Source organism: Trachurus trachurus, assembly GCF_905171665.1.
Source record: "Trachurus trachurus genome assembly, chromosome: 18".
Lineage (NCBI taxonomy): Eukaryota > Metazoa > Chordata > Actinopteri > Carangiformes > Carangidae > Trachurus > Trachurus trachurus.
Window position 1 is genome coordinate 13900710 of NC_139909.1, and position 288358 is coordinate 14189067.

Here is a 288358-nt window from a genome sequence, read left to right on the forward strand (position 1 = left end):
ACAGGAAAGAAGCTCTTGGTTTCTTTTGATGCACCACACACACACACACACACACACACACACACACACACACACACACACACACACACACACACACTCCTACTCCCTTCAGTTAAAGCGTCTTGCCTGCTTTTTTTTCTTCTTTTTTTTTGAGGACGGCTCTATGTATGAATCATCCCACATGATAAGAATACAGATGAAATGCGAGTGAGTGTGCGCGCGTGCATGCGGGTGTGCGTTTTTTCATTGACGCCCTCTCCATGTCCAGCTTCATTCATCTTTCCAGCAAGGCACTATGGGTAAATTGAGAGCTGTTACATCATCTGGCTGTTTTGGTATGCTTTGTAGCAGAAAGCTGGCCCAGTCTCACTGCTCCCTCTGTCTTCATCTGACTTACATTTCTACTACACACACACACAAACACAAACACATTTTCCTCTTCTTTCTACAGTGATGACATAGCATGCCAAAGTCAAACTGCATTACATCACTCATGTCTGACATGAGGCTCTTGTTCTTTCTCCTCCTCGCTCGCGTCCTCGTCTCCTCCGCTGCTGTGAAAGTCACAGGAGGACAAACGTTTCACATTGAGGAGATTGAGTTGTGTAACTCCTTCATATTTAGGGCAGTGGTGCATGGTCACGCTTTACATCTTGCGGACGGCTCTCATCTTGTATGAAAAGAACTAAACACAAATGAACAAATGAGAAGCTACTGTACACAAGGTGCCTTTAAAGATAAAATAAAAATACTGGATAAGCATAAGCACGATCCTGCTGGGTTAAATCCTCCTATGCACATCGGCTGGGAACATCTCAGCAGTGACAGTGGATGACTAATACTACTCCCACCCCCGTCACCCCCTCCTTCCTCTCCCGCAACACTCAAACACACACACACACACACCTACCTACCTACTCACTCCTTCACGAAGCAACCGCTGGGTCTTCCCTTGAGTACGACACCGAGAGGAAAATCCACCCACCGAGGCTGCAGCGGGTCTCATGTTCATATTTACTGTTTATAAACGAGTCCCTCAGATTTTTACAAGGTTGAAATATGCATAAAAATCAACATTGGCAAAAAATTGTCTTATCCATAATGCATCAAGCCTTTCTGCGGTTATTATTGATCGGATGTAAAGTTGGATGTAGCCTACGTAAAGTCGCCCACATGCTTTTTGAAGAGTGGTTTCAGCTAAATTCAGAATGTAACTTTAAAGGCATTGTGTTGATAATGTGTTCATAATGATCAGCCAATTATAAAAAGTCAATAATTGCATCTTTGAAGAGTTCTCACATAACAAATGGTGTTCAGGTCGTCTGACTGCGGCATTAGGAGTTCAGAGTGGGCTGCTCCGCTGTCGCCATCTTGGCAGCGCCTGACTCCGCCCCCCTAACTCCTGGCTTATCTAGAAAATCGGTAAAGGGGAGGGGCCTGTTTGTAGCTGAAGCTTCGGTGCGTACCACCTGAGACCACACCTGCAGCTGTACGCAATGATGGGAATAATGGCGTTACAAAATAACAGCATTACTAATGCGCTACTTTTTTCAGTAATGAGTAATAACCGTTATAATACCGTTACCTACAATAAAATGCGCCATTACTTGACTCAAGAAGTCCTGTCACAAAATATGTGTAGGTTACGAACCTTTTTTTCCACTCCATCAACTAGTCGGAAAAAGCCGTTTATCTGGAACTGACCAACTCACTCAGTATCCCTCAGCATGCAGCGTTGCAGAGGAATACTGAGTTGGTTAGTTCCAGGTAAACAGGGGGGTTAGTGTGGTGAGTCCAAGTAGTTTGACGTATTTGAGCATTTAATAAAAAAGTAACACAATAGTTACTTCTCCTGGTAATTAGATACTTTTAGTAAGTCAGTTAATTTTGGGGGAAAGTAACTATAACTTATTACTTTTAAAAAAGTAACGTGCCCAACACTGGTTATACGTAACTATATATAAACAGGTAAATTCTGAAGGATATAAACAGGCATTTAAAGATTTGTATTGCTGTGAAGTTTGCTATCAGTGGAAATGACTCGCTGTTGGAGTCGGCCTCTAGTGGCCGTTTGAGGAACTGCAGTTTTTTTGGTACTTTTGCTTATTTTTTATTTCCTGCTTGTAGGTTGTTGTGTTTTTCTTTTCCTCATTCATGCTCTTTCCTTACGAAAAAAATATCTATGATTAATGACTTAAAAACTTGAGAAGTGAAAGATCCATTATTGATATCAAAAAATGATTAAAGACCCAAACCCTTCATCAAAACTTGTCCTAACTTTACCCAACACAATTGACTTGGAGCTCTGCCATGTTCAGTGCGACACACAGAACACGGTATAAACGTATTTGACAACTCTACAAAAAAAAAAAAAATCCACCCATCTCACTGTGAAAGTCTAAAACTGCTGCATCACCAGTGTGGTTCTAATGAAACTTGGAGCGGCCGATGACGCATCTTGACGACGCCGATCTTGTCGCACTGAGGGCATCCTGCATCATTTACATTGCACGACGAGCCCCTCTCGTTTTTTTTGCTCCTGCCTCAACAGGACTACGGTGCGTTTGAGGCTGAATCACACACTGAATCACCCAGTGGCACCGTCGTCTCTTCCCCTGATGCGGAGGAAATCATGCATTATTCAGCGCTCTGCTGTAGGATTAAGAGGAGGACACCGACTTTTCAGACCCCACCAAATCCCTGCAGCGCTGTCAGGACGTGTGATTCGGTAGTTAGCGACGGCTCGAGGGAGCCATAACTCTCGCTTTGATTAAAGGTCTCAGTGAAAGGTCAAGAGGGAGAGGAAGGCTGAAAGTGAGCAAGAGAGCAAATTGATGTGCTACACGGGGCCTTTGGTTGACGGAAATATCCCTCCTCACTGTCGGGGTGAAGCTTGATGAGTGTGTACAGTGCTGTGATAATGAGTTGGGCTGATGTTGTGTAAATAAACCACAACCATTTGTTGGGACTGTATGAAAAACAAAGTGATGACCTCACGTTATCAAGGTAGCTTTTGCGAAATCTAAGTTTATTCCCTGTAAAGATCAAGATCAGTTTCTTCCCCTGTCTTTGATCCTTCTGTCAGATGATGACGATGAAGTAAAAATCCTGAATCGCAATTTGTTGCTCAAGTTGAAACACTTTCAAGACGCGACTTTGCCTCAAATCGTTTCATTTTGTTGAGGCAATTACCGAGGATAAGAACGTTTGTTTGATGCAATGAGCGTAAATTTAACCTTTGAAAATGGTTGTGATTCTGCTATGAGCAAAAACAATCAATAGTCTCCCTTTAATCTCCTCTCAGTATCTTTATTTCCAGTTTGCTCTAATTTGTTTGTCTAACCCTCCTTTATTGATGGTATCTACCTGACTGGAGGTCCGCCCGCATGAGTAGGAGTGTGCACGTTTGCGTGCATGCGTAGGCCATTATCTCTCCGTGGTGGGTTATTGCAGCAGAGTGGTCTTTAAATGAGGCTTAGTAATGATGATGACGCCATTATCGACGCCACGAAACCAGGCTGGAAGGATTCAGCACAACAGGAAGAGACTGAGAAAGAGAAAGAAAGAAAGCTTTAAAATCTGCGATCGATATAATAATTTATCAGCTAGATCATGAAGATATTAATTAATTCAACCTTTATTTTAATTCAGTAATATATTGTGGTAGAAACCTCATTTACAATGTAGCTGGGAAGGAAGGGATTAGTTAAAAGGTTCTAGACACAATAAAAAAGCAATGTTGAACTTACACATACAGTAACAGTGACAGGGAACACAAACACAATTGTATAGAAAATGTGCAAATAAAAAACGACAACAACAATAAAAGCCATGAAAACATCTGGAACACATAACAACTTTATCTACAATTTAAAATATGAAAATAACAGTGTGCAGATCAGATAAAAGAGAAACATCTGGAGGTAAAGTGCAATGTAATGAACTGTAAAAATGAAACCATTTGCTAACAAATTAGCAATATCTTCAAGTGTTTTTGCAGATTTAAAGAGATATTCTGTAATATTTGAAATAAGTCTCTTCATGTCACAAAAGAAAAAAGTAATAAAACACACCCTTGCCTGGTTTTTAGTTGTCCAACAATGTCTCCTTGGATTTTAACTGTCGTCCACCAAAGATATGTTTTTGTTTGAGATCTATACTTTATTTTAAAGCTGCAGTACAAAGACAAACCCAAAGAGGGTAATGACAACATGATGTAGCTGTTTCAAATATTTATGTAGATTATTCAAATCACTCCATTAAGATGATTAATGAAACCTTCAGATCTGCATTGAGCTGTTTGTGGTCAGAATTTTAAACAAAATAATTTGTAAGGAAATTAACTACTGCTGCATTTTCTGTTAATGTCATTTCCCAGTCTGTTAGAAGTGAAGCACTCACACCATCACCTTTTGGCTGTTGCTGTTGCACTCCTCACTTCTTATGTCCATCTGTCCGTAAAGTGCAACGTGCCCTCCACTCTTGGCTCCCACTCCTTTTTCTTTCACCAACTCAGCCATCCATCCATCCAACCGTCCATTCAACCGTCCATCCGTCCGTCCTTTAGTCACAGCAGTTGGACTCAGACTCGGACGCATTTCAGTGATTGCCCTCCAGTTTCTGGCAGCGGTCCTCTGGATGGAGCCCAGGGACCACACTGACCAGATGTTGTCCAGCTGTAGTACCTCTTGTCTGGGTCACTCAGTCACCAGATGGCCTCTAACCTCTGGACCCGTCTGGGTTGTCCTCATCATTCCCCTGCAGTCTGCCTGGGAAACCCAACAGTCCATTAATCTAGGACCTTTTTCTCGATCTTTGTAATCCCTATTTGTGTAGCCACGTGTTTAATAGTAACACATAAACAAAACTACAAAGTAAAACCAGACAAACCCCCTGGTTTACTCAAAGAACCATGGGATTCCATGATGTTCCTCAATGCTCTTAGAGGAGCTTGTAAGACCCTTTGGGATTTCTCAAGATGAAAACTGGTTCCTCAAAGAACCCATTTAAATTAAAGCAGAAGTAAGCGGAATGTTTCTTAAAGGCCTCATGGCATGAAAAATGTGATTTTGGTTATTTTTTCATGCTTGGGGAGGTCTCTGGGCCACGTATATACTGTCCAATGCATCAAACTGGTCATAAACGGAGAAACACACACCGGCCATTTGTAGGAACATTCTCTTTAATACGAGCAAATAGCACTTCCTCCTTTCTGTGATGTCACACACAAGGTAACTCCGCCCACCGTGACCAGTTTTTTTTTTCAATTTTTATGAATGCAGCTTAGGTTTCAGTTACTTGCCTGTGATTGGCCCGACCACGTGCCACTCAAAAACAGTCAGCCAATCAGAGGAGAGGTTCTCATTCTCTCTTCTGATTGGCCAAATGACCTGTGCCTGCTAGAGCTCCAGAAAGAGGCAACAGAAAGGGGCAATATAAACGATATTAAGCAGATCACAGGTACTCAAAACCAATGATACATCTTGTTAGGGATATCAGCAGGTAAATAAACCCAGAGAAAAGTGCACAGCATGGGGCCTTTAAGTCTTAAATAGTTATATCTTCCGACAGCAATCACCTCTATAGAGTGTTTGGTCTGAAACACGGGTCTGTCAGTCACTCTGCTCTGCTCTGAGCCGAGGAGAAAACTTTCCTTGTATCCTACAACCTTTATCCAATGAGAAGAGAGAACGGCATAAAGGGGCAGTCCTCTCTGTGTGTGCAGCCAAGGGATGCGCGTGAATGTGGTGACGCAGGGACGAGGGCGGGGACTGCTAACTCCATCGGCTGACAGGAAGTTAGCCAAAACGACCGGATCGCTTACTTCTGCTTTAAGGTTCAAACAACCTGACAGTCGTGGTCTTGATTCAAAGTTTTTGTACATTGAATACTGTATGTTGACGTTTCAAAAGACGTGTTTTGTTTATTCAACAGTCTAAGACCCAAAGATAATACGTTTTTTTGAGTTGAGTACTTTATTTATCAGAGTCTCTTTTCTTGTGTCCAAGACACTTGTTTCTCATAACAAAAAACATTGCAAAATATAAGACAATATAACACCAAACAAACATCAGAAAAATGTCTTATTATATAAGCTAGATGAAAATTGAAAATATACACAACTGAGAAGCTGGAACAAACCACATTTGGCATATTTTCTTGAAATACACCAATTACCCATTTATCAAATACAGCACCGGCCTATTTTTTGGTCAGTCAATCACCTCAGTGACATTTTAGCTTAAATTCACCCCCGTCCACTCTCTCTGACAGCAACAGTGATTTCTACAACCTCATATTGGCGGTCTGCTATATTAAAAAGTGTTGAGGCAAGTGCTCCACAGGAAGGTTGCCATTAATTTCATCGAGCCTTGAGGAGGAACTCGTCTGTGCTGTCGGCTTATTCTATGTGATGTGATTCATGAATGTATAATGTCACACAGCACAGCTCGAGGGGAAGCACAAACACATGACATTAAACTTTAGGTTTATTAAACAAAATAGAAAATGAACCATAAAACTATGTATTATCACTAATGTCAATGTTATCCACAGTGCACGGCTGAGTGGGGCTGCAGCTGAGCAGCCGGCGCAGGGGTCGGCTGTCACACTGATGGACCTCCTCTAGGGAAACTGCACCACCGAGGACCAATCAGCACCAGAGGGCTGTCACCAAACACACACACACACACACATGCACACACATGCGTGCACAGCATGGTCTTAAGTCCATGTACAGCTTCATTTTGTTGAGGGATTTAAGAGTGTGAAGGCAGAACGAGGTCAGTGAGCAGAAACAAAGATCTCACGCAAAGCCCAGAGACATATTGTATGTATATAGACACACACACATGTATGTATACACACATGCCTGCAGGTACTACTATTCCAGTCGGCCCCTGTTGAGACAAGTAGCAAGATGGAGTGTGTATGAGTGTGTACAAATGTGTATGTGTGTGTGTGGCCCCCATTGTGAGTGATGTGTCTGAAGGAGTTTCCTGCAGAGAGCTGCAGTGGTGTTTTGTCACCAGTAGAGATGCAGCAAGGAGCCCTACAGTGTGTGTGTGTGTGTGTGTGTGTGTGTGTGTGTGTGTGTGTGTGTGTGTGTGTGTGTGTGTGTGTGTGTGTGTGTGTGTGTGTGTGTGTGTGAGAGAGAGAGATAGAAGCGCTGACAACACGAAGGGAGGAAAAAAAGATTGAGATGTGAGACTGAGTTATTGAGGAGAGAAGTGCTCTCAGGACAGAAGAGCACAGGGAGAAATGGACAGAAAAGGATAAAATGTGACAGAGACAGACATAAAATAGAGGTAAATAAAATATGAGGGAGGCATCATACAATAACACCTCTCTGAAAATACAATAAAGTCGGTGTGATGCCTATAAATAAAAGTGGAGACTACCTTGCCTCTTTACAGAGAACACAAGGTCTTCAGCTTCCCCAGATATAAACACAGGAAATGAGAGAAGTCAATTTTAAATTTAATTTCTTTGCGTAGTGATATTGACTTTGGGTTGCAGCCGGTTTTGTTAGATGCTTTGCAAACCAACTTTTTTTTCACACTTTTAATAACAGGCTAAATGGATAAGACAACATACATACAGTCTCTGAACTAAGCTGTTTGATTTTGTGAAAATAGACTTAGCCCATAGACTGTAAAAAACATGGACATACAGTAGCATCCGTGATGTCACCCATTGGTTTTGGGGAGTCGTTATTGTGACTCAAATATGGCGGCCTGAACAGCGCCATGTTGTAGGCCTATTGGCCGGCCGAGAACCCGCCCACTGGCCTCAAAGCAGTGGTCTCCGGACCTGTCACTCAACGTTTCCGCACCCTAATTGGCGAGAATTTTAAACCTAATAATAGTAAAACAGTAGAGTTTAAAAAGAATTCACCCCCCTCAGAGTGTGTGCGGGGGTAGAAACTATCGATTGAGACCAAAAAACGTAATGACATCAGGCTTGGATCATGTTTATTGAGGATGTAAAATCGGCGATTTTAACATGGGGGTCTATGGAGAAATGCTGCTTTCTGACACCAGCCCCCAGTGGCAGCCGAGAGGATTGCAGTTTTTTGAACGCGGAAGTGAGCTTCACTTCTCAGACCGACAACTGCCCCCTTGACTTAGCCTAACATAAATGCGACTGAAATACACCAACAAACAAAAAAAGCAGCAAATGAGAAAATTGGACATCTGTCAGGATCTGTCAAATCAACCTACAGTTAGCCTAATGCTTGGTTAAAAGAGCTAATTTGTAGGCTAAGTTTTGCTATTGCTACTTATAGCTAATGTTAGCATTAGCAGCTTTTTACTTACCAGTCTCAAAGAGATGTTTTGAGTTAAGCTTCGAACCTTTTACTAGTACCTAGTGCTTTGTATCTTTACATCTTGACAAAGCGGTTATGACCACACCCACTTTGGAGACCAGACTTGTAAGCAAGACATACGCGTAGGCTACTTCATTGCAGCTTTTCAGCGATGTAGGCTGCTACTGTATGCATACGTGGTAACCTACATAATGAAACAAATGGAGTAGATAGTGTATAGGACTTAGGGCCAGACCTGAATGTGTCATATTGATATGAATATTGATTTTAAAAGTGAAAGAAGGTTTATGTGTGTGTATGTGTGTGTTTGTGTGAAACAATGATGCAATTGGACAGGCTGTTGTCACTGTGAGCAGCTGTGGGTTAGGACCCCACCGAGCCACACCACCGCTGTCTGGATCTCTCACACACACACACACACACACACACACACACACACACACACACACACACACACACACACACACACACACACACACACACACACACACACACACACACACACACACACACACACACACACACACACACACACACACACACAAACTCACTCAGTCTCACACACCTGTCAGTCTGTATCACTGTTAACATGGGCGACTTGAGAGCCACACTGGGATGTCAGATAAAAATAGTGCCCTCTTCTTATTCATAGAATGAACAGCTTTGACACTGATAGACGAGGACAGTGCGCGTACGTGTTGCTATATGTGTGTGTGTGTGTGTGTGTCAGTGCTCATAATTCCTCAAAATCAAAAGATGCATGTGCGTTGACATAAATGTGTGTGTCACTGGTGGGGGTCTGTAGCCTGGCATGTACATGCTCCGACTGTCCCAACATCAACGCTGAAAGAACTGAAAATCAACAGCGACAGTTCGTAAACTCACAACAACACAGGATGTAGCCTACAACACACACTTTTTAACGTTTTATCTATTCGATTTATCAAAGTTATCAAACAAAAATGCTTCAATCTGACATCGATTTAACAGTTTAACTATTGGAAAAAAACAAAAAAAAACTTGTGATGTTCATCTTTAAAGTGTGCGTCCAATCTAAATCTAATACTAACCCTCCTAACAGCAGCTAATGTAACAGACCTTGGTTGTTTATTAAGGGGAAAAAAATCATTAATTTAGTTAAAGCAAGTTCTTCCTCAGCATTTGACGATCTTTGTGACGACAACATAGTTACGTTTGCTCCTGTCATACTCACTGTGACCACTAGATGTCACCTGATATCAGAGTACAACTATGGATCAACATGCCCTCAACCAAAATGAAAGGTTTAAACATTCAGGACTTGTGATTTTATTAATTTTATACTCTACTAAATCAATTAATTATAGAATTAAGCCTCTTAAAGTGAAAGTAATCAAAAGTACAGTACATAGTCAGGTAAGTAACAAGCTCAACTTCTTTGAAAATGTGTTTGTTGAATTCAATCAATTTCATCCCAGACCATTTGTTATATTATTGGTTGAACTGTTGGCGGATCCACAATGGACCACAGCTGTTTCTTTTCATTCAGTCGATTTCTCTCTTTGCAGCTAATCAATATGTCTGACATGTAAACATTCCACAGCTACTATTTATAAAAGTAATTGATTTCTAAAGGTTGTGGAGTCGAAGTCCTACTGTCCTGCGCTGTGTCCCAAGAGCCCGGTGACCTTTATCGGTCCTAAGAGGAGGAAGTTTGGAGAAACCAGGGAACTGAGCAATCAGAGGGGGCGTTCCTTGGTAGAGGAGGCGACCAAGAACCAAGTGGTTCCTGTGGCTGAGCACTGGAGATCCTGTGTGGAGACGGCGTTTGGTGAGTAAAGGAGTTAAGTTTGATGCTTAACTCTAAATGTGTCATCTAGGTTAAGTCCACACCACTTAGTTGTTGCGATAAAATGGATCTCTTTTGTTACTTTGGGGCCTCAAGTCCATATGACGGAGACTTTTGGTAGCAGTGGCATAAACAGTCAGGAGTCTGACCTTGTTGTCTTTAGTAGCAGCTGTCCACTTAAATTCAGCATATTTACGCTTTGCAGTTCCTCATTTGTTGTATTTTTGCAGCTTATTCTGCTTTCTCGCTCAGTGTATTACGTGATAATTCAGGTTTGCGTACGTTTTAAGGTGCGGTTGTCTTTTCTTCGCAGATTATAGCTAAAAACATTTGTCTGGACGATGATTGTTTTTGTCTTGAATTTTTGTGGTTGTTGTTGTCTTTAAATAACAGTGGTGTGAATGAAGCTCTTGCAAACAGATGCTAGCGCTAACACTAGCTATGTAGCACTAGCAAAACTTACAAAAAGCTCCTTTAACTTTTGATGTGTATAAAAAGTTTTTGGTGTTTGTATTGAACGCTTTTGGATTTTTAATCTGCATTTCAAATTTCTCACCCCCATTATTTTTGCACACATGCATTCGCCCTGTGAGGGAATCGATCGTGTCCCGTATGGACTGGAAATATTGATCGGCACATACAGTAACTGGCTGTGATCCAGCGTGTAATCGCAGCCTTTTACCCTCTGTTTCGCTCCAGCCCTCTGTTCTGTTCTCTCGCTCCACCTCTTCACCTCCCTCTCCCGACATAAATAACTGACAGTGTGTGTTTTAGTGTGTGTGTGTGTGTGTGTGTGGGAAGGTGTGATCTCACACAGTTTCACTGGTCTGTGTCACACTTGCCTTTGTGCACCTACACACACACACACACACACACACACACACACACACATACTTAAACAATTACAATAACAAAACAGTTGTTGCTTGCATAACAGGCCAGATGTTCCAGCGGTGGATGCTGTATATGAGCTATTGTTGTTTTGTTTTAATTATCAACTTTCTCACTCCGCTAATTGGTGCATGAGATGTGAGTGCACACACACATGCACACACAAACACACACCCACATACACACCCCACTTTCCATGATTACATAATACAAGATGCATCAGCCATACAGTACACCTACCGCTGTGCTGCTCGCTTTCAGAGTTGAATAATAAACATTAAAAAGACGAGTTTCACTCCTAATACACATTTTTCAAACCCCCCAATTTTCCAGTTTGAAATGAAAACATGGAAATTGACTCTCAGTTGTAAACAAGCATCTTCACATCTCTGATTTTAATTTGGTGGGTGTTAAAATATGCGCATGCTGCGACCTTGTTTGTGTGTTTGTATTAGAAGCATCTTCAGCTTGTTTATATTTTTCCTCTGAGTGATTCACAGTCTGCTCATTCAGACGGAGACGTGTGGCTCTTCAGAGATTTGATATCTGTCGTCTGACTGAAAGAAACAAGTTGGTGATGTTAAGTCATGGTGATTCAGACCATCTAGTAGCCTAAATCGTGCCGTTGTCTCAAACCACACGACACTGCCTTTCTTTATTGGTCATGCTGCTTCTTTATGTCAAGAACATTATCTACTACAGCAGTTTCACAGTGCAGTTTTACTTTGAGTATCTCTGTATTATTCTTTATGAAAACTTGTGACTTTTCTCACTCACTTTAAAGACACATATTGTCCTTATGACTCCAGTAAATATGTATATATGTATATGTAAGTACTCTTACTTTGTAACAGAGCTATATTACATTTTATTTTATTTTTCGAAAATATGATGAATTCCTTTTGATAATAACAGGCGAGACAAGGTGAAGGTTTTCTATTTGAAAAGCACATCTCATACACAGGAGCAATTCAAAGTACTTTACTGTAAAAATAAATCACAGTAAAAGACATGGATTGATATCAAAAAGAGTAAAGTAAAAGGACATAAAAGGTTAAATCAATTTCTAATTTATATACAATTTAAAATTATTCAAGATTGAGTGTCAAGATAAGATGATAATATATCTTCTTACAGACAGATAGATAGATAGATAGATAGATAGATAGATAGATAGATAGATAGATAGATAGATAGATAGATAGATAGATAGATAGATAGATAGATAGATAGATAGATAGATAGATAGATAGATAGATAGATAGATAGATAGATAGATAGATAGAGCATTTTTCCATACATTATTTTCCTCTGCAGTGTGAGTCAGTGCATATGTGTCATGTTGCTGCAGCACTGCTGTTTTTTTTCTGTGCTATAGAGATGAGATTACTTATGGATAATGGATTAATGAACAGTTGTCACTATTAAAGCTACTAATAACAGTGTGTCAGTGCTGCTGCTGCTGCTGCTGCTGCTGCTGCTCAGACTTTCACTTAGTGTAAACCAGTTTCCCTCAGGAGGTTCAGTAAACCACGACAGCTCTTTGAGGTTAACACCTCTCTGCTTATCTCGATGCCACCGCAGCAAACACCACCAGCTTATCTCCAGCTGCAATCAAGCTCCATACAAGGCAGGGATTTCATGAAGAACCTTTAATGAGGTTTTCATTGTTCTGTGGTTTGCGTGAGTTTCTCAACAAATCGGGTTCAGTTCATTTGAGTGAACTCCCTGTTCATTAGCATGTGGGTTCTCCTCTTGTTAGTGCCTTGATAGCAGCAAATTAATTTCACCTGTGGTTAAACAGAAGTTCATTTGAAGCCCTCGTGTTTATAGCACAATATCGTGTGGAGGAGGTGGAGAGTTTTCTCACATGTTTGGGCCACTTGACGTCACACCTGTGTCACACCCAGACATTCAGAGTTTTTTAGAGCAGGTGCAGACGTCAGATGTTCTGATCCAGACGTGATGAACATTACATGTACTGCCTTTCTGCGAAGACAGGTGTGGAGGCAGGAAGTGGTGTGTAACCTGAAGAGTCCCGTGGAAAAAAAAAAAAAAAAAACACCCACAAAAGGTCAATCACACAGGCAGCTCATAGTTTTTTGGTCAGTGCATCATATGACGCTCAGATTTCTGTGTGTGTGTGTTTGTGTGTGAAGTGTTGCTCCATTAGCAGCTCTGTGTTTGTGCTGCTTGTGTGTGTGTGTGTGTGTGTGTGTGTGTGTGTGTGTGTGTGTGTGTGTGTGTGTGTGTGTGTGTGTGTGTGTGTGTGTGTGTAGCAGCAGCCTGGTTGTTAAAGCTAACAGGATGTGTTGCCGTGCTCTTTGAGGTTACCACCTGTTCGCTCACTCACTCTTGTGTTCTCATGGAAACCAATACGGTGAAGGGCCGCGCCAATCAAACACACAATGGCCTCTTTGTTTTCCCACTTGTCTGTGTGTGTGTATGTGTGTGTATTGCATCAATCTCTGCTCCCTTTATTTTTATTTATATATTTATTTATTTCTATATTTTGCTGCTGCTTGCATTATTGACTTCTAAATTGCGGCTCTGCGGCAGCGTCACGCACTCTATACGCAAAAGCTCTTAGAGTTTGACGTGCAGTCTGGCACTTGTGGCTCTTCAAAGTCGACCTGCTGCATTAGGCCAGACTTCAAATGGCAGATGAGTCAAATGTTCCTGATCTATGTATTCCACAGAGGTATTTATAGCTTCAATAGATCACACAGGGTTGGAGGCTCTTCCTTTCTTTTATTTTACCCCCCCACCTCTTTGTCTCTATTTACTGCACATCCTTTACTTGACTTTCTGCAGATGTGGCCTGATCACTCCTTTTTTTTCTGTCTCTGTCTGTAAAGGTATGTGCGGTGTGTTTATGTTTCCTGTCCGTTGTCTTTTTATTGATCCTCTCAACTGAGCAGATTGAGTCGCAGCGTTTATAATCTGAACAGTCTCACCACTCGGGAGGGTTTGACGTGCGGTCGTTTCCATGGGATCGTAGATGTTTAAATTGAATTTTTCTGATCATGTGATAAGATCAAAAGCAGCAGAGCAGATACTCAATAAACAAACCCCCCGAGGTGAGACTCTTCTGTCATCTGACGTTTCAAGGTCACACTCAACCTCATGTGTGGTCAAAAATTTGGATTTCGCTTGAAAAATCTGTGTTTTTTAAAAATGTTTTAAATAGAAATCTTAATTTGTTATTTTTGTTATTCCTTTGTATGGCTGCTCTCTTTCAATATTTTTATCACCCCTGAACTTTATGGTAAAATAAAGAAACAAAGGACACATTTTCCAACTTTTTTTCAATTACTTCTGGATCTGTAGAAATCAAATGTTGGCTGCTAACAGCTAATCCGTCGAAACCATAAACCTCTAAACCAAGGGTCTTCAACACTTTTCAGGCCAGGAGCAGGGACCCCCTACTATATATATTGTATAAAATAGTTTTTTATACTAAACTGGACCTAGTGCCATGTATAAATGTACCTTGTTATTGTGCATTCAATGCTTAAATTAAATGATATACAGTGCCAACGCCAATGTCAACAATGTCTGTCATTTGCAATGATAATCATGCCAATACTAAGATGCTTAAACGACATCTCGTTACCATTTATAACTGTGTTATTATGACAATGACCATAAACTATTGAATTGAACTATATGCATGCAAGCCATTGAAATTGACATTTTAATTTTAAACATAATTGCAGAAATGAAAAAAAATATTAAAGATTGTCCAATCATCCCAAAACTTTACGACCCCCCTGCAGTACCTCTGCGGACCCCCTGTTGTAGACCTCTGTTCTAAACCTCACTAAATTAACACGTTATATCGTATTTATTTAAACTATTAATTGAAAACAAAGTGTAAAAACGCTAATTATTTTTACGCTAAGGTTAAGCTAAGCTAACGAGCTGCACCTTTAAAGGGACAAGCATTTGCATTTTATGTTACCCTCATCAAAACAAAGCAGCAATATGATTACATACTGTATATTGGGATTGGGATTATCTGATAACTAATGGCCAAATTGATCAAATTATTTATTTACCAGAAAAAAAAGCGTTTAAATTGAAGCATTTTGACCCATTTTTTCATTCAAGGAAAACAGACGTTATCTCTCCACTGGCTTGTATCTTCGGAGATAAACAGCAGCACCGAGAAGTCGACTTCATTTCCAGAATAATCACCACATCAGTCTAATCCTCATCACAGAGTCAGACACACATCACGACACTGGATCATGAAATAATATTCTTTCATCTCGCTGTCTCACCCCGTCCCTCTCTCCATCTCTCTCCGTCTCCCTCTGTGACCTGTCTTACCCCCATCAAAGCCTCTTCTTTCTTCCCCTCTTTTCCTTCTCTTCTCATCCTCATCTCTCTCTCTTTCCCAGCCTCCCTCCCTCTCCCATCCCAAGCCTCATTAGCGTTACCCGTGATTACCCCGTCTGCCTGATCAACAGGGAAATCGCAGACTACGATTAATAATTGATGCTCTTAAACAGCCCATCATTTGACTTCACCACCACTCATCATCGTGCCTCCGCTAACCGGTCACCGACATCTGTTTTCACTATCTCTTCCTCCTTCTTCCTTATTTGTCTTTATTTTCATTGCACATGGAGTCTGTTCCTGCACAGTCCATCTTCATCCTCTAGGTTTGTTTTTTTTAAATGGTGGAATAAATCACTAGGTGGCAGCATAGTAACACAGGGTGCATACATTGACAGAGTAGGTGAGTCCATACAGTAAATGAACCTGCAGCAGACTCCATCCATGTGGCCTGCTAATAGTTTAAGAAGCTGTATTGAGTGAGTGTGGCGGTGAGCTTAATCCAAGATTATAGAAAGAGAGAGATGTGGAATAATGGCAACGCCATTCATCTTTTTCATTTATCCTCTTCTACTCCTCTAATTACCTGATCAATACTCTCCGTGGTCGATCCCAGATCAATTGAAATAATGTTCCCCCCGACCCACTAAAGACCTTTTATGACCTTTTAAAAGCATATTGGTCCTCGGCCAAGTCTGTTAACCTTCACTGTCTGACGGTTAATGAGGAGGAGGTCAGCTCCAAAACAATTAAGAGCTGAGTGCAAGAAGAGAGGGGACAGAAACCTCCTCTGTGTGTGTGTGTGTGTGTGTGTGTGTGTGTGTGTGTGTGTGTGTGTGTGTTTGTGTGTGTGTGTGTGTGTGTGTGTGTGTGTGTGTGTGTGTGTGTGTGTGTGTGTGTGTGTGTGTGTGTGGTTTCAAATTCTCAGATAGGCTATTTAGCATGCAATTTAAAATAAAAAGGGATATCAATCACTTTTATTCACTTATTGATGCTCATTGATGAAATGAATCAGATCAGAGTCAGAAACAAGGGCTCCATCCTAGATAAAACAAACAAAAAAAAAATTATAGAAATATAGAATATACGGTATTCTGTCAATACATTGTTAATATTCATATAAACAATATATATAAATTCAAAATTGCCAATTCTAAATGTCCAAGCATCAAGGATTAAAGGAAAAGACAAGAGTTGAACATATGCAATTGCAGTATAGCCATTTTATGATAGCCGATCAGTGTTGTTATTACAGTATGTATGCTACGTCACTAACGGAAGTGAAAAGAATAAGACTTGTGTAATGATGAATACGAGATTTTTGTTTTTTTTATTCCACCGAGGCTGTTACAGCATCTGATCTGACAGCGCTCTGAATGGCTCATTTTCAATATTTGTGTGCAGATTTATTTTAAGATCTGATGTAACCATTCCTTGGATGCTTTTAGATCGTGTATGTGCATGTGTGTGTGTGTGTGTGCGTGGGTAAGTGTGTGTGGGAGCCCGGTTTGGTTGTGGGTGGTGAGCACATGAATGACTGTAGAATTAGGACTGAGATTTGGGCCTTTCCCATCTCAGCGTTCATTTACTGCACCAGAGAGACTTCCCTGATGAGTTTAGTTGTTGATGATAAATGTTGATTATGATGGTGATGATGATGATGATGATGATGATGATGATGATGATGATGATGATGATGATGATGATGATGATGATGATGATGATGATGATGATGATGATGATGATGATGATGGTGGTGTTGATTAAGTTCAGAGAGCTATCGTCTGAATGCAGCTTCCCTCGGCTGCCTGGCCAACAACTTTGTGGTTTTAGTTCATTTTCACCACTTTGTGAAGTTGAATTTCAGTTGTGGCAGGTTATAACTCAACTGTACAGAGTTAGAAACTAGCTGAACAGTGTTTAACAAGAACTATATAAAGTCAGATATTCAAGACCAAAAATGGAGCTAAAAAAATTTGAACTGAATGCTAATGTTTCTCCGTAAATAGCCTCTTTGGTAACAAGCTAACCAGAGCAAACTAAACGCTGATGCCAATGTAATCCTCAACTTGTTTCTGAGAATGATTTTTTTTTTTTTTAAAAACAACATGTTTTAAGGAATGTTGTTTAATTTATATCCTTGTTGATGCTGTATGATTGTTATAGTGACCGGCTGCTAAGTAGCTAACTCAGATTGACCCAGCAACCCTACATGTTGTTTACGTTTCAAATCTGACACAAGAAAAACACCGAAAATCAGACTGGTAACTTCTAATTTATTGTACAGGCATGTGATTAGCATGAACCTTGGCAAGATATTAGCACGTTTCAGACCACATAAAAACGTTTGGTCATTGTAGTGGAAACTCAAAAAGACATGTTTAAGGAATAGTTCAACACCTAATTAGTAATTTCTGTGTGATTGGTATGAAAGTAGCAGCACAAAGTTTGGAAAACGTGTCATTTATGCTTCGAATTTTGCACAAATTTGGCAAATTGACACTATGTGATCATTTATTACATTTAGGAGTGCTTGTAAGCTGATTTTGTCACCTTTGGACAGCATGAGGTTAGGTGTTCTTCCTGTTTACAGTTAGCTTCGTATTCATAGCCACGATTTTCACATTTAACTCTCATCAAAAAACGTAGCTAATTCATGAAAACTAAAGACCAACATGAGGATAAACTAAAAAAAAAAAGAAAGAAGATAGCCTATTTATGAAGAGATAAAGTCAAAAATGGTAAATTGTTAAATACTGTGTAGAGGACGATCAGAGCAGAAAATTAACTGCCTGGATAAGCCTGCTGCATTTACATAACGACTGAATAATGTGTATTTTCCCTGCAAACAGCTGCAATAATAAGTGTACGAGGACAAAGCAGAAGCAATTCCTGCAAAGTGCAAAACCGAGCATTAGTAGGGGAGATAAATATAGGGGTGTGTGTGTTTTTCTGTGTGTGTGTGTGTGTGTGAGGATAACTGCATGTGAAAGATTAGTACAGGATGTGCGACAGTACGCTCTTCTCTTTGCATGATGATAATGACGGTGCAGTAATTTGCCCTCAGTTTGATACGTAACACAGAGCTGTTAATTATCTCTCTGTTATCAGTTTCTTTTATTGCGCGGCTCTGATTGCTGCTCCCGCTGGGCGCCACTCGGATGGGGAGGAGGGGGCATTTGACAACCTGTAAGCAGCTCCCTGGGAGAGCTGCAATGAGTGTGTGAGAGAGCTTTACATCTTACCCCTCTTGTTTTCCATCTCCCATCTTTCCATGGGGAAAATTGTAAATTATTATCTTTGGCTTGCAGAGACAGGAGGAAATTAACCAACAACAACCAACAACAACAAGCGCTCCTCACAATCCTGCGAGAATAACAATCACTGGCTGGGATAAAAAAAAAAAAAAAGCCAAATAACAACATCAAATGGTGTCATTAGAGCTGAATAATTAGTCAGTTAATTAAGCAGCCAATTGACAGAAAGTGGGTTTGTGATATTGTGTTGTTTTGATAAATCTCTCGCGTTGTTTTTCATGTGAAAATGTCAAATACGCTCCAATAAGACTCCAGCCCCTGATTTGCTGCGTCTCTCTCTCTCCATCTGTGTTGCAAAGTGAATGTTTGTTGCAAAGAGACACTTGAAGGCATCACCAGGGATTCAGGAGCGCTGGGAATTTTGAGTTATTTTGATATTTTGAGGAAAATTAATTGAGAAAACAGTGCAGATGAATCAGTATCTCTCTCTCTCTCTCTCTCTCTCTCTCTCTCTCTGTTCTGTTCATATGCATTTTTTGCCCCTTGGTCTTCAACATCCCTCGCTCCTCTCTCCATCCTTTCGCCCTTCACTTCTTGCTGTTGTCAAGGGCAACTGGAGGAAAGAAGCCGAACACAGTTAACGCTATCACCTGATCGGCGGGGGAATCCAGCAGGTGTTTGTGTGTATGTGTGTGTGTGTGTGTGTGTGTGTGTGTGCGCACTTCTTCCTCTCTATGCGTCTGCCTTTTCCCACGCCGCTGGCCGACAGTTACGACAAACACACACACACACACACACACACAAGGAGACACACACAGGGTGTAAATGAAGTGACTGCTGGCAGGCTCACAGCTAATTCAGCATGAATATTTAATCAACTGTAAACAAATTACTATTGCCGAGCGGTGCCAGTGTATATGTCTGTCTGTGTCCTTGTATCCGTGTCGATGTGCAGCGACATGTTGCTCTCTCTCTCTCGCTCTCTGCTTTATTAATGTGGACGTCTCTCTCTCTAATCTCTCTGTCAGGTGTGGACTTGTCTTATACCGGCAACTCGACTTATGGTATAAGCTCAAATTTGGGCACAAGGCTGCAGATTCAAAAGTGAAAAGACACGTTTTGAGAGCAAGTCTGGACAGAAATTGGGTAGCCTAATAAATATATTGCATAATGGCCTATCTTTTTATTTATTTATGATTATTAAAGTTGGATGTGACTTAATTTTAACCACTTCAACCAAAAAGTGTTTTTTCTATAAGAAAGCAGGCTTCATGTGTTTGTCTTCAGAAAGGCCTAAACTGGTCAAAACATTGCAGAAACATAATATGAAAGTCCTGTTTGATAAAAGGACAATTTCTCAATGAACATGGATGAGAAAAAGAGAAAAAAGTGTCCAGGAAAGTGTCAATCTGAACATCTAAGTCAATCATGAAGGTTGAAGTTCATGTGTCCTGGGTTGAAAACACCAGATCAGCTACTAAATAATGTGGAGGGAAGTAATAATGATGTGATTAAACCATAAAATGCAAAATACAGCAGGTTTCTCAGTGTGTATTCAGAGCGTCGGTAAACACTAATAAACCAGTGTCAATGTCTGAATATGAACCTGAGTGAGTCAACACAACAAAGAGGAAACACATGGTCACTGTTGGCTTTGGCTCTGCTCATCAATAACCTACAGGATCTTAATGTGTCATTTTTATGGATCAATAAGCTACTGTGTCTATGCAGCTGTGCTTTAATGACAACAAACACCTTTTTATCAATCGATTCTAACTTTACCAATCAATCAATACCTGGCTGGAAACACTATAAGCTGCTCATCTACCAAACAGCTTCAAGATGTTTTGACTGCTCCATCTTCATCTTCACCTTCACCTTTGTGTGTTAATTAGTGTGTCTTTGTGTGTGTGTATAATAGGCCCGTGTCTGCTGCTTCGTCTCGCGCGCGCCTCCTCGCGAGCGCATGCGTGCATGTGCGCGTTATTTGCTCTCCGTTTAACCTCCGAGCAGCGATTCGAGGCGACTCAACACGGCCGCTCTCTCTCTCTCTATCTATCTTTCTCTCTCTCTCTTTCTCTTTCTCGCCCCCTGCTACCTCCTCTTCCTCCCCCACCTCCCTCCTCCTCCCTTCCCCTCCCCTCCCTCCCTCTTCCTACCTGATTCAGATCCGCTCCGACGCTATGCGTATGACCGCGTCTCTCTCTGCAAGGCGAGCACCACCAACCGGAGAGACCCGCACGCCGCCTCCTCCTCCACCGCCGCCGCCGCTGCTGCTGCTGCTGCCGCCTCTACTACCGCCGCTGACCGCCGGCTGCCAGCAGACCAAACGCCGGCTGACGGAGCGACCCAGGCCGGGCAACAGGAGCGGGAGCCGCCGCTGTCTGTGACTGACTGAGTGACTGAGTGACTGAGTGACTGACCTCCGGCGGAGGGAGAAGGAGGAAGAGAAATAACGGGTGAAGGTAAATAATGTCAATGTTTTACCGACACACGAGGAGGTGGAGGAGGAGGTGGTGGAGGGAAGAGGAGGAGGAGGAGGAGGTGGAGGTGTCCGCGCGGTAACGGGAGTTAAATTGAATATTGATAGGCTATTTGTTCGGCGGCGGCGGCGGCGGGTCCGCCCCGGAGAGAGAGGAGAGGAGAGGAGAGGAGACGGTGAACTGAAGCGGTGTCGGTGAACGGTGATACGGACGGAATGAATGATCGCCACGGCACGACAGCCTGTTGTGTGCATCCACCCGTGTGTGTCCGTCTCCTCCGGCAAATTAATTAAACGTGTCAAACCGGAGAGACACGTAAATATCAATATCTAGAAGTGAGCAGCAGCACTTGCACGCTCGCAGTGTTTATAGCCTACCTGTGTTGTGTGTGTGTGTGTGTATCTACATTAATGTGCACAAGTTTGGTGTGTGTGTGAGTGTGTGTGTGTGTGTAGTCTAGATGCGGACAGGTTTTTGAATAACGTGTCCACCTCGTAATCAAGGAAACACACACACACACACACACACACACACACACACACACACACACACACACACATAACCGTGCATTGGGTTACTAAGGCGTGCGGAGTCGACGCTCCCATATCTGATGTTGTTGCAGGGCAAGCTGTGTCATGTTAAGAGTTGTCCGCGTGCTGCAATGAGCTTTATCATCATCATCATCATCATCATCACCATCTTCTTCTTCATCATAATCATCATCATCATCTTCATCTTGTTGTCATTGTCCTGTGTTTACCCTTCATCATTATCATCATCATCATCATCATTGGACTTGTCACTTGCAGAGAAGGGGCTGCCATACATTTCTATGGCTCTACTTAAAAAAGCACAGGGCTGAACTGTTAACCTCAGTGTTTTGTCGCACACACACACACACACACACACACACACACACACACACACACACACACATGCAGGAAGAAGTAAAGAAGAAGCGAGAACAAGAAGCGGCTCTTTGACTGAAGTAGTGTGTAGTCAGAGTTGGGAGGAGGGAGTGGGACAGTTGTTTATATGATCTGAGCTAAAACTCCTCCTTAGAATAACAGTAATATTAATAATGATGATATAATAATAATATAATAATAATAAACTCCTGTGAGCTTTTCTTTCCTGATCAATAATTCATTCCTCCATCTTTTCCAGAGCTGGCCCCTGGATAGAGGGATCGGAAAAAAGAGGACGAAGCGTGGCGTCCCGGAGCCGGCCATAGCCTACCTACCGTTTGTCATCCTCTCCTCTCTTCCTCTGCTTAGCCAAACCTCATTATACACCTCCTCCTCCTCTTCTTCTCTTTCCACCTCTACACACCTGTCTTCTCTGTCTCTTTCACCTCTGACTTCTTCAACCATGGCGTCCAAACTGAACCCCAACGTCCTGTACGTGGCCGAGCCGGGCGAGGCGCTGGGGTCGCCTCAAGCCGACTCCGAGAGGACTCACATAGTAAGTACAGTCCACTTTACTTCACTTCAGTTCAGTTCAGTCTAATCTAGTTCATGTGAAGTGAAGCTGCTGCACCACAGGTTGTTTTGTTTTTACAGTCTCTGCCCAGATGAGCCAACGGTTTCACTTCTTCTACATCAGGCCGGCTAATCCTCTCCCACCTCCAGACTTTTTTTATTTTGTATAAACAAAACAGGCAGCCCACCACCACCATCTCTCTCTCTTCACACTTCTAAGGAACTTGCATGTTACTTGCACAACTTAAGCCTTGAAGAAAATCATATCATGATCTGATTTAGCCTAAAAACACAGGAAATAAACTCATTTTAAGTCTTTAGTTATTTCTAATGTTGCATCTGTACTGTTTTTTGAATGATACGTTTGTGAGACTTGGTTAAAAAACTCATCTCGTCCTGCAGAGTCCTAATGGATTTTTAAATGTAAGATCAGTAGCTCAGCTGAGGACGACTATCTGTAAAACTGTCTTTCAAAAATGTCTTTGAATTACATAAAAATCATTGGAGATTTTTTTTTTGCTCTAAGGAGTAATTTACTATCAAAGGAAGCGCTTGCATCCTTGTAGCAAACAGGAAGTGATGAATGAAAATGAAACGCTGTGTGTTCGTACTGTAAGCGTCAAAATGTGAAGAAGCACCCATTCATTTCCAGTGTAATTAGTTTACGTGTGAAAAGGGACACTGAGTGGTCACAGTGCTGATTATTTTGGTCCATTTTAGTTCCTCATCCGACTTTGTGAAGTTTGTGGCTGAAAAGCTGAATCTTATTTTTAGCCTTAGTTTGAAAGGCAACAAGGACGGACATGTCTGACAAGGTCAAGAGGTCCTCTGTGTTTTGATACGGGAACCTTGAGGTTCATCCACATTGAGTAGAGGTGGTGGTTTGATGATTACCTTTATTATCAATGAGTCTATACCAGTGACTTTCATGATGGACATTTGGTCTTTTAAACTGAGAAAGACAATGTCTAACACCAATGGGAATTGGACGTCAATGGTAACAACAGTTAAGGTTGATTATAAGGTGTTAAGTACCTAAAACCTTCTAGATGAAATAGAGACATTGTGACGATTCCAAGGTCTTGGCCTTTAATATCAGTTTCCCAACACTGGGGTTTGATGGGTTTTGATTTTCATTTCCACCCAAAATGCATTGCAAACATTGTAGCCTTTTGAAACCAATGTTCTCCTGATGTAACATTGACATCCATCCTCTGCTGTCCATGTTAATGTGCTTTAACGCCTTGTAAAATTGTTAAAAAACCCCAAAGTCTTGAGGTTTATAGGCGATGATGAAAACCAAGAAATAACCACATCCCATATTCTCATCTGAGCAATAAATGCTTGACATATCAGATTTAATTGTAGCTGTTGATTGATCAAACAGATAATAGTGAACTGTCGACCTCAGCTATGGTTGTGCTCTGGAGGAGATGATTGATTCTTGTAGAAGATGAGATCTTTAATAGTTTGGATTTTTCAATCACAGGTTTTTTCCACATAAATCCACTGCAACTGTTTTTGTCTCATCTCTCAGTGTATTACGTAGGCCGTTGTGAACCAACAGGAAACCCGGTGGTTGCATATCAGTAAATAGTTTCCACGGATGCCTTTCACACCTCGAGTGTGGTCAGAGCTGCTGCCAGCGTTAACGTAAAGACAGTACGATTGCCAGGAAAAGAGATTTCTTCATTGTAGCAGAGAAAACTAAACTTAAACCATCAATGGCTGAACCTTTGTGCTGCCCAGTAAGAAGAAGGAGTTATGGTCGCTGATGTCTTTAAAAGGATAGTTCAACATTTTGGCTAATTGGCCCATTGCCATAATCCCTCGTTACCTTTAATTGTCGGTGCAAGCTATTTTTAGAACGGCGGAGCAGAGCCGCGAGCTGCTCAGAGCTACGCTACGGAGGCTAATGGGATTTCTTGGTTTCCCTCATCAAACTCATCAAATACACAATCCAACAACTCCAAAACGCTCTGGTGGACAAGTTGTGACCTGCACATTCACCACGCTATGACAGTGTTTCTCAAACTTTTTTCAGTCAGGGCACCTTTCAAAAGTGCATAAAATCTCACGGCACCCCTGTGTAAAATGTAATTCAAAATGACACTGCATTGCCTAAATGTAAATGTCCTGTTTATACGGGACAGTACAGTATTTATGCATAGGTGCCTCTGTAGCCTACATATGCACACACACGCACACAATAATCCGCAATGTGAGAGGAAGCGAGAAAGGTCTACATGCGCGCAGCAAATGAATATCCACCGGCGGTCTCCGCTCCGTTCTGACTCCGTTACGAACAATCAGAGAATTTCCACCGTGTGCACTGCAGTGTGTTTTTATACATCAAACGCACCGGAGTCGGAACAGAGCAGACACAGATCCACTGGAGAGAGGAGGGGGTGTGACTCACCATCAATGTGAGACGTGTGCCTGGTACGATGCATTTTTTTCATAGCGTCCGGCGTCCGGTGGACACGGCCCCTACTGCTCTGAGCCCGTGACCAACGGCCGTGTCCAAGGAGCGGTCTCTCTCTCTCTCTTTCTCTCTCTCTCTCTGAACGCTGCCGAAACGAGCCGCCTCACGTCCGAGCCGCTTGATAAGTGCGGCGCTGTTCCAAAAGTTGAACATATTTCAACTCTGAGCGCTCTGAGCGCCGCGACAAAAAAAGGAAGCGTCGAGAGCTTTTTTCCGAGCTCCATAGGATCTGAATGGAAAGTAGACGCCCAGAGCGCTAAAAGGGCGTCCGGTGGACACGGCCCCTTTGCATATATGTAAAGAGAATGTATTCTATAAAATGTCAGAAGAGGTATTTTTTTTCACGGCACCCTTGACGCAGTCAGACGGCACCCACTTTGAGAAAGGCTATGAGATAATAATGGAACGTTACGAGACAGAGTTGTTTTAGAGGTAAATTCATGCAAAACCGCTGATGAGCGTTGCCTTCAGGGACAGTTTTTTGGAAAGCAGTCTCTACATTTGCCTCTAAAACAACTCCAGCTTGTAACTTTCTGTTATTATCTCATAGCGTGGTGAATGTGCAGGTCACAACTTGTCCACCAGAGCGTTTTGGAGTTGTTGGATTGTGTATTTGATGAGTTTGATGAGGGAAACCAAGAAATCCCATGAGCCTCTGTAGCGTAGCTCTGAGGAACTCACGGCTCTGCTCCGCCGTTCTAAAAATAGCTTGCACCAACAATTAAAGGTAATGAACCTACTGCTATGACTATAGGGATTATGGCAATGGGCCAATTTGCCAAAATGTTGAACTATCCCTTTAAGTACGACCTCAACTATATGGTTGTCTGATTCTTCCTGCTTTTTGATTTTCCTTTCTCAGGCCGGAGAAGCTGGAGAGGAGTCGTCGGACAGCGACGGGGAACAAGAAGAAACGTCGCACAAACTGATCCGCAAGGTGTCGACCTCGGGACAAATACGGGCCAAGGTAGGAGGAGCTGTGAGAGTGAACTGTGGAGGTGCTGGTGGTGGTGGTGGTTGTTGGTCTCCCGCTGTGTTTTGTGTTTGGTTCCCAGTGTTTGAACCGTTTCTGGAGTTACCAGACCTTGACAGATTTGTGTTGAGTCGGGAAAACTGGAAAAATGTCAAGTGATATCAGGTGATTTCACTCTACGGCCTCATTGTGGGTGTTTTTTTTTTTTCTACCTTTTTGAACCACCGAACCCCTTTGAGAGCTTTATACATAATAAAACAAGAGTCCTTCAAGGTAAAAAAGCTGTATTAGCAAAACCCAGGAGGGGATAAAATTTTTAACTCATGGAAGTGCTCGTGACTAACTCAGGGAAAGTCATGGAAAAGTTATGGAATTTTTCATCAGGGCCACTTTGGGAACGTCACGATTAAAAACATTTGAGCTGCTCATTTATTGAAGACCTGATATAAAATTTAAACACCTCCACCAAAGAATGGATGTTGAAGCCAGTTTTCTGAAGGACAAGCACCTTTTGGTAACACTTTATTTTAAGGGGTCCTTGTTCCTGTGTATCTACCTAATTAATTACAGTGTAATTACCTATGTAACCGTATGTAATAACATGTACTTACATTGTAAATACATAGTGTATTTTGGTGTACTTACAGGTCCTTGTTACACTTGTATTACCGTATTACCTGTATTACCTGTAATAAGAAATGCCAAAGTGGCCTCTCTCTTTGCACAAGCATTTCTTATTACAAGTGTAACAAGGACCTGTAAGTACACCAAAATACACTATGTATTTACAATGTAAGTACATGTTATTACATACGGTTACATAGGTAATTACACTGTAATTAATTAGGTAGATACACAGGAACAAGGACCCCTTAAAATAAAGTGTTACCCACCTTTTTTTTTATCGGTTTAGTTTCCAAAGGGGGGATTGAACTCGTGACTTGTTGATGTCATCAATCGGCTCATTGACGGATCCATCTTCTTTATCTCTGTCTCTTCTCTCCTCAATCATCTCTCTCTCTCTCTCTCTCTTTCTGGTGTAACTTTGTCGTCACTTTAATCAAACCCTTTGATCTTATTTGTGGTTGAGTCTGCTGAGGTCATCCGACTTCCTGCTCAGGCCCCGCTCCTCTTCCTGCCTGCGTCATTTTTCTGTCTTGCAGTCGCTGCGATGACGAGTCGTCTTCAGATCTTTAACAGTTGATCTTATATGGACGTGATTACACAATTACAGCTTCTTCCTCTTATGATTCGACTGTGTCGGCTTCTCACTCGCCTCTGGACTGTGTTTTCCTGTAGGATATTGATGATGTCTGTGAAATTAGCCTCTTACTGGAAAACGTTCAAACACACACACATACACACACACAGAGATCTGACTCATTAGTTATTGACGAGCTCATATCCAGAATGAGAAATGCATTATTTGAAATGCAAACACAGAGATGACGCCGGCCCACGTTACTATCACGGCCCCGTGTGTTTTGAAATCACTTACCTCCATTGACCGTCAACAGTAAATCATATATTCTGATCAATAGGAGATGTGGGATACCCGGCAAACCCCGGTCGTCATGGGGATGGCATCCCATAATGTAATGTCACGTTTGTTCCTGGAGCTCATAATGATATTGGATATCAGTCTGGTATTGATTGGGGGTAATCTCATCGGACACAGCTGTAACGTGGTGTTGTTGTTAGATGTGATGAGCGCGTCCATATAAGGGCAGGAGATGAGGTTGCTATGGTTTCTGGCTCAGACAATTATGGGTAAACGCCATGACTACTGTACATGGTGTTTCTTTACCTTTAAGTGCAGCTTTTTTGTATTTTATATCAAGGTATCCAGTAGAGAATACATTTTTGAATTATTTAATTTAATTTGAACATTTAATTAATTTTTTATATAATATATATATAAACAAAACACTCATTTTGATAAAGCAAATATGAATATGAACTATGAATATAGTAGAAAGTATCTTCAAAGTTGTAGTTATAACATTTTGTATAACTTTTCCGAGTTAGATGTTGAAAGAAAAAATTACATAATTACATGTCGTATAACACACATTTTTAATATATTGTGCTATCTCCAATGTTAAGTTGTAGATTGTGTTTATATTATGGACCATTTTAATACATTTATTTTTAACTACTGTATCAGTTGACTATTGCTATTTACCATCATTTACATATACGTATATAGAGTGTATATATATATTTATATATATATCGTAACTTTTTGGTTTGACTGTTGCACGACCACAGTCTCGAGTAACTGGCAGTGTTTGTAAAAGAGTTGCGTGTCTGTTAGAGACTGTTGAAAATTTTGTGGCTTCATTCTCAGTTTCAGCCGAGTGATGTCATCACACAGCTCCTTTCCCATTGGCTAAAAAAAGAAGCCAGTCCCCATCAGTGCTCAGTGTCTTATACTCACCAGCTGTCAATCACAATTTACAATGCTATAATTAGTTCTTTGTAGGATGTGTGTGTGTGTGTGTGTGTGTGTGTGTGTGTGTGTGTGTGTGTGTTGATTAGATTGTGTGTACCTGCAGTCATGTGACTTAGATTAAGTTAGTCATCGACTCTGGGATTACTCTCCAGTGACAACAATGGCTTGAGAGGATTAGAGTGTGTGTGTAGTGCCTTTTGTTTGTTTGTGCACATGTGAGTGGGTGCATTTGTTCACTGGAGTGTGTTTGTGTGTGTGTGTGTGTATTTGGTTGGTTGCATATGTACAAAGTGTGTGTATGTTTCCCTGCTTCCTTCGGCGACATACATGAGAGCAGCCCTGCCTCTCGGTCACGCCTCGCCTCAGTCCGCCCCACCCCGCCGCCCTCTCCGCCCCCTCCTGCCTGTTGCTGCTGCTGCTGCTGCTGCTGCTGCTGCTGCACTTGTTACCGTGGCAGTCTGTCGGCGCACTTGTTAAGGAGGTGCTAATTCTTTATCAACTGTGACATGACATCCTGACACTATTAGATTAATTCTGGAGCTCCTCGGTGGCGAGTCGCTAAATAATTATACCGATGCAGCGATAGCACCTCGAAGACCGGGGCGCGCCATTTCCATTTCACCCTGCCTGCTCCATGTGTTTGTGTTGTAATAATTAAACATCTCGGGGGTGGAGAGAGAGAGACTCGAGTCGAATTTTTCATGTCGTACAAGTTGGTAGAGAAAGTCACGTTTTGAGTATTACCAAAAATCAGACGCACATACAGTACAACCACTTTCCCACTAAATGGTTTGTTGCTGCTGTTTTATTGTCTGCGCTGTAATCAAAGCCAATGTGACCCTGGGGATTTGATAATTGGCTGACTCTGTAGAAACTCAGACGAGATTGGATTTTTAACGCTGATGGAGATCGATTTGCCGTGCAACTGTGTTCTTGTTTTTTTTTTATATCTCTATGAGGATCAGTTTGTGGTTTTGGCTTATAAGACTTGCACCGGCTTGTTTGTGCAGAGGTTGTAAGAGCTCAACCAAGCCAAGCCAACACTGCAATGGGGGGAAAAAACAGCACATTTTGCTTTTATGGTTGGCTTTTAATGAGAAAAAAGCCTTTAAAATCAAGATAAAATCAGTTTCAGTTTGAATTTGTGGCAAGTTAAAGTAGATAAAAAGGCAACAGATCACCTCCCTTGTTGCTCTGATACTTTATGGCTTGTCCAGTAGCGGCAGATGCAAACCAGATGCTGAGACATGCAGATTTCAGAGCAGCGGCGGTGACAGCGTTAATGTTCAGAGACCACATTAAAGGAACGATGCCAGTTTCTAAATTTGGTGATGTTTAATGCATAATTTAGCTAAGCAGCTACACAGCTAATATAAAATGAGAAAACTTAATTTAGTATTTATTCATTTATAATGATTGAGGGGAAGTGGAAGTGGCTGTCCCCCACATGAAAGTAGAAGTCTGTGTGTGCCGTTTGTACCAACGAGTGCCCATCGCCATAAATCCAGAGAACATGCTGCAGCTCAGCGTGTAGCAGCCAGTCAATAGCGTGCATTACATCCAGATATATGACGCTTTACTACAGCAGAGCGCAGCATAATTGACGCTCCAGTACCGGTAATCAATACAGTGATGCATCTGACACCCTGTTCTGACTTCATTCCAGTGCCAGCGTGTGGTGCCATGTGCAGAACTGCAATGTCCCATTGGCTGTGATCTCAATCATACATCCTCACTGACAACCATGCAGAGCAAGGTTTACGAGACTGCTGTATTTTTCTTGAATCATTTTCTTTATATCATTTTAAAGCTTTTAAAAAACAGACATATACTTGGTGAAGGTCTCATTGCACATTGATGGATTCCTGAACAGGTCTGCTGGGTATAGGTGCCCAATAGGTCAAGGGAGTCCATTTGAAATGTCTGCTACTTGATCAAAAAAAATCAATCAAACTTCTTCTAAGCTCAACTAAAAAGCTAAAATACCAAGAGATGTAAAATCTCAATATCTTTAAGTGACATAAAATGACCACATAGTCACTTAAAATGGACACAAAGTGACATAAAACCAAATCATACCTCAAAGAGAAACTAAATGTCCACAGGTTATGGACAGAAAACAACAGTGAGGCAGAGACAAAAACACAAAGATACACACAATGGCTACAGAGTGAAACAAAACAACTACAGGGAAGCATAAAAAACTATTCACTTCTACTCTACATGTTTTCACTGTGAGATCTTTGGCTGGAAAAGCTTAGTATCCTACTTGCAAGGCTTTAATTAGCACGCTAACAGCTAAGACACTTGTGCTCTGCGAACATCACAACAGCTTATTTCTGTTTTCACTACACTGGGCTGTTGAGATTGTATGATAAGTCATTCAACTGATAATTATTGAGGAGTGGGATAGAAAGCTTGAAAGTTGGTGGTTAACTGACAGCAGGCTGCTAAGTTTGCTAATTGTTAGCTCGCTGCATGGCAGGTAAAACAGGATGGTGAAGAGACGGAAGACCAGAGTGACACCTTGAATGTAACATGGAGAAAGAGAGACAAACTTGTTGTTTACGTAAAAGGTCTGTTTATAATTACAACTACCAGAGCAGTCAATTAAAAAAAAGCAGATAAGTGTTACAGACAGAAGTGTAACAAGTAAAATTTGCCCTTTTTTTCTCTTCACATGATTGTGGCAACTATTAAAAGCAAAAATAAGAAGTGTAAAAAAAAAAAAAAAAAAAAAAAAGGCGTGTTGTTGCAGCAGTAGCAGCAGTTTGGTTACCACAGGAAACAGTGGTGGTGGGAAATGGACATGTGATGTTAATTTTTGAGAAATAAAAGTTGCTACACACACTGGAGACACACACACATTGCCTTCCTGCCTCCGTTTTAATCAGCTTTTTTTTATTTTTATCATTGACATCTTTGATTACTTTGTCTATTTTTTAATCTCCATCTTTTAGTGCCATAAGGATTCACACTCTCCTCCTCCTGTTCACCTTGCTCTCGTTTACTGTGGAAAATAAAGGAGACACAGGAAGAGAATGAGGCGGAAGAGCAAACAGCTTCTTTGAATTGTGTGCGTCTTAAGTGTATGTGTGTGTGTGTGTGTGTGTGTGTGTGTGTGTGTGTGTGTGTGTGTGTGTGTGTGTGTGTGTGTGTGTGTGTGTGTGTGTGTGTGTGTGTGTGTGTGTGTGTGTGTGTGTGGCTTTGAGTAGGCCGATGCCACAAGCTGTAATGGTTGTGTACATGACAGTGCACGCACACACACAAACAGGCAGAAAAAAGGGCAGTCCCTTCATTAAGGTTGTTTCCATGTGAGGCAGGATACACAAGACACCTCCTTTCTTCTCCTTTTTTTAAATTCTACCTTTTTTTCCTCTCCTCTTCTTCCTCCTCCTGTTTGCTTTCTTTATCTGTCCTCTCCCTGCAGTCTTTAATTTCTTTCTTTCTTTAAAAAAAAAAATTCAATTCATTTTTCTGCATGTTTTCCTACATCTCATCTTTCATTGTGGATTCTCGGGGGAGTTTTCTCCTCCAAAACAACATCTCAAAAAAAGAATAATTCAAAAATGTAATTTAAATTAACATCAGCAACCTCTTCTTTATCATATGCAACCTGCTTTTTATATCTGTCTCAATTATTTCTCCTTCTTTCCTGTTGCATTTAAAATACTTTTTTCCTATGACCACTTTTGGAGCACTGTTGCACCTTGATGTCATTTTTAGTCGCGAGGAATCAATAAATCTCAAGTTTTCTCTGCTTCCCAACCAAACCAAACACTTTTTTTTCCATGAAAGTAAAAATAAAATAGCAGCACCACTTCAGATTATATAACCAGCAGTATTTCCGGCGTTTTGAGTGGTGACCAACAGGTAACGCTTCTGTTTTTCTTTTTTTTTGCTGTTGTTTTTTTCCATTCCTGTGGATTTCCTGTTTGGCACGTTGGAATCAAACCTACTATACTTGTTCGTTTTTATCTGCATCTCGCTCCCGGTGCAGAAATCTGTGTGGGTGTTCACTGCAATGGCGATGAGGACGAGTTATAGATATGTGTGTGTGTGTGTTTGTGTGTGTGTGTGTGTGTGTGTGTGGAGGACGGTAAACAGAAATGGCTTGAGGAGAGAGTGCATGAGTGTGTGGGATGGCCTGTGTGTGTATGTGTGTGCGCGCTTTGATTTATGCCCTTGGCTTGATGTGATACAGCTGCAGTAGTGTGTGAGTCAATACTGATGGAGGGAGAGATGGAAAGAGATGAGGAGAGAGAGAGAGAGAGAGAGAGAGAAAGATGGAGATAGGCAAAGGAGAGAAAATTAGTAAGTGGATGAGGGAGAGAGAGAGAGATGGAGGGAGGGTGGAAAGTAGCAGTGAGACAGATCCAGAGTCAGTTATATAAGGAATCTGCACAGCACACAGCAGGCTCTAATATCCATATTTACTATCACAACAGGTTGGCAGGACTGTAGAGGAGGCAGCCTGACTATATAAGATGTGTTGTTCACTCGGTGGCACAAACATTGCACAAAACACATTGTTTCCTTAAGGGTAAATAAACATGCTCAATGCCTTTTTTTTTGTTTTTTTTCTACCTTATGAAACATTTGAAAAACCCTTTTTTCCTCTATGAATGTTTTGAATTGCTGAAATTGGCCTCTTTTTCCTTGTATTTTCCGTTTTATTGGTTTGTTGCTACGTTTTTATAGCACTTCAGCTTGTTGATACGTGGAACTGAATTAAACCCAAGGGATGACATGCAGCTGTAGCACATTTTTCAGGTAGCCTAAATGCCAGATTTATTCTTTATTCAGCCTCCACAACTTGCTAGTGTCAAAATCAACAATAGAAACAAAACAATGTAACACTTACACATAGGCCTATGGTTAAAGAGAAGAAAAAAAAAAGAAAGCTTATAATTAAAGATAAATGCTGTTTAAATCTTGATTGGCTGCTAATGTTTACTTTAGTAGCAACAACCCCTACATGTTAGCTTTAGCGTCACCTTAGCAATCTGTTAAAGTTAGCTTCAGCGTCACATAGCAACCCTTTACTTTTAGCTTCAGCTTTATAGCAACCTGTTACTTCAGCTTCACATTAACAAAATGTTAATGTTAGCTCCAGCTTTTTAGCATGTCAGTCAAAAATACTAAGACTTTATATCTCAGTCTTTCTGTTGACTCATTCTTTTATTTAATGAAATGGGTTTACAATGAAATTGTGACATTCAAAAAAAAAAGTTTATTAACTAAAAGTGTTTCTTGGCAGGTACAGTAGCTGCAGCAGGTGAGCCAAAAATCAAAAGCCAAAATCCCCCAAAAAAAAAAAACACTATGTAGCAAAAACCTCCCTGAAGAAGCATTAAAAAGTAGCTGCTGTTGGGAAAATGTCGGGATGAAGAACCAATGCCAGGTTACAGTAGTCACTGTAGTTAATTAGTATCTAATATCAGAATATTAATGGTCATATCTCAGCCATTGATCGCACAGTGAATACATATTCTGTTTTCCATGGGAAGCTTTGTTTCTGTTTCATATTTACAGCTAAAACATTAAGCCAACCCCTTATATCAATATCACCACTTGTGCTCTATAGATAATCTATGATAAGTTGTCATGATCCACAATGGACACAGCGAGTACTATCGATTTGCTTTAATGAAATTACTGTACATAGGCTGTTAATCATACATGCCTGAGTACACACACACACACACACATATAGAGACACACACACACACACACACAGTTTAAATGCTGAGTTGCTTTGTCTCCTGGACAGGCCGGTGTTGGTTAACTGGAGCCTTGCAACTTGGTTTCCATTGATTTGACCTCAGGTGCCCTCCCGAGACGTCAGACCGGCCAATGAGAGGGCGCCTCCGAGGAAAATAAAACACAGAGTCCTCCAAAACACCACCTTAAGAGTCTAGAGGAGCTCTGAAGAAAAAAAGAGTTTGTGTTTATTTTTAGAACCTAGTTTATCACGTTTAAACAAAAAAGGGAAAATCAAATTGAGTTGAAACTTTCTATGTTTACTGAAGCAAAAAAAAAAAAAAAAACCCACCCAAAGTCTTAAGTCTGTTTTTGGGCACTTCTAATTTCACTTCCTGTATCTTTTTTTGTCTTTTTATCTTTTCAGTGTTTATCTTTTGAGTCCATTCTTATTTCAATTCCTCTCTTTCATTGCCGCCACCTGGTTGTGCTTTATATCCCCTGCCTTGATCTCTTAATGCCCCCTCTCTCGGCCCTCTCTGACCTCCACCGTTCATCAACCCGTCCTTCCTTCCTCTGCTTTCATCCCGTCCTCCCTTCATCTGTCCACTCTCTTCCTCGATACCGCTCATATTCTTCTTTTCATCGTTTTTTTTCTGACGCACTTTCTTTCTTGCAAGCATCCGACAAAAGTCTCTGTTACTTCCTTTATTTCAAATTAATCCTTCGTTGAATCATTTTTTTTCTCAGCTTTAATATTGTAATAATAATAATAATATTGTGTGATTAACTAAATCAACAGATGCTCAACTCAGGAGCCATTTACTCTCTCTTTCCAGAGCTTTCGGCTGTTTCAACAGCGGCTTCAACAGTCAATAAAAGTTTAATGGGTCATGAGTGAATTGTTGAGCTGAGACAACACAGAAAAAAGTTTTCTGGAAATGATATTTACTTCACAATAAGACTACATTTATAAAGGATACTGTATATTGATGATTAATCATTTGTTTATTATCATTTTTTATGTAAGTGCTGTTGCATATCACAAGAAATATCAATTTAATCAAACATTTATTACTTGTTGAAAATGTACTTTAAGGGGATTTAATCAAGGGCAGATAGGCTCCTTTTATGCAAATGTAACTTTATTATACATGAACGAAGAACAGTGACTAATACTGTCCAGAAACCCTCAGAGAAAAATAATAGATATGCTCAAGTATTAGTGGAAACTGTGTGTGAGTGGAGACGGTTTAGATTGAGATTCATTTCTGGCAACTGTGTGTCAAATTATGTGTTAAAGGTCAGTATAATAGAAAAACATAGAGCAGTTAAAAAGACATTTGCATAAACACGGTGTTATTGCATCAGTTTTGGCAGCGCTGTAAGTTTTTATGCAGGTGTATTCCCTTTGCTGGTACTGTATTACAGATACAGTTACAGATCTGACCTACAGTACTGTATGTCTTCTATCTATTCAGGTTATCTGGGCCAACAAGAGGAGATCATTTTTTTCAAGGCCTGTGGCGCGTTTTATCAGCGATGTGGTGTGTTTCATTCATCAGCGTCGGTGTTGAGGACGTGTAAAGGCTGACCCAGGGATCTGATCTGTCTGTTTGTCTGTCTTTGATATCTCCGTTTGTCCCGCTGCAGTTCCCTGAGCTGCTGCTTTACACACTAAACGTCTCCTTGTCTCCTTGTGAGCATTTTGTTATACGACAGGTTGATGCGTCTGTCAAACACTACTTTTTTCTCTCACCTCACATGTCACATCACAGCGACTGTCACTGTACATGAACGTCACAGAGATTTATATCAGCAGGAGGAGGAGGAGGAGGAGGAGGAGGAGGAGGAGGAGGAGGAGGTGCAGTGACTTTAGGTGAATTTAGCTGCGTTTACTTCCCCTGTATTGATCTGTTTATCTTTTTTTTTCTTTCCTCTGTCTCTCTCTCTGTCTTTCTATCTATCTATCACTCTAACCTCCTCCGTCTCTTTCCTCCTCCATCTTGCCCTGTCATTCCTCCTCCTCCTCCTCCTCCCTCCTGCGTCTGCAAAAAGTCTAAACCATCATTAAGGCTTCAGTCTGCAACACACCATTAAGGAAAAGTGTGTGTTTCAGTGTGTGTCTGTGTGTGTGTGTGTGTGTGTGACAAGTTTGATGAGTTATCTGCAGCAGCTGTGTCTAACATAGTGACACTCACTTTGAAAATGTGCTAATGATAAGGACACAACAATATCTTTTGTGTGTGTCTGTATGTGTGTGTGGTCTGTAATGAACTTATGTATGCGCTCAATCAAGAACAGCTGTGTGTGTGTGTGTGTGTGTGTGTGTGTGTGTGTGTGTGTGTGTGTGTGTTTGTGTTATCGCTAATGAGCGAACACATTTCAGTCTTGACAGGTGTGTCTGTGTGTGTGGAACTGCTAATGCGCTAACGTGTGTTATCAATCATTGGAAGGTGTGTGCGTGTGTTCATGGACATGTACTGTTTGTGTGTGTGTGTGTGTGTGTGTGTGTGTGTGTGTGTGTGTGTGTGTGTGTGTGTGTGTGTGTGTGTGTGTGTGTGTGTGTTTGTCTGCTGTCTGCCGGCTAATGGAGACTGACAACACAAAGCAAAGAGCTGTGACGTGTGTGTGGATGTGAAGTGAGATCTCCTCTGTGTCAGTGACTGATGATGTTCACTCTGTTCGTTTGACTTGGTCAACAGGGAAGTGCTTTTTCTGCCCTTTTTTTGCATAAAGTCTGTAAATATGTTTTGTTATTTTTTCAGCTTTTTGTCCTTTTGACTATTGCATGTAAAGTTTATGTTTGTGCAGTTCTTGTTTTCGTTCAGTGAAGAGGAAACACGCCTACATGCTCTGTTAGTGTACTAGATGTTCAACAAAGGAAGCAGGCAGGGTTAAATCATGAACTGGTTTTCCAGAGAAAAGACGTGACACTGAACTCACCATCTTGTCTCTGGACCAGTGAGTAATGCTCTGCTGGTTATGTAAACTTTGTTGTCTTTGCTGGTTTCATAGGAGTCATATATGGTCAACAAATACAGATCCATTAGTTGAGTGCAATTCACAACTTATACTGTATTAAACAATTCTTCTAGAGTAGGTCTTTAAATCCAGATCTGAATTATCTTGAATGAGGTTTCCTATAAAACACAATGATAATAGACAGAAAAATCCTACATTTTTTTCTTTATGCATTCAAAAACCAATCTTAAATGGGTGATTTTCTGTCGGCAAGAACTTGTGTTGCTGCTGGGACGCACTCCAGTGATCCGACGTGTCTTTATAGGACATTAATCCGAGGTTAAACTAAACCTCCTGGGAGGTTTAATTTAAGAGTCAAGTTCATTCCCCGGAGTTAAATCTAACCGTCCTTCAGGAAATCATCTGAGTCTATTCAGGTCTCGGCTAAATCGAGGACTATTTCACACCATGACCCAGAAAACAGGTTTCTGTTGGACCAGAAACTCAGATGACCAAAACCTGTCATTATGTAAATGAGCTGTTTTTGGGCTCAGGTCATTGAAATCACCCTGGAGAATGATCTGTTTTAAAGTTTTGAAGCCGTAGTTTGATGTGAACGTGTTATGTTCCTTTTTTTCCCCATTTGACTTCAACCTTTCCATCAAAAATATGCAACAACATAATAATCAGAACAGACATGCTTCTTAAAAACAGCTTATTTAATCAAAAGAATCACATCATTTTGCTTTTATTTTTATCATTTGACTTCAACGTTTCGTTTAAAAATATGCAACAACATAATAATCAGAACAGACATGCTTTATAAAAACAGCTTATTTAATCAAAAGAATCACATCATTTTCCTTTTTTTTTATTATTTGACTACGTTTCCATCAAAAATATGCAGTAAAATCAACAGGACAGACGTGCTACATGAAAAACAGCTTATGACATGTGATAAAGACGATCGTTTTCTCACTGCAGACGCATCGCTACGTCTTCACGCTGTCTTTTAATGAGACATAGAGGCCACAGCGTTTCCTGTGATGCTCTGCTGCTGCTGCTGCTGCTGCTGCTGCTGCTGCTGCTGCTGTGGTACAGTTGATCCTGTCAGTCAGGGTGTCGGCCTGTACAACAGGACAACAAGCAGGAGCAGACACGTTCACACTCGCAGACTCCCTCCGGTTTGTTTGTACTTCTTTTCTCCTCTTTATTCTTGTTTAGTTTTTTTTTTTTTTTTTTGCTTTTCACAAAATAACCTCTTTGCCTTTTTTTCCCCTCCTGTATTTGTGTTTTTTTTAACACCTCTTATTTTAACCCTGTTTATCTCTTCATCTCTCTGTCTGTCTCACTGCAGCTAAAAATAGACTCACTCTGGGTTTTTGTCAGCATCTCTTCTTGAAACCTCTTAAACAGGAAATAAGAGACAGTCACCACACACACACACACACACACACACACACACACACACACACACACACACACAGATACACACAGGCACACACAAACATGTTGCTTTTGCAATACTGCTGTCCTGAGAAATCTGATATATTTTATGATTCACTTTATTCTTTGTGACTGCAGCTTGCATTTTTCTGTCCTGCTCATGTGTGTGTGTGTGTGTGTGTGTGTGTGTGTGTGTGTGTGTGTGTGTGTGTGTGTGTGTGTGTGTGTGTGTGTGCGTGCGTGCGTGCGAGCTGTCACACCGCCTGACGTGAGGTACCACATGAAGACGAACACTCTGAGTCAGCGGCATGAAAAAGCACATCTGTTAATGACACTTGATCTAAAGACGGCGGCAGCAACCTCTCCCTGTGCGTGTGTGTGTGTGTGTCAGCTCTGTTCACTACTGTTACTTCCACTTCCTACAATTACAGTCATTACAGCAAATCTGATTATTGCAGTTTCTGTGACCTGCTGCACATTTAAAAGGGAAACTATGCAAGTTTGGTCGCTTTTCCTCTGTTTTGCTAACCCTCCTCCCGACCATTTCATTTGTTTACAACAAAGCCGTCGAAAAATCAAACCACGGAGCGGTGGATAACGTTATATAACATAATACGATGTTACGATGTGTATATCTGTGTAGTCTTAACAAAAGATTGCCGGTTTACGTGGGCGTGTTTGTGTCGCAAGGTTGGTTTTCAGCCATGAGACGCCAGGTGGAAGGCAGAGAGCCTCCGTTCTCACTCAGTCATAGTTAACTATCACAATTACTCCAGAGCTTTTTCATTAAGGTAAAATTTGCACTTTAACACAAGCACAACTGGGCAACAAAACGTGTGTGTGTGTGTGTGAACGATGTCAGTGAGGTTTAGTCGATTGTTACGTGGGTCAGTTTGAACCTTTGAGGAACAGGAGCTGCAGCTTGATTGAACACAGTGGACACCAGAGCCCGTTACTCACTCACCAAGCTCAGAAACCAAAAAAGGTTCTCTCCTTTAACTATCGGTCACAGACCTACAGACATATTTACCATAAAGAAAGAAATACAGGAGGTCCGTGTCCGACCCTGTTGCTTCATACATAGAATCATTAATCATTAAGTCGGAGTTAAAATAGATGTTAGTTTTTTTTTAAAATGAAAGATAAACTGATGTTTCCTTGTGCTTATGTAAACACTGAACTGGTATTTCTCTGATATGCAAATTGAATGGCAAAGTATGTCAGAAACGGATGTAATGTAAACCATCTAGAACACATAACGGATGATGGATATAATAGATTATCAGTATGGGTGCTTGTGGTAAAACTGGTGATTGGGGCATTTCTACTGCGCTCGTATCTCTCCCCTATTTTGGGGTTTGTTCTAATATAGGGACAGTAGGAGGTCGACAGGAAAGTCAGGACTCGAACCCATGGCCTTTGCTGTAACAACTACAGTACTGTAGGTCCACTACAGGCCATTTAAAACATCTCCAGATTTAAAAAAAAAAAAGGAAAAAAAGACAAGAAAGAAATAAGTTAAACATGTGAACAGTTCAGATTTTCAGATCAGTGCGTCTCGGTGTTTCCCTCTTTGAAGCTGTGACGGTTAAGTCAGATGAAAGAAGACACCTCATCCACCTGTGTGGGCAGGTGCTTCACTTCCTGCACAGGAGGGTTCCCTGCCAACCCCAAACTAAATGCATACAAAATGAAAATACATGTAAAAAACACATGAATACATGCAGATACACACAAATCATCACAGAACATTTACTGTAAATGAATATAATATGAGAATATAATATCATATAGGTGTAACAGTGTAATTACACCACTCATTATGTGCTGATGCTTTCGATGCTATTAATGACTGTTGATCTCATGAGCATTTACTGATGCCACACAACGTGAGGTTGACACGTGGCGAGCTGCAACAGTCTGATCTGACCCGGGTCGTGACCACACGTTGGAACAGAAGTTAAAAACCGTCCGTGACTCTCCACCACGGCCCCCGTTTCCCCCCTGACACCAATCTCTTGGTTTTATACGGTGGTGTACTCCATACCACTTACAGTGGTCGTGAGAAAATAAAGTAAAGTGTAAAGTAAAGTGAAAAAGGTCAAGGGGTCAGAGGCACGCCGCCGGTGAGAAGAACAGAAGGAGGTGAAGTTTAGACAAGAATACATTCATGGATTGGATTATTCAGATGTTAGTGAAGTGGTGAGAGAGGTCAGAGGAGAAGGAGAATGAACTGTCCTGAGTCTGAGTGGAAACAGTCTGAGTGAAACCGAGAGAGAGAGAGATGGAGAACGAGAGTCAGTGTGACTGTACTGGAAGGATGTGGCTTCCCTTCTAAAAGCAACACATTTTATTTTTATACATGTGTGATTATATTTGTGTGTGAGAGAGGGAAGGGGTGTGTGTGTGTGTGTGTGTGTGTGTGTGTGTGTCTTTACACTAAAAGACAGTTACAGATAGATACAGTAGATAGATAGATGGATTTAGTTCAGGTTAAGGTTGTATCAGGATGTTGGAGGTTGGATGGAGAATCCAGGTGGGCGGAGCTTGTGGCGACGGAGTGGTGAGTGGCCAATCACTGCCCATCTATCTATCTATCTATCTATCTATCTATCTATCTATCTATCTATCTATCTATCTATCTATCTATCTATCTATCTATCTATCTATCTATCTATCTATCTATCTATCTATCTATCTATCTATCTATCTAGCCACATGTCTGTAAGAAGATATATAATCATCAAATATATACATCCTCTGAATTTAATATATTATTATTATTTATTTTATTATTTATTTATATTGCTATTTTCACATTTCTGCCTCTGGATGTAAACTAAACACGTCTCTGACACATTCGAATCCGTAAAGATGCACTGAACTCACTCTCCAACTAGTTTTTTTAATTTCATCCTTCAGCAAAATCCACTTTTTGCATCAGGAGAACAGATTTCATACTTGTTACTTCAACTTTCTGATTCTCTCTCTTGAACATCCACCAGCTCTGTGTCTGCTCTCCTTCTGAAACTTCACCAAACTTTTAGCTCTTTCTTCTCACTTCCAAGGTCAAGTCTTCAAACAGTTTGTCTGCGTTCGATTAGCAATCAATCCTCAATGATGAGCTGAAAGTAGGAGATTTATGGCGCTTCGCCCTCATAAGTGACGTTAATGTATCGCCCCTGCTGGAGTATCCCATCGGCTAATTGACTGATCATTGAAGCGCCGGAGCTAAACATCTGCCCGAGCCGCCGTCAGGACGTGTGACGTCGGCTTTCAGTTTCTACACATTCTGTACTTCCTGTGTGCACAAACAACACAAAAAAAAAACAACCTGCAGCAGCGTCTCAACCGGCGAGGAAGGCACTCAGCAGATTTTATAACGCACAACAACGTCTGACTTCTGAACGCATCCTGTCGCTTTGTGACTCCCCTCGGCTGATGTTTGTCCTTTTAACCTCGGCCAGCAGCAGCAGTGCTTCTGTTTTCTTGTTTTTGTTTTTTTTTTCTTCTTTTTTCCCTCTCTCTCTGCCGGGCACTTAGCTCAGTTGGCCCGCCGAGGCTTTTTCAGGACTTGGAACGAGGCTTTTCCTCCCCCCTCCTCCTCCTCCCCCCTCCTCCCCCCTCCTCCCTCCTCCTCCTCCGACTCGGGCCAAGGGCGCAAACTGGCACAGAAAGAAGATCAGGACAAGACGATTTATAATCATATTAGGAAGGAGCGCTTACCCCGAGTCGCACGAACGCCAAACGCTCTCCATTTCCATCTCTCTATCTCGCTCGCTCCCTGACTCCCTCTCTCTCTCTCTCTCTCTCTCTCTCTCTCTCTCTTCCCTTAGTCATGGCGCTGCGCTCCGAGCCAGACTGTGAATCATATCAGAGTTTAGAGGTGCTGGCAACTGATCAGAAACACAACCAATACCCCCCTGTTTCAGCTTCTCAATCTGGGTAATGAAGCCGCGCCGCAAGCTCACACACACACAAAAAGGCCCACACACACACACACACACACACACATAACACACATACATACACACTCAAAAAAAACACACGTGTGCGCAGACATACACCCAAACGCTCTTCACGTGCACCGAGAGCTTTTCTACCAGGAAAGAAACTGATGTTTGCAAGAGTGAGAAAAGCCACATCCTTTGAAAGGCAGAGCGGAGGCTAACGGGTGGTGGTGGTGGGGAGGAGAGGAGGGAGGAGGAGAGGAGGAGAGGAGGAGAGGGGCTGGTGTTTTCTAAACAAAGAGCTGATCGAATGTCAGTGGAAGGAAGAACAGAGTGGACAGAAAGAAAGGAGAAGAGAAAGAAAGGAGAAGAAGAAAGGGGAAGATGGAGAGAGAGAACAGAACAGGGGGAGGTGGGAAGTGAGTGTGTAAAATGAGAGATGTGTGTTTGTTGTTGGGTGTAACAGTGTGAGGTGACTGGTTGGTAAAGACTTCATTGTATTTAAAGTAGGTCTGCGTGTGTGTGTGTGTGTGTGTGTGTGTGAGAATGAGGGTACATCGTTTCCACACACACACACACACACACACGCACCCACACACTTTACTGGTAGTGCACTGTGGTAAATCTGCTCAGCGCGGGAATCCAGCCTGGTTGTGGCTTCCTCTGTGTGTTCACCCTGGAAGCGAAGTGTGTGTGTTTGTGTGTGTGTGTGTGTAGGTGAGTGTGCCAAGTTCAACATGTAAGCGCCAACATGATTTATCCTCCGACACGTACACATAGTGTATGAAGAGCAGCATAACAAACAGTATTCACAGCGTTCACAGCAGCCGAGTCATGGTTCTCACATTAATCACCAGTCACTGTAAACAGCAGCTCAGACTCAAGACTACATTTCCCATGAGCCCCTGCAAGGTCTTTATCCTTAAAGTTAAAAAGTTTTATTCCTAAAACTGAATTTATTATTTGGGCTTTCTTGCCCGATCACTTATTAGAGTCATATCGGTAACACTTTATAATAAATACACACTATTAAGCATTAATAAATACTGAATTTTTCATTTATAACACATGAATACTCTTAGTATGTAGTTTATAAACACAGTTAGTGCTTATCAATGATGAGTAAAACATTTTTATCTGTGTTTATAAACTACATACTAATGAGTATTCATGTGTTATAAATGATGAATTCAGTATTTATTAATGCTTAACTAATGCTTAATAGTGTGTACTTATTATAAAGTGTTATTACGACGTGTTGCCTTCAGGTGCAGCGATCATCGTCCGAGTTCTCATGACTTCACTTTTCACACATAGCTACTACTTACAGTACATGTCACCAGGACAGAAAACCCTAATACATAAATAGCGATTACTCATGTAGCACATTTTAAAATTAGCCGTTTCACAGTGTTTCACAAAGGCAGCGATAAATCAGAAAAAACTCATTTAGTTCATAAGTATCCGAGTGAAATGGCACTCGGATACCGCTGCATATCGGATATCGGCTGCAGCCCTAGATCCATGATGAAGTGGAGGCTTGACTGCAGCAGGTTAAATGCAGCGGTTCTTGCAGGTGGGAACTTCTCGCGGGATTTTGAAATATTGTTAAGTCAGAAAAAAATTACCCCGAAAAACAGGAGGAAAAAAATTATCACGAAAAACAGAAAAAATTTAGAAAAAGTTATTCAAAAAAACAAACCAAAAAATAAATTACTCAAGTGAATGCAATACGCTTCCGTAAATAAGGACGAAAAACTGAATTTACTTATTTTATTTTTGATGAAACACTGACAGATAGAGATTTCATGTATTAACAATGTTATTTGATTATTTTGTCTCATTACAGTTGAACAGTCATGAATTACAGTAAAACAAGTGTGTTTTTTTTCACTTTTTAGTTCATGCATGTGCGTGTGAATGTGTGTGTGAATGTGTGTGTGTGCAGCGTGTTTGCAGATGAATGAGTAACAGCGTGCACATGATAAGATCATGATCCACTTCCTCACATGTGTGTCTGTGTGTTTGCAGCCGTGTGATAAAGTTGCAGCAGCAGCAGCACAGGATTCCCTCCAGTCTGACGAATGGGTGGAGGAATCACACACACACACACACACGCACACACACACACACACACACATAGACACACACGCACACACACACCACTAACCACTCAGCGAACTCCTTTGTAGAAAGTCTATTTTTGTCGTCCTGTGTCTATGTTTGAGAAACGCAGCTTATTCTAGAAACAGGCTGTTACTGTATATGGTAAATCCCCGACTCTGCTCCCTCTCTTTGTTTACGCATCAAGTTTCTTGTCTTTCTACTTCGCTTTTTTCATCTGTTTTTGTTCCTTTCTTCCTTTTTTTCTTTCTCTTTCTTTCTTTGCCACATTTTCTTCTCTTTTCTTGTCTTTCTCTTTCGTTTCCTCACCCCTCGTTCCTGCCCGTTGCCTTTTTTCTTGGTCTTTTTTCACCTTTTTCTTTCTTTCTTTCTTTCTTTCTTTCTTTCTTTCTTTCTTTCTTTCTTTCTTTCTTTCTCACTTACTTTGTCACATTTTCACTCTGTCTTCCGCTCTCTCATGTCTTTTCTTTCCTTCGCTGCGGTACTTTGTCAGTGTGAGTGTGGAGGCACGCTGCGTAGCAGTCTGTTGCCTGTCAGATTAACACACACACACACACACACACACACACACACACACACACACACACACACACACACACACACACACACTCAAACTTGCTTTCTCATTAATATATATAGCGTATATATGTATACTTTAAGTGAAGCAATGCATTATCACCCACGTTAGCACACACACACACATATACACACACACCTGTTATGCAAGCGACACATGGCAACAGATCTTGTTGTTGCCACACAGACAAACTTCAACACACCTCTGTCTCCATCTTCCTGTTACCAGCGTTGTTGTTGTTGTTTTCAGGTCGTGTGTCTCTCTTCTTCTTGTGATGCAGTGTCTCAGGAATTCGTGGTGGTCTCAGGTCAGAGGTCAGAGGTCAGAGGTCAAGGTCACTGTGACGGCAGAAAAACACATTTTTGGCCATAAGTCAAAAATTGCTGTGCTGTATTTTCTTCTTTTTATTGGTGGTTTCCCATTGTTTATCGTCATGGCAAGAACAGTGATTATAGTGTGAAATTATATCAAACATATTCAGCTTTCATTATTCACATACTTGTAAATGTGTATTGTTCTTAATATCAAATAGATTTCATAAAAATTGAAAAGATAAATAATGTAATTTAGGCTTTTACGTGCTGATTATCACAACTTTTAGCACAATTTTCTACAAATATAAACTTACATGAAGACATTTGATACCAAAAAGGTCAAAAATCAACTGTGACATCATAATTTAAATAATAAAGAAACCTTTTACTAAATTCCTAAATAACAATGAGTGGGAACCTTTCATTTACACTATGATTGATGGTTTCAATATTGTTTGATATTGTGGTGTAACTAGACAAAAGTTAGTTCAAACAGGTTTTCCTCGTCACATTTGTACACATTGGATATTGAACTGCGATTGGCTCCAAGCCAGTTGTGATGTCACAAAATCCGGCTTTTACAGCCAGGTGTTAAACCGAGATTGAAAGCGAGCACCGAAACTTCTCTACATACACAGACATGCAAATAAAGACACCTCACAGTAATAATGAAATCACTCTTTACTGTATTTCGTTCAAATGCGATGAACATGAATTTGATATCTAACGTGGTTTTGCATATGTTAAGCAGAACCGGCAGCGATAGCCGCATCGCTTCCTCCTGTGGTTACACAACATGTTTCCAGTTTACATTATGTGACCATGAGACGCTGATAAGACACAGACACCATCCCAGTTAATGTACAGCAGCCGCCCACCCACATAAACACACACATACACACACACACATACATGCAGAGCAAATAAAATACATATGCGCTGTTGCTGTAATCCTCGGTCTTTCCACACCTCCACCACGCTGCTGCACCTGATCCACCGTCAGATCCTGTGGATGTATACTGGAGCCGCACAACAATACAGAACATGTGGAGGAAGCAAAAAAAAAAGAAAGGACGAGGTGAAATATTCATGACAACAAAAGTGTTTTTAAGTCTCGTACACAAACACGCACAGTGAGGAGTGAGCGCGGAGTGTCCTGAAGATGACCGCGGACGCTGTTGTTGATCTCATCCGCCTTGAAAACCAGAGGAATTTCTTATGCAGCCACAAAAATTCTGACATGTACAGTACAGAGGCTCACTCACGCTGATATAATAAAACTGCACACACTCACACACACACATACACACACACTCAAGGGCCTGTCTCCATTTTTAGAGCCTCCTCGGGGATATGGAGTCTATATTTAGAAGGTCATTTTGTTAAACAAATACGGCATCAGCGCGTTGGAAGATTGTCAAAACACACTGGCCATGTGTTTCCGTCAGCGTGTGTGTGTGTGTGTGTGTGTGTGTGTGTTTATGTGCGTAGATTTATCCTCCCGTGGACGGTTACATGTGAGGTTATTTTAACTTTGTGAGATTTGTATAAACAGTAAAAACCAAAAAAAAAGAGCAATGGGAGTAATGGTGGTGGGAGAGAGATGGAAAAGGTGAGGGAGAGATGGAGAGGTGTAGGAGTAGAAGAGGAGGAGGAGGAGAGGAGTTCAGTTTCATTAGCATGACAGGCAGCAGAAGAGCCCTCGTAAAACCACCCAGAAGGACACACACACACACACACACACACACACACACACACACACACACACACACACACACACACACACACACACAGAGGCCTACACGAACACACACTTACATGTGTTTAGCAATAGGAGAGTTGCTCTGCTTGTGCAAGTCCCCACAGGGAAACCTGTCGTCACAGCTCAGCATTTCAACACTTCTTCTCAGCCGTGTTTACCAGCCTGGCCAAAGTCTATTGTTTCATAATGTGTCTGTTTGCTCTGAAGCGGTCGGTGTCGGTGGAGCTACAGCGGAGCATATTCCACGTCTCGGAGGTCGTTGCTGTCATCCTGTTTGTTGTTGTAGTCGTGGTTTTGAAGCGGGTTATTAGTGCAGTGGCTGCATGAGCTTTGAGGGAGTTGGATGTTCCCAAAAGACAGAAATTAGCTTCTTGCTAAGTCAGATTTAGCTTATAGGCCTACAGTACATAATGTGTCTGCTTTGCGAGCCTGCAAGCAACATTAGCTTTGCGCAATGCCTGGAGATATTGAGGGCCGATACACACCAGAATAACCAAAAACATGGAGGACTGGGACAAACTTTGCATTCAAAGTGCTTCACGCAGCTAAGGCATTGAAACATTACAAAAGGCACAAAAACAATTTAAGCATTTTGAAATAATGAAACAGATCATTCAAAATTGCAAAGAAATAACTGCATGGCCTAATTATTTCATAACGTTGTTGTGTGGCGACAGACAACTGATATCACATTACACACCAGCTCAGAAACACAGTTGGAGACAGAAATTACAGAAATATGCTTCAAATGTAGCTGTGTTTACATGTGTCTGCTAGGCCTACTGTATTTAAGCTAGTTTGCTAACATTAGACATTAAATCCACATTCAGAATCAGCTTTACTTTTATTTTACATCTTTGAAGTTGACTTTAGCCACTGTAGCTAACATCAAGCTAACTTTACTAAGGTCAATAAACAGCTATAGATTCAAAGCCTGTAAGCTAACAGGCTAGCAGCTTGTGTTTAATACTGTAGATCACGTGTCAAACTCAGGGGCCAAAGTTTAAAACACTAAGTACTTTGCGGGCCAAACAGTATTGTTTCGCGGCCCAGATCTGGTCCCCAGGCCTTAGTTTGACTTGTGTGCTGTAGATGTTTGGGTTTGGAGCTGTACAGTATGCTTTAACAAAGTAAAGTAGTTTTTTTTTTTTTTTCATGTGAACTTCAAACTTGAGAAATTATGTTTAAATTACAAATTGATGGTTAAAATAATAATTGAATGACATTTGAATCATTGAATAATGTAGAATGAAAGAAGGCCAAATAGTGCAGTGTGTCCTTCTCAATAGCAAAACTATTAAATCTTTGTTGCCACACCTAGGACATAGAGCTCAGATTGCTATTAGCTATCGTCTCTAATCCTCGAGGTCAAGCCATTTAGACCACCAGACTGTGCAGGATGAATTTTAGAGGGCAAAAAATCACCCCAGTGAAAAAAGAGGATTATTAAAGTCTAGACATGTAGAGGCCTACTCCATCCATCACATTACAAGACCTAACAGAGACGGAGGAGCGGAGCAGAGAAGCAGGGTCACCTCAATTCACTTTATCTTCCGTTTTATGAGACAAATAGTCGTCCATCCTTTAAGTCGGACACAGACTGATGAGTAATATTAATCCGATGAAGATGTATGAGTGCCCCATTTACAGCAGCTCGATGTTTGAAAATATCGGAAAACATGGGGTAGGATGCTAATTCCCAGAAAGCAGAGACGATGAGAGGAGGAGGAGGAGGAGGAGGGTTGAAGGAATGACGACAGAATCAAAATCGACAGGGGACAGTAGGCGGTCATAAAAAAAGAAAACAGGGTTTAAAAGAGACGGGAAAGAAAAAGAAGAAGAAGGGGGCTGAGAGGGTGAAGGAAAAAAGAAATCATGGTTTAAAAAAAAGAGGTGGAGGTGGAGGAGGAGGAGGAGGAAGCGGTATCGATCTGGGCGGTAAACAGATGGCCTGGATAGAGGAGGAATGGGCGAAGGGATGAGATGGAAGAGTGATATTGATCCGAGGCAAAGAATGAGAGTTAATGTGGAGAGAAAGGGAAAGGGAAGTAGAGACGGAGAAAGAGATAATAGGAGAGAGAAAGGAGTAACTAAGAGGTAGGAGAAAAAAAACGAGGGGGAAATGGAGAGGGAGAAAGGAAAAGTAGGTTTATTAGCTTTACAGGACCAGAAATAATATACTGTGCTAAAGCTTATACTGTCTTAACAGCCGTACCACTTTGTAACATTGAGAAACTGTAGTTTAATTAGCACAATTAAGCTGGAAAATAATTTAAAAAAACTGTAAAATTACAGAGCTGTTTGCATCAAATTGTCAATCAGCTGCAATTGATTCACCTGTGTTTAGCTTTTATCCTTTTTTAAGCCTCATAAACTCAAGCTTAGATACAGCAGATGAGTAGTGAGTAGTGCTGACGTGACGGTTACGATACCACTGCTCTACATTAAGACCAAAAATATTCTGAAAATATGTGTACCATCATAAGAAAACCCACCGTAGTAACCCAAATTACTGAATGGAGTCTGTAAACAGCTCTATAATCACCACCGCCGCTTAGGGTGTTTATTTGTAAGCACCATTAAAACCACTTAGACGATTTTTAGCAAACTTGGTTGGGGGGAAGTATGATGCATGTTGTTAAACCTGCTTTCTACCAGGTGGAAAAAAACCATAAAACACATGATGTAAAAACAGTAGATGTCCTGTTAAAAGGTTATTGGAGTTAACTCACCTGACATTCAGTCTCTTCTCAAGAATCACAATAGGTTGTTATTTCTAGGTGGACTCTGAGGTATCATAACCCACACACACAAGGGCAACCACATGAGTAAGATATGATTTCCAGGCCGCTGGAACGTTTGCTTTCATGAAACTCGAGCAAGAGTGAATTGAGAAATAATATTGAACTTTAGCCGCGTAAACTGAGCCTCCTGGAGACGGTGACGCTGCTACAGTCTGTTGACCCAGTAAGTTGACACTGCACCAAACCCTAAACTTTCACTTTGTCTGTCTGAACAACACAGTAGCTGTACAACTCACTGCAAAAACTCAAAATCTTGCCAAGAATATTTGTCTTATTTCTTGTGAAAATGTAATTTCTAGTCAAATCAAATGTCATTATACTTCAAATAAGACTCATCACATTAAAAAGTAGCTTGTCTTTAGACACTTCTTACTTCTTTCAAGCACATTTTCACTTGAAATAAGTAAAAGAATCTGATAGTGGAGCAAGTTTTTCTTTCTTATTACAAGCACAAACATTTTTGATATTTCATTAATTTACTTATTTCAAGTGAAGATGATCTAAAAACAAGTTCATTTTTAGGCGATGAGTCTTATTTTAAGTGGAAAGAGATTAGTTTTGACTAGAAATGAGACATTTTGACAAGAAATAAGACAAATATTCTTGGAAAGATTTTGAGTGATTGCAGTGCAAGGCTTTTGATACCACTTTTCATCAGTTATGATTCATGTGTGGCTGTCCTGTCCCTGAACGTCTCATGTGTATCTTATTTTTATCTGCCTGGTTATGAATGCTCAAAATTTTACCTCTAACTGCTTCCATAACAGTCGCTATCAACAGAAGTGCTCTGTTTGAATATTAAATCAATCTGCTTTGCATCTCTAACGATGATAAATTAGAAGTAAGACATTAAAACATTTGGCGGTTTTCATTTTAATATCATACGTAAATTTGACTTGCAATAGCAATTCATTTTTTCCATTCAAAGCTACTCCACAACATCTTTTATATTTATACTCATTATTTTCTGTGTATACGTGCACAGTGAATGTACATTATCTTAGTGTGTTTATGTGCACTAATGGTATGAGCCACTTAATCTCGATCTCAGTGATTAAATGCTGTTAATGCGTAATGTGGCCGCTCTCATTTCTAAGCTGAACTGCCTTTAATTCACTTTCAATGGAAGCTTTTTTTTTTTTTACCAAAAAGCAAACAAAAATCAAACACACTTTTTTTAATATCTGATAAGCCGTTGTTTTCACTAAAAATAATTATGTTTCTTTGCCATGCAAACCCATCAAAACTGTATTAAATAAGTCAATAATATGCTGTTTTATTTAGAATAGCAATGGGCTGATGGAAATCAAAGTGTCCAGTTTAGAAACCGACTCCCCGCCAGCTGCAGAGCCACATGTTGCAGCGACAGGAACGACCCTCTGCTTCATGTTGCGGCGTGATTTGATTCAGAGTGACCTGACCCCGGCCTGCGGTCAGCGACCCAGTCCGCGGGCTCCCAGCTCTTTAACGCATTTAGCAGCACAGAGGAGTCGGAGCCGCGCAAAAACTCTCGAGCCTGAAGCTTTTGGTGCCTCGTCCCGATCTGTCAGCTCCGGGAGTCTGTGTTTACGTCGATGACCGACCGACCTGCCAGTTCACAGCTGAAGGCACTTTGGATTTAGACGATGCAGTTAAAGGATATGTCATGTCAGCTCAGACTTTATACTTATACAGTCCCTTATATGGCGGCAGGACTATCACACCATCGTCATTATAATGATTAACAGGCAGCTTTTAACAAGAGGTTAACACTAGTCAGCTGCTGGTTTGTTAAGATACTTATCTTTATTGTTACATAATTAAATTTTGATTCATGTTTTGTTGAATGGTGCTGTATAATTAAGCCCCGCCCACTTTAAACAACAAAGAAATACTGATATCTTTTGAATTAAACCACTGCAAATGCTCTAAAAGACCAAAAACCAGTCAGTGAATTTCCATCTTCTCTCTCCGGAGCTGCAGAAACAACAAGTTGGTGTCAGCCAATCAGAGGAGAGGAGGCTCTGGGCCTCTCATCTGATTGGCTGACTGTTTGTTTTCTGAGTGATCCAATAAAAAAAGAGCAGATTTTTGGTAAAACCACTCAGAGAAACCAAATCCTGCAAGTTGTCAGATGGTGGGTCCAGGTGAGGGTGAGGGGAGGCGGAGCTTGTTGACTGCTTCGTTATGACATCACAAAGTCACAGGAAGTCCTGACGGCTGTTTTTCAGGCTCAGTTTCTGTGTTGCGTTTCTCTGTGGACTGAGGCTTTGATACTTTCACAGTATTAAAACAGAACCTATAGAGCTGATTTGAAATCTCACTTTATACAATATGGGACCTTTAATGGTGTCATTATTAGACCGCGATAAACATCCTCTTACTTCATCCGCTCCGTGCGTATGTGCAGTCGACGCTGAAAGTCACAATTAAAAGCCACTTTGCTGATGGAAGCTTCTGCGCCGCTGTAATTCGAAACATTTGTCCCATAATAACAAAAGCTTTCGCCCGCGCGTTTCATCCTGTGCTGCTGCTGCTGCTGCTGCTGCTGTGGCCCGATGAAGCAATTCATTGTGAAACGCTTTGTGCTCCGTAATCGCGAGCTAATCTTGAGCAAAGACGCGCTCACTCACTGCCGCCGCCGCCGCTGCTGCTGCTGCTGCTGTGTCTTATCACAGGATATGGGTGTTGTCTGGGGGAAAAGGCGATGCACACAAATTACCACATGAGAGAATTATTTCACAACAAAGCAACTTTTTGTCGATTATTTACCCCCCGACGGGTCCAGCAGGTGAACATGCGATTGTATGGATTGTGTACATTGCACACATCTTTGCTCCCTCTCTCTTAGAGATTCATGCACTCACACAGCTTCTCCGGTTGAGAACGATATGAGGTATTTGCGGCGGCGGCGGCGGCGATGGTTAATATTTGTGGTCGTGTGTGCGTGCCAGAACGAGGTCATGACATATAATCTATCGACCCAATAACAGCTCAGTAAGTTGTGCTGGAAAAGAGCTTAAAAACAGAATAAAAAACAGGTATAAAATGTAAATATAGTGTAGTTTCCTCTGTTTCCTCCCCTCTGTCAGACAAAGCTTCTTCCCGTCGGCTGCCAGGCTTGTTAACAGCTCTGGCCCCCCTTTTCCTCTCCCCCTCCCCCTAAGCAATAACTAAAATTCAATGAACACAAACTGCACCTGCACTTTATAATTTAAACTGTCCATTGCATTTGTTATGTTTTCACTGTCCTGTCCCGTATGTATTTATTTATGTGAAAAGAAACGAACACACACACATCACCACAGAACGTTCCAATTATGTCTAAACATAAAATGGCAAATAAATGAATCTTGAATCTTGAATCTTGAATCTCTCCCCTCTTTTCCTCCTCTCCTCTATTCCTCCTCTCCTCTTCTCCTCTCCCCCCTTTTCCTCCTCTCCTCTCCTCTTCTCCTCTCCCCTCTTTTCCTCCTCTCCTCTATTCCTCTCCCCTCTTTTCCTCCTCTCCTCTCCTCTTCTCCTCTCCCCTCTTTTCCTCCTCTCCTCTCCCCTCCTCTCCTCTCTTCTCCTCTCCCCTCTTTTCCTCCTCTCCTCTCCTCTCCCCTCTTTTCCTCCTCTCCTCCTCCTCTTCTCCTCTCCTCTCTTCTCCTCTCCCCTCTTTTCCTCCTCTCCTCTCCTCTTTTCCCCTCTTTTCCTCCTCTCCTCTCCTCTTCTCCTCTCCTCTCTTCTCCTCTCCCCTCTTTTCCACCTCTCCTCTCTTCTCCTCTCCCCTCTTTTCCTCCTCTCCTCTCTTCCTCATCCTCCTCACCTCTTCTCCCCTCTTTTCCTCTTCTCTCCTCTCTTCTCCTCTCCTCTGTTCTCTCCCCTCTTTTCCTCCTCTCCTCTCTTCTCCTCTCCCCTCTTTTCCTCCTCTCCTCTCTTCCTCATCCTCCTCACCTCTTCTCCTCTCTTTTCCTCCTCGCCTCTCCTCTCCTCTCTTCCTCATCCTCCTCACCTCTTCTCCTCTCCTCTCCCCTCTTGTCCTCCTCTCTTTTCCTCCTCTCCTCTGCTCTCCTCTCCTCTCCTCTCCTCTCCTCTCTGAAGCCAGTAAAGAGCTTACATAAAAACAGTAAATGTAAATATATCGTAGGAGGATGAGGATAAACTTTCTCTTGAGGAAGAGGAGTTCAAGAGGAAGAAGATCTGTCCGAACTCGTCGTGGGGATTAAAAATCAAACATGACAGTCAGCTCGGCGTTTGTAGGATCCAGTTTACCACCGGAGCAGCAGCAGCAGCAGCAGCAGCAGCAATCATGTTGTGAAGGAGGCTGTAGGGGAATGGAGAGTGGAGAGGGCAGGAAAAGCCCCCACAGGTTGCCGTGGAAATCACTCCCATGACGACGACGACGACACAAGTGATGAGAGAGAGAAGAGGAGAGAGAGTGTTTTGTTTTGGCCTCCATTTCTGTGTGTGTGTGTGTGTGTGTGTGTGTGTGTGTGTGTGTGTGTGTGTGTGTGTGTGTGTGTGTGTGTGTGTGTGTGTGTGTGTGTGTGTGTGTGTGTGTGTGTGTGTGTATGTGTGTGTGTGTGTGTGTGTGTGTGTGTGTCCACTAAGCTGTGTTACAAATTCCAGTGGGGAGACATTACAGCTTGACAGCACAGGGACCTAAAGACTCACACACACGCACGCACACTAGGCACACGCGCACACACACACACAGTATTTTATTTACATCTGTGTGCAACGTTAGGTCGTCAGAGACACACACACACACACACACACACACACACACAGACACACACAAGCCTCCACTCGTGTGTGTCTGTGTGTGTGTGTGTGTGTGTGTGGGGAGACAAGATTAAACATCAGTGTGATCATCAGGGATAATCACCAGCCACAACACACACACACACACACACACACACACACACACACACACACACACACACACACACACACACACACACACACACAACACACATACATACATGCACACCCATATTTCATCTTCGCTTATCTCCTCCCATCTTTCCTCTCTCCTTTTTCATCCCCACCTTCATTACATCCTCTCCTCCTCTCCTCTCCCTTCTTTCCCTCTCCTCTCCTCGCCCCTCCTCTCCTCTCCCTTCTTTCCCTCTCCTCTCCTCTTCTTACCTCTCCTCCCCTCCTCTCTCCTCTCCTCTCCTCTCCTCTCCTCTCCTCTCCTCTCCTCTCCTCTCCTCTCCTCTCCTCTCCTCTCCTCTCCTCTCCTCTCCCTTTCCTTCCTCCTCTCCTCTCATCTCTTCCCCCTCCTCTCCTCTCCTCTCCTCTCCTCTCCTCTCCTCTCCTCTCCTCTCCTCTCCTCTCCTCTCCTCTCCACTCCCCTCTTTTCCTCTCCTCTCCCCTCTTTTCCTCTCCTCTCCTCTCCTCTCCTCTCCTCTCCCCTCTTTTCCTCTCCTCTCCCCTCTTTTCCTCTCCTCTCCTCTCCTCTCCATCTCCTCTCCTCTTTTCTCCACCATCCCCTCTTCCTCTCCTCTCCTCTCCTCCCCTCTCCTCTCCTCTCCTCTCCTCTCCTCTCCTCTCCTCTCCTCTCCTCTCCTCTCCTCTTATTTCAAACGTAAAAACCTTTATTTGCATGATTGTGACAACAGAGACGACACGATCATCACAAACCTTCCACCTCTTCCACCGTCCATCTCTTCCTGGCCGAGAGACTTATCTGTTCATTCGGCAGTGTGTGTGTGTGTGTGTGTGTGTGTGTGTGAGGATTATGCAGCATCAGAGCCAGATTTGGTCCGTATGCTCCGAGGCTACACCCCCCCCCCCCCCCCCCCCTCCTCCTCCTCCTCTTCCTCCCCCTCCACCAGCAGCAGCAGATTATGTGTCCTTCATCGCACAAACCTCACAGGCTGCAGCCAAAAAACTGGATGATATTTCAAAAACACATGAACATACAAACATGAAATGTGGCTAAACTTGAAGAAGTGTGTGCGTCTGTGTATGTGTATGTGTGTGTGTGTGCACAGATATAAAATGTGTGTGTGTTTGTGTGCGTGTGTGTATGTGTGTGTGGTTGTCTCCTCCCATCTGTCCGTCTAAAGTGTCATCAGATTCTCTCGGCTGTTTTCTTTCTTTCTCTCTCTTTTTTTTCACATATCACTGGTGTGTGTGTCTATTAATAAACGCACAGAGGTACATGAGACAGGATGTGGTCGCCATGGTGCAAAGTCCGCCCACGCCTTGTTCTGACTCTGTGTGTGTGTGTGTGTGTGTGTGTGTGTGTGTGTGTGTGTGTGTGTGTGTGTGTGTGTGTGTGTGGTCAGACGTTGGGTTTATGCATGACAGATGATGCAAGCAGTTCCTATTTCAAATTATTTGTCTCGCTGTGTTAGTTGCCGTTTCTTGCAGAACAAAAAAAAGTTGTCAAGGACAAAGGGGACACACGCATACACAGACACACGCACACACACACAGGCACGCACACACACAGACAGACACACACACACACAGCAGAAGAAGAAGCCTGTTCAAACTTTTTCTTTTTACCGTTTACGTGTGTGTGTGTGTGTGTGTGTGTGTGCTTGACTGTGTGTGTTTCGAGTGTGTGTGTGTGAGTGCTTTCCCTTGCATTTTCTAAAGCTGAAGGTTGATTTGAAAGTCGGGCTGTTACCATGGCAACCTCGCATGCCTTTGCGTTTACCAAGTTTAAATGTCAGGAGGCACAAAAAAAAAAAAAAAAAAAAGCAGAAATATTGTGTAATTAACAACAAGCAGACCTGGGTCAGCTATTATTTGCAAGCGATAGGCTATACTGTGTTTGTTTTATCCCACCTCCACGCTCCGGACGGGCGGGGTTTAAAAAAAAAAAGAAGAAAAAAAAGGCACCAGGATGATTCACTTCCTCTCGTCTTCTTGCAGCCTGTACGTGTCTTCAGTATGAAAACTAAAAAGCTCAAAGATGCTGAAGCATCTCTGAACAAACCCCACCTCTGTGCCGCTGCGAGGTGTGTAAAACAAACGCACAAGGAAGATTTAAACACCTCAGAGACGTGAGTTTTTGTTGTGTGTGTGTGTTTGAAGTGTGGAGATGTGTGTATTCACAGTGTTTATCTCTCTACAGACACACAAACCAGACTGCACCTCTTTCTTCCTCTCCTCTGTTTTCCTTCTTTCATGCTTTTCTCTAATGTCTCCATCTATTCTTCTTCTTCTTCCCAATCCCTCGCTCCATGTCTAGTCTTTGCTGCCTCACTCCCTCCCATCTCCTCCTTGCCCCGTTCCTTCCTTCCTCTCCTTCCTCTCCTTCCTCCTCCCGCCCCATCTCTCTCTCAGTCTGCCATCTGCTGGAGGAAGTCAGTCACTGCGGCTCACGGTGAAATAAAACAAACCACCACCACAGCTGCTGGTGACATTGACATTGAAGCAGCTTTTTTTTTTTTTTTTTTTTTATTCCCGCCTCGTTTGGCATTCCAGCATCGTCCGTCCGAACGTCCCGAGGTCTCATCATTACAAAAACATGGCCGTGTTTTAAAAAGGTCAGGGGGTTGGTCGTCCGCAGCAGCCAGCGTCCGTCTGTTTTAATTAGCTCTGGCACGGACACACCTGAAAGTGTCTCTGTGCTGTTTCCAGTCGCTCATGAATAAACAGCTGCTCCATTGTGGAGGAAAAAACACCGGCTTTACGTTCAACACTGATTGTTTTATAGTTGCATTAGGTATTAAAAATATCATGTTGGATTTCCTGCAGCTTTTATAAAAATACAACATGCAGTCACTGTGATATTTACGGATGTAATTACTGTACAAAACATCATGTGTCACGGTCTTCTCCTGAAATTTGGACATTTCTCTTAGTTCCTCTAACAAAGAGGAACCAATAGTTTCTCTGCCAATTTGAATCAGGCACAAATACATGATTGTTGTTGTGCATTGTTTTAAAAACAGAACAGGCTTTATATATAGAGAAAAAAAGTTTAATCATTTAGTATCTTATAAAAGCCAGATGGTTTTTATCCTAGAGAAAAAAAAGTTTTATTTTGAAAGACAATTTATGAAATCTTTATATTTACAGCAACAAAAGAAAAATATTTACAGCCAGTTAAACTAAATTTGAGGTACTGATGACGAGACAGAGGAACAGGGTACATTCAAAACACCACGCCGTGGTTTATAAAGCTGCAAGATAAGATTTTTTTGCAACTGTGTGAACTCATGCAGACGAGGTAAAACACTTGTCGCTCCTGGGAAAGCTTTCTTGTCGGCCTGATTGCACGAAGGAACTCCGGGCGTTAACACAGCGACAGCTCAGTGGTCTCATTGAAGTGAATGGAGATGCTGTGCTGCTGCTGCTGCTGCTATAAAGGTTTTAACACGGCATCTGTGGGAGATTAGAGGAAAGATTCGGAAGATTGATGTCCAATAATCGGGTCGAGGCATGTTTGTGTTCGTCAGACAGAATCCACCTGAGGTCTGGATGATGCTTAAGAGGAAAATGTGGCGTGTGAAGAAGAAGGAGGAGGAGTGAGGAGCAGAGTCTCGCTCAGAGCCAAGTCTGCATACCAGATTAGAATGCAGAGGACGTCTCTGTCTGTCCGTCTTTCCTTCTTCTTCCAGATTTCAAAATAAAATGCACAATTTAGTTCAAATTATCATTTGATAGCTAAATATTAAATCTATCTACTGTATACATTTTATGACATTTCTTTTCTTTTCTTTTCACCCTCGTTGTTTACTCTCACTTTCACCCTTCTTTCTTTTTCAAGCTTCCAGTACATACTCATCCATGCTCATACATGTAGGCACAAACAGAACAACACACACACATATTCATAAACACACACATTTCTGATACATATGCACCTTTCACCACAATATATGTACAAACCGCTAACACCACTGCACTTGTCTTCTTTAATTTGTCTAATTTGTCTTGTCAATCCTTGTAATAAGTTGTTTTCTACGTCCTTCTCTGTTTGTGTTTGTTCCCCACTTGTTCCGTAACTATAGCACCTATAAAATAAAATATAATTAAATAAAAAATAAGTCAAATCAGAATCCCATTGGGAAAGCTGAGATATACAGATGTTTAGGCTACCTTTAACCGTTTAGCTTCATCTAGCACTAACAAGCTAATGAAATGCACCATTCAATAAGTTTTATAATGTTAGAAGGTATTAATGGAGACAGGTGTGATCACTAATGAAGTGTCCTGGTGTCTCTCTGCAGCACAGACAGTCCCAGACAGAGATACCACCACCACGGCCGCTATCAAAGGAACTTCACATTAAAAGCGTCGCTACACGACTCATTAAAGTCGCTAATGAAGCTCTTTGACCCGATTCTGCTTCAAATTTAACCACAAATGATTCGGTTGGAGAGACAGAGATCGGGGTCACTAGGAAATAGAGTTTTTTTTTTTTTTTTTGGAAAGAAAAAAGCGACAAAAGAAGGGGAGGAGGAGGAGAGGGAAAAAAACACAGCGAAGGAAGCTGAGGGGGCGAGACGGAAAGATGGAGAGACATAGACACACACACACACACAGAGATGGTGTCAGTGAGTGAGTCTGCAGGGAACAGCATGTTTCTGCTCATTAAAGACAGAATGATACGCAGACTGGCAGAAAACACACACACACAAACACACATATGCATGCACACACTCACACAGATACGGACACACACATATGCATGCATGCACACACACACACACGCACACTCACACAGACACACACTTGCAGTAATTTGCCTTGGCAGATGAGACACTGATCTGACACTGAAGGCAGTGCGATGACAGAGCGTAGGCAGCAGAGAGCGCACACACACACACACACACACACACACACACACACACACACACACACACACACACACACACACACACACACACACACACACACAGACACACACACACAGGACAGCTCATGTATGCTGACATGACATGTGTGTGTGTGTGTTTGTGTGTGTGTGTTCACAGTGACGACCTCATCACTTTGACATGACTGGACTGAATGTGCAGCGATCAGACACAACATTGAAAACCAGTCGTTGATTCTAATGTTGTGGTTATTTACACAATGTGTGTGTCTATATGTGTGTGTTTGCATTTTTTGTGTGTCTAAAATCAGTACTGGGACAGGGGGGAAGCCGTGTGTGTGTGTGTGTGTGTGTGTGAGTGTGTGCATGTGTGTGTGTGTGAGTGAGCGAGCAGTCAGACAGGTTCCTCAAGTTCTATTTATAGCCTGAAGGAAGTAGGCTTGTTCTTGCATGAACACACAAACTCACACACACACAGACACACACACACACATACCACTCCTCTCAGGTGTGTGTCGTATAAGGTTAGGGGAGGGACTCATTTGCATGCCTCAGGTTGTGTATGTGTGTGTGTGTGTGTGTTTAAGTAAGAAAAAAAGCCCACATATGTAAGGGAGGCGTGTCCTGCAGCAGCACACCTGAGGGGGCGGAGCTTCCTCACAAGGGAAGTTTGAAGAGAGGGAGGAAGTGCCGGGGTTGTGTATTGTTTGAGGAACTGCTGGTGTGGAGTGGAGGGAGCGCTACGGCCGAGGTGGGGCAAGAACAAGAACCGGAGAGAGTTGAGAGGAAAGTTTACACAGACTGAGTGGGGAAAAAAAGAGGATTTCAGGAGTTTATTTAAATCAGTAGAAGAATAAGAAGAAAACATGGGAGGAAAGGACAAATCCAGGTAGCAGCGGCTACACAACAACCAGCAGGAGTTTGAAAGAGAGCAGCAACACATCCTTATACCACTCAGGTTGATTTCTTTTATTTTTTTATACAAAAAGATTTATACGCATCACGTACAGGAAGTGAGGTCATAGTAGCGTAGCGCCAGATGCTGGGCCTGTGTCGGTCCAGCGGGTGCTGCTTCGCCCCCCTGTTGTTTGGATATGAGGGAGGAGGAGGAGGGGAGGGGGACGACAGCCAGCTCAGCAGCGAGGACCACCTGAGCTCCAGCCACATCCACAACAACAGTCTACAGGTGGACCAGGTCAGTGTGTGTGTGTGTGTCTGTGTGTGTGTGTGTGAGAGAGAGAGAGACCCTCCAAACAGGAAGTCAAACTCAGGCTCTTCAGTGGGTTTTCCACATTTCTAAGGGTTGTTTATTCTAGTTGTAGTGGTTGGTTTTCCTCTGACCCTTTCCTCTATTTGAGTGTGTTTGTGTGCAGTGCTATTTACACTCTGTGTGTGGTCTTGCATTTGGCATTTGATCATCACGACACGTTGCGGTTAAAAACAACAACTTTTCGCACCTTTGTCACCTTTTTATATCTTAAAGGAATAAGCTGGCAGCGTTGTGTTGTGTTGTGATGTTACTTTCCAACAAAGGGCAGACAAGACTTCTCTTTTCTTCTATCTTTACTTCTATCTATCTTTCCCCTGTGGCCAATTCTTTCACACTGACAGTGCAGATGTTTGAATGCCAAAAAAAAAAAAAGGGTTTTTATTGCAAATCCCCTGTTCTCCAAGCACACACATGTTTATCCCTGTAGTAGCAGTAGAAGCAGCAGCAGCAGAGAAGTGAGTCATTGGTTCATCTTTGATGTCATTATGCCTCTGATGGAGTAACAGCTCCTGGAAAAGCTGTCTTCACCTTCAAGTTCTGCTTCTTTTTTTTTTTCCTCCATCAGCCAAACAAACTCTACATGTCAGTCCCCAGGCCACTCATCCCTCTCGGAAATATTCCTACCAGTGTGTGTGTGTTTAGACTGAGGGTCAGGACGAGAGGTCGTTGTCGGCGTTGTCGTGCGTTTTTCTTAAAAAGTGAAGCCGACAGAACAGAAGCGAGTTTGTCTGAGGCCTTGTGTGCTTTTTTGCAGATGAGTAAGTATGTGTGCTAATGCGCTCTTGTGTAAACAACCACTTCACGGCTTTGTAAGTGTGTGCGTTTGTGTGTGTGTGCGCACATCGTGGGTCTGCTGGGGGATGATTGTTGTGATGCAATTAGTCCTGCTCTAATGAATACACTGATCTGTCTGACAACATCTCTCAGCTGGAGAGGAGATGATGATGAAGAGGAGAGGGAGAGGAAGAGGAGGAAACACCATCAAACAGGAGTGGCTGGCTTTATTGTGCAGGAACTGACCTTAATATATACTGTTCAGTGTTTACTCATCAAGTGGCTTTATTGTGCAGGAACTGACCTTAATATATATATATATATATATATATATATATATATATATATATATATATATATATATATATATATTTTTATATATATATATATATATATATATATATATATATATATATATATATATATATATAGTGTATGTTGGCGTTGATATGGCCATCTGTCCCCGTACACCTGTACTGTTTGCTCTGCTGATAACAGTGCAAGTAGTCAATCAGGAGGAAACCACACATTTTAATTAATTACTCAACCAGGCCACTTGACTAAGGACACATTATTATGTACAGAAATGGCCTGGAGGAGGCGGAGAGATGAGAAGGTCACGCATGCTGTAGCTGTAGCCACGCTCGCATGTGCATGACAATGAGATTGTAGCATTACTAGGCTACTGTAAGTGGAAGGATTTTTTCCCCCACATATCACTGGTCGTGGTTATGCACTAAAACTGTGGGAATATCTAGTTTTATTAGTTATAAAACAAAAGAAGGCACATACTCTTTTGAAATGCACCCACACCCATGCAGCTACTGTACTAATCCACCCCGTCTTTTGTTTCCAAAATGTTACTTTAACCGCAGCGATACACGTGTGAACACACCTTTTATCCGCAGGGTTGAGAACCATTAGCATTTTTTTATCAAACCCATGCTTTCAGATCATTTATAGCACCAATTTAGCTTAAGCTTCAGGCTAAATCTCCTTAAATTTGAGCTAAGTTTAAGGGGAACTGTGCAAGTCTAGTCACTTTTCAGCTGTTTTGCTAACCCTCCTCCTGGCCATGTGCATTTCATTACAACAAAACCGGTGAGAAAGCTATCAACAGAGCCACAGATAACGTTATATATTATATACGGTGTTACAATGTGTATACTGTATTTGTGTAGTCTTATCTGTCATAAAGAAGAGATTACGGGTTACAGGGCGCGTTTGTGTCATGGTTCTGAGACGAGATCTAGGAAGTTGATTTTAAGCTAAGAGACACTACGTGGAAGACAGAGAGCCTCCATTCTGCCTCATAACAAGTTACTTGTCATTTATTAAACCATCAGAGTAACTCCAAAGCTGTTTAATTAAGGTAAAAATGTAGCAAAGTTAAGGTAAAACTCCTGCATAGTTCCTCTTTAAGCTAAATACCCAAGCTAGGAGCTAGCTTAGCCGCAGGGACGCAACTTCTGTGTTGTGTCGCTCTCGCACTTGTTACAACATCCTGAGTCGGATCTAACTTCCAGTATGCCCTTCAGCCATATCAGCAGTTGCTATGTCATTAGTAGCTTTTGTCAAACAACAACAGTCTGATTAGCTTATTTGACTGACAGCTCCCCTTGGCGTTTCTGGGGCAACCGTGGATATAAGCCCCCGATTGGTTTGGAAGCGAGCGGTAGTGTCGCACCCTCGCCGTTATCTCAGACGACGTGTCAGGTGGTTCAGCAGAGAGACCTTTACACCTTCATGTTTGTGTGTTTTTCTTCGTCTTTCCTTTTCTTCTTCCTCCTCAAGGCATCGTTGTTTGTCTCTGTTTGTTGTAATTCCTGCATCTCACCTTTTTTTTTTTCTTTTTTTGTTATGTTTGTTTCTCTTCCAGCTCTTTGTCGCCGTCACAGCTCCGTTTCCCATTACTATCTCCTCTCACTAATGAGCCATGCCATCAGGCCATCCATCTTTTTCTCACCATCACTCCTTCCCCACCGCTTCCTCTCCTCCTCCCCTCTTCCTCTCTTTTCTGTGACAATGTGAGATTTGCCGTCCCTTGGGGTATAAAAGCGCATTTATACTAAGATAGAAACGTGCACTGTGGGAGCACAGGAGTCTCAATGTGCTCCATTACAATGCGGGATATCTCATGGATGCACATGTACACAAACACACACACACACACACACACACACACACACACACACACACACACACACACACACACACACACACACACACACACACACACACACAAACATACATACACACATGCAGCTGAGAAATGAGATTGTGATGGAGCGATGAATTAGATTTATCACTGGTTCGGAGGTGCCTCTGACTTGTATTACTCCCTCCGTTCAGACAAGCCAAGGCCATTACTGCAAAGATAGAGGGGCAGAGAAAGTGAGACGCTGAAGATGAAGTGGAAAGTGGAAGGGAAGGGGGGGAGAACGCACAAAGATGGATGAGTGACGCTGAGATAGAAAGAGAGACAGTGGGAGATGCCATTTAAACAGATATAATGCAGACGGATAAATGGGTGAAAGGAAGACAGATTAAAAAGAGATCCAAGATCGGAAGAGGTTGTAAAACAGGTGCAGGTGCAAGTAAAGCCAGTCGTGCGAGATATTAACACCTTTCACTTTCCTTCCAGTATTTATTCATCCTGTTTCCTCGTCTACTTTCTTTTAGCTGTAGGCTACTTCTAGGACTGCTGGAGGCATTATTAGTCTTCATGATCGACCCTGTAAGATAAATATATGTTGGTGAACTCAGCTTCCAGCCCTATACAGTAGTAAGTTCCTTCATCCCCAATGCCATCAACATAATTATAAATCAAGATAATGAGGAACTTATACAGTAGGCATGATAGGCTATGTAAACCATAGGCTACAGATGCTCCGTGTACATGATCCTACTTCTATGTTTGTTTGATGTAGCCTACTGTAGGATTGTTCACAAGTCTGTGACTGTATGTAATTGGATGAGACCAAAGGAAAATGTCCCGCCATGGTTGTAAAATATAGTTTTTTCTATTTCTATTTCTATTCTAAATTAAAGGCCAAGTAGGCTACTGTATGCTACTAGCTAAAAAAAATGGCTACATGAAAATCTTAAGTAACTTTGCCGAACATGAACTGACCTCCTGTTTTTACACCAAAACAACAGTTTGATCCCTTAGTTATAAGAATATGTGCTTTAATTGTGTGTGTTTCTTTTTTAGGAACTATACAAGCACAAGCTAGCTGTGAGCAACTGTTGTTTTTTTGGGGGCACAAAGTAAAGACCTACTGTTCCATTGCCTAGCCAAAATACAGCTTGAAAGGTTAGCACTTCGCTAAGATCAAAACGCAGTTTTCTTTTACCTAATGGGCCTGTTAAACTTTACCATTTAATTTAAAAGAAAAGGGTAATGCATCAATTATCTCTGGGGAATAAGAGACAACTTACTGAGTTAGCTTAGCGCTAATGAAGAAATGACAACATGAGTTATGCTAAACTTGGTTATAAATTATTCTTTTTTGTAACAGTCAGTGAACGTCTCACCCAGCAGAGCAGAGCAGATTTAGGGTGATTGATGAGCTAAATCAAACTAAGAGATAAATTAAGAGCAGATTCCTGATGACTATTTCTGTCTTTTACTTTCCACACACTCTCAGTTTTTCTCTTTTACATTCAGAGGCTCACACACACTCACACTCTCTCTCTCTCTCTCGTCCTGCTGTCGGCTCTCGGGGGTTGCTGGTCGTTGTCATGCAGGTGGCGATCCTCTCCTGTCTGAGTCTCCGATTCATCCCCTTGGGGCAGATTTCCCGATCGTGCACTGATCTGGAGACACTGCCAAGTGACTGCTGCTGAGCCAGCTGCTCTCAGTCAACCGCGTCCGACCGACTGTGAAGTTTTTCAGAGGTTTTTTACACCAGAAAAGCAGCAGCAGCATACCTGTGCAGCGGAAAGCACCACACAACCTTTTGTTTTTTATTACACTGAAATCTAGCAGTCGGTTATCGACTGGATACGAAGATAAGAAAACCAATATCCTTTCCCCCTCTCTCTCTCTCTCCTTCTCTTTTTTTCTCTTTCTCAATCTTCCCCTCCGGCACATTTTCGTCATATCGCTCTGTGGTGATAAAATCAATTAAAGGACCCTTGTGCTTGTTACACTGAGAGCTTTTCCACATTTAGTCTGTTAGATCCACGGGTAAAACAAACCGCAAAAGAGCCGAGGAGCAAAATTACTTGGATCTGAATGTGATTACCTAGAATTTTATTTCCTCTGGGGGAGAGGGGGGCTTTGGAAATTACTTCTTGCAGTCATATTTTTCAGACACCATTATTATAATCAGACATTTAAAAAAAAAAACAGACTTGGCAACTCACAGTTTACCTTTAGGGGCAAGCTGATTCATTTACAGGTGACGTGTGTGGAGGTTAATGCAAAAAGAGACGCACAATTAGTCACCCTGAGTAATATCTACTATTGTGTATGATGTCATCTATTAAATTCTGTGTAAATGATGTTTTACCTACTGCCTGGATATGTACAAACACATTCCAGTTAATCTGATCCAGTTTTTTTTTTATATCTTACTGCATGTGTGTGTGTGTATAACCACCAGGCCTGGGCATCCTCTCGTTTTGAGAAATGAGGATCTCCATGGCGACCCTTCTTCTCCCATCTCAAATTGATTACCCATGGTGCCTTCTGTCCTCTTAAGGCATGTGCTGTACTCATAAATAGACATAGAGAGAGAGAAAAGCGCTACAGTCAGATCACTGGGGAGTTTCAGCAAAGTGAAATCCGCTGCTTTCAAATCAAATCGTGTGTGTGTGTGTGTGTGTGTGAATAATTTCCACCTCCTACCTGCTGCATCACCTCATCTCTACTGCTCCATTATGGCTGAACAAGACATTACCTCGATTAACACATTCCCTCTTTACTAGACGAGTGAACTATTTGTAGAAGCGCCGGTTCCTTCAACGTTCCCACTGATCCGGTTTTTATAAATTAGAAACAGGAAATGTTTTTTTTTTTTTTGTTTCTTTTGTTTTCTGGTCCTAAGTAAATTTATGTTTCTGTGATTGTTGTCGACTCACTTGTTGACAGATTCAGTCGACACCTCCCGGCTCATCTCTGTTGTGTGTTGTTGTGTGTGTCGGACTAAAACAAACGCTCCTGGTGACACTACACTGCAAAAACTCAAAATCTTTCCAAGAATATTTGTCTTATTTCTCGTCAAAATGTCATTTCTAGTCAAAACAAATCTCATTATACTTAAAATAAGACTCATCACCTAAAAATTAACTTGTTTTTAGATAATTCCACTTGTTTCAAACAAATTTTCACTTGAAATAACTAGAAAAATCTGCCAGTGAAAGCAAGTTGTTTTGTGCTTGTAATAAGGAAGAAAAACTTGCTCCACTATCAGATTTTTCTACTTATTTCAAGTGAATAAATGCTTGAAAGAAGTAAAAAGTGTCTAAAAACAAGCTACTTTTTAATATGACGAGTCTTATTTTAAGTATAATGAGATTTGTTTTGACTAGAAATGACATTTTGACGAGAAATAAGACAAATATTCTTGGTAAGATATTTGAGTTTTTGCAGTGTATCCAAACTGATCTCCTTCTGTTTGTCTGTCACTTGGATCTGAATTCACCATAACGTCTGTTTTCTTTTCCTCTTCCCCCACTCCTCTGTCTCTCTCTCTCTTTCTGTCGCTCTTTCATCTGTCTGACAATAGAAAAGTGTGAAGGAGGGGATCCTGTTGAAGCAGACCAGCTCCTTCCAGAGATGGAAGAGGAGATACTTCAAACTCAGAGGGAGGACGCTTTACTACGCCAAAGACTGCAAGGTACAGCAGGAATGTGTGAAACGGCCTGCAGCACTTCTGTCAGGATGTGTTTGGTATTTGTAAGAAATGCAGAAGTGCTCATCAGTGTTCAGAGAGCTGTGAAAGTTACAAACTGCGTGCACACATGCTCACCGAGGCTTTTCACGGAAATGAAATGTGATTAAATGTGAATGCAATAAAGTTAAGAGTTGTTTTTTTGTTTTTTTTTATTTATTCCCTTCATTAGTCTCTGATTTTTGATGAAGTGGACCTATCAGACGCCAGCGTGGCCGAGACCAGCACCAAGAACATTAACAACAGCTTCACGGTGAGTCACAGGTGGATTTACTGTAACAAATGAAAGTTTAATATGTTATTTTTATCATATTTATTTATATATCGGCTTTACTGCTTGCAGTGCATGTCTGTGGAGGACAGTGCTACATTTGCAGCTAGCATGTAGCATGTAGCATTTGTGTCAACTTCAGTTAATCTCAATCAGAATGGATTCATTTACCAAATATTAACAGCCTAGGAACACGCAAAACATACAGTACAATTAAAGTTAAGTTAGAAGTTACAATAATAATAATATTAATGATTTTTAACATGAATATACTGAGCATGAAACTCATGTGTTGTTTAAAGCTACTGCTTATTGGGCTTTTACATTAAAAACAGCCAGTTTTCATTATAATAAAAGCTCAGTACAGATACAGATATGAAGTGTGTATAAGAAACAAAACCAAAACAAAACAGACTAATCTATTGATAACACAATAAACTAAAAACGAACAGACACAGAGTCTAAAAAAAGAGACAAATCAATATCAGACCTTCATAAATAACAACATGATAGAATTAACCAGAACTGGGAGCGGCGCTGACTCTGCTCTTAGCAGCACTTACACCTGCAGTTAATCAGATTTCACTCTGTCTGTGATGTTTTTCCTGCAGCGTTGCCGCCGCAGCAGCTCGGCTGTCGGATGTTTCGCTCCACTTCCTGTCTCTGATTTATTTTTATTTTTCACCCCCCAAATCCTTTTCTCTTCCTCTATTCCTCTCAGGTGATCACTCCGTTCCGTAAACTGATGCTGTGCGCCGAGAGCAGGAAGGAGATGGAGGACTGGATCGGCGCTCTCAAATCCGTCCAAAAATGGGAAACCTACGAGGTGAGCTCCTCCTCCTCCTCCTCTGTCTCCTCTTCTTCTCCTAACACGTCATTATTTATCCTCAGCTTCTTTCCCTCTCATCCACCTCTTTTTATTCCTCTCATTCTTTCTCTCTTATCTGCTTCACGTTTCAGATTGATGTCTCTCATAAAGAATCAGAGCCTCGGCTTTAACAGGCCCATAAAGACGTGCGCGCTGCTATCCAAGCTTTAGTTTATATTCCAGACTTTCAGCTCTTTTACCGCCGCAGCATTTTAAGGCTTTTTAATTTACGTCGACGTGCGATCCGTCTGATCTGGAAGGTTTAGACTCCCGGTGATGGATGGCGTGGTGTTTTTAAATGAATCCTCTCCAGTATTTTGACGTCTGCCGAGTTATGAACTCTTTGAAACGAGCGGAAAGAGCAGCTACTTTTCTACCGGTGGGGGAGTTTGTTTTGACAGTCCTGTCCTGCCGTCTCTTCAGGCTGGAGCTGTGTTTATCCCACGGCTGCTCATCTGTAACGCTCCGAAACTTCTCCTTCACGTTCCCGCCACCTGAGGCCACAGAGTTTAATATGAGCCGCCGCTGATGATGTCATTATCTCATCCCTGCATCCATGTTTCCTGCGGCGGTTTTTAGAAATATAAAAAGTCACCGTCCCGTCCTGTAATACGTCTCCGCCCCTCCTTCCCTCAGGCTGTTTGTTTTGATGCAGCGTCCCTCGTGTTTCTTCTCCTGTCCTTTTCAGTTGTTTCCACCTCCTTTTTTAAACACTTTATTGAAAAAGTTTCAGTTACAGTCAGAAAATGGACCTTTTGATAAAACAGAACAAAGTCTGGCATCTCACATTGAGAAAATAAATACATACATATGAGATATATAAAGTAAACTAAGTAAGTATAATGTCAATACAGGTATAAAGTTAACATAATAAAAATTAAAAAAAAAACAGGCAAGGCATACTGTATTACATTTCTCTAGTTTTCTCTTGTTTTCTCATTTCTCTTGTATGTTATTATTTGTGTGAAACTTTGGACGTTATGGGACACAAGACAAATTTCAGAGTGATCTGACAATAAAGTGTAATCTTATCTTATCTTATCTAACCTATAGTTCTTGAATTATGTTTACAGTATGCAGACATTTCTTATTGTCAATCATTTTTACACATTCTAGGTAGTTCTTAAATTCAGTTTCAAATACAGGAAAGAAAGGTCGACCTTTAGAGAATTAAGTGTTGAATTGTTCTTTCCTTATTATTATAAATTAATTGGAAGGTTGGAGTTGTTTCCACCTCCTCCTAACCCACGAATACTCAACAGCTTGTGATGTCATCGTCCTCTCCTTCTCGTGCTTCCTGTCTCTCCTCAGGCCAGCCAGTTCAACATGGAGCATTTCTCCGGGATGCACAACTGGTACGCCTGCTCGCACGCCAGGCCGACCTTCTGCAACGTGTGCAGGGAGGCGCTGCCGGGCGTCACCTCCCACGGCCTGTCCTGTGAAGGTACACAAACACACACGTCTGAAGACACACTCCATGGAAGATGCAACTAAGTAAACATGCATTTTAAAGACCAACACAGATATTATTTCATTTCATTTATTGTTTATTTGACGAGGACAATGCAGATTAATGAACAATTGGTTACGCACGTATGACATCATGTAAATGTGCCGGATTTAGCTCAAGGACGGACAGACATACCATAAAGAACAGATAACAATAGGAAGCTACCTGCGTAAATATGAGAAAAAACTGAATATTAGCAGCAGTTACAACAATAAGAAAACAGATAACAACCTGCATAAATATAAGAGAGGACAGAGTACTAGCAGCAGTTATAACAGTAAGAAATAATTATGAGAAATTACTTCACATTGTAGGAAAAAAACAAAATTAGATGGAGTAAAAAGTGAAAAGTGAAAGTAGAGTTTTTGGCTTCTAGTTGGCGTCTCATTCCAGGGAGTGGCACATTTTGACACAGTGACACCATGTAAACTATTTCCAATACATAACAAAAAGGAAACTGAACACACACGCTGCTTCTTGAGGTCAGTGACACTGGGAAATCTGATTTTAAAGCAGATTTTTAATTTTGTCGTTAAGTAAAATTGCTCCAAGGATCAAACAGATTTGTCCTTGGTTTGAAAGAGTTAAATTAAGACGTGTCCTAGATTTTGCAGCATCATAACGTAAGATATGATGCAACAAGATAAGACAAAAACTTTATTGATCCGACAGTAGAATAGAAAAGCAACACAAGAGGGAACATGCAATAAAGAAATACATGTAAATTAAGAATAGAAACAGAATTAGAAATGCTACATACAATAATAATAGTAGAATTATAAAATATATAAAGAGTTTGTCCATGTTTCATCATTACATATGTATTTTAGTCATTATACTGCTGTAAACCAATGAACTGTGTGTATTTGTCCTCTGCAGTTTGTAAATTCAAGGCTCATAAGCGCTGTGCAGTTCGCTCCACCAACACCTGCAAATGGACCACGCTGGCCTCCATAGGAAACGACATCATCGAGGATGAGGAAGGGGTGAGTCGGTTTAAATCACAGATACAAAAAACAGCTTTTTAAATAAAATAAAAAATCCTGTTGACCTGGTTGAGTTGGGATTAATTCAGTATCTCCCTCTCCATCCGTGCTCCTCCTCCTCCCAGGTGTCCATGCCTCACCAGTGGCTGGAGGGAAACCTGCCGGTCAGCGCCAAGTGCGTGGTGTGTGACAAGAACTGCGGCAGCGTGCGGCGGCTGCAGGACTGGCGCTGCCTCTGGTGCAAAGCCATCGTAAGTGGGATTGATTTTCAGCCTCTGTCCTGTCGCTTCCAATCAACATCTGTGAATTTATTTATTTATTTATCTATCTATTTATTTGGGACGTTGCTGTCGGGAACATGAAGCGTTTATTTTGAGAAAGAAAAGAGGAGAGTTCACAGAGTCACGGGATTATTAATAACGACTAATGTGGCCGTTAGAGCTCTGGTTAATGAGCCTGTCATTTAAAACCCTCCACCTGGACGTTTCAGGACGGGATTAACACTTGAACTCTGCTCCTTCCTCTTCTCCTTCTTCTCCTTCTCTGGTTTTATAACAGAGGGAAACACAGACTCAGTGTGTCGGTCACCAGGGAGGTGACTGTGTCTTTAAAGATAAAGATGTAATTTCACTCCCTCTCACACTGCCCTGCTTTGCAAAGGCTGCGCTGCTTTTGAGTGTTAAGAGCCCATGAACTTGTGTAATGTGGACTCCAAACCACACACACACACAGAAACACACATATACACACACAGAAACACACACACAGGCATCGACACAAGTGGATCAGAGTGGTATTTGTGAAGGTTATAGAACTGACATTTGGCGGCTTTCAGAGGGATATAATGACCTTTCTGCTTTCTACCGAAATATATAGAATTACTAAGAAGTCTCTGTGTGTGTGTGTGTGTGTGTATGTGTGTGTTTGTGTGTGTGTGCGTGTGTGTGTGTGTGTGTGTGTGTGTGCAATTGCAGGTCCACAACAGCTGTAAAGAACAAATGGGGAAGGTGTGTCCCTTGGGTCAATGTCGAGTGTCAATCATCCCTCCCACGGCACTTAACAGCATTGACTCAGATGGTGAGACTGCACCTACACACACACACACACACACACACACACACACACTGTACAGTACATAAGGTTCAAGGTTCAGGTACGACACCTTCAATCTGGACTCCAGTTCTGTGATTCATCCTGTAATTTTTATGCAAATTGTCACATTTACGGAAAAAGAAAGTTGACTTTTGAAATGAACACGATCATTTTGAAGATGTGTAGTTGGAGCTTTTTTCACAAACGGGGTTCCCACGCGTCCTGGAAAACCTGGGAAATGGTTGACCAGTTCTCCAGTCATGGAAAACACATGGAAAATTAGAAAAACAGCTACCAGAGCTCTATCTTTTTGACTTTTTCAGACCTCACTAAGGATTTCTTAGCGAATGAACTAGCGATTTTGAGTTGATGAGTGTTTCCAGTGTTGGACCATGAGCATGAGGGTTTTCTCTCCTCTGCTGAGTGACAGATAGAGGAGCAGCAGAGATCTGTAGTGGGCGTGGTTTAAAAACAAAAACAACATATTTGCATTGTTCTATGATAAGACATTAGACTGTTTATTTATCCCACTCATTGGGAATTTGGTTGTTGTAGTAGCGTTGTAGCACAAGGTAAAAAAGTAGAAAAATATGCAAATATTGCCAAAATGTTTCAAGAACAGTTATTTACGAGAATAGAATAAATATTATATATACACAGTGTTGGTACAGTAGTTATAAGGCAGAAGAAACTACTGCACAGACGCGGGGTGTAAGGGAGCATACAGCAGTAAGGTGTGCAGTCCGACACAAAAATCAAAGTGTTATATTACAGCCTAAATAGTGGAAAATGAAAAACTAGACTCATAATTTCATAATTTCTAAGCATGTAAGATATTATCTCATAGATAAGTTAAAGCCACAGACTGCACATCTTTAAATCAGACTTGAGGATGAGAGAGAAGAATAAACATAGAAACAATCTGGTTAAATGTACAAAATAAGGTACAACTGTCGAAAAGGACACTTCTCCAAAGCCTAAATGGGACGGTGTATTAACATGTCCTGGAAAATGATTTCAACAAAGGAGTTGAAACTCTGACAAACTAAAACATTTCAGCAGCTCCAAATATAGATGTATTGTTTTTCCTCTCTCAGGCTTCTGGAAAGCCACGTCGGCCTCGTGCTCCAGCCCCCTCCTCGTCCTGGTCAACTCCAAGAGCGGAGACAACCAGGGCGTCAAGTTCCTCCGCAAGTTCAAGCAGCTCCTCAACCCGGCTCAAGTCTTTGACCTGATGAACGGAGGACCGGAGCTCGGGTACCGCTTCACTTTTATCTCTTCTTCTTTTTTGAAAAGCTGCAGTGCTCTGGGAAAACGGCTGAAGCTGATGCCCCCTCTCTCTCTCTCCTCTCCTCTCCTCTCCTCACCTCTCCTCTCCTCTCCTCTCCTCTCCTCACCTCTCCTCTCCTCTCCTCTCCTCTCCTCTCCTCTCCTCTCCTCTCCTCTCCTCTCCTCAGCCTTCGCCTCTTCCAGAAGTTTGTGACGTTTCGTATCCTGGTGTGCGGAGGAGATGGCAGCGTGGGCTGGGTGCTCTCGGAGCTCGATAAACTCAACCTCCATAAACAGGTGAGAGCGACGAAGAGGAGGAGGAGGAGGAGGGGATGATGATGATGATGATATAATATAATGTAGAAGGCAGCGACTTACCTGTTGTGCAATCAAACTGTTACAGAAGAGACGTTGGAAAATAAAAATCCAAAAAATATTAAACCTGACAACGTGAGGCGTTCAGGGACGGATCAGAGGGTGAATGAACTAATTCATTACAGCCGCTGAATTAATCAGGTTTTAATGAATACCATGTCGGATAACATGTTCTTTAATCGTTTCAAATTAGCATCTCATTTAGATAAATACACGCCACATCAAATCAGATCAGCGTTAACGATGTGAGGTCGTGTCAGACGGGTCCGATTCTCCGGCGCGTTGAGACTCAGTCAGTCTGACGGTTTCTAATGTCAGAGATTTCACACCGTTCAGACTCGTCACGTCGTCGCCCATCATCATCATCATCATCAGATGTGAAAATACAGTTCAGACTCTACTCATCATAACATGGAGTTTAATTATAGATATTTTAAATGCTGTTTGCTGTAAATGTTGGGATATTAGCAAACACTTTCATACAAGATTAACGTTAATTGCAAAGATGTACATCATATTGCGTCTGCAGCTGCTTGTTCATGACCTTAGATATAAGTATAAGAAAGCTGATGGAAACATGTGTTCTTTTGTGTATCTGAGTGAAACCCATAAAATCTGATATTTGTCGATCTTTATTGACAGGAAATTCAGATTTGATGCAGCAGCACAAAGAGAGGAGAAACTGAATCTAAAGTGAACAGGATCAATTGGAAATCTAATCTACTGACAATAACAACTGTAAATACATGAATGGATAAAGTGATAGATATAAAATTGATTAAAAACAGATTTTTTGAATCATAAATTGGAACAATTTCAAACATCCTGAGAAAAAATCCCTCCCACTTCCGTCTTCTTTTCTTTCTCTTCATATGAATATGTAATTGACGCTCTGCTCCTCCCTGTAGAGAAACGTGTGCACTTCACTGTGATGCTGCAGTGATTAAATGTTTAATTTAAACTCTTAAGTTTTGGGTCCACTGGTTTATTTATTCAGACTAATCGGACTTAGTTTTGGTTAATTAGATATGCGCGTTTTAATTAAGAAGAATAACTTGTTTGCTGCTGCTTTTAATTAAAATATGTGATATGAGGATTCGTTTGAAGATGATCTATTGATCAGAGCGTGTGTGTGTGCAGTGCCAGCTGGGCGTGCTGCCTCTGGGTACGGGTAACGACCTGGCCCGGGTGCTGGGCTGGGGCGGTCTCTGTGACGACGACGCTCAGCTGCTGCAGATCCTGGAGAAGCTGGAGAGAGCCACCACCAAGATGTTGGACCGGTAAGAACAAAGAGGGGAGGGGCCACAACAGATAATAACAGAACGTTACGAAACAGAGTTGTTTTAGAGGTAAATTCATGCAAAACCGCTGATTTGTGTTGCCTTCAGGGACAGTTTTTCGGGAAGCAGACTCTGTATTCACCTCTAAAACAACTCTGTCTTGTAACGTTCTGTTACTATCTCAAAGCGTGGTGAATGTGCAGGTCACAACTTGTCTACCAGAGCGTTTTGGAGTTGTTGGATTGTGTATTTGATGAGTTTAATGAGGGAAACCAAGAAATTCCATTAGCCTCCGTAGCGTAGCTCTGAGCAGCTCACGGCTCTGCTCCGCCGTTCTAAAAATAGCTTGCATTGACAATTAAAGGTAACAAACCTACTACGATCACTATAGGTATTATGGCAATGGGCCAGTTTGCCAAAATGTTGAACTATTCCTTTAAAGGTGACTACAAGACAAAAAGAAAGAAAGAAATACTTATTTAATGAATATTATGTAAAGCTTAAAGAGATCAGATGTTTTATTTTCACAGTCACATATACAGAGGAAATATATTCTCAGCAGAAAGTTCCAGGAACATTTGGCTTCTTGCCTAAAAATGTAGATTTGTGTCTGTGAAAGTTGGTTAATATGATTAGGTTCAGTTTCCATGTCATGTTTAAATCCGTGAAATGATTCAGTGAGTTTAAGTCCACTGAGCAGTGGTGCATTGATCCGTCTTTGCCCCCCCGCCGCGTTTCCCTCTAAAACCGTCCGCAGGGTGTTTGTTTCCCTCACAGGACGTCCCAGATGAGTGAATTAATGGAAGCAGCGTCTGGATCTAATCCTGCTTGTGGTGGTTATATATTTCTCCAGGGCAGCAGCAGTCAGGAGGAGCGAGCAATAGTCCCAACAAGCAAAAGATAATTAGATATAGAAATAAAAAAAAAGAAAAGATACCTCAGGCTGTTTTGTTTTATTTGTGTCTCTGGAGCTGCATGAACAATTTAAAAATTAGCCTTGTACTTTTTCACGACACGGAGCTCAGCAGTGACAGGATGAACACACACACACTTGAATCTATACTCTCTAATGTTCATGAATTCACTTTAGTTACTTTGACAACGTGGCTCCACACGGCTTCAATGTGAATCATATAAAGACTCAGTCGTGACAAGCGCACCTTGAGCTTTGAACTGTCACATTCACTCCGACGTCAAGAGCTGTAAAGTTTTTACAGTCTTGAGTAAAAGTCGTGATGCTCGCGCTGGAATGTGAAGCTGAAGCAATCGGCTGCTGCTGCTGCTGCTGCTGCTGCACCCACCTGGCCGCATAACACCTGAGAAATGTACAGTGTGTCGTCGTGTAAAAACGTGTCATCGTCCCCCACGTTGCAACACTTCCTGCAGACAGGTGATCAGAGTCTGTCGTAGCTTCACTTGAGTGTTCAACAGCTGCGGAAGTGTCGAAATAACCAACTCAACATAAAAAAAAATCTGTGTTCCTCAGCTATTTTGATCCTGTTCATAAGTTAAAGGGATAGTTCAACATTTTAGCATATTGGCCCATTGTCATAATCCCTATAGTCATAGCAGTAGGTTTGTTACCTTTAATTGTCGGTGCAAGCTGTTTTTAGAACGGTGGAGCAGAGCCGTGAGCTGCTCAGAGCTACGCTACGGAGGATAATGGGATTTCTTGGTTTCCCTCATCAAACTCATCAAATACACAATCCAACAACTCCAAAACGCTCTGGTGGACAAGTTGTGACCATTGAGACAGAGTTGTTTTGGAGGCAAATTCATGCAAAACCACTGATGTGCGTTGCCTTCAGGGGCAGTTTTTCAGCAAGCATTCTCTGCATTTGCTTGCACCGACAATTAAAAGTTGAACTATCCATTTAACTCGTAAATTTTACAACCAAAAAGTCAGAATTAGGATAATAAATACTGAACCAAAGAAAAAACAAATCCCCAGTTCTGTTTTGTTGGTATCAAAAAAGGAAAAACACTTCGTAGCCACAGAAACAAATCCAAATCACCTTTTTCTCTTTCTCTGTGTGTCGGCAACTTGGATGCTAAAATACTTTGTCCAGACTGAAGCAGGAGATTTGTAGCTTTCAGACGATGTATCGTGTCGGGGGGTTGTGTGAAGATAAAAGTCTGGTATCAACCAAAACACAGACACAAGGCTGAGGCTTCCCCATGGGTGCATTTTAAAAAAAGGCTCAGGTGCATTCTGGGTAAAAATAAAAAAAGGACAGAGTGACTGTGTTTATTATCAACATGTCAAAAACTCCACAGTGCAGCTGCTTTTGTTGAGCTGTTTGTTTGGAAAATGACCAGAAACGACCAAACCACAGTAAACAAAGCCAGTGAGAGGCCGATGTGTAACAAACACAAGATGTAGTTCGATGGTTGATTTCAACATGTGTGTGTGTGTGTGTGTGTGTGTGTTTTCAGGTGGAGTGTGATGACCTTCGAGGTTCCCACCTCCAACAAACACACGCCGATCATGAAGGAGGACGACGGCCTCGATTCTCCTCTGCAGGTAAAGTTAAACGTCGTTTACGCACCCTCATGAAATTACAGTGACAGCCTGTTGAGCTAAAACCATCGGACCTCACACACACAGAGTGGAGGCGAAGAAAGGTCGCCTGTAAACAACCAAAACTAGATGATAATTAAATATAGAAAAAGCTCTTCTTCTGCTTATTCGCAGTTAAATTTCCATTATATTTTCTTGTTGCTGATTCACCAACAATAAATAAACTAACAATAATTTTACAACTATTTATAAGTTGATGTCTAGAAGTTGGAAGCTGTTTCAATACAGTACAGTATGTGTTAAACATTTTATAGTGTTTTTTTTTCTTCCTTAGACTTAATTTAAAGTATCACAGCACTAACGTTAAGACAAGAGGAAAAATAAAGTTACCTCTGGCTCCATTTAACTGCAGTGTGGTTGAGTTTTTGGAGATACATGATGAGGAAAGTGAACACATGACAGAGAGCTCAGAAACCTTTTCAAACTCTTTGATTTGTTGAGTCAACAATGTGCTCTTAGTTCAGTTTGTTTTGAACATCTTTATTATATAACATACCGTATATATTGATCAGGTGTGATCAGAGGTCATATTTTAATCACATTTTCATAGCGCAGAAATATTAAAATAATATATAATAATCTTCTCCTCCAGAAGGTGGATTCATGGTTTGTTTGGATCTTTTAAACATTTTTTCTTCTTCCTCTTCTTTTCTAAAAGTTAAAGTTTCTCTGGTCCTCTCCCCCAGGTCCACATCACTCAGTATGCAGACTCCGTGGCCTCACACCTCGCCAAGATCCTGGACTCGGACAAACACAGCGACGTCATTTCCTCTGCCAAGTACGTGCAGCCAATGTCTCAGAAATATAAAAAGAGAAAAGAGAGGAGGGGGGAGGATAGAGAAAGAGGTAGACGTAGTGAGTGCCTGGTCAATGGGTATTGATTTTTTTTTTTATTCGTCTCTAAGGACACACACACACACACACACACACACACACAGAGAGAGGGGACAGTAAGTAAAAGAGACGGATGAATCAGTGTTGAGGGGTCGTCTTCCTTTGGGACAAGTCGAGGAGCCATTACAGAGCTCTCTCTCTCTCTCTCTCCGTCTGTTCTCTGTGTGTGTGTGTGTTTGTAGCTGAGAGCTGCTGCTGCTGCACATTTAAAACACTTCACACACCTCTGGGACCTGAGGACACTCGTTCTTATCTAAACACAACACCGGTGTCGTCAGTCGGACTATTTCTGCAGCCGTAGCTGTGGAGGAGAGTTTGAACCGGTATCGACCGGCAGGAAACTCTCTACGGTCGTTACTTAAAGAATCAGAAGTGTAATTTTAAGTTTATAGGTTTTTAGAAACATTTAAAAAAAATCCCTGTTCCTCAGCTATTTTGATCCTGGTCATAAGTTAAAGGGATAGTTCAACATTTTAGCATATTGGCCCATTGTCATAATCCCTATAGTCATAGTAGTAGGTTTGTTACCTTTAATTGTCGGTGCAAGCTATTTTTAGAACGGTGGAGCAGAGCGGCGAGCTGCTCAGAGCTACGCTACGGAGGCTCATGGGATTTCTTGGTTTCCCTCATCAAACTCATCAAATACACAATCCAACAACTCCAAAACGCTCTGGTGGACAAGTTGTGACCATTGAGACAGAGTTGAAAATGAATTGTGACACTTTTTGAGCCGTTACTTGGAGGTGTTGTGTTTTCGTTAAAGCCTTATCGTCTGTAAACGTTCACCTGCGACTGGTAAGATTAGATTAGTCTGGTCAGTCAGAGGTCACGGTCACGTCGGCGCTTTTCTTTTATATTATGAGACACACATGGATGACCTGATTAGGTTTTAGTGCTCAGAGGTCAAAGGTCACTGTGACAACACAGACAAGTTTTTCGGCCGTGACTCATCGTATTCATCGTCTCATTATCAAACACACTTCACATCTTAAATGTATTCAATAAGTCTGGAAAGTTAAAAAACTCAATTAATTCAAGTTGAATTGAATCAAGTAAATCAACCATATGTATTAAATGTATATATAACTAAATCAAAATAATGTCATTTATATATCTTTATTGAGTGAAACTCATTGTTGCCTCAGTTTTATTTAATTCAGGTTAAATTGTTTCATGCAATTTAATTTAGTAGTAAGTAAAGTACATTTGATACATTTATTCAACTAATTAAAATGTATTCTTAATTTCAGTAGTTTTATTAAAATAATCTATCCGAATTTAATGATTGTAAATTGGTGGTAATAGAATAGAATAAAGAATAAGTCACGATTTTAATTGAATGTTTTTCAGCAAATTAAGTTATTTGAGCTTTTTTCTTCATTTGCTTCCTATAAATACAAAGATGTGGATGTTTATTATGATTTTATTATCTTTTATGGACAAGTGCCATCTGTTATGATGGTTTTTACTGAAAATATATTTTACTTTGATTACTAATTAGTCAGTTTAGACACTGAAGCAAGATGTAGTAGAGTGAAACTGCTGATTCCTTTTATTTTATACAGTTAAAGTCTGGATGAACTGGAGGCTTAAAATTAAACTTCTTCATCTTTATGTTCATTAAATATAAACACTGTAAACACGTGTAAAGAGGCTTCGGGGAACAAACAGAGCATAAACTTCTCGTTATGTAATTTGGAAGCGAAGTTGTGTCGGGATGCACCTGCTGGATAAACACGAGGATAAGACTCCAGTAAATGAGAAAACATTTGTGTTTTGTTTTATTGTTTTGTTTTTTTTCAAGTAAAATTCATTTAAACATGATTCAATATTTGCAACAAAAAAAAAGGCACCAGCGCTGTGTGAGTTCAGAGCAGCCGCCCTGCTGAGTCACACAGCAGCAATGTAACAGCTGTGAGTAAATAGTGACTGTGTGGAGGCGACGGAGCTGACAGGCAGGTGGGCGACAATGAAACAGGAGTGTGTGTGTGTGTGTATATATGTGTGTGTGTTTGTATAATCTCCAAACACAGCGGCTGTGCAGTGAATCACCAAATCTGAAAACGTTTTAACCCGATAATGTTTCATTTTCAGCGTTAATCACGTTAACGTTCGCCTTCTCTCTCTCTTTCTCTCTCTCTCCGACCCTCCGTCAGGTTCCTGTGTGGGACGGTGAACGATTTCGTGGCGGAGGTGGGGAAGGCGTACGAGAGAGCCACAGAGAACAAAGAGGAGGCAGATGCGATGGCAAAGAAGGTAAATGGTTCTCTGTGTGTGTGTGTGTGTGTAATTGTGTGTGTTATATAAGAAGGTTGTGTAACAGTAACTAGTGGCTAAAGTGTAGGTGTGTGTCTGTGTGTGTGTGTGTACATAATAGGGAGCGAGATACAAAAGTGAGTTTTTATGTTGAAGGTTCAGTGTCGCTCCTCTTTTCAATAATGTGACTCTTCATAAGAATTTGAAAGAGTCATTGAATAATAATGAGTGTTGAAGAGGTCAGAGTGGGAAACGTGGGTTAAAGTTACGTTAACTGGCCAAGGCTGATGTGCTGCTGCTGTGTTCAAACTCTTCTCATATGCTACAACAACATCGTCTCTCTGTGTGTCTATCCCAGTGTGCACTGCTGAACGAGAAGCTCGATTCCCTCGTCAAGGCCTTAAGTGAGGAGGCAGAAGCCCAGGTAATGACAATATAACACCATTTATAATCAATAAGCAAAGCAGCCAATGGGGATGAAGGATTAAAATCACAATGCTGGACATCAAAAGGCAAAATGTTATTTTAGGATTTTGGAAAATGTGAAAAATCACAACTAAAAACACTGTTTGTTTTAGCTACTTGTAACTTTTGCTGTCACTATAGCTAACATTAGCATTAACAATCTAGAAGAAACATTGTAAACTACAGTAGCATCGAATGTTATTCCTTTATTCGGTGGTTGGAAGCAGCCATCTTCTTTAGCTTTGATTTCAGTCACTTCCTATCTTCTACTTAAGTTAGCATGCTAACCTTCTAGCTTCACTAACCTTGTCATTTTCCGATACTGAGTCAATACAGCTAAGTCTTCGCTAAAAATAGCAGCTCTGCTCAGACAACATTATTCATATTCTGACCTTTTGATTTGTAAATGCAACAATAACTGAAGCTAACATTGGCTCTGTAGCAAAAGAAAACTTAGAAATAGCTCCATAAACCAAAGCTATTCAATATAATGACCAAACTGATGTAATATGATGCATTTTATTTGTTTATTTACTTATGAATTGACAGTTACTGTTATTTACAACATATCCAGACATATTTTTCTCCATAAAACCTCCATTTCTCTCATCGGTGTCTCTCCCTGGTTAAATATGAGCTGGTTTAAGGCCTCTAAAAATATTCAGATTAAACAACTTGAGGCAGGCAAAAGGAAAAATCTATTTAATCCAATCATTTTGATTTAATGCTTTGATGTTTCCCTCCACGAGTATGATTTCTGGCTCCTTATTCATCCTGATTTATGATTATGAGCCTTTTTAGTGCAGAGTTTGGGGCTCTGTTCCTGTTAGAGGATGTCGAATCGGACGACTAATGTGTGTGAGGATTTAACATTTTTACTTCTTCAGCTAAAACAGTTTTTAAATCCTGCTCAATAGGAGGAAATGGCAAACTTTAGCTCTGAATCGAACACTTATGTATATTTTATATTTGATAAATAAAACATGGGGATTCTCTTCCTCCGACATCCTGTGAATGGATATTAAAAGCTGCTTTTCTTTGTCAGAAATACAAGGGAGATAAGAGTTTTTGCACCAGCGTCGGGCTCCGCAGGGCAGGAAGATTAAAAATGTATGAATGAAGAGATGTTTTCTGGTTAAATATGGCCGCTGTGGTGATGCTGCAGGGCTCCCGGCGCGCTCAGAAATGAAATAAATCTCATGGTGAAGTCACTTAACAGAGATTTACCAGAGGAAATTCCTTCACAGGGGTTTTTTTTTTAAAACAACAAGAGGATAATAATAATTTGCCGATCTGTCTTCACCCAGGTGGTGCCAGCAGGTTCGGTGCCCAGCCAGGAGAGCGGCGGTTCGAGCCCCGGCGAGAGCGGCGGCGAGTCGGGTTCGGAGGGGAAAACGTACCGGTCGAAGGAGCAGCTGATGCTCCGGGCCAACAGCCTGAAGAAAGCCCTGAGGCAGATCATCGAGCAGGCCGAGAAAGGTGAGAGAGAGGGAGAGAGGTCGGCCGTTTGACCTCGGTGTTTTGTTTTTTTTGTAATTCTTTATTTTGAAGTTTTCAATTATGCAAGAACCGTACAACTCATTCCCACAGACAAAGTAGTCTAAATAATAATAATAATAAATAATAAAGACAAACAAATAATCAAAACTTTAAAATGGTTTTTAAAAATTAAATAAATACATAAAGATAATAAAAAAAGACAATTATCACATTGTGACACACGTGTGACTAAGACATCTTAAACATTGTACCTGGATGTTAATATCAATTTACAGTTTAACCAGTTCAAGGCTTTACTGTACCCCACAGCTGTTAGGGGTAATGTTTCTATATGTTCAATTAAATGTCGCCAGATCTTTAAAAAGGTGTCATATCCATTTCTCATGACATAGGTGATCATTTCTTGTATCCATTTTGATATAGAGAGCGGGGAATCTGACTTCAAAATTAACCCGATACATTTTCTGGGAAACCTCAGTGTTGTTTTTATATAAATCAGCATCAAGTCGGGTTGAGTTTTTTTTTAAATAAACGTGAGTTATGATGTCGTTGTTTCAGTGGTGGACGAACAGAACAGACACACGCAGGTCCAGAGGATGCCATCCTCGTCCTCCATCAAGAGGGAGAACAGCGAGGAGCTGAAGGACGCCGAGCCACGTACGTGTCCGTCTCAGCAGAGAGACAAAAACTCACTGTTTACAGAGAACAGGTTGTTATAATAATATTAATAAAAACTCATCACTTACCCATGATGCCTCCTGTCCAGGACCAGGAGGGTTAAGCCCCACCTCTCCCATCGTCCTGGAGAAACCAGAGAGTCTCAACACCGTCACCTTCAGCGAGGACACTGTGTAAGTTTTTCTCAACTGTTTTTTTTCTCTTTTTGTTCTCCTGTGTCGTGACGTTTTAATGAATGAAACTCTCTCTGTGTGTTTTCGTAGACAATGCTCAGAGAAGTGCGTGATGAACAACTACTTCGGTATCGGCCTGGACGCAAAGATCTCCCTGGAGTTCAACAACAAGAGAGACGAGCACCCCAAGAAGTGCAGGTACGAAAACACACAAGTGCAAAATATATAGGTTTTAGGTTTTAATAAATAGGTTTTTAGATTAAGTCATAATATCTCTTTAGAAATAAACATACTGTGGTGCTGCAGCTGTAAAAAACAATATTTATGAGAACCTGACCGTGGGCTTCGAGCTTTAATATAAAGTTTTACAAGATTATCTCTGTAGTTTATTAACATATATTCATCCTGTTTATCTCAATGTGTGTTTTTTCAAAAATATATAGGCTAAATAGGCCGTAACATCCACAAAAATACCAGTGATATTAACCTGTTGAGTAAAAACTGAAGCACAAATAAAGTGAAGCAAGAAAGAGGACTAACTAATTTCCCCTCGGGGATAAATAAAGTATAATCAGGAACCAGCCAGGATTCAAGAGAGTAAATAACTTTTACAGATGATGTAATGTCAGTTTTAAAACAAATAAAAAAGGCTTTAAGAAAATAAAAGAGGCACAAGTACAAGAAATTTAAATCAGAGACTGAACAGGAGAATAAATGAGACAAGATTTCAATAAAAAAGACATTTCAGTGTCTGTGGTTTAATGACGTTTGTTCAATTTGTGAACTGATTAGTCAATTATAAAACTGAAAACAGCAGCACCTCCCTCTCTGCTTTCTGTCTTTCTTTCTTCTCTCTGTATTTACTGACGTCGTCCTCTGATCGATAAAGTTTTAATCTGTTGTATGGAATCGTTTTTTCTGCTCCTGCAGCAGTCGCACCAAGAACATGATGTGGTACGGCGTCCTGGGAACCAAAGAGCTGGTGCAGAAAACCTACAAGAACCTGGAGCAGAGGGTTCAGCTGGAGGTCAGACACACACACACACAGAGATACAATACCTACAAATACCTCTCAGCTGTTTTTTTCTCATGTCCTAAATGTTTGTTTGTTTGTTTTTCTGACCTTCTCTCTCCAGTGTGACGGCGTCCCCATGTCTCTGCCCAGTCTCCAGGGTCTGGCCGTGCTCAACATCCCCAGTTACGCAGGTGGCATCAACTTCTGGGGAGGAACCAAGGAGGACAACGTGAGTCAAAACTTTATTTCTGCAGCACTTTCTTTTAATAAATCTACAAAATACTTCAAAAGAAAGGGTCATTTCTGTAAAAAAAAGTCTCTTATAGCAACATTATTAACAGTAACACGCTAAATGAATCAGTCGTTGCTGTAGACTGAGACAAAGAAATGTGTTTTCAGCAATAAACACAAAGAAATCTCTTGTAAAAAGTGAGTTTTCTCCGTCGTACGTCCAGAACTTCGGAGCTCCGTCTTTTGACGACAAGAAGCTGGAGGTGGTGGCCGTGTTTGGCAGCATGCAGATGGCCGTGTCCCGTGTCATCAACCTGCAGCACCACCGCATTGCACAGGTAACACACACACACACACACACACACACACACACACACACACACATACATATGTACCTGTATAATCTTCTATTTATACACAGTTACAGTCGGTTTAATCACAGGAGCTGTATCACTGCATCTGGTCTCGATCACCAGTAGAGTTGGTTTCTGGAAAAGACTTAAAGAAAGTGTCGCACAGAAAGAATTTTTCTTTTTTTCAACCACATTCAATTTTTAGACTGGTTTAATTTCTTTATTTTTCCTTTTTTAACTTTTATTTATTTTATTCATCTTATATTCTCTTATTCTTTTCTTCCCAGTTTAGCTTGATGTGTTTGTAGTTGTTGTTGCTACAGGATAATTCAGGAGAACTGTCTTAAATGTCTTAAATAGTTGAACATGTATGTAATATTTGTATTGTATATTTATGTGTTTTCAGATTGAGCATATATATACGTATATACGTATATTTAAATTTTATATTGTAACATAGGACCCCAGGAAGAATAGTCACTGCTGAGGCTGTGACTAATAGGGATCCATAATAAACTAAACTAATAAAACTGTAACCAGAAGACAGTGAGATGCATCAGTGTTTATTTTAGTCTTTGTAAGTGAAATGTCACAACAATGGCAACACAATGAAAAGGGAAGCAGCAGCAGCAGCAGCAGCAGCAGCAGCAGCAGCAGCAGCAGCAGCAGCAGCAGCAGCAGAGAACAGAGGTTTATTCAGAGTGACAGACTGAGGAGTGACACGGTTCAGCTCTGAAGCGTCCAGCAGCAGCAGCAGAGGACAGAGCAGGTCAACCATGTGAAAAAACAACAACAATACGTCTCTCTCTCACCTGACAAGTGCTGTTTCTCCTCCGCTCCGCTGCGTCTCAGTGCCGACAGGTGAAGATCACCATCCTGGGGGAGGAGGGGGTTCCTGTGCAGGTGGACGGAGAGGCCTGGATCCAGCCGCCCGGCATCGTCAAGATCGTCCACAAGAACCGCGCCCAGATGCTGACCAGGGACAGGGTAACTGGATCTGTTTTCTTTTTCTTTTTCTTTCTTTCTTTCTTTCTTTCTTTTTATTTATTTATTCCAACCAAGGCAATTTTACAATTTGACAATATCATCACAACATTTCTTCCATTGGTTGGAAGGGAGCAGGGAGAAGATACATCTTATATTGCCTGCCCCTCACTTAATGTCTAATTTCCCAAGTAATCTGTCACTGAGCAACATTCTTGCCATAAAACATACAAAACAAAAGAAACAAAATGACAACAACAACCAATCACCATAAACAACAACCAATCACCTGCTTTAAACCCAACAAAGAGGAGCCCAGCTTGGTTTTTACACTCTAGTAAAATGTGTGTGTGTCTGTGTGTGTCTGTGTGTGTGTGTTACCTTCTCTTATCAGATCAGTTTCTCCTCCTTTCATAAATATTGCAGCTCCAGCTCTGCTCCTGTGTTGTTGACTCTTTTTTTCGGGGGGGAAATTTTGTGTTTGATTCTGAGTGAAGCTGCTTCGTGTTTGTTCTCAAACCTCTGAGAGTTCCTCTGAGCACGGCCAGTTTGTTTCCATGGTTTCCCTCTTTTAAGTAGCGCAAAGAAAGAAAAAGAGAGAGCAGAGACGTCGGCTCGCTGCTTTTATCCTCCTGGAAAGTGGATTTTATTCACTCAAAACACTAAAGTTTCAGTTTCAAGTCATTAAATTTAAGTCACGAGTCGCTTCCCGAACATCAACTAAAGAAGACGTTTTGTGTGTGTGTGTGTGTGTTTCTGTCCAGGCCTTCGAGAGCACGCTCAAGTCGTGGGAGGACAAGAGGAAGATCGACAGCTACCGCGCCACCCGGCCGCGCCTCAACTCCCAGCAGTCCATGGAGTACCTGACGGAGGAGGAGTGCGCTCAGGTGCAGCAGCTGGGCATGGTGGCCGACTCGCTCATCAGCAAGTAAGACGCTCGCTTTTAACGTTCGGCCGGCGTCCCGTCCAAAACTGTTCTCTCTTTTTGATCTTAATATGTATTACTAGATGAAGCCGTGAGATTAACAAGCTCACATCTGGTGCAGAGCCAGAAAATAAAAGTCGTAGATCTCAACTCTTTCTTTTTTTTATTTGACATCAAAATCCAAACTTTACTCCCTGAGAAATTGATGAAAATATTTAAAAAAAAAACCTCTTTAATCTGCCTCTTTAACATCAACAAAACACAGTGAATACTTGGCTCAGCTGTGTTCAAACAACTGTAAATCCGCCATATATTGATTATATCATAAATTCTGTCATTCCATGTTGAGCTCGTAGATCTTTCACAATAAAAACCAGCCAGAAAAACGAGGGATTACAGTACGTGCTGTAATTCTCTTTTGTTGTCAGAAGCTTAACTCAGTCTGGAGGAATGTCGAAGTAGTTGGAGATAATTACCGAGTGAGAATATTGTTGTATTTAGTTTTTTTGTCTGTCTGTGTTATGTGTTATTATAGTATTTACAGTAATACAGCAACTTCCTCTTACAGTTACACACACACACACAAAGCACATTAAAGCATTCTTCCTGTTTGGTGATGTGTGTTTTAGGTGTCATGAGGGAGTTTCACTCCTCATTTTGGGATTTCCTTTATCCCACTGCAATCAGATGGATTATTTGCTTTTCTTCTCTCTGCAGCACTGATGAGTCGTTTTAATTTCTCTTTTTGTGCGCTCACAAACCATTTGCGTCCCTCTGAAGTCTTCGCTCGTGTCAGTTTGTTCTGATCGACTGACTTTTCTATCACATCTGCAAAGCTGCACTCCCCCTTTCAGGATGATAAATGTCTTAATTACATCTGTAAACTTCTCAGAAGCGGAAGAATCGTCATGAATGGGGTTTTTCCTGAAAGTTGAGAAAAGAAATTAGATACGGGGGGGAGTTTTAGAGAACAATGGGAAGCGTGGATGATGTGATTTCCACCCTCTGAAATATCCTAAAAACAACAGAAAAAAGTTTCAATTTCACCAGTTACACACAACTGATTCATCATAAACTAATGAAACTTTGTCTCTGTCGAGTTTGAATCCCAACGTCTTCGTCTTCTACAGACACAGAAAACAACATCAGCAATCAGATATAAAGAGATAAACTCATTGGAATAATCTCCATAATTGTTGAAATAATAACTTCAGTTCTTCCGAGCCTCTGATTTCCTCCCTCGTCTCTTCCCTCCTCTTCCCCACCACCAGGATCCGCGAAGCCGCCAAGACCCACAAGCTGGTGGAGCAGGAACTGGCTCACGCCGTCAACGCCACCGCCCTGGTGCTGACCGAGGCCAAACTGTCCAGCCCCGAGGTGAGACGGAGAGGGGGATGGGGGAGGGAGAGGGGGAGAGGGGGAGTGGAGGGACAGATGGACAGACAGATGGACTGAGGGAGACGTGAAAACATGCAGATTTTCATTAGTACGTTTTTATGTGGAGTTAAATTTGCAGCCTGTTGATCTGAAACACGTCAGTGACGGAGCAGGCTGAAGCTACGGAGGCTCAAAGGTGCTCAAATAAAACTTTATTTAAAAAATGGTAACAATTTATAATAAGTACACACTATTAAGCATTAATAAATCTGAATTCTTCATTTATAACGCATGAATACTCTTAGTATGTAGTTTATAAACACAGTTAGTGCTTATCAATGATGAGTAAAAACATTTTAACAGTGTTATAAACTACATACTAATGAGTCTTCATGTGTTAAAAAATTATGAATTTAGTATTTATTAATGCTTATGTAATGCTTAATTATTATAAAGTGTTACCAAAAGAAAAATCATATGAATTACATAAAAAATGACTGGTGTGCTTTCTTTATATGTGGAATTTTGTTTAGTCACATCTATTAAGTACATATTGATTTAATACATATGGACGATACACAATGATTTATTTAGTTATTCACATATGGTACAGTTGGACAAGCGGAGAAAACGAGCTCTGTATCAAGATAAGCTGTAGATTTTACTTTTCATTTAGAATATGTTTTATTTTATTCCCATGAGAATATTGGTTGCACATTATTTTATATCCTAATTTATTATACAGCATGGCATCTACTTTTGTTGATTTGTAAAACTGGCCTGAAATAAAAACCAAGTAATTACTAGGAAATTAAATTCTTCTGGCAACTTTTCAACATAACAGAATTGTTTGCAGATGATTTCTCTTTCCAAATGTGTTTTTCTCAGGGTCTTCAGGGTTTTCATTTCACAACGTTGTGTTTCCCAGTGACTCAGTCTCTTTACAAAAAGCAGAGTTGTCACAGTTGTGTGACTGTTTTCTGGGCCGAATGAGCAGACAGTCAGTCACAGAACTGGCTCGGCCACAATTGTTTTGTTTGGCAAAAGGCTTCAGTAGCAGAAACAGTCGTTACGGCAAAAATGTCACATTGTGAAATAAAGTCTACCAGTGAAAAAAAAAGAGAAATAGTTTTTTACTGTAAATAAATTAGTTCTGTTTATTCACTGAATAATGAACATCTTTGTTGTTTAACACATAATTATGTACAGTATCTGATATGAACATTTTATCCACTTTTTTTTTTTTTAAACAGATTTGATATTTATCTCAAAGTTTGTGTTGTAGTAAAATCATTTGTGTCCTTACTTTTAGGCCACTTATTGTACATTTGTATTATTGATGACTTTGGATTTTATTATGAAATAAAAACCCCGTTATTAATCATTATTACTTTGTGTGTTTTCAGTGTCTGAGTCGCAGCACAGCGGTGGAGATCGTCAACAGCAGTAAAGTTCTTCAGGCTGAGACCAAGATGCTGCTCGATGGAAAACTACTGGTACAACTCTACAGTTTCATCCATGTCTTCTCTCACCTGTTCTCATTGGCTCTCTTTCTCTCTTTTTGCTGAAATCTTGAAGTCTCACATTTCAGTTTCTGTCGTCTTTGTTCAGTTTTTGTTTGCTCTGCCTTTGTTTGCACCGTCAGGAAGTTTACCTTTTTAAACAACAGAGAAGAAGTGCAAAGATGGTGACAAAACTACTGAAAAACACAACAAACTTTTTCAGTGCTTCTCTTTTCTTACTGTGTTTTACTCATCAACTTAAACTTTAATTGTTTTCATCCTCTGTGCTTCTTAAACACTGGATGCGATTTTTCCTCCATAAACTTACTTGAAATGAGTGAGACAAGATTAAATGTTTGGACTCTGAATGCATTAGCATATTATGCAAATTACTTTTAGTTTGAAATCATTTGCAATATTGCCTCAACTGTTGAGAGATTTACAGGTTAACAGATGTTCCTTTTTTTACAAATCTGTCAATTTGCACATTAAACGCTGGGTGTCAAAACGTACATCATCATCAGACTGTGAGGAAAAGCAGAGCAGGTGTTATTGTTTTCCACTTTCAGTTTTACAGATGGAAGATATTTTCAAAATATGTCCCAATTACTTATCTATCTACATGATCAAATGTCACGCTGTGCCTATAAACTGTGGTTATGTGACAAACTCAATAACTTCTCATCTCGTCTTTTCTCCTCTTCTTCAGTCGGACTCTCCAGAGGAAGAGGAGCTTCGATCAACTCTGAACAGCCTGAGCGCCGAACTCCACAAGCTGGACGACATCCACTGGATCTGTCCGCTCATGCAGTGCACTGAGGAGGTGGGGGCACAAACTGCATGCATTTGTTTGTGTATGTGTCTCAAAGTCTTTGAACTCACCGTCCACCGTCTGTGCGTCTTTGACAGGACACGGTGAGAGGCAGCAGTAAGGGCAGCAGCAGTATGAAGCTCAAGATCATTCCCAAGGGGAAGAAGGAGAGAGAGAAGCTCCACAAGCAGAAGTCCAACAGCTCTCTCTCAGGTACAAGAACAAGTTCAGTGTGAATGATGTTCAAGCCGACCTGAAAGATCGGGATAAGACCCGATCCAAGTATTTACCGATTGTTCCATATCAACTACTGTATTTAGCACCTGATCCATTCAAGTTATTTTACTGTTTTTTTAATGTTTTCCATCTGCAACCAATTTGCAGCATCGGGATAAAGTCCTGATTTAGATGTTTGTTTAGAAAGAGATACTATTTTCCATGAAGGGAAGTGCCCGATCCTGCCAATCCAATTTCCCCGGATCGGGAAAATTTGATTGATCTTTGTGATTAATAATGGGGACATCGAGCAAGATTTAGATTTAGATTTGTCTGTTGTCAGAAAATGACTTGGTTTGCCTTTCAGCTTCTGAACACAACCCTACAACCTCCTTTTAGGGAGAGTTAAGCCCTAACTACAGCAGGATCGGGATTGAGCCCGATCCAGGAATGCAGCTACATAAACTTTAATCCATTATTTTTCTGCTTGCCAATCAGTTTTCAAACACTGTCACTTTGTTTGACATCATAATCAAAAAACAGGAAGCATAAAGTTTAAACATGATCCTTTTAAAGTTCAGAGAGTAATGGCAGTCAGCCAGTTTCCATCAATAATGAAGCCAATGCTCTTAACAAACTTACTTAACGATCTTGTTGTTTTGGAGACACTGGTTTTAGTAATATTTCATTTTCTAATTGTTGTTATCAGCGAAGAGGATTGTCATTTTAATTTTGTTTTTCCCATTGACCTTCAGGAGCCTGGGATATCAAAGGCGGAGCCAGTGATGCCGATTGCTCGGGCAACTGAAGTCATGCTCGAGGTGCTTCGTTACCGCCTCCGTTACCCTGACAACCAGGGGTGAGGAGCACCCCCCTCGTTCTCCTCCCCTCTAACCATGACGCCCAGAGGCTTGACAGAGGTGCGAGGAAGAAAAGGAAAAACCATCCTCGCAACTTCTGTGCCGTTTCCTCCCTGTTTTACTTCTTTGTTCTCCTTTTTTTTTTCAAACAGGGAGGATTTTTTTTTCTCTCTTTTTATTGATTTCTTTTTATAATTTAATTATTATTTTTAAAGGGGCTTGGCTTTGCATCGCATTGCTTCACCATTGGCGTTGTGCTTTTGGTTCTGTTTACCTGCTTGAGCTGAGAAGTGGGCGTGGCTAGCAGCAAATCAGAGGACAAGAGAGGCATGGAAAAAATGACGTTCTCGCAACCGTTTTCTTTTTTATGACAAAGAAATGTGTTTAAGCGGTGCTCTCCTTGCATGTCGAGTGCAGCCATATTATTTTCTATTATCTGTTAAGATAAGTTACAGTTGTTTTTGTTTTTCTGATCGTTTTATTTCTGAACTTTTGAGCATCCTTTGGACTTTGATTTTTCTTGAGACTACAAGTATTTATTTCTTGTTGCTACTGCCATGAGAACTCCCAACAGCAACAAATCGACAAAATGAACAAACTGAAACATCTCAACCTTATCGTCTACTGAACTGGAGAATTATCCTAAATGTTGCAAACAATATACCGAGGAATGTACTTGTGTGGACTTGTATTAACCTGTGAATAATGATAATGTTAAATGATAAATCATATACTGTATGATTTCACAAAGGTTCTATTGTTGTGGTTCTAAAGTGGTTCTTAATAGGCTGTTGTGTGACTTACATGGTCCAAGGCTATGCAGCCGTGCTGCGAAAAATACCGATCTTCGGGTTGAGTCATTTCATCTGGATTTCAGCCTTTTGAAAAGATGTGACTGTGGGATTTTGAAAGTACGGTACATCACTCAGTTATTACCAAGGTCTAACGTGTAACATGTGTGGGAGTCAAAAAGAAACAACGAAAAAAAACTTCATCCCACTGCATTTTTTTTTCCACTTCTTTATTTGAGGACCATACTCGAGGTACAGCACTAGATGAAATGACTCAATAAGTTAAGATATTTTTGGCAGTGTATGGTGAGGGTGTTTACAGAAGGAGGAAGCATCAAGGACACATTAACAAAACATTGCAGCTACTCAGCATACTTTGCCATACTCTTGATTGTATATGTAATATAAGAATAAGAGTCAGTGGATATTTGATTTTTGCCTTGTCTGTGGTTAAAAGCTATTATTATTATTACTGTTATTTACAAATATATATATCTATTTTTTGTATATCTTATTTTCCCAATAGTAATCTGTGAAGCTGTCCTGGCTTTGCTGCTTCCCCCTTTGAGAAACTCCTTGGCCACTGTGCATATAATCAAAGCCAATTAATGCTGTTCTGTGTGTCCCTGCATGCATACTTAGCCTTCCTCCGCCTCACACTGGGGACTGAAGTTGCCTCACAATAGTGAATTTTAGCCTGTTTGTTCCAGCCAGTGGCATTTATGAGTATTGTTTTTGTTAGTTTGTTTGTTTTAACCTGCTTGTTGCTCCAGGATGTTTGGGATTTAACTGTAAAAGAACACAGAAAAAACTTTAAATATTTGCCAATTTCTTTTTTCTGTGTTGTCAAAACTTCATGAGAGTTTCACAGTTCTTCGAGCAGGTTACAACAGACAGTAAGACTTAATATCTGAATATCATTTGGCCCAGCTTTGGCCTGAAAAAGTAAAATGTGAATGTGCCGCTGTTTGGACACTGCTAAAACACTAACGTTTACGAGTTCTAGAGACAATTTCTACCCAGGTTTTACAGGAATGATCCTTTAAGCAAAACACCAGTATTTGAGGAAATTCACTTATTTGCTGTTTTACCGCAAGATGAGTAGATGGTTCTTTTTTTTTTCATTTATGTGCCCTCCGTAAGAAGTTTGAAAGAGAGAGCCAGATATTATCAGGAAAAAAGAAAATTGTAATAATTGGGAAACATTTTCCATCAAACGCACAATAAATGTCATTCTGCTAGCAAGATGTGTGATAGCTAACGCTATCTTGTTACATTATTTCGCTAGCTAGCAAGATAGTTTGCAAATTTTGTAAAAAACAACTTTTTGGGGGGCTTGTCAAAACTGTTTGAATTATCTTTTTTGTTTCTGGAGGGTACCGTCGACAGTCAGCTACTTTCCTTTCTTTCAGTGCTTTGATGTAAGCTAGGCTAAACATGTCATTAAGTTAAGTGATGAAATTTACGGTAGATCTCTCTGGCGCTAACACAGCAAAAATGTGAATTATAGAGTATTATTTTAGAAGTTTTAATTGCTAGGATGTAATTAAGTAATGTTTTCTAGATGAGAACTGAGTCAAATGCGAGTTAGCTTAATCGTGTAAAGGTTGGTATAAACGTTTAAGAGGCACAGGAAGGTACGTTTGTTTTATACTCAACCAAAGTTGATTTTACTTCACATAATTACATAGAGAAGAACATTAACATCATAAAAATTACATTTTGACTCAGGTCTGATCAAGATGAACAAGTTATTTTCAGCTTTAACTTGACATCCTGGCGAACATCCATGAGCAAGGCTGGACAACATACAGTATGTAAAGGATCATTTCTGTTTCTTCCTCCCATTCACCTAAAGGGTTGGTTCTTGATTTTCTCAGTTATTTTACACATTAATGGAACTAAACCGAGCCAACCCTGGACGGGGGCGGAGTTATCGTGAGGCGTTGTAGATTTTCAGATCTGGTAGGATTGTGTTACTGTATCCATAGTGTGCCAGCTATACGCTCTACACCTTAGAGGCTTTAGTAGTGTCGTGCCAAGTTCGTACCGAGCTCAGTGGGATATGAGACATACCAGGTGTGCGTGTGGGCACGAGAGTGCGTGAGCTATTTTGCGCTTTAGTTGCGAAAGTTGTTGTATGTCGTACATTTCAAAGTTTACTGTATCTTGCCTTGCACTTTACGAAGAAGCAAACTTAACGGGGGAAAAAAGACATGTTTGTGTATGTGTGCGTGTGTGTGTTTTAAAATTTCGAGTGGTTAAGAGTGTTTTTTTTATTGATTTAATGAGAAAATCTTTTATTTATGAGAAATGTGTACGGACAAAAGTGTGTTGATACAATGTAATATATCTAACCAACCATAAAAGAATGATAAATATATTAAGATGTATACACAAATGTTTATTACATCAGTGGTTGTACAATTACTCTCACAGCAGCTTGACACCTCCCATTTAACACCGATGTTATTACACGTGATTAATGTGTCATTCCACTGCCACAGCTCTGTCTTTGAAATGTCGTACCAATGTCACAGATATTGGTATTGACGTAGTTTTCTAAAAAAAATTATTATAATAATAATGAAAAAAATAAACAATGTTAAAGATATTCTAACTTAAAGCCAAAGTTATAGAAATTCTCCAGTGTTATTACATTATTAACGGATCGTTTACACAGAGAAGAGATGTCATGTACAGCCTGTGTTTAGCCAATGTTTGGGTGATTTTTTTGTGTATTTTTAATTTTAATTAGCGTTTGCTGAAATGAACACACCTTTGTGGAAGCCATTATAGGATTAAAAACTAGTTGCCTATGTTTAATGGTCTTTTAAACGATGATTTCTGTTTTTGGTTTTTTAACATATCAGAAAATTATGTTTTAATGATTTTACTTTTTTTTTTTTTTCCAAGCCGTAGAAAAATGACAATTTGGACTGAAACTCCTCAGAAGGAGTTACACGAAGCTGAGAAGAAAAAAAACGACAGCTGAGAAACTGAAGTGATTCTGAACACTCCGCCATGTTTGTGCAACAGTTTTCCATAAGACAACATTAGTGAATGCACCCCCCCGATCTGAACAGCCTATATATCTGAGACTGTGTGCGCAATGCTGGAAGCCAGACTAGATGTTGCACGACCTTGTACGTTGCGAGGTGTTTTTATTGTGTTATCGTGTGCAGTGTGTAACAAAGACAAAGTCAGCGCAACCCTTTGGAGATTAAATGAATTATTGAAGTGTGACGCTGGTGTCCTGTGTTGATGGCTCTTTGTTCTTTTTGTGATGTTCCTTTGTTTTTTGCTCTTGTATTTCGCTTTTTTTGTTTGGTTCGTTGTTTGTTTGCAGCGTGTTGAATTACATGACCGCACTTTAAAATAGTTCGTCAAAAATAGTTTGTCAGATGAAGATTGGGCTGTCACAAAATGACGTCATCTACAGCAGAAAAACGTTTCATCACACCAGAAATCAAGGCTTTGTTGCATTTGCATCTGTTATTATGTTCCAGGCAATTTTACAAAATGACAAGTGTCTTCAGATTTAATCCATCCGTACAAAGTTATAATTGTATCATATGCTGAAAAAACAATAACCTAACTTTAAGGTACTTTAAGATACAATCAAAAACATTGCAAATTTACAAAGAATTTTTCCATATCAAAACATTGACATCATTGATTAAGCATTTCTTACATACATGTTAAAATTGTAAAAATGTAATAAATTTTCACCTCTTGATGTAGTAATGCATTTTGTAATAATCTGCCATATTTTGTAATAAGATTCTTTAACGCAATATGTAATAAACTTTGCTACATTTTGTAATAATGCACCGAATTATTACACAATGAGGGTGTTGCACTTTTTATGAAGAAAATGTAATAATTTGGTGTATTATGTAACAATTTATCACAAATTGCAGATTATTACAAAATGCAATTATTACATCATGAGGTGAATATTCATTACAATATTACATAATAAGGCGTAATAATAAGGCTCCTTCTTCCATGTCTTCAGATATTGTTTCATCTTTTCAAGATTGATTCAGCTATTTCTTCACTTCTTTCTTCACAATTCAGCATTGTTTCAACAATTTATTCAGCTTCCAGCTTTCAGCATTCACCCATACTTCCTTCAGGAAATGCATTCTCTAGTTACATAATGTGGCTCTACAAGGTTCTTTAAAATCTCATCCAGCCATCTACAGTATGAAAACAAAACATGTGTAAATAAATGAAGAATTCCATTAAAATATAAAATATGTTCATTTTGAATAGAATGGAATAGAATAGATTATTGTTATTGTCACTATTGCATAGTTAAAATTTACAATGAATCTAGCAGATTCATTTTGGTAATAAAAAATGCAATAGGCTATATGTTTTTATAATTGTATTGACCTATTAATGCATGAACTTATTTCCACATTTTTTGCATTTCTGTGTCATGCGAAATATTTAGGTGGTTTGAATATTAGTCTAAAGAGGGATTGGCTAGCTAGACAAGTCAGACAGAAGGAAATTATTCCTACGAAATCTATCTTGATCACATGACAAATACTAAGACAGATATATCAATCATTAATCACATGTAACCACTTGTTCTAAACATCTATCAGTCTTTCTTTGCCTGTAGTGAAGCTGCAGTGAGTCATTGGTGGCGTAGGCGTGTTCTCAGATGTACGGTCGGCTCGTAAAGCTGATAACAATGTGTTGAGCTACAATAATGAGCATGACTCACCAACTATAAGGTAATCTGACCTAAACTGTTTTGTTCAAAGCGGCGGCATTTAATACCAGTCAAATGATTCATTAGGCTTTTAAATGAATGATTAATCTTTCTGTTTAAAACGCGTGGGAACGTGTGATGGATAATAAGTCTGTACACGGCTACAGCCATTTATCTGTGCTGGGTTTCAGCTGTCGGCCTGAATTGTTTTAATTGTAGTAAACTTTTTTAAAAAGACCAGCGATTTAAACATAAAAAAAGATTTAGACATAAAAACAGACATAGAAAATTCTTTATTTCTTGTTTTGAGAACTGGACATGAGAAAAACACCAATACGTAGAATTACGCTTAAATAAAATATAAAGAATCTGGTGTTTGTCAATAATTTGCTTCAGGAAAAGATTGTAGAAGGTGTTTGCCACAGTGAATCTGGATTTGTAGCTTCAAAACATGGAGTTGGAAAATCAACATTTGATTTTACTTGTTACAAAAAAAATGACTTTTGAATTGGATATTTTTCTGAAACCAATCTAATTCAGAGCAGATAAAAACTTTGTTACTCCAGGTCGGGCATGTCATCGAAGTCCCCCCCTTCCTCCTGCCTCCTCTTCTCCTCCAGCTCCTCCGTCTTCCTCCTCTCCTCCGCCGCCCTCCTCATCTCCTCCTCCACCTCCCTCTGTGCATTCTGCAGCTCCTCCGCCCTCTTCCTCTGCTCCTCCATCTGCTTCTCCTGCTCTTTTTTCTGCTCTTCGTAGGCCCACTCATCGTCCGAGTCGCTGATGTCGTCGTCCGCGATGTCCCAGTCAGGTTGTTGGGACTCGTTGTCGTCGGGCATCGTGTCGTCTACGGGCTCGGCCTCTGGCTTGTAGTTGGGGTCCTCCAGTTTGCCCCAGGCCACCTGGTCGGCTTTACGCAACATGATCTCCACTTTGGACGGGACCATGTTGACCGAGCTCTGTTTGACGTTGACCACCTGAAGAGAGTCCAGAGAGAAAAGGATGAAAGGTCTCAAAGGAAAAAATGAAGAGAGAGTACAATCATCCTTGAAAGAAGTTGAAATGCTTTAAAAAATGTAGATCCAAGATAAATGTCATTACTCACCCCCCACATGTGGAACTGCCTCTTGAAAACCTTATTGTTCTCAAACTGGATTTGACACGAGAGCTGCAGAGAAGAAGGATGAAATGATGAAAAAATAGATGAATTTCTAATCATAAGACATACAAATTATATATACCGTAAAATAAACTTTTATACAAAAAATTTAATGATATTGTTATATCAAAATTAATTAAAAGATTACTTTCAAAGCACTTTTCTCAATCAATCCATAAATTACCCTCACTTCCTTTTGCCATCTTAAGTTAACTTTAGAAATGCTTTAAATGAACATATTTACCAAATTGGAACAAATCTTAAATTACATTTATGTAAAACTTTTATGGGACATGTTGTATCTACTAACATGGCCACTAACCATAATCAATGAAAGCATTGCTCTTTGTCATTATTAGAAATTGTAAAACTGAAATATTATGAAACAAACAAGCTCTATGAAGCCTTGGCAGATTATGTAGTTTCCAATTAGGTCATTGTTTCAAATTGCAAAGAGGTTTTTGAAGGTTTTTTCAAATCCATGTTTGCGTATCGATGTGTTAAAGCAGAAGTAAGCGATCCGGTGGTTTTGGCTAACTTCCTGTCAGCCGATGGAGTTAGCAGTCCCCGCCCTCGTCCCTACGTCACCACATTCACGCGCATCCCTTGGTTGCACACACAGAGAGGACCGCCCCTTTATGCCGTTCTCTCTCCTCATTGGATAAAGGTTGTAGGATACAAGGAAAGTTTTCTCCTCGGCTTACAGCAGAGCAGAGTGACTGACAGACCCGTGTTTCAGACCAAACACTCTATGTAAGTGATTGCTGTCGGAAGATAGAACTATTTAAGACTTATATTAACACAAAAATTCCGCTTACTTCTGCTTTAACTGAATATGTCTGATTGATTATGTGATTGTGTGTCACTCACCACTGTCCTGTTGGCTTCTATGCTGGTCAGTTCAGGGAGTGCGTTCTTGGCGTAAATCGTCACGACAACATTGTTTCCAGTTTGGTGCCAGTCGTGTCGACACGCCACCTTCTTCTTGTCCTGTCAACACACACAAACACACAAAGACAGATTAGTCAGATTAAACTGGATATGTCTGAATACTACAACTTTGTATATGACCAGTAAGTGAGAAATCTTTCAATCTAACTCATAAATATAAATGTTTTCATCACACACCTTGTTTTGATAGTAACAGATCAATATTAACAACAGAAATACTTCTTTAAGGCTATGAATGAGTATTTCGTTAAGCTTGCTATTACCATCTGCTATTTATTATCTGTCATTTCTTTGCTGTTGTCTGCAACCCTATACATTTCCCCACTGTGGGACAAATAAAGGATTATTTTATCTTATCTTATCAGTAAAATATAAAGCAGTAAACGGTTTACTATTTTAATAACTTAGATTTCTTCTCTGAATTTATCGTATTTAAGTGACTTTCACAACCAAGATTTGACGTGTTTTCACCTTAAATCACTAATTTCCTCCGAATTTTGAAAGATTTCTGATCAAAAACCTAAAGGAAGTTTCTAGTAACAAACCAGGTGAACAAATCAAATCACACTAAAAGTCAAATTTTAAAGGTTTTTGTCACCTTTGTTCTTTCTGCGTATCACAAATAATTCCTCAGCCCTTCAAGGTCATTTCCCAGTGACTGTTTGTTTCTGCTGACCCGTCATGTTATTTATGATCCACGCCGCTGCAGGTGGTGTCCTGTGCAGTGTGTACTTCTGTACCTGTTTGGGGATCCAGCGGTGTTTCCCCGTGGTGCAGCCCTTCTGGTCGAGGAAAGCATTGAAGTCTATTGTCTTTATGCAGCAGCAGCTCCAGTACTTGTATCTGAACAGAAGCAGATAAACAGGACACTGCTCACATCCACCTGACTGGTGTTTACTCAGCTTTGAAGATCCAACATGCAGCAAATTAATGTGGGAAATGAAGGGATATACTGTACTGTAGGTGTTAATGTAATTCTAAACTCTCTTCTTTTTCTTCATATGCTTGAATTACTGATCGTTAATTAACTCTTTGATCTTTCTTTGTATATTTTAGCTTTTATGTTTCTTGCTTTTTCCTTACATGACCTTCACTTTTCTTTTGTTTTGTTTTGTTTAGTTTTGGTCTTGTTTGCGTTCGTCCTTTGTAGAAAGTAATTAACAAATAGAGATTATAATTATGACTCTGTAGATTATTCACGATGCCTCTGCTCTGCTGTAAGATCCAGACTACACAAGTGGAAACGTGTTTGGTTTCTTACCCCTCGTGGAAGACGGGTCCTCCAGGGTGGTGGGTGCAGACCTCCGAGTCCGTCTGTGGGCCTTCATAGGTCTAAACACACAAACACACATAGATCATAGTTAGACAGATCTATTATATAACAGCTCAGGCCTTTAAAATCTTAAATTTGACAAACTGTGACATTAAATTACAATACATAATTCGATATAGAATATTTCTAATCTATTCACATTTTATTTACAGTAATGAGAGGATTATTTGTATTTTTTACCTACAAACTGTAGCTTTCAAATTAATTCAGTGATGTAATGATGACAATATTTACATTGAGTCAATGTGTAAAGTTCAAAAATTGGTTTAAAAGCGATTCGAAGTTATGTTTTCAAAAGGAAGATGTTTTTAAATTTCAAAGTCATATACCTATGTGATCTGGATGGACTTGATCTTCCAAAGAGAGACAAATACCTTCTGAGAGTGTTGCTAGTGGGGTGTAAAAAGGCTCTGACCAGAAAGTGGTTTAAAAAAGACAAACCAACAATTAATGAATGGATCGATATCGTTTATAATATATATGTTATGGAGAGAATTACATTCAAACTCAAAAACCAATATGATATTTTTGAAGAGAACTGGTTGAAATGGCTCAGCTACGTGTCAACTGTAAGACCTGATTTCATATAGATCACAAAGATAAGGCTAAACTCTTGATTAAGAAATGTTTTGCTCCATATCCTCAAGAAACATCCTTTTATGTATGATGTGTTTATGCCTGACTCGGATGCTCCACTTAATGAACAAATCCTCCCCTTGTCATGTTACGTTTTGTTAACCTGTGTGTTTTTTGTGCCCTGTTGGCACATATTGTATGTGTATTAAAAAAAACAATAAAAAGTAAATTAAAAAAAAAAAAAAAAGCGATTCGAAGTTATATATGTACATTTTTTGAGTAAATGTCATTATTTAAAAGTAAAACTAAACATCATGGAAGCAGCAGAGGTTGAAAAAGTGAGGTGGTGCAGTGATGTTGTTACAACACTCGGCCACTAGATGGTGCAGTTAATAACCTTTACGATGTGAAGAACAGGAATGAGTGAATGTGTGAGTTTGAATCTTTTACAGCATCTGAACATGAACTCACTCTCCAACATCAGCAACAAACAAAATAAACATAAATAAACAGATGATAAAAAATAGTAACTCACTGTTTTACATCCTGGGTTCTTGCATCTTGTCCCCGGTACGACGGCCTGACTCTCTGTGGAACAAAATAAAGAAGAATGTTATCCTTACAGTAGGATGTAGACTTTTTGAAATGACTGAATATGATTATACACGCACACACACACACACACACACACACACACACACACACACACACACACACACACACTGACCTTTCTGTTCTTGCTCAGCTCTCTGACTGATCTCCAGTTTCTCCAGCACCTGAGCCAGTGACGCCGACACTTTCTGGGGAAGCTTGGTCATGGGCTCGTCTGAACTGCACACAAACACACACACACGTTCATGTTAACACAGGAAATGCATGCTGGGAAACAAGCACTCACACACAACTGCAGCCTCAGCGCAGACCTGCAGATGGAGACTTGGCGTTGGGCACTAAATTATTAAACCCAGTGATGTTGCCCGTGACCTCCTCCCGACCTCTGTGAATTAATGCATAGAGGAAAACACACACACATACACTGACACACACACACACACACACACACACACACACACACACACACACACCTGGGTCTCTCTTTCTGCAGCGTCTCTGCAGACTTGGGTCCCTGGAAGATTATCTCCTGGCCGTTGGTGTGTTTAATCTCGGCCTTATCTGACGTGACCTCCGGCCGCAGAGGCTCCTGTGGCTTCTCGTTGCTGTGGCGCCCGCGGGTGCAGCCCTGTTCACAAACGACAGCAGGCGGCAGGGGTCACCTCACCTCGCTGGAGAGTCTGAAACCCCAGATAGGCTGCGACTCCTCGTCTACACGTCGTTCTCCGGCTCCTCCGGCCTAAATACCCACAGACTTCCCTCTGATACGAGCCGGAGGAGCATCACACCTACAGTAACATTACAGCTGTTTGTGTGGAGCCTACCTGACTGTGGTTGTCATAGTTACCATGAATAAGAGCTACAATACTATACCAATCAGTTGCCATGGTTAGAAGAAGATGGTGATTCAGGTTAAAGGAGAATTCTGGTCATTTTCTAAGTAACGCTACAGCTCTAGGTCCCTGAGTGCGACCATAGGAAAAAAATCTGAGAAAAGTCCCGAGCTCGACAGTCGACTAGTAAGGTCTATCCAGGAAGCTAGAGTAAACAGAGGTACGTGATTAAAATAAGGGTTAACACTGCTCTCTCATATTTATTATAGTTATACACACTCATTGTTGTGTGGTAAGGAACTGGTGGATGTTGCAAAGCATTTCTAGTGATATTTTCAGCATTATAAAGAGGCCAAAGTCGCGGTCAGAAGAACTGCCCCCATTACTTCGTTGTTTAACTGCAGTGTAGCGCAGCTAGCAGGAGGAGAGCTAGGTCCAGTCTGCACAGATTTTTCTCAGATTCTTTCCTATGGTCGCACTCAGGGACCTAGAACTGTGGAGCGTTACTTAGAAAATGACCAGAATTCTCCTTTAACCTAACAAACATTTTACTGTAACATGTTGTCCAGGGCCTTGTCTCCGGTGCAGTAGGTTCGGTTCAGTTCAGTTCAGGTCACAGCTGTGACCTTTAAAAGATTCAATCATGATGGAGTTGATGGATTTCAAACACGAGCGACACAACAAAGTCCTTCTGCTTTTGTGTAAAATAAAAAAAGGTCCAGTATTAATCTGAAGTCTTGTTGGACTAAAAGAAGAATGCGTCTTTCAAGGTTCCCTCTTTGTGTTTCTGTCCCTTCACTGCAGCTCAGCACAAAAACACTGATGAAGGACGGACTGTGATTCATCACTCAGAGTAATCTGATTACAATCTGAGAAAATTCATACTTTTTTACCCACTAATCTATTCTAAATTCAAACACCTTAAAATCACAATTCTACAACAAAAACTAATGATAAGAAATGATCACATGCATAAGCAAAGACATTAATATAATAATCCAGTCATGAAATTGTGAAATTTGTTTTGAAACTCCAAGGTGTTTTCCTCTAGAATTCATTCAGTCAGAGTTTAATTATATTGATTGATTCTAGTTTAGAGATTTTACAGGTTATTTATTCACCGACACAAACGGCTGTGAGGTTTAAAATGCAGAAAATAGTCCAGAGTCGGTCTGTTAACGACGCCTTCACATGAGCTGCTTTATTCAGTATTTCACTTTCTTCTCTGCTGAGACTTTAAACTGGGAGTTAATCTGTCCTCTGACCTTACACCCCCTCCTCCTCCTCTTCATCCTCCTCCTCCTCCTCCTCCTCCTCCTCCATATACATCATAATAAACCACAGATATTTACAGGAATGAACATGAGTTCTTCCTGCAGATGTTAACAGCGTGTTTGACCCTGAGCTGTTTATTTATTTTTCTTCTTACCTTGATGGAGAGAAACTCAGAGAAGTCTGTCGTTCTCTTTTTACAGCACGACCAACCCTGAAAGAAAAAAAAAAAGACAGAAGCAGCGTCTGATTATTTCTAATGCACGGGAATTAAAGTATTTTTTGATTTATTTGTTTACTTGTGAGCGATTTTCACCTTCAGAGCATCGTGGAAGATGGGGACTCCTGGATGGAAGAGGCATGAGTCTGTAGGAGGAGATTAAAAAAAGAGAAAGGGACAGAGTGAGTCTGTATTTGGACGCTCAGCAGCTGTCCTCAGGAGTCACTGAGCTGAGCACTGCCCCATAAAAGGAAGCTGGTTGGCTGTGCAGCTGGAGACACGTGGCCCCCCCATGATGCATGCTGAGCTCAGTCAGAGGACGGAGGCTGCAACTGTGAGGACACAACTTCACACAATCCTCCTGTCACCTGTCGTATACACTCTAAAAAAAAAACTGATTGTGATTTTCTGTTCAGTTTCTACAGTTATTTTTTGCAAATTAAGGCGAAAAAACATGAAAAAAAATCAGATCATATTAGCATACTTTCAAAATAAAAGCAGGTGCTGAGGGAAATATTGTTTTACTGGCTTTGGAAAAAGTTTCTTAGTGAAACTAACTTTTTGATATAAAAAAAAGTGATTCCAGTTTTACCAACTGAGTGGCATAGCAATGTTGATACAAATTTCAGGAAAGTTTGGGTGAGAAACCATGGAGATTTTAGTGTAAACAAGAGGAATTTAAGAAAATCTGCAACAACGAGGCCTCAGACCCAAAATGTAACAACAAAGCCGACTCATTTAAAACCTTTTGTAAAACCACAGGAGAAGAAACAAGCTCTTACCGTCCTTGTTCTTGTCAGCGTCGTACTTCTCACCACAGCCTTTGTTGTAGCACAGTAGAGCCATGTTGGCCTGTTAGTTCGTTGGGTTTCTCCTTCTACTACTTCTTCTTTTCTTTTTCTATTCACTGAGCTTGATCTTCCTCCTTCCTGGTCTTAAAGTTCCTGGTCAGAGCTCCAGAAGTTTCTGGCAGCAGCAGAGAGAGAGATCCAGAAGGAAGTGACCACCTTCTGTCTCTCTGGTTTGGGCCTTGCTGAATGAAAGATAAAAATAGCTCTCCCTCCCTCTCCTTCCCTCTCTCCCTCCCTCTCTCTGCCCTGCTGTCTAAATTTACAGCTGTCAGAGCGTATCTGTAGGTGGGGGATGATGACATTCCTCCTGGTGAAGCTCGGCTGTCAGGCTCAGGCCCTGCTGCGGCCCGACGGACGCCACAATAGACCCAACGACTTGTGGGAGTCTGTCACTTAGTGCAGCAGAGTGGACGCTGACGTTTTCACTGCAGCTCAACGACTCCGTTCAAACCTACTGGAGGTTTTTAACAAGTAGGAAATAACTCACTGGTCGACAGCAGAACGATAAAACCATCTGTGATTGTCGACCCTCGTTCTAAACCAATGACATTCATCTATTAACCCCCAATCAACTCCTTAGAAAGTTATGTGTGCAGTTGTTACTTTGTTTGTTTGTTACTTTGTAAGTTAATTTGTTACTTTGTTTAGTTTCTATAATAGTTTCTTGTGTCTATGTTAATATGTTTGATAGGTATTGTGTAACTTTGTTGATTTGTTAGTTTGTTTCTTAGTTAGTTAGGCTAACTACTTTGTCACTTTGTTATTATTAGTTTGTAGTTCATTTGTTACATTCTGTGTTAGCTGGTTAGCTCATTAATTAGATATTTAGTCTCTTAGTAAATTAGTTTGTTAGCATATTTGTCAGTCAGTTAGTCCTAATTCGAGACTCTGTGGTTTTTAAAAACAACATTTAAGAAATTACTTAAGCACACTGAAGATTTTGTTTGTTTAATTATTAAGCAATTGCTGAAATGAAGTTTTGTCCTGTAACTATTTAGCACAAAAACTTGTAACTGGAGTCATGTCTTTATCTAAAAAGTGTAATTTACAAAACACCAAACTACAACTTTGACTTTTTAATGTAAAAGCGAAGCCTGTGATTCCCACTGTGGCTACTCACTGTTAATCTTTAGTAATTCATTGATTTTATGTGTTTATGTAGATTATATTAAAATAATATTTTCTAAAATCTTTTATTTCCTGTTCACCTGTATCAATATGTATTCAAATTAGCTGTTAATTGGTATAAACAGCAACAACACAATTGATATAAACTGCTCTTATTTCTCTTAACAAGCCCTTGTGGCCTGTTAGAGTAGATGAGTGAACATCAAAGATCTTAAATCTAATCTAGTCTTAAACTGTGTAATTAAAGTCATTTATTAGCAGTTTAAAAGGCGAACTCTGCTGGATTAGTAATAAGGAGGTTTACATGGCGGCTTCATGCAGCAGAGCCTCATTCATCCTGAGCACAGAGACAAACTGCAGCGACAACAGGTGGAGCGACCATAAATTATTCACTAAAGACAAAACACTGCTGTTTGTCAGCTTCACTACATCCTGACTGATGTATTCCTGACTAAGGACCACTTAGTCAAAAAAAAAAAAAAGTAGAAATACAACCACATACATCAGCGCTGACGCCTGCGAGAGCCTCTTGATGTGATTGTGGAACAAATGTACACAAACACGGTCATTATTCAGACTCAGCAGGAGGGAAACTGCTTTTAAATCCCAGCGCTGAGTCGTCCTGCATGTAATAATGACACACAACAGGCTGCGGACGTGTTTCAGGTCAACACACAGCACATTACCAGTGTGTGTGCCCGTTAACAAGCATGTAAACAGTAACTATACACGCTGGGGATAAGTGCTAATTAAAGCTTTCCCACAGTCACTGGGTCTCTGGGACTTTTTAAAGGTGCCACTTATGTTAACTTATGAAAACAGAATAATGTGTCGTGGGAAATTCTCTCTCACTTATTGTAAATATCTTTATCCATAATAGATGTTTGAGGATATTTTGGCACCTTTTTTATTATCTTAACCTTGGAAATGTTTAATTTTGCATTTAATTATGAGCAAAACTTTTAAACGTTTAAATCCAACCAATCATGTCACATGTCTTTGCATACCCAGAAAAGGTTTACATATACAAGATGCATTAATATTATCATTAAAATGTATCCATTCAGTCCTGTAATTTCTTTTGATGAACGTTATAATGCACCTTAATGCAAAGAAGAAATACAGCCTATAAATCATATTATTGTCCAGTCCAGTCCATAGAAAGAAGCCGCTTGTTCCGTAAACATGACCCAAGAAAATCTTCATATATTGTATTAATTTCTGTCAAAATTTAACTAAAAAACGATCAAACAGCTGGAATCATGACTTAAAATAATGTAATATTTAGTGAAATACAATTCTTCACAGATCATTTGGCTCCAACCCTGAACTGGAGGAAGTTATTGATCTGAACACACAAATCTTTTTTTGATACTGTACTATACTGTACTGTGAAACCAGGTGAAGGTCTCCAACAGAAACATGCCATGAGGAAAAATTGAGTCTAAATTGAGTTTATTCTTTTTTTTCTGCACTGTATTTTATTATTTCAAGAGTAAAGTTTACCATAATATAAAAGAAAATTATTATTATTACACAGTCGTCTTCCCTCCATCCTTTTCCCCTCAGCAAAGCATTTAACCTCAGCAGAGGATGAGAGGTTAATGTGTGTTAAATCTTATTATGGCTTTCTGCATGTATGTAAATATTTATAGGATAAACAAGGTTAAAAAAGCCGCTGAATTATAAACCTGCACATTGAAGTGGGGTAAAACATGGGTGGAGATTTCACTGGAGAAGAGGCAGAATTAAGAAAACACATTCTCAGGCCCTGAGGCGCTGCAATTAAAAGTCAGGAGAAGCTCCGTTTGACATTTCAAGGCCTCGAATATTTTATCACCCGAGACTTTAAAAAGTACATTTTAATGGTTTGTCGACTTTTCTTTGCCGCGTTGAAGCTCCTTGTCAAAAAAAAAAACTCACAGACCATCATTTAGGAATGGAAAATGACTTTTTATTTCTTCCAAAAAAAAGAGAGAGAGAAAACAAATCCCTAGAATAAACAAATATACTGCTGTAAAATAAAAGCCTGTGATTTTTGTCGACTGTAACATTTGTTTTGCCTTTCCATGCTTGATACAATCCATATATTTCTGCTTTAAATAAATAGAAAAAATGTACAAAGAGATTTGGAGGGGGTTGGATTGGGGTGGGGTGGGTTGGGTTGGGTTGTTGGGGTGGGGGGGAGACAGAGAAGAGAGAGGAACAGATTAAAAGGTGTATTCTGCTCAAAAAACATTTGGCATCATTGAGAATTCATGGCTGATCCTGATGTCGTCTGTCTTGTGTTTTAGCCCCGCCCCCACTGAGTAGTAATCATACCTATATACTGCAGTATGAACGCTAATATCTTTCAATGTTTCAGAAAAATAAAGAGTAAATGAAAAAATAATGCGGTTGCAGATAATGAGAGTATGTATTTAAGCTCTGTGTTGTGAGTGTGACTGTGTGTCTGTGTGTATCCATGTGTGTGTGTATCCGTGTGTGTGTGTGTGTGTGTGTTTCTCTATATACAGAATAGTGAGGCAGCAATCCGAGGTTTCTTACCAAAAAACACAGATGTAGAAAAAACAGAACGTGCACAAGAGATCTTTGATTTTCAACACACCGGCTCACTGACAAAAACGAGGAGATTTTCTATCCGTTTAACAGCCTCGCTCTCTCTTTGTTTCGTTTTTCCTTTCATTTCTGTGGGCGTCTAGACTCGTCTGGGGTTTCTCGGCCCCCTTTTTTTGCAATTTGCACACAAAAAAAAAGGAGGGCTGCCTGCGACGCGCACGGCGACCCACAGATGGCGCCACAGCAGTGCAGAATCCATGAAGGGACTCTGCATCATCAGCCCCACTGAGGACTTTACAAAGTGTGCTGCAGGTTTAACAACAAGTGTGACATCTTTGGGGAAGAGGTAACACAAAAGTTTGGCGCTCCGTATGTTTTTGCTACAGTGGACTCGTTTCATCGACGGAAAACGCAACCACAACCACGTTTTGCGATGAACCCCCTCGTTGTCATGGACGGTCAAGAGAGGCGGATCCATCTCGCTTTTTCACGCCTTTTTCAAAAAAAGGGAAAGGGGCGCCTGACAGACGATTTTTAAGAACAGGGACAACAAGAGGAGAGAATTTATCATCATCTTCAACGTCGTCATCATTTATCACCATCACTGTCATATCATGCTTTTTCGGAAAAATCAAAACGGACAACAAACATCCACAACGATACAACCATGCTCTCACCGACCCCAGAAAGAATTAAAAAATAATAATAATAATAAAGGGAGGGATGGTTTCGCCAGAGGAGAGTCTCGGCCTCAGCGGACGACTATACGACGACGACGTGTTTTAATATGACATCAAGGTTTATCAGTGTGTGTCCTTCTTTCCACCTGGACTCGTGCTACAACAATGCAGAGAGGCGGTAGCAGCTTTTTTGAAGTTGAGAGGATAAAACCTTCTAGCGGTAGCCACGAGGCTGCTCTGGTGCTAAAATCGCCCAGGTCAGAGGGCAACCCCAGAGAGAGAACAGTGGTTGAACTGGGAAATTCCCATTAACCCAGCCTTTAAATAAAAAATAAAAAAAAAAGAGAGAGAGAGTTGAGATTTCGAGGAAGGGAGTTGCCGAAAAAGGAGCCTGCATGCTCGGCCAAAAAACCCTCCCTGGATAACAAAATTACCTACATGATAAAGCTGTAATAATTACTGGCAGTTACATCAACGCTAAGGAGACGAGGAGACGAGCCAGTAACGTTTATGAGATCCGAAAAGGAAAACCACAGTAAGTCTCCTCCTCTACGCCCTCTTTGAAACCACTCAAGACACAAAAGACAAAGAAAAAAAAAACCTCATCGCAACAGGCAGGACTGGATTTCCATGCAGAGAGATTCAAAAAGGAGTCTAGAAAACAGAACGAGACACAGGAAAGGAAAGAAAAGAAACCAGCTCGCAAGAAAAACTACAAAAAGAAAAAGAAAAAGTAGAATCAGCTGGCAAGAAAACACCTGAAAAAAGTAACTCAGACACTGTTGTTCATACCGAAAACCAACCAAATCTATCATCTACAAACATCAGAGAAATGAAAAGAAGAGTAGTAGTAGTAGTAGGACCTGAAAGGATTCATCGTATTTAAGATCCAGAGTGATGACGATCCGATTGGGGATCGGTGCCACCAAAGTGCCGGGTTATCACAGCAGATTAGAGACAGTAAGACAGCTGGAGCAGGAAATAGAAGAAGAACCAGCATCAGAGCTTTATTTGGTGCCAAAGCAGAAGCCGAAATGTTAAAAGGTTGTTTTTTTTAAATGTATTTTTAGGATGGAGAAGCTCCAAGTGTCAGAGGGAGTCGATGCTGATACCAGTTCAGTTTTAGGGCACGACAAACACAAGAAAGCAACTTCCTGTTCTGAGATATTTGGACACGAAAAAACCAAAATAAACCATTTGGAGCTGGAATTTTGCTTCTGCGGGATCTACGTAAGCAAACGGGCGTCATTCGGACACATTCAGATGTGTTCTCTTAACACTGTTTTGGCTGGTAGCATTTGTCACATTTGGCAAAAAAATGTCTGGAAACAGAATTCAGTTTATGCCCCAGTGACCAAAGTGTAAACAAAACCAGTCGCTTGGTGAACCAGAATTCAGATTATTTGATGTTACAAAGGACGATGACAAGCTGGTGAATGAGAAAACTGGCCCTCGGCATGATGACATGTGGCAGTAATTTGCTCCCAACAGTGAAAAAGAAAAATAGATGAAACTTCCTGACAGGATATTGGATCAACCGATGAAACACCAGTTTGCAAAGATGTTTTTCCGCAGAAGCAGAACTCCAGTCGAACAGGGATTTGAACCGAAACACCTGAACTGGACAGGGATCGCTGTACTGGATCCCCGTTTTGTTATGACTAAAAATAAAAAAAAGTACCCCTGAACATCAGCTTGTTGATCGGCAAACTGAGCAGACGAACTTTTCCAGCTGCTGCTGAAATCTGCTAGCATTTAGCCAGAGCTCGTTTTTCCAAACACGTTGGTTGGACTTTATACACGTACTGTACTGAGGTCTAGAAAAGCACCGGAAGTCTCTGCTACAGCCAACGAAGCCTCCGTCCATTCGCCGCCACAAAAGACCTGGATATCCGAGCGCGTGACATTCACTGCTGAGCTCCAACAGTCCAATCAGAAAACGGTTCGTGGGCTGCTGACATCATCATAACGAGAGGCAAAAGATGGCCGACTGCTGTCGAGACGGTGAGAGGAAAAAGAAAAGAGGCTGCGGCGCTGAGAGCGAGAAGGAGAGAGAGAGAGAGAGAGCGCACTTAAAAGCGAGAGAGAAGCGAACCACGAAGCCCCGAGCCTCCGAAAGGTTTCATCTACAGCTAAAAGACAGAGACACCGAGAGAGATAATAGAGCTATAGTCAGAGGAGCGGAGGCGGGAAACCATTTCCTACGGCGGGAGGTCGTCTACAGGTGTCAAGGAGGAGGATACTATGAGGAGAAGCTAAGCTAACACAAGACCGCGACAAGAAGTGTCTAAGAGCAATATCTATCCAACAGCGACAGTGATGGGTGAGCGCAGACGATCTAGACACAAACTGGTTATTATTACTATTAGTCTTTTTTTTCTCTTTTTCTTTTTTTTTGTTTACATATCTACACATATCAAACAGTGACAAAGCAGGCTAAAAAAGCATCCTAGAGATAGACCAACTAGACAGAGTTCAGAGACTGAAGCGAGATTCTAGAGATTTCACAGCAGAGTGGATGATGAGTGCGATACGACTGGACTATCACTGATGGGTTTTTTTGGGACGTAGATGCTGGACCAGGACCAGGACAAGGACCAGGACTGGGACCGGGACTGAGGATCATGGGACTAATAATAAAACAGGTTTCAAGTTCATTCATCAGAATGGCAGGAAAATAACTTTGAGTTATCTGCCAACGTGGCCGGTTTAGATTAAAAAAACAAAACAAAACCAAAAAAACAAACAGATTAGACAAAGTTGTTGTTGTAAAACCCCAAACTATCTTTTACAAACTTCAAATCTCTTTTACCCCCCAATGCCAGAAAAACTGGCAACAGCGCCACGGCGGCAGGATAGTCACTTCAGTGCAAAATTTTTGCATGTGCATTTTGCAACAAAATTTGATTTTTTTTTTTACAAAAACAAAGCAAAACAAAAGAGCTCATCTTGCGTCAAACTCGCTGGCTCAAATTTTGGCTCGAAATCTGACACAATTTTGATCCTCAGGAATAGAAATAGCCCTCAATGGGAAAAACACACACGTAAATGTGTTACGCATACACGTGAACGCACAATAAAATGCATTACGCACAAATACACCCGACATTTAAATAAATCTCATGGTGACGGAAGCTTTGGCTGAAAAAAATGGCCGTGACATCTTAATCCCCCCTCCCCCACACCCTACAAAAAAAACTTCCGGGAACCGCGGAGCGAGGGCGACGCCGCGCGTTCAGTGTCGTTTGCCTCTAAAAAGACTCACTCACTTTGATTCAGTGCAATTTAAAGTGAACTCGGTTTTGATTCAGTAACATTTCACTCGCTCACTCACTCAGTGCTGCTGTCGTCAATCATTGGCACATATAGTAGTAACGTGGATCCGCCAACAGGGAGTACGTTAGGCTAACGTAGAAAAAAAAAAAAAGCTCTTGAGGGTTTGAATCTGCTCCGTGAGCTGATGAGGACGAGACGAGCAGAAACACACAGGTCATCGAGGTGCTAGCCGCTAGCTAGCCGGCTAATGGTGCTAATAAACACTCGTTAGCATGACAAAAGGAGAAATTTCTACACTTTTAGTTCCGTGACTGCAAAAAAAGCTCATTTACAATCCCACTTAACTTAAAATGGTGACATTTAGATTTGTTCAAGGTCAGTTTGACAAACTTTGAATCACAAATTTGTGCTATTGATAGCTACATGTAGCAACCTGTCTTTAGGTTACTGAGCCAAAATGGAGGATACTTTTTTAGCTAAATAACAATTATTTATCTTTTATTAATGTTTCAGAAAATGTTCAGAAAACATTTTTAGGGCAAAACACAATCGTGTGATTAAATTATGTTAATTCCCAATGACAAAACGCCGGGCGAAGGTGAACAACACGCTACAACATGCTACAGTGTTAGCGGTTGAGCGAGTCGTCACCTCTGACCCTCCTCTCTCCGTGTGTGTCTGCAGCTTTAGGAAAATAAAAAACAAAAAAGGAAAACAATGCAGAATGAGAAACAGTAACAGTAAAAACCCATAAACGACAAAATGCTATTAAGTAATGGTTCAGACAAATCTCTGTACAAGCCCCCACTGGTGACGTTCAGGAGAGGCTGCAGGAGAAAAATACAAAGGTAACACGTTTCCCCACCGGTGGCGGGAAAAATGACAGGAAACACACTGGAGAAGATTCGCCTCTTTACAAAGAAAAAAAAAATCTCTCGCTGCTGATTGGACAGTTGTGGACAGAGAACGAGGGAGGGGACGGAGAGGAGGTCGGTCGTCAAGGTTTCGTCTGAACCAACTGCTGCACTCAAACACACACTCACTCAAACACACACACAGACTCAAACACACACTCTCGCACTAAACAAACTCTCCTGAGTGCTCCCAAGTCGCCGTTGCAGGCGGACGGCAGCCCGGAGAAGACAAAATAGCACCAGTATGAAATAAAGCTAATTCTGCAGCAGAGACTCTCATCACGCCAGTCGAGACTTTTTTTTTTTTTTTTTTTTACCGTCCTCGATCCGCTCGTCTCCACTCCGCCCGTCTTTTTCACGTCTTTCTCTCTCATCCGTGTTCCCTCTCCTGAATCATCACTCCATCGATAGGATTTTGAAAAACACAAATCAGGACGATTTGAACAAAAAGAGGCTGCGCGCTCACACACACAAACACACACACACACACACTCATATATTCACGCACACACACACACACATGCAAGGAGTTGTTTCAGACAAAGACCAGCGAGGACGACAAGATCCCTCCGTCCCTCCGTCCTCTGTTCGGTCGTCTCCTCTTCTTCTTTCTCCAACTTGTTTTTTTTTTTTGGTGTTGGTCGGTCATCTTGTCGTCTGTCTGTCTGTCTCTTAGTCATTTCAGCTCGATCAAATCATTCCTCCGTCCATCTCTTCGTTCCTCTCGTGTGTTTTCTTCTGCTGTTTGTTTGTTTGTCGCTTTTGGCACTCTGCTTCGCCCCCCGACTGGATTACATAAACTGCATCTGAGACGAGAAAAGTAAAAGAGAGAGAAGTTGTTTGATTGGACTTCAGCAGCAAGTGATCACATATTTCAACTTTACTTTACATACTGTATTCATACACTGTTAAAGGGATAGTTCAACATTTTGGCAAATTGGCCCATTGCCATAATCCCTATAGTCATAGGAGTAGGTTTGTTACGTTCTGTTATTATCTCATAGCGTGGTGAATGTGCAGGTCACAACTTGTCCACGAGAGCATTTTGGAGTTGTTGGATTGTGTATTTGATGAGTTTGATGAGGGAAACCAAGAAATCCCATTAGCTTCTGTAGCGCAGCTCTGAGCAGCTCTGAGCAGCTCACGGCTCTGCTCCGCCTTTCTAAAAATAGCTTGCACCGATAATTAAAGGTAACAAACCTACTGCTATGACTATAGGGATTATGGCCATTATGGGCTAATTTGCCAAAATGTTGAACTATCCCTTTAAACTGATTTGCTTTGCTGATTTGTTTTATTGGTTCATGTGTGAAGCACTGCGAGCTGCCATACAAATAAAGTTACTATTATATTATTAAAGCCACTGGATGAATGGAGCACCAGCAGCACAGTTCTTCAGAAACAACTAGCATTATCCACTGTGAAGCTAAAGGTAAAGTTCAATTTCCTCATTTAAAAACATGTTTAAAACCAAAGTACTAAAAAAAACAACATACAAATCAGGTATAAAGAAGAGTAATACTGACTTTCGTAAGATGAAGCTGAATGTTTGTTCTGAAGATTTACTGTATGGTGTAACGTAGACCATGTAGTTTAAGAATTGCCTTGTTGAAGATGATTAGCTTCATCCCTCATTGTACTTTGTTTATATTGGAAGTAAATCTCATTTGTTGGTGGGGGGGGGGGATTAAATGCTAATCGAATAAACTGAAAAAAACATACTGGAGCAGTCACAGTGGAAAAAAGATCAGGGAGGGTTAAACACAAGAAAACCCTGTGATTTATTCTTCCTCATAACGAACATGATCGCACTGGGTGCAGCTAATAATGCCACAGCTGTAGTACGATTCAATAACGTTCGGAAAAAACCCTAATAAAGACACTTTATTGCCGTCGTCGGCCATTAAGACGTTATCAGGGGCTTCAACTGATGATGTAACATCGCTGAGTTATTGTCGAAGGAAAACAAACAAACAGGAGTAGTTTAACCTCTGATAATCATCTGTAGGTTTATTGTATCATATTATACGGTGGTATAATGGTTTATTTGTGTATAGCGACGTGAGCTGTGAGCGTCACCTGGGCTCCGGGCATGGGCGCGAAGGGGTTGGTGGGTCTGAGAACAGGCTGGTTGTACATCATTGGCTGAGGAGCCATCACTGGTACCCCGCCCATCTGACCCATCTGGGGAGGGACCTGGAGAGAAATGCAAAACAGAAGGATTAAAAACAGGAGGAGATAACAAGAGCAAAAAGGTTGTGAAAGTCAGAAACAGGTTGAAACAGAGGGAGGACGATGGGAAACAGTCTGAGGAGAGAGAGGAGCTGCTTTAACCGCAGTGTGAGTAGAATATATTAATATTCATCCAGTGACACTGTAATTAACATCCAGACAGTTTCACACGCACACACACACACACACACACACACACACACACACACACACACAGCAGTATCTCAGTCTTTGTTTCACAGTCACTTTAAGTTAAATAAAACACAGTCACAGTTTGTTTGGCTTGTTATTATTATTCTAAATGAGGCAGAACAATTACAATCACACTGCTCTGTCGTTATCTGTCTGAATTAGCCAAATTAATTAATTTCTTTTTTTTTTTGTCTTTGTGTCGCTGTGTCTGCATCAGTCCTACTTCCTGATGGAGGACGGCGGCTGAGGGCGGAGCCTGTTTGAATACACACAGACCGCAAGGAGCGTGTGTGTGTGTGTGAGGTATTTAGTTTGAACGTTTTATTTTGTTTCCAGTGTTTTTTTGAGTAGATATTTGTTCGTATAACCTTTACTTGTTCTTACTCAGCTGTATATTTGGACGTATTTTGGGTGAAATAAAATCCCTAATTTTGAAAAGTCAACCTTATTTCAAATTGTTGAACTGCAACTGTTATGTTTTTATATTCAACTGTTTACTTTCTTAATCATTTCATATAATTAGAGGATTTATTGCTTTTATAGAGAATATATATTTATACAATTATAATAATAACAAGCATAGTTAAGCATAATTAAATACTTAACTCATCATTTATTGTATTATATAATTTTTTGGGGGGATGTCAGTGGTTCAATAGCTCATATGAACTATTAAAAAAAAGTTCATTTAAAGAACTTAACTCACAAGTAGTGAGTACCTGAATAAATGACAAACTAATAAGTGTTTAGAAAACATATCTAACCATATTAGTACATGTATAAATCATTGGTATAATTGCTGCATAAATGCATAAATTACTAAGTATGAAAATACAATAATTCAACACATTATAGATGAGCTTTTTAATGCAAAGTTACAGTTGTTTTAATAAGTAACTTACTCATTGGTATCAGTGTAGGCTGAGTGCTTTATAAATGATGAATTAAGTATCTAATAATGTTTCATTTATGCTCAATACGTCTGTGTTTGGGACAAAACAGGAAGTTTGAAGGACATTAGGGACACTTTAATGAGCCAAATAATTGTCTCAGCCCTGTCCTGTGTGTGTCTTGTGTGTTTTGTGTGTGTTTTCATATCACTCACCATTCCATACACAGGCACTTGCGGTGTGGTCATGGGGAAAGCCATGGGAGCTGGAGCCTGGAGGAGAAATGAAAAAACAACACACAGGTTGAGTCTCTTTAAGCTGTGACAGACATCGTCCCATCCGTCCCCATTAGAAAGTGTCTCGGTTCAACTCAATAAATACAAAGCGCACGTCGCCGTCATCTACTGTACACGCCTACGTCCACTACACTTTAATGCTGATAAAGTGTGTGTGCGTGCGTCCGGAGCACTGGCACAACAACAACGCAGCGTGCAGCAGAGGTACTTAGCAGGAATCCCACTGGGAGCGATCATTACCAGCGCTTTAAAAGGGAGGGGGAGAAGGGGTGGAGGGGGTGGAGGGGGGGGGGGTTCAATAGGACAGCGTTTAGCCCTGCCCTCCTCACTTCACAAATCAAATCCGCTAAGGCTCAATGAGCCTCAAATTCGACGTGACGGGCAATTTGCAGCCGTCGTTTACGACCCCCGACGCCGCATCTGCATCAAAAGGCGGCGATTTTCTTTTCCTGACAAATTGGTAATTAATGGGAGCGAGCGTCCACCGGCGTCTCCTGGAAGGAGGGTCGGCGTTTTATTTTATTTTTTATTTTTTTTTTTAAAGAGATGCAGTGTAGCAACACACACACACAGCAGTATTAATATTAACAGATGTAAGGCCAGGTATCTACCGCCTGCAGTGATTTCACAGTTTGTAGAGTTTCAGAGAACATATCTTCTCTCAAACCAAACCAATAAGGATCCCTCTTCTTTTTTCTCCAGTTGGGGGATACCTGCGAGCACCTGAACACGAGCCAAGATAAACCTGTGGGATTCTTCATCGTTTTCTTTTTTCTTTTATTTCTTTTATCCCCTCCCTCCCCCTTCTCTCTTTCTCTCACACATATATATATATAAAAAAAGATGAGTTTGAGGAGTTGACTCTGCTCTGCTGGCTCACCCCGGAAGTCGCCGGCTCCCACTGTTCCCACAAAGCCATTAAGAAACAGCTTGCGGAAAAAACAACGCCGCTGCCTTCACTGACCTAATCCATCACCGTAAATGAGACGACTGTGGCAGTTTTTCTTAACATGACTTTATAATCGAACTGCTGCCACACGTGACTTGTGAATATAACTGTACTTCCATTCTGTGGTAATTAGCCGCGCGGTGAAATCATACATTACCGTCGCACTCTAAGGTAAAATGATGGATTACATTTAATCAAGGCGATAAAATGAGCTCATGAAATTTAAGCTTTTCCTGGGTAAAAAAGAAAAAAAACATAAAACTGCACTTGCGTCCCTGTGTAACTGCTACTTACTGTATGCAACAACAGCTTAATCAATTCTCTGAACAAAAGAGTTTAGTCTCAACTGCTCGTTAGCTTTATTCCATTTCATAGAAACGCAATTTGAAACCACTATTTTCTCTTGACTATTTGGTTTGTTTACATTTACATTTATTTGGGATATTTCATGATGCCATAAAAAGTTGTTAATTAGCATTTGGTTGTTGCAGTGTTACTGCACCATGGAGATTATTGTGATACTGGAGAAAAACTCTGGCTCTAAAAGAAGAGCAAATCTGGTTTTAGTTTCAATGAATACTGGAGATATGTATAATGTCTTTGTTTAGCTTCTCCTACTGTACATAAATTGTTAATTTTCTTTCTTATAGCTTCATAATGTTGAAGAAACGAGCTGTTTTGATGCAAATTAATTAGTTGACAGCAGTTTCAGACGAAGATACAAAGATACTTTAGTATAAATAAGATGCTTTTACTTTCTTTTACTTACTTTCTTTGGGATAAACTGAAACTCTTATTGTGAAAACCATTAAAAGGTTCATTAAAAACAGACCGAGAGACAGAAAAAGATCTGAAGTGGTCGATATGATTGATCAGGTATTGGCCTTCAGGGAGCCAGAGTTGATCAGAAGCATTGATCGGTGTGATCCGTTAAAATGTATCCGTCACGTGTGTTGCTGCTGCATCTGCCGGTTTAAAGGTTTTTTTTACTCTTCAATATCCTAATTACAGATCTGCCTCGACTTGGCCGTCCTCTGAGCTTCACTCAGACAAACATCTGTCTCCGAGTTCACCTCGTCTGCACTGAATCATTTTCTTTTTATTCTTTTTTTCTTTTTTTTAAGAATGACAAGATGATGCCTGAGAGAAAAAACAAGAGCAGGTGAGACGGGGCGTTAATGCGCCGCTTCACCTTCCCTGTCAGCAGCGTTTCCGTCCATCTTGTCTTTCAGCCGGAGCCGTCAAACCTTTAACGCGTCGTGTTTCAACATTTATCCGTTTGTCTGCATCCGTCTTTTAATGCTCTGCCTCTCCTGCTGTATCTCTCTCTCTCTCTCTTTCTCTCTCCAGCGTGTTTCCTTGTCGGCTTGTCTTTCTATATTTTCATTTTTCAAAATCTGTCTTTTTTTTTTTCTCTCCTCGCAGCTCTTTAATCTGCAAGTTTTTAGCGATTCACAGCTGAACTTTTGCTATTCCCTCTGCCACCTGCTTCTAAAGGGAACGGCTTCTCTTTCTTCTGACCTCGGACGACCCCGCCCGGTTGAAGCGAGGGGTTAAATAAGTGAAAGGCTTTTGGCCGTTTCAAGTATCAAGCGGGAGCACCCCCCCCCCCCCCCCCTGCCAGGATCTCAAGACGCTGCTTGTTGCTTATCATGCGCGATGTGTGACAGCCTATTTATTCTCTGCTACCTGTGATGTCTTATACATTACTGCCACATAGCGCCATGACTTATTCATCGAGCCGTGGCGGCTCACGGAGGTTACGTTTGCTATTTTTTGAGACATGTACATTGAAAGGAGTAAAAAAAAAAACACAATAGATTTTCCGTCTCGGGAACAATAATGAGAAGTTCTATTAATATTTTCTGTCTGTAAGCAAAAAAAAACAAGAGATTAATTTAGTCAAAGCTGATGCATTTTTCTCTGTTTGCTTGTTTTGTATGTTTGTATGATTCAGTTCACTGCTGACCACACAAACACACAGTATACTGTACTGTAGGAGGGGGGAGACATTAGTTTGTTTTGCATTGTGCTGTTGATTTAATCCCTAAAGGCAATTTCAGTTTCTTGCGTTCTTGCCCTTGTCAGTGAGTCAAAGATGAAGCCAACCAGCCAATATCACATATACACATACAGTATATAGGCTACTGCATATATTTATAGGGAATTAAACAGGAGCTGAGCTTTGCTTTAGTGCAGTGAGGCTTTGGCAATACTTTATAACATCATTTATTAACCGTTCTTCTTACAATGATGCTAATAGTGTGTAATTTATAAATAGTTCTAAACATTTAACTCTGGATTATTAAACTCATCTATTATTAAACATCTATTAACGCACCAACTACACTTTATACTTGTACGTATATGTGCAAGATAAACTGGTTTGTAATGGATATAAAACCTGATTTATAAATGCTGAATCCATCATTTATTAGGTTTGAAGATACAAATATTAAAAGCATTATACATTGACGTATAAGTCTGTAGTTTGTGAATTAAATCTAATGTTGAATAGTGTCTAGTTTTCTCTGGTTCTTCCTTTCTATGCATTTGCTTTTACCCTGGTGTTACTACAAGCAGTGCATATTTGTGACACTAGGAAGGTGCATGTTGGATGAAGTGAAAATGTCGATATTGTTGGATGACACTTGATGAGTTTGTTAAATCTGATCAACACCTGTGCTGCTTCTTCTTATATAATTTAACAACTGAGAAGAAAACCTCGGATCATTTACAGGCGTCAACATCAGGTGGGTTTTTAAAAAAAACAAATGCCATCGAACACAGCGACACAATGTGACGTGTCCTCAGCAGCAGATCCACTTTAATGACGAGTTTGAGCAGACGGGACAGAGACTGAAACTCATCTGCTCCGTTTGTGTTGCCGTCAGCCTGATATCTGCAGACAGCTGCTAGCTAGCGTTAGCTTCACAGCAGCAGCAGCATCTCGTAGTCGCAGATAATCCCACTTCAACAAAACACAAACCCAGAGCTCAGGTCGGACTTTATCCACATTTATGTTTCATCTCTAAATTCACTATGACACCACACAAGTGAGCTCAGCATCCAGACTCATGATGCTCCAGTGACCTGCAGCAGGTTTACTGTCACTGTCACCACTCAGATACAGAAATAAACTTTAACTTAAATAAACTTTTGGTGCTGAGAAAAAGCAAAAATTGATTTCTGGATTTTAGGAATCAAAACAGAAATGTATCAATCTGTTGGTTTAGATCAAGGGATCCCAAACTTTATCATGCCACGGTCTCCAAAACAGCATTAGCAGCAAAAAACAACAACTTCTTTCTATATTCTCTTGTTCATTTATTCTTATTTTTTATAGGATAATAACTTCCATTTGCAATAGTTTGAAAAATTACTTGTCAAACGTTTGACCACTTTTTTTGGCACTAGATACTGTAGCTGGATGCTAGCAAGCTACTTCAGACGCAGAGCAGTTTGGTGATTTAATTGAAAATTAATCAAAACTCGACTGCACTGTTGTGTTTGTGAGTGTACTGTATAAAAAAAAAATAGAATTTTAAAAAATCACTACACTTAAATAGATGAGCATATTTACAGTAGAAACCTAATGAAACTGAAAACTAAATGTTTTGACTGCTGACAATAGAAAGACAAAGACGACAAATAAGATTTAAATTCGATATGAAATATGTTTTATCATCTCATCTTCCTTCCCAGTTTGCTTTAAAAAAACGCAGATTTAGATAAACGAGAAGCAAATAGGCAGAGACTGATCCTTTGAACGGAGTCTGGAAAAGAGAAAAGAAAAAAAAAAGCACCTCATTCCAACTTCCTGGTATCAGTCAGTTTGCTTAGCGCTTACATAACTAGCACAGAGCATTAGCCTTTAGCACGGAGGTGAGAGGGTTATTTGAGGAACGTGGGCACGAAAGTGAAATCAACCTCTTGTCAAACTAGTTGTCTTCAAGGAAGGAGAAGGAGAAGGAGACGGTTGCAGAGGGAAAGAGACAGAGGGAAGGATGGAGAGAGAGAGGGAGGGAGGTGTTGGAGGAACATAAGAGAAGTTAGAGCTTGTTAAGAGTTTTCTTACTAAACAGGGATAAGTACTTACATAACTAGTATAGAACATTCCATTCTGCATCAGGACGCAACAGGGAAAAAAGACAAAAGACAGAGAAAGAACAAGAGACAAGAGAGTAAAAGAGAGAATCAAGGAAGACGAGGTGGAGGTGAAGAAAAACAGAACAGAAGGATTTCAGAAGGAATATGTGAGAAAACGTGAAGACAGGAAGGGAAAGAGAGACAGAGAAAGAGAGAGAGAGAGAGAAGGCAGCGTAGGCAAAAACCAACAGAAACAAGGAGAGGAAACAAAATAAGGAGGAGAAAAAAACAAACGAGGGGTCACAACAGGGACGTGCACATGTCAGAGGCAGAGCAGAGCGGTGGGAAAAACAGGACAGGGGCAGATGACGACGCAGAACAACGACGAGCGGCGATAAAAGCAACAACAGAACAGGAGCGAAGGAGAAGAAAGGGAAGGAAGACGAGTGGATGACGGTGCAAAACAGATGGGAGGGAAAAGGCACGAAGTGGACGGACGAGCAGGACAGGAAGGAGAGATTAGAGAGGGGGGGAGGAGGGGAGAGGGGGGTGACAGCGAGGGTGAGGGAAGGAAGAAAGAAAGAGATGATCAACAGGAGAGAGAGAGAAGAGGAAGATGATAGATATTGGGGAGAGGGAGAGAGAGAGAGAGAGAGAGAGAGAGAGAGAGAGGAAGCGGAGGGTTAGTGACAGTTTGTCCTCGTCAGCCAGAAACTGCAGCCCAGAGATCAGGAGGACAATCAGGAGCTGCCAAGATCAGCACACACACACACACACACACACACGGAGCATGCACAGGCAGTTTTACACTGAACAACACACACACACACACACACACACACACACACACACACACACACACACACACACACACACACACACACACACACACACACACACACACACACACACACACACACACACACACACACACACACACACACACACACACACACACACACAGGTCCATCTACAAACAGGACGCAGCGAACAATCACATGCACAAAGACGACAACACTGTAAAACCTTGTTTTTCTTCTTTAAGAAGGTGTCTGCAAGTTTTATTTGGATTATTATTATTATTATTAATAATAATAAAAAATACTGATAATTCTTCTGTTTTTATCACAACTCAGAGTTTTCACCATCATCTCTATGTCCAGGGACTGACAGGTTTATGACAGGATGAGTGGTCAGGTGAGCAGGAAGATGATGAACAAGCAGTTTTAACCGCTTCATCTGGAGGCAGAAACGAGCTCAATAGAAATGTTGGGAACAATTCCTCATTGGAAAAATGTGAGTATAACCACAGTACGGCAACTACTAATGGGGCAGAATAGCTTAGCTGTAAATTTTGATCATAAAAGTTACAGATAAAAGCCCCCACACACTCTCAGATCAGATATCTATCTACAATAGCAGCTACATATCCAACGAGTTGCCAGCTAGCTGCAGGTGAAAGAGTTTGTAGTGTGTCATCTATGATCTCAAAACAGCAAGTTGTGTAACGTGAACTGTGCAGTGATCCTTTGAAATCATTCATTTTTGCCAACGCCACATAGCTAACTTTAGCACCAACATCTGTTAACTCAATATTGTGAGTTCATTCCTTCACTCACCAACAGCTGTCTGAGAGTTTTCCTTTTATCTCTACAGTACCACTTTTTTCTTCTACTATACTGAAGTTAGTGTGTAAACTAGCTACTGTAGCTTTGGCTCATCTCGTTCCGTGCCTAAAGAGTTCATATTGTTATAAATTTTAAATGCTACAATGGATGAAGGGTTAGCTCAGAGCTACGCTACGGAGGCTAATGGGATTTCTTGGTTTCCAATTCCCACATCAATTATTATTACGATTATTATCTCATAACGTCGTGAATGTGCAGGTCACAACAGTGATTTGGAGTTGTTGGATTGTGTATTTGATGAGTTTGATGAGGGAAACCAAGAAATCCCATGAGCCTCCGTAGCGTAGCTCTGAGCAGCTCATGGCTCTGCTCCGCCGTTCTAAAAACAGCTTGCACCGACAATTAAAGGTAACAAACCTACTCCTAAAACTATAGGGATTATGGCAATGGGCCAATTTGCCAATGTGTTGAACTATCCCTTTAAGGGTTTGTTTCCAACCTGTTTGGGCGCTCATGCTGAAACAACGGCCACAGGTTTATGACAATAACTTTTTAATAAACCACAACTATCTTGCACTTGCAGACACCTTTACTTTGAGGACAGACTTTCAGATTGTCCGTTTCTGTCTCCTTACCACGTGCTGTACAGGCATGGGCTGTGGGGCCACGGGCGCCGGGCCCCACTGTGTGGTCGACATGGTCTTATTCTGCCAGTTATGGCCCCCCGTCAGCTTCTTCTCTCCAGGCTGGTTCCACTGCATCTCTGGCCTGGTAATGAAAGGACGAGCAGAGCGTTTTCTATTATTTCACGTCCTCAAAACAGCAAAAACATCAGACTCTAGATTCTTGTTCTATGATTTTTTTTTCTTTTTCTTATTTCCCACTGTGAAGAGGGTCATGAATTTTAAAAGAATAACAATATTGCTTCAGAAACATCGTCTTTAATGGGCTACAGAAACACTCTGTCATTGATTTCAGCACATAAAACCAATTAAACACTCACAGACTGTAGGTAGGATATCTGGCAGCAGCAGAAGGAGGTAGAAAAGGAAGTTGAATTTACTGTGCCATTTACATAGAGCCACCTGTCTGGCCTACAAACCCAAAGTACAAACTTACAGAGCGGTATCATCACAACTAGAAGACACTTACTTCTTGGCTGGGGTCCCACCAAACTGCAGATCTGAGGAGGGAGAGAAACACAGAGCTTAAAGAGGCAGGTGTGATTCCATCTAACGTCGCATTTTAAATAGTTTGTAATATTTAAATGATTTTGAAAGTGACAAGAAAATGATCTTGGTTATATAAATGTTCTAGCTGTAGGGGAAAAAATACAACTTTTCAGACACTGAGGCTGTTTGTGTCTCAGCTACTCGAGCACATGGATCTTGAGACTCACTGCCCACGAGGTTGGCCAGAGAGGAGTCGAGGTCGTTGGCTAGCAGCTTTCCTCCGTGATGGTGGATGGCCATTTGAGGAGGAGGAGGAGGTGCAGTGTGTGTGGGAAGTGTAGGCTTCAACAGGTCTCCTAGAGCATCGAAACCTGGCGGAGGAGAGGAACTCGTACATGTAAATAAGATGGGAAAAAAAAGAAACTTGGAAGAAGGAGAAGAAGTGAACAGATAGTGGTTAGTGTATCATACAGACACAGGCACAGGGAAGCAGCAGATTAAATATGCATTGAAATAACACGTTAATTATTGAACATTGGATAAGCCTTTTCTACGATCAGTGAAAAATCAAAGGTAGGAACAGAAACTAGACAGTCTAGTCTCTCTGTGGTGGTTTATGTGGTGCACAAAAAGCTGTAGAAAAGTGTGAAAAGTATTGTTTCCAAAAACAAACAAACGAGCAACAAGCTGCAAACTTTAGCCGGTTTAGTAGCCACAGTAGAAACCAAGCGATATATCTCCCAGGACAAGAAGTTTTCATTAGCTAAATAAGAAATACAAGTTACATTAAAAAAAAGCTTAATTTATCACACAGTGTTTAGTATTTCCCCAAATCGGTGTGTTAGCGTGTTAGCATTTAGGCTAGTGGTAGCAGCTCTGCCCTGTGCTTTATTGGATTTGGAGAAGTTTACAGTACATTTCAAGCTGTTCTGGATAATGCCATCCAAGAAGAGCCAAAAACAAATCAGCCTTTTCCTTTGCAACCAAACCGAAGAGGTTTTCAACTAAATCCCGAAGCTAACAAAGCTAACTAACAAGCGGCCAACCTCAGATATCAAGGACGTAATTTTAAAAAGATGAAGCAGCGAGAGGGATCTCACGCTCGAAGGCCAACAAAGTTAGAACAGAACAGCCTGAATTTATGAGGAGATGTTTAATCTAACGAGAGCCGACTCAACTTTAAGCCTTTTTTTTTTTACCACCAACTTTTCAAAATGTCCACTCCCGGTTCGACTGGTTTTAATGAAGCAGAGCCGGACGGTTTTGATCTGAGAATATTGCTGAGCTGTACCCTCCTCCTTATTATTATGAACCCAAATCTCGCTGCTTTTCCTCGCTATTAATTGAATTCTTCCCGACCTATTTTTAGCATTTTACCTACACAGACAGAAGAGAGAGAGTCCTGTTTAAAAGCAGAAGACAAACTCAGACTCAGACTCAGCGAGCCTATAATCCCTGACTCAGTAGCTTGCAGCAGTTGTTCTAGATGATTGATTTATCTGCTCGTTGCTGTCATGTACACACTCCCGACTCCAAACAGTGATTAGTTTTGAACATGTGTGCGTGCGTGTTTGTGCAAGAGTGCGATTGTGTTTGTCCATGGCCACTGGGTGCAAATGACAGAGTAATTTCCTGAACTGGTGTGTGTGTGTCTGTGTGTGTGTGGGAGTGCATGTGTTAACAACTTCCCATGTCAGCACTCATTCAGCTAATGGCTCAGTATTACTCAGCTGGCAGAAAGCTGGAGGTGCGAGCAATGCATGCATGCATGTATGGGTTTATATATGTGAACCGAGGCTAGATTAATAAATTAAAAAAATCTGAAATTAAAAATGAAACCTACCGATAAGCTGTTAATTCTTCATACAGTTTTATATACGAGTGCATAATCATTTCCTCCCTATTAGGAATTTTAAAAAATCAATACCTGGAGTCAGGAAGTGGATATAAAAGTTCAGAGAGAAGCAAGGCAGAAACACAAAGCTGCGGGTGAGCAAGATGTAAATGCAAAACAACTGCTGTAAATGTACAGGGGGTATGAAAGGAAGGAGGGAGGGAGGGAGGGATTGGTGGAAAAAAAGAGGGAGGAATAATATTTAGTTAGGAAGCGGTGTGTAGGTCTGACAGTGGTGCTGACACAAGACATTCAGAAAACACTTTTCCTGCTAGCTTAGCAGATGAGAGGGAAGAGAGAGAGAGAGAGAGAGGAGAGGAAAAGAGACAAAAAAGAGAAGAGGGGGTAAGTCAGAGAAGGAAAGAAGAAAGGGTAATGAACAAAGTGGGGAAAAGGAGCAAAGGGGGGAGATGAGGAAAGAAATAGTTTTGCCCACTATCTTTTTAATTCTCTCGAGTCTAATTTCTCTCCCACTGTCGGCATTTCCATTATTGTTGTCACTGTGATAAAACACTTTGGCAACGTGGGTGATTTTTTGTTTCTTAAACCACCGTGTCAGTAAAGCCCAGTGAATTTAATTGAAGCAAGGGAGCAATAGAGGAGAAGTATAGAGATAAGTGGAGGAAGGGAAGAGAGAGGGGAGAGGAGAGGAGGTGTCGAACACAAAAAAGGAAAAAAAAGAAAAAAGAAACAGAGAGAAACAAGCGCTCCTCAGTAGATCACACACACCACAGGGCAGTGGATGGAGGGAGTGGCGGAGGAGAAAGAGACGGAGGTAATGAAGCGAACGCCGAGAGTGATGTATTGAACCAGGAGGATAATGCTACCGGCCTTAGCTTAGGTGTTTTTCTTCTTTTCTTTTTTTTTGGGGGGCCAATAGATTTGACAGTCAATCGAGTTTCAAGATCAAAGCGAGGGAAGGAAGTTAATCCATGTCAAGAGTTCAATTTCAACACACTGGGACGGAGAAATCTTGTTACTTACTACTGAATGTGACAGAAATTTAAAAAAGGGAGGATTATCCCACAATCCCTTTTCAGACATGGCTCCCTCTATCAGTTTAAGGAACGTAAACGTCCCTCGTCGCTCTGCTCGTACTATATTTGGCAGCTGGTGTGTGAGAAGGAGGGAGCGGTGTTGTTCATTATCAGTTTAATCATCTAATGTTATCATGAGATAAAGAAATTAGCATTCAGTTAGCGCTAACCGCCACTATTTACCGTTGCTACGTCTGTGAAACTTCCTGTTTATGACACAGTTAATAAACTGTTCACAATAATAATGTGGGTTAATTTCAGGAAGAAATTAGACTGAAGTAATTTTCCTATTTTTAGATTTTGTTGCTTTAAATGACAAATGTGTTTAGCTAGCTCGCTTATGAAGCTGTAGCATCGTTTAGCTAATTCAGCTAATTAGCTTAGGGGCGCTGAAAACGCCCGAGACAGAGTCATTCAAGAGACAAAAACACGATACAGTGCAGTGAAATGAAATGGATCAAAGCAGAGAAACATAATTGACTTGAGCTTATTGAACTGCCTATTGCTGCAACTTCATGAGATTTTCAAATGCAGAAACTTGATCTGGAAACAAACTTGGAAGAATTTAAATACTACTTCAAATTCTGTGATGAGGAAGGAAATAACAGACACAGAAAATACATAATTTTCTAAACTACAAAATAAATAAGAGTTAAAACCAACAATCTTTTGCTGAAATTGGAGAAAAATTACATCCCTGAGTCTCTGAGTCTGTCTCTGTGTGTGTGTGTTTGGAAAGAAACACAAAAATAATTGCAGGGACTGTCAAAAAAAAAGATGACAGAAGCCAGATATGAATGACGGGAAACAAGAAATCATCACAAAAGAACAAAAACAACTTTGACCTGCAAACTGTCATTAAGAACAAACAAAACAAACCCCCGAAAAAAGAGATCAACAACACCTCCAACTTTGTGTACGACGCGTCGTGAACACGTGATGAATTCAGATAAAGAAGATGGACTTCGAGGAGGAGACAGAGGACGAAAAAAAGAAAGAAAGGACTTTGAATTGTAAATGTGAGGAGAGAGAGAGAGGAGGAGGAGGAGGAGGAGGAGGAGGAGAGCAGATGGAAAGGAGTTGCCTGGGTGATTCTTGCCTTGTGAAGTGTGATGGGGAGACGATGAGGCAGAGACGGAGCGAGAGATGAAATAAATGGAGGGAGGAAAAAAGAGGATGGGAGGAGGAGGAGGAGGAGGAGGAGGAGGAGGAGGAGGAGGAGGAGGAGAGGGAGGAAGTGAAGGAGGGAGGGAGGGAGGAGAACGGTGTGAACCACAACAAAACAAAACAAAACAGACGAGCAGAAGCAGACAGATGGGACGGGGCAAAATGACACACGACTTGCAAACACATACACACACAGACATGGACACACAAACTAACAAATATACCGACACATGTGGACGTATGGACACACAGAAACATACAGTAGCCACACACACACACATACACATGCAGGGATTTTTTTTTTTTTTAGTGTGTGAGCTGCTGCCAGTTGTCCAGATGGTGTATTGGTAGTTGTAGTGGCAGCGTCAACACTCGCTCTATTAATAGAGAGAAGTTATTCTGTCCAAAGCCAGAACCGGCCGAGGGGCTGCAGTGCACGCTGGCTGTTACCTCGGAGCTCCGCCGCCACGGAAACGGAGACCGACGGACGGAAGTTAAACAAGATTATAGCGCCAGGAATCGGCTTAAATATTTACCGAAACACAACAGAAACAAATCTCCATGGGTAAATGTTTGAGGAGGTGATGCTACAGCTGCACAAATGTAACTAAACAACCGCTAATTATGACGTTAAAGTGGCTGGAACGCGTTGTAAAAAAAAAAATTCACACAAGGTTTATTAAGAAATAACTTCAGGAGTTCGTGACTTTTACGTTTTTTTTTTTGGTTTTGTTTTGAGATCGAGCCCCATGTGATTGATCAAATCATACAAATTGGTTTGAACGACGAGTGCAGCGACTTCCTGGGTGAAACAGCTGGCTAATTAACCCGGGCAGATTTCCAGTAATGCTGATTGATGGGCGCTGTCTCTGTGAAATAAAAAAAGAAAAAGAAAAAGAAAAAGAAAAAGGGTGGGGTGGGGGCTCAGGAAATATGTCTGAGACTGGGAAATAGTGACAGGAGTTGAGACCTCACTGTCGTGGTGATCACTTCCAAGACAATTACACCAAACATGACATGTTGTGGTCAAGACAATCGAACCCGAGACCAAGACAAGACCAAGACTTTGAGGGGGTCGAGAACGAGTAAAGACCAAGAGACCAAGACCAAAACAATGCGAGGCGATGTTAAAGACCATTACTGTTTTCAGCACCAGTACTGATAATAATTATGTGGCTTAGTGTTTACATTATTCCTCATTACTCCTCATAAAATCTAGACCATATTTAACTGAAACAAAGTTTTGATTGAACAGAATAACACAGCACAGGACCTGTGGAAGACTCCTCCCACTTTTGACACTGGTTTTTCAGACAATTATCTTTGAAAGTCTTTGAATTACATCACATAAACCAAAGCTGTAGCTGCAGCGGTGGTCTTGAGAAATAAAATCCTGAGTCCAGCTCGACTGAGACCTTAAAAAAACCACAACACAAGCCGACACTTTAACTTTGCTTCATACTGTAACTTCCCCCTGAACTCCTGCCGTTTAAAACCTGCTCCCCCTTCATGATGAAAACAGCCTCTAGGTGACCTCTGCAGGTAGTCGCTCTTATCTTTTTTTTTTGGAGGCTGTGGAGAACTCGCCACGCTGTATCAAAATTATACACTTCACAGACACCACGGCCTGTCGGACCCCGAGAGGGTTGAGAGGTACCGAGATTGATTGTGTCAGTTGTTGAGAGGTTAAGAGAAGGTTAGCGAAGAAGTGGGCACCGAGCCAGAGCCGGAGAACCACTTAAGAGCCGTCAGTCGGAGGCTGATGCCGGATCAAGCGACTGGTGAAACAGCTCCTAAACACCTCGTCTGCTGCTCCAAATCAAGACTTTCACATCTGACCGCAAAGATTTTGTTTGACGATTAAAAGATATATTGTCAAAAGTTTCAGGAAGTGAGTGGCAACATCCCTTTTTTTCCCACATTTGAACTAATAATATTCACAAGTTCTCCATTTAGCAGAAGAGAAACATACAAAAAAAGTCAGAGACATTAAAGGGATAGTTCAATATTTTGGCAAATTGGCCCATTGCCATAATCCCTATAGTTTTAGGAGTAGGTTTGTTACCTTTGATTGTCGCTGCAAGCTATTTTTAGAACGGCAGAGCAGAGCCGCGAGCTGCTCAGAGCTACGCTACGGAGGCTAATGGGATTTCTTGGTTTCCCTCATCAAACTCATCAAATACACAATCCAAAATCTCCAAAACGCTCTGGTGGACAAGTTGTGACCTGCACATTCACCACGCTATGAGATAATAACAGAACGTTACCAGACAGAGTTGTTTTAGAGGCAAATGCACGTTCCTGTTGGGGCAGTCGTTTTTTGGCAAGGAGTCTCTTTTCGGCACAACACCAGCTTAGCATTTACCTCGAAAACAACTCTGTCACGTAACGTTCTGTTATTATCTCATAGCGTGGTGAATGTGCAGGTCACAACTTGTCCACCAGAGCGTTTTGGAGTTGTTGGATTGTGTATTTGATGAGTTTGATGAGGGAAACCAAGAAATCCCATTAGCCTCCGTATAGCGTAGCTCTGAGCAGCTCAGATCTCTGCCCAGCCAATCTAAAAATAGCTTGCACCGACAATTAAAAGGTAACAAACCTACTGCTATGACTATAGGGATCATGGCAATGGGCGAATTTGCCAAAATGTTGAACTATCCCTTTACTGTATGTGATAAAGGATCTGAGTGGACCTCTGTGGGAAGCCTGAGAGAAGAGAAGGAGAATCAAAGCTGGGATCAGTTTACTTTGGGTTCAGTCAGAGGTAGAAAGAGAACAAATAAAACAACACCAGCAAATGAAATGATGTGTAACACCTACAGACTCTGAAAACATCATTTCAAAGGGTTTTTCCTCACTTGTATAAAGTGGGCAGGGCTCTGTTGAAGCCTTTCATTTCCATACACAACTCAAGTCTTGACAATATTTCAATTAAAATGACAAGAGACTGCATTCGTACAAATTAAATGGAGGTTTTGGGTGTTAAAACACTTACTATACAACACTTCCTGGTGTTTTCACATTAACTTTAATTGTTGCTTACTTAATCTGGAGCTGGCAAACACTCCACACCTTGAAAACCCAACTGAACCGAAAGTTAACAGACCCACTGATAAGAGTTAGAGTTTATGCTCATTAGAAACTCTGCAGGACTTGAAACAGCAGCTTATGTGGCACACTGTTAGAAAGCTGAAAACACCTCCCCTCCTCTTCCTCCCCTCTTCCTCCCCTCCTCCTTCCCACCCAGCAGCAGGAACAACCACAAATAGCAGGAACTGGTCAGAGGGTTAGTTTAAACGCTGCACTCGAGCTGCCAGCACACACACACACACACACACACACACACACACACACACACACACACACACACACACACAAAAAAAAGAGGTTTTAGTTTTCAGTCTTGGCTCCGTCTGGACAGTCAGACGGAGCGGGGCTTTACCGGCTGCAGGTTGTGGGCCGTTGTCGTTACTGGGTGTGGCATTATTCCCAAACACAGCATCGAAATCTACAGTCATGGCTGGTACGGTCTGCTGCAGAGGCTGGCTCTCCAATCCTGAGGGAGGCAGTTAAATATGACTGATTAAAGCCCTGTTGGTGCTGTTAAAGCTGCATGAGACTATTTTATCTGGCATATTTTTAAAATACACACACACACACACATATATATAGATAGATATATATATATATATATATACACACACACATATTAGATTGTGATTTCTTTGCGGACCAGATTGGTTGCTTTGAAGTAGGGAGGACTCCACCACCTCCTGCTAAACTAATCCCATTAGATTAGGAACATGGACCTTACAGTCTCCAGCGTACTGCCATTGTTGTTGCTTGGTAACTTGGGAGTCTTGTGCGGGGCTGTCGGGAATATCGGGGCTTTTCAAGGAGGGAGCGTTAAGCCTGCGCACGAGGAAAATCCACTGATGCACCTTTTGTTTTTTCGTCTTCATCCGCATCCCTGTTGGGGATTAGGATTTGAAAAACACTCGCTGCGTTTGTGGCATCCACGGAAACAAGGAAAAAGGAACACACCAGACGCTTTTTGCAACACAATGGCTATTAATAAACATGATGCCTGGCGCTCCGGCTAACCTTTCAGGAAAACACGACGGGGATACAAAACATTCATCAGGATGATGCACGACTGACAGATTATGACTGAACATGAGTAAACGCAGCATCTCAACCAGCTAGCGTCGCACCTTACATGTATGTGTGTTATTATTACACCACGATACAAGTCGTTTACAGGTAAATCCCAGGTTGTAACAAACTCTCATGTTAATCCATTATATCTGAAACTACAGCTGGTTATCTTAGTTTAGCATGAATACTGTAAACTTGTAAAATCCAATCCAAAAACAATTAATATGTTTTCTATCTGGTTTGAAAATGTTAATACACCTCATAATGGTGCAAAAATGACCTGCACATTATTCATTGATGCTTTCACATCTTGATTTTTGTCCAAATTAAAACATAACAAATACATCATAATACATATTGAACGCTAGAGGCGCTGGTTAGCTTAGCTTAGCTTAGCATAAAGACTGTAAAATTAGAGAAACACCTGTAAAATGGACTAATTATGTTACATCTGGTTTAAAAATGTTTTTAAAAAAAAGAATGACCTGCACACATCTTGATTTTTGTCTAAATTAAAAACAACACATACATCATAATACATATTGAACGCTAGAGGCGCTGGTTAGCTTAGCTTAGCTTAGCATAAAGACTGTAAAATTAGAGAAACACCTGTAAAATGGACTAATTATGTTACATCTGGTTTAAAAATGTTTAAAAAAAAAGAATGACCTGCACACATCTTGATTTTTGTCTAAATTAAAAACAACACATACATCATAATACATATTGAGCGTTACAGGGGCTGGTTAGCTTAGCTTATCTTAGTATAAAGATGGTAAACTTAGATAAACACCTGTAAAATTCAATAATTAATAAATATTACCCAATAATCCTCATATTGGTGCAGAATGACCTGCACACATGTTAATTTTTGTTCTCTTCCCATGAACTCTCTGGGCCACCGTAGTTTCTCCTGTTTAAGCGATTGCTAATCTAAGAAAGAAGACATTAAAAATACTTATCGGTCTTTTATGGCTTTGAACAGACGTATGTACGGTTCTGTACTGTACGTCGTCCTGTTTGCGGACAGAAACTTCAACAGCCGACTGAAGGAAGCGTTTTGTGTTATTTTGGAGAGGAGCTCAGGGGACGGTTATCTGGGGAACTTCACAGATCGTGTGAAAGGGCTGATATCTGAGCTAAGAAGTGGATCTGACTCTGAAGTCTGGACCAACTCTTTTAGAAATGGCTTCGATTTAATCCTCTGTAATACTCCAACGCTAACAGGACGTCCAGATGCATCTTGGTGCTACTTTTTTTTTTTTGATTTGAGATAGCTGATTGCACGCTGAAATGTCAACTCTATCTTTTTTCCTAGGAGGAGGATGTACGGCGCGGCACAGTTAATCTGTGGATGTGTACAGTACGTTGCTGCTCAGCATTTTCTGCAGCATCGAGACAGAGACGAGGAGGAAGAGAGGGCGACTGGGATCTCAGCTGACATTTCCCCGACAGACTGCTTTTTAGTGAGCAGCCAGCGAAACACACGGTGGTGGTGTACCGACGGGATTTATTATGACAAAACACGAGCGAGTGTCTAAAAAAAAACCCAACAACGACGAAGACACCACCTGCACCCAGGAAAAACTTGTCCGACTGTTAGCCGGGGTCACGCAACATTTACTTTCAGAGGAGAGAAACGAGAGGGGAGGGAGGGAGGGAGGGAGGGTTTTCATCAAAAGACAAATGAGCGGTCTGACAGATGGATGGTGAGACAGGTGCATGACTGGCCAGGGGGAATATTCCTGAGATAAATCATCTGAATGTGTGTGTGTGTGTGTGTGGGTGTGTGTTTGTCTTATTTGCATGTCTGCGGCCCGGCTGGTGCCTTCATCATATATGTAACAAATGCTGTGATTTTTTCTTTTTTTCCGATGTGTGCACAAGTGTGTATGAGCGTGCATGTGTGGTTGTGTGTGTGTGTGTGTGTGTGTGTAACGTACCTCCCCAGGCACTGTTGGCGGTGGAGATCGAAGGAGTGCTCTGCACAGCGGGGATGAAGGCCGGCTGAAGATCAAACAGGTCACTGTTCAGATTGGGCACACTGAGGAGGAGCAGGGGGAAAAAAAGAAGGAAAAGAAGAAGGGGAATGAGAGGGAAGGAGAGAGAGAGAGAGAGAGAGAGAGAGAGAGAGAGAGAGGGATAATGAGACGGAAGAGAGAGGATGGAGGACAGCGATGGAGAGGGGGAAGAGAAAGCGAGTGAATACGTCGGCGAGAGATAAAAAAGAAAGAATAAGAGAGAAAGATACAGAAAGACAGATGAAGATGGAGCGTTAATATTTAATCAAACGCGCATAAATAGCTAAAGCCACCACTAAAAATGTTCATTTGTCACAGATAAAGATTAATCCTCTCTCTCTCTCTCTCTCTCTCTGAAGGGCTGTAAAAATTCCAACGGAGCAATAAAACAGTGAGGAGCAGTAAATTCAGAGCCGAGCTGCAGCGTGTGCACGTCGACTATTAAATCTGTTCTGATTATCAAAAATGAATAGTCCAAGTGTGGCGCTGTTACGGCTGCAGTCAGTCAGTCAGTCAGAGGAAAGGAGAGGGGGGAGGGGGGACTGCTCTGTTGCAGCAGACACCGGGAGCCCACCGGGGATCTGACTTTACAAACATTTACTGTGACGATCACTTCAATTCCTACGGGAGAATCACGGCTCTGAAGAAAAAAATTGAGTAAAAGCTGGAGGAAGCTACTGTACCTCGTCTGTGAGATCTTTTTAATGTGACTATGTGGCTGCCCTCCTGGAAAAGAGATCTTTAATCTCAATAGGACCTACCTGGCTAAATGAAGGCTATAAAATATAAATTAATTAATAACTAAAGCTGGAACCTCGCAGGACGAAGAGCTGGTTAGAAACAGCAGCAGATGTTCATAATATGAGAATGAAAAGGTAACTATCAGTAACGACGAGTAAAATGGGCCTCGTCAAACTAAAAGAAATATTAGAGAAGTTAATTTAACATCAGATGGATCATGTCTGATGCAAGTTCATTCAAATATAAACAGTGTGCACAGTGTGAAGGTCTGTACACTTCTCATTGTATATGGGAGCTTAATAATATAGATGCATATGGTACGGAGACTATATTATACTGTTGTTTAATATACAGTGTCACATGTTCGCTGGCTTCTGGGTGGAGGTGGAAACACACAATCACTAGGTTAAAAAGTTAAAAAAGAAACCTATAATAATGTTTCATTGATACTCTTAATAAATGTTCAATATCTGAATGATTACTGAAAGCATGAGGTTAACCCCTAAAAAAGAAAAAAAAAAAGAAGTCATATGAGTAGATGACGTCACACACAGCTGTAGCCAGGTAGGAGGAAGTGGTGTGTCTGCAGGGAACTACTTTCAGCAGCGGATTAATACATGTTGTTCTCTAATGATTATTTACAGCAGGACGAACAGTTCACTACAGTTTATTATTATGAACATGATCTCTTCACTGTTGAATTTTGATTTTACAGCACTTTTTCATTAAGGAACATGTGTGCGTGTGTGTGTGTGTGTGTGAGCACCTGTTGGCGGACAGCGCGGAGCTGAACAGCTCTGGGGTTTGTGTGATGTGGTTGTTGTTGGCGAGGCCTATCGACTGGCTGCTGGGGGAGGCGGAGGGCGGAGTCTGCATGCTGATCTCCTTCAGGCGCTGGTCCTGGAAGACACAACACACACACACACATACTTAACACACACTTAACAGACACAATGTGATCAGGAAGACGATGGTTAAACAGTTATTTCCCACTGGAAATGAATAAGAGTTTTGTTTCCAGTAAACTCCAGTCCCTGGGAAATAACAAGAATATTCTCTCTCGTGGACTCGCAGGTGAGCGTTGACGTAGGTGTGCGTTAACTCTGACGGGAAGGAGACACACACACACACACACACACCGTTTGTAGGAGTTTTCATCTTAAAAACCTGCCCGGTGTGGAGTGTGTGTGAGTGAAACGTGTCTGCTCTGATGATCCTCTGTTAGTTTTTGGCTTTAGATTTAAGACCTGACGCCAGGCCTGTATCCAGCTGAATTTCTAAACTTAAAAAAAAAAAAAAAAAAAAAAAAAGTTTATTGCTTGGTTTCTGTTGCCAAGGTTTCGCCTGGTGCTGCTGAATTCAGCACACGCACACACACACACAGACACACACACGCTGGCTGTATAATGACAGACTATTAGTTTCAAGCACAAGCCGATTAGAAAAACTCAACCCAACGCTGAGAGTTTTTTTTTGTTGTTGCCATGCTTCAAATAAAAAAAATAAATAAAACAACAACCTCCTCAGCTCCCACCTCCGGTTCAGGTGCAGCTGAGATACACAGGACTGTTGTGTCTCCACGGTGACAGATGCACAAACATCAGCAACAAAAAGCGAAACAAAGACAGAAGCAGGAACAGGTTTTTTTTTTTCTGTTTTTTTTGCCTCGTTTCCAGTCGACAGCGTTGAGAGAGAAATCGCTGACGTCTGCGATTGGAAACCCAGAGTTTACAGTTCAGCTCCACTGATCCCAGGTCAGAAACATGATCTGTTAACACTGTAAAAAAAAAAAAAAAAAACTACCGGGGGTTGTTTTCCTGGCTGATGTGAGATGAACGCTGCAGCACTTTGAAGGCTTTTCTTCTTCTTTTTTTTGCCTCCTCCAGATTTTCATTTCTTGCATGAATTTAAAGGTTTTTGACTCCAGGGTCAGTTTTTATTTATTTTGGACGCCTGCTGGTGGTAACAGTGGAAAAGACTCGAGACAACTTCTCCCCACTCAAATGAGTCTGTACGACAACGAGTGTGAAGTACCAGTTGAATAAAAGCGCATTATATTCAGTATAAGTCAGTGGAACATATTCAACCTGCCAGTGCTGCCTCCGACTTATCCCATAAGTAACTACATTAAATTTTTTATTGCTTTATGGATCGACTTTCCTTTTCTTTCTTCTTTTTCTTTTTTTCCTCCCCTCCACTCTTTCTGTTTATATTATTTTATAATATATATGTCTTGTTCTGCTTCTGTCTACATCTCCCTCTGGATCTTGTTACTTTTTTGCTGCTGCAATGACCATAATTCCACCACAGGGATCAATACATTTGTGTCTCATCCTGTGAGGGAGCATGTAGCGGGAAATAACTGCATTTTTTTTGTTTTGTTTGTTTTTGTACTGTTTGGTGGACAAGAGGAGCGATACGAGTTGACGGCCACAGCGGGAATGGAAATGTTGCTGCCGTTGTTGTTGTTGCTGTCTGCTGTTTAATTCAGATGTGAAGCCGCCCAGGTGTTTTTAAATCAAACTTTAATGTATGGAAATGATCCAACTCCCTTTACAACCTTATTCTTCTTGCACCTCTGAAGGAATTTGGAGCAGATTAATAAACAGGATCTCTTCTCTTCATTTATATTCTGCCTGTGTGGTGCTGAGGAACAAATGGGAGCTGCTGCTGCTGTTATTGTTTGGGCTGAGCCCCCAGCTGGACAGTAGCTGTGTGTGTCTGTGTGTGTGTGTATGTGTAATCGGGTGTGTGTGTCGGGTCCATATGGACGGCGGAGTGCGTGGACAGCTGGACGAGAGTGTTCTGGACGACCCCCGCTGCCCTCGCCCTCGCCCCCCCCCCCCCCCCGCCCGTCCAGCCGCCGCCGGTCTGTTTCTTACTCTGTTACGCTCTCACTCACTCGCACTTTATCTCCTCCTCCTCCTTCATAACTAAAACCCGAAAGGTAATAATCAGTGGACCTTGGCAGGAAGCGAGGGCACGGCTAAAATCAAATCAGTTGTGCATGCGCGCAAACAAACAAACACACACACACAGATTGAAGTTTTTTTTGCGACACACACTGCACTTAATCCGCCAGGGTATAACAATACACATGCTTCGTATGTACACAGTTCACACAGCAGCAGCAGCAGACACACACTGTACTGTATCTTCTCTGCCAGGATGTGAGCATGCTTAACATGTGCACACACACACACACACAGACACAGACACACACACACGGTGCTGCTGTGTTCCTGTTGTGTAGCTCCGCTGCTCTTACTCAATTACAGTTTGCTGTGAGGCACGACTCCCAAGGCCGCCGCAAGAAATGTCAACACATTTTACACTTGACTTTTCTATCGCCGCCGCGCTCCCTCCCTCCCTCCCTCGCCCGCTCGCTCGCCACCGAGAGTCTGTGGCCTTTATCCTCAACTCCAGTTCAGAACTCCACAAACAGCACAAGTTGCAAAAAGCAATTTATCGGCAACAACAACAACACACACACAGGCCTGATGCCCACAGCACAGAGAAGAGGAGTTTATATATATGTATAGAAATATAAATATATAAACACATAGAGAGATCAGACACAGTGGGTCTCATTCATGAAACGTGAGTAAATCTGTGTGTAGATTTGCACATAAAAGCTCACTCTACTAAAACTCTACTCCGGATTCATGAACGGTGCGAGAAACTCAGATTTGATCGTAAACACGTGTGTAAGATGATGAATGCCAACCCATCGTAAACTAACAACACGCCCCCGGTGATCAGCAATTAGCATAGATCTCCATACATGAATAGCCATATAAGGAGATCCTGACCACCATATTAGGAGGTAGGTGCAACCTAAGAGGGAGAGAGAGAAAAAAAGAGAAAGATTGCGGATCGAAGTCATTTTGGGTGAAGTGGAGTCCAGAAAAAATATGTAATTCTCTTCTGTTAGTAGTGATGTGACTGGGACAGGTCAAAGGCGTGGAGGGAAGAAACAGATTTAGTGAATTAAGTATCCTTGGTTTATTAAAGAACCGTTTAAGAAGTAAAGCCAGAATAGTTCGATATGAAACATAAAATAAAAAAATAAAAAAACACAACTACAGAGCTACAGCAGCGACGGGAGGAGGAGGCTCTTCACAGCCTCAGCTGTAGAGGAGCATGGTTGTATCAACACATGAAGTTATATAGGCAGGTTATATTGTTACAGAAGCACCAGCCGTCTGTCACAGCTCCATCCAAACCGGTGCTGACTGCGCTGCTGCGCAGGGTGAAGTGTGCGCCCACCGAGCGTATACTGTAGCAACACAAAAAAGTTTTTTCCGGTTTTATATCAGATTATTATCATCATAAAATGGAGCCTTGACGTGTTTGTGCGTGTCCGATCCCTAAAACGTCTCTCTCTCCAAATATTTCTAATTGTTTGTCATGTTTAAATTACGTGTTTCAAAGGCGTCGGCGTATTTTGAACATGAGAGAGAGTAATACGGATTAAAATTGTAATTTTCAACAGTAACAAGCAGTATTTATATGCATTCCTACATTTACACAAGCGCTACACACAGTCCGGAGCAGGTGTAGATTTCGTGAGTAGCTACGAAAAAATCAGCACTACTAAAAGATTGATGAATGCGGAAATCCACGTAAATTTGCGCTGCTCAGGGTTTACACACAAATCCGTGCTGCTCACGTTTCATGAATGAGACCCAGTATGAGGAGCAGCTAATGGTGAGAACCCTGTAACCCTGTACAGTACGTATGTGCACACGCGCGAACACGCACGCACACACCCAACAACATTTAGGGTGTGAATCACCAGAGGCCACATGATACAATATTAATTAAATCTTATATTAGGCTGTAAAACCTTGTTAAATGATATTAGATATTAGACTGAGGCTATCTCAAGTTAATTCTTGTTCATTTTGGGTGTAATAGATCGTCGTATGTTTTAATCAGTGTGTTTATTAGGATCCCAAAAAAACAGAGTTTGGTTACATAACCCTGAAGATCTCATCTGAACAGGTTTCTGTCATTTATATAACTAGGAAATACAGGTTAGAACCAGAAGACAGATTATTAAAAAATATCAAGTTTAACTGAGCTCAGGCTCATAAAGACAGTTCATGAGTTGAGTTGGATATTATGGGTCCGATCGAAGCTCTGATGTGATATTTTTACAATAACGTAAGTGCTGCAATAACATATTGTGATAGATGATCCTTTATGACGTCTGTTTCTTCTAATAAAACTCACTTAAATCATTTTTGCTTTCGCTAAATGTCAAATGTTTCAGTAAAGTACTCTAGGATTCCCGCACCAAAAACTTTGATTTGCGATGTCTATAACAGGGGTGTCAAACATGTGGCCCGTGGGCCGAAACACGGCCCGGCAGAGGGTCCAGTCGGGCCCTCAGGATGAATTTGCCAAGTGTGAAATTTACATAGAAGACAGAAGAGGAATAGTATTGTTGAAACTGCACATATTTTTCTCAAGATACTTCAGGTTGTTCACAATATGTTTTGTAAAAGGAGAGTTGTAAACATGTTAACAGTGTACCAAAACAAAGGGACAATTATTTTTATTTATAGGTTTAATGCACATTAATGGACGTAAGAACATGTAAATATGCCGGATTATAGCAGGATGCTAGTTTCTGTCCATAGTCCCAATAACATAAAGACAGTTCAAAACAATATAACATTACACATAATTAAAAAAGTATGTTATCATACTATTATTTTACTGGTCGGACCCACTTGAGTTCAAATTGTGCTGTTTGTGGCCCTTGAACTAAAATGAGTTTGACACCCCAGTTCTATAATAAAAGATCAATACATACCTGCTGATCATGAATCAACAAGATTTTATATAACAAAACACCACAGGAGACTCTGCTGTATCGTTTCCTGATGGGGAAATGCCACTGTACATATTGTATATAACACACACACACACAGACGAGCAGCCACAACACTGAAGCCAGTTTCATTTTTACTTTTATTTATTTATATATTAACTGTTTGTGCCGTTTCTCAGGGCTCAAGTGTTGTGTGGCTGCTGCAGCTTTGCAGTTTGTTCTCTGTCTCTGCGCGAGCACAGTCACAGCGGCGCCTTAAATCTAGGCCAATGACTGCAGTCACACTTGTCATTTTGAGCTTCTTCTTCTTCTTCTTTCTTTCTATTTTTTTTTGGGGCGATGTGATTCACGTCAGTTCAGAAGATCAGATCCCTCTCGCTCGCACACGCTCGCTCGTTCAGACCCTCAAAAGTTACTTTTTGGCGCTTCTCCTGTTTCAGTGCCATCTCGTAAAAAAAAAAAAAAGATGATTCTCATTTCATGCTTGACATTTTCACACTCTTCCTCACCTTCTCCTCTCCACCAGGAGGTTTGATTATATAACGGCGTCGTAGAGGCGTTTTACAGCTGCTTTTGTTTCAAGATGTGTTTTGTGATGAGTCGGACCGAAAATCTGAATTTCTGTGTGTTGTTGTCGTCTCGTTGCCTTCAAAGCCTCTATGACAAGAAAATAAACTAAAGTGATGCATTCAGGGCCGACGGTGCTTCACAGATGAAGTGTTACAAAACAGAAGTTAGAATTAACATCTGAATGCTTTTTATTGGTCTGACAAACAAGGAGCCTGACCTTGGTTCAGTGTGTGTGTGTGTGTGTGTGTGTGTGTACACAACAGCACTGCAGGAATATGCACACAGATAAAATGCAATACAAGGATAAACAAGCTACACTGAATGTTGTTTTTAAATGCCCCATTTACATGTGGCATTAACGCCTGATCGATATCTGGTTTAAGGGAAAACACGTGTTAAAGAGACGAATAACGGTTAAAAAGACGAGAAAACTAACTACAGCCACATCTTCGACGGCAATTTACGGAGGAAATCAGCGCTCCCCTCATTAAATATGCAGATTTATGTGGAAAAAAGGTGCTTCAACACCTAATCAGATCATCTTTTCCACATGGAGGATCTGTAGTGGAAGTAGCAGGCGTGAGCTGCTGGTAGCATGTGAGAGAGAGAGAGTGAGAGGGTGAAAGGCGGGGTGGAGAGGGGGGGGTAAAAGGTGACGGAGGCGATTAGGCTATTAGCCCCCCGCGGAGCAGCGAGCGCGACCCACGCAGAGTCGGGAGGCGATCCCGGTTTAAAAGCTGTTACCTTGAGAGACTGGAGCCGGGCCTGCTCCTCCTCCAGGGCCTGCTGCTTCTCCTTCTCGTCCATGCGGCTGAAGGACATGCCGGTGGAGGAGAGGGACGAGACGGCGCTGGACAGGGTGGACGCTCTGTGGAAGAGGAAGAAGGAGAAGAGGAAGAGGAGGAGAAGAGATGAGTAGGGGGAATTGTAAAGGGTTTAAATATTCACGCCCCCACTAAAAAATACCAAGTTTAAACTGAGCTCAGGTAGAGCTGGGCTGGATGTTACGGACCCGATCGAAGCTCAACATGACTTGATATTACTAATTAGTAGCTACTTTACCCAAAAAGTAAGTAAGTTACTACATTATAAAAGTAACTAATTCCCAGGAAAAGTAACTAATGCATTATTTTTATTATAAAATGCTCAAATATGTCAAATTACTTGGACTCGCCCCCCTAAATATAACCCTAACCTCCCGTTTATCTGGAACTAACCAACTCACTCAGTATCCCTCCGCACAGGCCTGTGTGGAGGGATACTGAATGAGTTGGTTAGTCCCAGATAAACGGCTTTATTCCGACTAGTTGATGGACTGAAAAAAAATGTACATGTATATAACGTAGCTGCACTTTCACGGGTGTTTTATTTTGTGACAGGACTTCTTGAGTCAATAATGGTGCATTTTATTGTCAGTAACGGTAACGGTGTTGTAACGGTGGAAACAGTAACTTTTTGGATTACTTGTAACACCGTTATTCTGTAACGCTGTTATTCCCATCACTGGATATTACAGCTATTTCCTGATAGTTGTACAATAACCTAGGTGCTGCAACTCACTTTAATCATTTTTGGTTTCACTAAATGTGACAATTTAGTTAAAAGTGCTCTAGGATTCTTGCACCAAAAACTTCAATTTAAATTTGTAATGTCTATAATAAAAGATCAATACTTTCCTATATTATACAACAAAATCCCACAGGACGCTCTGCTGTATCGTTTCCTAATGGGAAAATGATCTCAGATGTGTGGATGCCACTGCTCATATCGTATATTGAATTGAATTTTTACAGCTTCTGAAACCTACTGTGCTTTGAGCGTGGGTGTTTTCTCTTAAGTTTTTTTTTCTTTCTTTTTCTTTTTCAGGATGTCATGTGTTTCAAGGAAACCTGATGTAACCGAGAGGCAATTAAGACGTCTAACCTGGTGTCTGCGTTCAGCTCCTTGGTCTTCTTGCCCTCCAGGGAGGCCAGGTGCTGCTCTAGAGCCTCCAGGAGGCTGCTGGGGGCCTGATGGAGGGGGGGGGGGGGCATAAAAACAATCATTATAATGATAAAATAAATAAGAAACTTCTCAACTTTTTAAGGGGATAATCACTCTCTCGTTCTGTGTCTCATATGCACCCACACACAGACACACACACACACACACACGGCAGCACCCAGAGTTAGTTGGTCTCACAGGAAGGTAACAGAGTGCATCAGGTTCCAAGAATAGCCATGGCAACATGCAGCAAACACTCACACTGTTAGCAGGAAGATTGGAAAGGAGAGAGAGAGAGAGAGAGAGAAACAGACAGAGAGAGAGAGAACAAAGGAGGAGGTTTTTGAAAAACAAAGACCGAGGGGGAAAAAGGTGGAGAGGTCGCCGCGTCCATTTCGTCTTCTTCGTCTTCTCCTCCTTCTTCTCCTCCCAGCTCCACACGAGTGGAGGGAGCGATCGTTTCTGTGGTTTTCTTTCATTCTTTCCACTTTTCCGCCTGTTTTTCACCTCTTTGTCTTTCTTATACTGCAGTGTGTGTCCCCCTCCTCCCCCTCCCCACCTCCACCCTCACCCCCGACCAAAGGGTCCCATCATGTTTCCACAATGAGCACCCAGGATGCACCTCTGCACCTCTTCGACTGAATCTCCTCCACACGTTGTTTACCTGAGATTACTCTCTCATCTTTTTATTTTTCATTATTATTATTATTTAATCTTTTCTTTAATTTCTCGATAACAAATCTTAAAATGTGCTTTGTTGGGAGGGCTGCACAAGAAGAAGCAGCATTAAAAAAGGAAAGCGAGTGAGCGAGCGCGCAGGTTACTTGGGGATTGTTGCTACGCTACGACAGAAAACAACAATCCGGGCTGCAAAATGTTGAGTTGAGCTCCCGATTGTTCGCGTTGCACAACACAATGTCTTCTGTGCTCGTTAGGAGCCTCATTAATGCTCCAAAAAGAAGAAAAAAAAAACAGAGGGGAAACAAGAGGGTGAAAGCGAGAGCCAGACAGCTGCGTTACAACACACAGGGAGAGAGGAGGAGGAGGAGGAGAAGATGTAGCTCTGCTCTGCTCGCTGGAGGAGGAAGAGGAGGAAATTCTTCCACTGAAAATATGACAACGTCATGTCTGTCTCTCCGTCCGCAAGAATGCAAAGTGTGCCGTCAGTAGCTCTGCAGACGCACACACAAAAACACACACACACGCGCACACACACACACACACACACGCACACACACACACACACACACACATTTGGGAGTGTTTTTGGCTTCAGAGTCTCTGTGGCCGGCGAGACGGTGAGTTGTTGCCAAACGGTTGCCTGGTTGTTAAAGAAACAGCAGCAACTTGAGAGAGAGAGAGAGAGAGAGAGAGAGAGAGAGAGAGGGAAGAGAGAGAGAGAGAGAAAGAAAGAGAGAGAGAGAGAGAGAAAGAAAGAGGGAAGAGATAGAGGAGAGAGAGAATGAAAGAGGTAAAAGAGAGAGAGAGAGAGAAAGAAAGAGGGAAGAGATAGAGGAGAGAGAGAAAGAAAGAAAGAAAGAGGGGAGAGATAGAGGAGAAAGAGAAAGACAGAAATAGGGATGAGATAGAGGAGAAAGAGAAAGTAAGAAAGAAAGAGAGAAGAGAGAGCGAAAGAGGGAAGAGATAGAGGAGAGAGAAAGAAAGAAAGAGGGAAGAGAGAGATAAAGAAAGAGGGAAGAGATAGAGGAGAGAGAGAAAGAAAGAAAGAGGGAAGAGATAGAGGAGAAAGAGAAAGAAAGAAAGAGGAGAAAGAGAAAGAAAGAAAGAAAGAAAGAAAGAAAGAAAGAAAGAAAGAAAGAAAGAAAGAAAGAAAGAGAGAGAGAAGGGGGAGAGAAGGGGGAGAGAAAGAGGGAAGATATAGAGGAGAGAGAGAAAGAAGGGAAGAAAGAAAGAAAGAAAGAAAGAAAGAAAGAAAGAAAGAAAGAAAGAAAGAAAGAAAGAAAGAAAGAGAGGAGATGGAGAGAGACAGAGGGAAGAGAGAGAGAGACCCCAATTTAACCGTCAGTGGGTCTGAATAGGTGACAAGGCGAGCGCCTGTGTGAGCCTGGTCAATATTAACTCTGACACACACACACACACACGAACACACACACCTCTCATCTACAGATACGTGTTGCCAGCTCTAAGTTTGGAAGGCAGAGAGACATAGAAAAGAAGAGATAGATACAGAGAGAGAGAGAGAGAGAGAGAGAGAGAGAGAAGCCCCCTTTTTCCTTTCTCATGTTTCTTTCTATATATTTTTCTAAACAGTGATTATTACACGCTGATGCTGATGCTGATGCTGATGCTGATGCTGATGCTGATGCTGATGCCGGGGTCAGTCGCTATCAGAGCGCCTCCACCATGCGACGTCTGAGGCCACGGCGTTGTCGTGCATGACGAATATGGAATCAACAACATGTACAGAGGCGCTGGGATGGAATTCAGATGAGTGAGTCCAGAGGTTTTTCTCTCTTTCATGCAGATGAAGACAGAGGGGGCGGAGGGGTGAAGCCTCATTTTCTATTCATGAGGTTTCATGCCCTTTTGCTTGTCGTGCCTGTGTGTGTGCGTGTGTGTGCTACAAGCAAGCCACCTGAGGCCGGCACACACACACACACAAACACACGTACTGCATTGATCCGACTACTAGGTATCGCAACAAAACGAAAACAGGGAGCATAGCATGCCTGGGGGTGTGTAAGGTGTAAGTGTGTATGGCTACACACACACACACACACATCCATAAGTTCATGCAAGGAGGTGGCAGGTCAAAGGGGGGGGGGGGGGGTGTTAGAGCAGGTTGGAGTGGGGAAGCAGCAACAGTACGCAACCCACCACCTACAATGTATGATCCTTTTGTTTTCTGCGACAGAGGAGGAGAAGAAGAAGAAAACGACTCTTTAATGTTAAAAAAAAAAAAAACGACTGCGAGTGAACAGTCGACACACACACACACACACACACACGAACACACACATGCCGTTAATGACCGGGGTCACGTCTCCACCGTGAAACCAGACAGCTGTGTGTGTATATGTGTGTGCGTGTACAGTAGTTTACAGTATGATTATCAGCTTGTACAGTAGCTGCTGTTTAGTGAACTGTGAACCTGCTCATTGGGATTTTAAAGGGATAGTTCAACGTTTTGGCGAACTGGCCCATTGCCATAATCCCTATAGTCTTAGCAGTAGGTTCATTACCTTTATTTGTCGGTGCAAGCTATTTTTAGAACGGCGGCACAGAGCCGTGAGCTGCTGAGAGCTACGCTACGCAGGCTAATGGGATTTCATGGTTTCCCTCATCAAACTCATCAAATACAGAATCCAACAACTCCAAAACGCTCTGGTGGACAAGTTGTGACCTGCACATTCACCACGCTATGAGAATAATAACAGAACGTTACCAGACAGAGTTGTTTTAGAGGTAAATACAGAGACTGTTGATGAAAAACTGTCCCTGAAGGCAACGCACATCAGCGGTTTTGCATGAATTTACCTCTAAAACAACTCTGTCTCGTAACGTTCCGTTATTTTCTCATAGCGTGGTGAATGTGCAGGTCACATCTTGTCCATCAGAGCGTTTGAGTTGTTGGATTGTGTATTTGATGAGTTTGATGAGGGAAACCAAGAAATCCCATTAGCCTCCGTAGCGTAGCTCTGAGCATCTTGCGGCTCTGCTCCTCCGTTTGAAAAATAGTTTGCACCGACAAATAAAGGTAAAAAACCTACTGCTAAAACTATAGGGATTATAGCAATGGGCCAATTCGCCAAAATGTTGAACTATCCCTTTAAGTATCGATTGGTTTTTTGCAATTTCAGGAGTCTCTCTGACGACTTCCCATCAGCCACTGGGAGGATTTTAAAGGAAAGAAAAAAACACCCTGCTTCAAGCGATTCCTCTGAAATCACAATTAGAGGCAGAAATGATGTCGTTTATTCCCTTGTAGTGTTGCCGTCTTGTTTTCAAGTCTTTTGTTGTTGCAATTATCTTTTTTTTTGTAGATTCAAGGTCTAAGCTCATTATTCGCAGCTGCTCAAGGCTTTTTTTTAAAAAAAATATATAAAAAATCCACGTGATGAAACGTGCGTCGGGCCAGGCCCCGCCGGTGGCGCCGCGTTTAACCAGGTCGACTTAAAACACATCGGCCCTGTTGTTGGATCTATAACGGGGCGTTTAGAGGTAAAAAGGAGAAAAGCAGGAAAGAACAGGAGCAGGAAAAAAACAAAAAATCAATCAAACCAGAGGAAAGCTGCCTGGATTTAAAGAGTATAAGATCAGGTTAGATGAGATGCTTCTTTGAAGTGAAAAACAAAAAAAAATGAGTGGGTGGAGAGTGAAGGGGAGAGAATGAGCGAACAACTGGTGAAAAGGGGGGAAGACGAAGAGAGGAGAAGGACGAGGTGGAGGAGGAGAACAGGTATATGTAAAGGGTGATATAAGGTGTGAAAGCAGAGGAGGAGAACTTGTTGAAGGGAAACGTGAGAAAAAGATGAGCTGGAAACAGAAAGAAGAAGAGGAGGAGGAGGAGGAGAGAGGTGAGATGTACACTGACCTGTGAGAGATCTGGGATGTCACCCTGATCTATTCCAACTTGCTGTCATCCAAAATAAACAAATCAACAAAATAAAAAAATATAAAAACAAGGGAGGGGAGGGGGAGGAAGGTGGGGTAAAATGGAGAAGGAAAAAAAAGAAAAGAGAGGGGCAGGGTTCATAAAAACAAAACAAAAAAAAGATGATAAAAGAAAAGAAAAGAAAAGAAAAAAACAAACAGGGGAATCGTTACTTCATGCAGTGGCAGTGTCAAACATAAACGACAACAGAAATAAACAAGGAAAAGTTTCCCACATCTGGGATTGGCCGACGGAGCCGACCAATCCCGACAGTGAATGACGATGATGGCTGGCACAGAGATAAATATGTGTCTGACCAATGAGGGAGAGAGCGTGAGGCATGGACGACTCATGAGCGATGACGTGACGACATCAAAAAACACATGTATATATAAAGATATATATATATATAAAAATATATATATATAAAGAGCACAGCTACGTCAGGATCGTCTCCGCACTGACTCATACTGTAACTCAAAGACACGTCACAGTTGTGGGAACATGTTGACTTTGCAGAGACACAGATAAAAGAACATCGAGTCCTCGTCTTCTTCATGATCATCGGCATGACCTCAGCTTTCTCTCTGAACAAGTGTTAAACGCTTTTTAACAGCACAAAATATGAATAACAGTCGATAACAGTGAACTCCCACCTCTTTAAAAGATGCTGCTCTCCCGGATGATTTTTTTTTTTTTTAGCTTTGTTTATGGAAACAGCCACAAAATGGGCAAATAACACCTCTTTTCCTTATTCTAAGAGAGAGCCCAGGAGAATTAATGTCAAAGTTTCTGATTATAATAATTAAACTTGAACCGTAGAGGAAGAGAGATTTAATTAAGGACATAAGGGAGAATCTTTAAAGTGTGACTGGGCGATGTTGGCACGAACAGAAAATTACTTTTTCCTGTCACAATAAGGGAAAAAAAGATAAATTATAGATAAATAATAAATTAATGATAGTTTTATTTCATTTAGTTCAGTTTAAAGGTCCTGGTATTGTCCGTAACGGCTGTTAAACATGGCTTTATATCAGAGGTTATTGTCATTAACATCACATAGTTGAGACTAAATGTGCTGAAAATCAAAAACACAGTCGAGTATCAAAGGTCGCCTACGACGTTTGCAAAAAGAAGAAGAAAAACAAAAGATAAGCAGTTATCTTATTTTTTAGAAATGTAAATAATAAAGATAACCCGGCAGTATCTGTATCTATAGAGGATAATATGTTCCTTATTCATAACCAAACATGTGGAGAAAAAGGTCCAAGACCATTCATTATCTAAATCTAAAGTTGGATTTATTTAGTAGTTTAGGGTCCCATTATTCGCCCCACTGGGTTCTGTACCTGGATTATTTTTAAATGAGAATGAGACAATGCCTGTGAAGATAAGAGTCTAATCTATCAATACATATTACAAGTCTGAGGAAGTCAGACATTGTGTCAGCATCCTGCGGGCAGCACAGTGGGCGGTTCTCATTAAAGATCATGTTCCCAGGCTGTTGTGCTGTACTTTATGGATTCAATACCTATATACTGTATAATGTACAGAGGCGTGCAGTCTGGGCACCCCTGGTCAAAATGTGTTAACAGTTTAGCAAGTGGAGGATTAAATGATCTCCAAAAGGCATTAAGTTAAACATGAAACACTCTTTTGTGATTTTTAAAGCAATATCAGTGTATTATTTTTGTTTTCAATAATTTTAGAGTGTAAAAGGGGAAACAAAGCAGCAGCCTGCAAAAGAATGGGAAACCCAGGAGACTTGAGCTCTCAGATAACTTTGACCAAGGTATTAGACAAGATATTTACTATTTACACACTGTGATAGTTTCCAAAGGGGGGACTACTAGGTACTAACTATGCAGGGGGCCAGACCTTTGCTGTCTTTTCTGTCATTTTGAAGATGTAAAAGATAAAAATGAAAAATATATACTATATATACTGTTTAAAATGTAAATGGGATGTGTCATCTGTAACTTTACGCCTTTTGCAGATCATTTCATCTTCCACTTGCTGAACTGTTCACATTAACAGACATTTTGAACAGGGGTACCCAGACTTTTGCATGATGCCACAGTAAATATATATATATATATATTTGTTATATTGCCGTTTGAGACAGTAACGTGTGTTTTCAAGGTTGAATTTTGGACTCAAATGTTTTGCATTAGCGAGACTGGACCAGATGATGGTGTAGGTTCGTCTTCCTCAGTGAAACTTAAAAAGGTGTTGACATATTTGAAAAACTCATTAGTTTATTCACTTGATGTGCCTGATTTTTTCTTCTTTTTAAAAAGAAATGTAAACCATTATATTTATGTTCTATCTGTACAAAACATAAAACACACACTTAATTGTGGAGGGAGCTCCTGAAAACCTAATTATGGAGGAGGAGGAGTGTGGGGAGCAGGGGGAGAGGGAGCCAACGGAGCGCCTAACCACATCCTCCATCTTAGGGTTATTTTGGTCCATATATATGTGTGCAGTGTGTGTGTGTGTGTAAGTGTCTACTGAGCAAATGTGGGGCAGTGAGGGTAAGTCAGGTCCCGCCTGTACAGTACAGTAGCTGAAGGAGCTAAATTATGACTGTACCAAGTGTGTGTGTGTGTGTGTGAAAATACAGGAGTAAGGCGATGTGATCAGAATGAGAGGAAGAAAATATAGGAAAAGGGTTCATTGGAACAAGAGTTGCTCTTCCAAAAACAACTATAACTAGAAAAAGAAAGCATTTCCTGCAGGAAATGCGTGTAAATTGACCAAAAAGCTTTTTAAAACCCTTTTTTTCCTCTTTTTTAAACGAATGTGTGCGCGTGTGGGACGTTGCGTACTTGTGTGAGCGTGTGGGTGTGAACGTACCTCAGCCACTTTGAGGAACTCTGACAGCTTCGTCATCCTGTAAAGAAATTTCTTGTAGATGTCCAGAGCGTCTTTACACTGGTTCTTCTTCATGTCAAAGTATTTCTCTACAGAAGCAGAGGGAGGGTGGGAGGGAGGGAGGGAGGAAGGAAGGAAGGAAAGCAGGAAGGAAGCAATGAAGGAAGAAAGGAAAGAAGGAAGGAAGGAAGCGAGGGAGGGAGGGAGGGAGGGAGGGAGGACCAATCAGTGCGTGACTGAGCAGACAAACACGAGCATTAGCAGTTACATGACAGCTTGTCAAAACCTACCACTGCTGCCGTGACAACCAGACTGTGAGCACATATGTTGGTGTGTGTGTGTGTGTGTTTCTGTTGGGTTTCTATCTGCCAGATAAGTGTGAGTGTGTGTGTGTGTGTGTGTGTGGTGCAAAACAAACTGCAGCTGTACTTACACCTCATCATTTCTGACACATCTAGGGGAGAGAGCATCAATTGGCTCAGTGGAGGCCGTGTTTGCACTGTGTGTGTGTGTGTCTGTACATGTATGTGTGTGTTGGTTTTGCTATACTTGTGAGGACCAGGTATTGAGAAATAACCTTTTCTGTGAGGACGTTATAAAGAACTGGACTGCTAATTTTACTCTTTTTTTATTTATAATCATGATCTTATTTCATATTAAAGCAATATGTTTTTAATCTTCTGAATTGTATGGAACTACAGATGTATGACATGAATCACAATGTAAGGGGGTGCTGAACTTGATAAGCTTTGCTTCTTTCAGCCCCTTCTCAAACTTGCACAGTATCATTGTTGTTTTGTTTCTTGTTACATAGATTGTTTGTCTTTTGATGTGCTTGTTTGAGACAAATAAAAATCAAATCAAATCAAATCAGGACGTCTCTGTTTTTTTTTCATCTTCCTAGCATCAGCAGAAAGGGGGGTCCTCACAGCATGCTATGGGGTCATGGTCCTCATAAGTATAGCAAAACAAGTATGTGTGTGTACGTGCATATGTGTGTGTGTGTTTTACCCAATAGGTTGATGACCCCTTCATTGTAAGCAGCGAACAGCCTTATGGAGTCTTTGAAGAGCAGCATGAAGGCCGAGTTGATCACTCCGTTGGTCAGCTCATTAGGGTTGGCCTGGAGAGAGGAGAGGGGTCGAGAGAGGTAGAGAAACACAGAGAGAAAGAGAGAGGGTAAAGGAAACATCTCTATCACATCTTTCCAAAAGCTTTTTTCTTTTTTTTTTTCACAGGAAAATGAAAACATCTCTTTCAAATATCCCCAAACATCTTTCTCCAAATAGCGGCACCTCTCCCCGTTGGCAAGAGGCAAACACATCAGCACACAACGCACAACTGTCAATTTAGTTTAGGTGGTGGGGAAAAAAACATGCACGCACACACAGGCAGACACTCAAGTACACACATATACACACACACATACAGTATGAGAAACTTCACCATCCATTTTCATTGCTCTTTGAAGCTGGTGGGCACAAACCACTCTGCACCCACCAATTTCAGCAAAACCCCCAACACCCCGATCTGTCACCATCCTCTGCTTCTTAGACTCAAACTTTGCAATCTGTTGTTTCCATTAACATTTTGATAGGAAAGCGAATCAACCACAACTCTGACAACAAGCATGCATAATGACACTCTTACACACACAGACACAAAGACGTAAAGACACACTTAGTACCTGGAAATCCAGCAGAGCATCCAGCTGGTTCTGAATGATGGGCAGCGTCTTGATCAGCTTCTCTGTGTTCATGGTGCGCATCACGCCGTCAATCCTAACAACACAGGAAACAAAGACACACACACACACACACATCAGTAGCGGGCACCTTGTTGACAGAAATTCTTATGCAAATCTTCATGCAAATTGAGCCATACCCCAAAAAAGTAACAAACAAATTATGAGAAACTATGGGAAGCCAGAACAAACACAATTAAGGGTTTTGCATTTTAAAAAAAAAGAAAAAGCAAATGTGCTCAGTAATGCAAAAGTCTTTACGGCTACTTCAGGCGACAAACGGCGACTGAAACTTAATTTCTCTATAAATTATGAGACTCTGCTCAGCAGGATGGAAACGACAAAGGATTCAATGTCAGCCCACACCTGTTGGATCTTTGAAAAAAAAAAAAAAAAAGGACCTTCGCAACACAACCTCCAGAAATGATGAATCCACTATCACAAAGTCTATAATCTATTTTTATCTTGTATTTTTCAGACAGTGGCTAATATAAAATTAATAGTTTAAAGTTAAAGTTTAATATAAGCTTATCTTAGCACAAAGACAGGAAGCTGGTTTATTATGTTTGTTTAATCTGTGCAAAAAAAAATGTTAATGAAATATGACAGGAAGTAGTCTGTACCAAAACATACCGTTCATGCTACAGTAAGCTAGGCTAATCATTTGCCAGATGCAGCCTCCTGTAGCCGTTTGTAAAAGCAGATTACAGACACATCTTTTTTCAACAGCGTTCTGTTCAATAGCGTGCGTGGTTGTGTGTGCATGTGCAAGTTTAAGTGTGGAGATGATGGCTCAATACATGTGATTGTGTACTTGCACTTGCCAATTGATAATTTATTGTAACTATATCGTTACATGTTGTGAAGCACATGGAGTTAGCCTTGTGCATGAAATGGCTTTTTTGGAATGGAAATGGAATGGAATGGAATGGAATTGAATGGAATGGAATGAAATGAAATGAAATGGAATGGAATTGAATGGAATTGAATAGAATGGAATGGAATGGAATAGAATGGAATGGAATTGAATGGAATGGAATGGAATTGAATGGAATAGAATGGAATTGAATGGAATAGAATGGAATTGAATGGAATAGAATGGAACGGAATGGAATGGAATGGAATGGAATTGAATGGAATAGAATGCAATGGAGTGGAATTGAATTGGATATTTAAAAACCATAAGAAAGTTCTGTCTTACTTTTTGGAGAGAAACTGAATTTCCCCAAAACCTTTCTTTTAAAAAAACAAGTTTTTTTTTTTTTTTTACCTCCCACACATGGCCTCCACGAGCCGACATTAAAGAATCAACTTGCGTAACACTGAGTTCAGAGACCCCAACCCTCATGCATAAGTGATAAACCAAAATAAACCTGTGTTGCCTGGAACACCTTCACATGACGCTCACACTAATCGATGTTGTGTGTTGACGTCTAGATAAAAGCTTTTGTGGGGGAATAACAACAAAAACCTCCGCTTCTTCATTTCTGCCTCTCGCCGTGGCAACAAGAGCTAAACACAGTCCCCTGGTGTGCAACAAGATGAGTGTGAAATGATGAGCGGGATTGTCGGTTTGCGTGTCGTCTCTCTGTGTGTGTGTGTGTGTGTGACCTCCTCCTTACCCCCTCTTCATCTTGGTGAAATCCACGGCCACCAGCCTGTAGGACATGGCCTTCTCGTTCAGGTAACGACTGTATCGTCTGATGAAGGTTGACATGTCGTAACCTGGGAGGGAGCGAGGGTAGCGGGTGAAGTCAGACAAGCTACGAATGAGCCCTCCACTTTGTTACATAACCTGTCCGTTTGCTTTATATACATTAAACTGTACATTGGCACTGTGTCAGATGCATTTGAATCAGCTAAACTCTCTCCATTGTCTGTTTGTTCACAGAGGTAAATCCTGCCGATCTAATTAAAACAAAATCAAAAATGCTGTGAATCATCTTCACAGAGCGATTGAAGAAAAGTCGTGAATGACTTGATTGAATGTGTTTGTGCTTTTACCTTGCAGCGCTCCTTTATCCAGGAAGTTGTTCAGGTTGAACAGAGTATTTCTGGAGGCCAGGTACTGGATGAAGCGCTGAAATGATACAGATAGAGACAGATAAGCAACGGTGAATGAATATAAAACAGTCAATATCAGGCTTTTCCTCCCTGATATGTGTGTGGAGTTTGTAACACCATTTAAAGGGGAACTCTATGCGAGCTCGGTCGGTTTTCCTCTGTTTTGCTAACCCTCCTCTCGGCCATGTGCATTTGTTTTCAACAAAGCCGGCAAGAAAGCAATCAATGGAGTGGTGGATAACGTTATATATCATATATGATGTTACAATGTGTATATTTGTGTAGGCTTATCTGTCATAAACCAGAGATTACGGGTTACGGGGCGCGTTTGTCAGAAGCTCTCATCTTGCAAGGTTGATTTTTGGCCAAGAGACGCTAGGTGGAAGGCAGAGAGCCTCCATTCTCCACGTGACAAATCATTTAACCATCACAATTACTCTAATTCTGTTTAATCTTAGATTTTAAAGAGGAACTATGCTAATTCCCATTTGTTTTTTTTGTAATTCACTCTTTAATGCTTGAAAGTTAACAGCACAATAAAAGGGCCAACATACTGTATATATAACTGTCACAATCAAGACATGACTTATTGTTTACATGAAAATCTATCGACACTGATTCTCCAATCAACTATCTAGTATGAGATTCATGTACTGTAGGAACCCCATAATTCCCATTTGTTATGACTCTGCTTTGACTTATTGTTGTGTTTTTGAATACAGTTTCACTTGGGACACGTCTCACCGCTGCTGCTGCTGCTGCTCCTCCTGCTACTTCAAGTGGTTTAACCTCGACCACTTCCATCACGTCAACGTTTAAAAATTAACTTCCCCTCCTGCTGTTTTTTTTTTTTTTGTCCAGTCATTTATGGGAGTCCTTCTGAGCAGCTCACACTCACACACACACAAAACCGGAGAGGGAGGACAAATGGCGAGAGGAAGCCGTCTGAGAAAAATTAATTAACCTTTGGGAGGAGACTGGCAGCACAACATTGTACTGATTATGTAATAACCCCTTGAAAATGTTAATGAGATCAGATCTTTAAAAAAAAAAAAAAAAGCTGAAACGTACGAGCGATGAGAAATGTCATCACAACTTTTTTTTCTCTGTTTATATTTGAACATTTTTTCCAGCCTGCCACCGTGTAACAACAGAAACTTGATCCCTCTTCACGTTAACTTTCCCCCTTCATCCAACTTTTTAAAACACTAGTCACTTGTTCTGTGTTTTTTTTTTTTTTTTTTTTTTTGACAAATCTGAAGTTGCTAAGCAGGTGCTGGAAGATTTTCAGATGCCGTTTTCCAAGGACTTGAAAAAATAAAACGTCTTGAGTGTGTCTGCTGTTTTTCCAACACCACCTTTTCTTCCTCCTCACATGTTCGTATAGCCTCACACCTGGGAGTTGCCTCGTACGACCCCTCTCTTTCACCGAGCAGCTCCTATAGGCTTTTTCTCTCCTTTTGAGTTTTTTTTTTCTCCCCCTACCTTGTTTGAGAGCAACCCCCGACGCTAAGATATTAATGATGAGGGGAGCTTTACTTATTCACTTTTGCAAGCCAAGATTTTTCTGGCTGGAGCTGCAGATTGGGAGCGCAGTCAGACCTCGGGGAGAAATCCGGTCCCTGAGCAGGTGCCGGTAGCTCATCCATATTTCCCACTGACTGTCTTCATCTGTCTACACAGAGATGAGTGGGGGAGGGGGGAGGGGGAGGGGGGGCTGAAGATTTGAGTCAGCAACTCAACAGCACATAAGTCGACAGACTATGGCGACCAACAGGTGCAGCAGCGTTTACCGCAACTTGTTTTCACACCATCACTGTTTGACGTGAAGGACTTCAAAGATCTTGGACTTAGATGAAGTATATTAGTCTACTTGCCAGCCCATAGGGCCCCATTGTGAACCCGGAAATGTTGAGTACCCCAAAGTTTTATGTTAGAAATATATAGTATGGGTCCCCAGTATTCAGAAACTGCCGGATGCTAACTTATATATATTGGGCAATTAGCATAACAGGCATAATTAGCCTAAATTAGCATAATTGCCTATATGGGCAATATTTCAACAAAATTGACTTGGCTGATCTGGGCAATATTAGTGTGGTTTTAGGGGTTATTGATGATGCTGAATAGATTTCTGACATTTTCAAAATTCAAAATGGCTGTCTAAACCGGAAGTGACCAGATTTTAACCGCCAGTGGGCCGATTTTGATGGATTTCAAAATCTGGTCATCGGTTTAGACAGCCATTTTGAATTTCAGATTCAGATTCAAATGTCAGAAATGGATTCAGCATCATCAATAACCCCTAAAACCACTCCAATATTGCCCAGATCAGCCAAGTCAATTTTGCTTAAATATTGCCCATATAGGCAATTATGCTAATTTATGCTAATTATGTCAATTCTGCTAATTGCCCAATATATGTAAGTTAGCATCCGGCAGTTTCTGAATACTGGGGACCCATACTATCTATTTCTAACATAAAACTTTGGGGTACTCAACATTTCCGGGTACTCATTGTTGGCAAGTAGACTATATTGTGGGAATAATGCGGAAAAATAAAACTTCAACTGCTTTTGAGCGGACGTGCACCTGCAAAACGCCTCGACGCAGGTGTCAGACTTGAACGTCGAGCTCCACCTTGACAGAAAAGTGAAATTCTTCATGGTATAAAGGGGCCAGGTGTATTGTTTAGATTGTTAACCTTGTGTAACCGGTTGCTGCGGCGTGTGATTTATTTTTCTGGCAGATGGTATTTGCTGAGCTGTGAGGGAGAGGTTGAGATCTTTTATTCGACTTAAGTATCCACCACTGTGCCGCCGCTGTTCAATTGAATTTATTCTAGTTTCTGGTTGTTGTTTTTTTTTTCTTGTTCAGTGGTTAATCTCATATTTTGTGTCGTTTTATGTGGTTTCGATACAAGAATCTTGAATCTAAAAGTTGGAAATAATGTTAAATTCCCTCAAGTTAATATCTCTGCAGCCTTTTCCAGTCGAGTGAAGTTTCTGCTTTTTTACTTATCTGCAACATTTTCTGAATATTTCATCTTATATGAAGTCTTGTCTCCACTGTTGGTGAGGCGACAGATACGACACAACCTGACTCTTCACCTGGACGTGAACTTTGCGTTTTGTCCCCTCTGAACGTTTTCTGCTATGGTCGTTCTCCTTCCTCCTTGTGTCGCTGTATTTAAAAAAAAAAAAAAAAAAGTGCAGTGGAATAAGTCCTGGCCATCGGCCACAGTTTTGGGAACTCAGGCCTCGGGCTTCCCAAAAGCATCTTAACGTTAAGGCTGTCTCTGTCCAGCTGACTTAAAATGATCTGAGATTTGCCAGTTTGCCAATTCCCAATCTGGCAGCGGACCAACCCCTCGCTGGCTGGTTGGAGCATCTAAGAATGTGTGTGCGTGCATGTGTGTGCGTGTGCGTGTGCAGAAATATGCTTGCGGGCATGTGTGTTGGATTCAGCTGCACTGACACGTTTCCAAAGGCTCTGGGACTGTTTAAAAAGGCATAAAGAATCTGATTTTGTTCTTGTCCTTTCTCTTCTGTGTTCGCTTTTGCTCTAGGGACAAAACTTTGTTCACACTGTCACATGTGGGGATTGGACTTAAAGCCGGGGACAGTATGGCTGTATCCCCTAAGAAGTTAGCCAATGATTTAGGGGTTAAGAGTTTTTTTGTGTGTGAGTGAGGACTGAGTCAAAGTAGAAATAAAGGCTGGAGAGCAGCTATGTGAGTCAGCGACTTCAACTTTGGAACCAGTAGAGACAGAATAAGTTCAAGACTTTATTATTTTACCCCAGACAACATGTCCAACATGAAAAAAAAAAATTCAACAAACTGGAAACTGTTTTTTATTTAATCTGTTTATAACCTACTCAAGTTTCTCTCCAACAAACACTTAAATCGAACATGTGGGAACAACAACCTCTGACATTGCACGGTGCACACAATGTACGAGTTCGTCCATCGCCTGCCAGCATTTATCTAGTTCATCTCCACTACTTTCTCTGCTCCTTTGCACTTTATCTGACCCATACGCCACTTGTATTCACTTAGTCTTTCTATATTGCCCTTGTTCTTACTGTATGTCTATTTATACTAGTAGTAGCAGTGTAAAAGCGCAGTAAAAATCATTGTATGTGTTTATATATTAGGCCAATACAGCTGATTCTGGATCTGATTGATGGATTTGGAAGTAAATAAAATGCCATGCTCATTGTGATGACTTCAGATATCAAATATTCAAATCTACAATTCAGAGAAAGAGAAGCAGCAGCAACCAGTGGGAGTTTAGCATTTAGCAGCGCGGCTCTAATCCACCAGTGAAATATTTTATCGATTAAACCTGCCGCTGCACACCTCCATGATCCTCTCCGGATTATCACTAAAGAACCTCGGTGATCCCCGACACCGACATCAGGTCGAACTTTTAACGAGCAAAAAAAAAGTTCATTTAAAAACACAAAGTGAAGCTGTGTGTAAAATAAAGCTGCCACTCTAGTTGATTGATCAGTGAGTCAATTAAAAACAACTAAGTGATTAATTCCTGCTGATTTCCTGTCAATCAACACATCAATCAATGGTCTCTGCTGTCAGATGTATGAGGCACCGCATGTGGTTTGAAATGATGTGGTAGGAAATAAAGGAATCAAAATAAACGAACCCAGGTTAAGACAGAGAAAGTTAGACAAGATGGCCGCAGATAAAGAGACGGCGAGAGAGAAAGAAAACTTCATACGCTCTCGGCCTCATCAAAAAGTCCATCTGACGGGAGCCCGAGTTCCTCCCACCGCCTCAGATACAAAAGGCGGAGGCAGAGGGAGAACCCACACAAAACGCGTGGATATAGTTAAAAAGGAGAAAATCTATAAAGGGGCAGAAACACTCGCCGCAGAGAGACAGAGAGAGAGAGAGAGAGAGAGGGAGAGGGAGAGAGGGGGAATCAGAAACCCGCTGAGCTCTGGATTATTCACGTTCCAAGAAAAAGACGGCGCTCTGAGAGGAGCTTCAGATTTTGAGAAGAGGTGTAAGAATAGAGAGAGAGAAGATGTAGAGATAGAGAGGAGGGGGGGGGGAGGCAGATCGGCTCAGCTTGTCAAATAATTCATGTTAGCATATCGGAGAACAACCTCATGTATTATTGATACATTTAGATCCTGGGCTTCTCCCGGCCGCCGCTCTCCAACCTCAGCACCGCCACCGACACGCGGCTGCTATACATAGAGAGACCGGCATCCGGCCCTTCACTCCTCCTCCTTCCACATCTCTCTCTCGCTCTCTCTCTCTTTTTCTCTATGAGGTGCACAAGTTGGTGGTTTCCCTAGTAACCGAACACCACAGCCTCAGGACTGACCTGAAGCTGCTCAGACAAAGGGATATACCAAGGCTGGATCGACAGACACGGCTGGTAGTTTGGTTTTTTTTAGTTAATTACGCAGAAGTTTCCCCCTTTTTTATACAATAACTATAACATTTCTTACAATAGAAGGGTTTTTTTTCCAACCAATGTAGACTGTGCTCATTTGAAACATGTAAGATAAAATAACAGCAGATCATCAATGTCATTTTCTATATTACAACATGTTCTCACTTACTATGAATGGACTTAGCGTAATGTTGGCTGCATTTGAAAAACATAAAAATAATTTATTTCCTCCTTATTTAGTTCAGTGGTTTCTTTGCGGCATGGTCCAAGTGTACGCCGTTTAATTAGACTTGAAAGTTGTGCACATGCGTGACAGAATCACGCCACCATATGAAGTCGGTGGAAACACTGGAGCTTGCAGATAGGGCTGTCACAATCATGACTGATGATTGATTGCCATACAAATAAATTGCAATTAGTGATTTAATTGTCATTTTCTGATGATTTTATACAACTCGTTTGTGGCGCTCCACTCATGTGCAACTAAACCACAGCAGGAGAGGAGAAGGGGTGCAACATGATGAGGTCATTAAAAGAGCACCACGAGAGCGTTTTGGAGTTGTTGGATTGTGTGTTTGATGAGTTTGAAGAGGGAAACCAAGAAATCCCATTAGCTCTGAGCAGCTCGCGGCTCTGCTCTGCCGTTCTAAAAATAGCTTGCACCGACAATTTAAGGTAACAAACCTTCTGCTATGACTATAGGGATTATGGCAATTTGCCAAAATGCTGAACTATCCCTTTAAGTATAGATTGTTTTTTTTTGCATCTTCAGGAGTCTCTCTGACGACTTCCCATCAGCCACTGGGAGGATTTTAAAGGAAAGGAAAGAAACACCCTGCTTCAAGCGATTCCTCTGACTTATGTAAATGGGCCAATTTGCCAAAAATGTTGAACTATCCCTTTAATCATGGCAGCCAGCTTTTTAAAACAATGTTGGGTTTAAGTCGGACTTAAAGAGGGCCCGTGAATACAGGAGGAGCCAGTGTGCACAGGCTCTGGTCGGGACGGTTTGGACCCAATCAAAGCTCCACGTCATCCTCCATCTACATCTACCCGATTCTGCTTCGGCGGTATAGAAAACGCACGGAGCAGCCTGATTGGTCAACGTGAGCGCTGTGTGCAGGTTAACTGACGTCACACGACGATAACGGTTGAAAAAGAGTTGTTTAGACCACCTCTGTTCTCAGAGCCTATGAAGAACAACGACAACAACAACAACAGCAGCGTCTTCTAGCAGCAGATGAATTATTGATCCTGGCAGTGAGAGATTCTCTCTTCGCTTTCACAGACTGCACAAATAGCTGCGAGCTATTTGGGATTCACAGTCTTGCTCAAGGACACTACAGCAAAGTGTGTGTGTGTGTGTGTGTGTGTGTGTGTGTGTGTGTGTGTGTGTGTGTGTGTGTGTGTGTGTGTGTGTGTGTGTGTGTGTGTGTGTGTGTGTGTGGGGTTGTGAGGGAATAAATAAGGGTCAATTAGGTCTGGTTATCTCCAAACCAGAGGAGAGGAGGAGGGGAGGAGGGGGGGTCAGGGAGTCCAAGGGGGGGAGTTTATTTTGGGCTCCTGCTGCTGACTCCACTTTTCTCTCTTTCTTCCATTCTTTCTTCCTTCTCAAAACGCACTCGTTTCGTCAGAGCGCCGACTGCAAACCCACTTCCACTGAAAGGTGATGACTCACGCGAGAGGAATGAGTCGTGATCGAGCTGCGTTGAATGAAAGCAGCTCTTATGCAACGAACGACGCCGCGCAGACCTGCTGCACACACGGGGAAAACAGACGTGTGGATACGCACAGACACAAACCGAGTAGCCTAAATCCTGCCTGCATGGGATTCTCCCTCTCTCTCTCTCTCTCTCTCTCCCTCTCTTTTTTTTCCTTCCTCCTCCTCCTCCTCCTCCTTCTTTTCCTTTTCCTTTCATATGTAGTGTTTCTCCTCCTCTTATGCAATCACTCATTAAGCCCCTGAATCCAATCTGAGTGTGGAAGAAACAGAGTCGCACAGACACTTGGTGGGAGCTGAGCACACGGGATTAAAGAAATGTGTCTAGATTTAAACATTCGCAAGTGTTATATCCAGCTTTAGCAGTGCCGTAGTGTGTGTGTGTGAGTGTGTGTGTGAGTGTGTGAGTGAGAGAGTGTGTGTGTGTGTGTGTGTGCCCACAAGGTGACAAGGCTAATAGTGTGTGGGCTCCTGTTCTCGGGGGAGCAGTTGTGTCTTTCTGGTGGATGAGTGTGCCTGCGAGGTCAATGATCTAGCCGAGCAACGTGAGTCATCATTTGAAACACACACACACACACACACACTAGGTAATAGTACAGTTTTCTCTCCCACAGTGCCATGGTCGTCATTTTGACTTGAACACAATTGACAAGAGAGCAGAGTGCAGAGACTCAGGTACTACAGCTTGGTTGTGTGTGTGTGTTTGTTTGTGTGACTGTCTCCGTTACAGGTTCAAGAATGACACTTTGATTCAATCAGGAAGTCACACTCAGGACCAGGATCTGATGTCATTCGATGAGTTAAAGGTAAAGTTTGATGTGCCTAGGGTTGCAAAGGGGTGGAAAATTTCCAGTAAATTTCCGGAAAATTTCCAGAAACTTTCCATGGGAAGTTAAGCTGGGGAATTTTGGAAATATTCCAAATTGGAAACTTTCCATGGGAATTATGGGAATATATGGGAATTATTGGGAATTTATGGGAATTAACTAGAATTTGGGGGTAATTAATTTAGACAAACTGGATCATATCCAAACATAAATGTAAATATTTTGTTTTGTCATACGCAGACAACCATGCAAAATAATATAATTAAAAAACATGACATTTCAAAAGATTTATTTTGTGAGTAGAACTTTATCAAGTTTTAATTCTTGTATGAACAATCAATTATTTTACTGAACCACAAAAACATGAATGTTGAGTAAAATTTTACTCACCCTCACCAATCAATTTAGTAAATTTCTCATTTATTCCCGTTTATTCCCATATATTCCCATTAATTCCCATTGAAAGTTTCCAACTTTGAAAATTCCCGGAATTTTGCAACCCTAGATGTGCCACATAAACACTTCTTTAAATATTTACGGCTTCGGGAGTTTTTTATCACGGCACGTTTAAAGAATCCAGTGCAACCAGATGAGTCGAATCCAGTCAAGTAAAATCTGTTTAAATCCCATAATCAAACCATTAAATAAAATCTAAATATACCAGACCTAAGAGCAGCCTCCACCAGGGTTTATTATAGCATCATTTGTGGGACAGACTCTAGACTGCCACTATAAATGGAGACATTGTGCTCCTAAAATTTGAGAGTTTGCAAGTAAATTTTTCATCTACATGCGCTATAGGGGCTGTCACTTGTTAGAAAAATTTGGTTAGAACGAATATAAAATGACCCGTAATTCATTCGCAGGTCATTACCGCTCAAATATGAACTGTTTACCCCACGTTCAAACAAATATTCGAATATCGAAAATAAAAAAAGTGACAGCCCTAACTTGCGCATGTTCAAGCAGAAAATTTGCTGTTTTTTTTTTTTCTTTTAAACACTGGTGAAACGAGGAAGTGGCAACTCAACCTGTTATCTGTCATTACAGGTGGCAGGCCAATCAATGTGTGTGAGGATCAATGAATGAAAAGGAAATGTGAATATTTGCTTTTCAAGTCGATGTATAGTGTGCGCCCCTACATTTTCAGCTTGCACTCCTAAAATTTTAGGTTAGGGTTCACTGTGCTCCTGGTAAAACAAGTTAGTCTGGAGATTAAAAGATTTTGGAGCGTGTTTTTTTTTTTTTTTTTTTTTTTAAATGTCTGAATGTTAATGTGTTATAAATGTAAAAAGAACATTATTATACGTTCAGGAAGCTATCCTACTGAGATCAAGAGAGAGAGAGCTGAGTGCTGAAAATTAAATTCAAAAAGCAGGGCCATCAAAAAGAAAGTGATGTTGTTTCGATTAATGCAATAATTAAAGCAGATATCAGTGGAATGTTTTTGTTAATATAAGTCCTAAATAGTCCTATTTTCCGTCAGCAATCACTTACATGAAGTATTTCAGCCTAAACACGAGTCTCTCCGTCACTCTGCTCTGCTGTAACCCGAGGAGAAAATTTTCCTTGTGGGATACAAGTGTTATCCAATGAGGAGAGAGAACGGCATGAAGGGCTGTGTGTGCAGCCAAGGGATGCGCGTGAATGTGGTGACGTAGCACGAGGACCAATTGATGCCTGACAAGGGCGGGGGCTGCTAACTCATGGTGCGTTCAAAGAAACTCGTACTTTGTGTTTTTCCTTCCTGTGAAGTCATACCAGTTCGATCTGGTACGAGTTCACGGGTCGGAAGTTACGAGTGGCCGTTATAGGGAACTTTCACAGACAACAGGATGGTAAAAACACGAGCTACGGGTTACCTGGAACGCTACCAAGTCGTAGTTGTGACTTGAAGCTGTAACTTACGGTTTCAAAAGCCTGCCTTGAACGCAGCATTAGCCGAAACGGCCGTGAAGCTGATATCTGCTTTAACACACGTTGTGTTACACTGTAATAGTTTGAATCAGGAGTCGAAAGCTAAACCCGTCTCTGTTAACAGTTATTTCCTGGATTATTGAGATCGACTGTGTGAAGATTTTTGATCAAATAAAAAAACAAAAAAACTTCAAAAAGGAACAAAGCTGCGGTGCAGATGTGAGTCAACAACTCCCGAGTAGCATCTACTAAGGTAGGAAACTCTACAAAAAAAAAAAGATCTGGCTGCACTTTGTAGAGAGACGAGAAATATTCAACAAATATTTTACACTTATAAATCTGTTCATCTCTCTCGCTGCCTCTCAAATATCTGGGGGAGACTTGGGCAGCTGTGGTGCAGTGTTTTAGCTCCCGCTTTCATCTCCAAAGTGCTCTGAATGTTCTGCTTCATGCCTTCTTGTCTCGCTTTGTCTCCATGGCAACAGCGGCCAAGGGGCTCATGGGTATTGTAGTAAGTACAGTAATTTGGAGGATGAATCCTTCAGAATCTCTCAAAATAAATGTAAAAAAAAAAGGAGAAGAAAAGCTAAAAATGATTAAAAATAATCACCAGAGCATAAACTATACTTTTGTTAAATTATCCAAGAGACTGAGGAGAAACACGAGGAGGTGAATTGAAGGAAAGTTTAGAAATGTAAGAGGTTTTTTTGTTGTTTCTCAGTCCAAATCCATTCTGTTCAACAACTTAATAACTCCAGCGATTGGAAAGCACATTCCTGGATAATGAGTGTCGCCTTGAACACACAAGGGTGTGTCTAATAAAGGAGCTTGAGGCTGGAGAACATCTGATAAACTGGTGTTTGTTCTCTGAAATCAATCTGTGGACTGGAGCTGGAGAAGTTACAGTAACCTTAAAGACTCCACTTCTGTTTTTAGTTCATAAAACGTTCTTATTCTATATTATTTATAACGTGTCTCTGTTCTCGCTCTGCAGGTTTTTTTGTTTTGGAGCAACAGAATCCAGGATCCATACCAACACCAATACCAATACCAACACCAATACCAACACCAATACCAATACCAATACCAATACCAAGAAGAACAATTATTGTTATTGTAGTACTGGTAGTAGTAGCTGAGCCATAATAGAAGTGGTAAAGGTAGTAGTCATAGCTGTAGTATTGTGATTTACTATTATTAATGATAACACTGGTTCCTATTACTATTAATATGATTATTTTCACTAAATCGTTTAACAGCATATATGACAATATCACCATCACTTATGAGTACAACTTATTATTGCCACTGTCCAAAATGTATGTTTTTTTTTTCTTCTTTTGGGTAATTTACTTTAAAAAAAAAAACATAAACTTTCATATATTCTAGATTAATTCCATGTAAAATGATTTTTCTGTATTAATTTTGATGGTTACTGCTTAAAACTCATGAAAATCCATAATCTCAAACTATCAGAATATTTCACTTCTGTAGGATTTCTATTTCTAGACCAAGAAATAGTCTGTATATGTACTGTAGGGATGGAAATGTATCCCAAAAACTGTTGGACATCTCTCTATAATAAAGTAAAGCTCCTTGAGATAATATGAATTATGATTTGACGCTGTACGAATAAACGTGAATATTCATTCATAAGGACGCAGGTCTTGGGGGAGGAGGAGCGGTGTCTCCATTAAGGAACTCCATTACTTACTTCTATCACTGGATCACTTTTAACTGCAGATCAGATGCAGTGAAACAGCTAATTGTAATGTTTTAGGTGCAATTGTGTCACGCGGTGGCGGCGACGGCGGCGGCGGCGGCAGAAGCAGCAGAGCTAATTACAGTTGTACTAATTAAACCTGGCACTTGAAGAGAGGCAGAAACGACTCCTCGCAGGCGTTACCTTTCAGAGTGAGTGTTCAACCGGAGAGCAAACAGAGGATGAGCTGCAGTAAAAACACACACACATACACACAGGACAGCAGAGGTTTTATTCAAGTGCTGTCCTGCATGAGTGGACACTTTTCTTTTTTTCTTTTTTTTTGCCATTTCATGCAACATTAGGAGCTGCTGCACTACGGTTTGACCTCTAAAAGACAGTGAGACACAGACAGACACCGTCCTCCACCACATGTGCAGCAAAGGTGCCAGTTTCTCACAGAAGACGTAACCGCACCGCAAACAGGAAACAGACTTCAGCCTCCTTCAGCTGCAACAATAGCACAACAGTCACAGTCAAAGCATCTTCTTTACTCTAGATGCAGCGTCAACATGTACTGTACCTAGGGACGTCATGATTATAGATTTTCTTGGTAAGATTATTGTCAGAGAAATAATCACGGTATTACGATTATCACGATTATTCTGCATTAATTAAAGCAGATATCAGTGGAATGTTTTTGTTAATATAAGTCCTAAATAGTCCTATTTTCCGTCAGCAATCACTTACATGAAGTATTTCAGCCTAAACACGAGTCTCTCCGTCACTCTACTCTGCTGTAACCCGAGGAGAAAATTTTCCTTGTGGGATACAAGTGTTATCCAATGAGGAGAGAGAACGGCATGAAGGGCTGTGTGTGCAGCCAAGGGATGCGCGTGAATGTGGTGACGTAGCACGAAGACCAATTGATGCCTGACAAGGGCGGGGGCTGCTAACTCATGGTGCGTTCAAAGAAACTCGTACTTTGTGTTTTTCCTTCCTGTGAAGTCATACCAGTTCGATCTGGTACGAGTTCACGGGTCGGAAGTTACGAGTGGCCGTTATAGGGAACTTTCACAGACAACAGGATGGTAAAAACACGAGCTACGGGTTACCTGGAACGCTACCAAGTCGTAGTTGTGACTTGAAGCTGTAACTTACGGTTTCAAAAGCCTGCCTTGAACGCAGCATTAGCCGAAACGGCCGTGAAGCTGATATCTGCTTTAATTTCACAACACTATGAATGTGTAAAATCAAATATAGTCTAAATATAATTACATTACTCATTGTTTACACAAAATATTTCAAGTATCTATTAATGTATGACCAATTCTTAATCCCTGAAATATTCAGGTCATAAATTGTTATCTATACCAAATGTTTGTGTTTATTTTAATCGTTTTTTGTTTTGTTTTGCTTTCTTTTAAATTAAAAATGACATGCTAACATTTAAATTCCTACCAATTCAATGTTAGGTTAGTTAAATGGACCAGTATCTGTGCATTTACCTTTATTTTTGCGCACATCTGCCTATATGGTTCCCACATCAAATTTTTGTGAAAGTAACAATATTTAGGAATCTTTACGATTAATTAATTGTGGCGTTTAATACCACGATTAACTGTGAAAACAAGTAATCGTGACATCCCTAACTGTTCCCTGTCTGGTTATGGCTCCTTAGCTTTGATTGGATGATGGCGTGGCTTCTTTGGGAAGTGGGGGATCGGGATGGGAGGGGGGGGGGGTTCAATTACAATTCAAATCAGTGATGTGTCAGCAGACGCTCCGGATCAATAACCTGAACCAGTATTGAAGACAGACAAAAAAAAAAAAGAAAAAAAGGTAACAATAATAGATGCAGACGTCCCTGACTGGGAGAATCTCTATTGAGCCGGTTGCACCGTGCAAGTTTCTGGATGACTGAGCTGCTGCTGAGCCCAGTAGGACACACACACACACACACACACACACACACACACACACACACACACACACACACACACACACACACACACACACACACACACACACACACACACACACACACACACACACACACACACACACACACACACACACACACACACACACACACACACACACACACACACACACACACACACACACACACATACACACTGACACACAAACTTACTTTACTTTCACCTATTGATCACACAGATGCAGCCAATTTACTGGAGTTGGAAAAACTTGTTTATCTCCCCGAAAGGAGCGGAAAGGGAAGTGTATCTGTGTGTGTCTGTGTGTGTGTGTGTGTGTGTGTGTGGGGTGTGTGTTTGTCAGCTCATCGTGGGTCACCCTGTGAGTTTTCACTTTACAGATAGGATGTGTCGGTATCAAAGACAAGCAGGAGTCTGTCTCTACACACACACACACACACACACACACACACACTGTTCATGCACTGCAATTTCTGCCTGCACACTAATCATCTTTATGTTGCCACGGCAGCAGCTGATAGGAAGCACATGTGGTGACTTTGAGTGTGTGTATCTGTATCTGTGTGTGTGCGTCTGTGTGTGTCCATGCTTGTCAGATTATCACAAGTGACCCCTATTAGAGTCAGGGTGACCTTTACACACACATACGCACATACACACAAATAACATCCTCCTCTCTGCCCCTGCTCCCTTTGACACACTGCTTGAGTCAGCACTTTTCTATTTTCCTTCTGTCTTTCATTTTCCCCTCTTTTCTTTTTTCTTTTTTTTTTCGGTTGACCCCTCCTTTCTCTTTTTTCTTTTCTTTCTTTTCTCTTTTCCTCCCAGTCGGCCTGTAGCTCCCATGTCTGCCTTTCATAATGTCTCGGCTCAACCTTCCCTTGCTTAAAGTGATACGCCAACATTTTTTTTTTTCGTGTCTTGCCTCACTCTCGAGTCCATGACAAGGAGATAGACACCATCCTTTCGACCGTGCGTGCAGTAACAAGGGAGATAGAGCCGCATCGCCTGTAATTAGCTTAGCTCAAACGCTGGAAGTGTATAGGTAGTGTTAGCCTGCCTGCTACCTGAGCCGAAATCAGCAGTCAGAAGCTGATTTCATTTTAGCTCTAAACTCTGTAAATATATCACTTTATCGACATTTCAAACATTTTTAGGCGAGAAAGTAGCCGTTTAGATCAGCAGTGTGTCGTTAATTTGTCTAAATACCAGCTGTTTACAATTTTGTTCGGACGAATTCGGCGCTACTCATGCTAGCCGTTGTGACCAACGCACTTCCGGTTACTTTCACAAAATAAAACACCCGTTGCCCTTTAAATACAGAAAACCATGACGATAGAATTTGTGCTTTTACTTTGAAATAGGAAGCTAACCTACCCTCGATGTAGCTAGCTTGAACCAAAATAAACCGCCTTTGCTTGAACCCTCCGTTTTGACCGATCTCGTCCCCCATTTGACCGCTCAAGATGCCTTACCGGAAAGTTTTGTCAGCTCTGAGACGAAGATCGGCCCGTTTAGAGTTACTGAAGAGTTTCTTTGATGACTTTAGGTGGAGGCAGGCGACCATTACCCGTTTGAGCTAAGCTAATTACAGGCGATGCGGCTCTATCTCCCTTGTTACTACACGCACAGTCGAAAGGATGGTGTCTATCTGCTTGTCATGGACTCGGGAGTGAGGCAAGAAACGTAAAAAAAAAACAAATGTTGGCGTATCCCTTTAAATCTCTGCCTCCGTCTGTGTCCTCACCCCCTCTCTCTCCCTCCCTCCCTCCCTCCCTCCCTGGAGGAGGAGGAGAGGGAGCCGTAGTGATGAGAGTGCTTCGGTGACGTCACTGAAACAAATGGGCCGTTTGCTATCTGGGACGCTGGCGTGGCGGCGAGGAGGAGGACGGCTGGTGGCGACTCACACTGCAACTTTACGCCGCCGTAAAAACACACACACACAAGTTGTCTCTCACACACACACACCTTACTTGCTCCCTCCCTCTTTATATCTCCTGCTATCTCACACACACACACACACACAGAGAAAGAGAAAGCGGTGTGTCCTGCCACCATCAGCACTTTCTCTGGTGTCCTCGCCAGATCGTCTCTGTCTCCTCTCATGTCCTTAATGACTCTCACACTCCGTCTCCTCTCCTCCTGCCTCTCATCCCACCGTCTCTCCCTCTCTCCCTTTCTCTCTCTCTCTCTCCATCCGTTCCTATATATATTCAGTTTTGACGTGCAGAGACTCGGCACCGAGGTGAAATCAATCAGACTGTAATTTTCCCCCCAATGACACTTACAACTATCCTGTCCCGCAGAAGAAAAGGATGATGGGTAGTATTTTTCAGCACTTGGCGTCCTTGAAAACAACCCCCCCCCCCACACACACACACACACACACACACACACCACCCCTTCCAAAATAATAAAAAAGAGGCTTTCACAAGGCCGTGTTATACTGTACCTTGTAGCTGTGACATTCCTCGAAGTCGCAGCACGTTGAGGAAAAACTGAAACTCTGAGCGGCCGTTTAAAAAAGGCCGTTCATCTTGGGGGAATATCTGAGCCTGACAGGTTTGGGGGTGGGGGGGATTTTCTGTTGCTGTGCTCAATGTGCAGTTTATGAAGTGTTTATTCTTCGCTGCAAATAAAAAAACAACAAATTTGAAGGGGAGGGAGTGCGATCTACTACCGATTCCTCAACTCTGCAAAAAAAGCCCAGTCTAGATCAGTGGAAACTGTTTGGCGCCAACAGCTGATTGAGACAAAACAAGTCGGCTTCTGACACAACGGCTGAGCAGTAAACAAAGATGTAGAAGATCAAAAAATGGGGATTCAACTACATCCATCTGTTCCCAGTCTTTCAAAAAAACAGTTGATGGTGCACCTACTGTACATGGTCTGTTTTATCATATGATATATATAATAACATGGCTGTACAGAGTATAGGGTTTGATTGACGACATTTACATGTTAAAATAAAATAACGATTTCAAACAATAAAGAAACGCATCAGAAACGATCTGCGTCCATGCCAACCACACCTGAGACGCTCAGTTAGGTACGCTGAATGGATGAGAACTACAAACAGGAAGAAACATCGTAAAATATACAACAAACAAGGGGAGGAAGTTCGACCTACTACCGATTCGTCAACAAAACCAATCAATCAATCAATCAATTTGTTTATTTCGGGCATGTCAATTTAAATCATCATCATCACACTTCATCTTAGTTCAAGTAATACAATACACATGGCCGAAAGGGAAAGCGGGAGAAGCAAAAGCTTATCTAGTCCCGCCCCCATTTCCAAAACCAATCTAGATCAGTCGAAACTGTGGCGCCTACAACTGATTGAGACAAAACAATCGGCTCCTGATACAAAGACTGAACAGTAAACAAAGATTTTAAAATCAAATTGGTTGTGCTAAAAAAAAAAAGTGGTGATTCAACTACATCCATCCATCAGCTAATAGCCTACCACTCATCTGTTCAGTCTATCTAACAGTTGACCGTGCACCTACTGTACATGGTCTGTTTGTGGCTGTATATGGATTGATTTTCACTTAGGCTGTGTCTACTATCAATGTTGTTTTTTAAAGCTGAAATGGGTCTAGCAGCGTTTCTGAAGGTCTCCATTATAGGATTGGATTGGAGTTTTTTGATCAGTCAAAGGTTTCTCTCTTCCAGTGAAGTTCCTCAATGTCTAATCAATGGACTGGACCAACACTGTGCAGAGGTTGGATGCTAAAGTCTAGCAGAGTTGATGACCTTTGTTTCTGTTTGCCAATTGTGAATCTATTCTGATTATTTTGCCCTTGTAACATTGTGTAAATTTAAGTGTTTTACCTCAATTCAATCTTCCCTGAATACAGAAACAGTCCTTCATGTATAGTATTCACTTTGTTATCAATGCTCAGATTAACACAGGCATAAGATTTCATAAAGTTTCTGTGTTTGAACAGCCAGGATGTTTACAACTGCTGTACATTAAATCACTGGTACAAAGCATCACCATTAAAACATCTCATTACATAAAGCAACACGTGGGGATTAAACCGTCTTTTGATTGTCGGCCGCAAGAAACGCTGGAAAACGGGAAAAAAGACATTCAGCGTTGAAAACCCATTTGAAGAGGCACATTTAGCCTTTCAAAAATCGATTTTATAATAACTTTGACTTCCACATGACCCCCATTTCCGCCTCTTACTCCCGACTCTCATTCCTTGCTCCGTCACCCCCCCTACATCTTTCCGCCATTCTTGTAATTCCACGAACAAATACCTCCTCCTCTTTTCTCTCTCATGTCCTCGCTTCCTCTATCTGTGTATAAGCCTTGTTAGGGTCTTGGGTGGTCAAAAGCATCAAACGCTCTCAGGAGAGACCGGGCGGCCTCCCCCTACGGGAGGGAGGGAGACAAGCTGGGAGTGAAGAGGTGGAAAATGGCTCTCCCTGCCATTGTTTGGGGTTTCCTGCCGGATTGTTTTTGGTACATATTGGCCTATCATACAAAGACTTGGAAGCAGGGAAACATGCTGACAGACGATAGAAACCCAGACAATGGCAAAGACAAGGAGCCACGCAGCACTCGCCTCTTATCACCCCCCTCCCTCCTCTCCTCCTCCTCTCCTCTCTCTCCTGGGCTGTTGAGACATTAAAAATAACATTTTATGCATTTGTTCGCCTGTAAAGTACAGACAAGAGCCTCGCATGTGCCATATCGTCGTAACTGCCCCCGCTGCCCTGTTACTGCCATGAAAAAACACCTGGAGGGAAGAAACAATGAGCTGCAGGATTTAAGATCCTGTAGAGATGCTTTCTTTGAAACACGCCCCTTTTTATAGCGGCTTTATACCGGCGGCACAGAAGAAGTGAAATCATGATCAAAGATATTGACCGACTCTTGATTGCTCGTGAGATTCAGAGCGTCACCAGGGGAGGATGGGGGGGGGGGGGCGAGCCAGGATTGCTTTTTGGCACGGAGGAAAAAACTGGAGGTGAAGAATTTAATGACTATCAATACCGGCCTGTCAACCATTTCCTACACACACACACACACACACACACACACACACACACACACACACACACACACACAGACACAGAATGTGCTATTACTCTAATCAGGATCCCAAGCCCCTCCAACAAATATGGCAGCCGAGGCAAAGACGAGATATTGAAACTTAATTCACCTGTTATTTGCTCTGAATGGTAAATTCCCACTTTTCGATTTGAAGGCAGGGGCTGAATACATTACAGGGACGGCAGAATGAAATGGGCTGCATTTAAAAAAAAAAAAAAAAAAAAAGAAGAAAAAAAAAAGAAAGACCTGTATTTTTGCTGACATCCAGACCCACTGACAATGAACTGCAACAGCGGGACTAAATTTAAATAAGCTCAGATATCACGCTCTGCTGATTTATATTCAGCTGTTGACCGTGATGTTGAGCCAAAAAACTGTTGTGACGAACAAAGCTTAACTTACACTTTTTTTTTTTTTTTTACAGCTTGGTCATGTGATGTCACTGGACGAACAAAAAGGACAAAAAAAGTTAGAGATTCTCATTGCCACCATCGTCATCCATTTATCCGTATCCTGCAATTGCTCGCTGAGTGTTTTTATTCATGTTGTCCTTGTCAGCCTGAGACAGCTGCCACTGAATGTGTGGCGTTAACATTAATAATGTTGAAGGTAATAACTGATGTGTGAAATCAACATTCCTCTTCTACCTGCTTTTCCTTCCTTTACACATCTTTTTATTTCTTGAATTTGTGAAAAGGGGTTTATTTAGTAACAAGCGTTGAGTTTTTGCTTTTTTTTTACTTATCGAAAAAGACTACAGAGTCGTCGACAGACAGGAGGACTGACTGTCACTGAAACCCAGACAAAATGAAATTATTCCAGCTCTTTTAGGCAGGGTGACCTGAGAAAAAAAAATCACATCTCGGGGTGAAGTGTTTGATCACATCAGAGGTGGGTTCAAACCTGACAGGTCTCACCGTATCTAACATGGACTGTGACGACGTGTCAGGCATCACGAACGCTCCACATCCATCATAACAACCAGTGGTGGCCCCTTTTAAGAATAAGATGAGATGACATGACAAACAGCACGTTGGCGTTGTAAGAAACCCCCCGATGCAGCTCCACTCGATTTCACCGAATGTAAATGTTCTGTACCATTCATCAGGCGGTGAGTCCGAGGGCCGCGGCAGCCAAGCTGGAAGCAGTCAGGCTGTTGATCTGAAAGGGAATGTACAGTCTATTGACCCCAATTCTGTGGGTCTGTGGTTTCTAATTTTACGGCCAGATTTCTCTCAGCTCTGACTATAATGGATGGGACGGCCGTGGGGGAGGGGGGTGGGGGTGGGGGGGGGCAGGGACACCTGGCCACCGAGCCTCAGTCAGCACCAGCGGCCTGACAGGCCCCTTGATGAATGCAGGCTGATGAGCACACACACAGTTGTTCCCACTACAAAACCCCCAGAGCCTCAGTCTGCGAGGCCAGACCGCAGATACAGTGCTGCTGCAGCGTCCCTGTGCTGTGCATGTCCGTATTATGGGATGTCGTCGATCTTCCACACAAATTAGATTTGAATTTCTAATGCTTCTTACGTTAAATATTCAAATTATATTCAAATTTTTAATGTTTTTTTTTAGCTTATTGTATAAACCTATACCAGCTTATTATTACATCCTGCGTCCACTAGAGGGCGTTCCAACCAAATCTGTTATGCAACATTTGCCACGTTGCGACGCACTAATTTGTTAATTTGCGTCGTTGCACACGTTTGAATGTCAGTTTCCAACATCAAATGTTCTCATTTTTTAAATAATTTGAATTCTGTTCAAATAGCCAAGTCCATTGTGACAGCACTAGTCTGTATTAAAGGTCAAGTGTGTAATATTTGGCAAGGTTTATTGGCAAAAATCTGAATATACTACCCATGAATATATTTGTATAAGTGTATAATCGCTGTAAAATAAAAATTTGTTTGGCCTTATAATTATCCTTTTATATATATATATATATAGCAAGGGTCTTGCTTTAGAGAGTGTCGCCATCTTGCGCGGCCATGTTTGTACGGCAGCCTGAACGGAAAATCCAGCCAGACATAGAGCACATTTCGCGAGTTTCGTATTCATAAATAAACCAACGGAGAAGACGACGGAAGGCAAGAAGAAGGAGGAGGAAACAAAACTCTGCATTTGAAATGTCCATTGCACTTGAATTATTAGTAACCCTAATGCTTTGTCTGGGTCCGTGTTATTAAAATGAGCAACCAGATTATTATATGGCTACATATATAATTTATATCCTCAGATTTATTTATTTAATCGCTGCAGGGTAATGTGAAAAAATGCATTATAATAACATTGCATCTGCTCTCAAGTAATGCTGTTCATTATTGGATTGCAAACAAAAGGCACTACAAAGCTCTATCAATACGAGAAGGCACTGATTCTCTCTTTGTAACTCAGGTCCTAGTAAACAATAATAAAATCATCCACTGTGACGTGAACTTAATGCAGAGTGATGGAGATCTGGCTCAGCGGGGGATGGAGAGAGGAGGAGTCAGCAGAGAGAGAGAGTTGCAGAGACTGTGAAGTGGCTCTAGGTGAGACATCAACATCAAAAAGGTTCAATCTGACAATGACAACTCTGGAGATAAATCAGCCGGCAGCTTTGGGAATACCTCTAAGCCACTTTCCTGCTGCTCTGCACTGACCTACTTAGCATGATTCGGTTATCAAAAACGTTATGGGAATTTCCACAGCTTCAGCAAACACTGTGGCGACGTGGAGTCATCCGATGACCCGACCGACGTCTCCCCTCAACTGTATACGCGAGTGGGTTTTCTTGATGTCTCTTTGTTTTCATCTTGTTTTTTCGCCGGAGTGAAACGAGCCGGGGGTTGTAAAGGCTTCTTCCGTAAATAAAAACAAAACAAAACACAATGATCTCACACCCAGCCCTTCCTCTATTCTCAGGAAGTTCAGATTGATGCAATAAACAAGGAACCAGCAGAAGGAAGCGTTGCGTATGTGTCGACATGAGTGATCCCGCCTGAAAAAAAAAAAAAGGGGGAAGTGATGCTTCCCTATTTCAAAGGAAATTAAAAAGGAATGTGACTCGGGGTGTGTCGTTGTTTTTGGGTGTGTTCTGCCCGTGTGTGTCTGTGTTTGTGTACGAGAGGAAACGGCAACTTCCTCCATTCGTAGAGTAACATGCCCAAATATGATGAGTTCACGAGCGTTGTGATGTAGTTTCAGAGCAGCCATCACCTCGTAGCCACGGGGACCAGAGAGCTTTACGAAGATATTCATCCAAAAATGAACTCAACCTGCTGAGTCAGTCGTTACTTTAAAGGGAAACAAAACAATCTCCGTCCATGCAATCACACCAGATAAAGCATATTATCACCTCACCAATCACCTGCACTACATATGTGCATGCAGGTGCAAACAGGAACAGCTCTTTATTTAGCATTTTATACGACATTTGTTTAGCGCAGACGTTCTCATAATGTGCAAAAGTAGATTTAATAGAAATATTGCAGGGCTCCAGACTAACTAGAAGCACAGTGGCCACTAACTTAAAATCTTTGGAGCACAAGCAGAAAATTCAGGGGTGCACACTGTAAATCCACTTGTAAAGCAAATATTCACATTTCCTTTTCATGCATGATCCTTACACACATCGGCCTGACACCTGTAATGACAGATTCAACATGCTTTCACCAGGGTTGAAAATAAAACAGCACATTTTGGAAACGGTCGTTCTGATTGGACAGTTCTGCTCAGCATAGCACAAAAGATCAGGGCAACATTAAGTGTAGCATTAAAGGGATAGTTCAACATTTTGGCAAATTGGCCCATTGCCATAATCCCTATAGTCATAGCAGTAGGTTTGTTACCTTTAATTGTCGGTGCAAGCTATTTTTAGAACGGCGGAGCAGAGCCGCGAGCTGCTCGGAGCTACGCTACGGAGGCTGATGGGATTTCTTGGTTTCCCTCATCAAACTCATCAAATACACAATCCAACAACTCCAAAACGCTCTGGTGGACAAGTTGTGACCTGCACATTCACCACGCTATGAGATAATAACAGAACGTTACGAGACAGAGTTGTAAACACCGTCACCTGCTGCCCTGCAGTGTGTGTGAGGGAGGAGGTTGTTGAAAATGAGAACTGCACCGCATACTGTTTGTTTGCCTCAGTACTATTGAATTAGTAGATTGTATTGGTTTTGGGGGATGTCGGTGGAGCTGGATGGTCCATGAGTTTTATTTTAATGATTAATAGTTGCAGAAACACTGGTTCAGTTCGTACAAAATCGTAGTGTAATAGCAACAAGTTGTAAAAGCTAAGCTAATAATCTGCGAGCTGCAGCTTCATGAGACCGGTATCAATCATCTCATCTAACTCAATATTTTAACTATTCCTGTAAATCCAGTTTGAGTAAGCTTCAGGCTCTAAATACACAACATAAAATCAACTTTTATCACAAGATATTACTGTATAAATTCTAGGGACCATGAGTTTTATGTCAAAACAGAGCAGCTCTGCTTTGACTGCTGCCTCCATTAAATATACATTCAGCACTGTAACAGTATAGTGAGCATCGAATGGCACGAATCCATCTGAATATCAAAGTGTAAAAAAAATATATATCGTATTCCTTTATGTTTTAGAAATGACTGAGATATGAATAATTAACCGGCTGCAAACCAGAGGATCAATGTAAACGCCAGCTATAGTGGTACATTTGAAGAACAAAGTGCGTTCGACTTCTATTATGTTAGGAATTAATAAAAAACTATAAAAACGAAACTACAACTCTCAGTCTGAATTAATCTCTCCTCTTGCTTTCAAAGCGCCGCGCGCCACACTGTCGCATATAAATTGAGACATTTTGCTGACACGGGGTTTGATGAGACCTCTTCATGCAAAAACAGCAGGATGGATCTGGTAAAAAAGTTCACAATTATTACGATCCCCAAAAAAAAAAAGTTCCCTCAAACACGGCTTGAATTTCAATTTTCCAATTATTGTCTTTGAAAGTCTGCAAATCCGTGGAGGAGCCCCGTGTTATTCTTCCAGCTTTTAACCATGTTTTTATTAAGCTAATTCATTTGATTATTCATTTGCTTCTGTCCTTGTGCACCCACCCCCCACCCCCCACCCGCCTCAATCTCCCCTCATCTTGCTTCCAGCTCGTACAGAGCTAATTAATTTCTCTGTGCCGCTCAGCTATTTCTATTATTCACTCCATGAGTCCGATGTGTACGTCCTCCCCGTAGCGGCGGCACACGTCGGTTGTATATTTGTATCCCAGCATGCATTAGTCAGCCTCCCGCCCACCTCTCGCCGCTGATCCTGCCGCTGATACGGGCTCGATTTAAAAACCACAATGTGGATGTACGTTTGGATTTATGTATGAGACAGACTTAAGTAATAATGCAACTTATTGATGCAGCCTTCACCGGCTGCCCCGGAGGGCTTTTTCATTGTGCACATGTGTGAGTCTGTGAGTGTGTCAGTGTGAGTGTGTGCGAGCCTCCTACCTCGTTGCCATACATCATGAGGTGGTGGGTGGTGATAAGGGCTTTGAAGACCACCACCCAGCTGGAGTTGGCTGTGCGCTCGAACAGCGTGTCTGCCAGCTGGGGAATGTTCACGTTCATCTCATTGGTGCAGTGGATCAGATCTGGAGGAGAGAGAGACACACAAAAGATACAGAGAGGTAATGAGGGAAAGGCTTTCAAAGGGCTGAAAACCCTGCTCTTACACAACAACTGTAAACTGCTTTGAACGCAGAAAAATGCAGGTGCACCGACACCGCCAAGGACACACGAACACACCACGCACACACACACACACACACATGTACACACAAGCTTCAGCTGGATTCTTTAGTGAATCGAGTGTTAAGTTGCAGAAACTTCCTTTAACTTCCTCCTCCTTATGACTTTCACTCAGCTGCATCGTCTCCCTTTCGTTTCCTTCACTCCATTCAAATTCACTCCAATAAATTCATGCTGATGAATTTATGCATTGGGTTTTTACAAGGAGACTTGTGTTTACTGCTACTGCAGTACAGTATGTGTTGGGTTTCCTGTTAAACATTATGTAGCCTACCTCATGGGTAAAGTTGATCAGCAGCTCATCAATCAATCATAAAAGTCTTTATTTTTTATAAAATATGGTTAAATTTAAACATTAACATCACATAACACATATATAATATGGCCTTAAAATCTGTACCAATATCAGTACAACTGGGCCAATATGGGCACAAATAAATATTCACAAAATGTTAACAAATATCATTGACTGGTCATGTTTCCTTTCCTTATTATCCAACTTGGAACTAATAGACTGTGTACCATGTGACCCGGTGATGACCAGATGTTGAATGGCAGTGCACCAAAACCCACAAAAAAGCTTATTGCAAGTAAAAAATAAATAAAGAACCTAGATCAGTGGTTCCCAACCTTTTTTGGCTCATGACCCCATTTGGACACAAATTTCTGGCGACCCTCTCTTCTGGCGGCCGTCAATCAAGACGCGCCAGCTTAGATATTTTCATATGCTGCATTTTATTTGAACTCAATTGATTTGAGAAAGTGAAAGTGGAGAATACAGTTGTTTAAGATTGTGTGTGGTGTTTTTAAATCATAATTTTAAAAGGAATAATAATTAGTTAAAAAAAAATGTTATCAGTAATTTTTTTTAAATCAATTACCTACTAGACATTTCAGGCGACCCCATTTGAATTCTGGGCGACCCTACATGGGGTCCCGACCCCAAGGTTGAAAAACACTGACCTAGATCATATGTGGAGATTTCTTTTTTTAATATGAAAAATTACAATGCTGAGATCAGAACATGCTCCAACCCAGGTTTCATCATATATGGTGCCACAGTTGGACGTATATGGACCAATGAATCCGTAAACTCTGAGGTATTTTGCGCTGTGTAGGTTTTACCAAACACAATGATCTAATGCATGTCACAGTATCTAATACATAAGAAGGTATAAATAGTAAATAACCTAATGAATCTAGTTACACATCTAAGTAACAGCCCAGACCTTATCACACAGTCGATGCAACAACAAAAAAACGCTTTAATTTACAACAAGTCGACTTTATTTCAGGGGCGGCTGATAGGATCTGACCAGATACTAACAGCTTGTCGCCGCCTCACTGTTCTCACCACTTTACTTTGAGATTGATTTGATTCTTGTTTCGGGTCCCCGAGCTTATTATAAAGATTCGGTGTCTTCACTCACAACATGCAACACACACAGAGATCCTCTCAAGCACAAACATCGATACAGACACACACGGTTAAATTGATCGTTCACACCACATATCAGGATTTTTTTTTCTTCCTTTTTTTGTGTGGTTTCGTTTCTCAGGCGGCCTCCACCCTTTCATTCCTTCACCTTTACTTCCATCTCTTTCTCTTTCTCTCTCTCTCCATCCACCTCATCTCCACCATCCTTTGTTCTTCACCACAGGACATTATGAGCTGCCGGCTCTCACACCTGGTAACTACGGAAACAGCTTCTCATTAGACTACCGGAGGACTGTGGCGGGGGGAGAGAGAGTCCCATCGGGAGACTTCATCATCATAATCAGACGCATGCGTGGTGCACGCACGCACGTACGGGCACGTGAAGGAAGGTGCGCACGTTCACTCGATGAAGCCCCCACCCCCCTTCCTTCACTCACGCCTCGCCTCGAGCACTTGCCCACACACACATACACACACACTAACAAATCACATCAGACGTCTTCTCAATCATTCACTCAACATGACACCTCCTCTACTTCCTCTTCTAACACACAAACACACACACACACACCAAGCTTTGGGCTATTCAGTCAATACAAATGATTGTGGAGTAATGTAATACAAAAGGTACATTAGAGCACAATACATCCATTATGTTGCGTTTGGGGGTGTGACTGAGACGGCCAGCCAAGAAGAGAGAGTGTGTGTGTGAATTGTGTGTTTTCATGCCTGTTGGGAAGAGCACCAGCATGTTGAACGAATGAGCACTTCCACCGGCGGACTGTTCAGCCTCACCTTGTCTCCCCCTCCCCTCCTCCTCCTCCCTCCTCCTCCCTCGTCCTCGTGTGATGATGTTACCGACACTGATTAGAGACAATTAATACCGCTGAACTGGAAACGGGCATCGAGGAGCCGACTGGTGGCTGCGCAAACAAATCAGCCGCCTGACTACTTTAGTTTGTTTCCATCTCGTTTGTTTCTGCTGCCACGTTCTCTTCTCCATCTCCTCTTGCTTTTCACCCTCCTTTTTCTGTCCATCTCGCCTCCTTTTTAACAGACCTCATGTTTTTTCATTAGGTCTGGAGGGGTGTGATAGAGAGAACTAAGAGAAGGACTGATTAGGTCTGCGGGGACGCTCGTGCGTGAGTGTCTATGCGTGCAAGCGATAATGTAAAGAGGGTACATGTGCCGACTTAATCAGGCAGAGTGGAAAGCATTAGATGCCCCTGATCCCGGACCAGGGAGAGAAAAGGGGAAGGCGAGGTAATTTAGGCAAACATATGGTAGAGAGAAAAGAGGAGGCTAAAGAGATTGAAGGAGAAAAAAGAGGTGTGGGAGTCAAAGAGAGAAAAAGACTCAGGCTGGCTTCAAACTTAATGATTTTCAAATTGTAGCCAATTAAAAAAAAAAAAAAAAAAACAAGACCACAGACATGAGAACGGTTTCAACCCAGTTTTTGACATAATTCTCTGAACAGGAGATCTCACAGAAACTAACGTGATCAAACGTGACTTCAGAAGAAAAACCAAAATGGCCGTCGCGGCGTCCAATCTTTAATGCAGAGAAAAAACAAAACCCAAGAAAAAAAGAAAAACAAAACCTTAGATGAAATTCTGACGGAGAAGACGGTAGAGGAGCGCCTGCCATGTTTGTGAAATGTTAAAACTATTATGGGATGCTTCCTGGTCTGTTTGCTCTCAATGGCTATTGGGAAAACAAGTTGCCTGCGACTCAGTCTGGGGCAGTAACATAATGATTCATATTGACACAACATACTTGAGGGTTATTAGGTCAAATTATTGTGTGCAACATGAATTTGAATCAGGCCGAAGGGAACTGAAGCTGGACGTCCACTACATTGTACGACTTTAGCCAGTTTTTGACCAGATTGTTGAGCTGTACAACTAATTTTTGTGTTGGAACGATCATCTCCTCACAAACGGCCCTCAGACAGTCAGAGGAAGTTATGACATGTCAGAAATTTTGATTGGCCGATCGGTCTGGTCTGAAGGTGCCATGGTAACACAAAGCTGAATGGAAAATATGGAGGCTAGTTGTTGCAAAAGCTGCTGCCTCTTTGATTTTTCCACCTCCTCCAATCACGACTGATATGAACGACCGGTAGGAGTGTTGTTGACATTTGTTTCTTTTTTTCCCAGGGACATGGCTGTACAAATTATCAAGACAGCAGCTTCTTCTCCCCTGTTAGCATTGCTGCAAAACAAACATGCCTTTGAGCTTTCAAACAAATCTTTATTGACAATTGTCAATAGCCACTGCCAGGATGTTCCACAGGACCCGACGGGCCGTTTTTACACAGAGTGAGCACATGAATCGTGAGCTTTGACTTCACATCACATGCAATATATGAATACTGTTTGAGTTTCAATGAAAACAATGAGATGTCTAAAGTCACAAAGTGCATGCTCAGCTAAAGAACAGAGGGGGGAAAAAAAGATAGACAAAGAAGAGGAGATAATGAGACATGAGAGACATGAGTGTCTTGTCATCCAGACAATTTGCAGGAATCCACACACAGCTCAACATGACTCCTCCTCCCCCTCCTCCTCGCCGCTCTGTCCACAGCACAAACAGGTCTGGGGATGGGGATGTATTTTTTTTCCCACTTCACCCTCCCTGCGCAATTATTCTCACAACAAATGGGAAAAAATACACATGTTTCAGCTTAACTTCAAGACTGACTAACACCTCATCATCCTGCCAGCAATTACCTGCACAACAGCTGCACGAGGAACTTGACCCGGCTAATTGGCGCCGACACATTACAAGATAGTGAAACAACAGAGAAGTGAAGCACTCGTCGTGGGAGAGAATAAAAAAAATGCATAACGTGATGTCAAATGTCTGAACTCGCTACAAGAACACTTTCAACGCTCCAGTCTAGAGGTCTTAGTGGGGGCTTGAATGTACTGTATGGATATAATTGGTCTGCCGTGCGCCGTCTCCATCTGCGCTAACTTAATGGCACCCGGGTGGAGAAGCAGTGGCACCAACTGTTAATCTCAGAGTGAGTGGGAAGTGGAAACATGCATTTATTTGCATATTTTTCTTACAGTTTTTTTCTTCTTTTTTTGGGGGATAATCCGGTTAAAATTTGCACCAAATTTGGATAAAAACATAACTTGTTATAATCTGATCACAATTGATTGATTTTAATGGCCCTTTTTTGAGTTTTAGAAATTGTAAATTAGAATTCCAACATTTCATATTTCATTTGGTCTGTGATTAGTTGGTTTATACGTAGTTTGGAACAAAATACGTTTTTCTGATTATTTTTGTTGAGAGAAAGGTGAGAAGATTGATACCTCACATGTTGTGTGTTAATGATGCTATAGCTAGCACTTGTCTAGCTTAGCTTAGCATAAAGCTGCTAGCCTGGCTATCTGTTCCCTTGTGGCAAACTAAACATCTTTGAGTTATAAAATATATATAAAATTAAAAGCAATTAATGTCAACTTTTCTGACTTTGTACAGACAATTTGTCTGCTGAAAATTTGGCGATGAAGGGTTTAGTTCACAGTCAGAAGAAAACAAGTGATTGCTAATTAAAGCTACCTCAGATTTTAATTGTGTGGAATCAGAAATCAGGCTTTTTCCATCAGTATATTAATGATGAAATGATTAATAAATAAGGAAGTTATGACCTTTGGTATATGGATTGGAGATGATGGTTCCCTGTTATGAAAGCCATCTTGGATGCCTACTGCAACCTGCTGCCTCTGCAACATGGACCCGAACAATAGCGTCATTTTCAGATGCATCTCTACTGTCTGTGACTTCGCCCCCCCCCTTACACTTCCTCATCTGTTTATCTGCCACCTCCAGGAGATAGTTACTGCTTTATACCAGAAGTCAACAGCGTGACTACCGAGGTAAAACACTCACATAAACACACGTGGGAGGAAAAGACTGCTGAGTAAATATGATCTCATTCCCAACAGTGACCTTCTCTGTTCCCGGTGGATCTGAGCGCCATTGTTACTCGTCATCTGTTGACCTCCGTGGCCTTTGATTGAACCACAATAGTCCGGAGACTTCCTGGTACCAAGGGACCAATGTGACAGCTGGTGAAACTGGGAACGGTGATCCGATGAGCGAGCGCGAGCACACCGGGGAGCGATTCAATAAACCAAGACGGCTTTTTATCAGTTTTGCTTGTACATGACTGCTGTGTCTGTGAGGTTATTTTGTCAGCTGTGTGAGGAAGCATCGACAAACCTGAACTTGAGATGTATGTGTGTGTGTGTGATGGAGAAAGCAGGTGGTCAGATCAAGCAGTGGAGGAGGAGACAGAGATCACATCTGGCCCAGCTGGCTACCTCCTATCTGTGCTCTCCTGTCGTCTCTTCATCCACCTTTAAGTCCCCCTATATCCACCTGCTCCCAGGCAACACACACACACACTCAAACACAATCTCCTGATTCTCTATCCACTTTTATCTCATGCTTCATCTCCTCTGATCTGCAGACAAATTTGCTTCCTGACTCTATTTCTACATCTCTGTTTGGTGCATGTTTGCAGTTTTTCTGCCACTACTAAAAGCACATTGACTAATTACCTGCTCACACTTGCATTTTCTCTCTCTGGTTGTGACTTTAAACCTCCTCTTCCTCCCTCTTTTCCCTCCCTCTGCTATATTTATTCTATTTCAGCCACACAGGATCAATTGCCACGTTACTAAAAGACACAAAGACGCCAAAAATGGCTAAAGAATCCCAACAATCCTCAAGTACTAACAGAGTTTCCTCTGCAGTCAAAACCACAAAAACTCATTATTGCTATTGATGGAAACCACCATTATTTGGTGTATTCTCTCCCAGTCAAAGTCAATTTAATTCTGCTGCTATTTTGGCAGTTAGGTTAAGTACAGGGTTTTTAATGATTGATTAAAGGCCTTTAACAATTGTTGTACCCTTTGTTGAATGCCCACTCCCATTATCACAATTATTTTAGTTAAAATACAAGCTTTATGTAGCCTATTTATTAATGGTTAATTTCAACTAATAGTTGTTTAGAAATTGCTTAAAATTTGAAACCGTATCATATTTACGGTAAAGATTGGTTAAGCCTGGTGTTTTAATGTTTTTAAAGCCTGTTACCAGTTGATACTGACCCCACTGTGTTTCTATCACTGGACCGGGTTTCACATTGAGTCTTGACGGCAAGATTTGGAAAGTGGGATTTAGATAATTCACCAAAGCCTCCTGGTGGGATAGAACCCGGTGTGGATTAACCCTAAATAACAGACCCGCAATCAGCTTCCCAATCCTATCTTAACATCTTTTAAAACCCTGGTCAGACACAAAGGGACATCAGTGCCTTGCCTTGTGCGCTCAACACAGTCCAGCCTCTCCACAGTTAAGTCCCTTTGGGGACCACCAAGGGCAGGTCATGTTAACATAGCTGGAATTCCTACAGGAGAGGCCATGCAGAGAATCTATCTACCAATCTTGACACAGCTCTTGGTCCAAATACTTTGACAGGACACATGACTGTCGATGTAATCGCTGAACTTGTGACCTTCCTGAAAAAGATTCTATTATTACCTGCCACCGATAAGGACGCCCTAGTAGTGTCTACAAGCAAAGGCGACACATCGGGAACAAAAACAAAGATCTCACATTTCCTTCCACTGTTTGTTTATGTTGTTTTTTTTCCAGCCCGTACCTTTTATAGATGTGATTTAGATTTACTACGAGATAGCTCACCACCTGGACTCAGAGCAATCCTTTAAAATGTTACATCTACACGACTCCAGACTCAAACCTTTAGGTGCCCATTTTACAAATCTTGTGTTCCTGTGGCGAAATCTTGTGTTGAAACTCACCCTTCGATATTTGCTAAACTTTGCTGAGTTTGAAGGTCTCTAGAGCAAATAAACCAGCCTGTCAATGCTAGATCTAGATCTCTTTAGTGCTTGTTTTCACAACAGCAGCTGAAATAATTATTCATTCATTAGTTGGGCGACAGAGTTTCAGTTGTTTGATCTAGCTCCTCAAATGTAAGGGTTTGATGCTTTTCTTTGCCCTTTGAAGCAATGAACTGATCATATGTGGGTTTTGAACTGCAGTATGGTGATATAAGAGGCTACAAAGAAGAGGTTTTGTCCAATCGCAAGACCTTGTCCCTGCAGGATCATTGAGAAGCAGACTGAACTCCACAGAAGATTCCTTACAGACCTCATGGCCATTATGTTTCCCTCTTACTACGGGGGTCAGAGGTCAAGCACACTCCAGAACACCTCTCTGGCTGGTGGTACTTCGATGTCTCAAGGACTTTTCCACGGAAAGCTTGAATGTTCCTTGTCTAGCCGAAGGACAATATTCAGAACTGCTCAGCCACCACCTGCGGTTCAAATTGCTCCACAGGGAATTGAGATTATCAAGGTTTAACAACACCGCTAACTGAACAAGGGTACCGCCGCAGAGTTGACTGACCTTCAACACAGGTACTGAGTAACAGGAGGGGTTGGGTGTTGGGGGGATGAGGTGGGGTGGGGGGGTCATACACACTAACAGACACCATACAGATGAAAAGCCAGACACAAGAGCGCGGCCCCCAATCTGTTAAAGATTAACGCTCGGCAGTATCAGCACCTTGTCTGGCTTGTACTGGTTACCCCCCCCCCCCCCCCCCAATCCGTCTGTCTCTCTGCAGAAATGGTTCGTCTTAAAGAGGATTCCCTGTTCACCCCTCCCTTCTTCTTTCTTCCCTTCTCAAATCCGCCTGATAAGAGGAGGCGAGAGGTGTGAAGAATTGTAAGAGAATTGCTAAATTTGAGAAAACATCTTCTCTCTTCCCCTTTTTTTTGTGGGGGGGTGGAGGTGGGGGGCTTTACAATCGCAGTAAGCCAGCATGTTTTGTTTTTTTTAAACCTTCAACAGCAGCTTTTGTAAATGTGATAGGAAGAGTGGATGAAAATATGAAAATGCTGTTTCTTGTTTTCTAGTGTTGACAGGGAGGAACAAAACCGTTCCTACGTCTACAAAGACTTGCCGACATCTTCTGTTCTCTCTGATTCTCTTCTTTACTGCCAACATAGCCAATCACACTACAGAGGTTACATCTGTATTCGTGTTCATGCTGTCAAATGAGTTCTCACGAATAAAATGCTGATTTGACTTAAGTGCAGCAGGTGCAGATGAAGCTACTGCTTTCCTTTGGTTAACAGGTAGCATTTCTGAGCTACCAACCACAGTCTTTTAATGATAATGTCAACTAAAAGTGACACCTTAATTGTGTTTTGTAAAAAAAGACACAATAAGTCATCATGAGCTGTGTTGCATCTGAAGACTTCTACGTCTAAGCAGTGCCATTTCAAAGGGCTCTTTCAAATGCAGCCAAGAAATGGGTCCTTTCGTTTCCTGGGCAACAAAATCTTTAACAGGTAGATCCATCATGGACCAACTCATCCCAACATTCATAGCACCGTCTGCATTGATAATAACTTGGCAGCAGACGATGCCAACCAAAAGCCAGAGGATTTCACCTTGAAATCAAAGTGTTGGGTTTCAGCTCATTCTCCTCAACAACAAATGGTACAACAGTAAAACCACGAGCCTGTTGTAAAAGTTGCCAGGCGACGGGAGCATTGCTTTGTGATGCAATGGTAACAGCAGTAGATGCAAGGCCTTCACGGTCTACAATGAGCCTCGCTTTCATGAACAAGGTCCTCTGAATGTTGCTGGACCTGCAACGGGACACAAGTTGAGACATTTTGATGTTCAATGCAGACTTGGCCTGTCGCTGTAAACACGTACAACAACTTTTAGACCATTAAAAGTGATTTGATTGAGTGTCTACATGCTACAGCAGAGCAACTGCTCTACAGGATGCTTTAATGAGCTTCTATCAAATCAGCTTTTTATTCTTGCTGTTGATCTGCCAGTTGTTTGCAAACAGTAACAAGAAAATGTGTCAAAACCAACTGTTGAGTTGCATGTTCAGCTAAAAGAAAGTAAGACAGACCCAGATTGTGTCTGTCATGCTAAGAAGAGATGAGTTTATAAAAGTCTTCACCTCTAGTTAAGAAGGGATCTGTGCTTACTGTCATGTTATTTCACATGTGAACGAAGGATCCCGAGCAGCGAGGAAAACAGGCTTTAAACTGGGAATGGACAAACAGCACTGGTCTCAGATCAGCGTTGAGTGTCTGCCAGAACTCTTTGAGTTTTGGCATCAGAATTTGTAAACAGAGAGAAAAAGGAGGATCAGCGCAGGAGTTAGGTGGCAGACAGGGAGGAAGGATGGGAGGAGGGATGGGAGGATGAGCCAGGAAGTGAGGGAGGAGGAGAGACAGAGAAAGAGGGGGAAATTAAAAAGGGTAGAAAGACAGGGAGTCACTAAAAGTGGATCTATTAATAGACTAGCTGGTTCTATAGCTTTAATTCTCCCCTTGAGGTCTTAAATAAGAGCGATGTCTTTTTTCTGTCCTCGGCTCTTTTAGAAGGAGAGACAGTGGAAAAACAGGAGTAGGGAGACAAAGTCCCTCTCTTCTCCAACTGCACTGTTTTCATGAGGGGATTCTGGAAATCTTGTCAAGTGTATAGGATTGAAGTCTCCGCGCACGCACGTCTCCGAGAGCGTGTCTCCGCGTGAACGTCTTGAGGGAGCGTCTACTGACTTCTGTCAAGGAGAAGAGAGTGACACCGACGGAGAGGATGTGCAGGCAGGCAGGCAGACGTTCACGTACACAGGTAGAGTATGGGAAAGCAAAACAAGCAGTTGAACCCAGCCAAAGGCTCCTGAGAGAACACAGCTAAAAATAAGCCCACATCAGAACGGGACGGGAACACAAGCACTGAATGTTCCCAAACACACGCACACAAACACACACACACACACACAGACAAAGCCTATTTAAAACCATGTGCTATCATTACCTAATACGCTAAATGTGTTTAATAACTGTGCAGTGTTTCCTCGGTATAGCTGGATTTGTGTAGGCGAAAGGGACGAGGGCAAAGATTTCCCTGGAGGAGGACACTTAACACAACCAGTCCAGTGAAGTTTCCCTGGATAAATAAAAGTTAAATAAATCAAACAGCCTAATTCTTAGTATGCTGATGACTGCGCCTCCAGATGCTAAATAATAAATAACAGTCCTACAAGCACACTGGTGTTAGCCCACTTGCAGTAATTTACAGCATAAATTAGCAAAGAGTTAGCTCGAGGCTTATTCTATCATTATTGTTAATGCTCAGAATAATACAAGATTTGGATTAATGCACATGAGAACGCTATATAAATAATTGTTGCTAATTATTCAACCTCACATGTTTAAAATGTTGGATATTAAAAGAAGAAAAGATCAACAACTTAAAGCTGGGTAATTCAATGATTTTTCAAAATGAGTTTGATGAGCTCATCCGAAAAACAAATCAACAACTGCGGTCGCTTGGTTGTTTTAAACCTGCACTAATTGACTTCTGGCAGTCGGTGCAGTAGAATAAGTGGGAAAACACAAGCTTTTAGAGTTGTCACGGTGAATGTGTTTGCAAATAATTGCATATTTACACATACAGCAGACATTGCAACATTAGCATTCATTCAGAGGCATGTTTCTGGCCAACTTTCTTTTTCCTTTTATCTCTCCAACTGCCTGAAAAAAAAAATCTAGGTCTTTCGCTGCCTAATGCTGTGCACTGGCTTTTTACGAACCTTCCCAGTCTGTCAGTTGGTAGGATACAGTGGTTTTATTAAAGCTTTTCCCACTGAAAACAGCTGCCTGTTACAGCAAGATTGTCGAGTGTGGTTGCAAACAAATTAAACTAATTTTTAAAAATGCGAATGAGAAAACCAAAATAATGGAGGTCAATGGATGCCAAAAACATCCCGTGTAGCTGAGCTGGGTGATATTTCTCTGGGGGTTAATCACTATGGACGACCCTTTCACATTAAACATAGTCATCTCATCCACTTCTAATATAAAAATATTGAGCATTTCAGCTTTAATGTCTAATTTCCTAACTACTAACCACATTAAATGTGATACATGAGGTTAATTTGTCATTTACACATCAATATTGATCCCAAGGGAAGAATTATAATTCAGATGTGTTGTATATGGATGATGCTGTCCATAAAAAGTGCAGATTCACCTTTTTTGGTGTACATCAAGTGACAAGTAGCACTGAGGGATAAGAAATGTTTATGAGTGCAAGTAGCTGAAGATGTGATTTAACTTAATTATTGTTGCAATAATAAAAGAGTATTTGAGCCCGTACAGGAAATTAATTACATTGAGCTTCCTGGAATAACGTGATTAATGTAATAAAGTAGTGCCAGCTAATTTAAAGCCAACTAAGGCTTAAAGTAATGTAACAAATATTTTATAGATCCTGAATTATATATGACACCCTCAATAAAAAGCAGACCATTACCGAAGACGCTCGTCATGCAAGTTCCTATTGAATGTGATTCTATGTGAACCGTGTGGTGATATTTGCACACTCAATCACCACTTGAGCGAGCGCGCACGCACCAGATATTACATATTCACCGACTTTGCAGCTTGTAGCATGTTTGCAAACGATTCCATAGAATGAAGTACTCTCTGGAGAAGCAGAACCCACAATATAATTTCTGGCTCTTCCCCTCCCGCCAACACACTCACAGTCTCACACACTCAACACGTGCACTCCCCTGGGCTTCACTTGAAACATGCATATCCAGACAGTCAGCAGTAAGTCTTTTTCCTGCCCGGTAGTCTTAACTGTCCCTATCTCTGCTCTGCAGCAAGGGAGGGGCTCTATCGCTTTGTTTAGATAGCATTAGACTCACCTACAATCACTTAAGACAGAGACTCCCCCACCACGCTCCTAACCAGCTACACCCTGCAGTAGGTCTATCAGGACTGGAATCAATGCAACACAAATAGCAGGAAGTAAGCTGCACTATTTGTATCCTCAAATGTCCTTAAACCACATTTAAACCTGTTCAATTCCCCAACTGTTTTCTCTAGCGGCGTTCAGTCGATGGCAATAAATCACTCCATGTGTGTACACGGTGTAATGAGAGAAAAGAAGAGTAAAGAACAGAAAGGCACAGAGCGACAGTGTGCGAGGGACGCTAATTATGGGGAGAATTACACATTCAACAGCGAGTGTGACAATCACTGATGTTGTATGGAAATTTAAAATCCTCAACACTTTTTGAAGGAACAAAAAAAATAACTATGAAGATACTGAAGCTATTGTGGCGAAATCTTTCATGTTTTCAAAAAAAAGGGGACAAAACGGGTTTTGGAAAAGTTTGTGTAAACTGTCTCCTCTTCAGCATCTCAGGAGCACATATCAGTTCATCCTATAAAGTCTGATACAAAACGCCTTATCCCTTTACAACATTTAACATTGGCTGAACTCAAGGTGGCATAACATGACAAGTTGAGGTTAGCTTAACAAGCTTGCGATCGAAGCCTGTGCGCCTACCTCGCTAATATTAGCACCGATTACGACAGGATGTTAATTTTCATTCACGTTAAAGTAACACCTGCTGAGGTGTTGGCAGCTCCAAAACATATTATAAGGACAAACTTTAGCTATCATTAGCAGCGTCCCTGTGATGGGTCCACTTGTGGTGATCGCAGACAAACAGTTGGGGGTCTTCTGCAAAGAAAACTTGTAGATGAATCAATCAATTGTCAGTGAAAAGAACACTTTCTGGCATCTTTTTTTGAAAGGCAAAAATGCTGGTTCTGGCATTTCAAATGTGACGATTTGCTCAATGACGAAAATAATTGGTAGTTGCAGCCCTAGTTCTACGGCATCAGCAGTACTCTACCCTATGATTTGACTTGTTTCAGTATCTTTGAGTTACTGAGCGGTATCAGCCTGGCCGTAATAGTAAACTTTATACCAACACATATTCTTAAAACGTTAAAGTGACTTGTGTAACATATTTGGTAAAAGAGAAATGTTTGTATAGTAACAGTGAAATAATCCCAAAGCATACTCACACCCATACACAAAACAGCTAAGTGCATTCCAACAAACACACCCACATCTAACACACAAAGATCTACATGCACAGTGGACAGATCTGCCAAGGTGACCTAAGAGCTCCTATCTGAAATAGAGCTGTAAAGTTTGAATGAGTACCGACTCACTGGAGGCTAAAACACAAACCACATAAACCTGAGCTCAATAACTTACTGTACACACACTCTTGTCTGCCTCTGTCTCCTGAACTAACCCTGTACACTGTAGCCCACACAGATCCTGTCTAAGTGCTGGTGTGGAGAACTACTCCAGCACCGCATCCATTTGTCATGTAAGTGTAACCTAGTTTTAAGGGTTTGGCTGAAAATGTCTCAACACAATGTGATGTCAAAAGGACATGTGGTACCAGCAGCTCAGCCAGACGATCAAACAAATGTGGCATGCTGTGTTAAGGTACCAAGATTTGGCTGCTATTGACTAGAAAGTGCTCTAAATAGCAGGACAGCCTGACTAAGCAGCTAAAGTCAAGAAGCTGTGGTTAAGACTACTGTGTAAAAATAGCATGAAGGTAGGGTGGTCTAAAACTGCTTGGTCAGGTAAGGACAGCGTGCCATGGTCAGTTTGTCTTTGTCTGGTAAGGGCCTGTTGGGCATCTGCAACGTTTGTTTTGCATGATGTGAAATTCTGCCTCAGTCCGCAAAGTCATTGGCAATGTGAGATAAAACATGCATCATTAATGTTATCTGGCCCTTAACATTCAGCCCTACAATGGATCCAACAGCGAAAGTCTTCTTTCATAAAGCTTTTCAAAAGGTCAACATCAGTAGAAAAATGTCTCTTTTGACCGACTGTGTTGTTCAAGCGTACTAAAACAGGAAGGACACCAACAGGGACATTTGCAATTCAAACTTAACTTAAGATGTATATATACTGTACTACTAGTCAACCATATTAAAAAAGCAAAGGTTATTTTACTTTTTCCAGATGGACACACTCAAAGGTGAGGAGGATTTTTGGGGAGTCTCTTCTAAAGCGTTTAAGGTGTTGTGGGCATTTCTGTCAGATTGTTTGTTTTGCCTCCACTGACGTTGGAAATGTGTTGAGAGGTACACTTTTTTAAAAGCCAGCCAGTGACTTTATTGAGCCTGACAAGATCATTTTCATGACGCGGACATTTTTGCCCATAACTTGGTGAACCTACTTCGGAGGGCTGGTTTGTAACCGATTCATCAGAGCACACAGTTGGTCCCAGTTCAATCATCAGTGAAGTTAATTAACAAATCTGTTATTAAATATCATATGTTGGTAAGTATGACTCCCGAGGTGCATCTAAACAAGACCCACCCTATCCCAAATACAGAATTCTGTCATGTGAACCAATGACGCCAAGAAATAAAGATGAGGGTGTCCAGGGAATTGAAAACACAATCCACAGCTTAAATCAACGACTTAACGTTTTGAATTCCCCACTGTTTCAACCCATACCTCTGACTTGCTTCCTCACCATAGCAACTGCACCCAAGGCTCATGGGTATTATAGTATTAAGACCCGTCTGCTATGTGAAATTACAGACGTTAACATGATTTCCTTGGAACTCAGCTGCAATAATTAAAACGGGTTGACATTAACATAAACCTGTTGGTTACATTATCCGGGATAGCCCCGCGTTTCTGCCCGTCGAGACACTGAGGATAGTATCAAAGGAAAAAATAATACAGATGGCAATACTGACTGGGGAAAGAGCAGTACCTCTCACTTCACAACTCTATTACTTAGTCATATTTCTGCTCGAATGACTTTTGTAATACTTCAGAGGAAAAGGTCCTCTTGTGGATTTTTTTTTCTGAATCATCCTGTCGTGGTTGGCTTCCCCTCAACCTTTCATCTTCCCCCCTCCTCTCATTCGGTCTTCTGAAGACAATGAAGTACACATTTTGGACAGAGGAAGACGGACGGTTTCCAGAGAGGAGGCGTGAAGAAGGCCATCAACAGTACCATCGAGCCTGAACAACGGTCCCTGAACAAAAGCAGGAGTGGGACTGTTGCATCACTTACCAGCCACTTACATTCAGTTCATTCACACTTTCATTTATGTGACTCCAGTGACTCTCACATGACTACCAAGTGCCTCTCATGTGATGTCAAGGTGTGAATCTCTCACAGAGGTTAAGTGCTGGAGAAACTTCCCACCAGTCATTCAGTAGAGTGCTTAAATGCCAAAAGGGTAAAGTAATTCTTCCAGTTGTCTCGTATTTACGATTATTATACCCTTTCAAAGCAAAATTAGCCAGTATAAGCACGTTTTTCTAAACTTGGACAAACCCACTAATGAAAGCCAATTGACCCCTTTTCCATTTCCAGTCATGAGCTGCTAGTCGAAGAGTGCTAAAATGGATCTGTCACATCTCATCCCCAGAGATGCTCCTACAAAAGTGTTGCGTCAATCTGTGATGGTGTTCTTAAAACTTATGAAGTTGCACTCACTTTTTCATCCCTGTGCACATCCCTGAGTAGTCCTGGTGTTTCTGATTTAAGATTCATCGATTGGATTGATCTGTACTGCAGAGTCATCCCATTTCCATCGCTCACTAAAGTCTGATGCTTGCAGGACGTAGTGGGTTTTCTGACCAGTGGAACAGGGGCTTTAGGAATTCCATGACCTGGATTACTGTGAAAATTCCTTAAGTTTCATTCTCTACTCCTACAAAACGCTCCACAAACACTCAGTTCAACTGCATGGACAGAAGCTGTAAAAACAGCTCCATTAGTGTGCCTGCAGCCGATTTCACCATCCAACTTCCCCCTGTCAACTGGAGTCCATTTAATACAAGCCATTTGGCTGGTTTGCTGCCATGACAACACAGTGCCAGTAAACGGGGGAGAACAAGACTTGAGCTTAAATGTCACAACTTCTCCCTAACATCTGTAAGATGGTGAAACGATCAACGTTGCAACGATGCCAAAGTGGAGAGAAGTGGCCCCCAACTGTGCTTGTGCGCGTGCATGCCCTGGCAATCACTTGACTGCTTATGGAGGATGGATTAAACACACAATATCTTTCCCTTTGACAAACTGCGAGCAGGTGTGTGTGTGTGCAGCCCCAGACATATTCCAACACTGTTTGACCTTCCCTCATTGATTTTTATGATAATAATCTCCATAAATAGAAGGGCTTTTCACAACTGATGGGAAGGTCTCCTCATTTTTGCCACTGACTCACAAGCCCGGGTTAATTGAGGTGGACAGTCCCAATCATGACACTAAATAGGCTTTAAAGCGGCACTTATTTTCGCCAGTGGTGCGTGAATGTCACGGCCGCGAGAGCTAACAGCAGCCGCCCCCTACCCCCACCCCTCAGAAACCCTTTGCACACTCACTGCTGGCACCGCTGAAAGAGTTCTGCCAGGGTTATTCGGTTATTAGGTCTAGATGCAAATACGCCGGTGAAATCATTCACAGCCTGCTGTCAGACAGTCACAGCTGCTTGCAGTGAATTTGTGCCAAAGGAAGGGGGGAGGCGTGATGGTTGTGTGTGTTTATGCGAGTGTGTATTAGGGACAGGGGCTCTGACTGTGTGAAGAATAGATATTTTAAGAAAAACAAACAGCGACAACATCATTTAACCTAGGTTTTTTGCTTCATAGTCAGGTTTCCCCAGATTTCCTCCTGCCCCTTGATAAATAGCTCTGCAGGTGTAAATTTCACAAACTGGTGGACTTGTTAGGTGACTCACAAGCTAGCTAGCTGGCTGGCAGGCCATGCTGCCAACTGCCCCCTTGCCTTCCTAGGCCCCGCTCAGACCTCTAGCATCTTGTTTCCAGATGTATCTAGACGGTGCCAATATTGCGCTGAATTGGACTGCAGCTTGTTCCTGGCTCCTGAATGCATCTTAAATGTGTCTGGAGTAACAACTTCTGATTAGATTTCACCTCTCTTCATCATATCTGACGCGTGGCGACAAGTTTACGCCCAGACGCGCTGTTGCAGACTGTGGCTGTTATTAGGTGACTCACCATGGGAGCAGACATCAAAACCTTGTAAGCATTACAGCCTTTGGCAGTGGAGAATCAACTTCACACCATGACCAGGATTCTGACTGGCTGGACAGTGTGGATGTGGCCGTGAACCACATCAGTGTTTCAGTATAGGTAAAGGTCAACTTATTAGCCAACGATTTCGGTCGGAGCTAGGGTTATTTGTCTAACGATTACAGACGATAACAATGATACCTTCATGTTAAGAAGCTCGACATCGTTTACTACAATTGGGTACAAATAACTTGTTGGGTAATATCCCCTTATACGTCATTGAGGTTTGTGGTGCTATTCATCAGGCTATGCCCACACTACATTTTCGTTTTAAAATGCATCTCTTTTGCGCCATTTTAGTCTAGTGTTTGCAAGCACTGAAAATCTAGATGCTTGGACCAGTTTTAGATTTAGAAATCTCCGGTGTTAAATTGTTGTCTGGACGGCTGAAAACAGGGACCTTTAAAAGGGGATGACATTCCTTGATTGGGTCTTAGGCTCGACAACCAGTGCTGAATATAACATGATAATGAACTCCGAGCCAAAGTGATCTTGTTGTCTTTGCTAGCAGCTGTTAAGGAGTTACATTCTGCATTTAAATGCTCCAACTGTCTTTGCTGCTTATTGTTCGTTGTATTTTTTTTTTTTTTGGAACAAATTAACTGTACAGTAGACAACCTGCTTCCTGTGTAGTAGTCTCAGTCAGGGACATACTTCCCATATCAGGACCTCTTGCGTTACTCAGAGAGTTGGATGCATTACATTCCTGTCAATTTTAACCTGTTATTCAGCAGTGGGTTGTCTCTTTAAAAAGGTACTGGTGTCTTCTGTCATTTCAGGCTTGTACCGCAGCAAAACTAACATTTAAATGTTATATTTCCACGACTGGCTGCTCTGCTGAGATTTTCTTCCTCCTGGACCTTCACTTGAGCCTGCTGCCCTCATTGTGGCTGTCCAGGGAAGTCTGTGGAAAATGTTCTGACTTAAATGTTCATTTTGGCCAGGAGGAATTATTTAACTGGACAGATTGAAGATATCAGCAAGATCATGAAAAAACAGGTAATGGTTTTTTGTTTTTTAAGTTTCGGGCCAGTGAAAGATAAGTTAAATATAAGGTAAAGAAAACTAGGTCAATCAACTGATATTCAGAAACAAGACCTTTCTCTAGTTCTTGCATTAAAGGGGTTTTGTTGCTTGTCTGACTTTGGTCGAACACAAGAACAAAAGAAATGTGAACTTGTCACCTTGAATTCTTGGAAGTTTTTCTTTCACCTTTTTCGATTCATAATGTAAATGATTAATGAAAATAAAACAAAAAACAAAGTCAAATCAATAATGAGAGCAAACATCTGTCACAGTCCTTGGTTTGAGGTTTGCGTAGGGAACATTGATGTGGCCGTGGAGGCTAATGACACATTAGCATTTGAGTGGTATGATGATTGCCAAGGTTGAGTTTTATTAAGTGTGACTGAATGGCTGGTGAACTTGCTTACCTGGCTGCATGCAAGTGTGCAGTACTACACAGGATGGTTAGATCAGCTGGCTGGCCACCGATCATACTGCGTGGTGATCGAACATGCCACCAGCCCGCCAGGCTTGCTAACCTACCGACTTACAAATTGACTACCTGCCTGGCTGGATGACAACCTAACCTATAACCTACCTTTACCTCCTCCCTTTCCGATTCTTCATGCTACCAACAACACAATGAAACCGACAGCGTGACAACCACTTGATTTTAAACCCTCTTGGCAGGAATCATCAAAACGGGCAAAGAACATGGCAATCGGGGGCCTTTCCCTTCATGCAATGCACCACTCGCTGTCTGCTTCCCCCTACGGCACAGAGGTTGTTGCTCTCACAAAGAAATCAATAGCCCACAATGATTAAGCTCGACGTGGCGTATTGGCTGTAAAGGTCTGGCCAAGTTCACAAAGGAGCGGAGACAATACATGACTTTTGTTGAACGTCAGCAGCTGAGTCTTCCGAGCGAGGAGGAGGAAGAAGAGGAGGAAGGAGGAGGAGGAGGAGTTGACGGATGCGAGGCAGCTGAGCCGGAGCATCAATCAAAACATCTGCATCTCACGCCGACAGAGGCGGAAACAGAACTTCAGCACATTTAGTCCCAGGCATGTCTAACACAAGCTCCGGCATTATGCATATCTCCCTTGTGTGACTCATGCCTTCTTTCTTATTTCTTTTTTTCTTTTAAGTGTTCCCTGTTTCATTCATTCCCCTCTTTTGTGTTGTCTCACTTGCATTGCTGCCACCTTCAACGTGACTCACTTTCACTTCAGTGGGCTTTGCTGGCAGCAACACCACACAATAATCCACTCCTCATTATGAAATCAATGTGTGAAAATCAGGACACAGTCGAATAAAAGGAAAGATATATAAAACTAGAAGAATATTAGGTGTATACTACATCCTGCTTTCCACTGGTTGAGCGTATGGCACAAGAAATTGTGATTTTTGTGTGATTGTGAGGTTTATTTTCTATTTGTCTGCCTCCTGAACGACCTGTTCTCTGTTGCTTTTGTCTCTTGTTTATATTTTATTTGTTCTATCCCTCTGTGCCTTGAAGTGTGAACAACAAGAACCTGCTGTAAGAGTTTTGTAATCCAGCCATACCCGGTGGCACAGGCTGTCGTTTATGTAAAATGAATGAATGAATGCATTGGGAAGTAAACAGCTGATAGGGTAGAATCACCTCACCGCGACAAAGTTTCTTCCTTCCTGGTTCTGTTTTTAACGTCATTCGAATTAGTGGAGGAGCGATTAGTTGCTTAATGGCCGAGTCAATCAACACAGTTCATTACCAACCGTTTTGAAGATGCACTTATAACGCAAGTCGTTCATCAAGCAATAAGGTGAGGGTTTCTAGCTCTTCGCTGTGTGTAATAATATGGTTTGGACTGTTGTGCTGCTAATCGTCCTGTTTCCACATCCTGTAACGTTACGACCTGGAGCCTGTGTGTTGTAATAAATGACATTAAACTGAATAAGTCTCTTTGGTCGATTAAAACAAGCTGTTTAGAAACATCACCTTGGGTCCAAGACACTGTGATGAGCAGTTTCAATTATGAAACCAATCATTGGCCATTCTTCGCCATTGGTGTTTTGCAGCATCTTAGTGTGTTTTCAACTCTAAACAATTGATTGAATATAACATGATCTACAGATGAATCAATGATGAAAATAAACATGAGTTGATGAGCTGTGGGTGAATACTTCAAGGTTGCTCTGGCAATTTAGACATCTCACAGGAGGTAGCCTACCTGTCAATTATAGATCAATAGATTGATCTGTAATTGACTCCAGCAGCATCACTGGTCTGGTGGGTCTGTCACGTTTTAAAAAAGACAGTGGTGGAGCAGGTTATAGATGTATAATCCTGAACCAGGTGGAGTGAAGGAATGTGTGCATCTCAGATCCCAGCCCCATCAGCCCACAGCTACAGTATGTCTGCCACTGAAGCCCTGCAGCTGGCTGACAACACACACACACACACATATGTACAGCCACACACACACACACACACACACACACACACATACAGGATACTCACAGTCAAGGTGTTTCTTTTTGGGTCCGCTCACTTCATGTGTGGTGGCTTTGCACACAGCCTTGCTGATAGCCGACCCGGTCATGCTGTGCTGCGCTGCAGCGATCCGATCCGTGATAGATTGGCCCGACATTGCTTCTATTCCTCTCTCTCTCTCTCCTTCTTTCTTTCTTTCTTTCTTTCTATCTATCCGTCTCTCTTTCTCTGTCTCTCACTGCTTTTTTCCCCCCAATCAGCTAAAATAGCACGATAACGATCCGATCAATGGATCAACTCCCCGCGGGACACAACTCAACGTGACTTCACTGTCAAGCGGAGGTAAAGGGTTGCGATCAGATCAGACACCCCACTGTTGTTGATGTTGAGTTATTTTTCCTTATCCAGGTGCGTATGCGTATATATATATTTATATATATATATAAAACCAGCAGTAATGTCAGATCACTGTCGGCATATACAAGAAGAAGAAGAAGAAAACACTACTGCAGGTATAAGAATTTCTGCTTTCTGACTTTACACAACCTGCAGCTTTAATTTTGTATTTCAACTGTTTGGCAACTATCTATCTAGTATAAACAAAAAAACACGACGACGACGACACTAATCCGAGCTAGTGTGTGTGTTAGCTAATGTTTCCGCTGCAGTAAAGAGTCCCACTGTGGATTTTGTAAACACTTGAAATTATTACTTTCTGGCCACAAATAAACATAAACATAGCTAACTGGCTGTGGTTTGTAACCCCCGGACGATTTGTTTTTGGGAGAGAGAGAGAGAGAGAAAAGTGTCCACCTTGGTATGGGTAGTGAGAAAAAAAAAAGAAAAATAATTATAATCCGTATGAAATCACAGCTTGGAGAAACATCAACAGGAATCTCAACAATCCAGGGAAAAAAAGGAGGAAAAAAATCGAGTTCCTCGTCCACGTCAACTTGTTTGTTAGCTCGGGCTGCTGTTTTTTTTTGTTTTTTTTAGCTATCACTGGTCGCTCGGTAAAGTGTGTGTTAAACCCCGACTCGGGTGTAAAAAGTCCTTCACAACAGAGCAGCACATTGTTTGAAGTTTACACGGGGGCACTGTGAAGCTGACAGCCGGGACAGGTGCGGTTTCTCCCGGCGAGAAGAGCTGCGAGGGAGCGGCGGCGGCGGCGGCAGCAGCAGCAGCGGCGGCGGTGGTGGGTGTTAGCCGAGCAGCTAGCACGGTAAGAGTCAACCAACCAACCAACCAACCAGCCGAGTGGAGCCGAGCGGAGCCGAGCGGAGCCGAATGGAGCCGAGTCGAGCCGAGCCAGAGAGCGGGCGAGTGTCTGTAGTGTGACCGAGGAGGAGCAGAGCCGGCGGAACCGCTAAGTTAAAAAAGAAAAAAAAAAAAATGACAGCTCCCTGAGCTCGGTTGTTTCCTGTCGCGGTTCCTCCGGGGCTCAGCAGCAGCAGCAGCAGCAGCAGCAGCAGTCTGTCCTTCGGCTGCCGACTCACTCCACACACACAAACACACACTACACAAACACACACACACACACACCACCGGCTTCGGTTTCCGTTTCCCGTTTCCTCTTCTTCCCTCGACAGTCCCGTCCTCCTCTCTCCTGTGCCGCTGTCTGGAAAAGTCTCGCCAGTGGTTTCTCTCTCGTAACGGACTGGACCGGGCTACTGACTGACTGACTGTCCGTTGGTTCTCTACCGGACAAAATGGCAGCGTAAAAAATCAGCTGATCTCACAACCGTGCTGCGTTCAGGCGCCTAGCGCTGGCTCGGAATTTAGACAACCCAATTCTTTTCTCTTTTCTTTTCTTTTTTGACTCCTCCACTGTTGGTTTGTTTGGTAACACTTTACTTGAAGGTATCGTCATAAGAGTGACATGACACTGTCCTAAGACTGACATGACACGGTCATGAACGTGTCAATGTCATAACGTTGTCATTAAGTGTCATTCGGTATTTGTTGGGTTAGGTTTAGGGTTATAATAATAATAATAATAATACATTTTATTTATAAGCTCTTTTCCAAAAGCTCAAAGACACTTTAGGCTACATACAATAAATGCAGTTAAGAACACAAGACATTCAATTAAAAGCAGCAAAGAAAGTATAAAACATAGAAAACAATATAAAACACACACAGAAATTATGTATTAAAAGCTGATTAAAAAAGGTGTGTTTTTAACATGGTCTTGAAAGTTGGGAGGTGAGTGCACGTGCGGATGGGTTTGGGGAGTGAGTTCCAGAGGGAGGGGGCAGTGATGGAGAAGGCTCTGTCCCCCCAGGTTCGGTTAGGGTTAGGGTTAACCGAATGACACTTAATGACAATGTTATGACATTGGCATAATGTTTATGACACGTTCATGACTGTGTCATGTCAGTCTTATGACAGTGTTATGTCACTCTTATGACGATACCTTAAAGTAAAGTGTTACCGTTTGTTTTTTGTTTTTTCTCTTGTTTTTGTCTTTGAAGACGTTTCGCCCCTTAGGCTATCTAAAAGTTGCTTCATCAGTTTGTGTAGAAAACAAAAACTCAATCCTGTTGCCTAGAGATGCCTGCTTTGACCTGAACGAATGAGAATTTGCACAGTTTCTTGTTTGTCTTTCTGTTTAAACTGCTCGTTGAGTTGATGATTAAAGTAAAGTGACAACAATTATGACCATGAACCAAGCAAAAGTTGATATTGATATTTTATTTTCATATATTGTGTGGTATCGTTTTAAATCGAATAGCCTATATTTAGATCTTAGACCCAGTATTGACACATAGAGGATATGGCACTGAATTTTAAAATAAAAATTTCATTTCAAAGATTAACTAAATATCCGGGCTAATGCATTAGTTTGTTATATCAGTTTGTATCACAATTTAACAACTGTCGCCTATTGCTGGGGGGTTATGGTGTATTGAGGGTGTGTCTGAGTTTCACTTGACCTTGGATAACCCTGGGGTTACATTTTTTTAATGCCTGCATTAACGTGAAGGTTAGATTACCTAAACTTTCTATGCATGGGCAAATATCTATAGTTTTAAATGTCACTTTACAACTAGTCTCCTTCATGATACAAGTGGGACTGGTGACAGCTCCACAGCAGCACCAGCAAAGAAAAATGTAGTGTTTTTTTTTTTAGAGACTCCTTTAGCTTGAGGATGAGTGTTTGATGATTGATTGCTACATTTCCTACAGCCCTCGAACGCCTCCATAGTCTATTGGCCGAGCCGTGAGGAGTGAGAGTAGACTTTAAGGTGTCACGCTTTAAATTGTAGCGGAATCTGCGAAACAAAATGCATCAAATCTCGCGTCTCTTTTTTTCGTCAAAGGCGAGTTTTATTTTTTGCGACAGCGCGACCACAAACACACGAACACCACACGCGCGCTCCTCCTTTTTTTTATTGACGCATTTTTATTTACTTATTTTTATATATAATTTTTTAATCGTCCGGGCGCGATCCAAGTTTAAGGTGGTATTAAATTATTCCTCAGACACCGTGTCCTTGTTTGACTCCAGACTATATGGAACACGGTGTGCTGAAAAATCAGTGGGAACCCGCTCAGCCCCGGTGGGTATCACACACCGGATCTGAGAGCTGAATAAATCAAATACTTGGCGGCAGTAGACTATTTTTTTTTTCGTCACACATCTTCTCATTGGGTGTAATCAGACACCGAGCTGCTGCTGTCATAAGCGACTGCTATCGATCAGGGCTGCATGCACGGACGGAGGGGTTTCATTTTGTGTTGTGTATAGCCTACTGTAGTTTCAGATGTTCCTATGTATCCTATTTGTATTGGCTGATGACAGTTTCTTGACAGTTTCAGAGATCCAGCTGCAGGTTGCAGTATACTTCCTGCCTGCAAATCCTGCAAAACCGCAGCTGCTTATGACCTTTAATGACCCCTTACTCCTTCTCCTCCTCCTCCTCCTCCTCCTCCTGCCCCACCACCACCACCGGGAGGGACAGGTCTCTCTTCTCCAAGATTGTTGATGATTGATGCCACGAAACTGTCAAGAGCCGATGGTGATGAGCCAGTAAGCAACGTTGGCCAGAACTGATCATCAGCAGCACTTGGAAGCCGAAAGAAGAAGTGTGTTTAAAAGCCGAACTGCCAGCTCCAACTTGTGCTCATCTGGTCTCTATGTACTGTAGTGTGTTGAAAAATGAAATGTGCATGCTGCTGCAGACAAATGGGAAATTTGAAATGCAACCGCAGTTAGGTGGAAGTGGTTAGCGCAGCACGGACCACCTATAAGAGGGACTGGTTTTCATCAACGTCCTCTTTCAAATGGCTCAACAACAACAGCTGCAACACTGAAGATCAACTGTTTTTATGATTAAATATGATTTTTTTTTTTTTTTTTGTGTTTCCTTCACAGCTTTTAGTCATTTTTATCTCAGGACTTCACAGATGTGATTAAAGCTACAAATGTCACTTTGTGGAGCTGTGTGTGTGTGTGTGGGAGGGGAGAAAATGAAGAATTGATGCACAGCAGCACAAAGACTGGCAGGCAGACAGCCACTCTGATGCCTAGAGGGAGTGTTGTTGAGCCTCCACCTGACTCGCATGTAATTGGAAGGGAAGTGCGGCACCCACAGGAGGAGTCAGGTGAAGCCGTGGTGGGTTTGCAAAACCGTGGCAATCGAACCCACGATCCGCTTTTTTCAACAAGATCAAGCTGCTGCAGCTTCTCATCCCACCTTCGAACCCCCGTCTCGCCTCCTGTCCTCCCTCCCTCCTCCCTCACCACCTCCCTACATCTCCATCTCTCCATCCCTGCTGACCCAGAGTGCAGTGTTGCCATCTGCAGGCGGAGGGGCAGAACTCCTGGATTTCCATGGCAACTGCATGCATGGATGTAATGCTGCGGGAAGCCCTCGTAGCCCCTGGCAACAGGCTCTCTCTCTCTCTCGGCCGATCCAGCAGCTGTCAATCACAGGATGAGCCGCCACCGCTGCTGCTGCCGCTGCTTTCGCCTACAGCTCCACAGTGTGCAGCAGTAAATCAATTAGCGGGGCAGTTGACAAGAGTTGGGGTCAACCAGAGGACCTGAAGGCCACACGGTTTTATCCACAAGTGTTGAACGTTGTATTGTGTCCAAGAGTCGAGGATCATTTTCACTCAGATTACCATGGTTACAATGAGTGCTCAGCATCGTGAGTGCAGTGACCGTGGGGGAAGTTTCCTTGAACCACTTGTCGGTGTTTTCGTGCACGACCTCTCTGCATCATTATAACCACCGATGGACAGAGAGAGACAATGAGGACACATACATTACAGATATTAACAATAACACATCTCTCCTGTGCGTCCCAGTCGCTTTAAACGCCTCCCCTGGGGGTCTGTGCTCGACACGCTCCGTTGATAATCCCTCCATAATTAATTACAATGTATGGACATGACTTCGGGGCTCTGTGTGTGTTTGTAGTTCCTCCTCCTCTTCCACCACCGTCCCGACGTCCTCCTTCCTTCACCTCTGTGTTATTTTCTCAGTTATGTAACTACACTACAGTTAATCATGATCAGTTCTGCAGTCACGGTGCAAGTCCTTGCAAGACTGCAGCAGGTGTCTGAAAGTTCATATTAACCTCTTGAACACCACTTCCTTTGTTTTTGCGGATCAGTTGCAACACCTCAGCCAAACCTGCCGCAGATTAGGTTCTGTAGAAATTTAGGGGAAGGGTGTGTTGCGTTCGAGAGCTCTTAGTCCTCGTCCTTCTCATCTCTGGCGGGTTTGTTCTGGATGAGTCTGGCTGAGTGGTTGTTGTGCTGCAGAATAAATGAGGGGGGGCAATCAAACGCCTCTGTCATGGTGTTGTTGTGTAATGAATAAGTGTGTGAAACTCTTGCACAAACATTATCTTATTATCTACCCGCCTCAGTTCCACGGTGGCACTGAGTCGAGCTCAACGCAAGAAAATACAGCATGCAAACGCACAAACACTAGAAATTCGGGAAACAACTTGATCAATTACACAATACACGTGTTGCAAAAATGCACAATACAACAGAAGTGGCACGAAAGCCTGGATCCATCCTGGCTTGAATCAACAGTTCAGGCTGCTGTGGTGGGGGATATTTTACGTCCCTTAGTACCAATTGAACATTGTTAAAACACCACAACCAACCAGAGTATTGTTGCTGACCATGCCCATCCCTTCATTACCACAGTGTATACCTTCTACTGACACTTAAAGCTCCAGTTCAGTGGTTTCTAAACCATGATACCATGTTTCCTGGACTCCACAGTCACCAGATCTCAGTCTGATAGACCTTTGACCTTTGGGATTTGGTGGAACGGGAGATTTATATCATGGATCTGCAGCTGTGTTTTAATTCCGTCATGTGAATATGGACAAAAACCTGTGAGGACTTTGCCGAATCTACGACACAAAAAAATTAAGGCAGTTCTGAAGGCAAAAGGGTCCAGCACCCACTCCAAAGTGGCCAGTTTGTATAGACTTTCCACATATTTACCTTATGTGAAGTTCTTTTTGACAAACCCTGTGTTAATTTCTCTTACTGTAGCTACACTGTCTAAAACTACATAATAAAAGCAAATTAGCAAATGTTAATGTATTGAGCAGGCTTAAAAATACGTGTCCATCAGTGATCAGGCCTGTAATGTTAGCAATGACAGATATCAATAAAAACACATCACATAATCCATATGACATCACAGAAAACAGACATACTGAATACAATCTTTATTAAAGTGCATTTAAAAAGACCTCAGGAATTTTTGCATCCTTACAAACAAAATATGACCGGTCTCTTACACCGTTACAGTCATTTTATTTCTACTTTACGTCGGCTGTTGGTTGATTATTAAACAGAGATCAGGTCCACAGAGAGACGCTCCACTCAGTTCGCCTCCTCTCAGGTTTGGCCAAGTCCAGATTTCACCAGCTGCTGCATTTCAAACCATCTGAGTCCAAATGTCAGTCTGTGTGGATGATCATTATCTCTGTCCAGTTATATCACTACCGCTGCTGTGTAAGTTATATAAGTTGTGTATTTGTCTGACTGGTGTCAAGCAGAACTTGGTATTCCAGGTCAGTCTGAGCTATAAATGTTGAAAAGTGTCTGAATCGATAAAAGCTGTCAACAAGTCTGTCCATTAATGTTCTGCTCCACAGCTTCAGGTTTTCTTCAATCAACACATTCATGTGTGTGTATGTGTGTGTGTATGTGTGGGTGGTGTGTGTGTGCACATGCATATTGCCAGGCTGAAATATTAAAGTCCGCCGCCGCCGCTGCTGCAAAGACCCCTGTCTGCTCGGGATTCTCTCAGATCACTTATTCATTGATCGAGCTTTTAAAAGATATGAAGCTGTTGAATTATGAGGCCGATAAAAATTTAAATGGATAAAGTTAAGATGCAAAACTAGATGGGGCTTCGTCTCGGAGCAGAGGCACCCTGTCCATTATTCAGACAGACTACGTCGAGGTGACTCATCTTTCAAATGAAATGTTGTTTTCTTTTTTTTTATTCATGGACAAATTCCAACAGGACAGAAAGTCAGAGGGGTTCATTAAAAAATTCATAGAAAGAAGAGCAGTGGGACGGGACAGAGCAGACTGTAGAACAGCTCACTGTTTGTGTATGTGACCCTCAGAGACACAGGTATAATAGAGGTGTGATAAGAGAGTATGAGCCTGTGTTATTTTATATTCATTGATTCATTTATTCAAACTTTACAGGACCAGATAGTAAAATACAATACATATAATGGAGTCCTTGGCCCGAGTCTGGCTCTGTGTGTAAGTGTGTGCATATGTGTGTGTGTGTGTTTTCAGGCAATAGTCCAGATTTTATAGTCATCCTTGGGCCGTTTATATACCGAGCCATAAGAAACTAAAGATGCGGCCACATTCATGTAGTTATGTTGGCTCATGTACAAAATAATAGAGGGTGGATTTTTCTTTTTTGGATTCAAAAAGATAATATAAAGTGTCAATTTCCCCAAAATCAAACTCAACAACACCACTCCAGGTGGTCACGTGGAGCCCAGAAGGCATCGTGGGAAAAATGGTTGGACCTCAATTAGTGAAACAACCTCTTAAATTGTTTAATTTGCACTCGCCAAATTTCTAACTTGTGTTTTAAAATTAGTGTGGAGTTGCAGCAGCAGGAAGTGAAATTACAGGTTGCTGCGGCTTCAGAGAAAGTGCAGGGTTTGCTCGGCGCCGGCAGCTGTGTTTTGCTACCGCGGTGATTACAAATACTGAAATCAACTCCCACGTTTGTGTGTATTGGGCAGGACAGCATTCACTACATCTGTCCTGGTGCCTCTGAAAACTTTATTTATATAGCTAGGTTCAGTTCAAGAGCACAAAGTGAATTTTTTGAGATGATAAATTTCTAATTTCAGCATCTTTTTAGAGATTTAAAGATCACCAGAGCTGAGGGACCAACACCGAATTCATTGTGTGGCCAGAAATGTGGCACCAAATGAAAACTAACATTGCTCTGTGTCTGTTAGATGTGTAATTACGCACACTAGTGCTTAAATAAGCAGCCATTTTAGCCATTTTCTCTTTGGATTGGCTATATTTTCTGTAATAAAACAGTCAGCCACCATGTAATTTAAAGCAGATATCAGCTTCACGGCCGTTTCGGCTAATGCTGCGTTCAAGGCAGGCTTTTGAAACCGTAAGTTACAGCTTCAAGTCACAACTACGACTTGGTAGCGTTCCAGGTAACCCGTAGCTCGTGTTTTTACCGTCCTGTTGTCTGTGAAAGTTCCCTATAACGGCCACTCGTTACTTCCGACCCGTGAACTCGTACCAGATCGAACTGGTATGACTTCACAGGAAGGAAAAACACAAAGTACGAGTTTCCGTGAACGCACCATGAGTTAGCAGCCCCCGCCCTTGTCAGGCATCAATTGGTCCTCGTGCTACATCACCACATTCACGCGCATCCCTTGGCTGCACACACAGCCCTTCATGCCGTTCTCTCTCCTCATTGGATAACACTTGTATCCCACAAGGAAAATTTTCTCCTCGGGTTACAGCAGAGCAGAGTGACGGAGAGACTCGTGTTTAGGCTGAAATACTTCATGTAAGTGATTGCTGACGGAAAATAGGACTATTTAGGACTTATATTAACAAAAACATTCCACTGATATCTGCTTTAAGTTTTTACCATGTTGAAGGAAGGGAAAGTGACAAGAGTTGTGTCTTTGTGCAGGTATGTGGCTCTTATCTGCCCTTGTAGTGATTTTGCAGACATAAAAAGGTACAAAACGGCGATGTCTCAGTTCTTAATCCTACCAACTGGTCTGGAAATGCACAAAAAAATGTCATTTCATTGATTTGAGAGCACAAATTAGTCATCCGTGCAGATGAATTGGTTATTTCCCCCTGAGACGTCTAGGCTCTGTAAAGGTCAAAATATATTACAGTTGCTGTGACATGTGAAAACGCACAATTTACAAACGACTTCTACAAAGTATTATATATATATATATATAAAAAAGTCTAATCTACAGAGTCCCAACTCTCTGGTGAATAGGAGCAATTCCAAGTCCTGAGAAATGTCATTTTAACTTGTGAACAGAGGGGGGATCATGTGAGCGAGTGAGACTAACTCGCTCAGACAGGACCTAATGGCTTCACACCATCCCGGCCAGATCCTCTGATTCAGTGCCGACCGGAATGGGCTGGCAGCAGCCGACGCAAACGTATCTGAGGACCCATAAGTAGATGCTGCCAGACAGGACGACGGTCAGGCCCAGCAGCAGGAGGCTGATGAGGGACTGGGGGCTCAGGCTGAACACCATGACGACGGTGGTTCGGACGGAGTCGTCTCGGGGTTTCTGGGCTGGAGAGGCAGGCAGAGACAGGAGAGAAAAAGTGTGAAGGTGAAGCCTTGCATTGATGCCATGAAGTGCTGGACGAGGAACAAACAACCTCTTCATGGGGAAAAAATAGCTGATGATTCATTCTAGCTGCTAATATGATCAGAAAAACAACGCTAATATGCTGTTGTGAAGCAGGTAACACCATGTACAGGTGGGAGTGATGAAAATCATCAATTTTTCAGGCTTCATGTCACAAACCAGGATTAAAAATTGGACCTGATAATAGTGTTGGGTGTATTTAAATTCCTCTCACGATCATAAATATGTCCTGGAAATTTTAATGGCAATAAATCGGAATCTTGTCAAGACATAAAACACCCAGCCTCACATTGACAGTGGAGAAAAAGGCAGTGTTCGCCTATAAATAATCAGGATACATCATCTGGGCCAAGAATTCTGTGTATTTTCTTAAACAAGCCAAAACTTTGAACAGATATTGGTTGTTGCCAGTTTTGTGGCAAATATAAAGAGTTGATCTTTGGAGGCTTATTCTTACAAAAAAGAACGTGATAGCGAAATGTATGTGTTCAATTAGGACCCTGCAAACCATCCATCCATTCATCCATTGACTTTGTTTCTATTTGGTTTACTTAATTGTTGATCTAATCATTTTCTTATTTCTTGCGGTTGCATTGTTGCAAACCTCGGTAACCATTTCATTTACAGGCCGCTAACTGATAATGTCAAGAAATAGCCAAGAAATAACAAGTAATAGGTCGAGTTTTCTCCCAAGTAAACCCAACAACCTGCCTTTTAGATCCCATTCCCACATCACTCTTAAAATCGTTTTATGGATTCTTCGAGGAACAGTTTTTAAACATCATGAATTGCTCTCTTCAGACGGGTGTCTTCCCCACCGCCTTTAAAACGGCGGTGGTGAAGCCCCTTCTGAAGAAGAGCAATTTAGATCCTAGTGTTCTTAAAAACTACCGACCTGTATCCAACTTACCATTTTTAAGTAAAGTTTTAGAAAAACTGGTTTTTAACCAAGTTAATGACTTTTTAAACAGAAAGAACATTTCAGAAAAGCATCAGTCTGGTTTTAGGAAATACCACAGTACCGAGACAGCACTTTTAAAGATTTTAAACGACATCAGGTGGAATTTAGATAATAAAAAGCTCACAGTGTTGGTTCTACTGGATCTAAGCGCCGCTTTTGATACAGTAGACCATCACATTTTATTAAATAGGCTTAGACACCTGGTGGGCCTCTCTGGTACTGTTTTTAACTGGTTTTGTTCTTATCTCACAGACCGATGCTTTTATGTAAGTATGGATACATGTTCCTCGGAAATCCATGAAATTGGATGTGGGGTTCCCCAAGGGTCAATTTTAGGTCCTCTTCTTTTTAATCTGTACATGCTGCCCCTTGGGGACGTCATCAGGAGGCACGGCATCAGCTTCCATAGTTATGCTGACGATACGCAACTGTACATCGCCGTGTCTCCTGATGACACAGGGCCAATTGATGCCCTTTTTAACTGCATTTTAGACATCAAGTCATGGATGGCAGTGAATTTCCTACAGCTCAACCAGGACAAAACTGAGGTTTTAGTCGTTGGTCCTGAAGGCCAGAGAGAGAAACTTTTACCAAAACTACAGGATCTTAAACCAACACAGTCAGTAAAAAATCTGGGCGTGATTTTTGACTCTGAGCTGAATTTTCTTCCACATATCAAAAATATGACAAAAATAGGTTTTTATCATCTTAAAAACATAGCCAGAGTCCGCCCGTTTCTCTCTCAGGCCAGTACGGAGGTGCTGATGCATGCTTTTATCACCTGTCGATTAGATTATTGCAATGCCCTGCTCTCTGGTCTTCCCAAAAAGAGTATTTTTAATCTCCAATTATTACAAAACTCAGCCGCACGAGTGCTGACGAGGACCAGAGGGCGGGAGCATATTACGCCAGTTTTAGAGTCGCTGCATTGGCTCCCCGTACGCTTCAGGATCGATTTTAAGGTTCTTTTAATAGTTTTTAAATGTCTTAACGGCCTTGCGCCCTCTTATTTATCTGACCTGCTTTTACCATATCAACCCTCGCGGACCCTGAGGTCCTCCGGCACCGGCCTTTTATCCATACCAAAACCCAGAACCAAAACCCATGGTGAGGCGGCATTTAGCTATTATGGCCCCCACCTGTGGAACAGCCTGCCGGAGAGCCTCAGGACCGCAGAGACTGTTGATATTTTTAAGGGAAGGTTAAAAACACACCTTTTTAGTCAGGCTTTTAACTAGATCTTAAATTCTTCTTATGGTTCTATCTTATTTTTCTGCTTCTATCTTGCTTTTAAAGATGTTATTAACCTTAAATAATTTTACTTGTTTTATTTATTTTATTTATTATCTTACATATTTTTATCTTTTTAAACTGTTTATTCTATTAACTAATTTTTTCAATGTTTTTATCCTATCTTATGTTTTTAGTTTTTAGCTTTAACTCCAGTGTTTCCTCAGGGGGGTCTTCCTCGCTGGGAGGTGTGTCTGGGCTGCTGCTGGGGGCGCTGTCCCTGGGTCCCTTCGGCTCCGCTGGCTGTGGTCTGTCGGGGTCGGGGGGCCTGGGCGCTGGTGCCCCCTGTGGCACGGCCTGCCACTCCTCCCAGTGTGGACGGCCCCAAAGATAGCGCTTCCTCAATCCTCAGTGTCATGCCATGTCTCCCTAGTGTCAGTAGTGAGAGAGAGTGTGTGTGTGTGTGTGTGTGTGTGAGTGTGTGTGTGTGTGTGTAGGTGTGTGTGTGTGTGTGTGTGTGTGTGCAGTATGGGGTGTGGGAGGGAGGGGTTTTTACTTGTAATTTGTTTTCTGTTTCTATTTTTCTGTGTGTAAAGCACTTTGTGTTGCATTCCCATGTATGAAAGGTGCTCTATAAATAAAGATTGATTTGATTTGATTGATTTGAATAGCATAGTAATGTAAAAAAAAATAGCCTAGAAATAACGGTCAGTTTCATAGTAATGTCATGTTTTTCATAAAGGCAAAAGATTACACATGCTTTTCATGCTTTGAAAGGCCATAATTTTTCTCCACCAAGTCCTTGTAATTAACTGATATTTCTAGGCTATTTCTACGCAATCAATTGTTATTTCTTGGCTACATTTCTTGACATTACTATGAAATTGACTGTTATTTCTAGACATTATGACGCAATTACTTGTTATTTCTTGGCTATTTCTTGACATTACCATGTAATTAGCGGCCTATAAGGGCTTCTTGTTTTGATATTGTTCTACCTGGGCCGGTGTTTACCCCTTTTTTTACAACTTTCTGTAAGGTTTCCTGTGGGGATTCATGTTCTGTGTTGAAACATATTCGACTCAAATACAAAAAAAAAAAAAACCTGATAGTGATGCTGGAAAAACTCATTCATCTCCCCAAGAAACTGATTTCACTGCAGTCCATCAAACAGCTGTTGAGGTGTTTGATCAACTGACCTACATTGTGAAAGAGAGGACTGTGAAAGTGGGTCTATACAAGTGTTGCAGAAAGATAGAGAAGAAAAAGAGCGAGAACAGAAGAAGATTTGATTTCTAGGAACAGCAGGTACCATCTTATCAAGGACAATGACATTTCCTGGAGAACTTGCACAGAGACCCTTCTTCACTATATTTGAAGGGGCACTTGATGATGACGGGGTGAACGTGGAGCGCACTGCAACCCCTCCAGAGGTTAATCCATCCACGACGGCGTGATATGAATCACTAACAAGCTCTCAACCCAACGAGTCAGGAGAGTGCCCGGAAATTGATTTTTCACCTCTGCAGGGTCCACGTAGGTCCAGCGTCTTGATGAAAAGTCTATCAAATAACAGACATACCAGGGCAAAGCCAGTTATCCTCACACTTGATGGAAGGCGGACCAACATTCATCTGTGGAGAAAACCCTGCACTATTCGTTCTGAGGCCGAATGGTTATTTACCACCGATGCTTATTAGAGCTGCTAGCCTACTATTAAAGCTCATTGCATATCTCCACTGAGACCAAACAGCCCACACACGTCTGTCAGAACAAAATTATTATCTGGATCTGCACAGAAGTCATAGGGGCGTTGCTACCCATCGAGCTGCACTGGGGCACAACTCAGTCTGAATAGACTTATTCTTTAAGCATTGAAGTGTAACGCCTACAGTATATGACATTTATACTGGGGCACAACTCATTTATGGTGTGGTTTAACAGGTGTTATATACAGGAAAATAAATATAGACACAAATGTGGAATAAATGTTATTCACGTTTGCAATGCAACACTGTTTCTTGACAAATTTAACATAATTTGACACGGAAGAAAAGCAGTGTTTTTAGGAGAAGTCCTGCTCAGTGTTGCTAAAATGCATTATAATTCAAATACTGCAAAAAAAAAAAAAGATATTTATTATTCTTTTGTAGTTACACCATTTGACATTTTAAGGGGCATTCAGTCTGACTTAAAACTCAAATCAAAGATTCAAACTGAGTTTAATTTAAACCAAAAATACCTTCCACACCTTCACTAAGTTTGGTCTAAATCAATATACCAGAAAACAAGCTTAGGTTTGTGTTTGTTGAGATGAGCAGCCAACAGCGGGTGGTGCTATTTTTCTGTTTTTCTTTTTTGATGGAAATAAATCCCTGCCGTCCTGTAAAATATCCTTATTTTTGAGGAGCAGAGATGCAGAGTTTCCTCAACACCTGTTAAAGACCTTTACATAAAGGTCCTAATTATAATTATAGGAATTATTATAATTGCTGCACAGATGAAAAAAACCCAGCTGGAGGTCACTCAGAGACACTCACCACCACTGAAGTGTAAAATCAGCAGAAGACTGATGAGGATCTTCACAGCTGCAGACACGTTCATGGTGCACTCACGGGGATCACTGAGAAGACAGGAAACAGCTGGCAATACGGCTTTGAATTATTGATAACAGAATATATACAAAGTTTAATATAAGACCGACATAAAGGACAATGTAAACATGACATTTAGCAGCAGCATCTCAAGGCGACGGGATAAGATAAATATCAGGTAAACCTATTTGAGATGCAGGTGGAAGGTGACGGTCTTTTGAAATGCAAAATCAGTCTTTTTGTTTTCTTTTTGAATCCTTTCGCATTGAATCTTTTCAATCTTTTAAACCCCAACGCAACAAAATCTAAGTTTGAGTTAAACAATCTTGAATTTCACAATATACTGAACTGAATCAACAAATCAGACACTTTGATTACAAATGTGACAATCTGCAAAGATTTAGACTCATATGAAATAAGAAGAAACAAACAAAAAAAGGTATGTAAATGGAAAAGTATAGGAGACATTTTTATCTGAACTCACAGGACAATATTTGAGATAGTCGTCTTCCTCCTCTGGGATGCAACAGGTTCCTCGTGAAAAACACAACAGCAAATGCCAATAATCCATTTCCTCTCAGGAGAACTGGGGAGAAACAGATCAATTCAGCAGGGAGGGCTGTGTGCAGACAGGATATGCACGGACGACGACGGCCACCACCACCACCACCACGGTGGGAATTAACACTGACCTCTATTACTAATGCAGAGAGGAGACGCTCAGACTGCTGCCACCTTATCTACTCTCTCTCTCCCCCTGCTGATCCTGGCTACTTCCTTTCTTTGCACGGATTTCAGTTAAAAAACATCGCTTTGCAGCTGGGTGATCATGGGATGTGACACAGAGCTAAGGGGAGAGGGAGGGGGAAAGAGAGAGAGAGGGTGTATTCATACCAAAGATAGAAGCCACATGGGAATTAGGAGAGAAAAAGAGCTGTAAAAGGTTTAACCCCTACACAGCTGGGGTGACAGAAGAGCAGTGAGACAATGAGAGAAGGAGGGATGGGAGTGCAACAGTCCAAAAAAACAAAAAACAAAAAAAACAGGATGAATAATCCAAACCCCAGTTTTTACTATACAGATTTAAGATGGTAATGCTGCATATTTAAATGGAAAACACATCTTGTTGCTCCCTCTAGTGGCCACCACCAAACACAGCAGGGTAGTTCATCACCTCCAAGAGAAGAGGTCACAATTAAACTTCATCAAATATAGAACAGAAACATTTAAAGCCACCAGTTTTCACAATACAGTGACTGTAAAACAAGCTCACACACTTACATCCCCACCTACCGGCAGTTTACAGTCACCACTAGTCAACCTAATGTGTGTTTAGGACTGCAAAGGAAAAACATGAAACCCCCCCGAACAGTGAGCTAATGTGAATAACTCAATTTGACCACAAATTGAACAATATAGGTATTTAATAAGTATTCACTCCTTTGTTGCATCAAAAATACTGAAAAATTGAGTTACTTCTGAAAAGCATTTCCTTTAATTTGCTAAAATTAATCTTTATTCTACTAAAAGTTTGCATTGATACAACAGGATATACAGTAAGACACCGGATTGTGTTGAGCTGTTTGTGCATCATGCCGTCATCATGATGCTGCTGCTGCTGCTTCTTTGCATGGGTGGGTGTAAAATTACAGTGCATTGTTCCGTCAAGCTGAACAGCAAGCAGAGAGAATAACTGATCTGAGCAACACACACACACTGCTCCATGTAATTAGGTTTCGTTTTAGAGCTTTTAATTACAGAGCAACACAACTGGAGGGGAGTGAGCAGGAGAGGAAGTAGGCTAAAAGAGGAAAACAAGAATGGGGTGCAAATAAATTCATTCCCATATTGGAAGTCATGCTACCTGTTGTTGCATATTCTTTATCGCCAAGAGGTGAGTCATCGATGACAAAATGAGTGAGTATAGCAGACGTGTGTGCTTACATTTCACTTTTTCACAAGGCAAGAAACTGGTACAAGGTTTTAATTATTAAAAACTAATTAAGTATTTGTGAGCAGAATCAGCTGAATTTGAGATATAAGCTCACTGAAGGATGTGACATTCAAAAACTGCTCGACTGAAACTTTAATCATGCAGATTTTTATCCAATTTGAAGAAATGAGAATTCATATCTAAATGAGTTTTATGGTGTCTATATAACACACTGTACTTCTTTAAACCTTTGCAATCCAAGGCCAAAGGAGTGTATTCTCATCATTGAATGTGGTACATTGATTGCAAACATTATGTGAAAGCCTGCGGAGGTGTGTGGGCGTTTAACCTTCACCCCAGCCACAATTACCGGCACCTTCATGGGCACAACCGACTCCAGCTGACCACTGCTTTTAAAAGGACTGAATACTGATTAGCTTTAACCCCGTGTTATGTGAATTTCCAGAGCTAACCTCCGATGACACTTGATGAACAGAGTGCGCTTGTTGACTTGGTGAAACATCAGCATGCAGATGCAACAGTCTGAGTCTCTGAAATGAGGAAAGCTGCTGCTGCTGGTAGCATTTGCATTAATGCTAATGTGGCACCATTAAGTAAAGTGCCAACAGGCTTTTTTGGGTAAGATGCTAACCACTTATAACATCACAAAACCCTTGATTTTCTGCTGTAATCCACGCACAAAAACTACCACTAGCAGTGTTTTGAGCTACATATTAATGCAGATAAAATATAAAGCATTTTGGTAGGCTATGGCAAGTTAGCAGGAATGTTTTTGCAACCATTTTAGTTTAGCATGTTAGCAGATAAAGTAGGCTATAAAGTATCTTACTTTGGTATCTTTGCATGTATGATATTTCACATTTTAGCAAAGAGAGCAGGTATTTTAGCCTAGTATATTAGCAGATATAGTATATATATCTGCTAATACAGTTTTCATACTGTTAGCGTACTAAAGTAAGACCTTACTTTACTACGCTAAAGTATGATCGGATTTTAGCTGTGCAGCTAGTATAATATTTTGCATATTAGTTTAGCACTACCAGTAGGCTATAATTACTAGCATCTTGACACAACCCGAGTTTTCAAACTAAAACAGGACTAGCAGTGTTTACAAATGTTTTCAGCACTCGAAAAGTCGTGTAAAGAGGTAAAAAAAAACATGACAGAAGAGATGTGTTTTAAAAAGGAAAACGTTTGAGTGTTGTTGACATAGCCTACTATGATACACAATTATCTCCATTGATGTTTGACGTAAAATAACACATAATACATCTCGTGTTTAAAAAATCGTATTGTTTTTCACAAGCACGTTTGTTGATCCATTTCAAAAACATCCAACTTTCTTACGAGAACAGGGAGTTTCGACCTCAAGATTTATGCGAAAAACAGACCTGCACATTAAAACGTTGCTCCACAGCGCCTTTAGTGGTCGAAAGGTGTCATTAAATTTTCATCTGATCTGTAACTCAACACTATGCAGATGGCAATTTTGCATTTTCAACTTTGCACATCTAAATAATGACAAGACAAACTCAGGCTTTAGTTTCACAGCAGATAAAAAAGACGTAAAATCTTTTTTTAAAATACAAAACTGCAATCTTACAGCCGGTCATGATCAGAGTTGAGCAAAAACATCAAAACGAAGCTTCAAACAGCATCTGCAAAACACATCAGAGCATCTTGTAACAGTTAAATCCTCTTCATTTATACTCTAGGTACAAAGCAAAACTAATTTAAAAGATCTTAATGTAAAACGTCAATAAACCAAGAAGTGGCTGCACCATTCCAGCCACCGCTAAATTAAGTAATTAGCATTTAATTTAGAGACAAATCCATCAAGGGTGATAATAAAAACATTTTCTTTGGCTTTTAAATTAACCAGATGTTGTTTTTCTCACAGTAGCGCCTCCCGTCTGTTCTGCTGCAACAAAAGCATCAAAACAAAATCAAGACTTTCAAAGTGTTCAGGCAATCTGTTATTCACAATGTGAAGGTATTGAAAAATAAAAAGCTTTGCTGTGAAACACAAAATAAAAGATTTTTTGGATTTTTTTTTTGGACAATGGAAAACAAATTCTGATTCAATTTCTGTTGTAAAAAATAAAAGTAACTTCAAGGTTTGTAGAAAAGGTGTTATCTAAAAATATTCTAGTTTTACAAAATCCTAAACTGTACGGTGTCCTGGAGAGGTCAAAACACTGCGGGTTGAGTCAGTTGCATGTGCATGTGTTTTGACCTCTCAGGGCCACCGTAGTTAACTGTTAAAACTACTTCCTTTAACAAAAAGGATCTGTGAAGGCAGAGAACAAGGATGCAGCTCTAAGTTATAACATTAATTATTCAACAACGTGATCTTCACACTCCTCTCCATCTCCGTCCAGTCTTTTTCCCCAGACCCCTCCCTCTCTCCCTCTTTCAGTCGATGTCTCTTTCTCTGGGTTTTAGCGAAGAGCATCCTGAACATCCACCGAGTCCTTTCTCCTTGACGTTGTAGTCGAAGCGAGGCAGAACGAGGACGCTGCCCTCCGGTTCGTTTTTAGCGGCGCCGCCGTTGGTCGCGTCGCTCAGCGCTCTCGCCTCCTCTATAGACACGATGTTTTTCACCAAACATGTGATGGCTGCATCGATGTTGGTGTTGTCCTGGAGAGAGAGAGAGAGTCCGCACTACGTTAGGAACTATAAAAAACTGGGCACTTTCAAATATAGACAAATTGAATAAGTAGATAAATAAAATCTAATCAACCAAATAGAACAGTTGTATGACAATACAACCCTTTGTTTACAGATCTTTTTTTTTTTTTTTTTTAATTTGTTGGCAGCTACAAGTGACAACCAGAGGGAGCCAGATCCATTTTAAAGACCAAAGTAATTAGAGTAAATTATGTTTAACTGGCCACGTAAGTCTTAATAAGTTCTTAGATGTGCATCAACTTCCTTCAGTGGTAAGTTTAGTTTTTATTCTTTTATTCTGCAAGTGTGATTGTGGCACTTCCTGTGTGTCAAATTAAAACTTAGAGACAGACACTGAAGACGAAGGGAAGAGAAAGAGAGACGAGCTAAACATGGAGAGGAAAGAGCAGCTTATTATGGTTACTGTCAGTCTGAAACAGAGAAAAAGTGCAATCACGCATCTTTGCAGAGGAAATAAGAGTGAAGAAGCAGAAAGACAGAAATATAGGTACATCAACATTTAGCATTTCAGTCTAGCACATTACCAGTGTAACATTTAGTCTCAGGCTGTATTCAGACCTGTGGCTTGTTTGCTTTGCTCAGATTCAGGGGCTAAAACAAGACAGTATTCTTCCTCTGGGTCATTTGCGTTCACAGGGTGACAGTCCCAAGGGGTCCAAGGTTGTAAATAAATACCGTGTGAGAACCAACTGTTCTCTCATTGGTCATAAATCTTACCTGGTAGGAGGAGGAGGTTACCCGGGAAAAACAAAAACCATGAAATCGAGGTTTCAATGGGCCTGAAAATTAAAACCTGACCTGGCGAATGGAAGCGAGCCAAAATGAGAGCAGCCCTTCTTGGTAATCTTGGCTGTTTGTTTTATCCCACATCCAAGCACTATGTGTTCACATCTGCCCAAACAAACCGATCTTTGGTTGTTAAACTCTCCCTGTTTTGGAACAACTACTCCAAACGAATTGTGTCTGAAGACGCTCTTAGTTTTGCACGTTAGCAGGTATAATATTTTGTCATTTCCACACAGACAGAGAGAACAAAGGACTTACCTTTGCGGAGGTTTCGTACCAGCCGACAAATCCGTACTCTCTGGAAAAGTTCTCCAATTTGGGAAGTTTTGGGCACAGGCCGTGACGACGCTGGTCGCACTTATTGGCCAATAGCACGGCAGGAACCGGCCTCCCATTGCTCAGAGCAACCTGATGAGAGAAAGTTGAGAAGACAAGGTTTATTTATTGAACACGTGCAGAAATGTAAGTACTATAAAACAAATATGCTGCAGATACATTTGATCTTTAACATGTATTTGTTTATTTCTTTCTCTTCCATATTTCCTTCTCTTGTTCTTAGTCTTTACCTTCGAGTCCAGGTCTCCTTTCCACTTGAGGACGGCCTGAAACGTGGACAGTCTGGTCATGTCGAAGACGACGAGGGCGCCCACCGCCTCCCTGTAGTAAACCCGGGTCATGTTGCCATAGCGTTCCTGCCCTGTTAAAGAAAACAGAGAGGTGTCAGTCACTGTTTCCAGGAGCTGAGCCCTTCATCAAACCTCATTAGAAACCTGAAAATATTCTTAGCTCAAAAGCTAAACTTGATTAGAGACCAACTTAAAATAGAGACAAGGGAAACTTCTTCTCAACCGCAGCGCTGTCCTGACTGTAAGTGAGTGGATTAAGAGACATGAGCTCTTGATTTGCAGAAAAGTTCACATCTGAAGCTGAGGATTTAGAGCTGCAGCTAATAATTATCTAATTGATTAATCTGCCCGTTGTTCCCCCAGATAAAAAACAAAGCAATTATTTCCTCAATAAAATGATAGAAAACAGTGAAGAATTCTTGTTCCCACTTCTCAAGGTGTTGAAACTGAAGATTTTATTTGACCTACGACCCAAAACGTGAAGTTAAGACCCAAATAAACACATCACATCTTCATTTGAAAGGCTGGAACCAGATGAACCAATCTGCTTTTAAAATGACTTGATGAATATAATGAAAAAATAATGAAATAATAATAAAAATTGACTTATCAAACTGTCAGCCAATCAGAGCAGTTCTTATAGTCTAGATAGATAGATAGATAGATAGATAGATAGATAGATAGATAGATAGATAGATAGATAGATAGATAGATAGATAGATAGATAGATAGATAATTATCATGAGGAACTAGAAGTGTTTTTGTCTTCTACTCTGCTGATTTGCGTCATTATTACAGTTGCCAAATTAAAATCTGTGATGTTTTGCTAATAACCAGACGAGTTTCGTCATCGGTGAGATGTGTACGCTGGGAAAGGGGGAAGAAAATGACCCAAAATCTAAACAGCAGCACTATTGAGAAGACGGTGCAGATAAATAAACCTGCTTGTTAGCTCAGAGAGCTGAATTAGCCGTTAGCTCGGGGACAACTGGCTCCGCTCTCTGTGGAGTTTTAATGCTGAGGAATGAAGACGGCCGACTCGGTTCAGGGGAGGAGAAGACGGCGGCTTTGGGTGGAAAATCTGTCACGTTGGTTACAGTGAATTTACAATTTTCCAAGAAACATTAAAAGAAGCAGCACACAGAGTCTCTTCTCCTCAGAGTCTGTGAGTTTTATGTCTAAAAAGTGAAAATGCTCCCTGGATGGTTTGTAAATGGGAAACAGTGAGTTACAGGTAGATACAGAGTGTCGACCTGGTGAGAAAATGTACAGGAATTTTGTCACACTTTAGTTCGTGTGTTTGGAAAAATACATCTTTTGTTGCACCTAAGTACATGTGCATGACCGTGTGTATGTGTGTGTGTCTGAATATGTGAATAAGTCTCTATCCTGGACTGGACGCTAACTTCCTCCACATGATCCTAATATAGTGGTGAATCAGCGAGGGAACATCTGATACACACACACAAATACACACAAACACACACACACACACACACACACTGCACATGACCTGAGAAAACAGCTGATAGAAAAAAACTTGTCGTTTTACATGCTCCTGGACTGAACACACACACACACACACACCAGAGAGGGCCGTGTCCTGACAGCAGATACTATCTTTGTCCTTCGTGTGTGTGAGACACAACATCTGATCACGGATAACAAGGTCAAAGGTCGACACATTCCCGTCCTGTAGACATAATGGGTCAGTTCACACAAGGATCTTCAACAGTTTCAGCTCTTTACTGGAAGCAGAAACTCTACTGACCCTTCAAAATAAAAGTCCTGCAACATTCAAAAAGGTGTGTCCAAAAACTTCCTTTATAAATTTGATGCTTATTGTGAAAGAGTAGCTCAGTGATGGTGGACGACCAAGGGGGCAGTTGTGGGTCTGAGAAGTGAAGCTCACTTCCGCGTTCAAAAAACTGCAATCCCCTCGGCTTCCTCTGGGGGCTGGTGTCAGAAGGGAGCATTCCCCATAGACCCCCATGTTAAAATCACCGATTTTACATCCTCAATAAACATGTTAAAAGCCTGGTGTCAGAACATTTTTTGTCTCAATCGATAGTTTCTACCCCCGCACACACTCTGAGGGGGGTGAATTTTTTTTTAACTCTACCGTTTTACTGTTATTAGGTTAAAATTCTGGCCAATTAGGGCGCGGAAACGTTGAGTGACAGGTCCGAGCAGCTCCGTGGACAGCTGCTTCGAGGCCAGTGGGCGGGTTCTCGGCCGGCCAATCCAACATGGCGCTGTTCAGGCCGCCATATTTGAGTCACAAAAACGACTCCCCAAAACCAATGGGTGACGTCACGGGTGCTACATCCATTCTTTTTACAGTCTATGTGGACGACGTTAGCTTCACATCTGGCTAAACTTGTTGGATTTCCAATGGAAATTTTGCATTAGATCTTAAAAAGACATTTAGCTTGTAGCAACGGCATGCATTGGTAGGTGTTTGTTGGTATTAATTATGTGTGTCTAACTGTCTATCTAAACTCCTTAAAAAAAGTTCAGAAACGTTATTTTTTGGGGACGTTATATGTTTAGCCCTGTTGTTCATTCCACAGATGTAGGATCCTTAGTTGTACCTTGTTGTAAAGTTGACTAATCAGGCTTTCCAGTGATATAAAATACAACACCACTTGGTGTTTTTAAAGGGGAGAAATGATTGACTGAAATTACATTTCCAAACTTTTTTTTGAGGAGTTTGTCAATAACTGGAAATGATCTAGTGTCTTCTTTTGTGACAGATCTAATGTCATGTAATGCACTGTCATATCTTTATCTATCGCACTCTGTCTGTGTTTCCACAGATACCGCCACCACACTGTGTGCTATTTCTTGTCTCTTAACAACATCTATTGCACGTCTGCCCGTCCTGGGTGAGGGATCTCTCTGTTGCTCACCCTGAGGTTTCTCCAATTTTTCCCTGTTAAAAGAGTTTTCCAGGGAGTTTTACCTCAGTCGATGTGAGGGTGTAAGGGCAGAGAGTGTTGTTATGATGCCATGTAAAGCCTTTTGAGACAGACTGTTTGTAAAAATGGGCTATACAAATAAAATTGCCTTGCCTGGCCTAATGCAAAACTTCCGCTAGAAACCGGACACTTAAACTCAGAGTGACAATAACTGTTTTTTGCCTTGTTACTTCGAAAAAAAATCAACATTACTTGCTAATTTAATCTCAACACCATGTATTGAGTGTTGTGTGTGTGTGTGTGGGGGGGGGGGGGCATGTTTAACAAAGGAGCAGCTGAGACATCACTTCCTCCAGATAAACACTTGCTCATTCACACTAAACTGTGATGCAATTATCACTTCCACACACGAAGACAGATAATCTGCCAACTCTGTGTGTGTGTGTGTAAATGTGTGTGTGTCCCACTGACCCTGTTTAAAAGACCTCATGCGGCGTCTCCAGTGTGAACTCATCACCGGCTGCTGGTCTAAAGTCCACCTGTCTGAGCCGGACTCATGTAAACGACGGCTCTTATCATCCGAGTCGTGTTGCTCAACAGCCGCAACGCTCAGTGAGAAGAGATGGGAGATAAACTACAACACACTTTAATGTGTGTGTGTGCGAGTGCGAGTGCAAGAGACGAGTGTTTGTGCAATCAAATTATATGCAAGCGCAGAGACGTGATGGTTTTATGAGCTGCGTACAAAGAGCTTTTCTTGTTGTAACATCATCATCATCATCTGGAAAGCAGCGGAGTGCATCGGAGGGTAACTTTAACATCTCCTCTGCAGAAGTAAGAGGTTAACCACATCTTCTGGGCGCTGCCTTGTCATGTCATGCATCATCATGGTGGGATGTGTCAGCAAGAAGCAGCCGACAAGTGAGAAACTGCACATTATCGTTCCTACTTTTAGGGTTCTGCTCCTTCGTTGACTTGTAGTTACCACTTTTACGATTTGCAATGGCCCAGAGATCCGACATTTTTAAGACTGTCGACACAAAAATATCTACAGTGACTCACCAAAGCATTAAAATGAGATGTCTGATTAAATTCTGGCTAATCAAAACTCACATTCAGTTACTCTGTGGCTGCAAAAGCAAACATATTAGATGTTAAAAGGGCATCTTATATGTTTGCTGTGACCAAGTTCAAATACACAATCTAACATTGTACATCTTTCATTTTCTGACAACATAAACCTATGATTAAAACATGAATCTGATTACTTACCCATATCGAAGGCACAATTGAAAAACAATCGTTCTTCAAGCAAAAACAGTTACAGGAAAATATGCTGTAGTTTCAGCCTCTTCACAATCCAATCAACACAACTCAAGACTATATAGCTAATTGGCAGCCATATGCATAAATAAACAGATCAATATCAAACATTTTGACTTTTAAGTCCCATTATTGGGCATTTACAGTTAATGTAATACACTGTAATGGGGTTATATGCACATCTATGTGTTAAAGTGTACAGTGTATCCTTGGTGCATATCAGTCACTCTGCACTATAACATTGTGCACAATAACTTATTTAGTAGTATTTGTATATACCTTTATTCTATTCTTTTATATAGTATATGTGTATTTATCATATACGGTATGCATATTTCCTTTTTTTAGTATATGCGTATCTTTTGCACTAGAATATTTTATATTATTATTCTATTCTATTTTTGGTACTTTTATGTTTGCACCTGACACCAAGACAAGTTCCTCATGCTGTAAACTGACCTTTACTGCTCTTGGCAATAAAACAGTTCTGATCAAGCAGAAAATATCCATTGCAATATAAATATATATGAAGTTGTGAACATTTAGGACAAAAACTCTTAGAAATATGATAAATAAAGCCACTCATTATACCTGGTTGTAGCTAATGGACTGTGTGCAGGAAAACTGTTTTCACATCATCATTGTTTCACCCGGGAGTGTCCTTATCATCGTCACGTGCTTAGGAAAAGTAGAGTTTGGCCATGCAAATCAGCTGCTCTTTAAACACCGATGGTTTATATACAACTAGAGGTGCAACATCTCACACCACAAACACACACACAGAATACACTTTGTCACTCACCGGCGATGTCCCAGAGCTGCAGCCTCACCACCGTCTTGTGATCCCAGTTGAGCACCTTGAGGGCGAAGTCCACCCCGATGGTGGCGCGGTAGTGCTGGGAGAACACCTGGTGCACGTAGCGCTTGATGATGGACGTCTTGCCGACACCGAGGTCACCGATGACCAGGACTTTGAGCAGGCGCTCGTGCTGCATCGCTGCTCCCTGCTGCGGGTTAGAGAGAGCGCGTGCCCTCCTCCTCCTCCTCCTTCTTCTTCAACGGTTTGGCACAGTGAGGTCTCCAATTATGGGTTCCGCTCCGCATGAGAGAAACAAGAGTTGCAAAAACGCAGAGGGTTTGGCCAACGACGGCAGCCCTGAAGTCATGTATGGAGGCGAATATTTAAATAGGCTGCGTGCAGCTTTCCTATTACTTGGAGAACAAAAAAAGCATTTTAGTTTTCATTTGTTTTTAGATATATTGTCTCCACAAAGTTAACAGGAAAAAAAAATTAGAAAATAAAAGCGAAATACGCACTTTACTTGGCCCACCGCCTATTTTAAGACTGATAAGATAAGAAGGAAAGGTTGTTGAAGTAAATACTAGCTAAAACAAGTTGTTTAAAAGCGTAAAGTAAAAATTTGTGGACGTAAAATGAGATTATTTTAGAAAAACAACTAAATAAAAACATTAAAAAGTCGACTAAAAGTTGTAGTTTGCTGTGTTTTGCCTGCGGTTTGTGTGCTCATCTCCCTCCAGTGTTTGGTCCGCTGCCATGTCCTCACACTGACGGTTATAAACAGCTTAGAGCCGCTGCTGCTGCTGCTGCTGCTGGAGCTGGAGCTGCTGACCACGCCCACCCCATCCCCACTCCTCCTCGCGCTGGCAGCGAGTGCGCGCGCGTCTGTTTTTAAGGCATCATATCAGACAGGTTACCTGGGGACACTGAGGGAGTTTGGGTTAGGTTGTCCCGACTCCTGTCCATGGAAAGTCAGACTCTGAGTCTTGTCATCACTGACTGATTGCTAATGCTTTAAGTCTGATAGAAGTAGCCTATATTCTTTGTGTAGATTGAGTGTTACATACTGTATGTGCTATCTTGTTTTTTCTTCTATGTGTCCTGCCCTCTTTTATATACAGTCTATGGTCGGGACTGCAGATGCAAATAAGCTCTGAGCTAACTCTGGTATAATGCATTAAATTGCAACAATGCTCAATAATGTAGCCTATATGGTCCCTCTACAAAAAAAGATAATAATATAAATGTCCAAAACTACGGAAGCCCTACAAGCTCAATATAGATACATTAACTTTGGAAAACACATGACAAATCTTCAAATTCAGTCCCTGCACACAACATAAAGTATTTCCAGTGTTGTCCCAGTAGTGCCAGTGGCTTGGGTTTGAGCTCTCTAGGCCACCGTAGTTAGGTGTATTTTATTGGAAGCATTGGTGAATCATGTGGCTGCAACTCAAACTGAATTTTACTGTCTTTATTCATTATCATTCCTCAGTTTGTTATACTAATTTGTTTACTTGTGGATTTTATAATAATTTTATTCTATTGTATTGAGGATTGTGTATCGTCTGTGGTTTCATAATAGAATTGAATTTCTCGTATTTTATTATTTTATTACTTCCACGTGCTTCTTTTTGTTTGTCCTTATTTTCTTCTGCACAGTGAATCCTCTTGAGTATATTTATACTTTTTTGGCATTATGTGAAACACAGGTTTTAATGTGTCATTATACTTTCATATCAATTCAAATAAATAACAAAAATTCTAAACAAGTTTTGTTGCAGATCAGATCCCATGATTGTCAAAGTCTTGCCTTTCTTGCCAAGTTTTGCATTCATAAGTGTAAATTTCCCAAAACACGACCTAATTTTATTTTGTTATAACAATATTGTCTTCAAAAACTATTAAAACCATGACATTATGCTCCTCCCACTTCAATGTTTTACTATTATCCTTTTTTTTTTCTTTTTTTTTTTAGAATTCCCTTTTGGACAAGAAACTACACTTCCCACCATGCAGCGCGTCCACTTCCGCGTATGCTCCGTGCGCTCGTGCTCACATGGCCAGCGCAGCTTGTGTGTTTGTGCAGCCCCTCTCTTGTTGCACTAATTGAGACTCTCTGAAAGTAAAGCTCACAGAAATACACAATCGCAAGAAGAATATTTATAATATAATTATTATTGCAATGACAAAGCCTTTTTTTATTGATATTTTATTCCATAGGCTATTAAGTCTATTGATTTTTTTTTTAAATAATAATCTTTTATTTGTTTTATCTATATAGCTATCCATGCTCTTGCAGAGATGTGTTACTCCACCCTGTCGCCTGTGTGTTTGACCGTGGCTGTTGCTGCTGCTGTTGTTGTTGTTGCGCCTCTACCCGGTCCTTTACGGTAGTGGTACTGATGCGGGATGAGTCAGGCTATATGATGCTGCTGCTGCCATTTCATCAGCAGCAACACACCACCACCACACAAACCTACAAGGCTACAAGGCTACAATCACACAGGCAGGCAGCAACGGACCGAGATGATACCGCGGGATTCCCCTCCTGTGCCAGCAACAGCAGCACCGAGCATCCTGTCGTCTTAGAAGAGAAAAACAAAACAAGAAGAACCACTCGGAGGTTTTCTATTCGTGACTCGTTTCGTGCTGAAAAGCGCCAGATCCGCTTTCTTTCTTTCTTTTTTTATCATCATCTCCTGCACCTGCTTCGGGGTTGGAGGTGGGAGGAGGCGCGTTTCTCTCTCTCTCTCTCCCTCCATCTATCTCTCTTTGAGCTCTCGATCGGGCCTGATACTAACGAGGAAATCAACCACCCCCCTCCACCCCCAGCCTCCTCCTCCACCTCCTCCTCCCATCCTGACTCAACCGGGCCCTAGCTGCTTTGCCTGTGTCGCCGCGGGCTTCGAGATAAACATCGACTCCCGAAGGCTTACTACTATTATTATTGTTATTTTATTTTTTTACATTTCGTTTGCTGTTGCGTCCGGACGGAGCAGGATCGATGCCAGTCGGACCCGTCGGTGCCATGGAGCCCACCACCACAGCAGCAGCAGCCTCGTCCTGAGCACCGCGAGGAGAGGAGAGCAGAGCGACCATCCCGGCCTAAAGTCCACTCCACTCCTGCCCCGAGTAGGCTCCGTTTTTTTTATTCCACCATCTATACTTACTACTGTCTGTGTGTCTTGTCGGTTATCACGGTGCTTTAACGCGCCGTTAAGCCTTTTTTTATTATTATTATTTTCTTTTTTCCCCCTCTCTCCGCCGGTCGTGATGTGCACTGGCCTATTAATAGCCTGCAATCAAAACAACCAGTCTGTTCAATTGCTATAGTATATAGCTATATCTGTATATGTATAGATTAACCATAACCACAGTGTCATATGGTGATTGTCAAAGTGCAGCATGCAGCCACTGACTGCTGGTCTGTCTGTTCCTCCAAACTGACCCCCCTCCCTTATTATAACGCATCCGGTGTAAGAGCCCATAAGGCGGCTATTCACCGGGGATTCGGCCACTAATGTTTGCATACCGACCGGCCTACGCAACCCGACTCCACAGACTCCACTCAACGCAGGGGGTGATGGGAGGCTGCATGTGTCTGGCTCCCTGCCCGCCTGATGATGATGGTGATGATGGTGGTGGCTCTGCATGGTCACTGATGGCTAGTGTGAAGATAATAAGAACATAGATAAGATAATAAGAGCCTTATTTCTCCTTTTGCTACTGTACAAACTGGTGGTGAAATAGTGACATTACTATACAAAGAATTGGTTCAAATAAGGGATATTGAATGTGTTTATGATTAATTTGGCTGTGGATAACCAAAGAAAAATATGTGCAGTGACAGATATAGTGATGTTGACTCTGAAAATGTAAATAACAGAAATTCAAAAAGACTAATTTGGGATTTGGGACATCCAAAGCACTGATAAACACCCAGATTTAAAATACTGTAGATATCAATCCATTGAATTCAGCCACAGCGGGAAACATCACATCACCTTGTAAAAGTTGAGATAAAACAACAATGGATATGTTTTCTGAGCTGTTTAACACACCTTATGTTCAGTCCAACATTAAACCTAATCAATGTTGAGGCCAGCACAGGAGCATGGGATCAATATTTATAGCTTTTCTTAAGTGCATCAAGGATCAGTTGCACTGGTTTGACTCCTCTGGGTTAATTAGTAGGCTACATGCAAATTTCACCTCAGTAATGATACTAGACATTTTTAAGAGTTAATTTGACCAGTGAGAGTTTTTGAGTGAAATGCTGTAGTTTGTTCTTTGTTGTAAAGTAAATCAACATTATATTGCCAAATATTATCAGAAAAATATACTCGAATGTGTAATACATTCAGACTGATATTTTGTCATTAATATATTTTACCAAAGCTAGCTAGCAGAAGCAGCTATAGCAAATTCATAAATATAGGGTCAAGTTTAGCTTAATCTGCATTGTAACCTCAGTTCTCAGATCAATGTAGTAGAGTAAAAAGTGTGATATTTCTTCCTGGAGTTTAAGGAAGCAGCTAGAAATGAAAATAGCACAGGAACTAGCGCTAAATTGCACCTCCGAATGTTATAGCTACTTCCCCATCACTGGTTTTATCATAATTAACACAAATATACAAATGTTAGCGTAATATTGGGGGGGGAAATCTGCAAGAAAAATAGCCTACAAAGTAAGCACTCACCATAGTACTCTCTTATTTGGGGGGTGGTCTCGTATTCAGATGCCAAAGCCTCTATCAAAAAGGGCATTACAACCAATAATCCAAAAAGCAGGCTTATTAAAACATCAATTGATGCCATCAAGTGACTCGAAAAGCTTAAGAGGATTTTCTTTTATATCTCGTGGTTTTAACTGAAGCACGCACTGAATACAATGAAGCACAGTGGGTTGTGTGTGTGTGAGAGTGGGAGGGGACGGGCGGGGAAGTGAATGTGTGGGCAATAAGCCAATTAAAGGTTATATAGGTCAGTGATTGAATCAAAGCAGAACCAGTCAAGGAATATGTATTGTTTTAATATTTGTCGCCCTCTGTGACGGCCCAGTGTTTGCGTTTAGTGTAACGTTACAGAGAGACTGAAGGGATTCATAGTGGATTTTTTTTTTTTTAATAAAGAATACCATAAATGTCCTCATGATAAATACACACTGAGGCCTTCCAGATGCCCTTTATAGGAGTGGGTGGAAGTATACTGCTGGGTAATGCCAGCTGAGACAGAAAATAAAAGAATCATAAAATATAATTTTTACAAGGCTATGAAGTTATTGCTGTCAAAAGAGCACACCAATGTTGATGTGTAGGAATATTACAAAAGGGTAAAGATTATGCTACTACTGTGTGTGGATGGTAGCTAGCCTACTGTAACCACCACAGTACATTTACCTACGGTAATAATTACTGTCAGCTACACTTTAAGCTACTGTTAGCATAGCTACTTGGCTTGTGTATTTCCATCTCAGGGTACTTGATACACGTGGTTAATATGCGTTCACAGATCCCAGACCACAGAGCTGAGCACTCTTTTCGTCAACACTAATAAAAAAGATTTTAGTCAGGCTATGTTACAAGCTTGTCTTACAATGCTGGAAAACCAGCTGGGAGACTGAGTGAGGGAATAATAAATATAGCCTACCATTTTTTACATTGTGTGTTGGTTGTATATTGACCCAAATATTATGATTTTAATTAGTCTATTTGTGTCAATAAAATTAGGATTAGCCTAACTAACTCACTAACTAACTAACTAACTAACTAACTAACTAACTAACTAACTATCTTGAAATTCAAGGTGAAATGTTGTAGTTTTTAAGTCTACTCCACTACATTTATATGGTTATTTTAAGATTTTAGACACACACAGCAGCAGCAGCAGCAGCAGTAGAGGTAGAGGCTACCGGAAGTAGTAAGCTAGCTACTTCAGTGTTTTTTGGTCAGAACTTGCACTCACAACTCAGTCAAATTTTAACCAAAACCCATGATACACACATTTTTACATTCAGTGTGACTTACATTTTCGAAGAATATCATCTTTTCGATGGGTCATTGTGAAGAAACGTCCATAAATCGGATTTGTTATCACAGGACAAACGACGAACTACAGAACTTCACTGGCAGACAATCTTCACGTTTTTCTGTTTCCTATAACGACACACTGTTATCTGACTGTATGTTTCAAACTGCAAATGGGAAGTTTTGATACTTATTCGGCATATTATAAAATATAATACCGGTTTACCAGAAAATACTATGCTAATAACTTGATTCAGTGGTCGGCCGCACAGCTTTACTTCCTTCTCACATCCTCAAAGCATCATGGGAAGTGTAGTGTTACAAAACGTGGACCAGGATAGGCGTGATATAGCCAGCTGTTTATTATAGAGATACCTAACATTATTTTATCTACATGCACATACAGACTACACTACACTACACTCATTTACCAATAGTAGCAGATTAATCTAATTATGTTGATCTCTCTCTCTCTTTCTTTCTCGTGCACGCACTCGCGCACGCGCCCCTCCAACACTCACACCGCAGTCCAGAGACAGACCAATAGACCGACCCGCAGAGCCACAGACAGACAGACAGACGCGCACGGCCAAGTCATGGAGGCGATATGGCTCTATCAGTTCCGGCTGATCGTCATCGGGGACTCCACGGTGGGCAAGTCGTGTCTGATCCGGCGGTTCACGGAGGGTCGCTTCGCCCAGGTGTCGGACCCCACCGTCGGCGTGGACTTCTTCTCCCGGCTGGTGGAGATCGAGCCCGGGAAGAGGATCAAGCTGCAGATCTGGGACACCGCGGGTCAGGAGCGCTTCAGGTGAGACCAGAGCAGAGCAGAGGGACATTCATATTCACTCATGTAGCCTAATATTACCATAATAATCTGGGCATCCTCACAGGACGAGTTTAGTGAACTGCAGTCTGTAGCCTCTGGTGTTTTGTCCTCTCCTGGATTTTAATAGATTTATAGGGAATAAGTGATTTCTTGGAGATAACATATAGTGCATCCATAGTGCTAAATTGTAAGATAGCCTAATAAAGGAGTATAGGTATTTAGATGGCTATTAGGCTATGTAGCCTAAGTAAAAGTAGAAAAATATGTTGATCTTATTATAAATCTTAATGATAGCTGCTGCTGAGTATAATAGTAGGCTATAGTAGGCTAATATAATGGACCTGAGTCCGTAATAAAGATTATCTATCTATCTATCTATCTATCTATCTATCTATCTATCTATCTATCTATCTATCTATCTATCTATCTATCTATCTATCTATCTATCTATCTATAAGGCATCATGTTTACAGAGATGGTATTATAAATATGAATGTGGAACATATTTTGTAACATTTCAAAGGATCATGTCCGCTGTAAAAAGCTCAGTTTGGCACACTAGGAAGTGAAGAGTTGTAAGTGTATGTTCCTACAAAAGCAGCTGATGTTGAGTTTATACAGGAACAGAAACATCACCAGCAGCTTCCCGATATGTAAAAGAGAAACTCAAGTTTCGTCATTCATTGGAAATGTACAGGTCACATACTGTAAGAAGTCCCATGATGCATGATAACAGACTGACAAGTGATCTCTGGGAAATGCAGCACAGCATGAATGAAAACAAGGAAGTTGTGGTTTACCACTTTAACGTTGACTCTTTTGGAAACAAAAAAAGCACCATCTCTGGTAAATTCGTTCTCTCTATCTCATGAATATTTAATGGGAAAATGGAGCAGCTACTGTGGATAGATGTCCTGTAGGGCAATAGCTGACCTCTGACCTCTTCCTTGAGGGGTTGGGGGTGTGAAAACGTAATTTCCTCATAGGGATCAATAAAGCGTCACATTATTTCAAGATAGATTAGAAGAAAGATAGATGAAAGATTAGAAATGATTAGATATGGGATTAACAGCTGCCACCACACAGAACGTGCAATAAAGCTGCCATTTTGGTACATTTTTAAAAATGCAAACCAGCATTTAATGGCAAATAAAATGTAATAATTTTCAAGCTAGAAATTAAGCACATAGCCCAGAGGTCTTAAAACTGGAATTGCTACCTGAAACTAATTTGTGTGCCTGCACAAAAAAGAAAGAGTCGTTATTTAAATGAGGTTTGAGATGATACAAACAGGAAAAAATTACCTAAGGGGTTGTTTCTAACAAGTACGGTAAACAATTCCACCTTTAAAATAGACCTGTTTTTGAGTCTAAACATGGTTTTGTTTCACACTGCTAGAAGTGTTTTTAAATTGTGTTAATGACATAAAGAAAAATAATTATAGAGGGTGTCTTAAGGTAACTTTTGTTCACACTGGTAAACAAGTTCTTCATTTCAGGTTTTATTATAACGTTCTACTTAATTATTCACTAATGTCGTCCACTGGTTTACACCTTATTCTCACCACAGTTCTTAATATAATACCAGACTACATGCTGCCGTAATTGACATGTACATGTGTCACTGTATTATAAAACTATTACCACATCAACAAAATAACCAAATAAAACACATTAAATAAACAAATAAAATATATTCATAAAGATGAAACAATAACTTAAAACAGGGTGGAGCTAGGAATATGAGAGCTATTAAAAGAGATGACTGTAATGCTAATGCTAATGCTAATAAGATATGTATGTATATAAAGTCCTGATGATGAGTCGTATGTATCTCATCCTAAGACACAAGCACATTCATCTCTCCTCACCATCCTGGCAGAAGGAAGCTGGTCTCACCTGTCAGCATGATTGCCGTCTCCATAGCAACTGTGACACATCCCTCCCAGACCGAAGGACATATCAGAACATTTTTTATTCATCCACATTCCACACAATACAAAACACCAAGGGGCCGTTATCATGAAGATGTCTATGCTATTTTTGTTAAAAGAAAAAGCAAAACAAAACAAAACAAAACAATTATCATATTTTGTTGACATAAGCAAAGCAACCTGACTTAAACTGTGACGTGTGAAGACACTTGTTTTGACATAGCCTATTTCCTGAGGCAAAGAGTATCACCTATTTATGGTTACACAACCTCAGTGACCTGTTTTTTAAAGCTTTTACATCCTCGGCAGGTACAAATAGAGAAATAGAGGCCCAAGACAGGAAAATCTGAAATTATATAACTTACCGACATTGGTTTTATTTGACAACAAGAGACATTAAGAATGAAATCAGTCTTATACTTTGTCCCAATGTAGTGATTAAGCTAGTCTCCCATTTTACACACCTCTGTTTTAAGATATTTTGGGATTTTGTGACACCATTACTTTATTTTTTGGTGTTTGTTGCTTCCCTTCTTCTAACCTGATGACGCTGATCTCTCCTTAGTCACTGCTGCTTCATCTGTGTGGTCCTTGCTTCCATAAATACACACACACACACACACGCATGCATGTGTGCGTGTTTGTGTGTGCGTCGAATCAAATGAATCACTCGCTGCTTCTGAGTTGGTTTTTTTGCCACCTACTCCTCCCTTACACTGTACCATCTCTGTCAACTAATCCCCCCCCCCCCCACTTATTCCTCTTTCTCGACACGTAGGCTATCTCTTTCCGACTCTTCCTCAAACCTATAATTTTCCTCCTCGTTATATTTATGTTGACGTTCTCTCTTGTGCGGATATTGTGGGAAGATAGACTCCTCATAAGAGGGTTGGGTGTGTGTTTGTGCGCAATCCGGGGTGTCAAGTCTTGTCAAAATCCAGCAGCCCTCGTCCTCCCAGTCGGACTGCAGTGATGAGGTAGTTACGTAAAATCCAACCTCAGGATTCTGCTTTCCCCTCCCCTGACACTCCTGTTTAAATATTGATATTTTTGCATCAATCGACCTTGCTACTGGAAGTACAGTTATTTGATTTAAAGTTTGATATAATGAAAAATAAATCACTGTAATCTTCAGGTTATCATTTTAGCATAATAATAACTTGTTCTCGCCTTCTCAGCTGCTGCAGCACCAGACACCTCCATCACTTCTGTGGTTTTTCCCTCCTTTCACGCTTCCTGTCAACGGCTTCTGTCTCTGATTAGCATTTCCCCCGAGATTATAAAGTTTATAAGCCTATCCTTTTCACAGAATCTTGCCAATTCTTTGTTTCTTTATGCTGAAGTTAGGTACTGTAACAGCCTTCTCCTTTCTAAAACCAGAAATCCTACAATTTGGATTGGATGGATTTCGAAGTCTTTGACCTGCAAATGTTAGTCTAATAGCTTACTGTTGGCAAACCTCACCAGATTTGCTTTCTAAGTAGCCTAACATTAGTAAGCAACACTAAAATACAATACAAACACCAACTTTATAGGCAACATTAAAGGAGCTATGTGTAAGATTGGCTAATGCTACATAGTTAGCATGAACATCTGTAAATGAACAGCTTTAACCTGAGGTGGAAACAACGCCAATGTTAGCTCTAGTCACCATAACATCTAGTTATTTTTCTACTCAAGTATGCTTACCAGCTAGCATGTCCTTGTAGTCTCCTAACTGCCCACTATCACCAACTATTCAATAATTTGTCTTTTTAAATTGCCCATAAAAGACTAATGGCCAGCTGCCACTACTATAATCTCTTGTATAATAAAAACAACGATGGTTCTTCACACCACTAGCATTAACTGTTCTAACCCTTTTTATGTCCTCTGCAGGTCCATCACCAGGGCTTACTACCGTAACTCTGTGGGCGGGCTCCTCCTGTTCGACATCACCAATCGCCGCTCCTTCCAGAACGTCCACGATTGGCTGGAGGAGGCTCGCAGCCACGTCCAACCCCACAGCATCGTCTTCCTTCTGGTCGGCCACAAGTGCGACCTAGAGTCACAGCGCCAGGTGTGTAGATAGATACAGTAGACAGCTCAACTGAAATACGAACACAACAGTTTCTTATCATCTGTCTTGTGTAGTGGAATCTTTTGAATGTTATGTAATGCACGATATGTCAAAGTGTGCAGGTTTAAAAATAATCTTTTGTTCACATTTAGATCAGCACACGTTTGGATCAGTGGCGAGTCGTCACTGATTGTTGAATTCTCTCGGGGGCAGCTGGATGACAGGAAGCAAAAATATCACCATTGAAAATTAGACATTATAAGATTACACTGCAAAGCACTCTGCACAACAGTGTCTCAGTAGTCATATAATAAAATGTTTTAAGAGCGAGATTGCAATCAAATGAACCAGGCCTTACATAATTTTGTAATGCCTTTTCCACATAATCGTGGAAGGCTAATTTTGTAGCTGCTTGGCTGGAACCATCTTAGTGAGGCCTATGTTTTTTTGTTGCACGAGTTCCCACATCTTATCTAATTGATTTGATCTCCTAGGTGACCCGCCAGGAGGCAGAGAAGCTGGCCGGAGCGTACGGGATGCGCTACATCGAGACGTCGGCCCGTGACGCCATCAACGTCGAGCACGCCTTCACCGAGCTGACCAGAGACATCTTCGCCTTGGTGCGGTCCGGCGACATCACGATCCAGGAGGGCTGGGAGGGCGTGAAGAGCGGATTCGTCCCCAACGTGGTTCACTCCTCCGAGGAAGTGACCAAGAGTGACCGCCGCTGTCTCTGTTGATCTGGGAAAAAAAAGCTTTGACCGAAAGGGACTGAAGGTGAAGAGGAGAGGGAAGGATGTTGTTCTTCCTTCAAACTGAATTACAGAAGGGGATGTTTGAGGGATTTCGAGAAAAAGTCTGGCAGAAAACGGCAAAGGACACCTTAAACATGGGTGGGTTGTGCCCATTTCTACTGTAAATCCGTTTTATTTGTCACATAGGACGGATCACAGATGCTCATTTACTTGCGAGAGCTCCCATGATTCAAATCCTTTACTTTTGTTGTTGGGCTTCCTGCCTGGATATCCCCTCCCAACAGTCTTAGAAAGGTGTTAGACACAGGATAGGAGACATTTTAGTTCCTCGCCAGAAAAAGATGATGACGCCCCTGACTTGTGTCATCCATCTTTCCCCCCCATCATCCCCTCCTTCCTTCACCTCTCCTCCAACTGCTTCTTAACCTTCTCCTCTCCCTCTCCAATATGCAATTACATGATCACATACGAAGCGATCACCTTTATGTTGGGGTCCAACGTCATCCGAGAACATATCATCCAAAACATTTTAGTCAGCAACCTTAAGACTAAAACCTCTCTCGTTATCAACAACTGTGTTTTTCTTGTGCTGACATCTTGCTCCACATTCCACTATCAGAGCTCAATGGAGGAGTCCTGGAGGTCCTAAATTTTCCTTCCTGGAGCCTTTTATTTAACCAGAGTATTTCTCTGTGGAACAATTCAGGCCTCCAGTGAGCTCAAAGACATTGACAATATGATTATATCCACTATCATTCTGCAAATACCGCACTAAAACATTACATTGTTCCCCACCCAGTTCCTAATGGACCCCTGAAGCAGGAAGAGACAACGTGTACAGCTTAACTGACAGAGTTGGACTTGATGGACTAGCTTGTCAACTCCTGTTTGCCTTTTACTGGAGACTTATTAAGGTGGACTAATTGGAATGTTGGAGCCACAAAGCACCTTATAACCAAGTCCACCTTAATCGTGGAGCTTCATCTGGGACATTAATAGGGTGCAAATAAGCAAACTGGAGATAATGATTTATTTCTCAAGGGCAAATCAAACTGCGAAGGACCAGGCCACACAGATGGAACCACATTACCCACAATGCACGCTTACGGAAAGGACTGTACCACATTATAGTCAAGTAAAGACGGTCCAATTGGCAGGCATCAAATCAGCCCAACACAGATACAGGCACAGGGACACTACAAGGTTTAGGTTATGCCTTTTTATGTGTGTGTGTTTGTGTGTGCGCAACTGTGATATCACATCAAACCTTCAGTTTTGAAACGCTGGTTTCACACTGGTATCGTTGATTGGCTGTAGCAGATGTCTCATCTTTGTTTTTAAGTTTTATTTTTAAGACCTCTTGATTACATCGAGGTGATGTTTCCAGTAGAGCTGCAACTAAATATCACATACATTACTCTTGATTCATTATTTGACATGAGAAATAGTTGTTGACAGAATGTCACTGTCAAGCTTAGACTGTTAAAACATGGTGATATGTAAACTAGGGGGGAAAAACACATTTAGCTCAGTTTTAATTGGACCATAGACCACAGTTTCCTGCCTGATGTAGTTAGGTTTTTTAGGAATATAGTATTGGGGAATCAATTATCTTCTTCGCTTTCTAGTGGAGAGTTACATGGGAAGCTCAACTCCACTCTCATGTCTGTACACTAAGATGCAACCTTTAGCGGCTGCTTATCTTAGCTGAGAACAACATCTAGACTGGGGAAAGGGGGAAATTGCAGCCAGCCTAGCAACCAGCTGAGATTTGGTAGGAACGTAACCCATGCTAAAATGGAATTGTTATTTTTGCACTTTGATTTGTGTACCAATTAAACAATATATAACATGTTCATTAGCATTGCTTTAGAGTTAGTGAATTCTGGTACCTTTGGTTGGTGCCACGCTAGCTGTTTACCCCTGCTGCCAGTCTTTTTGCTATGCTAACCCACTCCTCTATTTGCTATTCTTTTTAAGTCTGCATTTATATTACTGTTACATTAACATTACTATGACTGTTCTTGCTTTACACATCAGAGAGAAAACTAAACGAAAGTGTACCATATTGTGACATTGGCTGGGAGACTATGGATTCTTAAACTATCAACACTGGACCAAATATATTATTTGATGACCACCCTTATATTTGGTTTTATTTGCTGTAACTCAATGTTTGAATGAAAGTCGCTCAAATGGAGACGCCATTTGGAGCATTATTAGCTATTAAATGTAATTACCATACCACAATTACCTGGATGGATGGGTGTCCATGTAGATTTTTAAATATTTTTCAAAATCCCTATTTTAAGTGTTCCCTTCTTCCTCTCACAATAAGAAGAAATTAATTCATCTGATTGAGATATTACTATAGGCCTAGATGTAGAAAAAAATATGGTTTGATTGAAAACTTCATTGTCTAATCCTGGAATTTGCAATCCTACATAACTTGCGCATGAACATTCCTGCTATGATCACAATACATTTTTTATTTATTTATAGTAGGCTAATGATTACACAGTGAGGAGACTGTAAGTGCTTAATTTGCTCACGTTGTATGCCTTCTTTGTACATGTTTCCAAAGAGTTGTTGGTTTTTTTTTGTTTGTTTTTTGTTTTTACATGAATTTATTAATAGCTGAAAAATATGGAGTTATGGAGATTGTCAACAAATGTACGAATGTGTGAATAAGAATTATTTCCAGTAAAAAGTGACAAACCCTTTTCTCCTAAGAATAACTTTCCCTTCATCCAGTCACATTTTGGTAAACATCTTGCTGAGGGTTAAATTGAGTCCAACTGATATCATTCACATGTCTAGATGATTAGTATGAAGCTACAACCAGCAGCTGCTGCTTTCCAGACCTGAAGAAAAATTCAGCTACGCTGTTTCTCCCAGGTTTCCACTCTTTATGCTAAACTAAGATAGGCTAAGCTAACCTGCTATTGGCTGTATGGTAAACATGAGAGTGGTGTCAATGTTATTCAACTCCAAAAAAAGTGATAGTGTAACAATAGTCTATTTAACACAACCAACTCCTTTTAGCAGGGATGGGAATTGATGCGACAGGACTACCATTGCTATGATTATGTGATCATATGATGCACTGTAACAGTTATCGTCTCTCTTCTGCATCATTTTGCCCTTTGTGGCAAGTGTTAATGGGGTTTTCTGCTGGCTAACCAAATGGAGAGTGGGTCTGTGATATTGAGCTGGGTGTCATATCCCAGACCCTTTCATAAGTGAGTAACAAGCCAGTTGGAATTGCTTGAAATCTTGGCGCCACAGGCCTTTGCACGTTGCGCTGTTTGCGTCATTTTGTGTGAAATTAAACCACACTTTGGACGCTTCTGTCTTGTGTCCATCATGACTGTTTTATCGACTCCTTTGTTACCGTTTTTGTTGACTACCTCGTCATTGTTTCGCAAGGCAACTAAGCGGAAGTCATCAGTGAATGAAATGTGAGGCATAAAGATCAATGTTGTTAATTGGAACCGGTTCTCAACTGGAACTGGTTCTCCATTGCCCTCTCTACCTTTAGTTACAGTGCTTTTTGCATTCCCTTTGATTCAAGTTTATTTTGTGCAAGCACAAGAGCTGCTAACTGTTAAGTACTTTGATAATTTATCAGTCCTCTTTTGTTTTTACGTGTATCTGCTAAAACATGCTTAAGAAAGTCAACGGATTAACTGATAATGAAAGTAGCCTATGTTTATTTGCAGCCCTACACCATGAAGCTATTTCACCATAGTAGAGACATTTTTTTTTTAATCAAAAAGTGATTCAGAAGAGCACAAAAAGATAGAGGAGGGAGTGAAAAGCACGAGGGAGTGCATAAACATGAAGGGAATAAAAAGGCATTCAGGCAGGGACATGTTAGGGGTTTGCTTGTGTTTTGTTTTATGCTCCCTCATGCTTCAAGTGAGCTAAAAGTACGCAAGGGTCCGCATCACAATTGAAGGTTGGATGTGTGTTGTTTACGCTCTGATTTGTTGTATCTCCAGCCTACACAGCCTCCAGTCCATGTCATCTGTAAGGAAGTAAAACAAGTGCAGCTATGCGTTTGCGGTCACAGTGTGTGTAGCTTCATATTTACCAAGCTGGTTAGCCTTGTTGGTGCAGTTTAACATTTAGTTAGAGAGCTGATTCCTCTGTGGTGCTTGAAAGATGCCAAGCGGTTGTTAACAAGACTCAGTGCTGCGTAATAAAAATCAGTTTCACAAAATGCAGACTGTGGAGGTTTGAGCATCTTTCTTTGGATTAAGTGTGTGTGAATGCAAGCTCATGCTCAATTGTGAACTTCACAAACTGCAGCTAGTAGGCTACAGATGAAACAGATAAAGGTAAAACATGTTTATGAGTTGATTTTATCACATTTGTAAAGAGCCAAGTCAGCTGTTCCTTCCTGTCTCGTGTGTTAAGATAAGCTAACTAGCTCCTGCTTGTAGCTTGATAACCCAACCCAACATGAATTGCAGTTGACTATTTGTTTTCATCTAATTTGTGGCAAGACAGAGAATACTGTAAATTCATGAAATAGTCCTTAAAACGTTAGCATCGATTTGCAGTTTTTGCCACAAATTATGTCCTTGTACTTTCTTTATTTACTTCTTAATTTTATTTATTTTCAAGTGTATCTGCAACGGATGCTGAATTAATGCCTGCGTACTGCCAAATTTTGGATGTGGTACAACACAAAGGATCCTCCACTTGTTCTATTTGACCCCTCGAGGTGAACAGACAATATTGTAATTTCACTGTTCTTAATGACACTGGGTTAAAACTGACAGTCTTTCTTCCTCTGCTCTAGTTATCTACCAACAAACTGAAATGTACTAAAAACAAATAAAATGTGACTGAGAAAAATAACATATCCTGTTAAATTATTTTTACATGTCTATCTGTCTATCTATCTATCTATCTATCTATCTATCTATCTATCTATCTATCTATCTATCTATCTATCTATCTATCTATCTATCTATCTATCTGTCTATCTATCTATCTGTCTGTCTGTCTGTCTGTCTGTCTGTCTGTCTGTCTGTCTCAAAACCAAATTCTGAAAGAGATTTTTTTTGGAAAAATCTATTCAGTCCTCGAAAGTGGTGCTGTCCAGCAGTACTTTCCAAATTATACCACTTTTTAAAGTAGCACTATCGCAAATTCGTTTCAGGCAACCCGCAACTCGCGTTTCTCCGACCTGTTGCCTGTGAAAGTCACTATAACGGCCACTCGTAACTTCCGACCCGTGAACTCGTACCAGATTGAACTGGTACGACTTCACAGGTCGGAAAAACACGAGTTACGGGTTGCCCTGAAAGCACCATAACTTCTTGTTATTTTTGGAATCTAGAGGATCTATTGGTCTACCCTACGTCACCACATTCACGCACATCCCTTGGCTGCACACACAGCCCTTCATGCCGTTCTCTCTCCTCATTGGATAAAAATTGTAGGATACTAGAGCACTGGAAAAGAGAGTAACGACACGCATTGGTTCAATGGAAGCGCCTCCTGATGGCGGAATATGGGTATTGCAAAAGCGCCCAAGAACTGACATCTCTGCATTGTTGGTGAATGAGCAAGTGTTGTATTTTCAATAATTTAAGGACATTTATAGATCACCCACGTTAATAGCATAATTTTTTTTTTTTTATAGTTGTCTACATTAATTTTTCAATCTACATTTTTGTAATAAACAAATTAATTTGATATGACCAAGACACCTAAAAACAAAAACACGGCCGTTTTCATCAATTTACAAGCAAGTGGGCAACACACATACATTGGAGTGAATGAGTTTTCTGGGCGCTTTTGCAATACCCATATCCTGCCACTCGGGGCGCAAAACCCTTACCACGGGAGTCAATGGTGGTGTCGTTACTCTCTTTTCCAGTGCTCTATAGGATACAAGAAAAGTTTTCTCTTCGGCTCAGAGCAGAGCAGAGGGACTGAGAGACCCGTGTTTCGGTCCAAACACTCTATGTAAGTGATTGCTGTCGGAAGATATAACTATTTAAGACTTATATTAACACAAAACTATCGCTTACTATGTCCTGTACATGTTACTCTTATATAAACTGTTTTGTTAATTAAACTCAAACTCCCTGCTGGAACTCAGCAAATGAGAAAGGAGAGAGACAGAAAGGAAAATGAAACTTTACTTTCAAACATTTGCTTTCAGGCATGTTATGGAAAAACGGGTTAGTTTAATGATAAAATCTAGTGACATGCTAAAAAAAAACATACAGATCTCCTTAATCAAGGAAGATAAAGACAACTATCAGCACAGGTACAAGAAGATTGATCCAACAAACCATATCTGTTACTCCTCAGATTATTTTAGTTTCACTATTACACAATAGTTTAGTGAGTTAGACATTTAGACAGTTTATGATTTTTTTCCCCTCTACCCATAAAACAATGAAAGGTTTTTTCTCCCCCATATCTTTGAATTTGCCTAATGTGGGACACTTAAGCTAAAGTTACATCTACAGTGTGAGGTAGGGCCTTATTCAGTAGTAGTGTATAGCAACTCTTGTAACATTTTTTTGTTGAAGAAGTTGTTTTTGGTTTTAAATTATTTAATAATAAACTGCTATACAATGCAGTGTTACTTTGACAGAAAGGTCAGATATATAAAGAAAAGCTGGGTCATTAAGCTCTAAGTTACTGTTTACAGAAAAACCTTCATGAACTTAGGGTTTCATTTTCACTTCTGTGTAAGTTAATTTTATTCACACAAACAATAGGCCTAATTGAGCTGTCACTGAAAAATTCACGCACCACATGATGCTCACCACAATGAGATAACTTGTGCCCATGACAAGAATGTATGGTATCCAGAGGTGTGGCACCAGTGTTTATAAGTAACATCCTCAAGCTCTTCAGTCAACAACTCACCTGCAGGAACCCAAACAGGTAAAAAGATTTGTATGTTTTTACAGTAATTTTTCATTGCTTTGTTCTGAATCTGAATCGTACTAACCAAAATTTCAGAGCACATTCCAACAACTATCTACATATTGCCAAAATAAGTATGTTATTTTTTGTTTTGTTTTGTTTTTGAAAATGTGATAATTCGATAAGTAGTTTTGTTTAATTAATCTGTAAACCATGAAATAGAAATTGGACTATCATTGATTACAATACATTTGAGAAACCAGAAAAAGGGCAATTCACTCATTATAAAAAGGTAACTATTTACTAATCATCTGATAACTGATATTAAATAATTTTGGAACCATTGACCAAACCTGAAATATTGGGGCAATAAAACTTTTGACCTGAAGATGACAAAATATTACCAATGACTTGACTTACTGTTATTGCTATTAAAGCAGAAGTGAGTGATATATTTGTGTTAATATAAGTCTTAAATAGTTATATCTTCCGACAGCAATCACTTACATAGAGTGTTTGGACTGAAACACGGGTCTCTCAGTCCCTCTGCTCTGCTCTGAGCCGAAGAGAAAACATTTATCGTATCCTACAGTTTTTATCCAATGAGGAGAGAGAACGGCATGCAGGGCTGTGTGCGCAGCCAAGGAACGCCGTGAATGTGGTGACGTAGCGACGAGGACTGTTATGGTGCGTTCAAGGAAACTCGAATTTTTCCGACCGTGAAGTGGTACCAGTTCGATCTGGTACGAGTTCACCGGTCGGAAGTTACGAGTGGCCGTTATAGTGACTTTCACCGGTAAAACAGGTCGGAAAAACACGAGTGGGTTGCCTGGAACGCTACAAAGTCGTAAATTGTGACTTGAAGCTGTAATTTACGATTTCAAAAGCCTGCCTGGAACGCAGCATTAGCGAAAACGACCGGACCACTCACTTCTGCTTTAATTAAGCCACTGTACAAGTAATCCTTGTAAAATCCTTTACAAAGGCTGACACAATATAGAACATGATTGGTTATATGCATTGTTGTTTGTTTGAAATAAATAATTGTTATGCACTCTGTTGTTGTCACTTCTTTAGGTTGTCAACCAGCAGCAGTAAACAAAACTTTCATCTTCATTAAACTGCCTGCCATGGAGCAAAATACAGCAGACACTGTGGCCTCTGACGTTAGAGATGAAACCTTTGTGATTGGGGAGGAGGTGGAACAGTATGTGACAAATAATCCAAATTCCACCAACATGCAACTGTTCTCTATGCTGGTACTACTGAGAGCGTATGTTCCTAAGTCATACCTTCTGATGGATGAGTGTCAACAAGTCCTTGGACCTGATCCCAATCATGGAGATCCCCCCTTTGAAGAAAGAATGGAGCCATTTACTGTTTTCATCACAATATGCAGTCGAACCCCCGGAAAAGTGTTTATGATTGACCAAATATGTGCCCGGACAGCTAAGCAGCTGCTGACGAATTTAAAGATTTCCAGGAGTTCAACAGTGGAGCAACTATTCTCACTGTGTGGAGATGAGCCCAAACCACATCTAATAAAGTTCATCAACGTTTTGCTGCTAAAGAGAAAAAAGGAAAAGACAGGTAAAACCGAGTTCTCAAGGTTGATTGAAGACATACTGACTGAAGATGTTGATCAAGCCTTCTCTGTCTTGGAAACTGCATCGTGTAAATTCAACAGTAACCCAAATTTCCCCCAAACTCTTTCCCGTCTCAGTTGCATTAAAAGAGGCCGGTGTGACTTTGCAGCAGCTGAAAAATGGGCAAAAACAGCCATTGAAAGAGCTCCACTCCAATCTTATGTGGCGGACACTCTGGGACAGGTCTACAAGAAATGTTTAACGTCTAAGCAACTCGTATCCAGTGAGGTCTTACAGATGACAGAGAAAGCCTTGGAGGCATTTCAAGATGTGGAGAGGAAAGCTGAAGCTGAGAGGGGCTCAGACATGGAGGACACAGAAGACACTGTGAGCCCTCGATATTTTTTCAACAACAGAGGCCTTTTTGGTTTCTTTTACGTGGCAAATATAGCCTTCAACAAACTCCCTGAAGAGCAACGCTGGCAGTTCATCCAAGACAAAAAAGAGGAAGTTCAAGAGAGGTTTGACTTCTTTGAGTGGTACCTAACCTACTCCAAGCCTGACAAGACAACTTCAGAGCCACATTACTTCTGGAGGGGCGTTGTACGTTGTTACGAAAATTACACAAAACCAACAGTACTCTTGTCCAGCAGCTTTCCAGGCCTTCTTAGACTTCTGAATCACGGCCTCTTCATCTTCAAGGGAACATGTGCTGAGTTTGAGGACAGTAAGGAATCTGTGGCTTATTTTAGGGCAATCCGGCGCGTTCTTAAAGACACCTATGAGGAAAATGCTGATGATGTTAAAATAGCAGAAAGGTACATCCTCTCCAACATCATCTTGAGCAACAGGGCGCCTCGTTGTACTCAACTCACCCCGGTGAGAGATCTCCAAAGAATAATCCACCGGTTCTTGGGCTCAGATGAAGGGCGCAGACACCCTGAGTTTTGTCTCTTGGTTCTGCTGTTGTTTTGGCCTGAGGTGGTGCAAGAAAAGGCTGATGGCCATGAAGTGGCTCAACAGGCCAAAGAAAACCGCACTTCAGAGGATGAATGCAGTGAGGATGAGTACAGTGAAAGGCACCAAGTAACAAGAAGAGAACCTCCACAGCAGCCTCTTGACCCCATGTTTGAGCCCAACCTGCAACAGTTTGTTACATTCATGGAGGAAGCGTATCAGGGAATTGGGTATGCCAAGTACCTCCGGGGCCGTTACCTTGTACCTCTGTTTTTTTTGGGAGAGGGCTCTGGACTGAGAAAATGGATTCACAAATCAAGGCTGGATGAAATTGTGGAAAGCGAGGTGGATGCTGAGCTGGTTGCAGAACAAGATAACACAGAGAGAGATGAGATGAAAATTGAGCGGATCAATAACATGTGGATCAATGGTGAAGTGTGGCAAATACCAGATATCCAAGACATCCTCCTCCCGGTCCAGGTAGAGCCCTGCTACTCTGACACCACGTCACAGGAGCATGAAGAAGGAAAAATGTTTGTGTGCATTGGTGGAAAGAAAATAATGGCTTCAGTGGAAGTTGAACAGGATGCTCCAGAGAGCCCCCAGCTTTTCTATCTTGGCTTCACCATCCGGGGCCCTGTCCTCTTCAAAGTGGGAGTCCCAGACATGTCGGCACAATGACTGATTATGGACACTTAGGGAATGAACAAACATTGGCTAATACCAATCCAGCAAATAGTTGCTCTGATATTTTAGTCCAGACCAAAGTAGTTTGAAATCATGGAGTCAGTTATTATAAGTTAGATGCAAAGTTTGGCGTGATGGTATTGTCAAACCAAATAATCTTGATATACACATTAATTTTTTGATTGGATGACAGGTTTACAAAATGGTGGAAGGGACAATAGATTTAATAAAGTATTTGTAATTACAAGAGGTTAGGTTTGAATAAGTTTTCCTAAAGTATCGTTTTTGTAGACATTACTGAAACGCATTTGTGTGATTTGTGTTGTCATTAATCTGGTTTGAGTTGAGTTTATGATATTGTATGGGATGTTGGATCATGGATGCATTTTTAGTGACTTAAATTAGGTGTGCATGTCATGTCATGTGCATGTCAAACATTAATCACTTTTTCTTTTTTGAAAGAAACATGTTTTACGGGAGCATATAGCTATCTACCAACAAACTGAAATGTACTAAAAACAAATAAAATGTGACTGAAAAAAAATCCTCACCCCTGTTTTTTATTTAAACAAATTTTGTCTAATCTATCTATCTATCTATCTATCTATCTATCTATCTATCTATCTATCTATCTATCTATCTATCTATCTATCTATCTAGTATCTATCTATCTATCTATCTATCTATCTATCTATCTATCCATCTAAGAAAGGACTTAGAGATCTTGAAGAAGTGGTTTGATATTACTGTAATAAATTATCATTGAATTTAAGTAAAACAAAATGTATAGACCCTTTCAGAGAGTATAAACAAAGACAGGTGTGGCTCATTAGAAAACGCTCTGGTACACTAAATGGAATGGAGCCTTAATTAGTATCCTTGGTAACACCTGTATTTGTTTATACTCTCTGAAACGGTCTATAGTATTTGGCAACAGAAAAATTAATAGAATAATCAATCTAACAATTAAAGCAGAAGTAAGTGGTCCGGTCGTTTTCGCTAATGCTGCGTTCCAGGCAGGCTTTTGAAATCGTAAATTACAGCTTCATGTCACAACTTACGACTTTGTAGCGTTCCAGGCAACCCATTCGTGTTTTTCCGACCTGTTTTACCGGTGAAAGTCACTATAACGGCCACTCGTAACTTCCGACCGGTGAACTCGTACCAGATCGAACTGGTACGACTTCACGGTCGGAAAAATACGAGTTTCCTTGAACGCACCATAACCGTCCTCGTCCCTACGTCACCACATTCACGGCGTCCCTTGGCTGCACACCCAGCCCTGCATGCCGTTCTCTCTCCTCATTGGATAAAAACTGTAGGATACGATAAATGTTTTCTCCTCGACTCAGAGCAGAGCAGAGTGACTGACAGACCCGTGTTTCAGACCAAACACTCTATGTAAGTGATTGCTGTCGGAAGATATAACTATTTAAGACTTATATTAACACAAATATATCACTTACTTCTGCTTTAATGGTGTTGAAATCGAACAAGTCCAGGAACATACATTTTTGGGAACCATCATTGATAATAGACTCAGCTGGAAATCACATATTTATTATATTACAGTAAAACAAAAGTCTCCAAAACAATCGCAATACTACATAAAATAAAGCACATAGTGAACAAAAACTCACTTTACATACTGTACTGTTCCCTCATACTTCCTTACTTACAGTAACATATTGTGTTGAGGTATGGGGTAACACATACAAAACAATCACAAATCCTATCTTCATACTGCAAAAAAAAGCCATTAGAATTATACACCAAAAGGATTACTTAGCACCAACAAATCCACTCTTCATCAGTACCAAAACATTGAAATTCGAAGACCTGGTTAATTTAAACACTGCCGTAATAACTTATAAAGCAATAAACAACCTACTTCCACCCTGCATACAAAAGCTGTTCTCAACTAGAGAGTCTCAGTATGACCTCAGGGGGACCTGCATTTTAAACAAACCAAAAGCAAGGACAAACTCTAAAGCCAAATGCATTTCTGTCATTGGAGTAAAATTATGGAATAGCCTTGACAATGAACTAAAATCATGTACAACTATTACCCAATTTAAAAGAATGTTTAAAATCAATGTATTGAATAAATATTTAACACTAACATAAAGTAAGAAAATTGTTATTACTAAATGGAGGTTCTGTTTGTTTCGTTTTGATACTGTTCACCTTACTTACTCTCTTCGAGTGTAATTTTCCTACAAATTTTGTTTTGTTATTGTAATTTTTCTTCTTGTAAATAGGGTAGGCATTAATAAGCTTTGCTTCTGCCTTTGCCCTTTCGCCCATATTGATTATGAAATTTTGACTTGTTTGTGTATGTTAATGTTTTGTGGAATGGACGAATAAATCAATCAATCAATCATCTATCTATCTATCTATCTATCTATCTATCTATCTATCTATCTATCTATCTATCTATCTATCTATCTATCTATCTATCTATCTATCTATCTATCTATCTATCTATCTATCTATCTATCTATCTATCTATCTATCTCATTGAAAAACAGGCCTTCTCTGTCTTGGAAAATGCATCACGTAAATTCAACAACAACCCAATTTTACCCAAAACCATGTCCTGTCTCAATTACATTGCAAGATATCCCCCTGACTTCGCAGCAGCTGAAGATTGGGCTATAACAACACTGAAAGAGCTCCACTCAACTCTTATGTGGCTGGACTGCTTGGTGGAGCAGGACCACTGGATGGAGATAATGAAATACGTTGATGAGTTTGATTTGTGTTATTTTGCATTCATGTAAAACATTAGTGTGTGAGTGGGAGCACTGCAGGTAGCTATATTATGATATATGGCCATACGATCTTACAGTAATAAAATCTTAGTAGCAGCTCTAGTAACTTAGTAATTTTCATTGTTACATAATTCTTGATAGTTATTTTTGGTTGAAGAAATGTTTTTTAGGATTTAGATTATTTGATAATAAACTGATATACGAGGCAGCGTTACTTTGATGGAAATGTTAAAGCAGGGTCATGAAGTTCAAAGTGACTGTTTACAGGAAAACATTCATGATTTCATTTTCACTTCTGTGTGCCTATTGTCATTGAAATGTTCACTCTGGCACTCATCAAGATAAGATATGCGCTGTGCCCATGACAAGAATGTATAGTATCCAGAAGGTGTGGCACCAATGCTTATAAGTAACATCCTCAGGCTCTTCAGTCATCCACTCACCTGCAGGAACTCAAACAGGTAAATAGATTTCCATTGACATTTGTTGTTCATTTTTCATTGCTTTGTTCTGAATCTGAATCCGATCATGACACTAACTACAATTTCAGGGCACATTCCATTACTATCTACATTTCAAACTAAGTTTCCTGGATATATTTTTGTTTGGATTTGTTTGATTTATTTTAGTTACTATTTAATTCCATCCATTTTTAGCCACATTTATCTCTCTCGCTTACCACTTTAATATGATAATTGTATAACTGATATTAAATAATTCAGCAACTACTGATCAAAACCGAAATATTGGGGTAATAAAACTTCTGACCTGGAGATGGTAAAATGTTACAGCTTGACCTATAAGGTGGATTGCCTATCTCTGTGTCACTGCAATTAAGTAAGCCACTGTACAAGTGATCTGTAGTGGGAACTTTCTAAAACTGAGTACTCGCAAACAAGATGAGCGTCTTGCCAGTTGCAAGTGTGTGTTCCCGAACAGCAATGATCCTTGTAAAATCCTGTCTGGGCCACACATATAGATCAATAATGATTATGATGGTTATACCATGCATAGTTCTAATCATTTTAAAATAAATAATTGATATGCACTCTGTTGTTATCACTTCTTCAGATATTGTAACACTGCTGGTCTACAAGCTGAAATTAAACTTCCTGCCATGGCTGACATTAGAGATGAAACCTTTTTTTTGATTGGGGAGGAGGTGGAACAGTATGTGACAAATTATCCAAGTTCTACCAACACGCAACTGTTCTCTATACTGGCACTGCTGAGAGCGTATGTTCCTGAGTCATACCTTCTGATGGCTGAGTGTCAACAAGTCCTTGATCCCAATGATGGAGCCAACCCCTTTAAAGAAAGAATGAAGCCTTTTACTGGTTTCATCACAACATGCCGCCCAACCCCTGGAAAAGTCTCTATGATTGACCAAATGTGTGCCCAGAGAGCTGTGGAGCTACTGGCTAATTCAAGGCTTTCCAGGAGTTCAGTAGTGAATGAACTGTTCTCACTGTGTGGAGATGAGCCCCAACCACATCTAACCCAATTCATCAAAGATTTGCTGACAAAGAGAGAAATGGGAGAGAGAGGTAAAATTAAATTCTCAAGATTGATTGAAGACGTACTGAACCATGAAGATTTTCATCAGGCCTTCTCTGTCTTGGAAACTGCATCACGTAAATTCAACAACAACCCAATTTTCCCCCAAACAATATCCCGCCTCAATTACATTGCAAGATATCCCCCTGACTTCGCAGCAGCTGAAGATTGGGCAATAACAGCCATTGAAAGAGCTCCATTCAACTCTTATGTGGCTGACACTCTTGGACAGATCTACAAGAGCCGTCTGCGGAAAAAACTCATGCCATCCAGTGAGGTCTTACAGATGACTGAAAAGGCCTTGGAGGCATTCAAAGATGTGGAGAGGAAAGCTGAAGCTGAAGAGGGCCCAGAGATGGGGGACACAGCAGATATTGTGAGCATTTCAGATTCCTTCAACAACAGAGGCCTTTTTGGTTTCATTCAAGTGGCAAATTTAGCCTTCAATGAACTCCCTGTAGTGCAACGCAGGAAGTTCATCCAAGACCAAAAAAAGGAAGTTGAAGAGAGGTATTACTTCTTTGAGAGGTACCTAACCTACTCCAAGTTTGACAAGACAACTTCAGAGCCACGTTACTTCTGGAAGGAAGTTGCACTTTGCTACAAGAACTACACATCAAGAAAATCAGATAAATCCAGCTGCTTTCCAGGCCTTCTTAGACTTCTGAATCAAGGCCTCTTCATCTTCGAAGAAACATGTGCTAAGTTTGAGGAGAATGAGAAAACAGTGCCTGAATTGGAGGAAATCCAATGTATTCTAAAAAACACCTATGAGGAAAATGCTGATGATGTTAAAATAGCAGAAAGGTACATCCTCTCCAACATCATCTTGAGCAACAGGATGCCTCTTTCTCCTCAGCTCACCCCGGTGAGAGACCTCCAAACAATAATCCACCGGTTCTTGGGCTCTGATGAGAGGCGCAGAAGCCCTGAGTTTTGCCTCTTGGTTCTGCTGTTGTTTTGGCCCGATGAAGAAGTGGACCAACAGGCCACAGAAGACACCACTTCAGAGGACAAACCCAGTGAGGATAAGAACAATGAAGGGCGGCAAGAAACAAGAGAAGAACCTGCACAGCAGCAGCCTCTTAACCTGCAACGGTACGTTACTTTCATGGAGGAAGCATATCAGAGAACCAAGTATGCCAAGTACCTCCGTGGCCGTTACCTAGTGCCTCTTTTTTTTCTGGGAAAGGGCTCTGGACTGAGCAAATGGATTCACAAATCAAGGCTGGATGAAATTGTGGAAAGAAAGGTGGAAGCTGAGCTGGCTGGGGAACAAGATAACAGATGTGAGAAGAAAGTGAAGCGGATCAATAACATGTGGATCAATGGTGAAGTGTGGCAAGTACCAGAAATCCAAGACATCCTCCTCCCAGTCCAGGTAGAGCCCTGCCACTCTGACACCATGTTACTGGAGCATGAAGTAGAGGAAATGTTTGTGTGCATTGGTGAGAAGAAATATACAGGCTTCAGTAGAGGTCGAACTGGATGCTCCAGTGTTGCCCCAGCTTTTCTATCTTGGCTTCAACATTCGGGGCCCTGTCCTCTTCAAAGTGGGACTTCCATGGCACAGTGATTGATTATGGACACTTTGGGACTGGAATAAAGATGCAACAAACTCATACCAAAGCAATCCAGCTAATAGCTGGTCTGAGATTTCAGTCTGGTGGTCTGAAATCGAGTCAGTTATTACACTGAACGACTTAGATAAAAAGATTGGGGTGGTGGTGTTGGGTTCGACTATAGTCAAATAATTTTGATATAGGCTACACACATTAATTTTTGTGAGGGATGACAGGTTTATAACATATTTTCTTTCAACTTTATCTTATTTGTGTAACTTTAAGTTTGAATCCTATAGTCCACATCATAATCATAGCTGTATGTGTATCGAAGTAATTGAAACCGGTGGAGGTGAGTTTTATGGGTTGTTGGGTTATTTTTGCTTCTTAAAATGTAAGTAGCAAAAACAATGTATTAGCCTAGGCTACTCATGTGCATGTCAAACATAAATTGCTCTTTCCAAACAAACACGTTATGGGAACATATAGCTAGCCTACTGTAGAGCGAATTAATGCATTTTCTTTGATAATGAATTAAAACATGTGATGAGATCTTTTGCCACTCTGTGGTTTTGATTAAGTAAGCAGCTGAAGGTTACTGAAATTTTGTCAGATGATGTTTGCTGCCTTCATATGATAGATATTAGATTTAAAGTTGTTAGAGATGTTTATTCAATCAGTTGGTTGGTGTTTTAAGACGTAAATAAAAAGAAATTTAGCCATTTCGTGTCTGTTGTTCATAATGACCATGAAACACATTATTTGCATTAATGTAATGTTGTCTCCTCATTTTTTTTCCTAGCATCTTTTATTCCCTAATCTAGACCTAGCCTAATTATATTTCTGACTTTTGTAATTTGATAAATTCTATGACATTCTTTGTATTTATTTATGGCCTTCCTTATGCCCTATCATCTTATTTTATTCCACAACTTGTTTTTAAAGTAGCTATTTATAAAGGAATTATTATTATTAAGAGACCTTGAGCTGAGGCACAACGTAGGTATTATACAGTGCTTTATTTCAGACTGAGGGTCCATGGGCCAGACGAACACAACAACAGACACAAAACACATAAGAGAGAGAATAAAGCTAAAAAAAAATTAAAATAAAATGAAAATTACATATTTGATATCAAAAATTGAAATTACTAGAAAGTTAAGATCGCACTCAGCCAATTCTCAATGCACCAACCTGCAGTTTTTGCATACTTGTGTACAGTGGTGTGTTCTAAACTTTTGACGTTTTGGCTTTTTAGGTTGGTCGATCTTATAATATTGATGATAAAAGCATTTTACATTATTAATATCCATAAAATATATATATATATATATAAACCTTACATCAACGATAGAAACTGTGGCAACGTTCATGTCGCAGTGTCCACGGTGGTCAACCGATTGAACGCAGCGAGCGCAACGCTGGGATTTCCGAGGATCCATGAAGGCATCGTTTTCTCCGCATCAAACTGCCAGGCAGCTCCGGGTAGAGAGGCAGCTAACCAACCGACCGTCCAAGGTCCGCGTCCGTCGCTCAGGTGTATCTGTGTTTGTATCCGCCCGTCCTGTAGGGTCAAATACCGAAAAGTCCAGATGACAAGCCAAGTGTCCGGTGGCTGGAATACGTCCTGGGACTCCTGAAGCTGCCGAGACCCGGACGTTACAACATTATTATCATGTTAACGTTAGCCCCAGAGCGACAGGTGCACCGCGGCGTCGAGATCTGACACCGTCGTCGGCCTCGTCTTGTTTTTGATTAGGACCAGCTGTGATACCTTAAAAGGAGACCGAGTGTTTTCATTTTTTTTATACAACGACAACGATTTACACGTATTTATATTACATTATCAAGGTAAGCATCGTGAACAGCCTGTCTCTGTGTGTGTTCCTCTCTTTCTCTCTCTCTGTGTGTGTGTGTCGTGTTTCGCTTTAGCTCGTCTTCACTGCACCGGGAGATTAAAAAGAAGCTAACACACGGAGGAAAGTTAACTGACGGTTGGAGGAGCCGTTGACGTACAGTTACGTACAGTTTAGTTTTAAAAACATAACGTTACTCGATAAACGGAGGGGGTTTATCTTTTAAAAAATGAGGTGAACAGAGCAGCTTCACAGGCCTTTTGTCATATCTACAGCTGACAGGTGGAGGAATGGAAATCACTGCGGACCAGGGGGACAGGACAGCACTTTTTTTTTTCTCTCTCTCTCTCAGTCTAATGTAAACAAGGTTGACAGGTTATCTTTACGGTCAAAGCCCTGTTTTGTTTTGAAACGAGCAGTACAAATTAACCATGGTCGTCGTTTGAGAGGTTGTTGGCACAAGAAGAGGCCCTGGTCCTGCAGCAGCATGTTTCACTTTCATTTCTATCTGATGTATTTATTTATTTATTTTTTACATATATGCATTTAAAATGAAGTGCAAAGGTTTACGATAGGCTTTATGCCGAGCCCCACTACTTCCTGAACTTAAACAGGCTCCTTTACTTCCTGTCTTACATTATTGGACAAACTGATTAATCCAGGTGTGTCTGAGTAGTCACAATGGTCAGACACACCTGGATTAATCAGTTTGTCCAATAATGTAAGACAGGAAGTAAAGTAGTGGGGCTCGGCATAAAGCCTAGTAATGAAGAATCGCATATGAACACACAATAGTGAAATAGCTCGATGAATTTTCTGACTTGATTGTTTGATCTAAATCATGACCAGAGATACAGAATAATGTCATTTATTATTTCCCAAAGCTTTCCTAAAAGCTATTTTGCTATCTATTGTGATCATCAGTCCTTCAACAACGAATTTGTTTCCAGCTTCATTGAATATCTTTGTGTTTTGGGATCAAAATGTGATCCCAAAACTGGAAATGCACTTGCAATATAAAAAATTGTACGTTTAAGCTCTTTTTTTTTAGTAATTTCTTATAGTAAATATATTGAATTTATACTTTATCAATTTACAATGAATCTGTTACCAGAGGTGTTGTCAGTTAGTTGATGTGTGAATTGTCTCACTCTTCTATTTCTTTTTTCTTTCTCCTTAAAGTATCAACAACCTGACACCTACAGAGGGAAACCTGCAGCCTCTTCCTCTCCGCCCCATTAGGCTCCATCTCTCCGGTCATCACTCTCCTCCGTTTTCCACCCTCTTTAATCCATCTCTCTTGACAGTTCTCACTTCCTCATCCCGCTGTTTCCACTTCGATCCATCCATCCACATTTCTTTCCCCCCCGTCTCCCATCACGTCCCTGTGTCTCCGGCTCGTCGTCTCTCTGGCCTCGCAGCCTGAATCCTGACATGGCCTCGGCCAAGTCAGAGTCCAGCGTCCTGCAGGAGGAGCTCACCTGCCCCGTGTGTCTGGACTTGTACCGCGACCCCCACCTGCTCCCCTGCGGCCACAACTTCTGCAAGAACTGCCTCGACCACCTGAAGCGGCAGTCGGACCGCGGTCGCATCCGCTGCCCCGAGTGCCGCGACAGCCACCGCTGCGGCACCAACTTTCAGAAAAACTTCAAACTAGCTAACATCGCCGACGACTACCGTCACAGGCGCAGAGCTTCCGCCGCCGCCGCCAACGCGTTAAAGTCCAGAGACGTGCTGTCGTGTTCGCTTACGCCGCAGAGAGCCAGGAGCTCGTTTGCCGTTCCGTGCGACTACTGCCCCCTGGTCGCCGCCGACGCATCAGGCGCCAGAGACGGGTCCTCTGGCGCCGCTGTTTCTCAGGAAGGAGGGGATACGCAGGAAGCCGCTGCCGCTTCTTCTGCTGCTGCTGCTGCTGCGCCAACATACGCAGTCAAGACGTGCCTGAAGTGCGAGGTGTCCATGTGCCAGGAGCACGTGAAGCCACATCTGGAGCTGCCGGCGTTCTGCGAGCATCCGCTGACGGAACCGATAAACGACTTCTGGAAGAGGAAGTGCCCCGAGCATGATGAGATATACAGGTAGGAAGCAGCGTCAGCCATGTACCACTGTGGGAGTATTTAGAAAAGAGAGTCAAGTGTCTGATATATTTCATATTTCCTGCGGTATACCGGTTCGTACCGAAAACCGGTCTTTATTTTTGTTACGATATGAATTTTTCATATACCGCAATACCGATGAGGAGCCCAAACAGTGGTCTTGATAGTCTTGTTAATTAATGGGAAACACTGAGGCGTCCTTATGACGGGCTGTTTAAAGCTGATCTACTCTCTCATTAGACAAAATTGTGGGTTAGCCCACTCTTGCATGAAAACCCCCCCCCAAAAACATCAAATACCGTGAAACTGATAAGATTTTGAAAAAAAAAAATGTGATATGGAAATATGGTCATACCGCCCAGCCCTAATTTCCACTTTATTAATAAGTAAATGATCATGTTTGTGTTTGGTTTGTAAATCCAGATACTACTGCATGGACGACAAGGTGTGTGTGTGCAACGCCTGCACCATTGAAGGAGAGCATTCGGGACACACAATGAAGACTCTGAAAAACACAATGAAGGATCTCAAGGTACACTCACCAGCATGGTGTCTACACTACTTATAATATTTTTATTTGTATTATTATTATTATTATTATTATGTGAAATCAGTCTGGATATTCCCACATCTATAAAGATCTAGTAGCAGCAGCGGTGAAGCGTTGATTGTCTCATTAGATTGTCTCATTAGAGAAAGGCAGGGATTCTGCTTTTGTGGGTCCAAAAGCAGAGGCCCTGCCTTTCTCTAATCCACGTCTCATGAAGTCACATGTTCAATTATAAAGTTTCATATAACGCAAAATATTCCAAATTTATGATGACGATACTTTCAAACTCACACGTCAGAGCTCAGAGCTTTGGGTTTTGTGCCCTGCTCCATTCATTCGAGCTACGTTTCCATTGTTTGGCTCAAACAAAGTCCTGTGATGAGTCTGGAATCCCAATGAATGAACATTGTCCTGTTGCTATAGTGTGTACGGCTGAGTGTGAGTGAATGGAGGGGTCACATGACCTCGTGGGCTCTCTACAGGAGAGTTAAATCCACTTCCTGTGCCTCCGTTCTTCTGCACAGCGTGTGACGTTGAGAGGCTTCCACTTTGTTTCCATGGATATTGAATGTTACACAAATATTGAAGTTAAATGGAGAAATAAAGAGGAGTGCTATCAGTGTGTCACTGCCACTTTATAGCAAATCCAATGACATTAACTGTCCCCAAAGTATAGATAAATAACAATACAGCCATTACCAGTGATTTTGCACGTGTCTTTCAGAGATGACATTGTCTTAATCAAATATTTAAAGGTAAATAAATAGAAATAAATATTTGTCTCTGGTACAGAAATCAATCACTGTTTTTTGGGGGGGATATTTCAAATCTCTATTCCTACTGAAATGTCTCATTCATCTGTCTCCTGACGTTGAGCAGGGCTCGCTGGATAAGCAGCTGTACAGGGTCGACAGGAAGTACAGCCTGACGGAGAAAAAGCTCCAGGAGCAGAAGGAGAAGGAGAGACAGAACAAGGTGAGACTAAACACACACTCTTCATAGCTAACTGATCTGACAACAGTTCAATACTTTGCAGGTCAATAAATAACAGTCACCGTCCGTTGCATATGCTGCCATTTTATACATTCTGTGAATAATGTCAAATTGTACAAATTATGTTACTGTCTATTACTGATTCTTTCTAATTATTCATTACTGGCATGTTGCAGTTTTTCTTTCACTTTGCTGCTGTGACACTGCAAACATCCCAAGAAAAACATCTCACCTTAATATTTGACCATTTGGACATTAAATTGTGGTTTATTTTCCAGTTAGAAACCAAACTCCTTAAAATATACTTAACTTTAAATCAGACAGGCTGTGTGTTTGTTTAAATGTTTCTATAAAATGCTTCTATTGTGTCATTTTTTTGTGTTTACTTATTATTTTGTGTAGCCCTCTGACAGTAAATGGCTTGTACTGTAGGTATCCCATAAATGGTTTCAGCACCATGGACAGCAGCACTAAGAGTAAATGTGTATTTGCTGTTATTTCAAGTGCTGTAATTGGAGACATCTGAAAATGAGAACTTTATGAGGGTCTCAATGTTTTATAGGAAAACTGAACTCCTGTCACACGCATGAGTTTAGTGCAGGAGGAAAATTTTCTGTCTGTGACTGTGTTACTGAGGTCACGTCCCACTGCTGCTGTCATATTTAGGGAGTGTTATTCCCACAGGACTGTTCTGAGTAAGAAAAGTTACTGCGCCCTCTGCTGTACAAAGTGTGGAATAGACAAGAGAAGTACGGATGGCTGCAAGGCTGACTGCTATTCTTTTATCAAAATGAAATCGTATTAAATTAAATAATAAAGATTGTAACCAGCATTGGAAAACATACCGTAAATACACTGCATTAACACTTTACAATCTTTCTTTCTTTCTTTCCCTTCCTCATCCAGAGGTTCATGGAGGACTCCGAGCAGTGCCTGACCCGACTGGGCGAGGAGATGAAGGGCAAAGTCCTCAGCTTCGTCGGCAGGTTGCGCGAATGCACTCGCACTCACTGTGACACCAACGGGCCGGCGATCCAGAAGAACATCTCCAGGATCTGCCAGGACCAGGCCCGGCTCCACGAGGCTCGCTGCGGCATCGAGAGCCTCATGCAGGAAAACGACCCCTTCCGCTTCATAGAGGTGAGACACAGGCGGAACGACTTCCACTTTAGATCCCTGCTATGTTTATGTGATAGTACAATATAATTTAAAGTTGATATTATTAATAAATTCTCATGAAAATACGACTATGACACGATATATCATCTCTTACTGTCTCTGTTTCAGGCCTACAAGACAACAGGAAAACAGTAAGTACTGCTTTTATGTTCAGCCAGTGTTTTCAATACTGGTTCAGTTGTTGATTATTTCCTTCACTGACTATTTATCCATTTAGTTCATAAAATAGTTCCAACAGTACATGACACAAGAAACCAATCAAATCTTGAATAAAACAAGTAATCACTCATCAAAATAGCTGCAGATTATTTTTCTATTGATCGATGAATTGACTGATGCTTGGCTCTGTTTATTTATTATGATGTAAATGAATGGAAAAAACCTGGTATCCAATCAATACAACAGCCTTTATCCAATGTTTGTGTGTGTGTTGTAGGTGTCGCCGGCAGCTCAGAAAAAACATGTTCTACCCCGAGTATGTGGACATGGAGACGGAGGTTCTTGTAACAATGATGGAGGACGAGATGAGAAAATTCCTTGATGACGAACTCCCATGTCACATCGTCGCTGCCATTAATTCCATGTGTACGGAAACTTCTCCACCTAAATATCTGTTGGTTCAAAGTGATATCAGCAAAATAAGCTGTGTTCCCTCTGAGCTTTAATGATTTAAACCTAAAGCTACTGAAAAAGTCTTATTTTCTTACATTAATGTCAATTTTGCTAAACCTCTGAGCAATTTGATGATTATTCTGTCAGTTTGTTGTAATTTCATCTAATCTTAACATAAAAATGGCATTATTTCAGTTTCAAGGCGTCAGATTACATGATAAAGTGATAGATAATTAAAAAAAAAAAATGTTGTCCACCCATCAGGTCATCTCTCAGATCTGGAGGAGGAAGAGGAGGAGCAGGAAGAGACTGAGGAGGAGGTTGTGGACGAAGATGACGACGACGACTTCGACGACAGCAGCGAGGAGGAAATGAGGAGCGAGGGGGAGGAGGAGGAAGACGAGGAGGAGGAGGAAGAGGACGAGGACGGTCACGACCGACTGGCCGACGACCTCTACAGCCCGGGGGAGGAGGAGGAGGAGGAGGAGAGCGAAGAGGACGACGACGACGACGACAGGGAAGAGGAGGACGAGGAAGAGAGGGGGGTTTAACCGAGGACCTGGTTTGTTTGTTTACATAATATTTTTACACCTTTTGAAGCACTTTGAATTTGATCCTTAACTGTGGGTGAGAGCGACAGATGTTACGGTTTTCTAACATCTGTCTCAGTGTTGCACCCATCTTTCTCTCTGAATGTCCCACACACAGAAACAGGAGTCGAGCAGCTGCCAGTCTTTGCCTCAATCCCTCCCACAATGTTAGTCTAGGACGTAGTGGATGATCAGAGAACTCTGTCTCAGCTGGATATTAGAAATAAACACACGCACTGAGATCCTGCCAGTGTCAATCTCATGCTAATCCCGCGTTGCATACTGCTAAACTTTAATTAAGGTGCTTTTCATTGGAAGATATTTGCTGTATACGTGCACACAAGAATGTGAATGTGTGATGAGATGGGAAGGACTTGAACACTTGAAAATGAATTTGGCAACAACAAAAAAAAAAACCTCCGCACATCTGTGATGCCAGATTTTCAACCACTTTTGGGGGGAAAAAACAAACATTTTACAACATGTGACTTTGCAGCTCTGATAAAAATTTTAGTGAATTTGTGTTATGATGAACTTTAACATGACTTTTTCATGTAACTGGTACTAGGCAGACAGATTTTAAAAATGATTATCCTAAAAGATTTACCAGACGATGATACGAAAATTGTCCGATTTTCCTTGAGTTTCCTGCAGTTTTCCATCACCAGAGAAAGCCTTTTCAATCAGAATCCTTGTAACCAGGTCGAAGCTTTGACCTGAAAGATATAAGATTAATCTGATACGCCAAGCTAGTAACAATCGACTTGAATGAGTCCTTTGTGTGTATGGATTGTTTTGATTGTTTCATTCATGCTACAGTTCAGCGTTGCGAGCCAAAGATTGAGGATGTACTCTCAAAAAGTTTGTTTGTTTTGCTTGGCATGATGATAGAAAAAAGAAACGCAAGTGTTGTAATCACAGTTTACATAGGCTACAGGAAGTCTTTGCTTTTCATAATTCATTGTGCTTTAAAAGCAATTAATGCATTCTTAACAAAAAAAAAGTCAAATATTCCTATGCACTCTTACATACGTTATTCTTAAAATATCCATTTCAGGTGATGTGGAATTTTGCACTTTACTACAAAATAATAATAAAAAAAAACATGCTCTGTTAGGCCTGAAATATATGAATGTTGAAAGCTGATTTTTATTTTGATATGAGTGATTTTGTGAGGGGCCAAACTAAAACAAATAATACGTGAAAATAAAGCCTGTTGAAATGTGCACAGTGGTCGAGTTGTCCTTTGTGAAATATTTATGGACAATAAAATGTGGCAAGGTCGGTAATAAAGATGAAAATATAAGATGGAAAATTACAACAATTATAACATTTATTTATGTTTCTTCTGAATTATTTTTTTTGAAACCTCAAACACACACCATCACCGTGTTTCCTGACCCCGGAACTTTTGCACTGGTGCGATTTACCATCGAGTGGAATAAACGCACGGACCAGTTTCCGGTGAACGCTTCCGGTTTTAACGCCAGCAGCAGTAGTCGGTGGCATGTGTTTTACATTTTATATGTATATCAGTAAATGAACACACCGTGACACACAAACTGTGTGTCTTTTTTTCTGTTAAACACGGACTAAGAGACGCCGAACGATGAATCCTGTCTTTCGTAAGGTAAGAGTTTTATTCTCCCTCCGACAAATGTTTGGGTTTTTTCTCAGAGGTCAAACTGCAGCGGTTCGAGTTACTAGTAGTTAAAATCGTTTTTAAGATCATTTATCTGTGTCTCCCTTTGTTATAGTTTCATTTTAAACAGCAGCTACCGGGAGATTATTATTATGATCATGATGAATCAGTGATTGATGATCAGTTGATGTCCTGAAATGAGGCTAAAACAACAGTCAGAAGTCTAAACAAATTGAACACAGAACCATGAAATACATAATAAATAATGGTTAGCTTTGTTAAGTCAGTGATTTGTGTGAGAGAGATATTGATATGCTAATGAAACTCATGTGCTAGTGTATTAGTATGTGTTCTGGCTTTGAAATACCATGGATGTATGTGAAATACCTAATGTTGATGCACTGTGTCACTGGCTGGCAGAGGACCTAAACTGTAACCAGAGCCACTAATGTTTTACAGCTTTAAATACAGGATATCAATTTAATTTGTAGACACATGACATGTTGACATTGTTCTGTTTTGTCCAGTTGCAGGCGACTTTCACACAGCAGGCATTTGTGCTAAATCAGGCTTTTACATTATGCCGGTAAGTCTTTTTTGACTTTTTCCACATTTGTTGCATAAAATGTTAGAACAAGGGTTCCAGATTTACATTTTTTAAAAAGATAAATCCTTTGAAAATGATGTGAAATATATTGATAATATGCATCTTCTCTATCTAGTACTGTTCTAATACAAATGTGGTTTGTGTTTAAAGGGCCACACCGTCCATACAGCATCCTTTATATGGTAAGCGTTAAAAGTCTTGTATTAATAAATCATGCATCCTTTGTATGTAGATTATAGAAAAACTTTTGCATATTAAATTTAACATACTATACTCTTGCATGGACAACTTTTTTTTTTTCAGGCACAGCTTTTGCAAATGACAGACAATTTCACAACATGCCAACACACGGGATCGGGAGGTGGAAATACCTACTAGGAAAAAAAGTGGTAAGACTCTGAGAAATAATGTATGCTTTATAAATGTTATTCACTTCGGCTAATTAACCATAGATGATAATAATAATGTTCTATGTTGATGTTTTGTTTCATGTTCTTTCTTTCCAGCAAAAGAAAAAGAAGGGCAGGTATCAGATGAAACCGATCGTTGCAGCGACGGACACAGAGTACGGGACCCTGAACGTGCAGGTGTCGGGTTACGACATGACGCTGGTGGAGCACTACATCCAGCACATCCACAAACTCTGCAACCACCTCGACATCAAAGTGGCACTGTGGTGAGGACATGTGGAAAAAAAACAAAACACAACACACTGGTCCCAGACTCAAAATATCTGTTTGACATGGATGGATTTGGAGCAACATTATTTTTTTTAATAACACTCATCTGTCCTGAGAAAAGATGGTAGTTCAGAATAAAGAACTGTTGTCTTTCTTTCTCATTCACATATGAGGAATTTAAAGAACTCTTTTAGAAATCTCTCCCCTTCAATGTTATTTAAAACTGCGTTGAAATACTTCTTTTTTCTTCCAATGTTTTTGCATGATGTTTTTACCAGGAGATTAATGTTGATAGTAGCATTTCCTCAAAGAATGATCAGTTTACAGATAAACTACATGAACACACATCATGGTAAAATGTTTGCACATTTGTTTGCAGTACACTTGATGATGTGTAATTGAAATCAAATGTATTCACTGTTGTTTGTGTGCAGCTACGCTTTGCCAACCAAAACCACAGAGGTCATGCTAATGCAGGAACAAGGCACCAAGATGTACATCGACGTGGTGCTGAAGACACACGAGCGAATCATCCAGGTATAAACTGAGTTTTAGATTTTTTCATGATCTGCTGCTCTTGTGTTGAAGATCTGACGTTTGAACAATTATTGTTACTTCTCCGTTTGTTCAGTTGAGAAGTCTGAACACGCTGCTGTGCCCCGTCTTCATGGACGTCCTTTTAAAAAATCAGCCAGAGGGAGTTCAGCTCTCTGTGAAGGAGGTGAGTTACAATGAAGGCAGCGACTTTTCATTTTTTCTGATGTTTTTCTAGACCTGTAATGATTTTTTCCCCACCACACCAGCTCAAGATGTGGAAAATGAAACATCTAAATTTCAGTGAAATGTAAAAAATATCTTTGTAGACTGTAAAAGGAAGAGTTTTCTAAACCAAAGCGTTGTTAGAATTGATAATAATCTGCAGCCTTATATGATAGTGATAATCATGATGTCATGTGTTTTAACTCCTCCCTTCCCTCTTTTCCCTTCAGCACACTGAGACTGATCACAAAATGAGGTTCAAGGCGCGTCCACAGCTGGAGGAGCTGATGTCTCGGATGAACCAATAACAACTCAGACATTCTCAAGTTTGACCTGCCCGATTTCCAAAAACAGCAGGTGACACAGATGTTAAGAAATACCTGTTCTTGTTTATTTATTCTTCAGTGGACCTGCTGCTCACGGTGATCAATACCAGTGAAGGAACTGTGCTGTATATTTTACATTCTTCTGTGACATGCAAAATAAACTCTACCAATTATAAACAAACAAAAAAAGAACTCCATGATGCATTCAAGAAAACATTTTTACTGTTTTTGTTTATGATGAAGTTAGTCTAGCTAATCACAGTATTCCTCTAGAAAATAAAACATTATATAAAGGATGGAGGAAAAGCAGGAAGTGAAAATGGTTCAAATAATTCACTTCACGCCAATTACATTAAAACTCATTGTGCTCATGTAAATCCATGTCATCTTCGGGGCAAATAATTTAAAGTATATAATCAACACACCTTCAGTCTCCTCAGTAGACATTATTGTATAAATGTGACGTCTATACATACAATGTTAAAAGCATTACAAGAACATTTAAACATCAGGATCTGTCTTTAAAAAATCAACAGTGTGCTCTTACAGTGTCAACAGGTTTGCTTCACTCATGTTGTTAAATCTAAAACATAACATTTACATGAAAAAAATGAATAAAACAAATGTAATATTAAAAAGTAAAAGATAAATGAAATAAAATAATTTGGGCGGTGCGTGGCGCAGTGGGTAGAGCGGCCGTCCCATGTAGAGGCTACAGTCCTCGCCGCAGGCGTCCCCGGTTCGAATCCCGCGTCGGGCAGACCTTTCCTGCGTGTCATTCCCCCTCTCTCTGCCTCCCCATTTCCTGTCTATCTCTACTGTCATCACTATCAAATAAAAAGCAAAAAGCCAAAAAAATATACTTAAAAAAAAAAAAAGAAATAAAATAATTTGTCATGGAGAAACACATTTCTTTATGAGGCTTAGTGATTAGTACCTGTAAGATATAATTATAAAAATAGAAAATAGTAAAATGTATTATGTACAAATGCACACATTTTTAATAACTTAATTTCCCTTAAGTCACACTTTTCATGGAAGGAGTGTTGACTCCCTAGTCAACTGAACGGTCCTTCTGTGCTGACTGCACTTAAACAAAAAATAGTCCAAGCAGTCTATTTACCTGTGGTTTGTCATGTTTGCCCCTTAAGAAGGTCTGTGATTACACACCTCTGACTCTCCATACCATTAATGATCTCATAGAAAATCTCTTTGGTAGTTTCACTGGACCTCACCAAAGTGAGAATTTCCCTCATCTGGCTTTGTGGGGTCTGCGAAGCTTGTGTAGACTCGTAGCACTCAGGAGAGATCACTCCCCTTTCCCTGAGCTGGTCCAGGATGGCTGGTGTGTCTCTTGCATCCCTAATTAGAGTGCTGAAATGGCGCTCAATGAAATCTCCTGAAGCTATCAACATAGAACAACAAAAACAACACAAATGCGAATACAAGAAGCTGTTTTGGTCACATATTGACAATACGAAAATAAGTAAGTTGGAACGTTGTTGTTTGAGTGAAAAGCTAGCAGTTGTGTTCAGGTTTGCTATGTGAGGTCATTGCTTCTCCATACTTAAAGCAGAAGTAAGTGATATATTTGTGTTAATATACTGTAAGTCTTAAATAGTTATATCTTCCGACAGCAATCACTTACATAGAGTGTTTGGACCGAAACACGGGTCTCTCAGTCACTCTGCTCTGCTGTAAGCCGAGGAGAAAACATTTCTCGTATCCTACAGTTTTTATCCAATGAGGAGAGAGAACGGCATGCAGGGCTGTGTGTGCAGCCAAGGGACGCCGTGAATGTGGTGACGTAGGGACGAGGACTGTTATGGTGCGTTCAAGGCAACCCGTAACTCGTGTTTTTCCGACCTGTGAAGTGGTACCAGTTTGATCTGGTACGAGTTCATGGGTCGGAAGTTACGAGTGGCCGTTATAGTGACTTTCACCGGTAAAACAGGTCGGAAAAACACGAGTGGGTTGCCTGGAACGCTACAAAGTCGTAAGTTGTGACTTGAAGCTGTAATTTACGGTTTCAAAAGCCTGCCTGGAACGCAGCATTAGCCAAAACGACCGGATCGCTTACTTCTGCTTTAAATTGTATTTTTGCATAATGTATCACTGCCCATTCTTACCTTTTGCATGATGATGGGTTTGATTTTTGTAGTCCCCTAGGATAAAATACAGATTACATTACTAATGTATTACTGGTACATGCTTTTTTTTTATAGGTGGCAGTGAGTGCACATTTATTACTTTAAAAAACAAAACAAAACAAAAAAACATTTACCTTTTCGAATAGTGCAGGTCCAGAGAGGGTCTTGTTCACTGTTTCCCGGACCCGGTTTACTTTTAAGTTTTAGCGTAAAGTCACGGTCTGCATCTCTGATGAACACCTCAAAGAAGTTTCTCATTTCCCATGTTATTTCCAGTTTCTGTGAACAAAACATATGTTAGAAGGAAGATTTACTAACAATTTTGTCCAAGCAATTAAATGAAAAATGTTTCTTACAGTACTGGCTTTATGATTTAACAACTGATCGGGTAAGTTATCAATATGCTCAGATAATGATGGTTTTGTGTCTGTACGGTGGAGAACAATAATGACAACTCACAAATTAGCCTTATAGCCGTGTTACTTGTTCATGTTTGTGTGCTCAGGCTCTGCTCCTAATTGTTCAGTAAAAATTTTAGACCCTGGCAGCACTGATGTTTTTTAATTTTATAAGTAAACTTAACAATATTTAAATCATTATAGCAAAGATGGAGATAATGTTTGCATCCAGGTAACTACTGTATAAACTGAAATCTATTCAGCTTTTGCCTTTTAATCATTTTCCAATAACTCAAAGAAAATACAATATAATTATCCAGATGTAATTAAATATATTGGAATGGTGCTATCCTACAGCGACTCTAAATATTTCCATTTGGTTTTCCTTTGTTTACCAAGCTGACAGGTGAACTTGTTTCTTGTCAGGACCTTCTAAGAGTGTGCTGTTGAAATCCTTACTTTAGGTTGTATTTCAGCCATGTCCGTGTCTGCTGTGAGGAAGTAATGATCACCCAACTGAAGAGACTGCTCTGGGTTGTGTTTTGGGATTATTACTGATCCACAATCTGTCTCACTGTCTTTCACAGTCTGTGAAAGAAATATGAGACTTGTCAGCCAATGCTGACACATTTTTTGTACAATCATAATGGGATTTGTTTTTCTTCTTTTGTCGCCTTTTATTATAGAGACAATGAGAGAGTGACTGGAAAGCTAAAGAAAACTTAACATGCATGTCTTCCATCTTGAAAGGGTTTGAATGAATTAATAAGAAAAATTAAACATAAACCTGTTTGACTTTGCCATCAGGTGGGATCAGGTGAACGTGCAATGTGAGAAATTCCTTTCGTGTTGTCTTGTATATTAATGCATTATAGAAAACTTTCACAGGAAAGCCCAGCATTTTTAGGATCATGTCCCCCCATGGAGAGAAACTTGGTTGGTGTATCTTGACATGGGATGATGTAACTTCAGAGGCTTTCGTGACAAAATCTCCACATGTGTCCACATGTAGAACTGTAAACATGTGTGCCATTTTGGAGTTGTAATCTGGGACAAACAAAAAAGACAAAAATAATCAATAATAAACAGAACTAAAAGAAAGGATTGTGTGTGTGGATGAAGAAATGTTCTTTTATTTTCATTTATTGAAGCACAAAGTTTGATTATACTGTACCACTTACCTATCCAGTGTGGTAGATGCACCTCCTCCAACTTCCCAGCTATGACTGTAATGTCCAGTAGGGGTCCTGCTGGCATGTAATTAGTGCACACAGGTTTCCTCATGTGTTCCTCCCACAAGCAAAACTGGTATTGGAGTTGGACCATATCCTTGCAAACCCAGCGCAGGGTGGACACACTGCACTCATAGCAACCTCCCTCAGACTGTAAGCTAATTTTGTGTGAGAGAAAACAAATTAAGGAACACAACACAAATCCTTTTGTCTTTATTTGGTACACAATGTATCGTATAACATAAATTAAACTAGATATTACTACTTTGTTTTAGTTAATGTGATGTCATGCCTGTGCATTGAACTATATGACTTGAGATACGATGTACCTAAAGGTATGATTCTTGTCCACTTTAGTGACATCAGGTGTAAGTTTTGTCCAATCACTGGAGTCCTGTTTCTGAGGAAAATATTTTTAAAAAATTGTTTTTTGATTTGCCATTTTCAAATTTAATAATAACAACAAAAGCAAAAATAAAAGGCTTACCGTTACCATGCTATAAGCGCCAAGTGTTGAAACATCCATCCTCTCAGAAGACCCTTGTTAAAACATCATGGCAAAGTGAAGAAGGGCAGGTATACCCAGATGACAAAAATCTTTCTTGCTTACAGTACTTACTTTCAGTGGTGCCTGGTGAGGCAGACAGTTGTGGTTTTGTTTGCCCAGGTTTTGAGACGTCCATCAGAGAGACTTCTACTGCCACAATACAATGGAAAGTAATTTCATTGAAAACATTAAAAAACAACAACTTCTCTCGGTAGGAAAAAAAAAAAATGGCCCAGTTATCTTAAAGTGAATAATTGTATTTGTAACTATTTGAGTGCAACAAGGTTTCTCTGCGAGGATGTCAGTAAGTTCAGGGGACAAACAAAATAATCAGCTACTGTATAATGTGACCATAGAGGAATACTATGGAAGCCCATTTCCGCCACTTGATGAATACGCGGCTCTCAGCTGGATATCATTTTGTCGGAATGACTTGTAATGACACCAAAGTTATCTGGGTGAGTAAATTATCGTATTTTATGCTAGAAATAAGGTCCAGATTGTAAAAAACGGCAATTCCCCTTTAACGGTGCGTTCACACCGGGCGCGAGTAAAATATTCGCCTCGCTCTACTGGCCCGAGTTTGCCCGCTGGAATATTTGTTTTTACTCGCGGCATTCACGCGAATATTTCGCTTGAGTTCAATATTTTGATTTTCCATTCGCGTCTGTACATTGACTTTGTACGTAATCTTATCGCGCGAAAAATCACCTCGCGCCCGGTGTGAACACACTGTAAGAATGGTTCGGCTAAGGAGTGCTAAGATACGGGTGTTGACTAGACGCGTTCTTAACTGCCTTCTTAGGAGAACCTTAAGATCCTGGCAAAGAAGCTTCTTAAGAAGCTCTTAACGGGAGCTGTCCACCACGGCACTGAAACTGAATCAATCATTGCCAGGAAAATCGATTCTTATATTACCCACCACTTTAAAAGCGAATAATTCACACACAGTGACAAGCGCAGCCCCTCTGACGAGCAATGAACACGCCTAATACCGGATTCCCACTTGCCAAACATGGGTCCTGGTGTCCGCGGGCCTGATTAGAAACTACTCTGCTGTTGTTGTTGTTGTGTTGGTCACAGGCAGTGACAGACTGGCCATAGATGCCACAACGTCCGCCTAATGGTGCAGCTGAGGCAGCCGCGTGAAGATGCGACCGTGTTGAGGACTTTGTATCTCATAATTAGTGTGACTGCTGAGCAGTCACACTATTGTTCTTCTGTTTGGCCATTTTCTTCCGCCTTTTTACGGTCTTCTTCTAGTCCTTCATACTTTGTGCTATTTCAACAATTCATATATCAAAACGTGCAGCTTTTTCTGGACTTTATTGGCATTACTTTTCTCTTTTTAACTCTTTATACTTTTTAAAATATTTAACTTTTTCTGATTTTTTTCAGCTTTATAATGGGTGTGTATTGCGTCTAACGAGCAGAGCCAGAGTGGTGTCAGAGTGGAGAGAGGCAGAAAAACATTCTAGAGTTTTTCTGGCTAAACGGTCAGCACGGCCACAAATTAAACTCTAGACAAATTATTTTCTCCAGTTTTGTAGCCACACTTGTCTTCTGGCTAAAATTCTGGTCAAAAATGCAAAGAGACTTAGATAATAATTTTAAATATTTTTTAAATGCAGCCAGGGAGCTCTCTGCTCTCATTCAGCTCAATGTATTTTTTTCACAGCAGCAGGAGAAGGAGCTCAACTTTGTAACTTGCTGTTAAGTGCTTTTTAATTCATTTTAATTCACCAAAAAATAGTCACAGGTCACAAAAAAGTCCTCTTCTTGCTTGGTGTGGCTAATTTATACTAATTTCTCTTTATTTTAAGAATCATTGAAAAATCTCACATTCATCAAAGTCTCAACCTCTCTTCACCACAACTCCACTGTAGTGTAGGTGGTAGGGTGGCTGCTTCCCAACCCCAAGGTCACTGGTTCGAATCCAAGGGAAGAACTCTTGTTATGTTGTGTTGAATTCTGCTCTCCTCCACCGCCTTCAATTGGTTACAGGTGTTTGTTATCTCCTTGATTACTCATACCAGTTTGCAGCACATCATCACATTACAATGAATGACAACACTCTTGAAAGCAGTGTGCTCTCTGTAGCCGAGTGGCAGAGTAAAAGTTTAGTGATCATAGGGTCATGGGTTCGATTCCTGCCTCAATCATTTCACATCATTGCTTGACTTTTGATTCCAATTATTCAGCTGTCATTGGACAGTCTTTGATTCCTCATAGTATAAAGCTCATTGTAACTCAGGTTCTCTGTGGCCATATGGTTAGTGTGTTAGGTGTTGTGCTATTTCAACAATTCATATATCAAAACGTGCAGCTTTTTTTTAACTTTATCGGCATTACTTTTCTCTTTTTTTAACTATTTATACTTTTTAAAATATTTAACTTTTTCTGCAAATTAAACTCTAGACAAATTATTTTCTCCAGTTTTGTAGCCACACTTGTCTTCTGGCTAAAATTCTGGTCAAAAATGCAAAGAGACTTAGATAATAATTTTCATTCTAAGTCATTCAAGCTTGACTCTCAAGCTTTCTTGATGTTGACAGTGTTCAGATCATTAACAGACAACAGTCTCTGCAACTGTGTGTGCACTGTGGCCTAGAGGCAGAGTGGAAGTCTAATGACCATGAGGTTGTGGGTTCGATTCCGACCTTGGTCAAACATTTGTATGGTGATCACTGCTTGCACTACTTGCTAATTCTGCAACAGCGTTCAGTTGCTATCAGCAGTCACACCATTTCCATTCTTGGAAATGCTTTTTCTAGTTTTGATTTAGTATTTCATAATTATGAGTTAGTATCTCATAATTTTGACTTAGTATTTCATTATTTTGAGTTATTATATCTTAATTTTTTTTTCATCAAGTGGCGGAAATGGGCTTCCATAGTATACAGCTCTGACTTAGTATGTTACTACGTCCTATGTTTTAGTGCTACTGTCATGTCATTTATCAAATAGACCTATTTGGTTTGTTGGTATGAGCAAAATACTGGTATGCTGGTGAAGAAGAGGAAGTGACAAAATTAAAGTCGAAGGTTTTTTAAATTTGATAAGTATTTTATCTGTCTTACCCTTTTCCATGAGCTTGGTCTGGATGTCAAAGGCTACAGGACCTCTGATGGTGAATCCAAGGTAAAACGAAACTTGGCGTGATTTCCAGAGGCTCATTCGCAGGTTTGCCTGTACCTTAATCTCTCTGCCTCCAATAGTTGCATATAGGCTGTAGTTTCGTACCACTCCTTCAACCCTGAGGAGATGATTTTGAATCTTGCGACCCTTGATTATCTTCTCATCCCTACAGTTGCTCCAGTCCTTTTTATTATTTTGCCCAAGAAACAGTCCCTCAAGGACTCTTCTGTGCACAATTTTTTTCAGACCTTCACCTTTCCCGATGAAAAACAGAGAGCAAAGGCGCCTTGATCGGAAGTATCGTTCATATGCATGTTCATAAGAAGAGTGCATGTTCTCGACCAATTCAGTGAAGTTGAGGATGCATTTGTCTTCACTGTCTGTAGGCCAGTGTAAAAGGAGGGCTAACATGTGGAGCTCAGGTGCTTCTTTTGGGCTCAGGGGTATTTTCTGTTTAAATGTAGTGAAATACTTGGGTTCAAAGGGAAAATCTGTTCCCATATTCAATGAGATGATATGAGCAAGAATGTAGTTGCCCAGAGCTGTTAATGAGTCTGTGTTTGAGTAGATCTCTTCCCACCATGTAGCTATTTCTTTGAGCTCTGGTTCTGTGTATTTGCCAAGACATGAGAGTACTCCAGCAGAGGTCTGAGCCAGCCTTTGTTTAAGTTTCTGGATGTGAACGGCACATTTTTCTTTCAGATGTTTGGGTGGTGATGTGTCTCCAACATACTTCTTATAGCAGGCTGAAATATCTCTGGAAATGTATGGGGCGTCATCTCTGCTCATGTATGGCTTTGAGTAAGTCAGATATTTTTCATAAAATGCATATTTCCTTTCAACCTCATCTCTGAGGCTGCTAATCAGATCGTCAAATGTGTTGAGTTTGTCATCTCCAAGTGATATCAGGACAGAGTTCATGGACACATTCCCTGTGAGAATTCTTTTCCAGATTTTGTTCTGTTTAACAAGAAGGTCAAACAGAAGGTTGCAAACTTGCAGGAAACCACATTGTCCTCTTGCGTTAAAAACACGTGAGACTTTGGCCATGCCATCACCTTTCATCTCTGGCCCATGTTCATTTTCAGCAAGTTGTTCTTCATGTTTGAAAGCTTCAATGGCCTTTGTGGCAAGTTGCAGAATTTCTTCCGGTGAGACAGGTGGCTGTTTCAGAAGATGGTTCTTATAGACTTGGCCCAGTGTATCAGCAATAAATGAATTTTTGGGATCTCTTTTTTTTGCCTCTTTTGCCCAGTATTCTGCCTCATCGTAGTCGTTAAGTTTTGTGTAATAAACTCGAGCAAGTACTTGTGGAAAAGATGGATTTTGATGAAATTTCTTTGATGCCACCTTTAGAACTAATGCACTCAGCGCATCATCCTCAATTTTCTGAACATCTAGAAGCAGTTTAGAAAATATTTCTTGCTTATGTTTCATCACTTTGCCTCGGTTCTTTTCTTTTTTCATTTCTCTTTTGGTCAACATGTCTTTGACAAAACCAAGCAACCATGTAGGAACCTTCTCTCTGCAGAAACAGGTCAAGAAGTCAATTGCTGTGTCACTTCTGGGCACACCTGCCTCAGCCATCTGGTCAATACATTGTTGTGCTATCATGTGGTGAGCCATGCGAACCCTTCTTTCAGATATTTCATCTTGCTGGAAAGTGACAATGAGATGACTGAAGGGCTTCATTATGTCCACCAGTGAAGAATCTTCATGGATGGAGTCATCATATTTAAGGAAGTCTAGGCACTGAGACTCCAGAAGATATGAACCTGGTACATAGGCGTTCAACAGGGACAGGAAGGCAGCAAGCTGAGTCTCCTTTGGTCTCTTTCTGCATTCGGCTTTAGAGAATACTGTGCATGATTTTTTAACGTAGGCTTGAACGTTGGCTTGAGAGTTAATTTGCATTATGTTAAAGCCATGGAACTGTGTGTGTTTATCAGTGAACCTTTTGCTGAGATCTTCCTTTTTTTTATTAAAGTTTTGCTTTTCTGTGGCAGAGAGTTCTAGTTGTAGGGAAACATGTCCACCTGGTAGAACGTTTTCTTTTCTCACACAACTGAGCAAAACTGCCACGTGCTCGGAGGTATCTATCTTCATTTCAGCAATAGTTTTCATAATGCTTTCTTGAAGATTTTCCAAAATGTGCTCATCATTCACTAACAGCAGTACAGTGTTCTGGTGGCCTCGACTCCCTGCTGTGAAGAGGTGGACCACCTCCTTAGCAACATTTGACATGTCTGAGGTTTGGTCTGTTAAAACAGCACACCTGAACGTTTTCCGCAAGTCCCACAACACCTGCATGGCCAGTGTGGTTCCTCCAGATCCTGGTTGGTGGAACAGTTTAACAGTTGATGTTCCAGGGCGTTTTCCTCTTTGATGAATTTGCTGCACAAGTGTCTCATATCCATCTCGTTTGATAAAAGGAGTTCCAATGCCATTTAACTCTGCCTGTTCACTAATGTGAAAGTTCAACCAGTCAGGTGGGGCCCCTCTGTAAAAGTTTACTTCTGTCTGCTCAAGAACGACCTGATCAAAAGATTCTTCTTCAAAACGATTTGCGTAGAGAACATCCAAAATGCAAAGTGAATCTCTTACTTCATTTCCAATGTAAATTTCCCAACCCTGAACAGTGGACAAGGCTGGTCCACTTGCCATCTTGGACTTTCAGTTTCCTGTAAATGAATGAATGAGAATTTTAAAAAAACATCATAATCTTTGAATATCTTTGTATAAAACATGACACATACATTGACATGCTTAAGCAAGAGAAGAGCCCAGTAGCCTACAATATCGACCCAGCTGCCATGACAACTCCACCTTGACACATCAAAAAGAAAAACTCGGGGGGCTGTTAATGTGTTTGCATTGGAGACAGATCATAAAGGATACAAATAGAAATAAATTGAAGAAAAAATATATATAAAAAACAGTATGCAAAGGGTGCCATCAGGGTTCTAAAACATTTCCCACAATCTATGATATTAATTTATGAAAATTAGCTATTTTAGAACATAGTTTTGAGGACTCTCTCCCTGCCTCTCTCTGCTCTATTCTGCTTAGTAGCTTATTTACTACTGACATGTGGTTAAAAGACTTTTCCTTCCTGTGTCTTAGCTGATTTCCTGCATCAACATGTCTCTACAGCAGGTTTCTCCCTGTCTGTCTGAGCTGCCTGCAGTGTCACCAGATATCATTAGTATTTTTAATTTGATCCATGATGTTCTGCTTTTACTGCTTATGCTATTTTCTTTACACACACAGAGACAGGCACACACGGCACACCGGAGCGCACGCGCGCGAGAGAGATATTAAATAGGATAATACTACAGTTCATCGAGTTGGAGCATGGACAGCAGGTTTATGTGTGTGTATGTCTGTGACTATGCATTGGTGCAACTGTGTGTTTATGTGCAGAGGAGGATACAGTGAATAGTCTAATTATCTAAACATGTACATTTGTCTTTCTTTTCATTATGCCCAGAGTGAAAAAGAGGGTCACAGACAGAGGGGTCCCACGCCATATTTTGGAGAGAGCCTCTAACGTTGAAATGCTGAAAGCCTACTGTATTTTTTTTTTTTTAAATCAATTTGAATATTTGACAAATGCACATAAGGCCTACTGATCTAGACAACTCTATACTGCAATTGTCATCTGATCAAAGCTGATGAATAAATAACTGTAGTATATTATACTCCTTAAAGCAGTACTAAAGAACTTTCAGTTTTGGTTGAGTTTGGCGGCGCCAGTGGCCCAAAGCTGATCTCCCGGTGCATGGAAAGTAACAGAAGACTTCCAAACTAAGTTTCCGTTACCAGCGGATCATTTCTCAGTAAACACACATGCACAATCCGACGGAAAGGTGCTGCATTGCCTGCTCCCTCCTCGTTGTGACTTGCGAAAGTGAAACTTAAGTGAGAGCCGGGTTCCTGCCATGCTCCTCAAAGCTGCTTAGTGCCAGTGAAGGAGATACAGACCCCCTCAGGCAACGACAAAGGTGTCATTCAACCTGTTGTAAATCGATGTACCATCACAAAAGTTATGAAAATATTATATGAAGGTTGAAAAGTTCCTTAGTGTTGGTTTAATGTTCTTAGTTTTAATATCTTGTTATCATCATCATGTATTCTTCTTTGTGTGCCTTGTCTGGAACTGAAGGAATGTGTAGATTTCTGCTCTGCTAATGGACTCTATATCCTGCTTAGAAATCATCTAACATTGACCAGACTCTGTCTGGTCAATGTGAATGATTGGTTTTGGGAGACAGGATGTGGTGACTTCAGTTACCCTAAAGGTTAAGGGATTAGATAGGTCAAGGGTCATTTAACATCTGTTTTAGGGCTCTTCTCTGTCCGGAGAAAGGGGGAGTCAGAAAAGGTATATAGTAAGTCAGAGTTCTGGACCAGTTGAGAGAACTTCTCACATTGACAATAGAGATGTTCCAGGATTCTGCATTTTTTGTACACTGTTCATCTTCTTGTTAATAAACTTGTTTTTTGAACACAAGCGAAGACGTGTCTGCGGTGATTCCTTCTTTTCATCAACACATCATTATACCACATAACACTGTAATATTATTATGATACCTTCTTAAGACTCCAGAAAAATTAAATTTTTCGTCATAGAAGTTGATCAAGAGAATATTGTTCTCTGCATGGATATTAAAAAAAACACAACAACAACTGGTGGGCTCCATAGGCTAAAATCCTTAGTGCGTACTGACGAAGTCTCATGCCAAATATAATGCTTTTACCCGCCCGGCCGGTATAGTAACGGTTAGTCCAAATAAGAAGAGCGCTCGAGGCGTCGTTTGTGTTGGGCTATTAACCCTTTTATTATTGAACCGGACCGCCAAATATATTATCCTTATTTGACTCTTGGTGTCTTGGTAGCTACACCATACGAAATAGAAATAGACTAGCACAGTGTCCCGTTAGTAAACTGAGCAAATCCTAGAAGTAACTCAGAAGGAGCCTAGGGAAATAAAACATCAGGTGGCACACTCCACGGCTTGTTTCTCACACTCCTAGATGAGCGAGGGGTTTTCTAAAGCAACAACAACAAAAAGATTGACCAAGCACAGCAGCACATGCCACGTAACAGTCAAGTAGTGAAAATCTAAACTTACCTTAGCGTTATCTTCATCCGTCACACCGTGACTTCCTCAAACTATTCGGCAATCTTGAGTATGAGGGGGTTGGGGAAATCAGCGCTTTACGCGCTGGCGCTGCTTTCCGCCCCCACAACATATATTTTGAGCTATACTGACAGGCAGGGGTGTCACTAGGTTTTATGGACGGGAGGGGGGGGGGGACTGTGCAAAAGTAGATGCTAAAAACAAGTGAACCTGAGTAATTTTACAGATGTTTTATTATCATGGATATGTCCAGGCCGAATTTGACCTTCAGGTACCTCAGGTAGACTGGAAAACTAAATATATTCCAGACCTCTTCACATTTTCCCATTCAAATAAGATCATACAACATAAATTAAGTGTGACTCCAACTGGTGCAGATATTTTACTAATGAAAAATATGCATTATATAAACAAAGTGAATAAGCACACATAAACCCAAATTTGTAATAACTAGGAGCAGATGTTTGTGGTGTCAAATGAGATCCCTTCCTCAGAATTTTCTAACGCATTTCCCACTATTTTGATATTAACAGAAAATTAGCTATTTTAGAACATAGTTTTGAGGACTCTCTCTCTGTGCCTCTCTCTGCAGGGTGACTAGACATCGTTATTGTAACAGAAGAACAATGACTGACCCTGAGAATCATTTTAATTTGAATATTCTGCTTTTATTAGTAGTTTTATTTGGACTAGATTAAAAAATGTTGTGTTTGATGATGTTATGTTTATTCTATTTGCTATGGACATCACAAATACATTGAGACTGTTCCAGTGGACAGACCAGATGCTTTGCTTGGGTTTGTTTAGCACATTTTCAACACGGCTATATTTTAGGGAGGCTTCAGCCCCCATTAAATAGGCCTAACGACGCCACTGTGAAAATGAAACATCTATTTCAGTGAAATGTAAAATATCTTTGTAGACTGTAAAAGGAGGAGTTTTCTAAATCAAAGCGTTGTTAGAATTGATAATAATCTGCAGCCTTATACAGTATGATAGTGATAATCATGACGTCATGTGTTTTAACTCCTCCCTTCCCTCTTTTCCCTTCAGCACACTGAGACTGATCACAAAATGAGGTTCAAGGCGCGTCCACAGCTGGAGGAGCTGATGTCTCGGATGAACCAATAACAACTCAGACATTCTCAAGTTTGACCTTCCCGATTTCCAAAAACAGCAGGTGACACAGATGTTAAGAAATACCTGTTCTTGTTTATTTATTCTTCAGTGGACCTGCTGCTCACGGTGATCAATACCACTGAAGGAACTGTGCTGTATATTTTACATTCTTCTGTGACATGCAAAATAAACTCTACCAATTATAAACAAACAAAAAAGAACTCCATGATGCATTCAAGAAAACATTTTTACTGTTTTTGTTTACGATGAAGTTAAGATAATTGAAGTCTAGCTAATCACGGTATTCTTCTAGAAAATAAAACATTATATAATGGACAAAGGAAAAGCAGGAAATGAAAATGGTGACAGTTCAAATAATTAATGTCACACCAATTACATTAAAACTCATTATGCTCGGATAAATCCATATCCTCTTCGGGTCAAATAATTTAAACTACATAATCAACAGTAGACATTATAAATGTGATGAATATGTATACAATGTTAAAAGCATTACAAGAACATTTAAACGGATCTGTCTTTAAAGGAGCATTAACGCAAATCCAAATTCTTAATTCGGCCACTAGATGGAGCCAGTGGCGGAGCATATCAGATATAAACAACTGGGCAGCTGTCAGAGAGAGAGCAGCCTGTTTGGTGATATTCCTCCTCCCTCACCAAGCTGAATGAATGTGTGATTGGGGAAAGGAAAAAGAAAACTCGTTAGTGGAAACGGCAGCTCTAGCCTACGTCGCGCACAACCACAACAACGGCAACAACAGCAACAACAACTTCCTCCTACAAATGTATGACGTTGGTGTGACGTGCAGACCGCAGTGGGACGACTCCTCAGTCCATGAGTTTCATGTCTCAGACCGGATCATGCAGCTGCAGACACACACACACACGTCTGTGTGATCACGTCTGGAGAGAAGCAGCCTCTCGCGGTTAATGTGCTGTTAAAATCATTTTGCGTTAACGCGTTAATAACGCTGAGAGGACAGCTGAAGAAAGACACAGGTATGTGCGTACGTTCTACCGAGCGTTCTACCGAGCGATTCAGTGACTGTAAGCAGCCTTACACTGCTACATTACAATTTACTGTTGCATTTTTCCGATTCAGAGGTCGGATTTGCGAGTTCCGAGTGCAATCGAACGCAGCAAGCGCCGGGCCGGCTTGGATCATAACAAAGACAAGTTCTGCATTTGCCCCACGGACACTACACTGTTGGCTATTTTTTTTTGTAAATTTAGTTATGGCTCCCCCCGACCTATCTTTTGCATATTTCAGCTTATTTTATGCTATTACTGCTGTATTTGCGTTAATGCTCCTTTAAAAAAACACCAAAGTGTGCTCTTTACAATTTCAATGGGTTTGCTTCACCCATGTTGCTGCATCTAAAGCATTTAAAATTTAGATGAAAAAAGGAATAAAACAAATGTAATATTAAAAAGTAAAAGATAAATGAAATAAAATAATTCGTCATGGAGAAACTAGTACATGAAATTAGTACCTGTAAGATATAATATAAATGGTAAATGGAAAAAAATAGAAAATAGTAAAATGTATGATGTACAAATGCACACGCTTTTAATAACTTAATTTCCCTTAAGTCACACTTCATTTAACATGTGTATGTATAAATAACCTGTACCATTCATTTTTATACAAGAGATCTATATATAAAAGAACATATAAATGACCTGTGCATAAAGTGAATGGATGGAGTGTTAACTCCCTCGTCAACTGAACAGTCCTTCTGTGCTGCTAAGACTGCACAGTCTATTTGCCTAAAGATCTGTGTCATGTTTGCCATGTTTGTCATATTTGCCCATAAGAAGGTCTGTGATTAGAGCCCTCAGACTGTCCATCCCATTAATGATTTCATAGAAAATCTCTCTGGTACTTTCAGTGGGCTTCACCAAAGTGAGAATTTTCCTCATCTGCTTTTGTGGGCTCTTCCAAGCAAGTGTAGTCTCGTAGCACTCAGGAGAGATCACTCCCCTTTCCCTGAGCTGGTCCAGGATGGCTGGTGTGTCTCTTGCATTCTCAATTAGAGCGCTGAAATGGTGCTTAATGAAATCACCAGAAGCTATGATATAAAACAACAAATACAATACAAGAAGTTGTTTTGGTCACATGTTGACAATACTAAAATAAGTAAGTTGGAATATTGTTGTTTGAGTGAAGGGTAGCAGTTGTGCAATGTGAGGTCATTGCTTCTCAATACTAACTTTTATTTTTACATAATGTGTCACTGTTTATTCTTACCTTTTGCATGATGAGGAGTTTGAGTTTTGTAGTCCCCTGTAATTGAGATTTCATTGCTGATTAATAACTGAATACAACACATGTTTTTAAGGTGACATATAGTGAAAATAAAAAATTACCTTTTCGAATAGTGCAGGTCCAGGGATTGTTTTGTTCACTATTTCCCCGTTCACTTTCAAGCTTTAGTGTAAAGTCACTGTCAGCATCTCTGATGAACACCTCAAAGAAGTTTTTCATCTCATAGCTTAGTGGTAATTTCTGTGAAGGAAATACTAGTTAGAGGGAGATCTCAAGCAATTAAATGAAAAATATTTCCATATAGTCTGAAAGTATCGACTTAATGATTTAATTTTACAACTGCAGCAATATGCTGAGAACAGCAGAGAACAATCATGACAACTTTTATGTGTTTTAATTTAACAAGTAAACTCAACAAGCTACATTGGCTTTATTTACTAATTGTAAATAATAATAGCAAAGTGGAGATAATAATTTCATCCAGATAACTATACAGTAGGTTAAAAAATCCATTCAGCTTTTGGCCTTGAACCCATTTCCAATAACCCACAGAAAATACATACAGTATGTCCAGATGTAGTCTCTATTAATGGGGCACCTGCTTTACCGAGTGAGCTAAATAATGCCCCATAATGACCTTCCAAGAGAGAACTGTTAAACCTTACTTACTTTAGGTTGAATTTCAGCCTTGTCCGTGTCTGCTGTGAGGAAGTAATGATCCTGAATCTGAAGAGACTGGACTGGGTTGTGTTTTTGGATTTTTACTGATCCATGGGAGGTCTCGGTTCTCTCCACTCTCTGTGAAAGAAAATATGAGATTTGTCAGCCAATGCTAACAGATATTTTTATGTACAGAATGGGATAATGGGATTAATAATGGGATTTGTGTTGTACAATTTTCTTTTTTTTCCTCTTCAAGTTATTTCTTCAGACTTTCGATACCCTTATTATAGAAACAATGTTAGTGAGAAAAACAAGACATAAACCTGTTGGAGGTTGCCATCAGGTGGGACCAGGTGAACATGCAATGTGAGGAATTCCTTTCTTGTCTTGTATATAATTGCCTCACAGAAAACGTTCACAGGAAAGCCCAGCATTGTTCGGAATATAACCCCCCATGGAGAAAAACTTGGCTGGAGTATCTTGACGTGCGATGATGTAACTTCAGACACTTGTTTGACAAAATCTCCACATGTGTCCACATGTAGGACTGCAAACATGCGTGACATTTTTGAGTTGTAATCTGGGATAAACAAACAAAAAAAAACAGACCAACAAAAATAATCAATGATAACCAGAGCTAAAAAACAAACAAACAAAACAGGATTGTGTGAGGTGGGAGAAATGTCCTTTTATTTCCATTTAGCCCATAGTTTAATAATACCACTCACCTATCCAGTGTGGTAGATGCACCTCCTCCAACTTCCCAGCTATGACTGTAATGTCCAGTAGGGGTCCTGCTGGCATGTAATTAGTGCACACAGGTTTCCTCTTGTGTTCCTCCCATGAGCAAAACTGGTATTGGAGTCGGACCTTATCCTTGCAAACCCAGCGCAGGGTGGACACACTGCACTCATAGCAACCTCCCTCAGACTGTAAACTAATTTTGTGTAAGAGAAAACAAATAAACATACAGTATGAGAGTATTTTTGAACACGAAGCCTTTGTCTTCATTTGGCACACAGTCCATCATAACTTGCATGAAACTAGATATTGTGCGTTCCAGTTGTACTCGGAAGTCGGGATTTCTGAGCTTCGAGTCCCAACATTCAACTGGAACGACCCCTGAGGTCGGATTTCCGACTTGGAAAGTCGGACGATCCACTTGAGATTTAAAGATGGCTGCCCCGGTAGATGTATATGGAAATGCTTACATAGTGTAATTTACATTTTCCATGTGTATATGCGAACTACAAAGCAGACCGTGCTAACAACGGCTAACCGTTAGCCTGGTAGTTTCAGCCGGTGTTTTTGGCCGTTAGCTACTTTTTTCCGACTTTGTAACTGAAATGCTGATAACTCGGGTGTGACGTCATTCCCAGCTCCGACTTCCGAGGTAAATGGAACGCACCATTACTACTTTGTTTTAGTTCATGTGATGTCATGTCTATGCATTGAACTATATGACTTGAGATATGATGTAGCCTACCTAAAGGTATGATTCTTGTCCACTTTAGTGACATCAGGTGTAAGTTTTGTCCAATCACTGGAGTCCTGTTTCTGAGGAAAATATTTTAAATTCATATTTAATGATTTGCCTTTTTCAAATACAATAACAACAATAAAAAATACAACAAAAGCAAAAACAAAATACTTACTGTTAGCATGCTAAAAGTGCCGAGTGTTGAAACGTCCATCCTCTCAGAAGACCCTTGTTAAAACATCATGGCAAAGTAAAGAAGTGCGGGTATACCCAGATGACAAAAATCTTTCTTGCTTACAGTACTTACTTTCAGTGGTGCCTGGTGAGGCAGACAGTTGTGATTTAGTTTGCCCAGGTTTTGAGACATTGATCCAAGACTTCAAGACTTCTACTGCCACAATACAATGGAAAGTAATTCAATTTAACATTTAAAAACAACTCTCTGTAGTAAAAAATAAATAGATGGCCCAGTCATCTTTCAGTGAATAATTTTACCTGTAACTATTTAAGTGCATCAATTTTTCACTGCGAGGATGTCAGTAAGTTTTTTTTTTTAACCAAGTTTTTATTGGTATTCATATGTATTTCCACATATCTTTTAGTTTATATCACATTTTTCTTTCTGTTACATACATATGAAAAAGAAAATTCCAATGTTATTCGTGAAATGTATAAACTGAACAGTCAAAGAAAAACCGTTTGGCAAACACTCAGTCACTGGACTGTTTCTGACATTCTTCTAAATCACACTTAGTTCTGAGATAGCATAGTTTGTTAATGTTTTACATTGGCAGGTTTAAATATTTGCTTACAGGGCGGATGCCAGTAAGTTAAAAGGACAAACAAAATAATCAGCTATAATTTGGCCATAGATAAAGTGGAATACAGCTCTGACTTAGTAAGTTACAATGTCCTATGTTTTAGTGCTACAATTTACCAAATAGGCCTATTTGGTTTGTTTGTATTATGAGCAAAATACTGGTATGCTGGTGAAGAAGAGGAACAGTGACAAAATTAAAGTGGAAGATTTTTTAAGATTTCTACCAGTAATATATCTACAGTAATCATGCTTGAGTGACAGTATTTAATCCATCTTACCCTTTTCCATGAACTTGGTCTGGATGTCAAAGGCTACAGGACCTCTGATGGTGAATCCGAGGTAAAAGGAAACTTGGCGTGATTTCCAGAGGCTCCTTCGCAGGTTTGCATCTACCTCAATTTCTCTGCCTCCAATTGTTGCATATAGGCTGTAGTTTCGTACCACTCCTTCAACCCTGAGTAGATGATTTTGAATCTTGGGATCTTTTAAAATCTTCTCATCACTCCAGTTGCTCCAGTCTTGTATTTCTTCATTGTTTTGCTCAAGAAACAATCGCTGAAGGACTTTTCTGTGCACAAATCTTTTTAGAAATTGACCTTTCCCAATGAAAAACAGAGGGTGAAGGTACCTTGATCTGAAGTATCGCTTATATGCATGTTCATAAGAACAGTGCATGTTCTCAACCAATTCAGTGAGGTTGAAGATGCATTTGTCTTCACTGTCTGTAGGCCAGTGTAAAAGGAGGGCTAACATGTGGAGCTCAGGTGCTTCTTTTGGGCTCAGGGGTATTTTCTGTTTAAATGTATTTACATACTTTGGTTTCGAAGGTGAATCAACTCCCATATTCAATAATATTATATGAGCAAGAAAGTAGTTTCCCAGAGCTGTTAATGAATCTTTGCTTGTGTAGATCTCTTCCCACCATGTAGTTATTTCTTTGAGCTCTGATTCTGTGTATTTTCTGTCAAGACATGAGAGTACTCCAGCAGAGGTCTCAGCCAGCAATTGCTTAAGTTTCTGGACAAGAATAGCACATTCTTCTTTCAGATGTGTGGGTGGAGATTCTCCAACATACTTCTTATAGCAGTCTGAAATATCTCTGGAAATGTATGGGGCATCATCTCTGTTCATGTCAGGCTTTGAGTAAGTCAGATATTTATCAAAAAATGCACATTTTCTTTCAACCTCATCTCTGAGGCTGCTTATCAGATCATTAAATCTGTAGAGTTTGTTATCGCCTAGTGATTTCAGGACAGAGCACATGGACACCTTCCTTGTGAGAACTTCTCTCCAGATTTTGTTCTGATCAACAAGAAAGTCATACAGAACATTGCAAACTTGCAGGTAACCAAATTGGCCTCTGTTGTTAAAAACGTTTGAGACTTTGGCCATGCCATCACCTTTCATCTCTGGCCCATGTTCATTTTCAGCAAGTCGTTCTTCATGTTTGAAAGCTTCAATGGCCTTTGTGGCAAGTTGAAGAATTTCTCTTCGGGTGATAGGTGACTTTTTGCTTTTCAGACAGTTAAGATGGTTCTTATAGACTTGGCCAAGTGTATCAGCAATAAATGAATTTTGGGGATCTCTTTCTTTTGCCTTTTTTGCCCACTTTTCTGCCTGATTGTATTCTTTTAGCTCTATGTAACAAACCCGAGCAAGTGCTTGTGGAAAATATGGATTTTGATCAAATTTGTTTGATGCCACCTTTAAAACTGATGCACTCAGGACAGCATTCTCCATCTTCTGAATATCTAGAATCAGTCTAGAAAATCTTTCTTGCTCGTCTTTCATCTCTATACCTCCAGGGTTCCCTTGTTTTTTAATTTCTCGTTTGGTCAACATGTCTTTGACAAAGCCAAGCAACCATGGAGGAACCTTCTCTCTGCAGAAACAGGTCAAGAAGTTTCTTGCTGTGTCACTTCTGGTCACACCTGCCTTAGCCATCTGTTTAATACATTGTTGTGCTATCATGTGGTGAGCCATGCACACTCTTTTTTCAGATGTTTCATTTTGCCAGAAAGTGACAATGAGATGACTGAAGGGCTTCATTATGTCCACCAGTGAATAATCTTCATCGATGGGGCCATTATATTTGAGGAAGTCTAGGCACTGAGACTCCAGGAGATATGAACCTGGTACATAGGCGTTCAACAGGGACAGGAAGGCAGCAAGCTGAGTCTTCTTTGGTCTATTTGTGCGTTGGACTTTAGAGAATACTGTACATAAATTTTGAACGTAGGCTTGAGAGAAGTTAGTTTGCATTATGTTGAAGCCATGGAAGTGTTTGTATTCATCAGT

At 41.1% G+C, this 288358-nt stretch overlaps 7 protein-coding genes across 9 annotated transcripts; 4 read left to right on the forward strand and 3 right to left on the reverse strand.

Annotated features, from left to right (window-relative positions):
* Positions 1-20849: 20849 nt before the first annotated feature.
* On the forward strand, positions 20850-94451 carry LOC311002087 (diacylglycerol kinase delta). Of its 2 annotated transcripts, XM_083993307.1 has the most exons (31): positions 20850-21114; positions 22300-22596; positions 25961-26065; positions 67701-67811; positions 68038-68118; positions 68858-68962; positions 70316-70448; positions 71394-71500; positions 71626-71751; positions 72475-72577; positions 73690-73849; positions 74050-74158; positions 75377-75516; positions 77953-78040; positions 78784-78875; positions 81148-81247; positions 81606-81671; positions 83020-83191; positions 83771-83869; positions 83979-84063; positions 84154-84261; positions 84994-85090; positions 85200-85307; positions 85534-85647; positions 86515-86649; positions 87411-87574; positions 88843-88948; positions 90355-90444; positions 91160-91273; positions 91360-91474; positions 92233-94451. In XM_083993307.1, exons 2-31 carry the CDS (start codon positions 22504-22506, stop codon positions 92283-92285), a joined length of 3279 nt encoding a protein of 1092 aa, XP_083849433.1. In that variant the 5' UTR covers positions 20850-21114; positions 22300-22503; the 3' UTR covers positions 92286-94451. The 2 variants fall into 2 exon arrangements, with proteins under 2 accessions (XP_083849433.1, XP_083849434.1); XM_083993308.1 differs by lacking the exons at positions 88843-88948; positions 91160-91273; positions 91360-91474; positions 92233-94451 and having other exon boundaries at positions 90355-90439.
* A 3733-nt stretch (positions 94452-98184) lies between these two features.
* LOC311001618 (cysteine and histidine-rich domain-containing protein 1) lies at positions 98185-105851 on the reverse strand. The gene is made up of 11 exons (XM_083992727.1): positions 105596-105851; positions 104910-104959; positions 104751-104807; positions 102962-103116; positions 102604-102707; positions 102412-102464; positions 101229-101299; positions 100708-100810; positions 99887-100006; positions 98963-99025; positions 98185-98834 (listed from the first exon to the last, which is right to left on the reverse strand). The coding sequence occupies exons 1-11, from the start codon at positions 105657-105659 to the stop codon at positions 98418-98420; spliced, it is 1257 nt and encodes a 418-aa protein (XP_083848853.1). The 5' UTR covers positions 105660-105851; the 3' UTR covers positions 98185-98417.
* An 8721-nt stretch (positions 105852-114572) lies between these two features.
* On the reverse strand, positions 114573-203457 carry LOC311002088 (phosphatidylinositol-binding clathrin assembly protein). 2 transcript variants are annotated; one of them, XM_083993309.1, is made up of 20 exons: positions 201793-203457; positions 180497-180639; positions 156323-156398; positions 155941-156043; positions 154262-154355; positions 153586-153697; positions 152557-152663; positions 149638-149679; positions 147928-147948; positions 145023-145108; positions 143844-143967; positions 137454-137587; positions 135869-135969; positions 133210-133323; positions 125897-126040; positions 125650-125680; positions 125133-125265; positions 117751-117807; positions 116301-116417; positions 114573-115027 (listed from the first exon to the last, which is right to left on the reverse strand). In XM_083993309.1, the coding sequence occupies exons 1-20, from the start codon at positions 201920-201922 to the stop codon at positions 115013-115015; spliced, it is 1884 nt and encodes a 627-aa protein (XP_083849435.1). In that variant the 5' UTR covers positions 201923-203457; the 3' UTR covers positions 114573-115012. The 2 variants fall into 2 exon arrangements, with proteins under 2 accessions (XP_083849435.1, XP_083849436.1); XM_083993310.1 differs by lacking the exon at positions 147928-147948.
* A 17049-nt stretch (positions 203458-220506) lies between these two features.
* On the reverse strand, positions 220507-228316 carry LOC311001415 (ras-related protein Rab-38). Its single transcript, XM_083992503.1, has 4 exons — positions 227562-228316; positions 222456-222586; positions 222148-222297; positions 220507-221052 (listed from the first exon to the last, which is right to left on the reverse strand). Exons 1-4 carry the CDS (start codon positions 227752-227754, stop codon positions 220828-220830), a joined length of 699 nt encoding a protein of 232 aa, XP_083848629.1. The 5' UTR covers positions 227755-228316; the 3' UTR covers positions 220507-220827.
* Positions 228317-234183: 5867 nt separating this feature from the next.
* On the forward strand, positions 234184-239148 carry rab39bb (RAB39B, member RAS oncogene family b; the record flags this gene model as incomplete). The annotated part of the gene is made up of 3 exons (XM_083993468.1): positions 234184-234398; positions 238228-238408; positions 238903-239148. 3 exons carry the CDS (start codon positions 234184-234186, stop codon positions 239146-239148), a joined length of 642 nt encoding a protein of 213 aa, XP_083849594.1.
* Positions 239149-256677: 17529 nt separating this feature from the next.
* Positions 256678-264291, forward strand: LOC311001436 (E3 ubiquitin/ISG15 ligase TRIM25). Its single transcript, XM_083992523.1, has 8 exons — positions 256678-257040; positions 258228-259123; positions 259565-259673; positions 260571-260666; positions 261591-261824; positions 261972-261994; positions 262300-262448; positions 262740-264291. The coding sequence occupies exons 2-8, from the start codon at positions 258480-258482 to the stop codon at positions 263024-263026; spliced, it is 1542 nt and encodes a 513-aa protein (XP_083848649.1). The 5' UTR covers positions 256678-257040; positions 258228-258479; the 3' UTR covers positions 263027-264291.
* A 236-nt stretch (positions 264292-264527) lies between these two features.
* On the forward strand, positions 264528-267254 carry mrpl48 (mitochondrial ribosomal protein L48). Its single transcript, XM_083992299.1, has 8 exons — positions 264528-264695; positions 265235-265293; positions 265465-265496; positions 265618-265703; positions 265821-265990; positions 266429-266531; positions 266626-266715; positions 266984-267254. Exons 1-8 carry the CDS (start codon positions 264675-264677, stop codon positions 267059-267061), a joined length of 639 nt encoding a protein of 212 aa, XP_083848425.1. The 5' UTR covers positions 264528-264674; the 3' UTR covers positions 267062-267254.
* The last annotated feature ends 21104 nt before the right edge of the window (positions 267255-288358 follow it).

Coding starts and splice junctions, on each gene's coding strand:
- LOC311002087 (XM_083993307.1), top strand. CDS start 22,504: ATGGCGTCCAAACTGAACCCCAACGTCCTGTACGTGGCCGAGCCGGGC. Junction 67,812..68,037: donor ACTACGCCAAAGACTGCAAG/GTACAGCAGGAA, acceptor TCCCTTCATTAG/TCTCTGATTTTTGATGAAGT. Junction 85,308..85,533: donor GAGGAACCAAGGAGGACAAC/GTGAGTCAAAAC, acceptor TCGTACGTCCAG/AACTTCGGAGCTCCGTCTTT.
- LOC311001618 (XM_083992727.1), bottom strand. CDS start 105,659: ATGGCTCTACTGTGCTACAACAAAGGCTGTGGTGAGAAGTACGACGCT. Junction 104,960..105,595: donor CGCTGACAAGAACAAGGACG/GTAAGAGCTTGT, acceptor CTCCTCCTACAG/ACTCATGCCTCTTCCATCCA. Junction 100,811..101,228: donor GGACCCGTCTTCCACGAGGG/GTAAGAAACCAA, acceptor GCTTCTGTTCAG/ATACAAGTACTGGAGCTGCT.
- LOC311002088 (XM_083993309.1), bottom strand. CDS start 201,922: ATGTCGGGCCAATCTATCACGGATCGGATCGCTGCAGCGCAGCACAGC. Junction 135,970..137,453: donor TCCGCGCTGTCCGCCAACAG/GTGCTCACACAC, acceptor GCTCCTCCTCAG/TGTGCCCAATCTGAACAGTG. Junction 125,681..125,896: donor TCTGGCCAACCTCGTGGGCA/GTGAGTCTCAAG, acceptor CTCCCTCCTCAG/ATCTGCAGTTTGGTGGGACC.
- LOC311001415 (XM_083992503.1), bottom strand. CDS start 227,754: ATGCAGCACGAGCGCCTGCTCAAAGTCCTGGTCATCGGTGACCTCGGT. Junction 222,587..227,561: donor GCAGCTCTGGGACATCGCCG/GTGAGTGACAAA, acceptor TTTCTTTAACAG/GGCAGGAACGCTATGGCAAC. Junction 221,053..222,147: donor GGTACGAAACCTCCGCAAAG/GTAAGTCCTTTG, acceptor CTCTCTCTCCAG/GACAACACCAACATCGATGC.
- LOC311001436 (XM_083992523.1), top strand. CDS start 258,480: ATGGCCTCGGCCAAGTCAGAGTCCAGCGTCCTGCAGGAGGAGCTCACC. Junction 261,995..262,299: donor TACAAGACAACAGGAAAACA/GTAAGTACTGCT, acceptor TGTGTGTTGTAG/GTGTCGCCGGCAGCTCAGAA. Junction 262,449..262,739: donor CGCTGCCATTAATTCCATGT/GTACGGAAACTT, acceptor TCCACCCATCAG/GTCATCTCTCAGATCTGGAG.
- mrpl48 (XM_083992299.1), top strand. CDS start 264,675: ATGAATCCTGTCTTTCGTAAG. Junction 265,294..265,464: donor CAGGCTTTTACATTATGCCG/GTAAGTCTTTTT, acceptor TTGTGTTTAAAG/GGCCACACCGTCCATACAGC. Junction 265,497..265,617: donor CATACAGCATCCTTTATATG/GTAAGCGTTAAA, acceptor TTTTTTTTTCAG/GCACAGCTTTTGCAAATGAC.